At 44.8% G+C, this 288,358-nt stretch overlaps 3 protein-coding genes and 4 long non-coding RNA genes across 10 annotated transcripts; 4 read left to right on the top strand and 3 right to left on the bottom strand.

Annotated features, from left to right (window-relative positions):
* The first annotated feature begins 8,983 nt into the window (after positions 1-8,983).
* CD34 (CD34 molecule) lies at positions 8,984-30,683 on the top strand. Of its 2 annotated transcripts, XM_040985286.1 has the most exons (9): positions 8,984-9,057; positions 18,535-18,544; positions 18,741-18,906; positions 19,472-19,725; positions 21,080-21,160; positions 27,573-27,729; positions 28,327-28,379; positions 28,665-28,829; positions 29,456-30,683. In XM_040985286.1, exons 1-9 carry the CDS (start codon positions 8,984-8,986, stop codon positions 29,639-29,641), a joined length of 1,146 nt encoding a protein of 381 aa, XP_040841220.1. In that variant the 3' UTR covers positions 29,642-30,683. The 2 variants fall into 2 exon arrangements, with proteins under 2 accessions (XP_040841220.1, XP_040841218.1); XM_040985284.1 differs by lacking the exon at positions 18,535-18,544 and having other exon boundaries at positions 8,984-9,062; positions 18,721-18,906.
* A 10,965-nt stretch (positions 30,684-41,648) lies between these two features.
* Positions 41,649-46,236, bottom strand: LOC121159856. Of its 2 annotated transcripts, none has more exons than XR_005884451.1 (3): positions 46,129-46,236; positions 44,956-45,257; positions 41,649-42,384 (listed from the first exon to the last, which is right to left on the bottom strand). It is a non-coding gene; the product is annotated as an uncharacterized LOC121159856 (long non-coding RNA). The 2 variants fall into 2 exon arrangements; XR_005884452.1 differs by having other exon boundaries at positions 44,956-45,171.
* Positions 46,237-46,322: 86 nt separating this feature from the next.
* On the top strand, positions 46,323-65,861 carry LOC121160009. The gene is made up of 2 exons (XR_005884482.1): positions 46,323-46,420; positions 65,202-65,861. It is a non-coding gene; the product is annotated as an uncharacterized LOC121160009 (long non-coding RNA).
* A 23,227-nt stretch (positions 65,862-89,088) lies between these two features.
* LOC121160010 lies at positions 89,089-92,405 on the top strand. The gene is made up of 2 exons (XR_005884483.1): positions 89,089-92,031; positions 92,199-92,405. It is a non-coding gene; the product is annotated as an uncharacterized LOC121160010 (long non-coding RNA).
* Positions 92,406-100,010: 7,605 nt separating this feature from the next.
* LOC121160008 lies at positions 100,011-114,960 on the top strand. 2 transcript variants are annotated; one of them, XR_005884481.1, is made up of 3 exons: positions 100,011-104,798; positions 105,757-105,836; positions 109,523-114,960. It is a non-coding gene; the product is annotated as an uncharacterized LOC121160008 (long non-coding RNA). The 2 variants fall into 2 exon arrangements; XR_005884480.1 differs by having other exon boundaries at positions 100,011-105,836.
* Positions 114,961-125,917: 10,957 nt separating this feature from the next.
* CD46 (CD46 molecule) lies at positions 125,918-148,267 on the bottom strand. The gene is made up of 10 exons (XM_040985602.1): positions 148,000-148,267; positions 141,119-141,307; positions 140,675-140,777; positions 139,451-139,536; positions 138,805-139,002; positions 135,663-135,845; positions 133,004-133,051; positions 128,600-128,638; positions 126,827-126,862; positions 125,918-126,103 (listed from the first exon to the last, which is right to left on the bottom strand). The coding sequence occupies exons 1-10, from the start codon at positions 148,121-148,123 to the stop codon at positions 126,036-126,038; spliced, it is 1,074 nt and encodes a 357-aa protein (XP_040841536.1). The 5' UTR covers positions 148,124-148,267; the 3' UTR covers positions 125,918-126,035.
* Positions 148,268-156,547: 8,280 nt separating this feature from the next.
* CR1 (complement C3b/C4b receptor 1 (Knops blood group)) lies at positions 156,548-259,090 on the bottom strand. The gene is given in 50 exon segments (XM_040985794.1): positions 156,548-156,694; positions 158,655-158,759; positions 165,513-165,588; positions 166,366-166,389; positions 170,312-170,497; positions 172,722-172,898; positions 173,789-174,016; positions 176,334-176,419; positions 177,862-177,964; positions 178,957-179,355; positions 182,237-182,322; positions 188,507-188,606; positions 189,211-189,390; positions 190,355-190,582; positions 192,207-192,292; positions 193,733-193,835; positions 193,927-194,103; positions 196,810-197,208; positions 198,274-198,359; positions 200,270-200,369; positions 200,806-200,985; positions 203,529-203,747; positions 204,869-204,954; positions 206,117-206,219; positions 206,310-206,486; positions 208,776-209,174; positions 209,970-210,055; positions 211,511-211,610; positions 212,191-212,370; positions 218,706-218,823; positions 228,612-228,702; positions 233,109-233,184; positions 234,024-234,056; positions 234,668-234,853; positions 236,057-236,242; positions 237,373-237,753; positions 238,220-238,302; positions 238,599-238,680; positions 238,762-238,863; positions 238,866-238,922; positions 239,255-239,689; positions 241,239-241,315; positions 241,492-241,582; positions 241,663-241,839; positions 242,496-242,903; positions 243,709-243,791; positions 244,031-244,130; positions 244,215-244,403; positions 245,971-246,357; positions 258,824-259,090. Coding segments are annotated over 50 exon segments (7,929 nt in total). The 5' UTR covers positions 258,894-259,090; the 3' UTR covers positions 156,548-156,636.
* Between the last annotated feature and the right edge of the window lie 29,268 nt (positions 259,091-288,358).

Raw genomic sequence — 288,358 nt, 5'->3', positions numbered from 1 at the left:
GTGTGGCTCATAAAATAATAAAATAAATTTTTAAAAAAGAGAAAGAATGAAAAACTGCATGAGCACATGTATAGTTTAAAACAACAACAACAACAACAAAAAAAAAACAGGGAGGCAGCCCTAGGAGCAGCCCTGGGAGGAGGGGACAGGGTGGCAGCCTTGGGAGGAGGGGACAGGGTGGCAGCCCTGGGAGGAGGGGACAGGGTGGCAGCCCTGGGAGAGGGGACAGGGTGGCAGCCCTGGGAGGAGGGGACAGAGTGGCAGCCCTGGACCACCCTTGGGAGGAAGGGACAGGAGACTGTGTGTTTTTTGCCTGTTCTCTGGGCATCCTGACCTTGTGCCTTTGGTGTTGTCCCAGGAGGTCTGTGAAAGATGCGCACAGGTGACCTTGGGAGGCTGCCCTGTTGATCAACCCAAACCCACACCTTTCTAAGCAGCAGCCCCACCCACTCCAGTGCAGACAGTAATATTTCCACTAACAAGAACAGCTTCCAGCCCACTGGGAGCTGTGTGCATTTTGATATCTGTACAAACACATACATATTGATAAATATTTTGAAGACTTTGTGATTTAAATCTTATGACAAATGAAGACATAAATGATTCACAAACAAGTAATAAGTGGAGGTAAAATGGATATACTATAGGCGCAAAGGAACAAGAACTTTGGAATTTTATCAGCAACACTTTAGATTTTTATAAATACACGGTGTCCTAGGAATTTATCCAACATTTAGCAAACACTTTTTAAAATCAAAGAACTATCACACCAGTTAAAGAAATGGAAACATTATTATAGCATGGTCCACATGGAATACTAGCCTCAGATGATTTTACAGGCAAATTCTAGCAAATCTTTGCAAAGAGATAAGCTCATAAAAAACTTCTTGAGAACAGCAAAAAAAGGAAATATTCTCCAACTCATTTTATAAGTATATTGTAGTCCCAAAGCCAAAACCAGACAGCGACACAATATTAAGGAAAAATTACAAGCCCCTTTCATTTATGACTATAGAAGCAAAACCCATAAATGGCAGATTGTATTAGCAAATTAAATTCTATAGTGTATAAAAATATAATAAACCATGACAGAGTTGGCCTTATCCCAATATGAGAAGTAGTGTAATTCACTATACTGCCAAATTTAAGAAGAACAACCATACATCACTTCTGTAGATGCAGATGAGGCACTTGACAAGATCACTGTGGGTTCATTAGGGAAGAAGCATCTATTTGTAAATTAAGAGTACAAGACAACCCCCCCAGAATGCTAAAAAGCACAGATAAAAACTTACACGGAGATGGAAACATCCTTAGAGGCAAGGACGTATAGAATCATCACAGTCTTCCTCCTTGGATGTTTTCACCACAGCCTTAAGAAAAAATAAATCAGAGGCAAAAATTATCACTCTCTGTGTTTGGTGCTAGTGTTTATACAGAAAACGCAAATAAATTCACAAATACATAGAAACAACCTTGAACTGCTGTTTCATACACCAGCAAAAAAATAATAATTAAAAAGAAGACAAAATTACAGTAGTCTTAGATAACATCAATTAACTAGGAAGAAATATGAGAAAAGATGAGTTAAGACTACTACAAGGAAAATCATAATCTTTCTAAGGATTTATTTATTTCTATTGGAAAGCAGATTTATAGACAGAAGAAGAAACAGAAAGATCTTCCATCCACTGGTTCACTCCTCAAATGGCCGCAACTACCAGAGCTGAGCAGATATAAAGCCATGAGCTTCCTTTGGGTCACCCACATGGATGCGGAGTCCCAAGACGTTGGGCATCTTCCTCTGTGTTCCCAGGACACAAACAAGGAGTTGGATGGGAAGTGGATGGGAAGTGGAACAGCCAGCTATGAACCAACACCTCTATGAGATACTGGCGCTTGGAGGTGGAAGATTAGCAAATTAAGCCATCGTGTTGAGTCTGAAACTCATATAAATTTTAAGGAAGACATTGCCCCAATTTGCTGAATACAAGAATCAGTTCTCCCCAAATTGAACTATGGAATAGTTTTGGTCAAAATCCAAGAGCCTGTTTTAAAAAGGAATCTGCTAAGCATTTATAGATTACTGTTAACGTTTGTAAGAATAAAGAGCCAAAACTATCCAGGGCACTTGTGAAAAAAGGGGAAGAAGGGAGAGATTGCCCTACAGACATAAGGAGCTGTGTAAAGCTACAGCATACAGGACAAAGGTGCCAGGATGTATATGCTTCCCATGGGAGAGAACCCCCCCACACATATAGGAAATCCTGGCCCGTGACAGAAATAGCATGTCAGAGTAGCAGGGATGGAAGAGACTACTTGGGAAATGAGGTTAAGAATATTGGTACGTAGACTAAAAATATGTGGAACTGAGTTTATATCATTTATTTATCTTGCATCTCTAAGCTCCATCCTAACCCTTAAATACACTGCTCTATGACTCTAGAAATACTGTGCATTTGCTCTACTGTGTGAGAATGTTCAGTTCCACAGGAGACGTGCAAATCAAGTGTGATATATGAAATTCATTAGATGTATTCACTGTAGATAATAAGTAGGCAAGTAATTTGTGAGACAGGCAGATTTCAGAAGACATGCTAAAAATAACAATCTGCAAGAAATGCAAAAAAATGGAATATATTACAAAATTTGAAACAAGAATGTTTGCTTAGGATAGGAAAGGGTAGAGAAAGCAAGCCAGGAGTCATAAGGCACAGGTCATGCCACCTTGGAGCCCAACAAGCACGTCATTCCTAAATTGTCTTCCTTCTCATGACATCATCCTGGCCTTATATATTCTGCCCCAGATCTGCTGACAAAAATGGATGGCTCCCAGCAGGCCTGAGACCAGGCCTAGGTATCCTTGTACCTCCCAATACAGCAAGTCCACAACTCCAAGCATCTTCCCTTTGCTGACCTTCCCACCCAGTCCTAGTTCCTACACCATAATCCCAGCAACACTCAAAAGTCGGAGATACAGTGTCTTCCCTGGCGTGCGCCCCATCCTAACGGTGCTCACCGACACCAACTCCTTCCTCCTGTGTTCTGGCTGTACCCTGCTAGCACAGAAGGAGCCACTGTTGCAAGCTCACTTCCCATAGGGCATTAGTGCTGCATTGTGCAGACATCCTTGTCAGTTGGTTTCCACTTGAGTTTTTCAAGGAGAAGGCACTGGAAGGGTTTGGAGAAGTGGAGAGAGAAAAGAGGAATCCTGTTATGATGCAGTCTCACATTGCCGCTCTCCAACTTCTGAACATTTCTACCAACAGGCATTCCCCTCTCCCTGCAGAACTGGAACCCAAACCCTGAACACTTTCAAAATAACTATTCACTATGGGGAAACAATTCGTCTCAAAATATGAAACTGGATGTTCTGCTAAATCCCTACAGAATATAAACGTGGTTGATTTGTGAAATGCAATCCTTTAGTAGTTGTCCATAAATGCAATGAAATTTGAAATCTAATAAAAAAAGAATAAACCCAAAATTAAGAAAATTGTTACTACTGTGGTTTAAATCTATCTGCCAAATTTTAGGTGTTGAAAACACTGTTGAAATTCATACGTGAATGACACTTGATGGTGGAACCTGGGAAAGGGAGTAGATGCCAGTGTTCTGCCTTTGGGAGTGGGTTATTCCATTCATGGATTCAGACTTATGGGGGCTACCGAGGGGGGTGTTTGGTTATAAATCGACTCTCTTTTTCCCTCTCTTTTAAGATTCATTTATTTATTGTATAGCCAGGATTACAGAAAGAGAAAGAAGAGAGAGATCTTCCATCTACTGGTTCCTTCCTTCATTTGAATTACCTCAGCTGAGCTGAAGGTGAAGGCAGGAGCTAGAAATTTGCTGGTTTCCCACGTGGATGACTAGGGCTAAAGGTTGCTTTTCTCCAAGTCCGTTAGCAGGAAGCTTGATTGGAAGTGGTACAACCAGGACTCAAACCGGCACCCATTATGGGATGTTGGTGCCACAGGTGGCAGCTTTACTTGCTTATGCCACAGTGCTGGCTCCTGCCTGGCTTGTGTCTTGCGACATCGTGCCCTCTGTCCTTAGAGTGTGTCCTTACAGTACGACACAGTGAGCAGGCCCTCCCAGTTGCTCGGCAGGTGTTACAATCATGTTCTTGAAATTTCAACTTCCAGAATCATAAGCCTGCTACAGGGTGCGAGCAAGATCACACCAGACATGTGTAAGGTTTTATTAAGGAGTCTTTATTAACCAAACTTGCCGATAATAAATCATACTAGAAATAGCAGATCACAAGTCCATATGGCAATCCAACCAATCATAATCCAGCCAAACATAATCCAAAGGGGAACAAATGGTCATTACCCTTAAGTCCATCCGTTAAGCTGACGGCCTATGTCCCAGCTTCCCCAACAATACAAATTCTCCTAAGAGACATGCAACGGATAACCTGGACACACTTAAAAAGCTGCAGATATTTACCTTTCCTTGACTTCTCTGCCCACATCCCACTACTGCTAGGCCTCACCTCTCCTGGAACTCCTGATAGTACACAAACCAGAAACAATGTTAATATATCCATTGTCCCATTTAAGCAGTACACAGGGACCATGCTCAAGGAATTACCTGTCCTGGGTCAGCCAAGAGTGGAGGTGTCAGGGTAAAGACAACACCTGACCAGAAAGAGAGACCGTGAGTGCTCCCCCCTCCCACTTCACGGGCCTTTTAAAGGGGCTTGTGAGGGGCGTGGTTACACAACAATGCAATACCATCCCCTCTCAGTTGATAGGTGAGTCACAGGTGGGCAGGAGCAAATACATAAGTGCTGTGAGTTAAGGAGTTAATTGGTGCTCATTGGGATGGGCAGGAACAGGAACTGGGCTTGTAGCTAAAAAGACTAATTGGACTCATCTGCATCCAACACCCGGCAGAATTAGGACCTTGGGGGAAGAGTATACAAGGAGAGGTGAAGGAGCAATCACTGGCTGCACTCCATAACAAACCAAGTAAACTTCTATTTTTCATGAAGCACTTAAAGGTATTTTGTTATAACAACAGAAAATGATCTGAGACCTTCACCTTATCTTTTTCATGCTTAAGACATTATATATAATAGAGCATGAGGATCTATATTGACATGGTGGCGCCAGCTCATTGGTTCAATTGGCTAATCCTCAGCCTGCAAGCACCAGCATTCCATATGAGCATCTATTCATGTTCCTGCTGCTCCACTTCCCATCCAGCCCCTTGATTATGGCCTGGGAAAACAGTATGGAATGGCTCAAAGTCTTGGGACTGTGTACCTGTGTTGAAAACCTGGAAGAGGTTCCTGGTTCCTGGCTTCAAATTGGCTTAGCAACAGCTGTTGCAGCCTTTTGGGGAGTGAACCAGCAGATAGAAGATCTTTCTCTGTGTCTCTCCTTTTTGTAAATTTGTCTTTCCAATAAAAATAATCATTTTTTTAAAGTAACATGGTGTGTGTGTGTGTGTGTGTGTGTGTATTTGTTGGGATGCAGTAGAGTAGAAAGCATTAAATAGTGGTCATGAATCACAAAAGTATATAAAAGGCCCAGCAGAGTCTCTCAGTCCTTGTGTTTCTGGCACATCCTGAATTCTGTGGGGTAGGGAGCAAGGCTAGTGAGGGCCAGGCCAGAAAGGCTAGAGCTTTTGCAAGACTCCATAGCTTAACTCTCTCTGGCCTGGGAAGTCACATGAAGCTGCAGTCCCTGGGTGGACCTGTGTTTGTGGGAGGTTGGGCTAAAGATGTGTGTGTGTGTGTGTGTGTGTGTGTGTGTGTGTGTGTGGTGTGCTGAGACTCAGCACCCTGGGGTCAGACATCATGTAGCTACATGGAGTTGGTGCTCTGCACACCCTAACAGGTCAAAGAAGAATCCGCTCCAGTCTCTTGGAGCAATCGCCTCTTGTACCCCTCCTCCTATTCTGCCTCAGTCCCGGAGGCCCAACAGTCACCTTGCCCTCACTTCATTGTACCCAGTAAGCCTTCCCTTGGCTGCCAGGTCTTCTTGAACTCCAGCCTATCCAAGAATCACAATTGGTTACAAATGCAGACTGTTGGCTCTCACCTTTGAGTCTCATCCTGTGTGGGCCGTGGGCCGTGCTCTATACAACTCCTCTCCATGAAATCCTTCTTTTTCTCTGTGTGCTCCCACAGCTAGTTACAAAGTCTAGAAACTAGAGACAAGGCTTTGGTTTAGTTGTAGGAAGAAAGCAGCACCTGAAGTAGCCAGAAGAAACTTCTGGAAATGCAGTTGGAACTAAATAGATCAACCTTATTTTTCATATCACAACAAAGAATGGCAACTCATTTTGTTCACAACTTTGCACAAGCTGCATGAAACAGAGCTAGTGTTTGGAATTGTGAGAGTTCAGGGGAGTGGAGGATGTGGTGGTGGCATTGGAGCTAACTCCTTTTTCCTGTCTAGCAAGAGTCCTGAGGAGAAGTGGCTTATTAAAAATGCTTTTTGTAGCTCCGTCCATGCCCAGCTACATGCCCTTGAGATGGCATGTGATCAAATCTGAACCATCATTTGCGCTTAGAAATAATCCATACTATCCCACTATGTGCAAAGTTTCATATTAAACTTTTGCTTTCATTGTGTGAGGATGGCTCTGTTCCCTACCTAAAGGAACCATAGGCAACAAGGTCACATTAGGAAGAGTTTAATTTTGATTTTATATTGAATTCCCTTCTTCGGTGCAATCCAAAACATTTTTTTGAATCTTATTTTATTAAAAGCTATGATAAATTTACCAGTTTGTATATAATTATATATTTACCAGTATAAATTAAGCATACATTAAAAAAATTTTTTTAAGAAAGACTTGTTTATTTAAAAGTCAGAGTTACAGAGAAAAAAGGAGAGACAGAAAGTGAGCTTCCATCTGCTGGCTCACTCCCCAAATAGTCATGATGGTTAGAGCTGGGCAGGTCAGAAGCTGGGAGCCAGGAGCTTCTTCCAGGTCTTGTGCATGGGTACAGGGGCCAAGGCCTTGGACCATCCTTGGCTGCTTTTCCAAACCATAAGCAGGGAGCTGGATCAAGAGTGGAACAGTTGAGACTAGAACCAGTGCCCACATGGGATCCTGGTGCTGCAGGCAGAGGATTCGCCTGCCATTGTGGCAGCTCGCTAGAATTTTTCTTTTTTTAAGATTTATTTGGGGCCCGGCGCAGTGGCACAGTGGTTAAGGTCCTTGCCTTGCATGCCCGGGATCCCATAGGGGTTCCGGTTCTGGTCCCGGCAGCCCCCCTTCCTATCCAGCTTCCTATCCAGCTCCCTGCCTGTGGCCCGGGGAAAGCAGTCGAGCACAGCCCAAAGCTTTGGGACCCTGCACCTGCGTGGGAGACCCGGAAGAGGCTCCTGGCTTCAGATCGGCATAGCATTGGCCGTTGCGCTCACTTGGGGAGTGAATCATCGGACGGATCTTCCTCTCTGTCTCTCCTCTCTGTATATCTGCCTTTCCAATAAAAAATAATAAAAATAAATCAAAATGCAGAGTTAGAAAGAGAGAAAATCTTTGCTTTGCTGCTCCACTTCCCAAATGGCTGCAGTGGATAGGGCTGAGCCAGGATAAACCTAGGAGCCAAGAGTTTCTTGTGTGTCTGGCATGTAAGAGTAGGGACCAAGCACTTGAGCCATCCTCTGCTGCTTTCCCAGGCCGTTAGCAGAAGATGGATGGGAACTGATCAGCTGACACTCAAACCCACATCCATATGGGATGTTAGTAGTGCAGGCAGTATCTTTTTTTTTTTTTTAATGTAGCAGTACATAACCTTTATTTTACTATTTTACATATTCCACAAATGCTTTTTTTTGTTTTTTGCAGGCAATGTCTTAACCCTTATGCCACAGCAGGGGCCCCCATCCAAATTTACGCAGGTCTGAGATGGACCACACAGATAAACAAACTTTCCTAATGTCAGTATCTGCAGGAGGTAAATCAGAAAGTACCCCCAGGATGCTGGTCTGATTTTTTTCTGCAGACTTAGGTGGCCTACACATCCCAGAAGAGGCTGCGCTGCAAGTGCACAGCCTTGTAATTTCACCCAGTCTCCCAAAGCTTCTTCCCTTTGGTCCTGCCCGGCATCCACCTCCGCCCCGTCAGGCTTTCCTCCCCTCCGGTCGTGGAGTTTACCAGCCTCGGGCACAGCCAGAGACATAGGAGGCTCTAGGGTAGCTCAGGTGGACTCACAGGAAGTCGTTTACCTTTTAAATAAACAGGATAGCCCCTGGCGGCTTAGGTCCGGGCAGGAGTGCGCATTTGCGGGAAGGCGGCAAACCAGGCCTGGAGCAGTCTTTTGTGACAAGGTGCTCAGGGTAGGCAGGGTAGTGGAAAAACCTCCAGGACACACCCGAATGGAATCCCGAGTGAAAAGTCCGAGCCAAGTCTGGGAGGATGCTCTGATGGATGCCTGGGTAGTTGGTGTGTCCCACCGCGCCTGCTGGGATCGCAAATGCAGGCGTCAGGGCCGACAGGTGCAGGTTTGACCAGTTTTATGCTATGCGCCCACTTGACAGGAGATTGCATGTAAGGGCAATTTCCTCACAGGAGATTCCTCTGCAGGGGTTACCAGAAAGAGAAACAAAAAGATGAGGAAAGAACTCACCCTCAGAGGAAATGCGCCCCTGTGCCCTGGCCTCCGCGGCAAGGCTGACTCAAAGGGGTTAAAAATTAAGTAGACGCAAAGCTTGGAGAAGCACAATCTGGGTCTTAGTAGAAAGTTGAAAACGGGCCTGCGGCCGGCAAACCTCCACCTTTTTTGGCCTCGACGGCGACGGCAACCCCGGCCTCCCTCCCAACGTCCTCCGCCTTTGGGACTAACCAGGGAAGCTGAAGGAGAGGGGCCGGCCCTGCCAAGACTACAGAGGGAGGAGGGGAGAAAGGCACGCATCCCCCACCCCCTCCCGGCCCAGGGGGCGGGAAGGAGAGCGTCTGGGCCGCCGGCCGAGCCGCGTCTTCCACTCTGAACCTCCTGGCGAGCGGCGCGGGAAGGATGCTGGTCCGCAGGGGCGCGCGCGCGGGGCCCGGGATGCCGCGGGGCTGGACCGCACTCTGCCTGCTGAGTCTGTTAAGTGAGTAGCCGCGGCCCGCACGGCTCCGCGGCGCCGAGCGAGGAGGGAGCTCGGTGCGGGGTCGAGGCTCCGGCGGAGGCAGGGAGGGGAGCCCGGGGCCGCCCACGAGGGTTGGCTGCTGGAGCAGCGCTCCACCTGGAAATCGGTAGGGGTGGGAGGGCCGGGCCGGCGCCGCGCCCAGAGCGCGAAGGTACCCAGGTGTGCGGCGGCCGCTGGCGCGGCTCTCTAGGAATGGCTGAAATAAAGTACTGCGAGGGGGTAGAGGGCAGGCGGGGATGCTGGTGTCTTCGCGGTACAGAAGGTGCGGCGCGCAGGGCTGGAACCTAAGCCGGAGTACTAGGAGATAGGAGCGGGAAAGTTTTGGGGCTGGGCTTACTTTAGAAAACAGCGGCAGGAGCGAGGTGTGGGGAAGGGTCCGGGCATCTGAGGTCCCGCAGCCACACGTGGGCGGTGAGGCCAAACGAGGCAAACCAGGCAGGGGCGGGCTACGCGCTGGGTCCCACGCCCGGGAGGCCGGGGAGGAAGGCCGGGTGAGGTGAGCTGGGAGTTTGGAATGAGAACATGGAAACAAAATACCCTGAGGCCGCAGAGAATTTCCCCATCCAAGCCGGGCCTGGGTCTCTCTAAGGAGGAGTTTAGATTCCGATGCTGGCCGCTGCCCGGCCTTGCTCTGCTCACTGCAAAAGTTCGCCCCACCCACCCACCTTGCCCACTTCAAGCTCTCAGACTGGTGGACAGGCCTGGGCAGTGCCCGCTCCATCGCACACCTCCATCGCACACCTCCATACTTCTTAAGCTCTAGCTCACGTTCTGCAGACGCAATCCGCAATCAGCGGTCTTTGCACTTCACTCTGCATTTACACTTAATTCCTTTTCTTGGTGGTGTTGGTTCCCCCCACCCCCACCGGCCTTGCACTCAGAAGGTTTTACTGTTGCTCAAGATTTTGCTTTCCACCCTCCAGTGCTCCCAATTCCCAGTGTAGAGTTGGCCACCCACCATGGCCTCGCAGGGTGACTGGGACCCGCCCAGAAGGCCTCTCGGTCTCCTCCCGCTGACCCCTCCTTGGGTCCACCCTGTTGGAGAGAACTGGCTCCCGCGCTGGAGGAAGCGGTGTTCAGTTCTTGGTTGACCTGTCCGACAGCTCTGGCTCTGCCTGCAGGGCAAGGGAATGCTGTTGTTGAGTTTGGGAAGCTCCAGAACTGGGGCTACTACAGGGCATGTTGGCCAGGGGCTTGTAGTTCGTATCTGGTGCCTGGCTATACCATCAGTAATGACCCTGTGCTGGCCTGCAGCTGTACAGAGAGGGGACCAAGGCAAGCTGTAACAAAACCTGGTGCAGAAAATGCCTCCAGTGTTTGGGCTCTGGGGGTGAAGGTGGAACATGAGTCCCCACCTCAGCCTTGTTGGACTCCACGGGCTCCTTATAGCTTTCTGCTTTCTACCATGGTGTGCAGGGTGTCTAAGTTGTTTGTGTTTATGGCACCTCAGGAATCATTTTTTGTGCCAGGATATGTTGTGGGATTCAATGCAAGCATTCTCCCCTGAAATGCTATCAGTGGGGCCCTTGGTGGAATGCTGTGTGCTGATCACCAGGCAGTATAGGACAGCTAGGGGTGAGGCCCCATATTTGTCGTATTTTCACAGATGTACTTTGGGAAGGTGGGTGTTTTTTTACTCCCTGTGAGATGCTGGGTTGGACAGGAGCTCAGGTTGTCCTAGCTGAGCTTGGCAGAGATCATTGTTCAAAGGCTGGACACAGATCGGGGGGTGGCATACCACAGACCTGGCTGGCATACCACCATTTGGGATGGGCAACCTTTCAGGTCATTGGGGAACCCCTTTCCTGGTGGAGTTCAGGGTGTGTCTCCTCCACAGCTCCCCCCTCCCTGGCCTGTCCCTCCCCTTGCCTTAATAACAAGTCCCCCTCCTGCCCAGTCACATTCCTTCTCTTCCTTTGGGTCCTGCGAGCCTGCTGACCTCACACCCATATCCTGTCTGTGGCTACGCGTAAGAGGGGAAAAAGAAAAGGGGAAAGAATTTTATCAGATATTTTCCAGAGGGGAGAGGACTCCGCCCTTTGAGTCTCTGCCACATGGCGACCAAGAAGCAGCAGCCCTGGGGACCTCTGACTAAGTCAGTGATCCCCTCTGCTCAAGTCAGTGATCCCCTCTGCTCCCTGCTAAGCCCTTGGAGGGCCACCCCAGCTGGCACGGTCCCTGCAACACACATTCCTGTTTGGACCTGGGCCTCTTCTAGCTGAACCTTCTCGGAGCCTGTCCTCCCCTCCGTTTTCTTTGCCTTCCCTGAGGCTTTGTCTCCAAAGTTGGGGGCCAACAGTGCCAGACTGCTGCAGATAAACCCAGGCACTGAGTCCTATAAACACAAAAAGAGAGCCGGAGTTGTGCCTGTTGGGCTCTCCCTGCCTGATCTGGCCCCTGGCTAGAGGGTCTGGACTCCACCCCTCTGGGCTCTACTTGACTGGGGCTAATCTCACTAAAGGGCTTGCAGCCTGGGGAACCAGAGGCAGGAAGGTATGGCCAAGGCACCAACTCCACCCTCGGCAGGGGGCGTCTCAGTTGCCAGGACCCAGTAATTTGTGTTTTGCTGGGCTTGGACTGATCCAGTGAGAACATTGTCTTCCCTCCTTGACTCAGAAATGAAAACACGTTATCTACAAGTCTTGGTCCTAAGGCCACTGGCTTTGTGCAAAGGAGAGAGAGGTGTGCCGCTGGGGAGGGTGGAGATGAAGACAGGATGCTGGTCAGGTGCACTGCCCAGGACCTCCTCCTGGAGCTCACCAGACAGCAGTCCCCTCCCTGCCCTGGCCCAGGAAAGGCCTTTGTACTTTGGGAGTCTGCATCTTCCTGGTCCTGAGAAACAAAATACACTAATAACCCATCCATGTTTTAGCAGAAGCACATCTCTGGGTAGCGAATCCCAAGAGATGTTTAAGGAAATGTCTTCATGGATCCTTGCAGGAGCATCTTAAACCCTGGATAGACTGAGTGTGCAAGGTCTGATTGAGCCAGGTGACAATAGGCAGGGTCTTGGGTGGGGTTGAAACAGGGTTAGGGGAGAAAAGGGGAAGTCCCAGGCATAGCTGATTATTAGTTTGTATCTGCTGTTACACAGGCAATGCCATTGCTTCTAGGGTGCCTCTAATCTTAGGCCAGGCATTCATAGACCTATAGTGTTAGGTCTATAGTATAGCTATACACATTAGGTTAAGGGTGTTATTTTTGGGAGGGTGGGGAGAGACTAAAGGAATGGGTAGTGGGCAACCTGTTAGATGGTAGATTTAAGTGCAGAGAAGGAGGTAGCTAGGTCCCAAGTTCCCCTCCCTGAGAATCATCAGGGTCTTGGGGTCTTCCTGATGAGTGGGTGGAGTCAAGATGAGAGATATTTGAATATAATGCTGGCAAACTCAGCCTCCTGAGACTGCTCAGGTTGGTGGTGACAGTGTGAAGCGCAGGAGGCAGCAGCCCCGTCTTTTGTTGTAGCCCAAAGTGGCTGCAACTCTGGGGCGCCCCCTTCTTGGCAGGGGCCTTTGCCAGGATGTCCCCTGTGTGCTTGCAGGAAGCACCAAGCTCATTGTTTGCCTGAATAGCTCATTGCAGTTTTTAAAGCAGCTGCTTTCTCTTTATATTGCAGAGAGATGGGCCTTCCTGTAAGCGCTAGTCCTGGATTTTCTGTCCTGCTCTTTGGATAGCCACAAGTTTAACTTGTTTCTCCGCTGCAAACCCTAACTGCCTTTCCAGCAATCCCACCACACAAACCAGTGTGGGATAATAGTGCTTGATTCTAGTGAGCCATCGTGCAGGTCCCTCTCTTTTATACGAAGGACAAAAAGCAGAGAGAAAGCAAGAAACACATAGAGGCAGGGAAGTCTGTCATCCTCTGGTTGATTCCCCACATACCTTGCAATAGTTGGGACTCAGCAAGGCTGAAGCCAGGAGCCTGGAACTTGATCTAGGTCTTCAACATAGGTGTCAGGGACCCACCCACTTGAGCTGTCACCTGCTGGCTCCCAAGGAGCATATTAGCAGGAAGTTGGAATGAGAAGTAGAACCTGGACTGGAACCCAGACATTCTGATAAGAGCTACAGGAGGCCCAGGTGGTATTTTAAGCCTGTCTTTCTTAAGATACTTTAAAAATGCAAACCCTTTGGGGCTGGCACCATGACTTGGTAGGCTAAACCTCTGCCTGCAATGCTGGCATCCCATACAGGTGTTGATTTGTGTCCTGGCTGCTCCAGTTCCCATCCAGCTCCTTGCTTATGGCCTGGGAAAGCAGTGGAAGATGCCTAAGTCCTTGGAACCTTGGACCCACATTGGAGACCAAAAAAAAAGCTCCTGGCTCCAGGCTGCAAATTGGCTCAGCTCTGGCCATTGCAGCCCTTTGTGGTGTGGAGAAGCAGATGGAGGTGCTCTCTTTCTCTCTCTTTCTCACTCACTCACTCTCACCTCCTCTTTGTAACTCTGCTTTTCAAACGAAATAAATTTTACAAAATCAAATGTAGAAGTCATGGCTGACTCACTGGACTGTAACTCAGACCTCTTAAGGCAGCACAGGAAGCAATCTGCTGTCTAGAGGTGTGTGCGTGCCCCATGCTGGTCACCCTTCAGTGCCCCTGCGCCTCCTGAACTCCACACACTGCTCTGTGAATAAAGCACGGGTGCAAGAATGGTCCCAGCACCGAGACTGTGCTGCCTGCAGTGGCAGTTAGACCTGTCCCAAGGAAGCAGCCTTTGTGATTTTGTGCCAGATGGGGTTCAGAGATAACGGGCTCTTAGAGAAGCTAGAGGAAGGGGCCCAGGGGAAGATAGCCACTGGATCTTGAGCTCGCACCAGACAGGCTAAGTCCCACTTCTTATCTCCTTTGTCCCTGGCCACAGCCTGGAGTAGGGTTGCTTTGATCCCCACTTGACAGGAAAGCTCAGCGCCCTGGAGTAACTTCCCCAGCTCTGGCTGCTGGCTTAGGGCGGAGCACCACAGGGTACTGGCCTCTCCAGCTGTGGAGCCACCACAGACTCCTTTGTGGACAGCACTGTCCTTATTCTGAGTGGGCTGAACACCACTCCCCCAGTCCCCCGACTTCATTAGCTTCCTACCACTTCCAGTGCCATGCTTCTTTGGACTGAGGCACCCAAGACGCTCCTCTCGTGGCTGCTGCTGCTGGAATAGGAAAGGATGGGCCCAGTGGGACTGGCTGGCCAGAGGTGTCAGGAAACAACAACCCTAAAAAACCAACACTTTGTGGGATCTCTGAGATCAAGACTGAGCAAAGGATCTCCATCTTTGAAAGTAGGGGGATTTAATTATTTACAGAACAGAGGCTAGGACATTCCCGAGGAGAATTCCAAGACCCCTTTAAAGACAGAAAGAGTCTGAATTTGCTAGTTGCAGGCAGAAATATTTTCAGGTGAAAGATTTTAACCTTCATGTCTTGGGTGCATTGTGAACCTCAGAGGTGCATTTATCTTTTTACTCCCATCACACCCACAGCTCCAGACCGTGTGGGTTTAGGTACTTAATGTCTGTTGTTGATTTTTAGGGGGCTGCTTCTCCTTGTTATTTGCTTCTGATAGTCTCTTCTCAATGTTTGGCTTTGCTTGGCTAATCAGATCATTAGAATCATGTGTAACACGAGATTAATAGTCTCTGAGTACCTGTGGGTTCAATGATGACTTTGATTACATGCATTTTGTGACACCTACAATTGGCCCTTGGCATCTTGGAAAATTGGTTCCAGGTTCCCCTGTAGATGCCAAACTCCTTGGATGCTCAGGAATTTGCCTCATACTTGCACAGATTTCTGCCACTTGTGGATACTGTAAACTACCTCTAGGTTACTTAGAGCACACAAGACGGTCTAAGTGGCTGTGCAAATGGTTCTATGTAATACCTAAGTAATAATGACAAGAAACCAAGTTCAGTATAGATGCAATTTACCCTCAAGTGTTTTCTTTCTTTTTTAAAGATTTGAAAGGCAGTTACAGGAGAGGGAGAGACAGAAAGATCTTTCATCCACTGGTTCATACCCCAGATGGCCACAATAACAAACTGAACTGTTCTGAAGCCAGGAACCAGGAGCCAGGAACTTCTAGGTCCCCTGTGTGAATGCAAGGTCTCAAGTATCTGAGTCACATTTGCAGCTCTCCCAGGCATATTGGCAGGGAGCTGGATGGAAGTAGAGCAGCTGGGACTTGGACTGGTGCCCATGATGGGGTGCCAGCATCACAGGTGGTAGCTGTACCTGATACACCACACTGCCCTTCAACCACGTGTTTTTCTCTCTGGCTAGCAGAATCAGCAGGCACAGGACCTGCAGGTGTAGAGGGCTAACTCTGCTGGGCTTCTCAGCATCCTCTCCCTGCTTCACTTTCATGGGTGGTGGGTCCAATAGGGTCCTTAAGGAGATGTGGGGAATGAGGATGGATTGAGAAGGAAATGACGTAAGATCAGCTTTCACTGGACTTTGCATTGTACAACAGTGCTCCGCCAGGTTCTGGGGGATGCTCTGCTTTCTATCTAGAATGGAGCAGGGTACAGGTGTCTTCATTGTCTCTTGGGATCTGAGGGCCTCCCTGGCTGCTGGACTGATACTACTCCCCCATCATTAGGGCTTATAAACTCGGATAAAGCAAGCCATGAATGTGCAAGGGAAACAACTAAAAAGAGACCCTGGATCCAGCTCAACTACTGTGATGTCTTTCTAACAAGGCCCAGTCTCTTGTGAATTCTAGACAATGGAGCCCAAGAAGCATAGAGCCAAGTGACTCCCTTGGTGGTAGCCCCAGTGCTGTCTCAGGGGTGCCTGGACTGGGCATCTGCTGGTTCTCCTCCAGCTCCTGCATATCCCAGCCTTGCCCTTCATCCGTCCCTCTTTGTCCTGTTCCTCTGGTGTCTCCCAGGCATCTCTGTCCATCCTACGCTCACAGTTATCTGGGGTTGGAGTCCTGCTTCCATGTGCAGACAGATCCCATTGCCTCCTCCTCAGGGCTTGGCTCTGGAGTGGGTGGGAGGAGGCCACTGCAGCTGGGAGCCAATCCCAGGGGATCAGCTGCTGGCCTGTGCTTGGAGTTGCTTCACTCTGCTGGAACAGGCACCTCGTCCTCAGAACTAGCAGGTCTCTCCTCCCATCTGGAAGAGTTCAAGAGTGTTTGTCTGGGTGAAGGAGGCCCCTTGAGGGAGGGGGTTCAGAAGGATGACATCACCTTGGCCAGGCCTGGCTTCATTTGGAGAGGGGAAAAGGGCTGGGCCAGGCTGGACCAGATGGGATTCCCGGGAACCGATGTGGTGGGACAAAGAAAGGAGGAGGTGCGCAGGAAAACAGGCATCCAAGGAGATGTTCTAGGCATGTCTGGAGTGTAGTGCCTTTTAGGGGATGACACTGATGCTTTAGATCGGTGTCTGAATCTTCCTGGGACCTACTTCCTGCAGGACTTCACACTTACTGGTGAAGGGGTCTTAGGTGGAGAAGAAGCCACATTGGCTTCCACAGCTATTATATTTTGATCAACCTGCTCCCTTCTGTGCTAGACAGGAGCTCCCATCTTTTCTCTCCAGATACACACCCATATTCTGGGCAGTTTAGTCCCATCGGATCACATCTCCCCAACCTTACTGCACATGTCAAGAGTGACCCACAGCCCAGCATCTCAGTGGTCCTTGCTCATGTGCTCCTGCACTTGCTGTGGCCACCACCTGGGTAGTTATACTTCTTCAACTCCTAAGATGCAGAGCATATTAGCACTTCTCCTATCACTTGTAGCTGTTGCAGTCACTAGTGATATCAGTGAAATTGGCCCAGGCTGGGGAAGGAGGCAGAAGTGGGAGAAAATCATCACCATCTTCAGGGAAAGCACTCGGCTTCAGGTTAATTACCTTTGAGGGTAAGAGTCTAACTTCCCTTTGGATGCTGAGGGAAACAATAGGTGTCACTCAACCTTGCTGGTGACCTAGAAGCCCCTGACAGACACACACACACACACACACACACACACACACACACACACACACATGTCATTCAGGAAGAGAGAAGTTTTAGGTGACCAGGGACCTTTTGGGGCCTTTCCCTGTGGTGGGAACTCAGGTGCCAAGTCCATCCCTACCATTTACAGGGCCCCAAGGCCAGAATGTAACAGAATATAAGTTCACAGTCTGCATCTCAATTCTTGAAAGTTGTGAACGAGGCCAGCTAACTTAAAAACAATGTCCTTTGTCTTCTCACTTTGACAAATGCACCTTCATAGCCACCTGGAAGGCAAGGTTTGAATCCTGGAATTCAGTGGGTTGAGCAGGAAGGGATGGTTCCTGGTCCCAGTTCACAGCCTCTCTCTGTTGGAATCTTTAATGCGTGCTTGGGGCTTCCCACTCACAGATGTAAGCTCTCATTCTTCCTCTGGTGGGTAGCCCCTTGGCCACCACCAGGTTTTGGTGGTTCACACCCGGAAGGATGGACTGGGACACAAGGCCTGCACAGATCCTGCGTGTCAACAAGGAGCGATTTGGGCAGGAATTTCTAGAACTCTCAGTCCCCCACTGTATGACCTGGAAGAGGGCACATTCTGGGTTGTCCTGCTAGAAGTAGGACAGGGTGTGGGCCCTCTAGGCCTCAGATTACAGCCACCAGCCTCTCCCTGCTGGCTGTGTCTAAGGATGGTTCCACTAGGTGCCCCAGAATGTGGGGGGGAAAAGGGAGCATTATACCATAACAGCTTGCAAGTATTTGTTATCTCACTGATTGTCCCAGTAATGCATGTAAGGTAGATAGAAAAGTTCTGGGAGAGAGAGAGAAAGGGAGAGAGAGAGAGAGAGATCTCTCTCACACACACCCTAGGCAGTGGTGGATAGAGCTAGCCTGAAGCTCTCCATATTCTTTCTACACCTGATGAGCAGGCAGATCTTATATTCTGTGGTCCATCTGCTGGATTCCCAGATCAGAGCTTCTGAAGAGAAATTTAGGGATGCTCAGTGTAGCCAAGTTCTTCAACAAAAGGAAAGGAGAATGGTTGGAAAATCCTGAGGGAAAGGAGGAGAGGACTTCGGAATGAATGTTTGAGGAGGAAAGAAGAATTTTAGAGGGATTGCATAGAAATGATTGGAGCCTTGTTATTGTTCCCAGAGTTTGTATATTGCATAGAGAGTGACCAAAAAGGGAAGGATGCCTTGGTAGGAGTGGAGGCATCTTTCCTCACACTTTAGATCACTGGCATATTTAAACAGATACAATTGTATGTTTGAATATTTTACTAAAGTCTCACGTTTCCCTGTTGCTATAGTTTTCATACATTTTTATTTGTTATGACCATGTCTGTGATTTATATATAATGACTATGTTGTAGTAAGTGCATACACCATGTATCCTACTTCATTCATTTGATTGGTTTCAACTTTTCCCTCCTGTAATTGATGCCGTTGTGGGCACCTGGTTGTATGCACATTTCTCCTTCCCTCTTTTTCTTAAGGATACACCTAGTAGCTGGGAATTCGTCCACTATTCCGATGGCTCTTCCTGTTGCTGCTGCCTTGCCAGGGCAGCAGGGGATGTTCCTGATGGGGCCTGCCTAAGTCAAGAAGTTGAGCCAGGACATGTCACGAGGCTCTATTCAGGGAAGTTCAGGATCTACATTTTCTTCCTTATTTTCCCTTAGCCTCTGTGGTCACGAGTGAGGACAACTTGACTAATGCTACAGTGGAGTCATCTTCCCTGAAAATATTTTCAACGGTTCCTTCGAATGTATCCATCGAGGAAACCAGCGGGCCAAGTATCCCTGGAAGTGCCAGCCCCACCACCCCTATCGCTCAGGATGTCAGTGAGACCACAGCAATCATCTCAGGTAAAGAGGGTGATTATCGAGGACCCAGGGAGGTGCTGCATCTCAGATGCTTGCAGACTATTCCTGCTGTTTCAATGGTTTGAGCATGATGCTTTGGGCAACTTGAAGTAGGTTCTGGACGATTTTTCCTACAGTGCTTTCTCAGGCTGATGCCTTGGCAGTTGGTGTTCCTAGTGCCCCTTCTTTTCTCTGAAATCAGCCTGATGGCTATGTGAAGATCAGATGAGGGCTCTGGAGAGATCTCTGATCTCTATGAAAGATGCTGGATACAGGTTCTTATTAGGAGTCTTTGGTTGCTGTTTAGGGTGGACCAGCATCTGGTTCAGTTTCAGAATCCAGGGAGCATGTCTAATACATTCTAGATTGTTCTATGGTTTATAGTTGACTTGAAATAAGTTTGGTCATGGCTTGGACATGATGCCATAGTTACTTCCCTAAGCTCTTCAGTGTCAAAATCCAAGCATATGTCATGAGCTGAGATAGAAGATAGATTTGATAGATAAATAGATAGAGTGGGTATTATGTATTTGCATACATGCACATCTGTTATTTTGATCTGTTACAGAAACCTCAGTCAACTTGACATCTACCTCTGGGGTCCCCACAAGCCCTGGAACCACAAACACATCTACGCTGTCACAAACCTCTCTAGGCATCACAGTGCCCACCTCCTCAGTCACCTTTTCCACTTCAGAGCCAACCGTGGTGCCCAACACATCACCTGGAAATATTTCAGACCACTCACTCAACAGCACCAACTATGTGACATATACTGCTATATCCTATGTGTCATCTGCTGCTACCCCAAGTACTATCAAGGTGAGTTGGGCTCAAAAGCATTGACTGTCCCCCTCACTTCATTTATTTGCACATAAGTGCTCCCTTCTCCCTGTGTCTCTCATTGCATCCAATGGGATTTGGCTCTTGTAGCCATTTGCATGGAAACAGGCAGGGTCACTGGGACTGAGGGTGACAGAGGGGAAGAAAGGGATGCTCTGTGCTTTGACCATAATATTTTCAGGGAGTGGGGAGTAAAGCAAATTCTCAGAGATCCAGCCTTCTGTGGGTCATTCAAGTACCTGTTGGCATGGCTTTACCAGGGTACTCTTCTCTCCTGGGAATATTTAGAAATCATCTCCTGTTGAATGGTGTCGCTTCACCCCAAGGCTTAGGACACATAATATGTCCATTGTGTGATAGTTCAGTGGTTGTACATGGCCAGAGAGGCAGCAAGGAGGTCACTGGTGGTGGGAGGAACTGTGCAGATCAGGGATGGTGAGCTTAGCCTGCCCTTCTTGGCTTTGGGGCCTCTGGCTGTCAACAGCTTTCTGGATGAAGGGCAGAGAATAGGGCGTGGAGACTCAGGAAAGGCACGAGGTACGTGCTTAGTTTCAGTTTTCACAGCAGCCAGATATAGGGGTCTGGAGCATCATAGGGGCCAAGAGGAAAACGGGAGTCATCAGGACCTGCCTGACAACCCCATCGTCTATCTGCCATATGACCTTCCAACAAAACAAGTGTGTACTTGACTGGGGGAGAGCAGCCCATGAGAAAAGAGTCTGCCCTCTCTTTTCTGCACATTCCAAGCCAGTGTTTACCAAGGTTGCAAGTAGCTATTTGCTGCAAGCCCTGGCTAGCAAGTAAGGAAGGAAGGCCTGATGGCCTAATGGGGACAAGAGATGGAAGAGCAGGGACAGAATAATCACAGGAGGGAGCGCCTCCTCATCCATCTAAAATAGGGGCAGGGGACTTTGACATATTTTCATATACATAATGAGTTATCTTGGGAATGAGACCCAAATCTCAACAGAAAATGCATTTATGCTGAATAATATACCATATATACCTAGCCTGGAGATGATTTTGTACAATGTTCTTAATAATGTTATGTACAAAACAAAACTTCATGGTGTCTCCATTTGTGGTGTTAGATAGGGATTCAGAGATTTTTTTTTTTTGGTAGCAATTTAGATTTCAGATTTTCAGATTGGGAACATTTAGGCTGTGTGACAAATCGCTAGTCCTCCCCACCCTTCAACACAAACATTTTAAATTTCCTTTTTCCTGAAACTCCTAGAGTCCCTCATGGAAATCAAACTGGAAAGGGATGAGGGGAAAATGAAGGGCACAGATTTTGGCTGATTTAGCTTGTTTTGTTTTTGTTGTTACACAGGGAGAAATCAGGTGTTCTGGAATCAGAGAAGTAAGACTGACTCAAGCCATCTGCCTGGAGCTCAATGAGACCTCCAGCTGTGTAAGTTGACCCCCTCTCCCACAACCCCTTGGGAATAGCCTTCAGCCTGGCAAGATGGCATGCCTTTGGCTGGGGGATTCGGGCTGCTGCTCGTTCTGAGCTTGGAGTTTAGGGAGTGAGAAGCCCCATCTGGTGGGCAAAAGAGGCAAAAGTAATCTGGCTTAAGTTTTGTTACTTGATGTGGTTGTCAGTTGGGTTTGTGTTTTAAGACAATCTTTCTCATGACCCAGATATAAACTAATCACCTCAAAGATTGGTTCGTTGTTCATTATCTGCAGGTAATGCTTAATCCATATGAAATGTGGGTTTTTTTTTTTTTTGCCAAATGCTGTATTTTTCATGTAACTATTTTCCTTAACATTGATTGAATATTTTCCTTAACATTGATTGAATATTTTCCTTAATATTGATTGAATATTTGTTACTTTATGTTAAGTTTTTACATATCCTGAGGCTTATTCTTCAGATTTATTTGTTTCTTTCACCTGTTTTAATATTTTAATGTACTTTTACAGTATTGTGTTTTTAATATCTAGCCAGGCATATCTTTACTCATTACTGTGTAGTTTTGTTCATCTCTTCTTTCAGAAAATCTTTAGAGATGTCTGTCAGGATCCAAAACAAATGCCATTAACATTTTAATTGGAAGCACTCTAAAATTGCTCAATATTTACTCATCTTCTTTTGTACCTCTCATCATCCTTTATTTAAAAAGGTTTTTTTTTTTTGTTTCACAGCTTTACTGATTTGTAAGATTATCTGCAACAAATTTTCATTATATAGTTGATTGTTGCCAATATATCAGAAAGTTAAGGCAGTTTTAAACAACTGTCTTGGGTTGGGCCACATTCTTGAACCTGCTGATTTATTCCAGAAACTTATTGGTTCTTTCTCTCTCTCTCTCTTTTTCCCTTTTTTTAAGGTACGTTTCCATGGGATGTCCTCCTTACCTCTGCTTTTGGGCTATTTGTAGCAGCCATGCCCATTGTCTTCCCCCCATGGATAAGAATGTTTATAGCAAGTTGTTAAATTGTAATGATGCGAGCAGACCTCCCTGGTTCATTTCAGGAAATGCAGGGGGCCGTCTTCCCCCTCCCCTCCCTTTTATTATCTTGGCCGAGCATTTATTGTGTATCACACAGGTCTGTGCCAAAATGCTAATTCTTTTTGGAACTCAGTGCTAGCTGTAGAGCATTATCTGGAGTGTGTGTTGCTCTTCTGGGTTCCCCATTACCAGGGGTCCATGTCCAGGGTGCCAGGATCCCAGGGCTGCTGCGGGACTGGGTGGTCCTGCTCTGTGTGACCTCATCCCCGAAGAGCCAGCTGCCTAACTTGCTTTGTGCTGCAGCTCAGGTCTCCGTTCTTGCTCTGAGACTGGGGCGAATCAGTGCACAGACTTGGGGAAGAGTACAGTGCCCCTGGGTTGCTTGTATTACCCCCGTGTTTTCTTCTCTTCCCCTGGTCTCTTCACCACAGTCATGCTCTTTCTTCCCCAGAGCTTCTCTTTTCCAGACCCCAAGCAGCAGTGTCTCCTACTGTTCTGCAAGATAGTCTCCCTGCAGCCAGAAATCCCTGTTCCATAATTTGTACTCAGTTCTTCCCTTGAGTTCTACTCTGCAGTTGATCTCCAGTGGCTGTAAGGGCTGCAGACCCTAGTCTTCCTTCTTTTCCTTTTTCCTTTCAACTTACTTTCATTGGAAAGAAAGAGTTAGAGAGGAGGATCGACAGAGAAAGAGATCCTCCATCTGCTGGTTCACTCCCCAGATGGCTGCAATGGCTGGAGATGAGCTGCTCCAAAGGTGGGAACAAGGAGCTTCTTCCCAGGTCTGCCCCATGGGTGGATACTCCTAAGCACTTGAGCCGTCCTCAGTACTTTCCTGGGGCATAAGTAGGGAGCTGGATGGGAAGCGGAGCAGCTGGGAACTGTAGAATGTCAGCTTTGCATATGGAGAATTGGTTTGCTATATCACTGCCCTCGCCCCTGCTGTTTCTTAGATCGTTTTTGTGCTATTGGTGTCAGAGGGCCTTATGGTATTGGTTCTGATGCAGAGAGACTCGGGTCCTTCTCACAGCCTGCTCGGTGATCTGGTGATTACAACACGGTGGATCTGGCTGCTCCCCGTGTCCCATCCTTGATTCTTACATATTGTCAGGGCACCCTGACATCTAGTGTATGCCCCTCACAGGAATATGTTCATCTAGCCAGCCATGAGAGTACCAACATGCTGGCTTTCCCTGTGGGATTATTCAGTTCTGTTTCCTTTATGTTCATCCAGCAAACATTTCCATCCCAGTCACTCTGCTTCTGTTCTCCAGCACTCAAAGCCAGGGCGTGAAAGACACCATCAGGACTTCTTAGGCACCTGCAGTCGCATCTCTGCACTCATTCACAGAGTGTGTTTCCCTGCTTCTACTTTCGCTCTCTGCTGCTGATTTAGTTTTTAGTTTCCGCAGATACTTCCAAACACATGAGAGTATTTTCTTGTGCTACACTCATCTGCCCAGGGAAATCCACCAAAATATTGTTCAGTTGTGGTAAAACACACAACAATATAAAACCGACCACCCCAACTGAGCGTAACTAGGTATACAGTTAGTAAAGCTGCACACATTTATATTGCTGGGTGACTAATCTGAACCCTGTGTCTTCCAAAACTGGAAGTCTGCAGCTGTTAAAATAAATCCTAGTTCCCCACTTCCTCGCACCCTAACAATCAGGATTGTGCTTTTGGATACTCCAACCACTTCCTGTGAGTAGAATCACTTCACCCAGTGCAATATCTTCAAGGATCATCTATGTTATAGTACGTGCCCAAATCTCCTTGCTTATAGGCCTGAGTGATATTCCATTACAGATCCATTCATATGTGTCATTCTGTTTCTCCACTGGTAGACTCTTACCGATACTGCTGCTCCGAATGTTAAGTGTCAACTGTCTCTCAGATACCCTGACTTTGATTCTTTTGAATACATTTAGATGTGAAAATCCTGGGTCATATATGGTGATTTTATTTTAGAACCTGGGGGAAAACCATGGTACTTCTTTGCATAGTGACTGTACTATTTTACATTCCCACCAGCAGTACACAGGGATTCCAATTTACCAATACACTTGTCCATTTGTTTCCTGGTTTTTCAATGCAATTTCACTTCATGGGTGTGAGGTTGTACTCTGCAGTTTGTCTACATTTCCCTAATGAGTCATCTGAGAGTACTTTTCTCTGCTTAAAGGCCATTTGCGTATGTAGAGCTATATATATATATACATACATATTAGTTACTGACTGAAAGGCAGAGTTATAGCAAGGGGGAGAAAGATCTTCCATCTGCTGATTCACTACCCAAACGGGCACATTGGCAGAGGCTGGGCCAGGTCCAAGCCCGGAGGTCTCTCCTGCGGGTGCAAGGACCCAAGTCCTTAGGCCACCTTCTGCTGTCTTCCCAGTAGTATTAACAGGGAGCTAGATCAGATGTGCTGTGTGTCACCTTCAGTCCCTTGGAGAAACAAGGGTTTTCACATGCACACCAAGCAAGATATGATTTTTTAAAAGGATTGGGGTGGGGGTGGGGCCTGGATTCAGCTTGAAGGGGGCATTTTTCCAAATGCCCCCTTCCTTCCCCAGCCCAGGTCTCCCTGTGCTTCTTTGACATGTTAAGAATTGGGGGAAGTTTGAGGGTATCATGCTAGAAAGGTCAGATGGTTTTATTATTTTTGCAAAGTAACACGTGTGAACGGTTGCGGTTAGGGACCGGTGCATTGGGCTCTGTGGAGCAGTGTGGAGAGGCTGCGGCTTCCTCCTGCCCACTCTCCCAGGGTACTTGCCCACAGCCTCTCTTGGGGGAGGATGTTTATTCTCAGCATCCGGAGAAGCATTGTGCTTTGTTCAGGATCCACCTGCTCTTCTCTGGGCCCAAACACAATTCACTGGGGCTCTTGGGCTGCAGAGTGGGAGGCTGGCCGCTGCTGTTGCCTTGAATTTAGTCCAAGAAACAAAGCAAGGGCTGAAGGAGCCCTATTTGAAGGCCAGTCCTTGGGGAGACTAAGTTGAACAACAGTCCCCTGAGTCCTTTTGTTTATTTGGTGCTATGATTAGCACAGTCTGAATTTGAAATTATATAATGTCCGCCTCCGTCTGCCTCCATACCCTACACACTTGAGAATATTCCAGTCTAACAAGAGAGAAATGACAATAACAGTTAAGACTGAATAGGATCAAAACTTAGATTCCAGATGACATAGTATATTAGACATTGCTATTGCTGTCAATAATAGTAATGGCCGTCATTTATCTAGTGCCCACTAGGTTCCCAATACCATATTGGACATGTTTTGTAGCATTTGCCTTTATCACCACAGCAACCCAGTGTGCACAGCTAAGGAATCCAATGCTTCAACTAGCTGCCTAACTTACAGAGAATCTGGTTAACAGTGGAGCAAGGAGTGAGGCTCAGTGTGGCTGAAAACAGGACCAGCATGACCAAGGCAGTGGCATCCCCATCCCTTTGGAACAGGCGGCCAGGCGGTCCATGCTGTCATGTACTGGATGCCCCACCTGTTTCTCCTGCACATATGCCATGTCCTTCAAGGCCAACTTTCAGGTGTTTATGTTCATCCCAGGTGGCTGTGGCTTTGTTCTCTGCGTGGCTGTGGCACCTGTGCAGTGCATTTTGTATTGTGTTTACCAAATAGCTCAGTAACCACTTCCATTTTTTGTTGTTGTTGTGTTTTTTTGTTTTTGTTGTTGTTGTTTGTTCCTCAACTGCCTTGTCTACAAAATGAGGAAAGTATACTGGCACCTGTTTCAGAGGCCAATGTGTGCAACTCACGTAGAACAGCACCCAAGTCATGGTCAACACTGTTTTCATTGTTACCCATGCAGGTAGAGAGTGCTGGCACTCAGTGTTGCCTTCCTAACTGCCATCACACACACACCCAACCCGGGCATAGAGGTTCTCACATGGTGTCTCATGGGCAAGACCTCCTCAATGCCCAGACGACTAATGTGGTGAAGGTGTGGCCTCTTGGCACTGAGCAGGTGCAGGAAGGTGCCATTTGGCACAGCTGGGTTAGGTCCTGCAGGAGCTGTGTCCCTCTGCCTCTGTCAGAGAGCAGGTGTGTTTGAGCTAGGGCCACCTCTGAAAACGAGAGTCATCCCTCATCCCTTCCCTTTCTTCAGAAGGCTAGGGAGAACATGGCACTCTGAGGCGCAAGCAGTGGGAGGCTCTCTTAGGAATTCCTACGACACCCGCAGAAGCAGGCCTTGTGCCTTCATCGAGCACAGGGGAGGCCCGAGGCTATCGTGGGTCCTGTGGCTCAGTGACCTGCAGCTTGGCTGCTCATGCTGCTCTGGCCTTGGCCAAACCCGGTTGTTTTCCCTCCAATTCCACTGGGGCCTGAGGCCAGTGTTGACCTCGCCCTGTGCAGGAGGCAAGGAGCCTGCATTTTCCTGCCTTGGGTCCCAGCTGTAGGAAAATACCCAGGCTCCAATCCAGCTGGGAGGACCCTCTGGCCTTGCCACAGGCCTGCCCGCAAACAGGAAGCGTTCTCCTGCTCTGAGGCTCAGGTCTGATGCCTGTCACACACCCCAGCATTTTTCCCTCAACAGGAAAGCTGTCGGAGCTGTTCAGGCATTTCCTCCTCTGCCTTCTGCCCTCCGAACAAGGGAGAAAGTCTTGGTTTCAGTTCTTTTCCTGTGCAGAGGAGGTTGCTCTGATTGGAAGCTGGTGGAATAAACATTGGGAAGTGGGAGACAAGTGTTTGGAAAGGCACAGAATGTGCACCCAAGGCATTCCTTTTCTGGGGTCTTCTCCAGCAAAGACCCATCAGCATTTGTCTTCTGAGTCTGTGTCCTGGAGTGCAGAGGATTCCTCAGCAGCTGGAGATCCACCTGTGGACCTCTCTGCTCTCAATGGCCAAGGGTGATGGGAGACTAGCAGTTGGAGCAATGCTCTTTGTGACACCTCATGAAATATGAGAAGGGGTACGTCCCTGAGGACCCCTTGGGTATACAGTCACAGATTCTTGCCTTTCTTATTAGCTTTTCTTCCATTATTGGGGACTGTTGTAACCTTGACATAAATGCTGTTCTTCCCCCCCCCCCAGTATTGCAGTATTTATGTCTTCTGTGGTTGGCAATTTCCTTGAATTAAATTTGAATAACATCTGCGTAGCTGGGCAACCCTTCAGTATGATGATGTTACCTGAGTTGTTCTTAGATACTTACAGATGGTCTATTTTGCTGTTGGGACCTATTTGGGATTTTTGCTTATTGTGTTACTGTACACAGACAATTTTTTTCCCAATTTGAATTCTAGGAAGGAGAGACCTTCTGGAGGAAGGGGTAATAGGCTTAGTATTGCCTAACACTTATGATATACTCATGATTTCATCGCCTGCTCTCTGTTTTCTCAGGAGGAGTTTAAGAAGGACAAAGGAGAGGAATTGACCCAAGTACTGTGTGAGAAGGAACAGGCTGACCTTGAGGCTGGGGCCAGGGTGTGTTCCCTGCTCCTCGCCCAGTCTGAGATTAGGTCACAGTGCCTGCTTCTGGTCTTGGCCAACAGCACAGGTAAGGGGCACGTCTGGGGGTCAGGGAGGGCAGAGCAGAGGTTAAAAGATGGGGAATGTGGAAGTTTGAGTGCAGTAGCCTAGTAGTTAAAGTCCTTGCCTTGCATATGCTGGGATCTCATATTGGTGCCAGTTCATGCTCCAGCTACTCCACTTCCCATTCAGCTCCCTGCTTGAGGCCTGGGAAAACAGTAGAGGATGGCCCAAAACTTTGGGACCCTGCACCTGCGTTGGGAGATGTGTAGGAGACTTTGGCTCCTGGCTTGGACTGGCACTTTTCTGACTATAGTGACCACTTGGGGAGTGAACCAGCAGACAGAAGATCTTTCTCTCTGTCTCTCCTCTCTGTAAATCTAACTTTCCAATAATAAGAAATAAATTTTGTTTTGTTTTGCTTTAAATAAGATGGGAAGGTAGAAATCAGACATGATCATTCCAGAGATGCAGGAGCTAGGGACAAAGGAGTGGCTGAGTTTGGGAATGGTCCTCCCTGAGTTATAATACTCTAGCCATTCTGGCACCTTCCAGAACAGTGTGGGAAGAAGGTGCACCAGAATGTCTGGCTTTAAGATTTAGCAGTCTCTATTTTCAATTCTAGAACTTTCCAGCATGCTCCAATTTATGAAAACGCACCAATCTGACCTGAAAAAGGTAAGTTCCCTGAGATGATGTGTTTCAGCACGTACCAATGGCACAGGGGAGGAACCAATTGCCTTCTTCAGCCCTGCTCTCTTTACTTCTGCATCTTTTCCTTGGAAAGTTTCCACCTTTCTATGCATGAACCAAAGAGTTATAGCATTTTCAAGAGTTGCCAGTCCAAAATCTTGTCTCAAAAGTCCCTCAGGAGAGGTCCTACTTGGGAGTCACACACCAGGGGTCTAGGGTGGCCTCACTTTCCACACATGACTGTGGCCTTTCCTGTGTCTTCTCTGCAAGCTGGGGATCCAGAATTTCACTGAACAAGACGTGGCGAGTCACCAGAGCTACTCCCGAAAGACCCTGATTGCCCTGGTCACCTCGGGGGTCCTCCTGGCTGTCCTGGGCACTACTGGATATTTCCTGATGAACCGTCGCAGCTGGAGCCCCACTGGAGAAAGGCTGGTCAGTTCTAGGGTTGGGGCCCTGGAAATGTGGAAGGTGGTGGGTTTCTGGGCCAGTCTGGGGACATCAGGGAAACAGTAGAAGAAAAGGCCCTTCTGTACCTGTTATCCCTGGGTGTAGGCTCAAGTGCCCACATGGTACCTGTGGCCATCATCACTTGAAGAAATAGATAATGCATGCCATCTCTTCATTGTTTCCTGGGATAGTTGGGCTAGGTACAATCAGCACAGGCTGCTCGGTCAGCCACATCTATTTGCAAGCATATTCAGTGCCCAGTGAGTGTTGCTTAGCTCCCAAGAAGGGGACAGATGCAAGGGAGGTCTACCTTAGTTGTGTCTGGGCAAGGGCAGACAAGGGTGAAGTTTGATTCTTGGCTCTCAGGTGGTTCGTCCTCCCTTGGGACTTCCCATTCTCTTGTGGGAGCTGGCCACTGTACCTGTGGTGGCACGTAGTGCCTGTCCTCTGTCCTTTCTCCCCTAGGAGCTGGAACCCTGACCGTTCTTCAGGAAGAAAGGAGCCTGCACGTGGCAGCTGTATCCCTTCCCTGCCCTTCCCCAATGCTCCCCCTCACGGTGCCTTACACCCCTGCTTACCAGATAATGCTCCTTTATTTATACACCGTCTAGGGCGAAGACCCTTATTACACGGAGAACGGTGGAGGCCAGGGCTATAGCTCAGGACCTGGGGCTGCCCCTGAGTCTCAGGGAAAGGCCAGTGTGAACCAAGGGGCCCAGGAGAACGGCACCGGCCAGGCCACCTCCAGAAACGGCCATTCAACAAGACAACACGTGGTGGCTGACACCGAATTGTGATGCGTCTGGGTGGGGCCAGGCTGGGCAGGGCCTGCCTCTGTGCAAGAGGTGACCTCCCCCCAACCCAGTCCTGACCTTACATCCTTCCCCTTCCCACCCCACACATCCCACAGACCATCCTGGGTCCCCCACCTGGGGAAAGGCAGGTCAACCCCCTTCCCTGCCCTCTGCATGGTGGCCTTGGCCTTCTGTTGGTCAGAGTGTGATGGGAAGAGCCACAGTTCACAGGAGCTGTAGGGGAGACTCATTGGCTTTGGGGTGTTCCACCTGGACCCCCCCATTCCTCTTCTGCCTCTTTACAGGAATGCCCAGGGCAGAAGGCAGGCTTTCCTAGGTTATTAACTGCCTCCCAGGAGGCCTAGGTTTTTACTGTTTCTTTCTCCTAGTTTCTCTTCTCCAAGGAAACCATGGTTAACCCTTTGTACCTGCTCTCTTGTCATGGGATAACCAGAGAAACATGTGGTCTTAAACCACTTGCCTTAGCTTTCTCCCAAGGCACTGTGGGTCAGTCACCTCCTCCAGGTCCCTCCATGGAAGCCCCGTGTGTGCCTTCGTCTGTGTTCTGAGGCCTGTGCTGTCTCTTGGCTACAGGCAGAAAGGGGCTCCCAGTTCTCGAATAAGCAACTCAACCCTGGTCTCTCTGGGGACTCCACTCTCCTTGGTTCCTTTGGCTCTTAGGTCCACATGGACAAGGCTGTAGAACCCAGCTTCCTTACCTGGCTTTTCCAGGGAATCCCTACCCTCTCATCTCCAGGGCCTCCCCTGCTCGCCCTGACTCCTGGGTTGGGCTGTGACTTCAGTCCCCCAGCAGATCCCTCGGTGTCTCTGCCCCCTGCAGACTCCTGTGTGGTCAGAGCCCCAGGACACCCCCTTGGGCCCTTCCCACACCCGGTGGCCCAGTTCCCTGTGTTGCTGTCCTTGTTCTCTTCCCAGAGGGGCGAATAGGGATCCTCGTTTCACTGACGGCTGGAAATAGAGCTTTCCAGAAATGAGAGGATTGGGTGGATTTTTCTTTTTCTGAATAAAAACCAGTGTGTGTAAATACTGTAATTAAAGTGATACTGGAACATGTGCTGTGCAGCTCTGTCCCAGAGGCCTCCCTGGGAGACCCAGCTGCAATGACAGGGTGTGGAAAGGCTGTGCTGGGGGGAGGTTGACCTGTGTTAGTGGGCACAGGCACCAAGCAGGATGCTAAGGGCCTGTGGCCAAGGTGCCATGCGAGGATGCACTCAGGCTGGTAGAAAGGAAAGCTGGGTTGGGCACAGCAGTGCCCTTCAGACTAGAAGGTGATATGCTACACATCTCTCAGCCACACGCTTCATGCACACCATTGGAGGTGGTGGACAGGCTGCTTCCTCAGTGCAGAAGAAGCACACCAAAGGGCACAGGCAGTGTTGTAGATACCTGCTGACCTCAAACTCACCTAAACAGCCACAGGACACGTGGTTGCCAACCCCTGGCGAAGGGCCGGTTTGTACCCTCCAAGTTAGGACAACAGCCATCTGCCAAAGGAAATCTGCAAACACTCCACAGCCCCCCAGGCGCTCCCCCGCCCCCACCCTAGGCCCTGGGAAGTGGGGGTCGCTCAGGAAACACTCCCAAGTGTGTCAACAAGGGCATGACCACCAAACAAAGGTTGGCTTTTCCATTCTTATCTCTCCAAAGCCAGGCTTTTCCCATCAGCAATCCCAACCCCCTTCTCTCCTGCTCTCCTCCAACTTCTGTGACCAGAGGTTCCTCCCCAGTGACTCAGAAGGCCCAGAATGGGTTAGGGTTGGAGAAAGGATGGGTGGCAATCAGAAAAGTGCTTGGCTTTCATTAAGAGTGATACATGAGGGTCCGGCCCAGTTAGGGAAGTCAGAAGGACCAGGTACATAGCACAGACCTGGGAGACAGACAACCATGGGATCTTCACCCACCAGCAACCTCAAGCCTGGTAACCTGGTTAACTCCTGTCAGAGTGTTGGAGCACAGAGCTTTGGAAGCAAGAAATGTGTATGTGCTGGGAGTAGGGGTGAGGTGACTGCAAGGTGGCCAACAGCACACCCCAGACTTGCCTGCTTTACATAAAATCCCGGAGTTCCCACCTTTGGCCTAGGCATCCTGGTGCAGCAATGGCTCCACCTGCTGGCCTTGCTGAGCTCCTGCAATGCAACTGCCTCCACCTTGGCTTTTCTACACTGCTACACACAGCACACACCCACTCTCCTTGAACACGCTCCACACACAAATCTCTAACTTGAGAGTTGCAGCTGGAAGACAGCATAACAGGGCACTTCAAAGACTTCATGGAAAATGGAAATAAAAAGTATATTCAGCTTGTTGCCTGCCTCCCCAAACTGAAATCCATGCATCTGCAAGATCTCCAGGCAGTTCATGGAGGATATGTATTCTACGTTGTAAGGGAGTTGAACTTGAGGTGTGAAGGTCCTTTGGAAAGTTCATGAAACAACAGAATCAGGTCACAGGTATATTTTCACACCCAAAAGGTTTTTAATCTGCATGTTCTGCATACAGACCCAGGATTCACTGGTGTGCATTAGGGGGAGCACATCTCTAACCCTCTCCTGCCAGGTTTCTGCACAAGCAGGAGTTCCCTCCCAAGTCCACTCCCATCCCAACCCCTCCAGGTGTGACAATCCACGTTGTCCCTTCACACAAACACAGAAGAAATGAGCAATTTTGTGCACTAGGATGCTACTGTTGCTCCAATTCCCATCCACAGTCCCCAGACACCATGTCTTTCATCAAGTTGGGATGAGCACTTGCTGTCTGCCAGCGGGGCTGGGGATACCACAAGTACTCCCGGAGTTGACAATTCTACCAGGGAACGATGATAAACAATCCCATCAGTAGACAAGTCATTGAGTATAAAATACACTACCCCACTTCTATCCACACCGTGTACATTCCAAGACCCTCATTGGGTGCCTGCAGCTGTGGATAGCACCAAACCCTACAGAAAACACTGGTACCACCTCAGTCAACTTGTTAACTGAGATGGTTAGCAGCAGCCGGGCAGCACATGCCGCGTGGATGCAGGGGTAGAGATGATTCATGTCCCTGGATGGACGGAGTAAGATGGTGCAGCTATTCAGAATGCCGTGCCATTTAAAACTTACCAACTGCTTATTTCTGGAATTTTCCATTCGATATTTTTGGCTTAGTTGAGAAGTAACTGAAAGCATAGAAAGGGGAACTGACAGGAGAGCTAATACAGATTGAGACTAATGGTGGGTGTTTCCATGTGGTGGTGACCCCTGCAGCGGCATCAGCACAGGTGTATCTGAATGAAATGAGGAAGCAGCTCCCTACCAGGCTGAGAGATCGCTCAGTGATAATAACAAGTGCAAAGCCCAGCACAGGCACGAAGCCCTGTGTAACAGGAGGGCAAGGCAGCCCTGGAGACTATCTAGGTAGGAAAGACTGACAGCAGAACAGAGCATATTGGGCCTGTAGTGGTGGATTGGGAAGCCAAGGGGGTTTGGAGTAGAGAAGTATTAGGTTCTGATTTACATTTTAAAAAGATCCTGTTGGTTTCTGAAAAGAAACTGAGGGACCAGGGAGTGGAAGGAGGGAGGCCAGCTAGGCATCCTATCTGGAGTAACACGCATCTGGCAGAAGGCGCTGATACAAAAAGAGGGAGAGGTGGCAGAACTCAACAGGTGTTTTCAACAGAGCTAATAGGATTTGCTCCATTCATTGGTTTCCTCAACAGTATTGACCATAGCTAACACTTCTCAAGAAGTTACCACATGGGGCCCAGCGCGATAGTGTAGTGGTTAAAGGTCTCGCCTTGCACGTACCGGGATCCCATATGGGCGCCGGTTCTGGTTCTCGCGACCCCGTTTTCTATCCACCTCCCTGCTTGTAGTCTGAGAAAGCAGTTGAGGACAGGCTGAGGCCTTGGGATCCTGCTCCTGGTTCCTGGCTTCGGACTGGCTCAGCTCCAGCTGTTGCGGCCGCTTGGGGAATGAACCATGGGACAGAGGATCTTCTCTGTCTCTCCTCCTCTCTGTATATCTGACTTTCCAATAAAAAAAGTAAATCTTTAAAAAGAAAAAAAGAAGTTACTATATGTAGATGAAGACACTGTACCAGTTTTTAAATGGTGTATTTCTCTTAGTAGTCACAGAAATCCTAGGAGATGGGTACTGTGATCTCAGTAACAGAGTAACAGCCCTGTGAGACGCTGGAGGCAAAGATGAGTAAGAGGCGGATTTATCTGAACCCACAGATTTAAAACTCTTGGAACAAATGCCAGGAGTTGGTACATAGTTAAGTTATTGCTTGGGATGCCTGCAACCCAAATCAAGGACTCTGGTCCCAGTCCTGGCTCCTCTGCCTTGAGCGCAGCTCTGCTGAGGCATACCCAGCAGGCAGCAGGTGAAGGGTCAAGTGCTTGGGTCCCCACCCCTGACACGGAGGACCCAGGCTCTGGACTCCTGGCTTCGTCCTAATCCAGCCCTAACTCTTAAGGGTGTTTGGGAAGTAAACCGGAATATGGCAGGTTTCTTCATCTGTCTCTCTGCCTTGCAAACAAAATGAAAATAAATAATAATTTTTAAAAGAATATAATATGTACCTTCAAGTAGACAAATAACACCAATAAAAAGGCACTTGATCAGCAACATAAGATGAAATGAAGAACTGTGGGTGCAGAGGTGGGCAGGACTTCTTCTTCCAGTGGGTGAGATCCTACTGGGGCCATGGACAGATGGTATCTGAGGGTCTCTGGGAAGATGGTCAGACCTTAGTGGCTGAGGCCACTTGCAGTTAACACAGGTGCAAATGTGGTATGAGACAGGGCACCATCAAAGGACAGTGCAAATCCCAGGACAGAGAAGTGGGGTGCCTCCGGTGGGACTTACAGGAAGCTCAGCATACCCCTGTGTGTGTAGGGGTTAATCTAGACCACAGTGCATAAAAGGGGGGGCCACCAAAGAGTTTCCAGTTGCTCATTAATGTATTCATTTATTCAATAAATATTATTTTGCATGATTACCACAAGCCAGGAATTGGGCCAGGCACCTGGGATAAGACACAGTACTTCTGCCAAGCCTTTCCACTGGGGGTGAGGGAGGACAGTTGACAGGGACAGTTTGCACAGAGAGCAAGTGCAGTGCTGGAAGGACCCCTAAATGGCAGAGGAGGCGGGGCTGGAATCACTCCCCAAAAGACTGCAATGGTCGGTGCTGCACCAATCAAAGCCAGGAACCAGGAGCTTCCTCCAGATCTCCCACACAGGTGCAGGGTCCCAAGTCTTTGGACCATCCTCGACTGCTTTCCCAGGCCACAAGCAGGGAGCTGGATGGGAAGAGGGGCTGCCGGGAGTAGAACCGGAACCCATATGGGATCCTGGCGCGTTCAAGGTGAGGACTTTAGCCACTAGGCCACCGCATCAGGCCCACAGCCAGGATTTGAACTGGTGCTCATTTGGGATGCTAGTGTCACAGGTAGTGGCTTAATCTGCTAGGGCACAACTCCAGGCCCGACATTTAGGGTCTTGTGTTTTAGCAGGCCTTTTCTGGTACTGCACTGGGAGCCGAAGTTCTGCCTCAGCTCCTGACACCGCAGGCTCATGGGGTGAGCCGAAGGGGGTGCTTTGCTGTGAGGCCAGGGTGGCAGCTCAGCCCCCAAAATCTCTGCTGAGGCTGCCAGGGGCCAGGCCATGCCTTGGCTCCTAAAACCCTTCATCATCGCAAATTACTGTTTCTCCTGCTTCTGGACCTGAGCTGTTGTGCTGTCCCATTGACATAGCCCCACTTGTGCATGAAAAGAACAAACAGGGTCTGGCGCAGTAGCCTAGTGACTAAAATCCATGTCTTGCTGATATCCCATATGGACGCTGGTTCTAATCCTGGTGGCCCTGCTTCCCATCCAGCTCCATGCTTGTAGCCTGGAAAAGCAGTAGAGGATGGCCCAAGGCCTTGGGACCCTGCACCTGCGTGGGAGACCTGGAGGAAGCTCCTGGCTCCTGGTTCCTGGCTTCAGATTGGCTCAGCTCTGGCCGTTGCGGCCAATCAGTGAATGGAAGATCTTTCTCTGTCTTTCCTCCTCTCTGCATACCTGACTTTCCCATAATAAATCTTAAAGAGAGAGAGAGAGAGAGAGAGAAAGAGAGAGAAAGGTGAATAGTATAGTTATGAAGACAATTCTGACATCAGAGATCCTTTGGAAGGTTTTGGGGCCTGGGAGGGGCAGCCCTGGATCAGACTGCTGCACATCTTCACTGGTTCAGCAGCCGCCAGCACACAAAGTGACTAAATACTTGAAATGCGGCCACTGCACTTCTAATTTTATGTCACCTTAATTAATTCAGATTTAAAACAGGGAGTAGTATACAAGTTTTGCTGTTAAACAGAATCTTACGGTTTTGGTTGGAATGTATCTCATTTTAATTCTTGAAAATTTTGCATCTATAAATTGAGATGATATGCTGTGTATGTCAATACATGCCATATTTTAAGCACTTGGAATAAAGAATGCAAAATACATCATTAATAGTATTTCACATTGAGTATATAATGCTGTGATAATATTTTGGATACACTGAATTAAATAGAATGCATTTTAAAATTAGTAACAGCTATATTTGTTTCTTTTAACTTTCAATATGTGACTCTTAAAATATTTAAAATGGCATGCAAAGCTTACAAAATTTTTCCACTGGCCAGTGTTGCTCTAGAATAATCTAGATGAAGAAGGCTTTGTGTGCTCTGTGAAGCTTATCTTTCATTCTGAAGGTAAAGTGGAGTCACTAGAGAACCTAAAGTGACACAACCAGGTTTGCATTTTGGAAAACCTCACTTTGGCTGCAGAACCAGGCAGAGATGGACAGTGTAACCAAGCATGTCAGGCAGACTGCAGCCCAAGGAAGTGGCTACTCTGGACATGTACTGGGAGATGAAGACAACTGTATTCTGTTCTTGGGTGGTAACAGTGGCCTGTGTTACACAGAACGTCCTTGTGCTCAGGGGGTAATGCAGAGATCGCCAGAGATCGTGTGAACACTGTATGCAACTGACTTCCAGATGGTCTCTCTGTCTGTCTCTCTCTCTCTCTCTCACACACACACACACACACACACACACTGCAGCTGTGAGACAGTAAGAATGAAAGGCAAATATCTTAGTGCTTTTATGAGAAAAAACATAGAGAAGGGGACTTGAGAAACTTCATGGAAAATGAAATCAAATGATCATTTGGGGGAGGGTACAAAAAGATCTTGGAATCCATACAGTCTTTTCTACAATGCACATTTCCCATATTGCTTCCGAAGAGCCTTTGTACAGATGGAGAAAGGAAAACGGACACACACAAAAATGTGATGCACAATGCCCACAATTTTCAAAGTGAAAATCACCTATTAATTGGAGGGTCATTATACTCTTCCAGTTGTTAAAAAAATTGGTCAAGGTCAGGGTTGCAGTGTAGTGAGCTTACAGTACCAGCATCTAATATGGGCACCAGATTGGGTCCTAACTGCTCTATTTTTGATGCAGTTTCCTGCTAGTACACCTAGGAAAGCAGTGGAGGATGGCCCAAGTGCTTGGGCCCCTGCACCCACACGGGAGACCTGGAATAAGCTTCAGGCTCCTGGCTGATGTGACCATTTGGGAAGTGAACCAGTAGATGGAAGACCTTTCTCTCTCTCTGTAACTCTGAATTTCAAAACAAATACATACATTTTTTTAAAAAAAGATTTATTTATTGTTGTTGGAAAGGTAGATACACAGAGAGGAGGAGAGATAGAGAGGAAGATCTTCCGTCCGATGGTTCACTCCACAAGTGACCACAACGGCTGGAGCTGAGCCAATCCGAAACCAGGAGCCAGTAGCGAGGCCATAAGCAAGGAACTGGATGGGAAGTGGGGCCGCCGGGACTAGAAGTAGCACCCATATGGGATCCCAGCACGTGCAAGGCGAGGACCTTAACTACGCTATCATGCCAGGCCCCAAATACATATATTTTTAAAAGGAGAAATTTTTGACATTAAACAATGAGAAAAACAAAAATAATAAAAATTCTTAACAGATCTTGTTAACTACTGTCCAGTTGTGAGAGAGAAGGGACAGACAGTCAATAGCAACTTTCCTGTGCCTCGCTTGGCAGAACAATGTTGTCATCCCCAAGATGGAAGCCCAGAAACAGGTCTGGAGATGATACTTGCAATGCTGAATGCATTGAGGCAGAGTAAGTGCCTGCGATTTCTGAGAGGGACATGCGCCAGAGATACAGTTGTCAGTGTCTCTGGAGTGGAGATGGAGACAGTTGTCCCATGCACTTGATCACCTGTGAGAATAGGAAGAGATAAGGTGTGAGGATGGGCTCCTGGGGAACAGCAGCAGAAAGAGCCAGCAAAGGAGGACACAGCGGCCAACACCCAAGGTGGCTCCTGAGCCCAAGTCCACATTTCCATGTTGGTACATTTCTCTCCCACACGGGGGTGGTCCAAGGCACAGAAAGGGCAGAAGGGCAAGTGGCTCCTAAGGTTATGAGGAAATGACACTGTGGCTCCCAGTTTGGCTGCCACACTCATTCCTCTTGAGTTGCTTGCTCTGAGGGAAACTATCCATTACATCATGCTTGGCCAGCCCCATAGAGGGTCCTCATAGGGAAGAACAAAAAGGCCTTGGAAGAGGATCCTCAAGAGAAAAAGAAGAAAAAGGAGGAAAGGAAAGAGAAGATAAAGCAGAAGAAATAAATTTGAGTTTTAAAACAAGCAAGCAAGCAAGAAAGCAAGGGGCCGGCCAGCTTTGTAGTGCAGTGGGTGAAGCCATTGCCTGCAATGGATGCAGCCCATATCAGAGCACCAGCTCCACTTATGAACCAGCTCCCTGTTGGTAAACCTGGGAAGCAGCAGGTGACAGCCCAAACACTTGGGCCCTTGCCACCCACGTGGGAGGCCTAGATGGAGTTCTTGGATTCAAACTTCAGTTTCACCCACCCCGGCACTATAGCTGTCTGGGCAGTGAACCAGCAGATGAAAGATTTCTTTTGCCTGTCTGTCTCTTCTCTCTCAATCTGTCACTCTGCCTTCCAAATGCACAAATCACTTATTAAAGCAAACATAAGAAAGCTGTGGTCTCCTGAGCGATCTTGAGCCAGAGCTTGTTATCATTTCCTGACCCTAGGAAATTACCTGGGACCATCAAGGTGGCTTTAAGGCACTGAATTTTGGGATCATTTGTTGGGCGGCACAAGTAAGAGACAGCAGACAAAAGATGGCCAACCAGATGCAAAGACTGTGCGTGGGGGCCCTCAGGAACGATGCAACAGACTGCTGGAGGAAGGCCTGCTCTTCAGCCTCAAATGCCGCCACCACGTGGCAGAGAAATGGAACCTTCAGCCAAGGGGAGTGAGTAGAGTGGGGGAAGGCAGAAGCCAGCCTGTACCAAACTGAAGGGTGAGGGAGGCATTTCCTAGGAACAAACTCTTAATGGCAAGTGTCCTAATACCTAATTGGCAAGATGAGAAAGCCAAAGTCCCACTCATTGTAACCCATGGCAACATCTCCCAGCCCCTCCCTGTAAAGAATCCTTTCCAAGGACATCTCTTATTCTTTCTGGGAAGAGCTCAGACACACCCTGTGCTGGCAACCTCATTCCACTGCCAGCACTGCCAGTGACTTTTCTTTTTCTTTTTTTTTTTTTTAAAGATGTATCCACTTTTATTGGAAAGGCAGATTTACAGAGAAAAGGACAGAAAGATTTTCCATTTGTTGGTTCACTCCTCAAATGGACGCAATGCCAGAGCTGAGCGATCTGAAATCAGGAACCAGGAGCTTCTTCCAAAGTCACCAACATGTGTGCAGGGTCCCAAGGCTTTGGGCTGTCCTCCACTGCTTTCCCAGGCCACAAGCAGGGAGCTGGGTTGGAAGTGGAGCATTCAGGACACAAACTGGTGCCCACATGAGATGCCGGTTTTTGGGGATTAGCCAATAGATCCAATGCGCTGTGCCACCACCTGAGATATTCTTACGCTGCAATAGCTTGGGTGCTCCAACCGGTACCCCTAGCTGGGAAGCTGCTTCCTCTGGTTCTGTCTCACTCACCACTCCTGCCTTAACCAAGGCCTTAGGAAGAGGACTGACCACTGTGAGTGAACTGGCCCTTCCAGCTTAGCTTCTGTGGGCACTTAGCTGGTCAGGTGCCTGTACAGATGCAGCCCGCACTCCCCAGGTTATGTGGAGAATCTGCTTTTTCTTTCCTGAGAGAGGCCCCTGCCCGAGACCAAATACTGCACTGTGGAATTGAGCAAGCACAGCATCAACAAACGAAGCAATCAGAGCAATCATCTGGTGGTAGTGATTAATAGCAACAGCACTCGCTTGGTCTCGGGCGGGAGCTATACATAGGTAGCTATTCCTAGCGTAGCTCTATTTTAATGTCTTTGGCCTTCAGTCAATCAATTCACCTTCCTCTGACCCACGCTGCCTCCCCCTACAGCGAGATTTCCTGAGGAAGGCTTGCTCTGGCCTCGGGATCCACTTGCTTTGAGTTTCATAAAGTGGCCGCGTGGTGTCGTGGTCAGTCCTTGGCTTTGGAGCCAACAGGCTTGCCTCTGGGGTGTACTGGACTCTGGTACTGGCTTGGGGCTTGCAGCAGCTTAATTCCCAATATTTTGTCATCCTCAGTTTCTTCATCTGGGGGAGCAATAATGGCAATACTACAGCAGGAAGAAACGGATGCTCTGCATACTCAAAATATGGCTTCTGTATTCTTATATTTTGGGGTGAGGTGAGAGTCATTTCAGGGGTACCTGGTCATTTGCCGGGAGAATCACTTTTGGAGAAACTTTTTTGTTTGTTTTGATTTTAAACAGAGTATCCTTGTCCTTAGCTCCCTCTCTGGCCCCACCATGAGAACTAGAATGGGGAGATTTGTTCCAAAGAGCTAAATCTATTTGTGTAATAAAGTAAGTCGAAGTCGATGCATTCTTGGGGAGATGGAAGACTGGAGAAAGAGAGAGAGAGAGAGAGAGAGAGAGAGAGAATGGGGAAAGAGAGAATGGCAGCAGGCAGGGCTGTGGCTAGCAGAATAGCCCAGGAGTGGGCTGGGCATCCTACTGGTGTTGTTTCCAGAGCAGCCTGCCCTAAGGGGCGCCACTGGTGTGCTAGGTAGCCCTAACTTTCAATAGGAACCTACTGTACAGAACGGTGGAATTCAGGAGGAAAAGAAAAGAAAGGGCTCAGCTAGCAGTGACTGAGATGCGAGGGTCACACTGTGGGGGAGGGGGAAAGAAGGGCTCGACTTGGGCTGCAGCAGGAATCCAGGAGGAGGGATGGCTGTGAACCTGCCAGCCCCCTCCCCAAGAGTCCTTGTAAATCTCCGGAAAACATAGAGTTCCCGGGGACTCGGCTTTTAAAGGAAAGTGATTTAAGAAGGCTGATACAAATCAGGTTATGTAAGAATTAAATGAGAGAATATGCATAAAACAATTAGCACAGAGCCCAGCCCGTGATAAGCCCTTGAATAAAGGCAGCCCTTATGATTATATGTAGTGTTCAATTTCCTCTTTTCCTCACCCTCTTGAACTTCAAGGGCTCACATTCTTGAAAAGTATGATATAGTCATTCATTGATCGTACACGCATTTATCCCATTCCTCCTCTATCAGGTAAGATAACTTCAGCAGAAATCATCACACATGGCTGACATTACTGAATATTCAGAATGTGCTGGGTGCTGTGCTGAGTACTCTCCATGGCTTATCTCATTGAATCCTCACCATAAACCTACAGAAGAACAAATACACTTTGCCAACAAAGAGTTTGGGGCGCAGTGCCATTCAGCATCTCGCCCAGGGCAAGGAGCCAAGGTTGGAACCCAGGCAGTAGGGTCTCTGCCCTGGGTTTAGATGCACCTTGCATGCACATGGGGAAGGGCCAGAAGAAACAGGCAGGGTTTTCTTGCCTTCATCCTGCCCCCCAGCCCATCACTAATCCCTTCCTAGCTTTAAGCTCACTTTAAGGCCCTGGGGTCCCAAACTTCCTCCTGCCAGGAGCAGCTCCTCAACTGGCTGACTTCTGTTGTGCTGGTGCCCACCACTGGTGCAAGAGAATAAGAAGGCAGGACCAGGTAATTAGAAGTCGACTATTTTCCATCACGCAGCACAACAGCAATAAATAAATCAATCACTTGGGGGTGGGCAATGACTTTCCTATAATCAGCTATTAAAGGCTTGTATCACTAATTAGTCTATTAATTAGAACAGTTCTCTTCCCTCCACATGTTATCAGCCTGCCAAGGCAGAGAAAACCCAGCCCTGGGGGCAGGAGAGAGGAGAAATACAGACAGACTCAAGTAGCAGATTCAAACAGCTGGCTTGTGTGTTTTAAAAGCACAGCTCTTAGTGCCCGGGGCAAATCCACCTGCTAGCAGGAAAAGAGCGGTTATCAGAAACCAAAGTGCTGTTGTCTTTGTTGAACAGAAAGGGGGAAAAGCGATTTAATCTTTAAAGAGGAAAGTGGCACACTCACACACAGGGCATCTGTGAAGGGCAGTTCCATTGCGTGTTCCCCAGGGAATCGGATCGAGTGAGAAACAAACAGGCTCAGGACAGAGGAGGCATGGTCAGAAAGCCCAGCAGTAGCAGCCAAGGGACTCCACCCCTGCTGGAGGCTCAGCCGTGCAGTCCAAGGGAGCCATCACACACTGAGCCCCAGCCATGCACCTGGCACTGCTTCCAGTCTTGCAGTTTGCATGACCTTGTTCAACGAACTCAAGGACCATGAAGTTCCTACAAGGGAGAGTCATATGGATCATTAGTGTCTAGTCCATAAGGGGTGGCTATTTGTCCACGCTTTCCTGTTTGGCTCTGGGTGGCCCATGCCCCCTGGTCACCAAGAGCTTGGACCAGCAGCTCACCACCACTCCCGATCTCCTGTAAAGTCACAGGGCTCTGCCTGTGCCCAGAAGCCTGCAAGTCATCCCCGAATGGTTCCAACAGGCTCCAGCCCCAGTGCTGTCTCTGTGCCCTTGGGAACAGAACAGTAGGTGAACTTGGGATCTCATTTCCCTTTCCTTGTTTTCCAGCTCCTGCATTCTCCCTCCTTTCTTTCCTAGCCATTAGACAGACACTCCTACAACCAAATGAAAAATACCAGACAGAGGGTAGATGTCCAGGAAGGGGCTCCCATTCACAGCTGTTGAGTTATCTCATTTAATCCTGGAAATTGCCACGTGGCGAGCTATTAACAAGCCACCTTTGCAGAATGGGGACACTGCGGCTCAGAAAGGTTAATCTGCCCAGGCTTCCACAAGCCCTGGCAAAGCATTCAGTTACTAGGTTTGGAAATGGGAGCTATCCAGCTTCTGGGAGCCTGAGGCACTGCAGGGTGAAAATGGGTGGTCAGTGGAGGTCACCTAACTAGGATGTGACAACAAGTAGAGCTGGGAAAGGAAGGATCAGCTCCAAGGTCACCTGCCCCATCCCATTCCTTCCAGTGCCTACACTGTTGCTAGATAACTCATGCCACCAACAGCCCACCCTCTACCCTAAGAAGGGTAAGTGGTGCAGTGGGTTAAACTGTTGCTTGGGACACCTGCCGCCCTACTCTGAGTGCCAAATCAACTGTCTTTATGCTGCTTCTGATCCAGCTCCCTACTGCGGTGTGTGGGGCAAGCAGCTGAGGATGGCCCAAGTGCTTGGACCCCTGACATCCCCATTCACAGGCAAGATTGAGGAGTTCTGGGCTCCTGCCTTCAGTGAGGGCATCTGGGAGAGTGAATCAGTAGAAGGAAGATGTTCATTCTCTCTCTTTCTCCCTCCCTCCCTCCTTCCTTCTCTCACACACACACCTTTCCAGATAATAAATAAAATAAACATTATTTTGTTTGTTTGAAAGGAGTGAGTGTTGACAGGATCCTTAGGATGTTGACATGTGTGTGCCTCAGTGTTGCTTCCTGCTTGGGAGGTGGATGGGAGGAGCAGTCAGCCCAGTGTTCCCAGGAATCAGTGAGGTGCTCTTTGCCATGGGCTTCACAATGCTCACCTTCTGTTTCCTCATATGCAAAGTGGGCAATGTCAGCTGCTACTCCAAATGTTACTGAGAGATCAAATGGGGTAATACAATGCCACTTGCTCACATACAGAGACTGGGGACCAGAAAATCATAAAATATTGCCCAATATCCCTCTGGTCACCTTCGGAACAACCCTAAGTATTACTATCCTTTTTGTCAATTGAGAAAATTGAGGCCCAGAAAGACTGAAATTTACCTGAAAATTGTGAGTAGTGCTATTACTGGATAATAGTGATGGGGCCGGTGTTATGGCACAGCAAATTAACCTAACATTTACAACATGGCAGCCCTCATGGGTGCCAGTTCAAGTCCTAGTTGCTCCACTTTTATTGCAACTCTCTACTATTGCACCTGGTAAATTAGTAGAAGTGTGTAAGCTGGACCATGAGTGGAGGGGAGAGGAAGAAGGAGAAGAGAGGAAAGGAGAGGAGAGGAGACTTCCCCTCATCACCCAACTATCTCCAAAAGCTGCACCTTCTAAACACGATCTTATCAAGACCTAGGATCTCAGTATATGAATTTTAGAAGGGCACAGAAATTCTTGCCACAGCAAATGTGGGAACTGGATCTCAGTCTGTTGAGACTCAAGGCAGGTAGGCTAATTAGAACAGGGACAAATGCAGTTCCACGCAGGAAATAATGGAAGATGAAGGAGGAAATGGAGAAAAGAGCCATCTTGGAAATCTAGCAAGGGATTAGGAAGTGGATTCAGGACGTGGTGATGTACTGGGGTCTGCAAAGAGGAGGGAAGTGAGATGTGTAAGTGAAGTCTGGCTTCTGGGGACTGCTGGTGCGTGAGACTTGTGGTGGTGGTAACCTGTGGTGAACTAGGGAACCCTGGAAGTGGTTCGTGTGACACTGGCAGGTGTCCAGTAGGGGACAGGGCACACTGGAGGTGGGGCGTGTGATGTTTGTAGGCGCCCTGTAGTGGACCAGGGCACACTGGAGGAGGTTACTGCAATGCTGGCAGGTGCTCAGTAGGGGAACAGGGCACACTGGAGGTGGGGAGTGTGATGGATACAGGTGCCCTGTAGTGGACCAGAGCACACAGGAGGGGGGGAGTGTGATGGGTACAGGTGTCCTGTAGTGGACCAAGGCACATTGGAGGTGGAGAGTGTGATGTTTGTAGGTGCCCTGTAGTGGACCAGGGCACACTGGAGGTGGTTACTGCGATGCTGGCAGGTGCTTAGTAGGGGATCAGGGCACACTGGAGGTGGGGAGTGTGATGGGTACAGGTGCATCCTGCAGGAACTTATATGCCACCCCCATCCGGACTCCTAACTTACAGCTCCTTGCACACAGAGACATGAAGGGATCTTGCCAGTCTGAGGATCCTGTTTTCTAGGTTCTCAGATGTGTGGCTGGCGGAACCTTTCGGAGGGGGTTGAGGAACATCAGGGAGAGGAGGTACAGCAAGCCATCTCTGGAGCAGTGGCAGTCTCGTGCTTGGGGCCCTTCCTCCCACATCCAACTTGTCCAACTTGTCCTTGGTCACTGAAAAGCTGAGGATCCAAGGCATGGCAGGTAAGGCTCCTCAGTCTCGGAAGGGGAAGCTCATCTAAAAGGAGTTGACCCACTGGGAGGGGAGCTAAGACAGCCAGCAACAGAAGGAGGCACAGGTGGATTTACCTCCAGTAACAGCCACCAAAGACACAACCAGCTCACTCCCAGAAAACTCAAGTCAACCATGGCAGTTCTGAACAGGAAAACCAGGTAGGAAGGAGCATCCCTGGGGCCTTAGGGGTGCACTGAGAGTCCCACCGGCTGGGATGCAGGCCTGGGGTCCAAGGGAGACAGACACTCCTGCGGCAGCAAACACCAGCTGGGTCTCCGGCATCTTAGGGTACTCCCCTGCGGGTCGGCGAGGGTGTTGGGTGGTGGGGTGTCCCAGACTCCTTGAAATACCATGAAATTGTGGTTGTGTGTGCACCTGCACTTGTTTGGACAGAAGGTACACAGGCCTCTTCCAGTTCTGAAAAGGCTCCGTAGCTGATAAGCGATTTAAACATTTTTTTTATAAGAAAAGAAAAAGCCAGCAGAATGCTCGGAATCTCCCGAAGCGAGATTCACAGGCGGGCAGGGGCATCTGCGTGGGTTTTTCCTTTTCAAGCAAACTCGGAAGTGACCTGGCACCAGCCCTCCGAGCTCCCTGGCAGGCGGGCCCGCCGAGACCTTGCAGCACTGACCTCAAGGGCTTCCTGCCGCGGCCCACCCCGAGCCCCCACCACATTTGCCGGAGGGTCGGGGTTCGGGGGCGGCTTCCTCCTCGCTGTAAGCATCGCGAGCTGAGGAGAATGCCGGCAGGCCGGGTCACAGGATTCGGAGCGAGGCCAGCACCTCAGGCGAGGAACTCTGCCGCCTCCTCCACATTCAGTGCTGAGGGGACAGGTGTGCCGTCCCGAGGCCGGGGTCGGTCCTCCGGCCGGTGTCGCCCGCCTCCCTCCCGACCCGCCGCAAACCTCTAGTCCGATTCTGGGAATTTCCGAGGCAGACGGCGGCCGGGACTGCGGCAGAATGTTCGCCGGACGCGAGCGTGCGCCGCGCGGACGCGGCCGCTGGGTGGCGCGGCGCGGGGCGCCGAGCGTGGGAAGCGCGGGCGCGCGGGCGGGCTGAGCTCGCTCACACGGCCGGGAAGCGGCGGCCGCGCAGCCGGCGGCTGCAGCGGCTGCGCAGCGCGCGCCTGCCGCGGGGCTCCTGGGGGCCGGCGAGCCCATTTGCGCAGTCCCCCAGGGGAGGGACGAGGCCGCCCAGGTGAGAGCTGGGGGCCCTGGCTGGGCGGGAGTGGGTGCCGCGGGCCGGGCCTGCGGGACAGTCCCCGAGCACCCACGGGAGCGGGTGGGCTCCCCACCGCGGGGGCGATGCCCGGGACCCTGGGCGCGCCCCACACCTGCTGCAGCGCGGCCTCCCGGCGTAACTGCCCTCGCTTCGGGGGTCGGGGCCGGTTCGCGGCCTGGAGCAACCTCCGGCCGGGCCTGGGGTTCGGCGGCTCCGGGCCCGCGGGGCTGGGAGGCGGACAGGCAGCCCCCCGAGCCCGCACGGGAGCCGCTACCCGCTGCCGGCCTGGGCAGTGCGCGCTGCGCAGTGGGCGTGGTGCCCCTTCTGCTGCAGAGGGGCCACCCGGAGTTGAGGGTGACCGTGGGGGAGGCAGCGGGGGAGACAGGTGGTTGAGGGGGTGAGGGCTGGCGCGCCGCAGCTGGCGAGGGTAACTCGCATTTCCTCCTCCCCGCTTCTTCGGGGGGCGCCGCGGCGCGCGAGGTGGCGGCAGGAAGGCCCAAGGCGTTATCTCCGCCGGCCGAGGGAGGGCAGGTGCCACCGGAGGAGATGCCGCCGGGCCTGCCTCGGTTCCGTCTCTCCGCAGCAAAAATTGAAGAAAGTGGGAAAGTGGGTGTGGTGATGAAGGTGGAGGAGTTTGATGGAGACGAAACTGCCGGCTGGCTGCCTGGCTCCTGCGTGTGCAGTCACCGCGGAGCTTTCTCCCAAGACTGCGGGGGTGCCATGCCAGGGAGAGAGGCACAGGCTACTGAGGCAGCAGGAGTAGGTTCTGCAGGCTAACAGCCCAGGCTATCTAGAGGGGGAGGCAGGCCAGGGTGTGGTGGGAGCTCAGGGAAGTTCCTGAAGACCCCACCTGCCGGCCGAGTTGCAGCCCCAGACCATGATTGGGGATTTGGCATTTGCCAAATGTGCTTCCTCTTCCTTTTTCTTTCCCTTTCGGTTTGTTTTGCTTCGTAGAGGAACAGCAAATGACAGAGCAGAGGAATGGCCGGCCCAGCCAATCCTGGAGCTACCGTAGCCCTTGGTCCCCCAAACCAGCCCTCTCTGGGGTGGGAGGACAGAGGAGGGGGCTCCTGGTTCCCACCCCACCAGGACCACCTCCTCCCCTGGCACAGGCCTGATGGCCATCAGCAGCCCCAGGTGGATGGAAGGGCAGTGGTACCCTCTCCCCCTGCTGCCCAGCGTGAGAAAGAGAAGGCAGATCCAGGCAAGCCTTTCTGAGTCCTCTGGGGTGGAAGGAGCAGGTAGAGACAGGACCGAGGCAGCGGGGACCTGCTGTGCTGTGGCCTCAGTGCCAGGAGGGCTGTGCCTCCAGCCCCTCGGGTTTGGTTCCACCCCTGGCCTGGCCCTGGCACTCGGCAACTGTGTCTGTGTGCTCATTGGTGCCACCATGTTATATAACGCTTATATAATCTCCCAGGCCAAGTGCCGGGTCTCTGCTGTCAGGTCACATAGACTCCGTGTCCATGTGGGAGGCAAGGCCCTGTGGGAGCTTGAGGGTAGACTGTTCCCCGTCCCCACCCCACCCCAGCCTGGATCCTCCTTCTGCTCCTAGCCTGGGAGTGGAAGTAAGAGTGTTTGTGGGGGTGAGGGCAGGGATGGAGGGGGCACACACCGCACCAGCTACGTGAAGCTGCGGAAGAGAGGTTGTCTGGGTGGCCTTTCTCTTCTTGTCCCTGTGTCCCTTCTGCCCCGTAGATGCTGGTATGGGAGCTGTCAGTCTTGGGCTTTAAGGCCCACCCTTTGTTTTTGGGCCCCTGGCATAGCAGGTGGATGTGATGAGATGATTCTCAGAGTGTGGCAGTGCACGAAGGCATGGTCCTTGGAGTTGGAGAAAGAGAGGGAGAAATTGGCTGTACTCTTCTGGTTCTGAACAGTGGTGACTAGGAGGATGGCAATGATGTCGCAGGAAATTTGGACTGGGGCTAGGGCCTAGGGGGGTGGCCAGGGAAGGGCGGACATGGAAGTGGATCAGACAGCAAAGATAAACATGGTGTTCTTTTACTGTACTCTCCACTGGGCTGTCCCTGGTTACCAGGGCAACAGAAGCAGTGATGAAAATCATGCCTTTCGTTCAGTGGAAAAAATCTAGCTCCTCCTCCCGCCTCTTCCTTCTCTAATCACCCACGGCCCATTGGGAAGATGTTGCCTCTGGGGAGTGGAGGTCCCTCTGTGCCTCCATCGTGCCTCCTTGCCCCTTGCCTTTCAGCATCTGTCTCCTTGCTGCATCTCCTGTCCTTCGCACCCCCCAGCCGAGCTCTGGCAATTGGCATCGCGTAGGAGTTGGAGTAGATGGAGGGGGAAGGGTAAGGACGTCATGGCAGGGTAGGGTGAGCAAGGCGTGGGCAGAGACATGGATGCAGTCAAGGCTGGCGCTGGAGGAGCCTGTCGTTGGCCAGCTGGATGGAGCTCGTTTCTGCAGTGGTGGGAATCAGGGCTGGACAGGGTGAGAAGGATGGTAGAGGGCCTGCAGAGTGGGAGGAAGCAGGGAGGCACACGGTGGCCAGGGAAGCAGAGTCTCATGGTCAAGTATCCATGCATTCGGCATATAATAGGTGCCCCCATGTTAGGTAAGGTCCTGAGAGCTGGGAAGCCTGGAGTGACTGGCTGTGGACCTTGACCTTGAAGAGCTCTTGGTGCTTGGGAGGAAGAGAACAGCTGGTAATGTTACAAACTTAGAATTAGGCCTCAGGCAGAAACTCTTGATGTGGAGGGTTAATATGGAGGCCATGGAGTGCAGCGGAGGTGGACCGAGCGCCACTGTGGCCTGGGGACAGGACCTTGGCCTGAGAACGTGCTGACATTTTAAGCCTGAGTGATTGATGGAAGCAGAAAGCTTAGGGTTAGGCTTGTTTGAGAGGTCATGTTGGATTTGCTGGCAGATGTGTTGCCTTCAAGACGGTGATGGGGCGGCTGTGTGGCCATGCAGTAGGAGTCTTAGCTGGCCGCTGTTGCTGAGAAGGTGTGGCAAAGTCCTTGCCAGGGCCTGAAGCACTGAGCAGGAGTTGGAAGATGCTCCGTGCCTTGTGCTTGTCTTGCCCAGCCTCCTGGGCTGGTTTCTGTCACGAATACCCATATTCTTCTCCCCCTAGTAGCTATGTCCAAAAGCTGGAGGTGGCAGGGGAGACACAGGCAACACACATGTGCGGGAACTTCAACAAGTTTGTAGAAATGGAGTTAAAACAAATGCAAGTAGTTGAGTGGTGGTTAAGACTCTCTTGGGACACCTGTATCCTATATTAGGGGTTGTAACTGTTCTCCTGTCTTCCATTTCCTGTTGATACACCCTTGGTGGGGGGTACAGCAGGTGATGGTCCCACTAGTTGGTCCCCTGCCACCCTTGTGGGATTGGGTTCCTACCTCTGAGCTTCAGTCTGGCCCAGCCTCGGCTATGGTGCAGGTGATTTGCGAATGAACCAGCACTTTCAGTGGGTATATCTCTTTCTGTCACTCTACCGCTCATATAAAGTCAGTTCATAAAACTTTACAAAAATAAGTTTGTTTAAATACAGATATTTGAAATGCACATAGTTTTTTTTCATATTGTACATTTTGAAGATCCCTGAAATGCATGGATTTTGATATATTTTTAACACGACGATGAACTTATCTTTTACTTCTGCTTTCCACACGCTTTGTGAATTGCTCTCACCCACTTGGTCCCTTGACCTTTGCCCTGCTTGGTGGCCTTGGCTGCACAGTGGACGCTGTCACAGGGCCTTGGCCCCCTCCAGCATGCCCTTTCTACGCTTCCTTTCCCGCTTCACTGTGGAGGAGTAGGCACAAAAACAGAAACAGATGACTTTTACCAATGACATGACCTTGGAAGTGTCACTTCCTATTCCGGACCCTAGTGTCCAGTCAGGGACCTGTTTTTTTCTAAAGACCTTGGACTTGACAGCTTTTTCTGCCTTTGTGCAGGCGTCTGATGCAGGTCAACTTTTTCTTTTTCCTTTTTTTTTTTTTTTTTTTGAACAAGCAACCTAGATTTCTTAAATGTTTTGTAGAAGGTAGTTCTCAGGGGTGGAGGCCAGGTCCCTGGAGTAGGGCTTCATCTTTGGAATCCCCAGGTGGCTGGTAGTCAACTGCTCTACTTTGGAGTATGGAACTGCTGGAAGAGCAGGTTTTCCCCAGGGATGAGAGCCTGTCAAACTATGGCCCATGAGCTGGATGCCTTTTCAAAAATATGAATATTTTGTAATATAGGTAGAGGGTGGGAGGTTGCTAGAGACAAGAGCAGCAGCGACTAGGACCGCACCAGACGGAAACTGGAGGCTGGGAACTTAGTCCAGACTTCCTGGGGGCAATAAGGAGCCAGCTACTTGAGCCATCACCTGCTGCCTCCCAGGCTTTGCATTAGCAGGAAGCTGGAGCAGGTTGAATACCTGTTTTTATAAAGTTTTATTGGTACAGAGACATACACGTTGTTGATACATTGTCCCTCACTGGTTTCGTGCTATCATGGGCCCGTTGAGACAAGTGACAGGCCAGTATGAAACATTCACTGTCCTGCTCTATAAGATAAACATTGGCCAACCTCTGTGTAGAGTGCTGGGGAAGGCTTGTGTGTCAGCTGGGACTGCCTCTGTCTATGGCTGTTCCAGATTTCTGGGGTTCTTGAAGATGCCGTGTTCAGTCTGACTTTGTGCTCCCATGGACAATGATCTGGCTGTTGAGATAGTGGGTTAGTGGAGTCAACACAAAAATATTAATTCTGTGTCCAGGAACCCTCTTTCATTTTCAGACCTTTTCCTGGAACCCCAAGGGGGCCCACCTGTCTTAGAGCCAGGAGGTTGTCCATGAGGCTGGGTCATGGCCTTGTTGTGACACACGATGTTCCCTCCCTTTCTTGACTGACCACAGTCTCTGGTCTGGAGGAAGGGAAGCTCACTGGTTGTGCTGGGATCTATGGCATATTCCCTGGGGTGTCCCTGCCTTGTGTCTGTTTTAGTGCCAAGGTCCTGGGTCTGAGCACAGAGTTCAGGGTCTGTGTGGGGAGCTGATTCAGCAGTTTGTCAGCGTACAGCTAGCCTCGCTGTGCTGACCTGGTCTTCCAAGTGGAGCGTTGGCTAGGAGCAGATCTGACTGAGAGAGCTTGCTGCTGCTGCAGCCGGGGCGGCTCCTACTGTTCAGGGCTGAGCTAGGAAGTGAGACTTCTTGTCATGGTGGCAAAAGGGAACTGCAAGTTGCTAGCTGCTGGTGGCGGGGAGGGTTGGGGGTGGCGATGACGGAGGTTTGTTCCCATTGCAGCTGGAAGGGAGGAGGTTAGCAGTGGGAGGAGGAAGCAGACCGTCTAGAATAGCAAAGAAGCTAGAAGCCAGGCACACCCGGAGCTGCTTCTTGGCTGTCTGTGCTCTGTGCTAAGCCTGCTTCTAGGAGCCTCACTCCCCAACACACTTCCCTCCACAGGCTAGGTTTCTGACTATTGTCATAAAACAAACAAACAGAAAAAAACCTTAAAAGATGTCCTTGTCAAAAACCCTCTCCAAAGTCCTTTTCAGTGGGTTTTGAATGATGGAGTTCAGTGTGATTCCATGCCGTGTAGGCTTTAACGATTGTTGGCATGAGTGCTCCAACCTCGAGACCGTTCCATTCGGTACCAGATGTGTACCCAGATTCTGTGAGGCATCAGACTCTCCAGCAAGTTCCAAGGATTCAGAGAGAAATAGCAGAGACACATTTGGGTCTGGAGGGCTCGTGGGTGGTTTGGCCAGCTTTAATTTCACCTGGACTGAGCCCACCTGTGTCTCTTGTGCTCGTTCACCCCACTGCCAGGTGTGGCGTTTGGCACACAGCAGGCAGGCAGGCAGATACTTCCTTGGCAGACCCGTCCTTATCTGTTCTGTCCTGCAGATGTGCAGGAGGGACATTAGCAGGTGCTTGGAGGAGGAGGAATGCTCATAGGAGGGGTGGCACGTCTGGAGTGAGTTGGACAAACCTGTATCTTTTGGTAATGGGACGGCTTTCAAGGAACTGAGAAAGGCTAAAGCTGTGGGTATAAGGGAATCGTGTGGCTGTAGGACCGCATGCACAGACAAGTATGACTTGGTCCCTGGAGGCTGAGTAGAAGGCGGTGTGAGACCAGAGGTCATCTCCAGACCCAGGAGGAAGGCAGAGAGGAAAGGGGCGGGACAGCCCCAGAGGAACTGAAGGCAGGCTGGAACTCCCAGCTATTTTCTGCAGGTCTCAGAAGTGACTGGGTCCTCGTGGGACTGCAGATGCGACTCAGCACAAGGACAGGGGAGTCAGCTGAGGATTGCCACCCTGGTCACACTCCCTGTTGCACAGGCTAGCTAGCCTGTCAGGTATACGTGGCCCTTTTTGTGTGTTCTTCAGCCCACCTGTCCCTTCATCCATAAGAATTGCATCAGGTACCTCTCAATGACAAAATGTAAACCAGGTGTTCAGCTCACCATGAAAAGGCGTTTGTGTGCTTTCTGAGCAGCCTTTTCCTGGGCACATGCTCTGTGCCAGGCACTGGCACCTGAGCACACACCTGTGAAGGGACAGGTGGGATCCTCCTTTGTGGAGCTTGTCTCTAATTGAGAAATTGTGAATTTCTCATGTGTGTTGGGTAACCGTAATCATTGTTTGTTGGAGAGACAGATGCTGATGGGCAGATGGCAGGGGCTCCCTTCTACTGGTTGCCTGCCACAGCCAGCCAAAACTGGGAGCTGGGCACTCAACCAGGTCTCTCCCCTGTGGGTGGCAGGACCATCACTGTGCCTCCCAGGGTCTGCATGAAGTAGGAAGCTGGAAACAGGATGTGAAGCCAGCCATTAAACCCAGGTGCTCTTTTTAACCCGAGTGTTAACTGCTGTGTCACATGCTTGCTCCTTTAGCCATTTTTTGTGTACTGACAGATGTGCCCTGGGCTAGGGCTTGGTGTCTTGGTTCCCCTGTAATTTCCTGTGACTGATAAGAGGCGTCTCAGAATTGTTGCAGCATGTGGCAGCTTTGGCAGGCTTCTGCTTTGCACCCATGCCACCTGCATGCGGTCTAGTAGTGGTGCTGCTTTGGCTCTTAAATAGGAAGGTGCGTGGCTCTCACCATTACAGTCAGGAACTGGCTTAGCTGATGGACTGTAGACAGGCTAAATGGAAGCATTAAGAGGTGCTCTGAATTACCAGAGGGCCTTGTGGATGGCAGAGTGGCACTCATGTTTGAGCAAGTTTAAATGTTTTTGTGACCTTGTGGGCTTTTGCATATTCTAGTTGAGTTACCTGCTGACCTTTTATGACAGGTCCGTTGTCTTGATTTGCTGTTCCTTTCTGAGCAACAGAGTGGATGGTGTAGCCATGTTGCCTTAGTAGCAGAATCTGACAGTACAATCTAGGTCTGTCTTCTAATACAACTTTTTCAAATTTATTTATAAATTTGTTTGAAAGGCAAATGGAGGGTGGGGAGCGGGAAGAAGCTTCCATCTACTGGTTCACTCTCCAGATGTCTGCAACAGCTGGACCTGGGCCAGGCTGAAGCCAGGAGCCCAGAACTCAGTCAAAGTCTCTCATTTGAGTATCAGGGACAGAAGCAGCTGGACGACCACTGGGTTCGCCAGGACTTGCACCTCTGGCTCTCTGATGTGGGGCAGTGGCACCCCCAGCTGTGACTTAACTGCGTGCTAAATGCTTATGGCTTGATGAAACTTGTCACAGATTCACATTTATCTGTAAATAAATAAACCCAACCTTTTTTTTTTAAATTGTTATTGTCATGTTCTCACTTTGAGAATGGGCCATGTTTATTTATTTATTGCATTTTCTGTTCAAGTAAAGCTGCTTGGAATTTTCTGGATTACAGCATCTGAGCCTTTTGGAAAATGCTTAGTTGATAGAAATGCGTTCTCAGACATGAAGACATATTCTATCACTTTTCCTAGATATTCTTGTGCATCTTTGGAGTCACGATATGATGTGGCTGTATCAGTTAGGACTTTTGAGCAATTCCCCGTGTGTGTATTAGTTTTGAAATACAGCGTTGCTATCCCATTAATATATTATGTAACATAAAATGTGGGAACCTCAAATGGCTGGTGGTAGGCCACATTCTCTACAGGCTCTTCATGGTCTTGTCTTTGTTCCTAGGTCTCATTCACCCTCACATATCCAGGACGCTGTTCATCATTTCCCATTCCTTCTTGTAGGATCTGCATTTCTGCCAACTGGATATTTGCCATAGTCACTGTTTTTCTGACCTTAGACAAGTCTTCTTCAGCCGCGGCTCTCCCCACTCTTACCCTGGTTCTCAGGATGTCCTTGTTGTTTGCACATCCTCTCTTTAGTGGCACCACTCCTGATGAGCGTGTCCATGATGAGGGTATCCCTGGTGGTTGGTTGTCCAAGGGCCCTCTCTGTAGCTCTTCAGCAGAGGGTGACACTGCTGGTCATGCCCTTTACCTAGAAACCCTTTCTTCATGTGTCCTCCACTCCTTCTCAGCTTTTCATCTCCCTGGCTTACGAACCTGAGACGGTCCAGGGATCACTCTTCCCCATCTTCTCTTGTGCTCTTTCCGATCCTCTCCTGTCTTAGAGCTTTAACTACCATCTGTATGAGTGATGCCAGGAATTTGCTTCAAAGTAGTCCTGAGAGATAAACAAAATTGACCATCAGTGGATTGCTGATGAGGCTGAGTGATAGGTATCTGGTTGTTTATTATAATGTTCCATGGACTTGATTTGTGTTTACAATTATCCAGAATAAATTAAGTTACATGAATCTATGTGCCAATGAGGCCCGATTCTCTGCAACTCAGGCCCTCTTCTGAACTGTGGACCTCTGTTCCTTCTGCCTGTTGAACACTGTTTCAACAATGACATGAAGATATATTTTGCATTGAGCATGTGCCAAATGGAACAGTTGGTTTTCCAAGTCAAATATGTTCTTCCTGCTGCCATCTCTCTATCCTGCCTGTGGAATGCTGTCTTTGCAGATACTCATCCCAACACCTGTGGTCATACTTGACTCCTCTCTGTCTCACTCATATATCCTTTATGTAATCCATCAGCAAGCCTTGTCGACACTGCTTGTCAAATATATCCAAAATCTGACCTGTCTGAACTGCTTCCACTGGTCCAAGCCCTCATCAGCCATCGTCTGCTTCTCCTTGGCCCTTTACAGGCTGTCATCCTTACGGCCGTCAGAACAAGCCCATGTAACAAATGTCATGCCCTGCTGTGCTGGAGATCCTGCAGTATCTTCTTTTCTCACTCAGTGGAAGCCATGGGTTTCACTATGATCCATGAGACCCCACAGCTTACGTCACCATTGTCTAGTAGAAATAACAACTTGAGCACCACATGCATAGTCTAAAATAGGCTGTTAAAGGAAGAAAGGAAAGAAAAATGAAACAGTTGACAATTTTAGCAATGTGTTTTATTTGACCCAATATATGAAATTTTTTTTAACTTGTGAGCTAGGTTACATTTTTATAATTGTCATTTGTACTAAATAGCACTGGGAACACATCTCCGTTGGGACAGTCCATGCTGCACACGTGCCACAGCCTCCCGTGGCTGACGGCTGTCATGTTGGACAGTGTCATGTCAGTCTATAGCCTGACCCTGCTTGGCTTTTGTGTCCTCTCCTACTGCTCTTTCCTTTCTTCCCTTTGGTCCTATGTCTCTGGTTTCCTTGCTAATCCTCCTTGCTAATCCTTTGGCACTTCCGTTCCCTTTCACTTGGAGTGCTTTTGCCCACACGGCCAAGTGATGATGCTCCTGTGTCCTTTGTGTCTTAGCTCAGGTGCTTCAGTGGGCCACCGGACCTTCTCTGGCATTGTTCGAATACCTTCCCTGCAGTGTTTCTTTTCCATAGCACCATCACCATGTAACCTGCACAGGTTGACTGTTCCTGTGTCCAAAATGCTTGGACCCAAAAGCATTTCACATTTTGGGATATTTGGGATCCATGTCTACACACAAAATTCAGTGTTTTGTAAGAACAATATAGGAGGGTTCCTCAAAAAGTTGATGGAAAATGTGTATTTTGAAAACATGTATGTAGATTCTGTGTGCGTGGTTTTTTTGGCACCAAAACCACCATGTCTTTGACAGTCCATGTTTGCTTGAACGTTTTGAAGTAACCACATACACATACCTGAAGGAAATGTTTTGTGTCATATGAGGTCAGGGGTGATGCCCGCTTGTGGCATGTCATGTTTCAGAGCTTTCATAGTTCAGATTTGGGATTTTTACATCAGGAATGGTTAGCTTAAGTGTATTTCTATTTGTTCTCCCCCTTTCCCCGCATAAACAGACACGCCCTCCAAAATAAGCTATACCAATACAGAAGGTTTTGTTGTTTTTATCACTTGGCATGTTGCACAGTTTTATCACTTGGCATGTTGCACAGCATGGCACAAATGAGATGGATAGATAAGTGTTGAAAAATTAAATGGAATGGATGAACAATGCAATTGAGTATACTTGATTGTTTCAGAAGATCTTTTGTTTTTCATTTATTTGATTTCATTTGATGACACACTTTCATAGGCTCTGGGATCAGAATATCTTGCTGTTATAGAGCAGTTGGAAGTTCTGATTTTGAGTTAGGGTGCTTTGAAAGAGACCCCCACAAAGATATGTAGAAATCATGGAAAAAAATGTACTCTAGCTTGCACTTAATTAAATTTGATGTTTGATTTTTATCGTGATCCACTAAGTTGTGAAAGATTTTTGTTGAAATCCAGCTATGGCATTTTGGTCTTTCCTGATAGTAGTCAGCTGTTCATGTGACTCATTCGAAGTGTTTGTGTATTTTTATGCTTTGTTGATCCATGAGTTCAAAACCCTTGAAACACTTCAGTTGGGGAGATTTTAAAAGATGTTTGACTGTTGTTTGAGCAGATAGATTTTGGTGATGACATTATTTTTTGTTTGTTGGTTTGTTTAAAGATTTATTAATTTGAAAAGCAGAATGATAGGGAATAAGAGACTGAGAGAGATCTTGCATCCTCTGGTTCCTTCCCCAAATGGCCACAACAGTGGGGGGCTGAACCAGGCTGAAACTGTGATCCTGGACCCTCACCCAGGTCTTTGTGTGGGGGACAGGGACACAGCACTTAGGCCATTCTCTACTACATTCCCAGGCACATTAGAAGGAAGGAAGCTGGATCATAACCTGGGACTCCAGCTGGCTGTCTGTCATGGGATGCTGATGCTATGGCTTAGCCTGCTGTGCCACAGTGCTGGCCATGGGGTTAGGGTTAGGGCATCTTTAGTGTTGAAATCAGCAACACCATCACATAACTTGTGGAAATTATTACTTAAGTGTCTGCTTGTAAAATGTGATTTCAAAGAATGATGTCTTGAGGCTGGTGCTGTGTTAGCAGGCTAATCCTCTGCCTGTGGCACTGGCATTCCCAGAGGAGCACTGGTTCCTGTCCTGGCTGCTAAGATTCCAGTCCAACTTCTTGCTTATGATCTGGGTGAGCAGCTGAGGAAGGCTGCAGTACTTGGGTTCCTACCCCCACATAGGAGACCGAGAAGAAGCTCCTGACTCCTGGCTTTGAATCAGCTGAGCTCTGGCTATGGTGACCATTTGGGGAACAAACCAATAGATAGAAGATCTTTCATATTCTTTCTGGATTTCCTTCTCTTTGCAACTCTCCCTAGCAAATAAAAACAAATAAATCTTAAAAAATGGCAGGTCTTGCTTATCCATTTAAAAAATTCCACCTTCACCTTAAAGGCACAAATTAAATATTTATTTGTTTAAAAAACTCACTAAATAAAATTCTACTGGCAGGCAGTCATTTCAGAAAAGGTCAGAACATTTTTAGAATCTTTGTTTTTTGGCTGAAAGGGAAGAAGTGCAATTCCGGTTTGGGCGGCTTTCTCGGGTCCTCTGGCATGGAGCACTTGATGACAGTGTGGTGCGGTGTGCCAGGGCTCAGCTTCTCAGGGAAGGATTGTCGTCTGTTGTATTGAAGATGGTCATCTTTATATCTGCATGATGGGCATGTGTCAATCATACTAGACAACTGGGGATGCCACTGCCCATGATTCTGTACTTGCACCTCAGACTAGAGGAAGCCTCCTGCATCATAGATGGCCGTAACCACAGATTGCAGGAGTACACAGACTCAACCCGTTTGCTAAGTATTGATAAGGTTTAATTCCTTAGTGTTCAGTAAAAAATACATAGAGACTGCCTCTTACTTTCATTCCAATGGGTCTCATACCTGGGAATCAGAGATGAATAATCTGTTTCTTTTTTACTCCCTTTGCCTTCCTAAGCAACCTTCAGTCTTCAAGGGGTTTGAGCCTGGCTGCTGCTGCCACTCCTGGCAAGCAGGAGTTCAGGGCTTCCCTGTGTTTATGGACTGACAAGTGCGGGGCATGGAGCCGTTCTTGGCCCCAAGGATCATGAGGTTCTACCTCTAGATATCACCGAAGTCTGGCAGCTGCTGGTCTTGGAGTCCTGAAAGCTCTTGAGACAGCAGGGAGAACACTTTTTTGTCTTGGTGCATCCTTCTGGGTCTGACGGGGAGCAGAGATGGTGGCAGCCTAATCGTGGCTGTGCTTGGACACTGCTCTGAAGTGAGCTGGCAGACGCTGCCAGAAGCGGGGCCCGTTGGGTATGCACTGGGAAGGGGATCAGTCTCAGAAGTGCCTGGACTGGCTTCGTGAGGATTTGGGTCTGGTGACTTTAAACCCTTCTTGTGCCCCTTCTCATTCTGATTTGGCATGCACCATCCCAAGGTATAAAGCTGTGCAGTATGCTGGGTGAGTGGTCTGATGCTCAGTGAGCTTGTAAGATGGAGAAAGGATGGATGCGTGTGTGTGTGTAATTTGTTATCTTAGCATCTTTGGGACTTGTCCAAGTGTCCCATGTAGGCATTCTGGGTTTGGTGGTCACTGATGGGTAACAAATACCCAGTGGCCCAGTGAGTTGGGGAAGCAGTGGAGAAAGAGTCTGGGAGCCTGTATGGTTGGGGTGAGCCAGCATTTGCTGCACTTAGCAGAGCGCATGTGCACATGCGCGCACACACACACACACACACACACACACACACACACACACACAGAGCTGGGGAAAATGGAAAGGGAAAAAAAATGAGCCTTTGAAACTTATTAATTCAGACTCTTGAATGCTTGTGATGTTTTTCTGTGTCATGGTTTCCAGCTCAGGTACCCAGCCAGGCGGTAATTACAGATAGAAAAGAGGCAGTGTGTTGCATTTCTGGGAACAGTGAGTGTGGAAAGGAGTCATTAGGGTTTCACATTACTGTAGGCCAGGGTTTAGAGAATTCCATAGATGTCCCGTTCCATCAAGGAGGGCTATCTGGAAGAGGCAGCACGGCTTCATGGGTCTCTGGGGAAAGCGGAAAGGCTGGGCTGACGATGGTTTGAAATTGTATTCTTCCTGTTGTCCTCAAACCTCCTATGAGAAATGTTTCTGTGCCATCGGTTCACAGTAAGTAACTTGGGCCCGATGCAGTAGCCTAGCAGCCAAAGTCCTCACCTTGAATGTGCCGGGATCCCATATTGGCACTGGTTCTAATCCTGGCAGCTCTGCTTCCCAACCAGCTTCCTGCTTGTGGCCTGGGAAAGTAGTTGAGGACGACCCAGAGCCTTGGGACCTTGCATCCGCATGGGATATCTAGAAGAATTCCTGGCTCCTTGCTTCAGATTGGTGCAGCTTCAGCCGATGCAGTGACTTGGGGAGTGAATCATGGAACGGACGATCTTCCTCTCTGTCGCTCCTCTTCTCTCTCTATATCTGACTTTGCAATAAAAAAAAAAATAAATCTTAAAAAAAAAATAAGCAGCTTTTCCCTTAGGGTTTTGTAGTGTACCAGCTACACAGATAGGCTGATTGAAGGGGGAATAGGAGCCCACGTGGGCAGCCCTGTGTTCACATTTCTGCCTGTTTGCGTCATAGGGGAGTCCATGCAGTGAGGGGTGAGCAGTGCCTGACCTTGGGAGCAGGTCACTCGAAGAACCAGCCTTGCACAGTGTGGTGCTTCGGGCCTGGGTCATGCAGGAAGTTCACCTGCCCTTACAAGTGACAGGGAATGCTCCTGAGCCTTCTGCTTGAGTGACAAGGGACAGACCTGGCACTCTTGCAGGCAGTCATTGCTTGGGCCAATGCTTATGGTTCCTGGCCACCGAGGTCCCCAGTCATGTCCTCAGTGGCTCTTGTGCTTTGTAGGGAGTTGGTGAGGGAACTCCTTTCTGCTTCTCAGAATCCTGTTTGGACTGTGGATCCAGACACCCTTGTGAGTTGTGAATGAAAAGGAACTAGTGTCGAGACTATTAGGTTGCATATGTTATTGTAAATACCATATGCATATGCAACCTAATAGTTTTTCGTGAGGCCTGAAATTACACACATGTGTAAATACACATATATGTACATGTCAGTCTGTGAAGGATCATCAAGTGATATTTATTTCTTATGAGGGACCAGGGTCCCAAGAGTTTGAGAAATACTATCCTAGAAGGACTTCTGTGTTCTTGGCGTGGCCAGGGGTTCCTGTTGCAGCCTGGCAGGCCGTGTCTGTTGAGAGCCATGCGGTGAGAGGGCTTTGTTCAAGAGCAACCGGAGTCAGGCCCTGCCACCATGATCTTGGCCTTACCCGTGGCTGTGCGCTCTGTCCGCTGCTTCCTGCTGTAGAGGAGCTGGCAGGTCTGCCAGGAAAAGCTCCCCCAGAGGTTAGCAGCACATCCCCTTCTCCCCTGGTCACCAGGCTGAGTGTCCCCAGCATGCAGATGCTCCGCCCCTACGTCCTTCTCTTGGCTTTGGTGGCTATTCATTTGCTCGTGGACAATTTTCTATTTTAGTGGCAAATCTTCCCTGCATACCAGGGCCAGGGCAGAGAGCAGAGGGCTGTCCTTGTTGTGTTTCTCAAGGTCATTGGGTGGGGGGGATTAGAGGTCAGACTGCTTGGGGCAGGGTGGGGGATAAGGGGGTACTCTTGTTTGTGGCTTCCCAGTGGTTTCACTACATATGTGATTCTCTGGCCGCAGCTTCTCCCAAAGGAGAGGAGCCTTTCCCAGTCCGTAGCTGCTGCTTCCTCTAGTGGCACCATCCGGCTTGCGGAGTGCTGACCCACTTGCCCTCCCTCAAATAGAGGCTTAAATTAGGACCTTTAATCTGTAAGAGGCTTATGGCATGTTGGGTGGCCAGCTGCTCTGGGCTCCCGTGTGGGCAAGGTAGGGCCTGCCTAGCGGTTGTGGGATTTGAGGGAATGTTGGGAGCCGCTGGGTTTGCAGCAGGAGGCAGGGTCTGCCAGGACAGGGTGAGATGGTGGCGTGTCCTTGTCGGGGGTGCCCAGAGTGCAGCAGGCCTTGGGGGCTGAGCCTGGAGCTGTGTCCTTGGTGCTGCAGCATCGGCTCTGCTGGCTCAGCAGGCGTTTTTGCTCTATCACTGTTTGTCCATCAGTGCTGAGTGCCCAGTGTGGTGCTGGGTGCCTCTTCTGCCACAAAATCCCCAAGGCTGTGTGCTGTCCTGCTCCATCAGCTGTGGAGGTCACGGGACAGCTCTCTCTTGGGCTGGCCTCTGGGTCAGCCGTGGCTGACAGTGTCCTGATGGCAGCACTTGTGTGAGGAAACAGTGTCATGGTGAGACCGGAGGCCAGACCAGGGAGGAGCCAGGCCTGCTTGTTCCTGAAAACTGTTATTTGGAGAACTGACCAGGAGCCCAGGAGAGCTGCAGTGACCTCACCACTCGGCCCAACCTCTCGAAGCCCCACCACCTGTTAACCTGGCCACACCGGGGACTGGGCTTCCAAAACGTGCATCTAGGGCAGACACAGCGTGTTTTTGTCAAGGGAAGCCCACGGAGCCCTGGGCTCCAGACCCTGCTGCATGGTGCTCATCGTCCTTCTGAGGAAAGAAGGCCATGACACAGCAGAGGAGCTGTCTGTCCAACATACCCTTGACTGGGAGCTGTTCAGAGTGGCAGATTGTGAAGTTTCAACCTGGTGGGCAGCATGAGGACATGCTTGGTGCTAGAGGCCTGAAAAGCAGAGCTGATGGTGGCACAGCGATGGGAGAGGGGTGGATGTGACATGGAGGGGAGGACAGAGGAATGGCCTGGCCTGGGGGTGGGTGCCTCTGGAGCCTGTGTCTCCTCTGCTTCCTGGTTCTGTCCTGGAGCCTCTCCATGATTGGTGCAGAAGCACCTCTTCAGTTTTCTTCCTTCTCCTCCTCTTTGCCCTGACTTGAGTGAGCGCCGACCTCACGCACCCTCCTGCATGCCTTACAGGGCCAGTCTCATACTCCCCTCCCCACAGCCCTCCTGTGTGGGTGTTCCATGTTACTGTGTGTACTGTCGAGTCGGTGAGGCGGGGCCCAGAGAGGCCATGGGGACAGAACAAGGAAGTGGTGGGCTCAAGAGTTTGCCCAGGGCGACTGAAGGCAGAACCCCATGAAAGCAGCAGCCCACGCTCTGCACTGCTGCCTCTCTCTCTGCCTCCTGAACATGTCTGAACATCAGAAGCCCCCCCCCGGGGAGCTTTTCCAGGCGGGTGAGGCCTGGGGGAGGGACTGAGGCATCAGAATTGTTTCAGGCTTTCAGGTGGCTCCAGCGGGCTGCCAGGCTGAGCTCAGTGCTCTGTCTCCTGACTGCTGAGGATCAGAATCTGTTTTTATCTTCAGGATTACGGAGAGTATCATGCAGAGAGTGGTACCCATGGCACCGTAGTGAGTCTGAGCGAGCAAGACCCATCACCTAACAGCATTGCGGCTCCCAGGCAGTGATACCCCGGGGCATGGCATGGGCCACTGGAGGGATGTTGGCCCTGATCAATGACCCCTTTTGGCGCTGAGGGCCACTTGGGGTGCAGCGCCTACATCCAGCACCCCAGAGACCTCCAACTGTGGTTTCTCATGTCCGTGCTCCCCCCTGGGCCCCATTCCTCAGCAGGGAAAGGCAAGGGTCACACGAGGGCAGACCTCTTCTCAACAAGTCCTGTTCCTCTCCATCTGTCCCCGGCTGAACCTGAAATGGACACGAAGAGCAGAGTCGTTTGGGTGGCTGGGAACAGCACTAAATTTAGCAAAACTGAAGCTAGCGGGGGGCCGGCCTGGACCGAGCCAGATCCAGTCCCAAGTGGACTAGATTTATAGTCAGCAGCACAGTCAGCGTCGTTTCTGCTCGGGCAGGACTGTGGCTGTGAAAGATCTTTCTGGTCTTAAAGCCTGTCCTGCAAGCCTGCCGAACTCTGCCCCTCTGTGGCCTGACTCCGCCCCACCATGCGTGCTGCCTGTCTGGTTGAATCCTACCTATCAACCTTCCTCCAACTCCTCCTTTATAAGGCTAGGGCTGATGCAGGTGGGCTGTCTCACTTCAGTATCTTCACTGTGGCCTGAGTGTTCTGGCATGTCCCTTGGTCTTGGTTGCCAACCTGGGCTCTCCTAGGATCCTGGAGGGCAAGATCTGAACTTAGGCAGCCTCTCTCAGGGTCATCTGGCATCAGAGCCCCTCTGTTACAAGGTGGATGAGCCAAGGGAGAGAAGAGTTGGGCTGGGCCAGACCTTGCCACCCATCAGAAATTCAGCTGGACTGGTGTTGTGTGCATGCCCAGCCCCCAAAGTGAATGACCACGGTGGTGGAGTGCTGTGCCCCTCTCGGACAGTTGCGAACTACTTTCTGACCAATTCAGTCTGTGCCCTGATGTGGCATGGGTGCTCAGGAGTGGAGGTTGGAATCTGAAACTTACAGAGCATTCCCCCCTGGGCCCCCTTCCTCCTGCTCCTCACATCTGCTGGTTGATTTTCTACAAGAGGTTTGTTTTTGTTAATACTCTTGGATTTTGACTAGCTAAATTTCCCCAACTCTTCCCCCGAATGGAGGATTGTACAGCATAGCCAGGGCTGGGATCATGTCTGTGTGATGTGACTTGTCAGTTTAAGGTGATCTCTTTCAACCAGGAGCAGTTTTGCACTCCCTACCTCAGCTTCCCTGTCTCTGTATCTGAAAATGCGTTGTTGCATGTCTGGGATGCAGTGGGTAGAGGACATACAGTGCTCAGTGTGCCACAGTGTGCACATGGCCTTTCCTACAGCGGGCGGTTGTGCAGAAGCTGAGCAGCCGGGCTGCATGGAGACCGGTTTTGTAAATGATCCAGAGGTGATCTTGTCCGGCTCGGTGTTTGTGTAGGAAATGACCTGAAACCAGAAGCTGTCTAGCTGTTGCCTCCCTGTGCCCACCCTTGGCATCCATGGGAACTTCAGTGGCAGAGTCCTTCGACATCTTTTCCCTGAGGTTCCTGTGGTGTTGTTTGCTGCAGAAGACACAGATATGTTCCTGGTGAGGTCTGAAAGTACCTTGGTGCCGCCTATCTTTGTTGCACCTGCTGAGCTTGGGAAAATGGCTTGTTTGGGTGCTAATACCTTAAAGATGGGTTTCAAGGACACCAGGGAAGGAAGCCATTCCAAGCATGCATCACCTAGGAATGATCGGAATCTAGTCTGGAGCTGTTTTCTCTCCCCGCTTCCCCAGCTGAGTGTTTGCTGTGCCTTACAGAACTGAGTTCTGCTTACTAAATTCTCTTATATGCAGGAAGCACGTACTCCCTGCCCTGGAGGACATGTTGTGGCTTCCCAGGAAAGATCCAACCTGTTGCCATACAGTGCAGCAGCCCAGCAGCTCATGTCTTTGGCACTGTCCTCCTGCAACTGGCAAGGCTGCCTTACTTGGGGCAGGACAGGGGCAATAGCAGCCTCCCCAAGTGAGGACCCCTGCCTGTTCTGCACAGTGAAAGGAGGGTAGCTGTGTATGGATTCTAGAATGTGCTGATTTTGCATTTCAGGACACATTCAAGGGTCTCTGTGTGTGACCTTACTACCTGGAATCTTTGTGATGTCAACAATGGCACATGGTGACTCAAGGCAGATGGCATAATGGGAGTGGTAGAGGAGGTGATGGACAGAACAGAAGACCAGGTAAGGCCAAGCCACCTTTGTTCTCTCCTCTGGTTTGCTTCTTGTTATTGTTCTCCTGAGTCTGATGGCCTCTTTCAGTTTCCCTGTGTCTGAGTGAGGCAGATGTATTTTTGGATAAACCCAAACCAAACAGTCAGGTGATTCTGCTTAAAAGATGCAAAGAACATCTTGCACATGACATTGGGGTTGACTGTTTTTCTGGAAGCCATGGGTTACCTGTCAGATCCCTTTGTGGTTCCTGGAGTTCAAGCTCCCTTTACCTTTCTCAGGCAGGGGGCTGAGATGATGCCTTGGTTCGGGAACTGGGTTCTAGGTGCCCACTCTCTTGGCCAGCATGTGTTGTTCTATGATGGTAAATATTGGAATGGATGCAGGAGATGAGGCTGTCTGTATTTAGAAACCCACACCCAAGAGAGAACAAACCCGCGTTGAACCCAGCTGGCTCATCCTTGTTGTAGGACAGAACACACCCAAGGTTACATCCTCTTGTTCTGTGGCTGGCTGAAGTCACTTCCTTGTGTACCCAAGGCTGCCCACACCCAGCTGCTATTTCCTGCACTGGGGCAGGAAGTGCCAGTCACTCAGCTCCTCGTCTCTAGGTCGTGTGTCCTCATCCCTTGCTGTTCTGGATTCTTATGCTTGGCTCTCGCATGTCCCTGAAGTGTACCACTTACACACCTGAGCTTAGTTTGGGTGCTCAGCCTCTGCTGGGATTTTCCACTTCCACATGAGATCCGTGGTGGCTAATACTGATTTGTGACAGTGTCATCTTATTGGCCATCTTGGTTTTAACTCCTTTTTACCTTTGGCCCCCAGCACTTTTTTCTCATTAAAAGTCTGATTTCTCATAGAGATCACTCCATACATCAACATGCATTCATACAACTCATGTATTTTCCAACTTGGTCTCATAGAACATGAAGTTGAACAAATGAATGTAAAGTTTTGAAAACACTTGTATTTTCGGTAGTATTGAATTTTGTAGGGTGATGTCTCTGCTTTTGTTTAAATGTGGTAGAGGGCCTGACACAGTAGCCTAGTGGCTAAAATCCTTGCCTTGCACACTCCAGCATCTCATTTGGGCACCAGTCTGTCCCAGCCACTCTGATTCCTGTCCACCTCCCTGCTTGTGACCTGAGAAAGCAGTTGAGGATGGCCCAAGGCCTTGGAACCCTGCACCCATATGAGAGACCTGGAAGAAGCTCCTGGCTCCTGGCTTTGGATTGGCTTAGCTTCAGCCATCACAGCCACTTGGGGAGCGAACAGCGGGTGGGAGATCTTCCTCTCTGTCTCTCCTTCTCTCTAAATCTGCTTTCCCAATAAAAATGTCTTAATGAAACAAAAAAGAGAGAGAAGAAGATTCTGTAAGCAGGATGAACATGCCCGGAGATCTGTTGGTGCGAGGGCAACAACTGTTTGGATAAAAGCTTCTTCTGTTTTTCATTCTTATTTAGCAGGCAGAGTGAAGTCAGAGTGAAAGAGTTTTACATCTGCAGGTTCAGTTTCCCAGGCTGCATTATCCAGGGCTAGTTCAGGCTGTTGCCAGGAGTCCAGAACTCCATCCAGGACTCCCGTGGGGATGGCCAGAGCCCAACTATTTGGAACATCTGCTGCTGCCTTTCCAGTTGCATTGGCGAGAGGCTGGATCCTAAGTGGAGCAGTTGGAGCTCAAACTGGCGCACCTCTGCAGTATGCCAGCCAACCCATGGCTTAATTCACTGTGCTGTAATGCCGACCCCTCATTAACCTTTTTTAAAGTAATATTTTTATGGACACGTGCATATGGCAAAATGAGCAAGTCATAAACTTTCAGTACCAAGTGTGCACAGCCCATAACTAACATCCAGACCAGGCCAACAAACAGTAGAGCATCACCAGTCCTGCCGGAAGATGCTCACAAGTTTTCCTTGTTACTGACCGCCTTTCCAAGAGTGACCCCTCTGCTGATAATGTCCCAGCTTTGTTTTGCTTGTTCTTCACAATGTACCAGTGGATCCACGCAGTTCTCTTCTGTGGTCTGCCTTCAGTCACTTATGTTGCTAATGACATTCATCATGTGTGCTGTTGTAGGTTTCCATTCTCGCAGCTGTATCAGATTCCGTCTTTTGCTGGACCACAGTTTCTTATCTGTTGTACTCATGGGGTATTTGTTTTCTGTACAGACTTTGGCTGTTAGAAACAGTGCTGATATAGGTATGCATCTGTGAACATACATACATGTGTATAAACACACATGTACCTTTACATGTGTAATTGTTGGGCATAAACTCAGGAGTGGAATTGTTGGATTGTGGTTTTAAAAACACCAGATCACAGGCCCAGCGCAGTAGCTCTGCAGCTAAAGTCCTCCTTGTCTTACATATGCCATATGGATGTTGGTTCTAATCCTGGTAGCCCTGCTTCCCATCCAGCTCCCTGCCTGGGGCCTGGGAAAATAGTTGAAGAAGACCCAAAGCTTTGGGACCCTGTACCTGTGTGGGAGATCTGGAAGACGTTCCAGGCTCCTGGCTTTGGATTGACTCAGCGCCAGCCATTGCGGCTGCCTGGGGAGTGAATCAGTGGGTGGAAGATCTTCCTGTCTCTCCTCTCTGTATATCTGACTTTGCAATAAAAAGAAATAAATCTTAAGAAAAACCACACCAAACCACTTATACCAGTTATATTCCTACTAGCAAAGTAAGAGAGTTCTGGTTGCTCCATGTCTTGGCCAGTATCTGACTTTATCTTTCTTTTTTCTTGTTTTGGTGGGTGCTTGGTCATACTGTGCTTTGATATGAGTATGCATTTTAATGATACTGGCATTTGGGTTTCTTGAGAAGTGCCTATTTAAGTCTTTTCTTCATTTTTCTGTTGGATTCCCTATGTATGTTTTTGGATGTACTGAATACTTCAAAAAAATTCATGGAAAGTGAAATTTGAAAGGTTTATTTTGGCACAAAAATGTTGAAGTCCATATATAGCTCTTTATCCCCTTTATGAATAGGTCATAGAATTTTTTTGTATCAAAACAGACTTCTTTGAGTCTATGTTCCATGAACTTTTTGAAGTGCTGCTGTAATCTCTCCCTTCGGTAGCTTTTGGAATCCATACCTTTGGTGATATCCCTTGGGTTAAGCCTTGTGAGTGCACTGCATTGTGGAGAGTGCTTTGTAGAGGGACCGCCTGTTCTTTGCTAGTTGTGTTGAGGTGGAGACTGCGTGCTTTCAGTGCTTGTCCACAAAGGCACTCTTGGGATCTTGGGTGGGGCAGGGACTCATCAAGTTCTTGGCATATTAAGTGCTGCTGGTGCCTTTGGGATCACATCAAAACTATTGTTAATATCCTAGGGTTTATTATGTGCCATGTAGTTTTCTAGGCATTTCACATGGGCTAACTCATTTATTCCTCCAGCGAGCTTATTAGTTAAGTACTATTTCTTCGCCTCATTTTCTTTTTCTTTCTTCTTTTTTAAAGATTTAGTTATTTATTTGAAAGGCAGAGTCATGGAGAGGGAAAGACAGGAAGAGGAAGATCTTCTGTCCGTTGATTCACTCCCCAAATAGCCACAATAGCTGGAGCTGGGCTTGTCCAAAATCAGAAGCTAGGAGCTTTGTCTAGGTCTCCCATGTGGGTGCAGGGACTTGAGGACTTGGCTCATCTTTCTCTGCTTTGCCAGGCACATTAGCAGGGAGCTGGATTGGAAGTAGAGCAGCTGGGACCTGAACCAGTACTCATATTGGATGCTGGTGCCACAGGCAGAGCTTTATCTACAGTGCTGGCGCTACCCCTTATTTTTAAGTGAGGAAACTTAGACCAGCAGAAGTTCCCTAATGGTGTTGGGCCACACAACCAAGAGTCTGTCTAGTGGAACCTATGTTCTCAGTCACTGTATATGTAGAATATCGCATTCTCCAAAATGGCCCAGTCAGTTCCTGCTGAGTGAGGGAGCTTGACATGGTAGGTTAGATAAAGTCTACATTGAAAAGGGAAGATTGTCTGGCAATGGCAGATTTTGGTAGGGAAAATAGTTGTAAACCAACCTGATGTATTTTTGCCTATAGTTGCATGTGTTGCTGATTAGTCATCATGGCGAACATTTGTGGATTGAATGGATCCACAAATTGTGGATCCACAGATTGTGAATCCTGCCTCACAGTTGAGGTGAACTCAGAGGGCACTGGAGGGACCGAGACCCTGGCAGGCACCTCAGTGGCAGCCATGATGATGGCCCAGGTAGAATTCAAAGTGTGGCCAGCAGCATCCAGTTGTATAGCCCCAAGGCAGCCCTGCTCATGGTAGCGGAACAGAGTCTGATGTCAGCAGGCGAGGTGTCCCAGTTATAGGCAGCCAGGTCAGGAGAGGTCTCAGCAGGAGTGCAGGGCTGGCAGGATTCAAGGTCAGGTAATCCAGAGTCACAAGGTTGCAAGCAGTAACAGTTCAGGCTGGCTGGAAACAGAAGCCAGGGAGCCCTTGGAGGGAGCCAGTTCCCTGGGGCTGGGTTCCCCTCCTGAATGAGGCCTTTCTTTTCAGGCTGTTCCCAGTGCCTGGGAGGAATACACCAGACCTCATGCGGGGTGGGGTGGGGTGAATTGGAGACTTACCCAATGCTGCCAGTGGAGCCAGAAAGAGCCTTGAGCCTTTGCGAACGTCTTGCCAGACTCTTCATTTGATGGGTGAGGAAATTAAAGTTTAAGTGAGAGGTTGTTGAGCGAGTGGGAGAGCCAGCAGTGAAGCTGGACATGGTATAATTTTTCTCCACTTCTTGTGTCAAGTAAGGTGAGGTGTGTTGGGAAGAGCGGGATTGGGAAGTAGGAAGCTCTGTAGTGCAGACCGAGAGCACCTGGGTAGAGCAGGGACAGGGGAGATTGGCTCTGGCACAAGCCTGCAGAACAGCTGGGCTGGGTTCAGGAACAGCTAAGCAGCTGCTCAGGTGACTGCCTGCAGCAAGCTTATTTGTATTAAAGCATAGAAAAAATTGATTGGAGAACAAGGTCTTGGCATTTAAAAAAAATATGTTACATACACCTGACATGAATGTCGCTGACTTGGTCCCTGTGAAGTGTTCAGCTGAGTTGTATTGAGTACCCTTATTGTGGGCTGCAGCCTTCACCCTCCTCTTCCCCAAGGACTCTTCCTGTGTGCAGGGCTGACCATCTGCACCCATTAACCCACAATTCTTTTTCCCCTCAACCCCCAGCCCTTGGCCACCATCCTCTCCTTTCTACCCTTGATTGCTTTTTATTTATTTTTTCTTTTTTTGTGGTTAGCAGTGTTGTATACACGGCACCTGCTGTTAAAGCTGTCTTGGTGGTGAGTTAAAATCTGCCGTGTGTAGACAAGTTCATGGGGCAATAGGAACGTATTTTAGTGTTTATGTTTTTGCGACTGGCTTATTTCACTTAGCGTGCTGTCCTTGGGCCCTACACCCAATTGGTGTGTGTCCAGATTTTCTTCCTTTTTAAGTTAAGGCTGAATTCCATTGGATGGCTACAACCCGGTATACTTATCCATTCATTCCATTGCCAGACCCTCAGGGTTAGAACTTCAGTATGATTTGCTCATCGTGACTAGAATGGATCCTGCCTTTAGTAGGAATCAGTAGGTAGTTGCTGCATAGATTTTACTTATGTTGAGCATGAGCGATACCCAAATGGATTTTCTATCAGGCGTTTCAAGTCGACCCTGGACTCAATGTCAAAAGTCGCCCCCATGGGTGAGGGATTTGGTGACAGATGTGGAGGTGCTTCCAGGGACATGGGTTGAGCAAAAATAGTGGGACCCAGAGTTAGTGCAAGTGGGAGCAGTCATGAAAGAGGCAGGAAAAGTGGCCTCAGTGTAGTGCCTTGTGCTTAACACAGGAAATTAAAGAGAAGGGGATGATGATGATGGGTGGCCACCTCAGGAGGGGAGGGGCCTGAGGACAGAACACTGGAATCGGTCAGTTGGCAAGAAGTGACGGAGTCAACTCATGAACTCTGCTCTGGCACCATTGGTCACAGAGAGAAATTTTATTTTTAACAGAGATTTTTAAGAATATTTATTTACTTGAAGGATGGAGAAAGAGAGAGGGAGGAGCTGGTCCAGGAACTTCGTCTATATTTCCCACAAGATGGCAGAGACCTGTGTACTCAGGCATCATCTGCTGCCTCTGGAGGCACATTAGCAGGGAAGTTAGATTAAATGCAGAGCAGCTGGGAGTTGAACTTGTGTTCTGATGTGGGATGCTGATGTTGCAAGTGGCAACTTAAGCCGCAGCAACAGCCCCCAAAGAGACTTCTATATAGTGGGGTGGAGGGTTCCATGCCTCAACAAGCTGCTGTACCTGCAAGCACCAGCCTCCCACAGGTCTACCTGTTAGTGTCCCAGATGTTCCACTTCCAATCTAGCTTCCTGCTTATTGCCTGGAAAGATAGCCAAGGGTGGCTCAAGTGCATGGGCCCTTACGCCCATGTGGGAGACCCAGAAGAGCTTCTGGCTTCAGATCAGCTCAGCTCTAGCAATTGAAGCCATTTGGGGAAGTGAATCAACAGATGGAAGATCTTTCTGTCTCTCCTTCTCTCTGTAAATCTGCCTTTCAAATAAAATGAAGAATAAATTAAATCAATGGAAACAGCCAGTGCTATCAAGCACTAGACAGCAGGTAAGAAGCAGGGGGCAGGCAGCAGTCAAGACTCATTAGCACAGATTGTTCTGAGGCATCATGGAATTCTTTAACTTGAGCATGGACTTGAAATACAGTTGGGCTGTGCACTGCTAAGAATATGGACAAGTAAAGGAAGCAGTGGGAAAAGCTTGATTGGAAGAATGGGCCTTGTCCAGGGCGTAGTAAGCGTACCCGAGTGAGGAGACATGGACAATGTGGAAAATAGGTTGGTACTTCTGTTATTTTCTCTTCTTGGGAAGCTGGCATTACCACACCCAAAGGCTGCTAACTCTGACATAAGTTAACATCCCTGTTAATTGTTACTAGACACTAAAGAGTTCCCAGGGCAGCTATGGCTCAGTATGTTTGCTAGTGCCCCAGAAGCGTGATTTCATAGGACAGATACACCTGATTCAAGTGTGAGTGTGGCTGTTTCTGAGTTGCAGGCAGGAGACTCCAGAGTCTCCATTCTATTTAACCAGCATTCTCTGGGCACCACCTGAGAGCTGTGTTTGGCACTAGTGGTTGGGGTAGAAACATGACAAAAGTTGTGATGGAGAAGAGGTAAGAGATGAGCCTTGGCTGTCCATAGGCTTATACAGGTCTTTGTAGACCTTACTTTCAGCAAAAAGATGGAGAAAGTGGATGCCTCATGTGCTCCCGCCCTGTTATGCAGCTTCTTCTGTAGTTGCTGAGTGCCTGATGGTCAGTCCTAGGACCCAGTGGAAGTCTTAAAAAGTAGAGATGCAGAGGTGGGTTCAGGGAAGGGCCAGGTGAGTTTGTCACTGTGCACACACCCTGGTCTACCTGTGTCTGTGATGTCAGTAGATGATGACATTATGCTACTGTACTTTGCTGACTGATATGTCACCATGTGATGTGTGTCAGCAATCTCACTCATACCTTCAGAAACAGTGGCTTGGTAACTAGCATATGTATATCTATAAGGTTGGCCTTAGCTGAGGGAGGAAACCCTCAATACTGACTGCAGGCCAGCTCTGCTCAATCTGGGCTGCCTGGAAGCTGTTTCCCTCAGACAAAATGCCTGGAGCATCCCTCAGGATGTGAATGAAGGACCCAGACACACATAGCCTGGATGTTTTGCACCAGGAACCTATCAGATGTTGCCCAGCAGTGCAGGGACCACAGCAGAGAGCATGTTGAGCCTCCCCCCACCTGCCAGCAGTTCAGAAATGCTGCACAGGAAGCCAGGACCCGGACACAGGAGGCTGCCGGCCTCTCTGGACCCATGGCTGTAGCGTCTCCAGCACCGCTGCTCACCACACCCCACAGCAGGTTCCCTCATGCCTAGTAGTCTGACCCAGTTTTTGGGGAGTCCAGGTTTCGGGGAGTCTGGTGTGCAGATGGTGGGATAGTGATGAGAATTGAATTTATCCAGCATTTGCAGCATTCTAGATGCTGTTTCTAATTTGTGTGTGTTGTTGTTGTTGTTGTTGTTTGCTTATGTGTGAGCTCATTTAAACCTCACAGTAACTCTGGGTTAATTGTGCTTGACAGATTAGGAAATTGAGTCACAGGAAGTACAGGCCTTCCCCTGAGCTCGCTCAGCTGTAATAAGCAGAGTTGCCTACTGATCTAACCTGACTCCAGACTGTGTCCTCGCAGACCACACAGCCTTACCAGGGATGTGGAGGGGCCTCTAGGGGCCAGAGAAGAGAGGTCAGCTGCTGACCAATCAGACTCCTAGATCCGGTTTCTTCTGGTTGGAGCCAGTGGCCCCTGCTGCTTCAGGGAGGGATGGCTGCCCTGTGTGTTGCCCAAATTTGCCAGCAAGATTAGCTTGTACCTCGTGTCAAAACAAGCCAAGCAGGAAAAAGACCAACAGGCAGCTCCTGATTCAGGCAGAAAAACTGTGCCAGAGGCTGGCATGGCCCAGTGGGAAGACTGGCCGTGGCCAGTGTTGTTCAGTGGGATCTAAGATGCATGGTCCCTGTCAGACCACCAGGGCCCAGCCCACCATGGTACACAGCCTCCAACAACCACCTTCGCGATGCTGGAGCCCTTTGCGTCCTGTGAGATTCAGAGGGATCCTTGTCCACTTGTGGGCAGCCTGGCACTGGCCTGGGGACGTAGGATGACTCCACTATCCCCTCTGCAGCAAAAGGATTGAATTTGAATTATGGTTTCCAAAAATACTTTTTATTTTATTTTTTTAATTGCAGTAAAAACCTTTCCTTAAAACCGAGTCATAACTGCTGGGTGTGGAATTTGAAACGCTTAGGAACAGAGCTGTGAGTGTCACAGATGGCCCTGACTGGGGTGGTGGGGAGCCTGGGGCAAGTCGGACTTGTCCTGGAGTCCTCCTGGAGCCCTTCTGGTTCTGCCCTGGTGCACTCCATTCCTGCCCCTCTTTTTGCCCTTGCTCTTGCTGTCCTGGTTGAGGACTTTGCATTCCTCTGCTCCTGCCTCCTAGTGGAGGATCTTTGCCTCCAGTGATTTCTTTCCCTTCTAGGTTCCTATCACATTAACTGTTTCAGTCACTGGGCTCCCCTCCACTGCCCAGCAGTGGGTATATACGTGTTTACCAGCTCTCTGCATACACATGACAGTGAGTACTATGTATGCATAGTACATATATGTGTATATACCTGTACTTACAAACATGCAGACATAGCCTTTAAGCAAACAGTGTATCTTTTTGTTTCTGAATGCCTGGTACATACCAGATCCTCAGTAAAGGCTTTTAATCTCCAGATTAATCCGTGTCTTTCCTAACCATCTTACCCATGTGTAGTGGGGTTCTGTGGCTGGACTATATACTGTTTTGCTCCTGGGAAGCCCTCAATTTGAATTTCAGTTCTGCTAGGTACTAGTTTGGGAAATGCACTCACCTTTCGCATGTGCATCATAACTTCTTGGCCTTTTGGCTAAGATCAAGTATAATAACTTTCTCTGTCTTAAAGTGTAGTAACTTTGTCCTGGGGCTGCAGAAGCAGCCTGGCTGATGGCTGTGGCACCTCCTGGCTGAGCCAAGGCTTACCGCCACCCAGGGACTAAAAGAGAAGCTGCTGGAGGCATCCGCGAGACTGCTTCTTCTCAGCCTGTGCCAAACACTGGACCTGGAGTGGCAGAGCAGGTCTAAGGCTAACTTTGCTCTAAGGGGCCAGGAGGAAGTGCAGGTGCAGGCTGGATTTGCTGCTGGTTGCAGTTCTCATCACTTATCGCAGTCACGGTTGTTGCTAGTGCATATGGGCCCCTCTGCTTATTTCTTCCCTGGAATGGCAGTGGGGGTGGGATGGGTGGTTCCTCCTTCCACAAGTGTCTCTGCCTGAGAGGTACGCACTTTCAGGAGGTTCTGTGAGAAGCAACTGTGGCTTGACTATCCTGGATTTGGCCATAACTGTGCTGGTGGCCACCTTGACCATCCTGGCTGGCCCTCAGATCCCACACCAGCCTTTCTGCGAGAGATGCCCAAAATCCATGGATCTCCATCCTCTCAGGGTGGTTTTGAGTAAGTTTTATTTGATCTTTGCTATGGCTCAGTTTCCTCATCTATAAAATGGGACTGATGGAAATTGTACTTACCTTTTAGGATTATTGAATGGATTGAATGAGTGTGTAAAGGCCTTTTAAATCATGTCTTGCTAAGAATAAGCACTTTTTGTTGTCTCTTTGTACATTCTTGCTGCATTGTGTGGCATTGGTGGACTGCTTTGTTCATCATGGACAGGAAATGTCTTAGGTTTTGGTTTAAAAATAATTTGCTTATTTATTTGAATGGCAGAATGACAACTAGATTGTGAGATGTTCCTCCATTAGTTCATTCCCCAAATGGTTGCCACAGCTGGGGCTAGGCCAGGCTGAAACCAGGAGCCAGAAACCCCTCTCCTGGTCTCCTACATGGATGACAGGGGCCCAAGTAGTAGGGCCTTCATCTGCTGCTTTCCCAGGCACATTAGCAGGCAGCTGGTTTAAAACTGGAATAGCAGAGCATCTGGGACTGGAACCAACACTCCAGTACAAGATGCAACACTCCAGTACAAGATGCAACACTCCAGTACAAGATGCAAACAGTGCTTTTGTGGCCTGCTGTGGCACGACACACGTCCCTTCTTTGGAGTCTCTACAGTCTTGTCTGGCCCACAGTCTGGGGTGAAAGAATGCTGACCTTGAGATTTGGGCTGAGGTGGGTCGGGAAAGGCTCTTCAGGAGCATCTGGAAAGGACAGCAAGGGTGGTGGTCAGGGGTATGTAACATGGTAGAAATGATGAAGGCATGTTAGATCAGAACCAGCTGCTAGCGGAGCATCCACCGGAGGCCAAGGGAGGGAGGGGCAGAGGCAAGCATGGAGGCTTCAGAGCCAGGGAGAGACACGAAGCTGACGAATTCAGAGACGATACTGAGAGGAGCATCTAGATGGGATTGGCGGAGAGGGAACCTGAAGCTGCCAGGGCAGCCGTTTGGGAGGCTACTGGGGACACAGGGTTGGGAGTCATGCATTGCATGGGCAGAGTGTCATGTCTGCTTCCCTCCCTCCTCTGCTCCACCCCAGGAAACAGGCCAGCACGCTGTGACCTTCCTCGGTCCAGCCCTGGCTGTTCCCAGCCCTGGCACTCAGCTATTTGTGGCCAGCTCACTCTGACACACCTTTAGTAGGTTGCTGGGTTACCACAGCCTGGTGCCCTCTGGTCCACCCCTCCCCCACCATTCTCCAGCCTCAGTATGTGTGTGTTTTTATTTTCATTTCAAAGTGAGAAACAGGGAGGCAGCTGGAATTAGGCCATGTGCTTTTATTTGCTCTGTTCACCAAGGACAGGCATGTCCCGATCTCTGAGAGCAGAGCCCTAGAGCTCTGTAGAAGGCAGAGGGAGCTAGTCGAGGCAGAGACGGAAACCCCAGTCCTGGAAGAGGTGGTGGCTTGGCCCTCCTTCACTTACAGCTGGTAGCCATTTTGTTTGTGACCAGGGTGACGCAGCTGGGAACCCTTTACTTGTCCTGGCACTCCAGTGTGTTCTGGCTTAATACTGCTGCCTCAAGAGCCTGTTCCCAGCCTCCCAAGCAGAAGAAGACAGATGCTAGCCTCTGGGACCTCGAGCCCAGCCATGGCCATGCTTGGGCTGCTGCAATGTCGGGCTGTTGGGCTGCTGGGCTGCTGGGTTGCTGGGCTGCAGGACTGCAGGGTTACTGCTCATCTCTGCTTGGCCACTATCCTTGGGAGGGACAGCGGCTACTGGGGTAAAGGTAGTTGCTCCTAGTGGGCCTGTGCTGGGCACCTGTTGTGTAGGGAGTTTGCTGTACAGCATCCACTATCACAAGCACACACTCAAGGAGATGCTTCAGTCCCTGTCGGGGATGTAGTAACAGTTACCCAACTGTTTGTTGAGTCTTTCCCAGTGTTGGGCTTCACACTAAGTACTTTGCATATATTATCTCATGTGATCCTCACAGTAGCCACCTGTCTCAGTTGCCATGAGCCCTGTTTTGCGCATGAAGAAACTGATAGAAGATGATAATTACTCATGAACTTGCCATAGGTCATGGAGCCAGTGCAACAAGTTTCTCTGAATTCCAGGCCCAGCCTCTATACCCCAATGCTGTGTGGCCTCTCAGGTGTGGAGACCTTGAAGCGAGGATATATGTGCACAAATCCCAAGCTTACACTCTTGCTCTACCTTGTACCAGCTGAACAAGAGTGGTACTGGTCCTTGGCTCAGCCCCTGGCTTTTCTCATTTGCTCACCTGTAAGATGGGAATAACTGTGTGTATTCCACAAGGCTTCCATGGGGCTGAAATTTGATAGTTTATTATGGAAACACTTTGTAGAGCAGAAGGGGTTAAATATACATTGCCTGAGTATATGAGTCCACAATGAAATCATTTTAAAGATGCTCACAAATAAGGTGATGAGTACTGGACTTTTTTTTTTTTTAATCTTTAAGGAAGTGGTTGCTTTTGCTTTTTCACCAAGGGCTGTCAGGTGTGAAGACAGGGTGCAGTTTGTCAGGGAGGAACAGGAGCAGGGAAATTTCCCAAGAGGAAAAAAGATTTGTTAGTGTGTATAGTTCAGAAGTTGAGCAACTGGGCTTGGAGTCTGGCTCCTAGCTCCTTAAATCTGTCTGGGGAAGTGGAGGTAGAACAGGACTGGCTTTGTCCTTCCATGATGAAGGGTCCAGCACCAGGCCTGCCAGGTGGTCATGCTCCCTGGATGACACTGAAGTTCACGTTCATCATGGGAATGATGCTATCTGGGAGGTCAGAAGCCTGGGGGATGCTGGCATGGGGGTGTTGGCTTTGTGTGGTGCCTTTCTCGGGAGAGGAACAAGGGGCGTGTCCGTGTTTGGTGTGACTAAGTGCTGAGATCCCTGAGCAGCCTCTGGGGGAGACCAGATCCCTGGGAGGGACCCTCAGCTTCCACTGTGGGGGGGAATGGAGGGTCAGTGGTGGCCATGGCTGTGGGTTCTAATGAGGCTTGAGAGGAAGGTGGCTTCTGCCTCCAGGCCGCAGGACGATGGCCATGTCCTAGAGGTCAGCTGGTCAGATTCCAGCCTCAGCCCAAGCAGGTTACAGATCACAGGATGAGGGAACACATTCCACGGTGAAGCTTGGCTTTGTCGCCTTGGCCGAAGAGCAAAGTTTACTCAGGGACAGTTCCTGCCATTTTTTAACTTGTTACTTGGTTCTGCGTGAGAGAGGAAAAGCAGACAGGGGGAGCCAGGTGTTGGGCTGGGGTGGGAGTGGGGAGCTGGGGCACTCTGCTGTTGTGCAGTGGGGACACAGTAGCTGGGGTGGCCTCCAGCCAGGCCATGCTTGTGTAGTATCCCAGTATTTTATAATGCTGAAGGTGAGGGGTACCCTCACTTGTTATTCCCCCCACATGGGAGTGAGTCCCAGCAAGTTGTCTGTTCTTGCATTCATCAGGGCACCCATTAAGTGCATAGTGCCCTACCTGCCTGGACACAGACGGGGGCTGTAAGAGGCAGTCCAGGCCTGTAAGAGGCTTGCTGGCGGTGAGGCTGTTTTATAACTGTTCCCAAATCATGTTAGCTCTGGAAGCTATTTTAGGAACGCTTTTAGTTATGAACCATATCTTATATTTAATTTTCATTCTCTTTTCCCTCCTGTCCTGGATTCAGCAGCACCATCAACAAACACCGTTTGCCTGGTTTTGTCCTAAGTGTTGCAAGTTCTCAGAAGGTTGGCAGTTGCTTGGTAAATGCTCATTAATCCACTGGCTTTGGTACCTGGAGGAGCCTGTGAAGGACTCATGTGGTCTCTTGGGGAGCCATGGATCCACATGTGTCATAGGGATCCCCGGCTTCTGTCTGGAGTTGGTGCCTCTTCAGGGCCTGGAGTTAGGTGACGACATGAGCCTTGGTGTGTATGTGTGTGGGAACAGGAGGGATTGGAGCCCACACAGCTGGGGCCTGGTGACATGTGGAGCTCCTCCTTCTGGGCTCTCCTGAGGCTGCTGGAGAGCCCTGTCTTGAGACAGGATGATTTTCCACTCTTCCCATAGCTGCAGTTTGCATTTTTAGCCCTGGGAACTGTGAGTGCAACAGTGGCTTTCCTACCTGTACGTGAGGACAGCTGGCTCCCATCTCCCTTGCTCTCAGCCTCATGTAGAGCCACAGGGAAAAGGAAACTACTCAGAGAATCTGAGTTTCTGGCTTGGAATCTGTTTCTAGGCAGGCGTGAGCTGCCTTTGCCTCCACTGACCAGAGAGATGGTCCCTGGAGTCCAGGAACCACCAAGCTTGTGTGTCCCTTTGATAGTCACTTGGGGATCCTTTCCTGGAGCTGGAGACTTCATGTTTGAAGAGTCCAGATCAAAGGCAAGAAAGAGTATAGCAGGAACCCCAGAGGACTAGTCTGAGTAGAGAAGAGACTTGGTTCGAGGGAGCCTATGCCCAGTGTGTTTTTCAGACTTAAGGTCATCATATGGATGGGAAGACCAAATCTAGCCTGAACAATCAAGAGGCATTGACTGAGTGCAGCTAGGAGCTTCACTTTGGGAGGAGTGAAAAAGAATTACAAAGCTTGCCTGGGCCCTTGCCTGTGGTCTGTGAAAACTTTGTACTCTGATTGGAGGTCCCAGATGACCACAAGGGATGTGAGACCTGATGGCTTATCTTCAGGCTGGATGCTGGAACGGGGCTGCGAGTGTTGCTGACACTCAGAGAAGGAAGGACGGGGGTCTGTGGGCCTGCCATCTGTCTCTCCCAGAAGTAGAGGGAGACACGGTGCTTCGCCCTTGGGGCCCGTGGGCGTCAGGGTCTGGTCCAGCAGCCACAGTGGCTGAGCAGCTTCCTTTGCTGGGGCTTGACTGGATGGAAAGGATTGACACAGTAGCATTCAGGAGAAGAGCAGGCAATTGCTGGGACTGGTTCCCAGGGAGGGGAAATCGAGAGCGATAATGCAGATAATGTGTGTGCGGTGGCTGCCTGCACCACAGGTAGGAGTGATCCAGCAAGGGCTGGGGTGCCTGAGGTCAGGAGGGGGAGACCCACAACAAGGTATTAGACAGGCTGGGTGTGACAGGAGAGGCAGGGACCACGGCACATGCACACACACTAGTGAGTTAAACAGGAGAGCAGGACTGGGCACTCCTGAGGGAGGGAGAGAGTTGTGCTGAAGATCAGAGCTGGCTGAACTTTGGCCTGCCCTGGCTACTTTGGGAGGATTGTTCCAGTTCTTGATCCCAAAAAAATGCCACCGAGAAGAAATACAGAGGAGAGCTGCTGGCGTGTGGAGTAGTTAGAAACAGGAGGACGTTTACCCCGGAGAGGATTCGACGTTTACCCCGGAGAGGATTCTGGTTGGGGGGTGCTTTTCAGGGCACAGCATTATGTCTTTAAAGAGCAGTCGGGGAAGTGAGCCCCTCTGGTTCTCCAGGAAGCAGCAACAGGGAGCTGATGTGGATCTATTGAACTGACTTCTGGGTGTGCACCACATGGCAGTGTGGCTGCATTCTGAGAAGAGGATTTTTGGGTGTTTTTATCACTGCGCAGACATTATAGTACACACTTAGACACACAGGGATGTTGTAGCTTGGTGCCTGGACATAAGCCCCTGAGACAGCAGTCTGCTGCCTGCCCAACAGGGCAAACTGTTTGATAATAGAGTTGACAAGGGAAAATAATACTTCCTAAGCAACCATACAAGAAAGGTAGGGAAACATCTGAGAACTATAGCATTGCCATTCTGTCCACAATTGTGTGGTTGCATGACTGGCAGGGTGGTAGGCTTGTTTGTACCAGTGCATGCTACACACAAAAGCATGTCTCATGCTGTGCTGTGCAGTACGATGGCTATGCCAAAAGGCCCTAGGAGATGTTCTCAACTCCATTGCTATCTTACAGATGCCAGCGTCATTTGCTGGGCAGCACGTGGCTTTGAAGGATGGGAGAGAAGGGAACTAGGACGCTGTGGGACAGGGTGTTCCTCCTGTGCGTTCTGTAGTATTTCCCTGCAAGCAGGTGACCACTGTATTGGGATCATGACAGTTTGCTGAATAGTGCTGGCTCCTGCCACTGGTGCTGTCCCTGTCAGGACCCTGTCTCACAGCAGCACTGTGAATAGTTAGATGATCTGCCTGATGTTATAGATGAGAGTATGTAGGTTGGGAGATGAAGGAACCCACTCAGGTTTCCATGTGTTGGGCTTGGACGCAAGTCTTAGTCGTTTTGTGTTAGTAAAAGTTGAGGCCAGAGGGTATTGGAGGTACCTGTCTTTATAAACAACAATGAAAACGCCTGTCATTTTTCTAAACATTTTTTTTTTATTTGAGAGACAAAGCGATAGAGATCTTTCATCTGCTGATTCGCTCCCCAGATGGCCGCAGCAGCCAGAGCTGAGCTGATCCAAAGCCAGGAGTCAGGAGCTTCTTCCTGGTCTCCCACATGGGTAGGGAAAGGGGGGCCCAAGAGCTTGAACTATTCTCCACTGCTTTCCCAGGGTATTAGCAGGCAGCTGGATCAGAAATAGAGCAGAGCCCACATGGTGGCTCAGTGCTAAATCCTTGCCTTGTACATGCTGGGTTCCCATATGGGTACTAGTTCATGTTCAGGCTGCTCCGCTTTCCATCCAGCTCCCTGCTTGTGGCCTGGAAAAACAGTAGACGACAGCCCAGAACCTTGGAACTCTGCATAGGTGTGGAAGACCCAGAAGAGGCTTCTGGCCCCTTGCTTTAGATCGGCTTATCTCTGGCTGTTGCAGCCAAATGGAAGATCTTTCTGTCTATAGACAGCCTTTCAAATAAAAATAAATAATTTTAAAAAGAAGAAGAAATAGAAACAGAGCAACCAGAACATGAACCAGCACCCATATTGGGTTGCCAGCACTACAGGCGGTGGATTAGCTTGCTATTTTATCATGCCGACCCTTATTTACTTAGTAACACAAAGAGAGGAAAAACAAAGAGATCTTCTGACTGCTATTTCTCACCCCAGGTGGCTGCAATACCCAGATATGGACCAGCCCAAAGCTAGGAGGCAAGAACTCCATTCTGGTCCCCTACATGCATGGTAGGGGTCTCACTCCCTAGGCCATCTTCTGCTGCCTGCCCAGTTGCTTTAGCATGGAGTTGGATCCAAAGCGAAGCAGCTGGCAGTAGACCCAGTAGGAAATGCAGGCTGCTGCTGCAGGTGCTGGCTTACCATGCTGAAGGGGCCTTTCAGCGCCACCTGGCTGGGGACGGAGATTCTCTGTAGGTTGGGACACAAACACTGGGTACCTCTGTGGCAGTGCCCTCACCGGGCTTGCTTTTGCCTGGTCTGCAGGGCCCACGGGAGAGGCTCGGAGCAGGGGTGCTCCACGGGCCATTGGGGAAGGGCCCTCTGGGGAAGTGGGCTGGGGGAATCCCAGGCTTATCTCAGCATCTCAGCTCCTATTCTGTTCTCCAACCCTCTGCTGACTCAGAAAGCGCTAGTGATGCTTTTTTTGAATCAGCCTCCTCAGAAGCTTCTCGACTGTGTCATCAGCATACTCAGGCTGCTGCCTCCCCCACTCCAGCTCCGCCTCCCTGAAAGACACAGAGCAAGTATCTCAGCCTAGCAGATGAGATCCCTCCTGCTCAGAGGCTGTGGTGAGAGTACGGGGCCAGCTGTGCGCCAGGCCCTGCCTCCCCCAGTTCTTTGGCCTCTGCTGGCTGAGGGTTAAGTTCCTCCACGGGTGGCCTGCACTGGGCTCACCACACAGCAGGCCCCAAACACGTTTTTGGAATCAATAAGCAGCTGCTCCTTCTGTGGGACTGGCCTGCCATCTCAGTGCACAGCCTGGCCTTTGATGGCTCTGGGGTTTCCAGAAGCAGGGTGCTGCATAACAGTGGGGTGCTCCTCTCCCACGAGTTGTACGGCTTTCGGGGACACCTCTGAGAATCATCTTGTGTCTTCTAAGCCAGAGCCGTCATGGTTGCTGTGCTTCCAGAGAGACAACATTGACCTCCAAGGTCTCTCTCAGGACCTGGCCCAAGAATAATGGCTGTGTTCCCATCCCAGGGGACTTTGGGGTGCTGAGCCCTCCAGAGGACCCACTAGCCCTTGGGTTTCTGGTCAACCATACCTCCCCACTCTGGAGCTCTCTGCACGCACAGGATACCCTGTTGACGTCACAGATGTGGTAGAGCCTCATCTCCATCATGATGTCATATCATGAGAGCATCGGGAGTGTGAGAAGTGTATCAACCACTTGTCTATCCCAAGATGAAAGCTTCGAGGCCAAAGGTCCTATGTCTGCTCTGGCTCCACACAAGGCAGGCACTCGGTGCCTTGGTCGTGTGCACTAATCCTGACTCCTTCCCTCCTGTCTCAGGTTATGGGTGCTGACATACGCCCATTGGGCTGAATGCATGGCATCGTCTAGAAGGAAGAGTTTGGCCTGGGGTGGTTTGGGGAACCCCCCGTCCTGCTGGTGTTTACGGCTCCTGCTCTCTAGATCTGACTCATGTAAGCAAATAGGTAGTTGTGGGGCAGGAAGGAGACTCCATTTTTAAGTCACATGCGCTGGGCTCATGTGGTCATGCAGAAATCGGTACAGCCCCTTGAGTCATCCATGCCTGGGTTCTGAGGACTTTGGAGATACCTCCTGCCCCTGAGAGCTGCTGTATCATCTCAGAGCACTGGTCTATGCCCAGAGGGTGTTTGGCATGACCCTCCCACGCCTCCTGGCCATGCCTGGCCTGTGGCATGGGCTATAGTCCCACTGATGGAGAATGGGGCAAAGTTCCCTTCAGTACCACTCACATGTGACGTTCAGTACACACCACCTCCTGGAAGTTATTTCCATCTGGTGATAGGGCCAGGATTTTGAGAGCAGCCAGCCAAGAGGTGCCTTGGGTTACTGCCTTAGTCCCCAAAAGACTTTGTTCCCCTGTGTTTGGAGCAGCACTGGAAGCCCCAGGTCCAGGCCTGTGGCCAGTGGCCAGTAGCAGAGTAGCCCATGGTGAGACTGGCAAGCGCTGGTCCTCTTGTCAGGTCAGGGTTTATGGAGGCCAAGCTGTGTGCTTAGATTTAGCCACCAGTGGCTAGGACAAGATAGATGTTTTGGCCCCTTTCACTTTCGCCGCTTGGGCAGGACACGTTGGAGCCTCGGTTTTTGGCCCATGACGCAGACAGACTCAGCCTGCCCAGGAGAGAGCTTGTGCTTGCAAACGGCACACCAGTCACAGTATCTGCTGTCCCTCTCTTGACCTCCCCCACACCCTCTGCACAAATAGGTCCTCCCACGCAACTGCCTGGGGGTGTGTTTCACACCATGTGCTGGTGCTGGGGTTCACTTCCGCATGTGCTGTACATTCAGGACTTTCCTGGGCTTCGGCTCATCTTATGCCACCTTGCAGGGTCCAGTGCCTGCCAGGCTGCCTGGCTCCAGCCACCCTTCTGTGGTGGTATTCTCTGCCTGTGTCTGCGTCTTGTGTCTGCCAGGACCTGCCCTCCAGTACAGGCTGTCCCCAGCCCTTGTCTCTCGGATTTTCACTTGGCTCCTGGCACTGTATTGTGTCCTTGGAGTATTTGTTGTTACTGTGAGGGCCTTGTTTGGAGGCAGCTCTGCCCCTCCCTGGGGGGAGCTGCCCAGGTCCCCTAGGAAGACCCTGAGGGGAGCTGCTCACTGGCTCTGGGGAAGCTCCTCTGGAAGGCTGGCCCATCATGGTCAGTGCTGGGCTGTGCTGGGCTGAGCTGTGCGCGGCCCTGTGGCTAGAGGAGCCTTTTCCCAATGAAAACCCTAGAAACTTTCCACCGACCCATCCCACCACCCACCCAGTACACTTTCAGATTTATTTGTGATGTGGGCTATTGATCAGTTCCATGGTTTTATGTCTTCTTAAAGCTCCCCAAGATTGAAAATTCATCCCTTCCTTAACAGGCGTTGAAATGTCCCAGTATTTTGGCTCTCAGTAGACTTCTCCAACCTTTTTCTCCAAGCCTCTCATCTTATGCTTGCCACTGAAACACCCTTGACCTTGTCCACTCAGGCTTGTCATGTGACATCAGGCATGGCTGTGCCTACTTGGGATTTGGATGGCGCACCCAAGAATGTTCGACATCACAGGTCCTTTGAGGTGTTCCTTGGTCTTTTCTTATCCTTGGTGTACCGTCATCCTTGTGACATCATCTTCATCCCAGTGAGAGCTGGGGCTCACTGAGCCTGCACTTGGTGTTGAGATTGGTGCTGCCTGCTTCTGGGACCCATGGCACCCTCTCCAAGAAGACCCTAGGGAGTGTGGCTGAGGCTGACCCTGAAGCCTGGGCAGTTGCTCAGATTCCCGTAATTCATAGACTGAACTGGAAGTCACATTCAAACCTGTCTTATTGTATGGTTGAGGTTCTCCTCCATGGCTGATGGAACATTTATGTGCTGTCTTTCTGAGTGATAGGGACACCTTCACTGTTTACAGAGTGGCAAAGTTGTTTGCTGTGTTTTGGGAGACTACCCGGCCATCATGAATAATGATGATAAAACCCAGCATGTTGTTGTTGTTGTTGTTGTTGTTTTAAGATCTGTGGTGCTGGGGCCTGTGGCAAGTGAATGTATCAGTGAAACTGCGTGTTATAGCACACTACCATGCTGATCCCCATTTTTGCAGATGAGGAAACTGTGGCTCCCTAAAACCTCAGCAGCTTGCCCAGGGTGACACAGCTAAATAGCATCTGTCAAGGCATGTGGATGCTTGTGGTCTCTACTCTTAGGAGCGAGGCTGTACTTCCAGCCACTTTGCTGCTGTGGACAAGAAGTGAGACTCGCTTTTGCTTCAGTGCCTCTCTCCTAGCTGCCCTGTTGCTTAGCTCTTGCTGTTTCCTCTTGGTCTGTGCCTGCATGCCCTGTTCTTTCTGAGAAGCCTAGTGTGGGTCTCCTTGGTAGCCTAAAGGCGCCTATTCATGCTGAATTTATCTCATACATGGGCTCATCAGCTTAAACTTTTTATGAATTTAAAATTAGTGATCTAGATGGCAGTGGTAGACTCATTTGTCTATCTTATTTCTGACCAACAGAATGGAATAGGGAGCCCTAAATCAGATGCCTAACAATCAGAAGGGTTGATTTACAACAAAGTTGCCACCGCTGAGTATTGGGCTATGGCTGGTCACTTTGATAAACAGTGCTGGGTCAGCTGGGTGTCTGGAAGCAAAGAAATGCAGCATGACAGCATACAAAAGTAAGTTCCAGCAAGAGCATCCCTCTGAACATAAAAATTAAAACACAACAACATTGAAAAAAGTTTTGTTTTTAAAGATCTGTTATTCCATCAAAAGGCTGAGTTACAAAGAGAAGGAGAGACAGAGGGAGTGAGTGAGAGATCTTCCATCTGCTGGTTCATTCCCTAAATGTCCACGACAGCCAGAGCTGGGCTGGTCCAAAGCCAGGAGCCTAAATCTTCTGCTGGGTTTCCCATGTGGGCTCAGGAGCTTAGGAAGTTGGTACATCTTTCCTTGATTTCCCATCAGCAAAGAGCTGGTTGGGAATTGGAACATCCAGTATACAAACCATCACCCATATGGGATGCTGGTGCTGTAAATGGAGGATTGATGTGCAGTGTCACAGAGCTGGCCCAAAAACACCAAAAAAATTTCTTCTAGTCAATAACACCTGCATAAACTTGGAGTAGCCAGTAATTTCTATAAGACACTAAATATAAAGGAAAAGTTCAGTCAGTTGGATGATATTAAAATGAGAAACTTTTTTTTAAGAGATTCTGCTGATTTATTTGAAAGAGAGAGACAGAGGAACCGAGAGCTCTTCCATTATCTGGATCTCTTCTTGCATGGAGGAGCCTGAGCACTTGGGCCACCTTCTGCTGCTTTTTCCTGTCATCAGCAGGGAGCTGGATCATCAGTGGAGCAGTAAAGATATGAAAAATGCCCATATAGGATGCTGGCATGACAGGTAGCAAGTTTACTTGCTCTGCCACAACCCTGGCCCCAGGAGGACCAGGACCTCAGCAGAATAGAATAGAAGCAAGCCAAAGAGAAGATACCTGCAGAGCGCTTTGTTGATAGGTGTATTTAGGTACACAGTCTGCCCAGAGTTCCAGCAAGTCCTAAGAAAGAGAACCCCTGTGCCCATGCTTGGGATTTGTGAGCTGTAACTTTTCTTCTCCCAATCCCAACATGTCCTGGATCGTCGGCACAACCTGGTGGCTGTCCCTGGGAACTGTCTCACCAGGTGGCTATCTCCATGTCCCCCTGTGCATGGCCTGCAGGCCTGTCCTTCCCCTCAGCGCTTTCTTGGGCCATCAGTGCCCTCTTTTGCACCAGTATGTCTTGGCCTTTCTCCTTGGTCTCATTAACTTTTGATCAGCTCTGCTGAGAATATTTCTCTCTCCTCTACACCCCAGCCCCCTTTCTTTTTCATTTCCCCTTTCACACCTTCTTGTTTAGCCTGAAATCTTGTGGCTGTAGAAGCTATCCTAAAATATCTCAGAGTCTTGGGGGGCAGTAGCCTTGACCTGTGAGGCAGCAGAGGCCAATTCCTGACAGCAGGGTCATCTCATCATCTCACTTCTGTTGTCTGGACATGGCAGTGTCACCTTGTCCCTGTTGTCTGATTCCACCAGAGGTGGGGTGGGAGGATGGAGCTGGCAGAGGCCAGGCAGCAGCTTGGTTGTGCTGTTGGGCAGGGAGGGCCCGTGCCTTTGAGTGGGCAGCTGGACTAGGATAATCCCTTCTGGTTTCACCCTCATAGCCCTGAGCAGCCCCTCTGTGTTTCCCAAGCAGCAGATCTCAGGAGAGAGAGAGAGAAAGCCAGGATAGCTGTGGAGTCCACCTGGTCCAGGTGGGCCACACATGAGCCCTTGTGCCTCCATGTAGGGCTGGCTGGCAGCTATGACTGACCAAAGGTTTAGAGTGCCCTGATTTTCCCCAGAGACACCTGCATGGTAGTCAGGTTTTCCTCATTTCATTGTCATCATCTGTCATCATCATCTTGGTTTGTTTTATGGAATTTCTCATTCTGGCCACGTTTGTTCTTCTTTTTCATCACAAACGGTCTTATGGACATGCTAGGACTCAGCGACTAAAACTGGAAGCTCTGTGTAGCGATGTTTTGACTTTTAACATTTTTGGACAGTATTTAAAACTCAGGAATGTCACATAACAAGATTTGAGTTCCACCTTGCTCTGAAAAACGGGGTAGTGTAGACCCTTTGGGTCTCTGTTCCTGGGTAGCCGTGAGCAGGCTGAGCCAGGGTGGGTGGGAGCTGCCCAGCTGGAGTAGTATGTTCCTATCGCTTCCCACATTCCCTACCCCCTTCTGTTGCCCCCCCTTTTAAAATTACCTGTCTGCTCCCCAAAGGCACTGGAAAGGATGACTTGTGAAATGGACATTTGTGAGCCAGCATGGGAACCCAACAGTGTTTGCTACTTTAATGGGATTCCAGTTTTGAAAGTACAGGTTTTTTAATTTATTTTTTTATATTTTTTAAAGATTTATTTATTTATTCTTATTACAAAGTGAGATATACAGAGAGGAGGAAAGACAGAGAGGAAGATCTTCCGTCTGATAATTCACTCCCCAAGTGAGCACAACGGCCAGTGCTGCGCTGATCCTAAGCTGGGAACCCGGAACCTCTTCCAGGTCTCCCACGTGGGCGCAGGATCGCAATACTCTGGGCCATCCTCAACTGCTTTCCCAGCCCTCAAGCAGGGAGCTGGATGGGAAAGTGGGGCTGCCGAGATAGAACTGGCGCTCATATGGAATCCCGGCGCGTTCAAGGCGAGGACTTTAGTTGCTAAGCCACTGTGCCAGGCCTAGTACAGGTTTTTTAAACACCCAACAATGTCTACCTGGGGGGATACTTGAGGCCCTCATCTGGAATGTGGGTGTGGCTAAGATCCTTGTCCTGGACTCCTCCTGTGCTGCTATTTTGCCCTGGCACTTAGTAGGTGCTTAATAAATGATTTACCTCCTGGGATCACCAGGCACCTCCAGGGGTCACTGAGCCTGTGCTCCTCCCAGGCAGTAAACAGAAAGGCCACCTCCTTGTGGCTCTGGGCCTGCGCGTTCCGCCTGAGACCGGATTGCTGCCTGATTTATCTGGAACACCCACTCCTGCTCTAGATAGCCAGGCAAGGTTTGGAATCTGTCTCCTGCACAGCTGCCCTATCTCGATAGCACAATTTCTTTCACTGAGTGAAGACCCAGTCCCTGTAGAGGCCAGCCCAGGTGGAGCCTGCTTCCTCGGCAGATGCCCGGATGCCCACTGGAGCTGTGCCCTGGACAAGGACAGGTCAAAGTGCAGCTTGTCCCTTTTAAGAAGAAAAAAAAAATCCTCTGTCTTTGGCCTCACTGAAAGTTCTGACACGGCTCAGTTGGAGGCCATAGAGGGCTCATGGTTCCTGCAGAGTTTATTTAGTTCCTGGGCCTGGAGTGGTAGAGAAGCCTGCTAGAGCCTGTGCCCTGCTGGTTCCGAGCTGAAGTCCTGCCCTTTCAAGGCAGTCCTGGCCCGGCCTCCCCGGGCCTGTGAGGGTGAATGGAAGGAGCCAGCACCTTCCCGCTACAGAGTTATCTTTGCCCCCTGAAATCAAACACTGCGAGCGGCACCCTGGTGAAGCCGCTTCCTCGTGTTCGTTAAGTAAACATCCTCCCCTGGTTCTGGAAAGGAATTCGTTTCTGCTTCCTGGTCATCCCATTAGATTTTTTTTTTTCCCCTTTCTGTTCCCAGTGCCCCACAGAGTCAGGTTAATAGGAGGAAGACCTAGAATTGGGCATAGGCGCCCACAGTGACTGTTGTAATCCTAGTACGACTGTACAAATGGTAATAGGGTCGTGGGAAGGAAAAGATCTTGATGGAAAGTGCAGTGACACAAAGTCTGCCCACGCACGGTGGCGTCCTAAGGCTTTGCAGCTCACCGTTGGTCCATGCCACACCCCAGCCCAGGACATACCTGTGCCTGCATTCAAGCTCAGCTGGCTCATGGCCATCAGCCCACCTTTGGCCAGCCGCTCTCGGCCAGTCCTAGGCTGCATGTGTCCGTCCCCTGACCCTGCCCTGCTCTCACTGTGTCTCTCCTGACTGATTTGCCTTAGCTCTCTTACTTCCACCCACCCGTGACATCTCCATTGCCATGGCAGTGAGCAGCCACGTCATTCAGCGAGTCTACAGGGTGATGGGCCAGTCCTGTGCAGGGCCCGCTGCTCTCTGGTTCTAGCTCCTGAAGGAGGAGGCTCCCTGGCAGAGCACAGAGCCCTTTGTTTATTTGATCCTGGGCTCTTGGATAAATCAGGAATGTCCTGACATGAACTTAGGCATGTTTTTCTTCCATGGAGAAGGAAACTGCGGCAAATGGGATCTCAGCAAGCAGAGGACCATTGCAGGGAACTTGCTTTGGTGCCATCAAGGCCACATTCCTTTGGTCATCAGACCAGTAGGTGACTTCTTTATTGGCATGCTCAACCCTGGAGCCCAGAAGGTGTGAATTTGAAGCACTTTCCCCCCTGCTGGGAGTCTGGCATGGAAGGCCCTTTTAAAGCTGGTGCTATGGGCATCTTCCAAGTGGTCCTCCATTCTGCCGGGCAAAAGCTTGGGCCAAAGGAGTTGCTTGAAGGAGGTTTGGGATGTGGGTAGGAGATAAGGCAGCTGGCTGCCTGGTCTGTCGTTCTCCCATCATCCCTCTGGAAGTTGCGGGGTTCTTGGAGGGCTCTTTGAGAGTCAGCCACCTCAGGACCCCAGTGGGTCTTGCCTTTCTGGCCAGGCCAGGGCTCAGGAGGTGTGACTGGTTGTGAACAACCTTTGTGGTCTACATTCTTTGGACGTAGAGGTGTGGGAAAGAAGGCTTCCTGGGCGTGTCTGGCTATGTAGGCTCCAGTGGATTAGCATCAGAGCTGTGCTGGGAAGCATTTTTTGAGTCTGGGGTGGGGGGATGGAGAAGAGAGGGGCAGGAAAATGTTGAGAGCCATGAACTTTGCTGCCCTGGAAACCTGTCCATATCCAGAGCAGAGTCTCCAGATGGTTTCCCATCCGGGCCTGCCCCGCGTCGCGGGTCTGGAGTGGCTGCTTGGTGCCCACTTTCCATGCGTGCTTGTCCCAGAGAAGAGAGCCCAGTCATTGGCCATTGCAGGCCTAGGCCTGGCTGTCGCTGTGTTTTGCTGCTTTTCTTGTTGTGAGGAGGATCTTCTTGGGAACAAATGACTCAGCAACCTGGATCTTGGAGGCTGTGTGGCCTGGGTGTGTGGCCTGAGTGTCTGCTGAACAGTAACTGGACGGAGATACCTGGGCCCTACCATGATGGGCCTGGGGAAGAAACGGAGAACCAGACTGCTCTCCCTCTGGACTCTCCAGGCTCTGAGGTTCAGTTTGGTTTTTCCAAATTCCTGTGCTGATAGCAGGATCTGACTCGTGGGGTAAGCAGGCAATGTTTTAATTATGCTTTTTGTCCTTAGGAAATTCCAGGGAGAAAAAGGTCCTGGTGTGCAGCCAAAAAAAGCCAAAAACAACAACAGAAATGAGCTGCGGCTATAATTCTGGACTTGTCTGTGGTGGAAAGAGTTAAGGGGGTGGTGGTCCCAGGGCAAGGACCACTTCCCCTTGCTGAGGGAAGCCCCTGGGTCTCAAGAGAAGATGATGCAACGTTTAGCAGGGAGCAGCCCTGTCTGGGCTCTGGGGGCTGCCACTGTAAGAGTTAAGTGAGTGTTGTGGCTGCGAAGCCCTCAGGGAAGGACCTGGTCTGGAGGGATCGGGACCTGCCAGCCCTAGGGCGGTGAGGTGTGGGGGACAGTGGGGTGAGGAGTGTGGCTCTGGAGGCAGAGTATGGACCCAACTTTTTTTTTTTTTTTTTGCCTTGTTTGACCAGCCTTGGCACTGCCCTCCGGCTCTCCAGGGGAAAAGCTGCAGTTCTGCTCTTGCAACACAAGGAGCAGACTGGAGAATTTAGATCTGCGTCACAGAGCTCAGAGAGAGAGAGAGAGCAAGCGAGCGAGCGAGCAAGCTCCGTGGATAGGTCTGCTAGCAACAGCCGTGCTGCAGCAGGGAGAGAGAGAAATGAAGAAACAAGTCATAGCAACACCGGGCACCAGGTTCTGCCAGATCACTTGCCAAGCGTTCAGAAATCTGTCGGGGGCCAGAGGCCTCTGGGTAGCCTTGGCTAAGGCGATGACACGCAAGGTGGCACGGGCGGTTCCCACAGGGAGGAGGTGGGGGGTAGGGGTGGGAGCAAGAGGTTGCGGGGCGACGGTGGAAGGTTGAACAAGACCAAATTCTGGAACATTCGGGACTGCGGCACATTACGGCCAGACCAAGATTTGGGTCTGCGCAGGCAGCGATGGGTGGTCCGACAGGCTTCAGGACTTGATGGCGTCACCCCCTTCGTTCCCCCATGTACGTATTTGCTGGGATCCGGGGCGCTGTCTCTGCATATGTGGGTGCTCTTTCTTACCTTCTTTCTCTCTCTTTGCCATTTTTTTTTCTCTCGGAGGATTTTTTTCCCCTCACTTTAATTTCTTTTTCCTTCGTGTCAGCTGCTCAAGCCTGACCAGGGGTACAGGGATGGGAGGAGGGAACTGTCCCTGACTTCCACCTGACCTCCTAGCTTTTATTCCATTTCCTTCCAGTGGACAGACAGGCAGACAGACAGACAGGTTTGCCAGCTTGCTGGTGGTGTCAGCGTCCATCTGTCTGGGCAGATCGAATGTGGAAGGCAGGGAGGAAGGAGGCAACATATTGAGAGGAAGGCGAGAGGCAGATTTTCCAGGGGTTCCCTTGCTGGAATGTTGGGTCCTGGGACTCGGGCTGGCAGGGAGTGGGTGGCCAGGGTGAGGTGTGGGCTGAGAGAAGTGGGGCAGAGCTGAGAGGTTTGTCACTGCGTAGTTGGAGAAAGTGGAGGCTGGTGACGCAGTCACTGTTGCATCTTGGTAGGAGCTCTGTGGGGACAGGTAGTGAAGCTCCTGGGGTCTGTGGGGCCGGCTGAGAGTGGCCGAGGATGAGCCAAGAAGGGAAGCTAGCATTTAGAGATTAAATGTCATCCTCTTGGCGTTGGAAAGTTGTTTACCTTGTGCTCTCTGTGTCTCCATGTTGGCTCCCTTCCAGTTCACATGTGATGGCCTTCCCTGTACTGCTGCATCATTAACTAAGTGACTGAGCTGGCCTTCCATTGGCCAGGGGAGGGCTCTCACTCCAGACACTTCCTCTGATTGGTGGGCGGGCCGATGGCAGGTGAAAAGCTTTTTCTGATTGGCTGAGGACTGGGTATCAAATCTGAATTTGCATTTCACTTGCTTAAAGGGGAGGAGGGAGAAGCCCAGCAGCTTTCTAAAATCTCTTTAGGGGTGTGCGTAGGCTCAGTGTCTATGCCTGCCTCTGACTGCCCAGTTGAAGCTTCTTCCTGGGCCTTTTAAAATTTCCTGCACCATGAGGAAGAAGGGCTCAGACTGTCCCAAACTTTTTTTCTCTTTTCTAGAGAGAGAAAGGTTGGGAGATACGGGTGCGTAGAGGGTTAGCCAGGTTGGAGGGAGGTGTTTGCCCTTTAGTTTGGTGTCGGAAGAGGGAATTTTCCAACCGGCCACACCTCTGTGTTGCGGCAAAATAATTCTTGGCTCCCCTGGAAACGCACGGCAAAGGTAGGGCAGAGTTGCTACTGCTGTTACTGCTGCCACCCTGAGCTTCCTGCTGCCTCGGGGCCATTCCCTAGGGACCAGAGATTTGCATTGACGTCTGGGCCTGTCCGAGGTCCTCTCAGGAGCCAGGCGTGTGATGAGCCCACTGTGGGAAGGATCTGCCTTCTAGAAGCTGCTGCTGCCTGGTGCTGGGAAAGGTGAGGATGGAGGCCAGCCTTGGGACCATGCTCAGGAACTGCGTATGGGGTGGACTTTCTAGAAAAGCCCATGGGTGGGAGGCAGCCAGCAATCTGGAGGTCCCGGGCTAGAAAGGGTTGTCAGTCTGGGGACAGACTAGAGTGAGAGTAAAACTAGGGCAGCAGGCTGTTGGCTCTGGTGGGGGTGGCAGGGGAGACCTGAAAAATTCAGGGTCCTAGCTCTCCAGCCTAGCCCCCTTGAAGGTCCGGTGTTTGTGGGGAAGGGGTTTCTCAAGTCCTGTGCCATGCGCAGTGGCCCCCGCCCGTGACTGCGCATCTAGGAGCGCAATGCGCCCTGGGTCCCTGGCCCGGGACGAGCACCGCCCTTCCCGTTACATAACGGAGGGCATGGCATGTGCCTTCTCGGCCCTTTCTTGCAACCTTACCTTCTGGATCCCCAGGGCAATGGGGTTGGGGTGGGGGGCTCTGACTGAGGAGCAGGGAAATTTGCACTCTTCTCCCGTGTTGACAGTAGGTCAGTTGGAGCATAGATATGATTTGTTGTCCCCGGATGGAGGATGCCCTTCTGAAGGCCCTGGGTCACCTATGGGAAAGAGGGTGGCGCCCTTCTTTCCCTTGCGTCCCTTCTGAGTTTTAAAGGCTGGTCTCTCAGGAGAATGGTCTGATGGTTGTCAGAGTAGGGGCAGGTGTGATGGACCAATAGCAGAAGGCTGACAGTCCCCTGGAGTCCCCAGGTCCCAGTGGCTGCTCTTTTCCTTGGGTGGGTCCCTGATCCTTCTGGTTTCCTCCATTGGCTGCCATTTTGGAAGCATTTTTGTCAGGCTCCGGCTTGGTGGCGTTGATGTTTCTGGTCCTGCTGTGCCAGTTCCGCAGAGTGGGCGGGGGGCGGGGGCGCTGGCTGGGGGGGGGGCGCAGGCGCAGTAGAGATGGGGCAGCAGCTGCTGCCGCAGTGAAGGTGGCCCCTGGGGCAGGACCGCCCAGTCTCACCCTCTGTCATGGTCTTGGATGGGGGCTCAAGTGCAGGCTTCTGCGTAGGAACTCCAACACTTTAGGGCACCAGCTTTGCCGAAGCGTGAGCATTGGGTTTCCCACGCCCCCATCCACCTGGAGCTGTGGGCTTCTGATGTCAACATGCCTTGGGGAGAGGTGGGAAAGGGGAAAAGCATGGCCCCCCACCTTAGATACATCAGACCTGAGGTTTGTGTTCCTGAGTGGGCCGTGTCTCTGGCTGCCTTGCCACAGGAATAGGCAGTGAGATCCTAAGCAGCTTGGAAGATTGCTTTGGAAGGCCGTGCTCTTGTTGTCTCCATCCTCCGTGTGTCCCTGGTGCCCCCTCCTGTGCCATGCTTCCAGCTGTTGTCCTCTGGTGGGGCTCCCTGCTGCCTGTCCTTCTATCCAAGCCCTTCTGCGTGCAGCGGCCATCTTGTCTTTCTCAGAGATGTAAAATGGTCTCTCCTCCCTCACAGAATAAAATGTCTCCCCTTTGCTCCTTGCTCAGACTGTCACTGGCTCTTGCATTCCTGCTGGGTGGAACTTCTCTCGCTTTCCTTAGATGGACCATAAAACCAGGTCTTTTTCTCATGTTTCCTATGCCCCTGGGCTCAGCTGGGGTGGTCTCCCATGGTTCTCCCACTGCTGTACCCACCTGCTGCTGTCTCCCCTACCCTCTCCAAAAACCCATGCAAGGAACAACTTTCATACCCAGCTCCGTTCCGTCAGCCAGAACCTGGTGCCCCTTTGGTGGCCCTTCTGATGGGTCGGGGTTCTGTGTGGGCTGTCCCCTGCCGCCTCTTGGATACGCGCTCCAGGAAGGAGGCTGAGGAAAGAAGGAAGAACGCACATACATATTTGGTGCCTGTCGTCTGCCAGATACCATGTTAGGCTCTCACTAGTGATTCTCTTTCTTTCTTTCCCATGGCTGGTAAGTGGCCACTCATGGTTGGAGCCCCGGTCTTCAGAAATCTTTGCGTTTTCTTTTATGCGTCCTCAGGGTTGGTGAGATGCCTGGGAGGAGGTGGCTCCTGGTGATGAGTCTGTTTAGAGTTTGTGTGTCCTGAATGCCGTGTGGAAGCCGGGGGGCCGTGTGCCTGTGTCCGTGGCTGGGTCACTTAGCTCTTCCTTTCCTGCCAAGCTCTTTAACCTCTATTCTTCCCTGTGACTAGTCTCACACAAGATGATGGCTTCTTTCATAGCTGAGATTGAGGAATTGACAAACTTCAGTTCTCCTGGTTGTCTAGCTGTCCAAAAGGAAGCAGCGCACATGGTTCCAGGGCAGGGTCCGAGACCCTGGACCCGGACAGGTCTTGTGCCAAGCTTCTCTTAGCTTAGTCATTTCAGAGACGCCATTAGATTTCCCTATGTCCTCATGTTCCGGGTCGGTGAGATGGAGCCACATCCACCTGTTCCATGGGAATTCCTGGGAGATAGGATGTGGCCCTTCTCTTCTTCCTTGTGGCTTGTTAAGGACCTAAATGATGGGCAGGGAGGGGGACTGCACTGCAACTGGAGGAAAAGGGTGCTGGGTGTTGTGTGCTGTGGGGAGTGGTGTCACAAGCAGAGGCAACATGCATGAGGTGATATCCTGCCACCCCTTTACCCCATGGTGCTATGGCCATGGAGTAGTAGCAGGAATGGTGGTGGCAGGGTGAGGGTTAAGCAATGAGCTGGGATTCTTTTGGTGCTAGGTTTGCTTCCCTTCCTCCTGCATCGCAGCCCTGGCTGCCCGCCTCCTGTCACTCCAGTCCCGTGGGACACAAGGTGGCCAACCCAAAGCCCCTCGTCACCAATTCCCGGTCGCAGAGCAGAGTGACGGCAGCCAGCCACTCATCATTCGACGGCAGTGGGGACCCTGGTGACGGCTGCTTTGTTGTTTTTTTCCTCTTTGGAAGATGACTCAGTGTGTTGGGAGCCGGGAGATGGAGCTCTCTGCCGAGTGGCCAGGATGTTCTGTCAACATGAAAGCAGCAAAACAGCTCATCGGGGTTCAGAGCTGATCCTCTCTGCCTGGGGTCATTTTCAGGGAGGGCTGGGCAGAGAATGCCAGCCCCAGCGCGCTGGCCTGGCCTGGGGATGATGCCAGGTAACCGGACAGGACGCTGCAAGCTCTTGAATTTTAGAGACTGACCAGGAAATACAGCTGTGTCGTCAACGAGCTTGGCAGACAGAGTCATTTTCTGACCTCTTCTCCCTGGTCCCGAAAGACAGACATTTTCTCAGGGCTAAAGAGAAAACCTGTTGGGATTCCTCGCTGTGGCTTATCTGTGGTGGTCATCCCTTGTAGCACATGTGTGGGACAGGCAGAGGGGCTGAGCACTGACCGCCTAGGACGCCAGGAGCAAATGCCTTTATAGGGATTCGCGTCTTAGGTGTCCTATGCTTGGCATTTTGTGAAGCAAGTGGGCCCTCTCGCTGACTCTCGCCTGAAGGCAGCCTCTGCTCTGTGCTTGGTGGTCCTAAGCTGAAACTACCCCTTCATCTTCCTCCTTTCCTTCTTTGGTGCAACAGTGGACCTTGAGTTTTTGACCTTTTTCTTTCTTTTTTGCGCATCATCATGGCGGCTCGGGTTCTAGACTCTTCTTGATTCTGCAGCATTGCGCCACGGGCGCGTGATCCCCCCCGGGCCCCGCCCCGCCCCGCCCTGCCCCGCCATGTTTTCTTGAGCATGAGAGAGAAGAGGTGCCTACTTTTGTGGCCACTGCATCTGGATCTAACTGCGAATGCCCTGCTCACCTGTGCCCCCCAGCCAGCTGCTCCTCCTGGCTGTCCTATGTGTCATGCTCCACACTCATGCTCTCCCAGAGGGGGTGCTAGCCCTGACATTTGTCACTGGGCACTCCCTCCTCTTCCCTGAGGACCTCTCTGAGTGACTCATTTGGGATCTCTGGTAAGAATGACTCCTGGGCCCAAGAGCCATGACCGAGATCATGGCTGTGAGGGAATCAGGGAAGGGGGTGGGAGCCAGGCATCCCACCCATAGCTCAAGGGTGGCCACAGCCGTAGCATGTCATGTCTTTTTGAGCCTGAGCACAGAGTGACTTGACCTAAACAGATGGCTTCGGTGTGGCCTTTGGGAACTTGGGTGTTGTGTGTTTCTTCATCCTGAAGTGTACACAGGAAGTATCACGAGACTCTGCTTTTCTCAAAGAGGTGACAGACAAGCCCTCCTCGGTTAGCCTCTGTGCCCAGTGGCTGGCACCAGCCTTTCTCCAAGATGCTGGGCCTGCACCTCTTGGGCTTCTGTTACTGCCTAATGGACGTAGCTGTGGGTGGACCAAGGCCCAGCGGTTGCACCTCTGGCCCAGCAGGGATCCTGGTGAGGGTCTGTGCAGCTCGCTGCTCAGTGGGCCCTGTGAGCTGCCCCACTTGCCTCCCTTCTCTCATTCTTGCAGAGCAGTCAGGAGAGTGTGTTTCACTGCGTGAGTGGGTGACAACCTCTTGGCAGCTCAGGCTCAGCTGCGGTGATGCCAGCGTACCGAAGAGAAGCCGCCACACTGCCGGATGGAGCGGCTCACTTGCATTTATTTGGAACAGAGAAAGGAGCCTCCTGGCAACCCCACTCTGCAGTAAGTGTTCCTCTACATTCTTGTACATTCTTTCATTTCTTCAAACCTCGGAAGTGGATAGATGTTTATTGAGCCTGGCCAGCTGCTGTGCCTTCTCCATTCTCCTCCTGTGTACCCCTCCCTGAATCCTCCAGGAGAGAGGGATAGATTGATTTCTGGTGCTACTGGAGAGCTACAGAGAGGATTCAGTGTTCAGCCCCCACACATCCTTTGGTGTTGGGAGAAGTTGATTCTCCCTAAAATGGAGTCAGCAGCCTGCGTCCCTTGGTGTGCTATGTCAAGGGGCCACACGAACCCTGTGTGCCCCTGGCCCCCAGCAGGGAGGTGAGACTCATTGTTGACTGGCTGCAGGAGGATGGTCCTTGCCAGAACCTAACATGCTTCTTTGCCAAATTCTAGCTCCAAATCTCTAGGCTGGTAGGGACCTAGACTATATATAGCATTGTGCTAAGAAATTCTTATCAGACATGTCCGCCCTCTCTTGTGGAAGAAGAGTGCTTCTATCAGAGAACTGGAACCTAGAGAATGTGAGCTGTCTCCAAGGGTCTCTTACTCTGGGAAGCATGTTGCGTGTGCATGTGTGTCTGTGTGTGCGCGCGTGCTTGCATCAGGGTCAGGGCTGCCCAACTTAGCTTTCTAGCCCCTGTTTCAGATTCTGATGGATTCCAAGACCATGCCAACTGTGGGTACTGCTGTGTAATGGGGTGAGGCAGGCTGAGTGTTCTCTAGGGCACAGTGGACTTAGAGGGACAGAGTTTCTGGATGCATGGCGCAGTTGGTTGTGCCATGCGTCAGAGACCAGCTTCCCAAGTCTCTGCTCTGTTTCCTGTTTGCCTTGCTTTTGCCCTAGCATGTCTCTTGGCTTTACTCTTCCTTCTTTCAGACCTCTTGCGGCTTCTACCTTCCTCTGTTACTTCCTTGAGGATATTTGAGGGTATAGTCAGCTGCTGGTATCCATGACCTGGCCCTTCTGTCTGCCCTCATCCTTGTTGGAGGTTTCTGGAGATGGAGAGGGGTCGGGTCAGTCAGCCCACAGAGGGAGTTGGTGGCGCATGAGGGTGTGGTACAGGGTAGTGAGAAGACCGGCAGTTGGATGGCCTCCCCTTCCCATAGGGATGCTGTTGAGCCAGCAGCCTGTGTGGCTCAGTGACCATACGTGTTGACAGATGCAACAAAATCTGATTCTTGTCAGTGAATCGTCACCAGGCAGCTCACTCATTGGAAAGCAGATGCAGCAGGAAAAATAGCATCTTCCTGCCTCCTGGCCTCCCAGGTGAGTCAGGTGTGACAGTGCCCTGTGGCCTTTCCTGTGAAGGTCACCTTCCTCACTGCTGGGCATAGATTTTCCAACTTCTCCATTCACAATCTCCTAAACAATCGCTCTCTTCTTTGCATTCTCCTACTCTTGGCTTTTCTGTGAATGAGGTTGGTTACAAGCATAGCCTTGGGGGAAGGGTGCCCAGCTGAGGGATGTGTGGGAGATGGTTGGGCAGCTCAGCTACTGCTGCCGCTGGGCATAGCACTGGCCAAGCATTGGACCTCCCACAGTAAGCAAATGGAAACTGTCCTTGGTCCACAGCAGCCAGGCGTGAGACTCTGGGTTTAACCCCTTGGTTGTCCTGGAAGCTGGCCTGGACTCTTCTCTGTTCCTTCTCACTCCAGTGCCCTGTAACCTTGATGGGTCCTTGTCCAGGGCCATGGTCTGAAGTTCAGATGGGGCTGAGGGAGGAGCTCTGGGACATCCCCCTGTTTGTGGACTTTGCTTTCTGAATAACTCTCTTTGTCCAGGCTCTCATTGCCTTTGCCTTACAAATAAGATCCGGGCTCCAGCCATGGCCGAGCATGTCTGGGCTGTTGACGAGATGCTTTTGCTCTGCCTTACTTGTCGCTGGTCTGAGTGATAGTAGGAACGATTAAAGATGTTGACAACATGAGGTGTGGGTGAGGTCTGGTGGGCCAATTCAGAAAACAGACTGTGGGTGCTCACTATGCCCCCGGAGCCTCCCTGCCCATCAAGAAGGTGACTGCAGTATCCTTGGTCTGTAAGGCTGATTGGAGCCAGCCAGGAGCATGTCTACCTGGGGTTCAAAGATGAAAGGGTCTTCTAGGTGATTTGAAGAGGCACTTCCAGTGTCAGTGCAGGCATCCCTCTCCTGGTGCTGCTGCCTGTGCTCACGAGGGAAAGCTAGCACATTGCCTAACAGGGTTTCCTCCTCCCCATTTGGGATGAGTCTGAGTTGGGCCTAAATAGCCTGAGACACTGGCCAGTTTGAAGGATGCTAAGCAGTCTGGGAAAGTGAAACATTTCTTTCTTCAAGATACTTGAGCATCTTGTGGTGAGAGGTAGTTGGAGGGTTGGAGCTGGGGCAGGAAAACAGAGGAAAAGTCAGGTTGGCTGCAGGTACAGGGGGCAGACGAGGCCCCCCAGGACATGAGCGATGGAATCTGACCACTGCTGGTCTGAGCTGGGGCCTTGGCTCTCACACAGGTGGCATGTCTGTAGACCTGGCTCTGCCTGACCCCCACGCCTGCTCAGAGCCCCATCCTTGGCTAGATCAGGAGTATTGCAGTGGGATGTCACCGGGGAATTGGTTCTACTTCTGGTCACCATGCTTGCCCCTGGGGCTTGTTTGTTCCCAAAGTTGGGGTTGGAACTGGCCTGCTGATTTTCCTATTTTTGTCCCTTCTCTAGTTCTTTGCACCCTCTCACCAGCCTGCTGGCTCCTGCTGCCATGACACTGGGCATTGTGTACTGCCAGTCAGGCGAGCAGAACAGTTGGCATCCCCTCCCAGGGGGCCCAGGCATATCTGGCACTTTTTCCTTGACCTTTGAAACCCTGAGGTTCAGGAGCCAAGAGGTGGTGTAGGACCTCTCCACCTGGTGAACCAGCAGAGGCTAATGGAGTTGGTGGCACCAGAGCCCAGGTAATGTGGCTTGGCTGGAGTAATGGGGAGGGTCCCCACTGGGGGCCCTGATTGGTCCATGCTTTCTCGGTTTCCTGGAATCCTGGTCTGATCAAGCCTGAGAACTGTCTCATGCATATCTTGGCTCCGTCTTCTGGTGTGAGTGGCTGTGACGTGGTAGGCACAGCTTTAGAGGGACCTGGTGTTTTGGCCTGGCCACCTCTATGGGCCTATTGCCTCTCCTTCCTTCCCTTCCCCTCTCTTTTCTCCCCTTCCTCCCTGCCCCCTGTTTGCTCTGCTGCTGTTCTGGGAGCTGGAGTGACTATGAGAGAAGCTTGGAGTGGGTTTGGCTTCTGTCTAGCTCCTTCCACAGGAGCTCTACATGGGCTTACACAGCCAGAGCCTCCAGGGCCCACGGTCTATTCAGGCCTGTGTGGGCTGGTGTGGGGGGATGGGGATAGAGAGAACCATGTGGGAGGACAGTCCAGTGCACAGCTAGGCCTGCCCGCTGTGGTCTCAGACTGAGGTGGGCGTCCCAGGGCCTGGCGCTGCAGGCAACATGGTGCCCAGATCTGGGCCTGTAATGAGATGGACATCAGTGCTCAGGCTGTCCCAGATGGGGGAGATTGACCTTTGAAAAGGGGCCCTTCCGCTTTTGCTTATCTGATTCCTTCCACAGAACAGCGGGTGATGTAGGAAATGTTTCCCTTTTATGGTTAAAGCCACTGTGATTATTAAGAAGTGACTGAGCCAAGGTCACACGCTTGAGGTTTCAATCCAGGCACCTTTGCTTCCCAATCTGTGCTCTCTTGTTCTCTCTCCTGTGGTGGAAGCAGACATTTTTGGTGAGCTGAGACCCTCAGGTAATCAAGGCAGCTCTCCCCTACCTCCCATTGGGAACTTCCTAGTAGCTGGGGACTGTTGTGACACTTTCCTTTTAAGGGAGGCAGGGCCTGGGCAGGTCCCCTTCGGTGTCAGGCCAGCAGAATTGGGCATGGTCAGTACTGGCGTCACACCAATGTGTCCGAGGCCTGTGCTTTCCCAAGGCAGTGTTTGAGCCTGAGGAGAGTCATGAGTCATTATCTGACAAAGAATGGACAACAATTATAAACCAGGCACATCTGGAGATTGTGTGAGGCCTGAGAAGGACACCCATACAGAAGCGGGGGTGGGGGGTGGCGAGGCAGGTGACTGTCAGGGTCACAAGACTGAGGGGCCTTGGCCACCTGGGTGGCCATGGGGTGGAGCCTGCCCAGCTGGGACAGTGGCCCCTGGCATTTCCTAAGAACTAGGGAGACCCGCCCTCTGCTTGCAGGAACTCGCAGTGAGCCAAGGTCAGGATGGGAGGGACACCACGCCTCTGGTCACCAGCAAACCGGTTTTTTTCCATGTCCCGTGGCTTCTGTGCCCCGGCTCAGTCACCATGCGTCTGTCTTTGGCCACGCAGCATGCAGGGACATTCTGGTTTGGCTTTTGCCGAGTCATTGGTCAAATATGTGCCTACGAGAGGCACGCTTAGAGCTCAGCCTTGCCTGCCTGTCGGAACGTATGGTTCCCAGAGCTAATGACCGTGGGGCTGAGGTCACCCCTTGGTGAATGCTCCGAGGAGCCTTATTCTACGTAGGGCTGCTGTGGGTGGTGCAGGACAGCTCCTGGGCCCTGGATCATTGATGTGGGATCAGAGATGGCCGGCCCCAGATGAGTCAGGCCGGGGATCCTCCTTCTGCCCATGTAGCTGCCACCTGCTGTGGGGGCCTGGGGAGAGTGCGGTGTATGTGGCTTGGTGAAGAGGAGACGGCTGGAGAACTGAGTTACTATGAGACAAGGGAAGGGTTCCTGAAGGACTGTCTGGGAACTTCCAGAATCCTCGGCCCCAGGAGGTTCTGTCAGCTGGAAGGAGGACCTGTGAATGGGCACAGTTTCTGACAGTCCTCCCAGAAGGAGGAGGGGCGTCCACAGGGATGGATGCAGGTGATGGGCCATGAACACGGCTCCCACGGAGAAGTCTGTGGGAGAAGGGCCACGTGAGAGCTGCTGGAGCCTGTGGGGCTGTGTGGGGCTGTGTGGGGCTGCTCTGAGAGCCCAGGCCTGGGAGAGATGCTCAGCCCTGCCTGGCTCTGCACCCTGGGGCGGTGATGACGATTGGTGGGCCGGCCATTGTCTGCTCTGGTGGCTGTACCCTGTGAGGCCAGGAAGTTGTTCTTTATATTTAGCCTTCTTTTCTCATGTGGTTGCTTAAGGCCTTCTATTAAAAAAAATCAAGTTACATTTTAAAACAAAAAGAAGATGACAACTAAAGAAAAGGAAGAGACAACACTAAAAATATCTCAGCACCACCAGTTCCAGTTTGGCTTTTCAGTCTTGAGTCAATTAAAAAAAAATGGCAGAAATAAAACACATGCAGGAAAGCCTGAAGATCCAGACCCGGGCCAGGTGTGGCCCAAGCTCTGGTCCAGCCTCTACATGCCAGGTTCAGTCCTGACCGTCTGCCCCTTGTCTGAGGCTGTGTGGCTGGGGCCCCTGAGGCTAGTGGGGCTCGTTGTGCAATCTGTGATGCAGAAGGCAGCTTTAAAAATAACCCCACTTCTCCAGACACTGGCTGCCATCCCTTTGCAGGATGTCCACCCGGGGCTCGGGGGACCCGGGAGCCCGCTCCCCACTCCCAGTGGGGCACACAGAACAGGGCTAGAATGCAGGGCTCAGCCAAGCGAGCCATTGACTATTTGTTCTCATGTCACACTGCCCCTGTTGCTTGGGCGTCGCCCGTCTGGTCCCCACTCGACCCTGCTAGTCAGGTGGCAGTGTCCTTGTGGATGTCAAGCTGGCTGCCTGTGCCTGCTCAGCTGGGCTCCCTGACCCCAGCCTGCTGGCTCCTGGTATTGTCTTCTGGGGCAGGGGTGAGGGACGGGCTTGGGAGTGGGTCACTAGGGCCTGGGCAGTGTGCATCTCTGAAGATCCTGGGCTGCTTCTCTGTGCTTTGTGAAGGGAGCAAAACCTTTGCCCATATGGCTTCTCTTCTCTGATTCTTTAGACTTCTTGACACTCCCTTGAGACCTGGTCTGCACTCCTTGACTGGGAAGAAGCCAGCCACGCCATACGTGTTCCCCAAGAGAGTCTCTTCATTTTGGAAGTTTCCAGAGTATCTGACTATGCTTCGGTTGAGTACCGTCACTGAAAGGTACATCCTCGCTGTGGGATTGTCAGGATGTTTCTGAGAGATGGGCGAGCGCCGCCCAGAACTTTGCTCAGCATGTGTGGTGTGGTGTGTTACCTGTTGGCAGGCTCACATGTAGCACCTGCTGCAGGTGCTGGCTAAGGTTCAATGCGGCGTCAGGTACTAGAAACACCAGCTTCAGTGCTGGTGGTAGACCTCACCATGAGAGTGAAGGTGGCTGAGAGGATGCCCGGTCTCACCTAGCCTTGAACATTGAGTGGAACCCGCTCTTTCCAGGGATGCTGAGCCAAATCCCTTGACTTTGTATCTACCCCAGGCTTCCTGTGTGGGGTTATAGCTGATTGCTGTCAGCTGCTTCTGAGGATTTTGGTGTAAGAAAGGGAAGATTGGACAGGACAGCTTGCATGTACCTCTGCGAACACCAATCCTTTTGCTCTCCCTGATGGCAGCCATAGCTGTGAGACTCCCCAAGACAGGGAATTGCTGTCTTGGATGATTCCTTTGCCAGCCACCTGGTGGGTATGGCTCTTCCTGTTCCCCTGGTGGATGGACAAATGGATGGGCTCAGTGTGCAGTGGGGAGAGCAGCTCAGGTCAGACCACAGGAAGCAGTCTGGGCCCTCGTTGCTGAAGGGTCTCAAACCCCAGGCCCAGGCTCTTTTAATCCAACACGGGGAGACTGGACATCCTAGACAGTGCCCCCCACCCCTTGCCACCAGTCATGAGGCTGTGGTACCTGGCAGCCATGGGCAGAAAGCTGGAGGTGTGGGTATTAGGATGGGAAGCAGGTTCCTCCCTTCTCTTTCCATGTGGGGCAGGCAGGACTGGAAGGAGGTGTGCCAGTGTGGGCATCCACCCTGGCACCGGAGTTTCCTTTTGCAGTGAGAAGCTGTGGTGCTGCTTGGGGAACCACTGCTATTTGCATGTCAAGAGAAAAGCATAGTACTTCTCTGCCCTTCCAGGGAGGCCCTGTGCTATTCCAGTCCTATGGAGGCCTACCCTGTCTTCCTGGTATTCAGGACCTTTGACGGGCATGGCAGAGGTGAGTGTGTGTGTGTGTGTGTGTGTGTGTGTGTGTGTGTGTGTGTGTGTATACACATGCATGCACATGTTGAGAGAAGACAGGGTCAAACATGGTTTACAAAGCAGGAAGGAGGTGGCAGGGAAGTACCTTGGACTGCCCCATATCCCTGGGAGCCCTGCCTAATGTGCTACAGGCATGGGGTCTTCAGTGGCCATGCTGTGGAGAGGCAACCCCAGGTCTGAGAATAATTAGGTAATGTTGAAAGGAGAGTTGTATTAGTGATGGGAAATCATGTACCTTTTTGTGTTATTGCCACTTGTAGATTTCACAATATGATGCTACCACCAAGGACCCTGGTTTGTCTCTAATACAGGTGGGGAGCATCCTACCACGGGCCTTAGATCTGTGAAATCACTGGGCCTGGCCCTGCTAAGGCGACTATAGGAAGGACTCGAAATTCAACATAAATAGAGCACCTGAGTTTTTTTTTTTTTTTTTTTAAATATTTATTGTACTTCTTTGAAAGGGAGTTACAGAAGGTGGCAGAGTGATCTTCTGTCCTTTGGCTTATTCCTCAAGTGATCACAGCAGCCAGGGCTAAGTCAGACAGAAACCACGAGCCAGGAGCTCCTTTGGGTACAGGGGCCCAAGGATGCGGGACCATCTTCTGCTGTTGTGCCAGGCACATTAGCAAGGATCTGGATCAGAAGTGAAGCGGCCAGGACTTAAACCAGCACCCCTATGGGAAACCAGTGCCGCAGATGGCAGCTTGACACACTACATCACAACGCTGTGCCCTTGCAGGCTAATTGTTGACAATTCCATATGGGCCGCGAATGATGTGACAAGTATCCAAATGGCTCTTGGCAGAGAAAAGGTGCCCCACCCCTACTAACGTCAGTCCTGCTTGTGTTAAATTGACATTGTGGCTCCTTTCTTTGCTGTTTCCCACGCTCTTGTCCTTGAGGTACAGGCGAACATAAGTGCACCCATGCCCTGGTGTGGGGGAGGGGCGGGTCCAAGACATCCCTCTTGTGGCCCACAAAGCCCAGGGTGCCAAGAGTCTGAAACGCCCAAGTCCCTTTGAGGAAATGCTATATATTCCCTACCCACATCCTCATGTGTTCTTCCAGTCTCCTCTGGATTACTCGTAATGCCTCATACAGTGAAAAGGCTACATGAGTAAGTAGCAGGGGAACTGCTTAGGGAGCAAGAGCAAGAACAGCAAGCATGGGCAAGTAGCTTTTATGTACGTTCTCTGCTGTGGTGGTTGCACTCAGGAGCCAGCATGCATGGGGGCCAAGGGAGGGCCTCTCCCCTGGGGTACTCAGTCCTCTCACGGTTGCCGGGGCCCGTGATTACGTGACTTCAATTCAGGTGTCAACAGGCCACAGGTTCACTGCAGGGCAAGCCAGGATGGGAGGCGGCCACCCATGGACCCCCCACTCCCAGGAGTCCTGGACTGACTTGGCCTGGCCAGGGAACTGAGCCACGGAGACCCAGGATGTCCTTGCCAGGTCCCGCGCCCTGTGCCCTGACCTTACTATCCACTGCTGCTTTTCAGCTTGAATCCAGAGCAGTGACCACACGTCCCCCTGCTTGGTGAGAAGGGGGGCGGGTGCGGGCAAGGGGGAGGGGACATAGGCTCCTGGCCACTGGCCTTCCTCCAAGACAGGTGAACTTTGTGTTCAGAAAGGAACTTCTTTAATCTTTTGGCCCTTCATAGAAGCTATTTGTATTTTCTGTCCTCTATTTTCCCTCCGCTCTGTCTCTCCCTCTCCCTCCACCCTGCCCCCCCAACCTCCCAAGAATTTAATCTGCTGGACAACAAACAATACTGTTATAAAACTTTGAAAACAAGAGGGCGAGGCCTCGCCGACAAGGAGAAGGGCATGCCGGGTAACGGCCTGGGGGAGCGTGCCAGGCCCGAGACGGAGCCGGGCAAGAGCCCAGTTGGCTAGATACCTGGGCTCCTGCCCCTACCCAGCCCACTCGCCATGCCGTCCCCAGTCCTGAAGGGAAGGAACTGAAAAGAAGGGGGGCATAGCAGGGCTCAAAAAGGGGAAGTTGTCTGTGTTCCCCTCCAATCTGATGGGAACGCAACAGACTGTGAAACTTCCTCCTCCACCTCCCCAACCCCCACCCTGCCCTGCCCCCGCTGTCCACCCTCCTCCTCCTGCTGCCTCCTGCTACTCACTGTTCTGGGGACTGAAGGACAGAGGTCCTGATAACGGACAAAGCTGGAATGGGTAGCAGCCACCTGCAGGGCTGGCAGAGGCAGGGCAGAAGGCAGGCCTGGGGCTCTGTTCCCCTCTGTGCCACCTAGCCTCCCGCCCCTAGCTAGGGAAGTGGAGCCACGTCATAGGGTGTGCCCTGGTGCAATGCGTGTGCTCCACCAGGTGTGCGCCCCGGGCACTGAGCCTCGTGGCTGGGCCCCGGGTTCCTGGTGCTGCTGCCTCCAGCTGGCTGAGCTCGGCGAGGAGACACTCTCTCCTTTGCCACGCTGCTCTCTTCCCAGGGAGACACAGAGGCCAGGCTGCACAGGCTGGCCATGCCCCTCTGGAGGAGCACCTGGGGGGACAGAAGCCTGCTTTCCCTCAGTGGTGCCTGGTAGGACGCTGTGTGTTAGTTACTGCCCATAGGCAGCCAAGGAGGGGCAGCCCTGCTCTGGCTGGGGGTGGGATGGTGGAGATGTAGGGGTGGGAGTACGGGATGGCTGAAGGCTGTGGGTACCTCCCCCTTGACCTTTGGGGTTAGGGCCCATGTGAGGCTGAAATCTCTTCTGAGCAGGTGATTTGGGTGTGACAGGTATCAGCCTTGCTGGATTAATTTTGGGTTGCATGGGTCTGAGCCTGTGAGTTACCTTGGGGGCATTAATTGTGCGGTGGGTCATAGGCATTCATGCTTGCTTTTCCTCCTGTGGGGTGCAGCACAAGGCTCTGCCCTTCTGCCACCTCCTGCCACCTGCAGGAGCTGAGACCCTCTGCCTGGGAATGTGGAGGAGTGGTGTTCCCATTTTCTCTCCATTTTTCCTTCTTTCCTTCACTGCTGTCTGTGCCCCATCTCAGACCAGAGGCAGGCTGGTCACAGAGCATCCCTGCTTACCCAGCCAGCAGTCCCCACCCAGGGAGATTTGAAGAGCCAGAGTTTTGCCAAGGAGGGGACAAAAAAACCTGGCATTTTTGCAGTATAGCCGCCTTAGGGAACAAGGGCCTTTGGACTCCTGCTCCAGGGCAAGCTGGAGAGTTGATGCTGGACCCATATACCCTTGCCAGGCTGGGACTCAAATGAGTGTTTGAGTGGCCTTAAGGGTCCAGAGAGTGTCCCTGGGGTTCAAGGAGGGCAGTGTTCTAGAGGCTGCCAGGAAGGAGGAACCTGGCAGAGGGGGCTAGGGACTGCAGGCCAGCCAGCTCCACGTTCCCGTCCTCTCTTGGCCCCTCCACGCATACCCCTCATTTTATCACCCTTTCCTCTGATTCATTAGCCACCGCAAGCTGGCAGCAGGCCCCACCCTGACAGCTAAAGACAGAATGTCCAGGACATTGGGCCTGGCTGGAGCAGAGTGTGACAGGAAGCTGGGCTGGCCTTTCCGTCCATGCAGACAATACCCTGGGACTGTCTTGAGGGCAGGACGCTCCCCCTTGTTTCCCAAGGGCCTTCCCCGAACCCTTCTGCCACTGGGACGGGCTCTTTCATGCTGCCAGGAGCCCAGAACCCAGCATTCCCGGTGGCGAGAAGATGGAGGACCTGGCTCGGCTTCCGGCACCTCCCCCAGCCTGGCTGGAGCTCGCATCAGTCACGTAAGTGGCGGTGACTCAGCACCCAGTGCTGGGTTGGGAGAGAGACGCTGCTGCCTTGGCAGGAACCTTCTCACGTCCTGGATCGCGCACGCTGTGGCTACACAGAGCAGGCAAGCAGGGTTAGGTTCCTGGGGGCCCATAGCTGGATGCTTGGGTTGGGGGGTGTGTCACAACTCAGAACCCCCTTTTCCTTCTCCTGTTACTTCCAGGAGCACCCTCCTGGGCCTGGAATACTTGGGGCTCTGAATGATGTGGATAGCAATCCTGGCTGCCAGGATCAAGTAGAAGCTGTCTGGCAGCCTTCACCCAGTTTTCACCCCAAGGCCCATGAATTTTGTCTAACCCTCAGATGTGTTTTGTCTTGCATGACTTGCATGGCGTGGGTTTGTGTGCCTAGAGGCAGCATGGGACCTGTCCAGGTCACCCTAGACTGCTGCTGTGGCTGTTTCTCCCGACATCCTGTCGCGTCCCCTGGACATTGCATGGAGTGAGACAGTCCACTCCGGCACCCCATCTCTGCAGGTGGAGACCTGGAGGCCCGTCCAGGGCAAGCGGCAGCTCCCTGGTCTCAGAGCTGGCACCAAGCAGGCGTCAGAGCCACCGTGCTCTGATTCAACGGCAGTGACCTTTCCTCCACCGTCAGGTCAGTGCCCAGGCCGAGGCGCGTCTGGCCGTGACAGGGTAGGGAAGCTGCCAGACAAGGGCTGGGGCCAGGGCCCCCAAGAGCACCTGCCTACGTGTTGGTTCCCTGCTGGCGGGCACCACTGCCCACCCCTCTTCAAAATAGGACTGCCAAGAGCTTTGCTCAGGGCCAGTGTGCATGGAGCCAGAGTGGGAGAATCCTGTGGCTCCAGGTGGGCCGGTAGGCTGTCTCCAGGGAGCATTTCTGAGCAGGTCACCTCAGGCTCCACGCCCCAGCCTCTATCTGCGCAGTTATGGTGGAAGTGCTGCTTGCCCCAGAGCTGGGTCATCGCCTGCTGGCCTCCTGTAAGAGGGAGGACTTGTGGTTCTGTGGTGGGAGTCGAGGCATGGAGGCATGGTGGGCCTTTGCGGGAGATCAGTGGAACCAGAAGGGGAGGAGCTGTTGGATGGAAACTGTTGCTGCTCTTTCTTCCTGTGCAGGGTCCATAGTAACCCAGCCTCACTCCCATACTCATCTTTCAGGGAGCTCAGTGTCCGCTTGTAGACAGGAGAAGGGGGAACCTGTGCCCCAGCCCCACCTCTTAGTTTTCTGTGCTGGCGGCCGCCTCGCTGTCCCTGTGGCTGCTTTGCTGGACTCGGGATGGTGCTGAGCTTCATGGGTCTCAGGCCATTCAGGCATTCTGTGACCACTGTCATCAGGCAAGATAAGTGCCTTCTCTCAGGAGGGTGCCTGAAGTGTCTCCCAAGCCAGGTAGGACCTGGAACCTTCCTTGAGCTAGGTGGGGGCACAGGACAGGGGTCTGGGAGAATAGCAAAGGGCGAGTGGGTGGAGAGGTGGAGGGCATTCCAGACAGGGGACGGCATAGGCAGGGCACTGTGGGGGTGGCAGCGGATCTCCCATGAGGATACAGGAAGGGGTTTGTGGATCCTGGCAGCTATGGATTGCTAAGGGAGAGTGTGGTCAAACTGAAAAAAGCTGAGGAGCCCCAGGTGTGACCTCGTCTGCCCATCATTTCATGGGATTTAAACCTTCAGTAATGGCTGTCATGCAACATGTTCCCCTGCCATTTAAACTCCTGTTGTTGTACAGGTCACAGGGCCCAGGTGTCGGCAGCACTCAGAGCCTTGGGATGCAGACCCAAGTGCTGGAGTCAGAACCCCCCCAACAAACACACACAGATCCTCCACCCTCTTTCCCACCCCCCAACATCTGCCTGCTGAGGGAAGAGAGCAGAGCAGTGGCCCTGAGCTGCCTGTACCTGTTACATGACCAGAGTCATGCTGCCACCTCCCCCCAGGTATAACGTGTCACCTGAGGGGACTTCTGAAGGATTGGGAACACACAGAATAAAAAGGCAGGTTTCTATTTATTGCAAAGAGGAGGTGTAAAAGAAACCCAATGACTGTTTTTTCACACGATGCTCTCCGCATGAACTTGTTTAAGACCCCACATTGTTTAGCTAGCATCATCCCGCCTCGGCAGTAATGCCTGGGGGTCCCTACCCTCATCCTGCTGATGACGAAGTTCAAGAACAAGAGAGGACGCACATACCTGTGGAGGTCACAGAAGGCAGAGAGGGGCAGAGACTTGGGTCTGCATTGATTGCTCATGTGGCTGTGAGCAGGGTGATTTAGCTCCCCTAAAGATCGGTTTCTTCTGAAAAACAGCAAAACCCGGCACGAACGCCTGTTTTTCAGGACTGCTGTGAGAGTGAAACAGCAAAGTTCTCGAGGTTCAGGTTTTCTTGCCTACCCTTAAAACAAACATGTTGTTAGTGCCTGGCTCCGGGAAAACACAAACCCATTTACAGGGATCCACAGAATTGGCAGAGAACCTGAAAGATACATCCTGTTCTCGCATCTCCCTCGTGGTTATGGTATCAGAGGAAACACTTCACAAAACCAGAAAAGAGGATGCAAAAAAAAAAAAAAATTAATTCAGAGCACAGTTGCAGATCTGATTTTCAGACAAATTTGAAAACAAGACAAAACTTTATTCTTAATGAACATAAGATAAGCAGCTAAATGTAGTTCCAGGTTTTTAATTCGCATCAGAGGCTAAATCAGATTGTCATCTTAGGAGTTTGTATCTGAGTGTTGTACTCCTTGTTTCTGGGTGGGAGGAGGGGCCCCTTGGGAAGTCGCCCTGGCCCAGATGACGCTCACCTTAGCCCTTACTCCAGCAGGCAGGTAGGACGCCTGTGCCTGCACGAAGTGAGAAACCCCTTACACACTGGGCAGTGCACAAATGCAGGGCTGTGTGAACGTAAATGTTAATGTATTCTGATACTAGCTTTGCTAGCTACTTCTTCCTGTGTGTTAGAATTTGCAGAGACTGGAATGAATGCATTTGTATTGCTCTCATGTATTTGGAGTATCAGCTCTGACTGGCATGTGGCTTTGGCCAGCCCCAGCAATGTCTTTTCTGAGGGGGCTTTCTGCCCGGTCACACGTCAAGCTTCAACAAGATCCACCTCCGCCGGCTTCCGATCGCACCTCCCTTCTGCCTGCAGTGAGAGCCTCTTCTTCTGGAAGCTGGTTTCACATGGTGGCTTAGATTTTTCCATCTTTGTATCTAGCACCATTTGAAATCAGTGTTTTAGGAGTAAGAATTGCAGCATGGCAGGGCACAGACTCCGTGGAACTGCTGCTGGGGAAGCTCCTGCCTCCTCCTGCCACCTGCGCCTGGGCAAGAAGCCGAAGGAAGACCCGAACAGCAGAGTCACTCGAAAATGCTACGTTTTCTGAGGGGTGATGGCAGTGGGGTGGGATGGGTTTCTTGCAGCCGCCCGAGCAGCAGTACAGGCTGCCATATTTTTCCTGACCGCTGTCTGCTCACAGCCGTCTCTGGCGCCAGACTCTGGTAGGACTTGGAGCTGGGGTTGTGTTGTTGTGGAATGCATTAGGCACCAGGTACTGGCCGGCCAGCAGATTGGGGCCATGTGCTGGGGAGCTGTCCAACTACCCCTAAATGATGCTCCAGAGTGTTAAGCTGTGGGTGCTGTGCAGCTGAAGTCAGACTTGCCACTTGCATGCAGGTACAGCCCTGGGGACGCCACTGGCCCATCTCTTACACAGGCTGACCGATTTCTCCTGGTGTTCAGAGTCTGTTTTTGTCTAGCACCATTTGAAATCGGTTATGATGTAGGGGGAAAAGCAGCGACCGCCACACCTCGTGCCGCCACCTCTGGTGTCCTGGAAGATGGATGGGCAGAGTAGGGAAGAAGGCACTCTTTCCTACTAACTGTAACTGATTTTATGATGGTATTACTGCAGAGGTAAGCCATACATTATCGGTACAAAAACAACAAATCACTATCATTTATCTGATGTCCTTCATTATGTTTCCTGAATTGTAGAACTGCTGTAAATTGTATAAACTTGGTTGCTGTTGAAGTATCTTTCTGTTAAGATGAGTCTATTCATACATCCTGACCTTAATAAATAATTTACTAGATTCAATTTATTATGTCTGTGTTTTTCATCTATTATTTTCCATTCATAATTCCATGACGATAAGAAGTGGTTCCTGAAAAATTAATTGACTGTGCAGATCCTCCCTATTCCATAAAGAATTTGAAGTAGGCTGCAGCAGACATTAAAAATGAAGCCCATTAAGACAAGGAATTCTATGAGCCAAAAAATAAAGTGGGAGAAGAGATGACGGAAGAGGAGAACTGTGGATGGGCTGGGCTGAGGGCGTTCCTTACCAAAAGGGAGAAGCGTCTTTGGTTCCAATCGGACTGCAGACCTGGCTGGCTGCCAGTCAGTGTTCCTGCAAGAAACTTTTGCTAACTGAACATATTGTCAGAGGGTCTTTGCAGGGAGCAGCACTGATGTCACTCGCGTCCCAGCAGATGGAGTTCTACTTTTGCCTGTGAGTTTATATCAACCCTTGAAAACAGGGTGAGCCAGTTTTGCAAAGCTATTCGGAGATTAGCCAGATTTGACTTGGTAGGGGAGCAAGCTTGGAGAATCTTCAAAAAGGCAGGCTCTGACCCCTCGGTGGTGAGGGCTTTTCCCACAGGAGGTGCATGGCTGGCAGTGAGCTACCTGCAGCACAGTTAGTTCCAGCCAGTGGCTTTCAGTAAATGAAGGCAAGTTGGCCACCTGAAAACAGGCCTCGCAGTCTTCCCCCAGATGGCTGCTATGCCCATTGGGCTGGGGCTGAGAGGGATGGGTGTAGTGTTTGCTGGGAAGACTTCCTGGGGAATGGGATGTGCCCCCTTGCTGAAGCTGTAGTGCTGTCGCAAGCCGTTGGTGGAAGAATCCATAGTCTAATCCCCAGGAGGTGGGGGATGTAGGAAGTTCGGAGTCTAAATTGCACATGGAGCTGCTGCTGTGACAGTTTGGGGTCTGTTGCATTAACACATTAAACAGGTTCTGATCCATGGTCCATATCTTGGACTCCTCATTTGTTCCTGTTGCAAATACAGATACCATGAGTATACCCAGGTGACCCCAACTCTGCTGAGTGATTGAGTTTATAAGCATCAAAGCACAAAAATTTCAATAATATGGGACATCTTTTCCACAGAAGACGTTTGGGGCACTCTCATTGCCAGCTTGATCATAAACGATGCCACATCAATGGGTCGTGAGAAACAGAATGTGCCTGGGACGTGTCTCAAACAGGGTTGCTTGGTTTTTCCATGCCCAAAGCCCTTTGACTAAAATTGCCATGCCGAGGAGGATTGGTTGGATTTTGTTTGTTTCTTCTTCTAAGCTTTTATTTGACAGACACAGAGAGGAGAAACACGATCTTCCAATCAACTGGTTCACTCTCCCAGTGACCACAACAGCTGGAACTAAGCCGATCTGGAGCCAGGAGCTTTTTCTGAGTCTCCCATGTGGGTGCAGGGGCCCAAAGACTTGAGTCATCCTCCATTGCCCTCCCAGACCATAGGCAGGGAGCTTGATGAGAAGTGAAGCAACTAGGACACAAACGGGTACCCATCTGGATGCTGGCACTTGCAGACAAAGGTTTAGCCAGTTAACCCTATGTCCTACAGTGCTGGGCCTCATCTGTACCCATCTGTGGGTTTCCAGGGAGAAGGGACATATCAGTCTGAAAACACACCTCATGGAGATAAATACTGATGCGTGAGACCAGTGATGGCTTTGATGTAGGGAAATCATGAGTTAGGCCTGGAGCCCAGTGACTCCTGGAGCAAGACGTTGACCTGGGTCTTGATTCAACAATGTCACAAGAAAGTGTCTCATGCTTGGAGTAGTTTAAGAGTGTAACCTTTATGCAAGAAACATCGCATCTGACCCAGTAGTGCTTCACCCTTGCCGCCTCTTACATTCACGCTAGGAGCCTTTAAATTAGTCAGCTTTGGTTTTCCCCACTCCACCTTGCTCTGCCCTGAATCAGCTCAGGTTTAGTTGGTCTAGAAATGGGACCAGGGCCATGGTATAACATGGTTTCCCTATGCAGGTCTCACTGGTAGCCAGGGTTAGGAGCCGCTTGTCTGTGATCTTCTCTGAAGACCCCCATCACTGTGATAAACTTTTAAGATTTGCTTGAAAGAGCAGCAGAGGATACACACCTTCCATTCACTGGTTCATTTCTCAAATGCCCACTGGGCTCTGTGGGAGCCAGGAGCCAGGAATTCCATCCTGATTTCCTGCGTGGATGGCAGGAACCTAAAAGCTCCAGCCATCACCTCCTCTCCCCCAGGGTGTCCCATAGCAGAAGCTGTGTCAGAAGCACAGTGGCCACTGCAGCTGTCTGCTCGGGGATGCCAGTGTTCCAAGCAGTGAGACTGAACTCAGTGCACCGCAACACTGGTTCCCAGCCTCACGTCTCAGAACAGCACACCTTTATCTTCAACGGTGCTGGAGGTCGGACTTTGGAGCCAGTGTGCCTGAACTGCAACCAGGCTGTGGGTGGGACTGGCCCTTTGCATGGGTGAGAAGTTTTCTTGCCGTTTTGAGCTTCTAACACAGCATTCTGGGGTTCATCCCTTCCTCCTATTCAAAGCCAGCCCCCTAGCACTATGCCCCAGTGGTCACGTCGTTATCTCATACAGTCATATCCTCCTCCGCCCTCTCATAGGGGCCCTTGTGATTCCTTCCGGGGCCCCACCTAGATAATAATGTCACAATCCATTTCAGCTGCACAGACCCAGTCACCATAGAGAGCTGCCTTCACAGGCTCCAGATATTAGTGGTCAGACATCTTTGGAGTTTATTATATCCACAGCCTACCACAATAAGCAACATCAAGACTCATTAAGCGCCCTCTCATGGCACCTGTTGAGTCCACATTTACTCACCAAGTGAGTCACCTGCACACTGAACCTTGGCAACGTTAATGCTACGAGGTTCTTCCTAAGAGATTCTTCAGTAATTGGATCCTGCCCTCAGCCACACTCCTAGAGCATTTTCCCTAGTAACCCTGTTCAGGTAGAGATGTGTTGTCAGACGACATAAATTTGCCTAACGCATTTGAGCATCAGTCGCCCCTGGATGCCAAATGAAGCCGCTCAAAGCAGGGCGCCAGAGCTCTCGTTTCCATTGACAACGTCCGTTTCTCAGGCTTTGTGTGCTACAATCACGGTCATCCATCCCCGTGGCAGTCTCTTCAGCATGAGGTTAGGAAACATCATTTTGAACAACCTCCATATTGTCTTTTTTCCTTGCTTGAGCGGAGTTGAACCCTTTTAGTTGAACGCGGCAGAATACAGTTGTTAGAAACCAGTTTCCAAATGAAACTAGGAATCAGCAGGAACTGACGCCTCCGCAGGGAAGGGAGTGGCAGGAGCCGCGACCGTCCACAGGGCGGCAGCAGTGCCACGACTCCCGGAGGCTCCCAGGGCAGCCTGCGGTTCCCTTTCCCAAACAGGCTTGGAAACCCTAAGGGAAGCAGCACCGCGAGCTGCGATGGGGAAGGGGAGAGGAGGGGGTGGGGGCCTGCACAATCAGGTTTTCTGAAACTTAGTAGACTATCTTAAAACCTGCCCTTCGGTACAAATATACACACTTTTTAAATATGGACAAAAAGCTCATGGCTGGTGAAAACATTAGCTGTTGGGCCTAAGTTTTGCAGTATAAGGAGTTGACGACTTCAAGAAGCAAATGTGAATTCCCGCTCATCCCAGGTCTCAATCATCCTTGCAGAAAACTCAGCTCCTTTGAAAGCTTTAAAAAATTTCTCTGCGTACTTTTTATGTCAGCCTAAAAAATAGTATTCTGGGACCTGGCATGGTCTGCCTTGCACGCACCAGGATCCCGTACAGTTGCCGGTTCTAATCCCGGCTGCTCCGCTTCTCATTTGGCTCCCTGCCTGTGGCCTGGGAAAGCAGTCGAGGACAGCCCAAAGCCTTGGGACCCTGCACCAGCATGGGAGACCTGGAAGAAGCTCCTGACTCCTGGCTTCGGATCAGCTCAGCTCCGGCCAGTGCAGTCATTTTAGGAGTGAATCATTTGACGGAAGATCCTCTCTGTCTTTCCTCCTCTCTGTAACTCTGACTTTCCACTAATACTAATACCACTAATACTAGTAATAATAATGTATCCAGTAGCTTCAGATTACAATTGAAATTTTCTAAAAAGCTTTATTTATAGTTAACAAAATGTCCACCCAGGATTAATATGTAACAGGAGGACTGCTTTGTATTTTTAAAACACAGATAACTTTGTTCAAATGGACAATAGTCTCTGAAATGTTCAGATTTCTTGAGTAGGCTGAGTTTAAATAGGAATTGGTTTGGCTTCTGGCACCTGTGAAAGTTTTCTGTGGAGAGACTGACTGTGGGACTAGGGGATCACACAGCTGGAGGTGCTTGCTTTGGCTGCACAGCAGAATTGCCTGGGGGCGCCTTTAAGTGTCCCATCCCCCACAGCTACATCCTAGTTGTGTTCCCTGCAGACCTGGGGTTGGGGGGACCCAGGTGTCAGCTGCACTCCCCCGGGATCCTGCTGTGCAGCCTCAGCAGAGAAAAGCAGGCCTAGTCTGAGAGACCTGCCACCTGATCAAACTCATGTGCCAAGATGGGGGAAAGGATTTTTGCCTCAACAGCAGCAAAAATCCTATTGATTGTCCCAAGTGTATAAGTGGTTAGGACTTGAGTTTTGCCTTAGTCCTGCACACACGTTACAATGATGCAGGAGAGCCATCTCGAGACGGGCAGGTGGGGTGCTTGAGTGTGGCCGGCGCTGGGGGAGGTAGTGGAGGCTTCGGGAGTTCGGCTCATGTCAGGCAGAACTTCATGGAATATGGCACTGCCTAGACAGGATGGTGGGTACTTCTAGCCACAGGAACAGCAGCAGCAAACACAGGGGCTGTGTTGCATGCCTGAGACCGGAATATTTGAAGCAGTGTAGCTAAAGGAGAGTTTGGAAAGAAAAGGAGAAGGCTTGCCAGTGTGCTGCTAGGAGGCTGGGGAGGCCCCTGTGGGTGTGGGGTCAGTGCACTCCTGGGGACAGGAGGATGTGGCACTGGGGTGGGAGTAGAGAGGCAGTGCAGGTGCCTGGGAGCCTGACACATGAGGGACAGCAGCAGTGACTGCGGGGGTGGAATGGGTAGAGATGGGCCCCAATTAGACATCTTATTCAGGATAGAACACACTAGAAATAAACACAGCATCACCAACCAAGTGTTTCAAAGTGTACAGTTTTATTTTTACCAGAGTTGGAGAGCAGTTTTCAAAAAAAAAAAATAATAAAATAAATAAAAGAGCTCTATCCATGGAGCTTTTCATTTTCCTGAAAATACATTTTTGCAATCAAAAGATAATTTCTAATTCTACTGCTGTTTCTTCCGGTTTAAAAAAAAGTAAACTGGTTTCCGCATATACAAAACTGACAAAATATGTATCTATCCAAATATACATCTCAAGCATGAAATTGGAAACATTAAATTTGAAGTAGAAACTGTCATAAAACTATTTTAAGACAAAAAAAATCTTTGTTATAGTGTGGCAAGTTTACAAAAGACAGTATAGCTATCCTTCTGAGCAGTGGCTACATTCTTGAAAAGTATGTGAAAATGGGTATTTATTTCAACTCTGTTTGATTCAGAATTCTTGTTCATTTCCACTCACATTTTCTCTCCTTGATGTAGCTCACTGGAGAACGTTCAGGACACTTAGAGTGTGAGCAATGACCGTGTCTGTACATAGCAAACCAAGAATTCCTCGGATCCACTCTGGATTCCCCAGGCACAGCCTTCTCAAGGCACTGTGTCTTGTGCCACTAAATACCAGAGCAGAAGTTTCTTCACTTTGCCCGCTGGCTCCTTGTACTGATTTACAAGTCACTGTGTGGCTCCAGGCTTGCTACAGGGCTGGGGTCTGTTTTGCCTGAATTTAAAGTGCTGGGAGCTGGGTTCACCTGCCTTGGCTGTGCTTGCAACCTACGCCAAGATGGAAGTTTTCTCCAGAGGTTCATGGCCTCGTTCCTGCCCTGCCTTCTGGGAGATGAGGTGACTCACGGGCAGTGCAAGCTTCCACAAGGACATTGCTGACCCCAACACAGCCTGAGGGTCCTTGGTGAACTTCCTACAAAGCTAAGCACCAGCAAGATAGTGGTGTGCATGCTTGAAGACCACCATTTCAGCAGAGAGGAAAAAGCAGTGACAGCCAGGATTTTGGAGTGGCTCCTCAATTTGGTGGATTTCTTTAAGGAAGCTGCTAGGAGACAGTGTTCTCTGGGTACCCTCATCTGGCACTCTGCACCTGTCAGTCTTCTCACGTTATACAGACAGATGCTGCTGATCTGCCATCCCTACTGAATTCTGAGACTGGTTTATTGAAAAAAGAAAAGCCATGTGGAATGTTTCTGGCTACTTTACAAAAGTTACATACATAGAAATAGAATTTTATGTTATTGGCTTTTAACTTTTCGATAATAATCTTAGTGAAATCAAACTTGTCCCTGTTCTCAGCTTCCAGTGTTCTTGATTTAAATTGATGAGAGCAGAAGTAGCACACATAGATCAGAACTTTGTAAATAACTTTTGAATAAAGAACAGTAAGATTATATTTTAGAGTTGTTACCAATCTTTGAACAAAAGGTTCGGAACCATTTTACCACTGGATCATAATTTTCATTTAAACTGCATTTCTTTAAATTCACACTTGGACAGTCAGTTTTATGCCAGACTGTGTGTCATAGTTTACAGGCTAGGGAAGCCACCCCAGTCAGCGTAGGAGCTAACCGTGTTAATTTGGGGGACTGCAGTATTCCGTCATCCTGACCCTCCACAGTTGCTGTTCTTGACTCGTAATTCAGCAATGGCCTACGGACTACCACGCTGAATGATGTCATAGTTTATCTCGTCACTGAATTCTCCATGACTGTTTCATTTTTCCAAGTCAACATTTTTTTACTGCGCAGTCTAGAATATTTGAGTGAAAATCTTAAAAGCAATTCAACATGTGAGAAAGACAAAAAGCATCAGTAAAATGAAACTTTCGCAGAGCATATAAATTTGAAGTTGAATTACCAGTTATAGTCATTCTACACTAATTTCAGCATTCATCGCATTCGCGTCTGATGTTTACAGACACCTGAAAGCTCAGTCTGAAAGCTGCTTTTTAAGTTGGCTTTGGCTTCAAAAGTGTGCTGAGAGAACTAGGACTGGGGAAGGCGCAGACCTCCAATTCTAGTTGGTATATTTTATTCCTTCTTTTGGCCCTGATCAAGCACTACTTTGCTTTAAATGAAGAAATTCTTCCTCCCATTGACTGGTCTTGTCCATCCTGTTCCCAAACTCCTGCTCAAAAACCAGGGTAGGTCTGCTCACCATCAAGGTGTCTTTTCAGCTGGTATTGTGGCATAACAGGTAAGGCTTCTATCTGTAATGCCAGCATCCTGTATGGCCACTATTTCCTGTTCCGGCTGCTCCATTTCCCATCCAGCTTCCTGTTCATGGCCTGGGAAAAGCAGCAGAAGACGACCCAAGTGCTTGGGTTCCTGCCCCCCACATGGGAGACTCAGATGAAGTTCCGGGTTACTGACTTTGGCTAGGTCGAGCTTGGCCTTTGCAGTCATGTGGGGAGTGAGCCAGCAGATCGAAGATCTCTTTTTCTCTCATTAAAATAAATAAGTCAACAAATATTTTAGAAAGATTTTTTTATTTGAAAAGCAGACTTAGAAAAAGAGACAGAGAGAGGGAGACAGAGACGACAGGGAGAGGGAGAACTATGATCCACTGGTTCACTTCCCAAATGGTCACAGTGGCTGTAGATGAGCAGATCTGAAGTCAGGAGTTTTGACTTTGGCTCCTACAAAGGTGCAGGAGCCCTAGGACGTGAGCCGCCATCTGCTGCTTTCCCAGGTCAAAAGCTGGAAGCTGCATCGGAAGTGGAGCCAGTTGGGACATAAAGTGCCATCTATATGGGATGCCAACACTGCAGGTGCAAAATCAACCTGATATGTTACCGTGCCAGCTCCAATAAATAAATTAAAAAAAAAAACAGATTTAAAGAAGATGAAACTCAAAGGTATAAAGCAATGTAATGTACAATTTTCTTTTGAAGTCTGGGGATGTTTTTATTGTGCTAAAAAAATTCTGATCCAGGGAAATAAATTCTTTTACAGTTATTTAACAAATTGGAATTGGGATAAATTTACAGAACTGGGGTCTGGCACGATGGTTCAGTGGCTAAATCCTCACCTTGCAAGTGCTGGGATCTCATATGGGTACTGGTTCATATCCCGGCTGTTCCACTTCCCATCCAGCTCCCTGCTTATGGCTCCTGGTTTTGGATCAGCTCAGCTCTGCTGCTGCGGCCACTTGGGGAGTGAACCAGTGGTGAAGATCTTTGTCTCTCTGTAAATATGATCTGCCTTTCCAATAAAAATAAATCTTAATTTTTTTTAATCGAGATTAAGGCTTCTATAAAAGGGTCCCTTTTCATGCCTGCCCTCACAGGTGAACTGGTTCTGTTGATTTTTTCCCATTGGGCTCAAACATTTCTCTACTTCATGATTCAGAGTAGCTATAGAAGGTGGTTGAAGCCACAGCGTCTGCTAAGGGGCAGGAACTTGATGTTTAAGGCCGCGTCAAAGCAGGAGCCTGTCAGTACACATTACGTTCCAATCAGAAAAGGGCTGGTGTGAGAAAACATTAGTAATTTAGCAAAGGGAGCAGGAATCTGTTTCCTCTTTGATATTTATGGCCAATATGACTCAATCCAGGCCACTGATATCTTAATATTTGGTGACTATGTTGAGAAGAAAGGACATCTTTAAAAAGAGACACAATAGAAAGCAGGTATGTTTTAATGATTTTTTAAAAAAGCAAATCATTCTCCTAAGAAAAAGTACATTTTATGTTTGTGTTGCTCTCATCAGGTTTGTACTGAATAAAAAAGGGGAAAGGGCTGAATAAACAACAGTGACATCAAACCCCAAAGAAGTGAGTCTCACCATAGATGAGGTGGAATCGGTGCTAGACAAGGAGCGTGCAGCTCAGAAACTGGCCCATGCACTGCAGAGCGTCTCATTCTAACAGACTCCACAGAACTGTCCCAGGAGCCCCCTTCCCTTTGAAGTCCCAGTGTGTCAGCCGGCAGAGGACAGGCTCTAAATTGCTGTTCAAAGTGTTTGCCTTTGAAACCATTTTGCACAAAGTAAATAAGGTAAGAAATGTTTGCAAGAATAGCAGATTGTGCAGAGTTGAATGGTCCCAAGCTGTCTTCAAGGGAATACGTGGAGCAGATGTGTTCGGGATATGCATGGAATGTGGTGGTCCCAGAAACCAATTTTATGACGAGTCACACACTTTCAAATGCATCTTGACTTTTATACTGAATAAAATTGCTTTCTGGGACATATTGGCTTTCAACTTGAGGGAAGATCCTTGTAAAACATCATTACATGATCTTTCAGATCTCTGGGCTGGATCTAATTTCATAAATATGCTTTCTAAACTAATTACATAATCTTTTGTTAGATTTTTGTTGTTGTTGTTCAAACGTTTGTGGGAAGGGGAGCCAGCCCTGAGTACAGAAGCTAGGGAGTTTGTGTGTCACATCAGGCGTCCAGATCGCATTGCCAGCTCTGGCTTCTGACCCAGCTTCCTGCCTCGGGGAGCTCTGCTAGTTGGGACAGCGATGGCTCAAGTAGTTCCCGCTGGCCATGTGGGAAGCCTGGAGTGTGTTCCCACTTCATCCTTGGCCACTGCAGCCAGAAGGACTGAACCAGCAGAAGGGAGTTCACTCTATCTATCAATTAAATGCAATCAATGATTACTTTTTTTAAAAAAAATTTCTGAAGCGTTTGTTGAATGGTCATGAATTTGAGAGTCAACTAGAAAAATACTCATGTCAACTTGATCCTGAAATTTTTTTTTTCCTTGCCATTACACCCTGCAACTACTGTGCTTAAATGAAAACATTCATCAGTGGACTAGAAAAAAAAAAATCATAAAATATTTGGATCAACCAGTGTTTCTTTGAACATTAAAAGTGGATTTAAGTTACACCAAAAAGTATCTCTAATGGAGGGGGAAAAAAACCTCTTATTTTGTCACAGGCAATAAAAAAAAAACATAAAAATTCTCATTAGTTTATGCAAGCAACTCTCATCTTTCCAGGGATTAGTTAATTCAAGTAAAGAATATCATGTGTTTATGGGAAAAAAAGTTAGGGTAGGGAAGTGAAAATACTTTTGTAAACAAAAGCCATCTGGGCTTCTGTTCTGTTCAGAAGCACATGGCTCAGATGTGAGCTGTGCAGTCGGTGGTGACGACGGGGCAAGGGCTGTGGCTTCCAGCACGACGCGATAGAATTCCTTAAAGAAGGGGGAAGGAAGGAACATGCAGACGGCATCTGCCTTAGTCACATTTGGATTCAGTTCTAACTGATAAGCAGAACTACAGTGGAGTGCTTTGGCTTTTGGGTCCTTTTCCATGATACTGGATGATTTAAATGATGACTTACACAGCTTTAGGACTTGGAGATGAAGGCTGCAGAAGAGTGTTCGTCAAGCATCATACATCCAGATTGTGTCACATCCATCGGAAACAAGCTTTAAGCGACAGTTGGGGATTACAGATGTGAGCTTGGTATCTCGTTTGCAGTGCTGGTTTGATATATATAAAATGATTTTCTGGGGGAGTCCATGGACTGAGCCACTACACCTTCAGGTAATCAAGGGAGCTGAGATGGGGGTACAAATCAGAAGGCAGAATCCAGAGGGCTTCCCTGGATCAAGGGCTTGCCTGTGTCTGTAAGAGCCAGGGCTGGGGGCGGATCGGGCTATCCAAGTGGCAGCACCCTCTGGCACCCCCAAGAGCTGTGTTTGGGGGAGGGTCTGGAGAGGTTCTTTGGAGTCATTCTGACTAGACCACATCACTCAACAGTCATTCCAGTGGATGCAAGATATCTGCCTTTCCTTCTCTTTCTGTAATGCTATATTTCAAATAAATAAAATTTAAAAATGTATACACAGGGCCCAGTGCGTTAGCCTAGTGGCTATAGGCCTCTCCTTGCATGCACCAGGATCCCATATGGGCACTGGTTCCAATCACAGTGGCCCCACTTACCACTCAGCTCCCTGCTTGTGACCTGGGAAAGCAGTTAAGGACAGCCAAAGCCTTGGTCCCCTGTACCTGCATGGAAGACCAGAAAGAAACCGCACTGGCTCAGCTCTGGCCATTGTGGTCACTTGGGGAGTGAATCAATGGATGGAAGATCTTCCTCTCTGTCTTTCCCCCTCTCTGTATATATGACTTTGCAGTAAAAATAAATAAATCTTTAAAAAAATGTATACACAAAAGATAGCAATATCAAATATGTACATCATGTGTTCCAGAAACGCAAGATTTAAGATACAAATGAAGGAACTATAGACACTTAAAAAATAACCAAGGAAGATGAAAAAAAGTTGGAGATCTTAATGAATAAAGAATGTACTTTCATCATATAGCTTAGACCTGTTGAATACAAAGGGTGAAACCAGAAGCATCGGAAATCTCACAATTACTAGGCTTGATTTTACAGTTATTCCTAAAGCTATAGGGAAAAGAAAAACAATAAAAACACATGTTATTTTTCAGAAATTTCAAAGCCTTTAATCTTGGTCCCTGCTGCAGGATTTACCCCGAATCTTTTTTCTTTAATTGCAAAGACTTTCATTAAAATTTAAGTTTCATGTTTTAGAACTCTTCCTTAGAAGATTTGTATTTGTTCATTTGTTTTTCTATCCTACTCTCTGCTGCATTTTTATAGATTAAAAGATTTAACAGAGGTATGCTGTAATCTTATTCCCTCAGCATCTTTAACCCATCAGCTATTCTATAGCCTAATATGATAATGTAGGTGAAAGTCAAATAGCGTTGTTATTAACCAGCTTAACATCTATAAGTAGCTCCAAATTTAACTGAATTATCTAAACGAGAAACCTACCATAGCTTCGTGCACCTAACTAGATTGAAAGGACAAATGGAAAGTTGCATGATAAAAGTCCCAGGGAAAGCAACTATCAAGGCCTCTTCAGAGAAGCACCAGAAGCTGATCTAGGAAGTGTGCTGTATGTACAGAAGAGTGGGAAGGCCTGGGTGGTGATCCATGATTCGCGAAAGAACTTCAAACTTCACAGAAGTTTTTATTCTCATCTTCATAGCTGCTGAAGTAATACAGCACAGATTCCACATGTGGCAATGATGTTAAGAGCTGCCGAGCATGCTTTCAACCAGGTACAATTTGTAGGAAACATTTTTAAGATCAGCATGCAACTTAGAGGACAAACTTAAGCAGCACCAAAGTGTGTCATGCATCAAGGAAAGAAGGGCCAATGAATGAGAAGAGACATGCTTTAATTACCCTTTCTTCTTCCTGCTTTGGCAGCATTTGTACAGGCAGGTGCCACATGCTACAATCCCAGCAACTGCAAGAAATTAGGAAACAAATCCCATGTGACTCCGAACAAGGATTACCAAGATTCAAATCTATCAGAAACAAGCATTGTAGGTTCTAGTTCAGAGGTCTAGTTCAGTTCTAGTTACTTTACTTAAGCACTGACACATTTAAATTTCACCCAAACTCGTCATTACCTAAATCACTCGCAGTCCACGGGAAGTCAGAGAAGCCATGCTTAGTCCCGAGAATGATTAAAAGCATATTTGAGAAGTAAACTAGTCATGCTAAGGGTCTTGAGGAAACGTGTCTCAGGGCTTCTTTCTAAATGGCTACATAGAATACAAAGGGATGGCAGACTACCAACCCAAGGTCGGAAATTCTTAAGAGATTGGTTTACTTAAACTATGAAAAACATAGGAACTGAAGAAATGGTTCAGACACACAAGGAGAGTGGGCCTTTAGCCTAGTGGTGAATGCATTTGAGTCCCACATCCCAGTGTCCTGGCTCTTGATTCTCAGGCAGTGGTGCTGGTTCAAGTCCCTGGCTTCCTGTCCCTCCCGTGGGAGACCAGATTCAGTTTCAGGTTCTTGGCTTCGACCTGGCACAGCCGGTGGCCAATGAAAGCATTTAGGGACTGAAGAAGCAGAGAAGGACATCTCTCTTTCTCAATATATACAAAATGATAGTTAGAAATTCCAATTCTTTACAGTAGCATTTTGATTTAAATGATTCAAATATTGGGATACTCACTTGCAGTAACAACAATCAGAGCAATGAGCCATGCATCTATAAGAAGCAATAGAAAAATTGAGGATAATGAGCATATAAAGATCTCCAGATAGCAGCTGCATTTTCATGTACATTAGATCCCCTAAGCCTCACAGCAAAGTAAAGGTCATCTAGTGTTACCATAATGACTGATGGCTAGTGTGCCTGAGTGATTCTGGTCACAGAATCCTCCTACAACTTCTGGGTTTAGGACCCAATTTGTGAAATTCTTCATAGGAATCTCTTTCTTTACTATTTTCTTCTGTAGCTTCCTCCTCAATTTACATAATAAAGGTTTTTAGAATTCACTAGAGAAAAGTAATGAAAAATATCCCAAAAGTGGATCTGTAGAATAAGTCATAAACTTGTAATGCTCATTCACACAGGTACTATGTGCAGGGTCTTTATAAATAATAAATACTTCATCCCTCCCACCTCCCCCTCCAGTGTCAAGGAGATTTCCTCTGGAAATGTAAATAAAGCACTAGGATACAGGGACAACAATTTTGCAGAGAAACATCACCATACGTTGTGAACTACTTAGAAAACGCCAAATCATCCTACAAAATCCTAAACCTTAGAGTGCAGTCTGCAGTGCCTTTGCTTCTAAATTGTCATTATTTTTATATTTAGCTGTTGCAAGTCAAAGCATAAAGTACTGCATTTAATGCTGCCCATTTCATCTCACAGTTATCCAGTGTTTAACAGCTGAAGACAGCACTGACCAGAGTTGGAAGGAAAAGCATCCAAGTTGATAACCCCAACACTGGATGGCTCAGCTTGGCATTTTTTTTTTTTTTTGGCCTACCATGGCACCAAAGTGAATCGCGTTTGGTATTAACTGCACTTCAGATTTTGAATTTTGACCTTTTCCTGGTCTAGAAACAAGTGGCATGTTATTATGTCAAGCTGGGCGTAGAGGAAGCCACAGCTCCCAGCCAGCACGTGGTACTATGCAGCTAAGTTAGGATGCGGAGTGGATCAGGTATAGTTGGTGCACTCTTGGCTTATGATCAGTTCACCAGAAGCAACCCCATCATGTTAAGGAGCATTTGTAAAGTTGTACCCTTGGTCCACAGGTTTCACAATATCCTTCAACAGTTTATTTAATGTATTAATGTGTTGTATGCAGTGTATAAAACTAAAATAGGTGTGCCAAACTAGCTCTTTAAAAAAAAAACATAGTCCAACTCATATAAAACATAATTTATCTACAAATTGCCATCATATACTGTCCTGTAAAACTGTGTTTTCTATATTTTTTACTTATGCATAACAATAATATTCAGGATTATCTCCCCTTTCCGCTATAACTAGGAATCCTATATTGGGTCACCTCTTAAAACCACAATTTTCAATATTTTCCACACATCTTACCACCTATATTTGCAATGGGATCAATACCACTAAGATAAGTATGAATGTTAGTTATCACTAACAGTTTTTGACATGTTTCTTTTTTCATAGCTGATAGCTGGGTGTAATATTTCCATATACACTCTGAGAAAGGGATGGGGAATATCTGGTCTCTGGCCCATAGAAGGCCCACAAAACATTCTGGTCTGGTTTTGCCAAGGCAACTTCAGACAGGACCGACAGAATTCAAAAAATCGACAGCAGGCTGATTTGTTGGTTGATAATTTTGTATGACCATCAGATGATGTTATAAGTATCCAAATGGTCCATGGCAGAAAAAACATTCCCCATCCCTACTCTAACATCTTAAATGCAGTAGTAATAACCAAAACCAATAACCTAGATTTTCGTTAAAGAATTCACGGGGCTCAGGATATCCTAGGGGGAAAAAGAAACATGGAGTAAATATGACCACATTAATAGTAAAGCGAAAGAGTAAAACTTAAAATCCACAGGTTAATTTTGTCTTTGTATAAGATCTATTGAAATGTAATGTCTTATAAACTGAAATAATGTTTCTCACTTAAAGTGGTATCAGAAAATTTTGCAAATTTATATTTAATAGGGCCTGGCGCAGTAGCACGTGCCAGATCCCATATGGGTGCCAGTAGGTGTCCCAGCTGCTCCACTTCCCAGCTAGCTCTCTGCTTATGGCCTGGGAAAGCAGGTGAGGATGGCCCAAAGCCTTGGGACTCTGCACCTGCATGGGAGACCTGAAAGAAGCTCCCAGCTCCTGGCTTTGGATCAGCTCAGCTCTGGCCATTGCAGCCATGTGGGAAGTGAACCAGAGGATGGAAGATCTTCCTCTCTGTCTCTCCTCTCTGTAGCTCTGACTTTACAATAAAAATAAGTAAATAGTTTAATAATTATATTTAATGCTATTAGATAATATTCTGTGGTATAGCATGCAAATTTAGTGTTTTCTCAAAATTAGTCTGAATTCAAGGTGATTTTCAGTAAAATGTAAAGAAAAATATTTTAGAAATTGATCTGGAATTGAAGGAAACGAATTCAACACAATAAAGAACATCAACAAAAATCTCACAGCTGACATGATACTCAGTGATAATTGACTAAAGGCCAGAGCAAAGCAGGAGACTCACATTTGCTAATCTGTTCATGAAAGTATTGGCAGTTCTAGCCCAAATAATTAGGCAAGATAGATAAAACGGATGCAAATTGGGAACGAAGTAGTAAAATTACCTTTGTTCATAGATGACATGGTCTTTTATATAGAAAACCTGAAGAATTCCATATATACACATTCAAACATCTATTAATACTAGTAAATGAATCCAGCGAAATTGCAGGATTCAAATGCAACACACAAATATGAAATATTAGTTATTTTTTTAAAAGATGTGCTTATTTTTATTGGAAAGGCAGAGTAAGAGAGGAAATACAGATCCATACAAATACAAATCCACCCACTAGTTCACTCCCTAAGTCGCAATGGCCAGAGCTGAGCTGTTCTGAAGCCAGGAGCCAGGAGCTTCTTCCTGTTTTCCACATGGGTGCAATGGTCCAAGGACTCAGCCCATCCTCTGTTGCTATCCTACACTGTAAGCAGGGAGCTGCTTTGGAAGCAAAACAGCCAGGACTAGCAGTGGCACCTATATGGGATGTCAGCACCATAGGCATGAACATGCTATGTTACTGCATTGGCCCCTCAGTTATATTTCTGCACACTAAGAATGAATATTCAAATAGGAAATGAGGACAGTTATTCAGCTTATAATAGTAGTAAAAAGAATAACATGTAGGAATAAACTTTATCATAGAAGTGAACGAGTTGTACACTGAAAACTAAAGGACACTATTTACTAAAATTAAAGAAGACCTAAATAAATAGGAAGACTTCCTGTGTTCATTGACTAGCAGATTTCATATTTTTAAGCTACAAAAAAAAATAATCGAAAGATTAAGTGTAAACCCTATCCAAAGCTTGATCATGCTTTTTACAGAAATAGGGAAATCCGCCCCCAAATTCATATGAAATCTCAAAGAAACCCCAAAAGCCAAAGCAAGCCTAGAAAAGAAGAACAGAGTTAATAGAGATCTCACTTCTTGATTTCGAAACCTACTACAAAATACAATAATCAAAACAGAATGGTAGTGACACAATGATAGGCATGGAAATGATAGGCAGATTGGAAAACTCAGCAGTTAAACCCTACAGAATAGGGTCAAATGATTTTCAGCAAGAATACCAATGGCAATCAACATCAGAGGTCAGTTTCCCCAACAAATGTTGTTGGTAAGATTGGGTATCCACAGGCAAAAGAAAAAAAAAAAAGAAGAAATTGGACTGCTACCACATGCACAAGTTTTCATGGACCAAAGGCCTAAATATGAGATAAAATTCTGAAACTTAAAAACTTCCTGGCACTAGATATGGCAGTGATTTCTGGACTGTGACACCGCACAGGCAGCAATAACAAAAAATAGTGAAATTCATAAACATTACAAATTTGTACTCCAAAGGCCACAAAAAATAGTGAAAAGGCATTCACAGAATGGGAGCAAATATTTGCAAAACATAGATGTGATAAGAGATTATGTAAAAGTCAAAATGATAATGGACCTTGCGGCCTCCTGAAATGTGAGAAATACTGTTTTTTCTGCTCATCATAGGTTATCTTGTCTGTGGTGTTCCTCTTCTAGCAGCTCAAAGAATGAAGACAGGTGTCTGTTATTTTTTAAACATTCAAATACAGCAAGTGTTAAAGACAGAGACACTCACTGGAATACGTACACACTTTCAGTGAGAATGTGAAATGATGAAGTTGCTGTGGAAGAGGATGCGCCAATTCTTTCCAAAACTTAGATTGCTGTGCTCCAGAAATTCTACTCCTAGAATCCAAAAGACAGCCTTTTATGATATGTGTGCTCTCAATAACAGCACCACGCACAAGAATCACAAACTGGAAACAAACCAACTCATGTATCAAGCAACAGATGAATAGATAAACAAAATGTGCTATATACATGTTAATAAACTATCATTTGGCCATAAAAAAGGAATAGAGTTTTCATTGCATATTGCAAGAGAAATGAACCAATATTATGCTCAGTGAACTAAGCCAGGCATAAAAAGCCAAATGTGGTATGTATTCTATGTATTTAAAGTCTCTAGAATGGGAAAATTTGTAGAGACAAAAAAAAATAGATTAGTAGTTTCCAGGTACTAAGGAGAGAGAAAAATGAAAAATTATTGCTTCTAGAGTGCTGTTTCAGCTTGGTGTGATGGAAAAAATTCTGGAGATGGGGTACATAGTGGTGGCTGCACACAATTCCAGTGGCCCTAACGCCATTGAGCTGCACATTTAAAGCAAGTAAAATGGTTAAAAAATATTTATGATTGGAAAAATTAGCATAAGACTAGCTTGGAGATTTTTTTAAAATGACAGTATTTTTGCCAGGTAGTATGACATACAGAACTCCAACAGGCAGAAAAAGGAAAGGAGAGGCTGGAGGTCCCAGTGACGTGGACCCAGTGATGTACAAGTTAAGCCACTTGCATCCCATATCAGCATGCCAGTTTGAATCCTAGCTGCTCTACTTCCAACCTAGCTCCCTGCTAATGCACCTCAGGAGGCAGCAGAATGATGGCCCAAGTGCTCGGGACCCTGCCCCCATGTGGGATGAATCTTCCTGATCTTGGCATGGGCCTCGTGCAGATCTGGCTACTGCAGTTGCCCATGGGGAGCAAACAAGCAAATGAAAGATTCTATCTCTCTCGCTTCCTTGTCACTCTGTCTTTTGGGTAAATGGATGAATGAATGAGTCTTCTGGCACAGGAATGGACAGTTCACAAAAGGAAGGGAAGCTTCAATGTGTGATGGTGAGTAGCAATACAGACTCTGGAGAAAGGAAATGATGCTCTTAATTGTTGGATGAGATGGGTGTGGTGGGGGGAAACCATCCCGTTCTATACACTGTAATGAATTTCAAATGTATCAATAATTTCTAATGCAAAGAATAAAGTCAGAGCACATGGCTGAGATTTTTTACCCAGTTCTAGCATGGAGAAGAAATGAAGCTTTCACAAGAAAGACACGAAAACTGAGTCATTAGGATAAAAGCTGGTACATCCACCTGCCTGTTAGCATGAAATTTCTGAACACATCAATGACTACCTAGATGAAGATAGCGAAATAAAATATGGTATGTATTCAAGTCCCAATTGCAAAAGCCTGGCAATCCAAATAGAATCCCAATCCAAGACACAAAGCGGAAAATGTGCAGATTATAGATAGTATAATTTTTGTTTAAGAAGATGGAAAAAATGCCAAATTACATGTGTAATTACTCACAAGACGATGTTTAAATACAGAACCAATGACAGTAATATACTCAGAGAATAACTGGATGGAGAAATAATTACTACTCTTTACTTTTATGATGTCTGAAATTGTACCAAAAATTCATATACCATTCATGTTGGCAAAAGTAAAGAAAAAAAAATAGCAATCTAATTAAAAAAAAAAAAACCCCAACCTTAAAACTGACCAGTAAAAACAGAAATGAGTAAACTAAGAAAATAAATATTCATTATACAAGGATTTTAATGTTCTTGAAAATGATCAACAAACGAATTTTCAAAATCTAATAGAAAATTGGCAAAAGGCCATGAATACAGATCCCCCAAAGTTCAGCCTTACTGAGAGTTAAAGTAATCCAAGACATCACTTCTAATACATCTCCTATGAAGCTATTAACAATATCAGCAGGATATCTGACCTGGATAATTATAGACTGGAGGCTTGGTGGGATGAGTAGGCCTAGGACCTAGAAAGACAGATGTGATTGTATCAGTTCGTCAGCCTTATCAATATATTATTATGTATTTAAATTTGATCATTGGTTTGCAGAAAGACTATTAAAATGAAAAACACACATCTGTGAATGCTGCAGTTCTTTTGGGGAGTTAACTTACATGTATATCTGCACAAGTGTGGATGCATATATGCACAAAAATACTCAATACAGCATTGTAGTTACCCAATAACAAAATCATAAAAGTCATGTGTTTGAGGTAAACACATATTTTTAAAATAAAAAATCCTAGTGGCATCATACTACATCATTTACAAGTAACTTTTTCTGCTTGGTATTTTTTGGGGGGCATCTCTTTTCATATTCACACACTGATGCGTGTTACCACCGTTACAAATTGTTATGGACAGTTTTCATACCTTCTTTCACTAATAATGATAAAAAGTGATTGACAATCCTGTTCAAAATTTTATTTTGAGCTTTCAAAACATTCCTATAGTTTCTCTTCTTTATAAAGATTTTCTAATTCTTTCAAATCTACACAGGTAAATCAGTGTTTTACAAATTCTTTATGAAATGCTTGTCATCAACTCTTTGGAAAGAGAGTTTCAACAAACTTAGTATACTACACACCTGTTGGGCACATGTGAGTAAACATACATGACTCAATGGATATAGACTTCTAATGTTATCTTAGTTCTGTTTGTGTATCAGTCCACAAAAAAATTATCACTTCCCTTCCCTAAACCATTCAGCCTCAATTAAGTTACTCAAGTAGGTTACTAGGTACCAAGTTCTACAGAATTATAAAAAGGTATTCTAATTACCATGTTACATGTGCAATTCACCCTTCAACTTTTACATTATTAGAAATAGAAATTATGAACGTACACCGAATCTTCAAAAAAAAGAATGGAAAATGTGTATCATGAAAAAACTACACATGGATTTCCAGCTTTTTAGCACAAAAATCTTGGAATTTCATTTTCCACAACCGTTTCAAAGTCTCTTCCTGGGAACAAATTAGGATCCAGGACTTGGGAATTGTTTGACATCGAGATCCTTCTTAAACCAAAGGAGATCTAAAGCCCACAGAAATGATGTTAGCTGAGTAAAGCAGAGCTCAACTAGGAACCTGTGTGCACCTGCCCAGGCTAAGCCTCTTTCCACTGCTCCTTTTGTGTCTGTCTTCTGCTGCAACCAGTGTGGAGCCAGAGACAGCAGCGCCGAAGCCAGGGCGATGATTCCTTACATCATTTTGGAATAACCTCTCGAGCCTGAAGCCCAAGAGGTGATGAGTAATATCTGCAAGAAATTCTCCTTCCTTTTCCATAAATAAGCACTATTCCTTCAAATATAGCTGCCCAGTGTGTGTGTGTGTAGCTGGGGGAGGGGGAATAAATTATATGAGGTGGAGAAAAGGGCAAGGAAGAGATGGAAAACCAGTCTTGTTCAGGAGAAAGCAATTTTCTACAGCACAAAGGAAACTGTGCTGGTTACATTCCAGGAAGCGGAACATGGTCCTTCCTGGGAGGATCGCCCCGGGGAAAGTGTTAGCAGATCACACCTCCCCCTCAAAAAAAGAGTAAAATAGCAAAGCTGAGGATGCGGCAAACACATATTAACAGAGACAAGTCATGGATCCTCTTCATCAATGTTGACTCAGTAGGGACAAGCATAATATAAGCTACTTGTAAGAGTTTCCTCCCTACCCAGCAGTGTGCTATACATGCTTTAAACATGTCCCACTTACCTTCTTATCAGCAGTAACAAAGATACCATGTACTTTATGTGAGTAAACACATTCAAAATTTATATAACTTGCCCATGTTCCTGTTTCCCAAGTTTCTTTTTCATCTCTGTGGACAATGGCACATAAAACTTTAGATCCCATGTATAGTAACTAAAATAGCTGTAAAAACATGCTTCCTCCTTTCATTCCTAAAGCATGAGACGAGTGGACAGTGCCATTCATTTATGGTATATTTGAAAAAAAAATCTCCAGGAATGAGAAAGAAAAATACTCCCAGGAATGACTAAATCTCAGATAGCAGAATGTGCAGCTTTCGTACTGGGAGTGGTCACTACAGGAAAAGAAAGCAATGTAGACTGGATTAAATACCTGGGAGTTATTGTTGGCATTTCCAACAGGAATTTTAAAAGAGGCTTGAAAACTGTAAGCAGAAATGAATAGCCGGAGACAACGGAATGTGGAGGTTTTATAGTGGGAGTGGTCACCACTAGAAAGAAGATAATAAGGACTGGATCAACCACTTGGGAATTAATGCTCACATTTCACTCCCATGAACTACACCTTGCATTCTTGACTTATGCAGATGAAAGTGTTCATGCTTCAGTTTATTTTGGAAATGTTTTATAATCCCTCTTTTTTAGAGATAGAAAGTATTCAACGAGACACATGAAACACATGAGGTGGAAAAACACACAAAATCACAACAGAGTTCTCTATGAAACTTAGGTCATACATCTAGCATAAAAACGAGTGCAAGTCAGAGGTAAGAGCTATAACTTTTTTTTCCGATTGTTCTGTAAAAGGTTCTATTTAATGCCAAATCCATAAACTCAAAGACAAAAATGAACACCGCCCCCCACAACTTTGTACCTTTCACACATGTTGGAATTGGGGGCTCCCATGTGTTATTACTGTTACAGACCACGGTCTCACTCCCTTGAAGATGATAGCCGACGTTGCAGTCAAACATAATCGTTGCTTGGTAGTAATATTTCTTTCTAAATCCTGTTACCTGTCTTCCATTTTTGAGTTCTGGAAATGGACACCTGATCACTGAAAAATCAAGAAACCCCAGCATAAATAGGAATACATTTTTACAATGGTCTCACCCACTTTCCTTGACACTTCCCACCCTAATCAACTATGTAAACATCATCAAAAAGAAAAAACGAAAGAGAAAAAAAATGTTTTTAAAACATAGGGCCAGAGAAAAAAAATAGGAAGCAATTATATGTAGTAGGAAGAAAGAGACAAGTCATGGGATGCAAGACATTAAAAAAAAAAAGGAACCTTTATGTTAAAATTGTTGGGGTTTTGGTTGGGATCAGAGTTGTGGCACAGTGGATAAAGCTGTTGCCTGAGACCAGTCTCTTCTTCCCATCCTGTTCCCTGCTAGTAGCCTGAGAAAAATACCTCAAGATGTCCTAAGTATGTGGGCCTCTGCCACCCATGTGGGAAGCCTGGAAGAAACTCCTGGCTCCTAGCTTCAGCCTGGCTCATTCTCAGCCATTGTAGTCTTTTGGGGAGCGAACACGTGGGTGGACAATCTCTGTCTCCCTCTTTCGCTGACTCTGACTTAAAAAAAAATCAATGTAAAACATTGACTTATAGATAGAGAAATCTAATAATTCTTTTACACACACACACAAACCCTAGAATGCCATTATAGTTTATTAGTCTTTCTCTTTCCTGTTGCTGACAAGTTTTAAGACCTGACTATAAATTTGCCACAAGTTCCAAAACAAATTTGTTTTCAAGGTCATGTTATCATTAATAACAGTGTGCTGCTTTTTGAAAAGGTAGGAAAGATCTTTCTGATAATGTAATAATTTAGCTCAAAATTTTTTTTAAATGAGTCATGTAAAGATATGCCAAAAGAAGAAAAAAAATGTTTCAGGTAAAAACAACATATGCAAGCTGTGACATTCAAAGAATACAACAAACTAGTGCACAAGCATACAGGCCTGAGACACAAATTAAACCAATGCCTGGCTTTCAAAGCAATGTGTGCCGATATTTCCCATTTTACTCTCATTGCTTAAGAAGCAAAATGTGGCTATGACCTACTAGATTACTTGCAAGATCTCAATAAAAGCCTTGGTGGAATTGGGGAAACAGAACAAAAAAGGTTGTGCTGGACACAGTTGGAACAAGAGAATATTCCATGAGATTAAATCTGAGCCTTAGGAAAGGGACTATATACAATACAGCCTGCTAAGCCAGGCTAGTGCCCTTCCTTGTTGATATATATATATTTTTTCCTGTAGATCTGCATTTCCATCTGGTATCATCTCCTTCCAGGCTGAAGAACTTCTTTCAGCAGTTCTTGTAGCACAGTTTGATTAGTGCTTAGCTTTTGTTTATCTGAAAATGTGTTCAGTTATTTCACTTTTGGTTTTGAAGAATTCTGCCTTGATATTGAAGTCTGTGTGTAAATGTTTTCTCTTTTAGCACCTTAACACACATGCTTGTATTCTAACTGCAATAGGCATTTCTATGATTTATTTGAAAGGCAGAGAGAGGAGGAGGAGAGAGAGAGAGAAAGACAGAGAGAGATCTTTTATCTGCTGATTGACTCCCCAAGCCAAGCTCTGGGCCAGGCCAAACCAGGTGTCAGGAACTCCACCAGGTCTCCCACATGTGTGCAGGGGTTCAAGTACTTGGGCCATCTTCTGCTGCTTTTCCAGGCACATTAGCAGGGGGCTGGATTAGAAGTGGAGCACCCAGGACTCCCATAAGGGTTGCTAGAACTGTAAGTTGCAGCTAAACTCTCTGGACCACAACTTTGAGAGAACTCAGTTGTTATTCTAACTTGGCCCCACCTTCTCAAATGTAGTGTGGTTTTCATCCCTCTTACTGCTTGCTTTTTCTCCTATTTTTGGTTTTCAATGACTCAAATATCCATACCCCTTAAAAAATTGTTTTTGATACTGCAGTTATATGTATGTTTGTTAATGCTCTCTCATATGTCTGCATGGCTCGCATTTTAAATCTTTCTTCTCACATCATATTGGATGTCCACTGCCCTGTCTGAAGCCAGAAATGGTGTCTTGTTGTTGTGCTGGTGGTGGTGACAACAATTTGCACCTAATTTTTTTTTTTAATTAGAACCATTGGATATTGTTGACAAACAGTAAAGCTCATTCTGAAGTGCACAGTGGTATGGGTTTCCATAAATGCAAATAATCATCACACAACTAACACCAAATAAACATACAGAAAAGTTTCATCACTTCTAATAGGCATGTAGTGGTATTTCACTGTAAACAGACCATTTTGTTTCTTTATTACTTTATTCTGCTTATTGTACTGGGTACAACTCCTCCCAAGACTATGTGAATAGAGTGGTGAGAGTAACCATCTTCACTTGGTCTATTTTTAATCTGTTTCTTTTTAAAAAGTTTGTATAAAAGAGGGAGAGAGAATATCTTCCATATCCACTGGTTCACTCCCCAGATGCTCACAACAGCTGGGGCTGGGCCAGGCTGAAGCCCAGAAACTCAAACTGCATCTGGGTTTCCCATGTGGCTGTCAGAAACCCAGACCCTTGAGCCACCTCTGCTGCCTTTCCCACACGTGTTGACCTTCCTTTGGTCACTAACCAGTGCCTCAACGTTTAAATGTTTGCCCAGCATTTATCATTCTCATCAGCGAGGGAGCTAGTCTATTAGGATCTCTGCTTCTCAATCTATAGCATACCTCCATGTGTCTTGCAATACAAAATAAAACTTCTTGCTTTTAAGCCAGTGGGTATTGCATTTTTTTTTTGTTCTTTCAAACAAAGAAATCCCAACTCCTGCACACACGGAATAATACAACGATTTATACAAAGAGATGCCAGGAATACAATGAGGCGAGAGATCAGGCTCTATACTAGAAATATTGCTTGGTTTATATTAAATAACAAGTTAATTCTACAATAGGAGGAAGCACATAGCCTTAGACAAAATATTTACAAAATGTAAATGTATTGACAGGTTACAAATAAAGGTGAAATAAATTGAAAGATTACCTCTACATTCAGGAGCACCACTACTCCATACTCCATTGGCAACACAATAAAGTGATTTTTCCCCGACAAGTGAAAATTCATCATCTTTGTGTGATGGATCACAGCTGTAAGTTACTGATTCTGAGTACTCGAATATCTCAACATCACTAAAAGTGTGTTTTCCGTTTTTTATTTTTGGAGGTGGTGAACACAAAATCTCTTAAAAGAGAAAAACAGGAATGTGAAGGCCAAAAGGAAGGCAAAAAATATCAAGACATTATTAATGTACTATGAAAGCATCTTTCAAATAAATTATCAATATAGGATTTCTCTAGCTAGTTAGGAATCCAGTAGCAATTTATAAGAGAGTTTTTATGAAAAAAGTCTAATCCTAAATTCAAAGTATTCACATAGAAATAAACTTTCGGAACAAGGCTTATTTTATTAAGCAGCAGAACATCTATATTTATTTGCAAGGCCATGATGAGTTTTGATTTAGTGACAGTAAGAAATGCTGACAATCTGTTTGTGATTGAGAAATGCTTTACAGATATAACCCACATTAAGCAAAGCTCTTTAGGGTCTTTGTTCATGTAAAAATCATAAATGAACCCTGAGGCCAGATTGTTTGAGAACTATTGGTCCAGTGCAAATATAATTTACTTACTTTCACATCGTGGGACACCATGGCTCCAGTGTGTTGTTGATCCTTTAAGTAGACAGGTTACAAATTTTCTACCGACTAGATAATAGCTAAATAAAAAGTAAAAGTTACTTTTTTATTTAGCCACTAATAAAACACACATAATAAGGAAAGGGGTTTTCTATACTGCCTAGTTAAAGGGAAACGTTTCTTTAACAATATGTAAAGAAAACACTAAATAAACTGGTGTTTAATTCAAAGAAGAGTCTCCTTGCTGAGACGGAAGATGTTTAAATAGGTCTGTTGTGCCTGCCAGTCTGGCTGCTCTGCCGCCACAGGACAGGTTCACATGTCTGCCTTTGCACACAAACTCTGCTTCGTAAGGACAGGGACTGGATGGAGGGATGAGGCCCTGGAGCTGGGCTGCCAGGAGTCCAACCCTGGCCCCAGTCCTGACCTGCTACTGCAGCTTGGACAAATAATTTCAAGCCTGTCTTGCCCTTTCCCTCTCTCCCTCATTAAAAAGGGGATGCTAGCACCTACCATGGAAGCATGAGGTCGCTGGGCGTAGCACATCCCAGGAGCCTGGTCTGTGTGAGTTCTTAGCAATAACATTCTTATCAGAATCCCATCCTGGGAATAGCTCAGCAGTGCTGCCACTCGATGATCCTTTATGCGCTTGAGAATCCAGCTGCTGGGCTCTCACTGTCATTATCATGTATTATTCTCCTTTGGTGGGACTTCTTCACTGTTTTGCTTGGGTAGCTCTCTTTATACAGTTTGTTTCTCAAGAGGGCTACCACTGTATGAATGGATGCATGTCTTAAACTTTGGGTTTCCTAAAGTTTCAAGCAAGCCCTCTGCAACCATTAGCAGAATGTTCAATATTTTTGCTTGATCAAGTTAAAAAAGCAGAAAGTGAACCTGCTTGTACATTGTCATAGCTGATATTTCTCCCAAGGCTCACGCATCTACTGTTTTGTGTGAGTTCTATCTGCTCCTTAAATGTAAATATTTCGTCACATTCTTAATGCTCACAACAGGATTATTATTAGATAATGCAAGAATCATTCAACTTTCCCGTCCTTCAGTTTCAATTTCTTTCTACTTGCTACACATCCTTCTTACTTCCATCAAATGTCTAAGATATTTGGCAAGAAGCAAGTTTACACCAACCCTTACAAACAGGAGCAAAACAGAAAAGGACTTAGCAACAATCACCTTACCTCTAAGAAGCAACTTACTTACCCCTCGTCACATTCAAAGTGAACCTGGTGACCCCACGCTAGAGTTCCATTTACAATATGTTCCCTACAATGTGGGATAATAGGTAGCTGGGCGCATTTTATTTCTAAAAGAAAATAATTTTAAAATAGTTTTAAAAATCCGTTTTCAAATAGTTGAGTCAAAATCAAAAGCCTACATTGCTCTTGCGAATTTGTCAGAATGCTTTTTAAAAAAGACTACTGTATTACAAGGACAAGTATAAACTCCGCATTTACTCAGGCAAACCAATTGCCAAGAAAATCACTCCCTGGAGATTTCTCAAAATCCCCTCTATCCCCCAATACATTTTCACCTGACACCCCATTTCCCAAGAGAAAATCATCATTACAATAGTGGAATACCCTGAAATGCAAAAGTCTCTAGAGCAAACCAACCAACCAAAAAAAACAAATTTTATTTACTTACTTTCACAAGCCCAGTCAGTGATAGGAAGCCATGAGTTGTTCTGTTCACAGTAAGTAGATGTGGTGAACAAATATACATATTCCCATCCTACTTTACACCTATAATTCGCATATTCCCCAGGCTTATAAAATGGTTTTGGTTTACCAATGAGCTCCATAGCCTCAAATGTTGGTGGTGGACCACAGGCATCTAAGGAAAAGGAAATAACAAATAGGAAGAGAGATGAAATATTGATACCATCTTCAGCAGCCAGAAACTCTGATTTGTCAACAGGGAACTCAAAAAATATGGATATCATATGTTTTTGACTAGCTTTTCAATGAGTACTTTGTATATTTACCCAAGTTAGTAGCAAAAGAATGTGCCTTGTAAGTAAGCTCTTATAAGTTCACCTTACTCATTTTGGTTTGGAAATGAACTGAGCTTTTATTCAGTGATCAAGTCAGCATCAGTAGTTTTGATCTTAAAATACATCAGCAGGTATGTATCTTTCTCTCTTTTTTTCCAAGTTCATTTCAAAACTAATGTCTAAGAGAACTTCTTTTTAAAAAAATTCTATTTTTGATTATTTTTACATAGTTGATGGGGTGCAAAGGGTCAAGGGCTAGAGGAAGGTGGGTGAGACTATTATTTCCACATTCTCTTTTTTTTCCTTCTTGTATCTGGGGAAAAGGTGGGAGATAAGGGGAGAAGCCAAAACCAGTTTCCCAAATGCCTCCATACCCTGGGATGGGGACAGCCACCTAGTGCCATCCCAGGGACCCCAATTTGGGGCATGCTCTGAGGGTCCTGCTCAAGAGGTTTTGATAGATAAGTAGTTCTGAATTGCTCCCGATCTTGCCACTCCAAGCACGATGAAATCCTTCCAGAATCTGCTGGTTGACATAGTCCACCTTCAAGTCTCCATTTGCTCAGATACTCAGTGCCAGCACTTGGCTGGGGTAGTTGATCAATTTGTTCTGTCCTCTGTCATGGTACCAGGTGTCCTACTGCCATATTCTCCATGTGCAACTAGATATGCTGTCCACTTCTCCATCTATGCCACTGATGAGGCCCAGCTCTGACACATGCACTCCATGGTCAGATCATGGAACCTATGATTCCCTCCATTGTTGGAGTTCTGAGTCCAGCAATTCAGCTGGTGGGTCCCCAAAGAAACATCATCTGAGGTGATCCTAGATGTGATTCTTGTATGTGCTTGCCAATACAGGGTCCAGCACAGTCCGTTGCCCAAATCAACCTATATACATGCTGCAAGTACAGTGGCCCTGTCGTTGGGAGTCCCTCATGAGTCATTCCTCACAAACACATATGGTGGCCTTATCCATGGGTGTCCCTAGGCAGTAATTCCTCACCCCCAAGTCCCAAGAGCTCATCACTGGGTGGCCAGCAGGCTTTGCCCAGCACAATTGGCACCTTGGACACCTGAGCCAAGATGGTGCCAACCACATTTAAGCAGCCAGTGCTGTGGCATTTCTGGCTTGGGATACTAGACTGTGCTCCCTCCCACCAGCTGAAAAGCGGGTGGTGGGGTGGCAGGTCCAGTTCACATGCTCAGCCCCTGAGAACTTGTACAGTACCTACTCAGGCCACTCTGCTCAGATGCCTCTTATTTGCTCTGAAATATACACCTAGAACATTTCTAATCAGAGATGCCATTATATTATACTATAGGTTGTCTCGGGCTCATCTTAGGAAAGTGATTTCATTCCCTACACCAGAACCACTGAATCATTTACCTAACACTTATATCAGCTTGCCAAAATTAATTATTTGCCATGAGTACACATCCACACTGCTCAGACTCTATCATCAGAAGTGGTCTATTACCTACAAGTATTCATTCAGGAATCACAATGCGATGTGACCTTTTACTCCTTGTCCTGTTGGCTACACAGCTGATCTTTCTAAAAAAAGATGTATTTATTTTTTGCTTGCAAGTCGCAGTAACAGGGAAGAAGAAATAGAAAGATCTTCCAATTATTGGTTCACTCCCCAAATAGCCACAACAGCAAAACCTGGGCCAGTCTAGGGTAGAACTTGGAGCTTCTTCCAGGTGTCCCACATGGGTCCAGGGGGCCAAGGCCCTGGGCCATCCTCTGCTGCTTTCCCAGGCCTTAAGCAGGGAGGTAGATCAGAAATGGAGCAGGACACAAATCAGTGCCCATATGGGATTCTGGCACTGCAGGTGGAGGATTAGCTGGCTAAGCCACCCTGCTGTCTCCCACACAACCCATTTTTAACCTTACTTTGCTTCTTCAGAACTCAGACCCTGATAAATACAGCTGTATTCCTCACTTCTCATTCATTTCTTGGGCCATGAAAATAGCTTCAATAGCTGTTTTAAAAGTCGCCAAATGAGCCCCCTCCATGTTAAATTCACCAACAACCTCTTCCTCCCGCCGACATCCAGGGTTGCTGCTCATTCACTGCTCTCTCCCCGTAGTTTCCAGAAGCTCTTACCACCTGGATGTGGGCTGTTCTCTGGTGACATCTCCTTTTCTGCCTGATGGGATAACAGGATGTCCTGAAAGAATCTGATCAAAATTCTTCTTGTGGGTTTCCCTTTGTTGTGGGCTTAGGTATCTTAATTTTTATTTCCAAATTCTTGCCCACACAGGAACAAGAATTCAAGTCAGAGGCAAAAATATGATGCACAAGTGAAAGTAGGATTTATGCAAAAGATAAAGACGGTGAATGTACATTCACACATAACTGGGTGCTGCCCCACACAGAGAAGCCCCTGGGATGAGTGGATCAGAGAGTCATCCATCGTGTTGTTGTTGAGGTGTTTTCCAACAATGCAGGCATGGTTATTGTCAGGGAGTCCATCATCTTACTTTAAAAAGCAATATTTAAAAAAATTTTTTAAAGCAATATTCTTTTTAAATAGAATTAGTAGTACTTTTGTAGATTTTATTTATCTTTGAAGACTATTTAATTATTTGAAAGGCAGGGTTATTAAAAGAGGGAGAGTTATAGAGAGAGGGAGAGATAAAAATCTTTCACTGCTGGTCCACTCTGGCTACATTGACCAAAGCTGGGTTAGTCTGAAGAGAATCCGGGAGCTTTTTCTGGGTCTTCCACATAGGTGCAGGAACTCAGACCGTTAAGCTGTCCGCCACTGCATTAGCAGGGAGTTGCACAAGATGCGGAACGACCAGGACTTGAACCAGTGCCCTTATGGGATTCTGGTCATTGCAGGTGAGTGCTAGGCCTGCTACACCACAATATCAGTCCCAAATACTTTTTTTAAAAAAAGATTTATTTATTTTTATTAGCAAGGCAAATTTGCAGAAAGAAGGAGAGACAGAGAGGAAGATCTTCTTTCTGCTGGTTCACTCCCCAAATGACCATATTAACTGGAGCTGATCTGATCTGAAGCCAGGAGCCAGGAACAACTTCTGGGTCTCTAGCATAGGTGCAGGGTCCCAAGACTTTGAGCCATCCTTTATTGATTTCCTAGGCCACAAGCAGGGCGGAGCTGGCTTGGAAGTAGAGCAGCCGGAACCTGAACCAGCTCCCATATGGGATCCCAGCAGATGCAAGGCAAGGACTTCAGCCATTAGGCTGCTGCAACCAGGCCCCCAAATAATTATTTTTAAAATTGATTTGAAAGGTAGTTACAGGCAGAGAAGGAAAACCAGAGAGAGAGAGAGAGAGAGATCTTCTATCCACTGGCTCATTCCCCAGATCGTCCCTAATTGCCAGGGAGGCTGAAATCAGGGACCAGATTCTTCTGTTCATCCACACTGGTATAGGTCCCGAGTATTTGGGCCACCTTCTGCTTTCTCAGGTGCATTAGCAGGGAGCTGGATCAGAAGTGGAGCAGGCCAGGTTTTGAAGTGGTGTCCACATTGGGATGCTGACATCATAGGTATATTGTTAACCTGCTGCACACTGCTGGCCCAACAATAGTATTATTTTTAAAGATTTATTTCTTTATTTTTATTAGAAAGTCAGATATACAGAGAGGAGAGACAGAGAGGAAGATCTTCTGTCCATTTATTCACTTCCCAAGTGGCCATATTGGCTGGAGCTGAGTCGGTCCGAAGCCAGGAGCCCAGAGCTTCTTCTAGGTCTCCCACACAGGTGCAGGGTCCCAAGGCTTTGGGTTGTCATCCACTGCTTTCCCAGGCCACAAGCAAGGAGCTAGATGGAAAGTAGAACTGCCAGGACACAAAGCGGTACTCACTCACTGATCCTGGAGCGTACAAAGTGAGGTCTTTAGCCACTAGGCTACCTCACTCAGCCCACAATAGTTGTTTAGTTAGTTAGTTATAGTTTGTTTTAATTTTACTTGAAAGTCAGAGAAACAGAGCCAGAAAAGAGTGTCTGTCCACTGGTTCACTCCCCAAATGACTGCAACAGCTAGAGTCGGACCAGGCCAAAGCCAGTAACCTGGAACTCAATCTGGATCTCCCACTTGGGTGGCAAGCACTCAATACTTGTGCCATCACCTGCTGTCTCCAAGTGTACATGCTACAGGGAAGCAGGAATGGGGAGTGGAGCTGGGACTGAAACCCAGATACTGAAATGTGGGATGCAGGGAAACCACACAGGTCTTCACTCTTGTGCCAAATGCAAGCCTTAAGGAAAACTGCTTAGGAAACATTTTTCTTTTGTTTTTTTACCATTTTCTTCCTATCACTGCTCCCCACTTTCACTATCTGCTTTTGAAATGAATTTTTGAATTATCATTGTTCTTCATAAGACTGGAGTGTTGGAGTCCTGGAGAATTCTCCCATACCAAGGGGCAAGCAGGTCGTTTCTGAGCCTCAGTTGCTTCTGCCCTAACCTGCTGGCTGTGGTGCTTGCTGTTACCTGAAGACCCACATGTTAAAGTCTTGATCGTCAGAGTCGTATGTGTTGAGACTAAGGATAGCCGTAATGTAATTATGGTGCCAGAAGTGGGGCTTGCAAAGCAATTAGATTGGAACTGGTTGTTGGGCACACCTGCACTGAAATCATTGTGTCCACGTGGAGACATGCAGAAGTGCAGTGCATGTGCCTTGCGTGATCCCTGCGTGATCCCTGCGTGATCATTCAGCCATTCTCCGGCCTCACTGATCCTTTCTACAGAACTTTCCCCTCGGAGGCAGGAGGAACATTTTCCTGGGTTTTAAACCTGATCAAAATAGCCTAAATTTTTTGTAAGTAGTAATTACATAAGAGTGTTGAGGCTGAGGCAAAACAAAACAAAATAACAAAACAAAAGGGCTTTTGGAACCACTGATGTGGCAAATATCTGCATCCTAATGAGGAGCGACAGACAAAAACACAAGTTTTTATAGGGAGACGGCAAGGTAGGTTAGTTTCGAGCTGGAATATGACATAGCTTCAGAGAGCACAGTCCCACGAGGTCTCTCTGGGTGGGCAAGTGGAAGGGCATCCCAGTGGAGTTCAGAGGTGATTCTGCACTGAGTCAGGAGGAGAATATTCTAAGTCGGGGGAGACAGCAAGTGCAGAGGATCCAGTGCAGCCTTCCTCGTCTGCTTGATGAGCAGAAGGTTCTCCCTGCCTCCTGTCACTGTCACTGCTGAGCACTGTGAGAGAACCATTTCCTGCAGGGTGCTCCCCTGGAGTTCATGATCTCTCTATCCATCAGTATCCTGCCTTGGGTTAATGCTGGCCACTCCCTAAACTTTTAAGCCAGTCTTTTTTGATTGCCTAAGGTAGGATTGACACTGGAGTTATACCAAGGAGAAAACAAGGTCGCTGCTTGTATTCCCAAATGTTTGCAGAAAATAGAAAGAAAAGGTGGAAACTTTTGAAACCCATGCATAGCTTTTTCACAATATTGTTCATGAACTCCAGAAGACCTCTGTTACATGCATTAGGATACTAATTAGGACAACTTGGCATAGAGACACACCAAGCACATAGAAAAGCACAACAAAATATACCAAAATGGTTTTCCTTTGTGAGCATTGTATTCAATGTTTTAAAATGTGCATTTTAAAACTTGTTTGTTCATTCAATGAATAAATGTATTCAGTGGATAGATTTAATTATGTGCTGTAAGCAAAAAAATCCAGATTAACATTATTCATTGTTTCTTAATATACTAATTTCTGACTATATTTGGCATCAATGAGGCTTAGGAAATGCAAAGAAAAGAGACAAATAATGGGGAAAAATTCTTTAAGTGATAGAATAGGATACTATCTGGATTGGTTGGGAATGGGAGAGAACTCCATAATTCCATAATTGGGGGAAAAATAGCAATTATTTGTAAGCCAAGACTTATGCTGTGTCTATGAGCAAAGAAACATCATGGAAAGTTCTAAAAGGATGGTGCGCCCTTGCCACCCTTCGGAACGCAGGCCACTTTGAGCCTGCTCTCAGCAGGTGCCCTTCTGAAGCCAGGCCAGGTGACTTTCCTAGCTCCTACTCTGATGGGCACTTACAGGCAACATCTGCTAGCCCCGTCCCCCTCCCCCTCCCCCGCCAGCCCAGCCCAGCCCAGCCCATTGGGGCACCGCAAGCTCCTTGCAATCCTAAGGGTGGCAGGGACTGCCCAGCCTCTGGGGATCACTACACTTACCAAGGTACCCGGGGTAGACAGGGGAAATTTCCATTAGCCACACAGCGCGGGGCCCCAGTAGCCCTTCCACTCCCCGCCTTGGCCACTCCCAGGTGCAAACAGGCCTTCTGGTGCACCTGTCGGAGCTCAGTGCTGGAAATGCTTTGCAAACTTATGCTAGGGACACAGCTAGGCGGCCGAGACACACACCCCGAGCTCATCAGCATGGCAAGGCTCAGACCACCAAGCACAGAGCCGCCTGTAGCACTGCACAGTCCCTACAGCCCCGCGCCACCTCCCGTCCCCGGCCGCGCCCACCCGGGCTTCAGCATCGCGCCCTCTCCGGGGGTCCTACCGGAGAAGGTGAACAGCAGGAACCCCACAGTCACCAGAAGCGTCCCAAGGACGCGCCACTGGTTGGGAAGGGGACTTTGGTGGCGGGCGGGAGGCTTCTTGCACGGCGCGGAAGACGCCGTCATTTTTCCAGACTTGAGTGAGGAAAACTGGCAGCTAACTGAGCAAGGGAGTCATTTTTGAGTCTGGGGGAGCAAACGCAACAATCCTCAAACTCATAAAGTGCCAGGGACTGCATGACAGGTGGGCGTGGCCTGAGCGGAAGTGACTTGAGGCCCAGCCCGCTGAGCCAATCGGCGGGCAGAGGGGGCGGGGCCTCGAGGGGGAGACCCTAGGGCTCCGGGTGGCGCCACTGCTTCCTCTGCAGGCCTGCGCGGCGCGGCGCTGGGAACCCGGGCCGCTGCCTGCCCAGGGAGGGGCCCTTGAAGCCCCTCGGCCTGAAAATAGAGACCCGGCGCCAGGCTGCAGGTGGCGGGGGCTCCGGTTACCTCAGGACTCGAGGCCGCCCGGAGCGGCGGGCCGCAGACGCGCTGTTGGGCTTTAGTCAGGCTCATGATGAGGGGCGGGCCTGCAGTTGGCTGTGCCGGTCCTTGAGTCCCTCGGAGCACGCTGGCTTTCGCTGCCTGGCCGCTGCGCTCTGACCCTCGAACTGAGGGAGGGCCCGTGGGAGGGATGTCCCTGGGCAAGCACTGCGGGGCCCTTGAGCCGCTCTCCAGCTTCCTCACGCGCAAAAACGCGCGCACGCGCCCGTGGACGCCGTGGGCGCCGCGCGGGGCTGGACTCGGTGAGGCGCTGTGTGGGGGACGCGGCAAATGCCTGTGCTGGACAATGTAAAGCTAGGAGTAAAGCTGTGTGAGGAAATTAGAAAGTCGCGAGACAAGAAACCAAACCAAGCAAACAGAAAGGGCCTCCTGTCAGGCTGGCCGAGAAAGAAAACGTCAACCAACGCGGTGGCCGCTGGGGGACCAGCATGCAAGTTTGTCGCCTCTGACCTAACTTTTCAGTATTGTGAGGAGCCTTAAAGCGAACACGGCTTGTAGGCCACCTGTGCCTCACTTAGTTTATCCCGAAGAAATCTTGAGAGCTGTGAGCGAAGTTTTACAACTTCAGGAAAAATAGAAACCCCAGAAGTATTAAGGCATTTCTGGTAGGTGTCTTTATTTGATGGAATTCAGGGCAACACGGAAAAAGCAACTGCAAATCAAAGCATGCCATTCATGAAAACAACTGTATCCTGTTGTGCTTAAAAAAAGGGACATTGGAAATCTACCAAAATTAATGTTAGATGATAGGATTGTAGATGTTTCATTTTCTTTAATCTTTTCAGCTTTCTAAGTCTTGTGTGGATCCTATGTTACATTTGGAACAAAGTATAACAAAAAAAATATTTTTTTTTATTAAGCTGTGTATTGCTTTTGGCCAGGATCAAATAAGAAAATTCAGACTGTTTTTTAAAGACTGCATTGTTTGTGAAATCATCTGACAGAAACTGAATCACACAGGGCTGACATACGTAGGAGAGGATGGTAAGGAAATAGAGGCTAGCTCCGTAAGTCCCAGAGTCTTGTGGAATTGAAGGAGTTTATATTTGGTACAGCTCTAAGAGGACCTGAAGACTTTCTGGCTAGGCAGAGATGTGAAACTGGTGTAACAAATAACACCTGAGCATCCTGGAGGAGAAAACGCTGACACGTCTCAATGGCAAGCAAAGGCGGTATGAGGAATTACTACTTATATTAGTGCCTTGAGTTGTGCAAAACAGACCTGTCCGCTGCCTCAGTGTTGGCATTGACTGGTAAAACCAGAATCTACCTGTAATTCTTTGTAAATACTGAGACTGTCCTAGCTATAGCCAGTCTTGGAAATAATATTTCTCTTTTTTTCTAGGAAAGTTAAAAAAGATAGAAATATGACTAGTGTTTAGATCCCTGGAGTGCTGTATTAAGATGAATCTTGTTGGAACTTCGTTCCAATCAGTAGAATTTCCATCTTTCTTGCTCCTCAAGCCATGCTTACTGTACTTTCACACTGGATCTTTTAAAATGCTGATTTGACCCAAGTAGAGGCTCCGCCTGAAAATTCTGAGCCTTGTGTGTTGCTTGTGTGGGCAAGTTCAGTGCGTCAGGCAAAGAATTTCCTTGCCATATCTCCAATGCCAATTCTTCACCAAAGAACACCTGGTATGCACTGTATGAGATAAACAGTGGTTAACACATTCCTGCCAGTTCTCATCCAGCATGAATCTGTCAAATGCTGGAAACGTGCTGAGGGATTTTTATTGTAAAAACTGTTGACACTCGGAGACAAAGTAGGGTTTTTCGCTGAAAGCTACCTGTTTGCACAGAAACCTAAGTCAACCATCATAAGCTTACTTTAGAATGTAGCTACTGTCTAGCCCTTTAGCCTTAAGATGATTTTAGTGACTGAGTTCAAAGGGAGAGTATTGAGAGTGAACCACCTGATGAGAATAGACTTCAGGAGTTAAAGCTTTGAGAGAAGCAGGGAATTAGATATTCATGCCCTTCAAAGATTTCCTCTAATTGCTCAAGAGAAGAAGAGAAGAGAATGGAGGATATGCATGTTTGTGGACCAGGCTTAGACCATTATGCAGTCTGTGAGGTTTGATGAACAGCAACAGAGTAGGGGGTGATGTGTTATGTCATTAAATGGTAGCCAACTTCTTAAAAATTTAATGCTAAATAATTCTCTGCCTCCTGAGTGAGCCTGTTTACATTATACTTTTCAGAAATGGGTGTCACAGCATGAATGAACATCTGTTTGTACCTGGTGAGTACTAGCCATCTAAGTGGCTTTCTTGCCCAGCTGTGTTGGAATCTCTTCCACTTGACCAGGAGGAGTGTTTCTGTGGTGTGCCATGTCCGACACAGGGATTCTGATGACTGGCAATGACCATGAGCATATTTCTCAGAAGTACATGTAGCTATTTTGTTTCTTAGCCAGTAAAGGCTTTAGAAAGGTACATATATATATGTGTGTGTATAAATATATATATATAAATAACACACATATATACGTGTATATATACACATATATTACATATACACACATATATATATTATATATATATATTTTTATATATCCCATAAATATATTTGTAAAATTGAAGTCTCTATTCTTATTATAATGGGGAGACAGAAAACTTTATTTAAATGTCAAATATTTTAGCTAACTTACAGCTTATATTTTAGTGTTCAGAAAGAATAAAACAAATGAAATAAAACAAGGTTAGAATGGTTAGCACTAGAAATATCTTTGGAGAGTAGTTGGTTCAGCCTATGCTTTTCAGATGAGAAATTAAAGCCTAAGGTTTATAGAGATGTTTAATAACAAGCTATGTTATGCAAAATGGCATTTTCCTGTAGTTACTATATGTATTATTCGCCACAATAGCTGATGTAATAGAAAAAATGTGTTGCTTTTTAAAATTTAAACTCACAGGCCATTAGATATTTATTAATCTTATTGCTCAGTACTCTATTCTGGAGGGGAAAAAAAGACCACAGTTCCCCCCTGCCCCCCCCCCATGGAAAAGCCAATTCTTACACAATTGGTTTCTAGTCCTCCTTTAAGAGTTATTTCTTAAAAATCCTAGGAAATAAGAAATTCACTATAAATTCAGCTAAGTAAAAGTTCTGTCATTGGATATCTTTTCATGTATGAAAAATCTTGTAAGCGTTCTTGGAAAATGCGTGATTTTCATAACATTTTTGTACCCACATAAGCATCTTCTGTTTCTACTGGCCACAGACTTGTTGAAGTACTCTTGCAGTCTTGGCTTACTTGCTTTTCCTTCTTAGTGACCTGGCCAAATGTCATTTAGGGTTTTTTGTTGTTGTTTGTTTTAGTATGTGTTGGAGTTTGGTCTTTGAATTCTTAAATGTTAAATAACAAAGCAATTGCCCTTTGTAAAAATAAGTTCTTTTTCTCCTGCAGTTTTTTTTTTCTCTTGGTTTTGCTTCAGTTGCTTCTTTCTCTATCTTGTATGACATTACATTGAAATTCAAACTGATGTCCTGCTCAGTCCCCAGTCCAGAACTGGGGCTGGCATTATGGCAGATCAGGTTAAGCCACTGCCTGCAGTGTTAGCATCCCATATTGGAATGTAGGCTCACATCCCAGCTCCTTACTGATGCTCCTGGAAAAGCAGTGGAAAATGGTCCAACTACTTGGGTCCCTCACTAGCCTTTTGGAAAACCCTCCTGGCTTAATTACAGGATTGGATCATTAGACAGAAGATCTCTTTCCCTATCACTCCTTCTGTCTCTGACACTCTGTTTTTCAAATAAATAAAATATTTTTTTAAAAAGTTTTTAAAAACTAATAGAAATTAGCAATGGCTATAGGCAAAGCTGTTGTTAAATACCCAGAGAGATTCTGATATTTTCTAGAGGTTGTTAACATGGTCTATAATGACATAAAAAATTGTATTTATAAAGGTGTGGCCTGATTAAGGATCACAGAGAACCAGAGCTGCACCTACCAGTGTGTGTGAGAGCTGGGGCTGGGGCTGGGGCAGACCAGGCTAAACTAGGCTACAACACCTGCTGACATGCAGAAAAACTGGGAAGAGGGCCAGGCAGATGGGAGTTCTTTGGGGTCACCCTGTCCAGGCCACAATACCTGCTAGCACTCATAAGATCCAGACCTGGGGGTGGGCTTGCCTGGACTAGGCTGCAGCACCTGTCCTTTTGTGTGAGAGTCAGGACTAGGGGGTGAGACTCACCAGGCAGTTGCACCCACTGATACCTGCATTGACTGGGGCAAGGGCTGCCCTTGACTCTGCACCAGCTGATGCATGTGAAAGCAAGGTCTGAAGTGAGGTTTCTTACGGGGCTTCACGATTAAATCACTGCCCTATATCCCGGCCTCAGGGAGAATCACATAGACATGTGGTCTGACCCCAGAGCACATGTTGCAGTTTTGGGCCACCTCTGTGCTGACACTTAATGGAAAGACAGGACAGCCAGCTCATGTAAGCCATCAGAAGATATTGAGGACCTCAACAAAAGATAGAAAAAGGACAGGTTGAGCAACACTTTAGGCCAGGATCTACAACAAGTACCACTTAGGTCTGTGGGCACACTGAAATCGACAAGGACAGAATTTCTGTCCTTAGAAAGGATTTCTTTGATGTAACAAAGATGACTTCTCAGAACAATCCTCACCACTCAAGTAATACCCTTGGAACGTTCTTCCCCACATTAGGACCTCAAAGGTGACAATAAACAACTATCTATATTCTGGTGCTGATGTACTCTATGACAATAAGGAGTTGTATACTGTCTCTACTTTCCTGCCCCCGGACATAGGAGGGAAAACCAAGTTATCCATCCCACTGCCTCCTGAGCCTCTCCATCCTAATCAGAGGCTCGCATGGGTCTGCAATCCCCTCACCCTTGAAATAAATATTAAAATAAAATTTAAATGTTTTTTAAAAATTAAAAGACTACTGGGCTACTTAAGTGTCAACATGTGTGTATTAATTTGATGCCTTCTTTTAAATTGATACGTAGCATTGCATATATTTATAGGTGTATGTATTGATTCTTTGTGGCAGAATATTCAAAATCCTTCTAACTTTTAAAGAAGATTTAATGCATTCTTATTATCTGAAGTCATCCTATTGTGCAATAGAACACCTGAGCTCATTTCTCCTAATTAGCTTAAAACCTGTTGACTGATAAGTTCTTAACAGTTATACTTTTTCTGGTTAATTTAGTATATTCTGAATAATATAAAGGTTAGCTAATATGGCTGGTATGGCATAGCAAGGAAGGTTGCCACCTGTGGAAGCCAGTATCCCATGTGGTTATTGATTTGTGTCCTTGCTGTTTCACTGTGCTGCTAATGACTTGGGAAAAGGAGTACAGCCCAAGTATTTGGAGCCCTGCCACTCATGTCTGAGACCCTGCTGAGGCTCCTTGCTCTTGGCTTTGGCATAGTTTGGTCCTGGCTGTTGTGACCATCTGGATAGTGAGCCAGAGATGGAATTTTAAACAATTTTAAACAAACAAACCCATATATATATATTTAAAGATAATCCCTTTTAAATTTAACAATTATTTTAATTTTTGGTATTTTAATTCATTACGTGGTATAAAGTGCTTTTGAAATACTGACCAGGAAATACTATCCTTTACTATCCATAGTTTAATTGATTTTCCACATATTTTTCTTGCGTAGCCTTGATATTGTTATCATTCAATGTATTAGCAGAAAAAAATTTACCTTTTCTGGAAAAAATAAAAATTGATAGAGCATATATTGTATTCCAGTTTTTTTAGAAGAAGTAGATTTTGCTGTATAAAATATAAGGGAATTTTTTAAAGAAGGAAGACATGTATGCATAAGAAATACTTACATGACTGAACATTGGCAGATAATGAGTTAAAATATTAACAGATAATTTTATGGTTGTTATTGTTTATTCAATTGCATATGACTTATATTGTTCACATCTCCCTGCATTTTCCAAATTATTAAGGAACCCACTCTATATTATAAAGATTTTAAAATAAGGAAAACAGAAAACTTGTAATCCATAGCTCTTCTGTGCAGGTTCTTCCTTTAGTAATGGAAAGCATTTCGCGTCCCGGGAGCAGGGTTGCTCCTGAGCAGATAACACGTGCTGACAGTGCCAAGGAGGAGCGAGTGACAGTAATGCAAGCTTCGCTAGCTAGGTGAAAGCTTCAGCATCTTCTGTACTTCTGTGAAATCACTTCAAAGACTTCATGAATCTCAGACCTCATTGTTAAATAACAAGAGGTGGCTCTTTTCCAGCCAGCATTTAATTCAAGGGCAGCAGTGCTCTGCCAAAGGACACTGAAGCCACAGGGTATTTTTATTTAGATGTCAGCATAGTCAACAGCTGAGAATTTATACACTGAATTTCCAAGCTTACTTTATATCACAATGTCAACATTACATATAACCTTCCAGCTTATCAGGAACTGCGTATTGCTCTGTTACGCTTGCTATGTGGAGTGCATGGAAGTGTGGTGTAAGTAGAGATACTGAATAGATAGGAGAGGGACTAAAGAGTAACTTGACTTTTTTTTTTTCTCAGTCAATGAAAAAGTAAACAACTTTTTCTGGTTGAGCAACTAAAAAATAACCTCATTCTAGAAAACATGCAAGTAGTTCATTACACATAAAACATTCCCTGAAATCCCTTCTTCTGAACCATGGTTGGGACAGGAGCAGTTGAGTGGCTGGTAGTCTTGGAGCAGGGTCCCCTAGAAACAGCAAGCCCTCCTCCCCCAAGTACAGTGAGGCAGGCATCAGAGTAACACATTGGGCCCAAGATACCAAAGTACTTCCTGACCTTGCTGGAACCTTACTTCCTAAAGCCAGGAATCCTGCCTTTGCAATAGATAGACCTCCCGGTGAGGCTCGCCAGATCCCCAGTGATTACAGCCAGGCTCTTCCTTATCATCATTCACTTCTCATCTCACGTAGTACCTCACATCTGGTTCCTGTCCTTAAACACACAGCTGTGTCTTCATAGTGCCTGTATGACCCACTCTGACCCAGCAACTTCCTGGGGTACACAGTATGGTTTGTGCAGACTTTTTACTCATTCCTTGTCTGTACTATGTTGTCACAAATTGTTAACCTTACTCTTGTGACATATAGGTGTTAAAATTCCAATCTTGGGCCCCGTGCAGTAGCATAGCAGCTAATGTCCTTGCCTTGCATGCATCGGGATCCCATATGGGTGCTGGTTCTAATCCTGGCAGCCCCAGTTCCCTTTCCTTCCAGCTCCCTGTTTGTTTCCTAGAAAGCTGTTGAGGATGGCCCAAAGCCTTGGTACCCTGCCCCCATGTGAGAGACCTGGCTCAGCTCGGCGGTCACTTGGGAAGTGAATCAGAGGGTGAAGATCTTCTCTGTCTCTCCTCCTTTCTGTACATCTGACTTTCCAATAAAAATAAAATGAATTGTTTAAAAAAATGTTTAATGTTACATGTAAAATTCAGACAAAAATGTTTGGGATTTTCTACCTTTGTATTGAAGATGCTCAACAGTTGGTGTACACAGATGTAAAGAACTGATGTAAAAGAGTGATTTCCAAAGTTCTATCACAATGAAACGTTGCTAGACGCATGTCTAAGTATTTACTAAATGCTTATGATTTGGTTTACTCTAGACCCAGAGGTTTCGAGAAGTGTTAACAAATGGTGGTTTTTACTCAGACAAATAATTTGACATGGGAAAGAAAGCGCACAAAGGTGGAATGCCTGGTGTATTATGCACATCTAATAAATGTTTGTAGAATGAGCAAACACGCAAATACAACAGAGTAGGCAACAAATGTGTATATAACATGTTGAATGCTATGGGGTAATTATATGCAATTGCAATGATTAGAGAAACGATTTTTCATTTGGCGAGAAAAAAGCAACAGTCAATATTATACAATCAATATAATCCCCAAGTATAATCCTCTAAATGTTAACTAACATGCAAAGAAACTTAACAGTGCAAACTTATAAGTCTACTGCAGATAATTATCACATTTTCATCTTTTCTGTATCTCCCTTTTCAATAATGAGCACATATGATTCTTAAAAACATTTAAAAATAGTGCAGTCAGAAAACAATGAGATTCAAAGAAATATCATTTTGGACTGGAATTGTTGAGCAGAGCTTCTTGGATGAGGGAATTCTGAGCTGGGCTAATGAAATTTGGATAGAAAAAAGGTGGAAAAGAGTTTAGGCAGGTATCTTGGCAGGCATACGTCTAAATCAAAAGATATTTTAAGCATCCTTGTGGAATATTTTAGAAGGAACTCTTGTAAAGCGGATCATTACACTCACAGTCTGATGTTATTTTATCTGTTTATAATTAATAGCAATGTGGCTGGCCTTGCATCGGCTTTGCATGGTTTTTCTATTACAATTCTCCATGAACAAAGGAAAATGAGTGCCTCATCTGAGAATTTGGACATGAAACTTAGAGCTTCCCTCGGAAGGCAATACCCTCAGTCTTATTTTATCTTGAAATCATCTCCTGCATTATTTTCTTCTCACTTCCTTATAAATATATTTTCCTTTTAAATTACTGACATAGCATTACAAGAAGAGATTCTCACAGGAATAATAATAATAATCCTCTTTTTATTACCAACATCCACCCCAAGTCATTGCATATACCCATTTGAGAGCGGTCAAACCAGACAGACTATTAAAGCTTCAAAATGTCAAAGTATCTGTTCTGAAGTCTTGAAGAAAATAGTGCATATTTCACTTGCTTTTGTAAACAGTAGTGAAAAACCAAGTTATAAAGCAGAGGCAAAGTGACTAGGAAGCCAGAAAATAGACAGAGGGTACTGAAAGTTCATTTCTGTTACAGGAAAGAATAGAATGCAACCAGTACAACCAGTGCTTTTGATCTTTAGCAAACTTTGAGTTGCCTCTGCTTCTATCCTGGCTGACTACAACATGTTCCCACTCCTTTTTATTTTCCTGGGGCCCCTTCCATGTCCTCAACTGAATTTAGTATGTTTGACATCTATGTAGATATAAATCACCAGGTTCAAATGGACTTACGTGGACAAAGGACATTCACCGAGAGATATGACACTTACTTCTGCTTTCTACTGGAGCAGCCTAATTCCATCCTAGGGTGTATATGTCCCTGTGGTTTCTGAAAATATCCTGAGGACCTATGGAGAAGACCTTTTAGAATTCCTAGGTCTAGTCAGAGTAAGCAATGACAAATGGTCTTGTGTGATGACAAAAATGGAATTTTGAATTTGCAAGAAGCTGCAGAGACAGAGTGAGGTACTCTGAGAATGCAGTCAAGATCTGAACAATTGGGAGGTATATCTAATGAGAGTGATGGAAGCCTGGGGAAGGGTGGAAGTGAGAGAGCAAGAATATGATAATATACTGCCATGCAGGGGGCAGCAGTCTGTGTTGGAGAATCCTATGAAAGTCAGATATCTGGAGGAAAGGTGGAAGGAGATTCTCCAGAGCCCTTAAGGGATCCTTCCCATTTGCCTGGCAAATGAGTCCTGGCTCTGCTTCCATTTCCAGCTATGAAGGGGTTCACAGCTTCCTACAGACATGCACCTGGGGAAGCAGCAGATGATGGCTCAAGTGATTGAGTCCCTGCCACTCATGTGGGAGATTTGAGCTGGGCTCCTACTACGTGTCTTCAGCCTGGTGCGGTTGGAGGCATATTGGGAAGTGAACAGGCATATGGGAAATTTCTTCCTACCCCTTTCCTCTGCCTCTCAAAGAAATAAAAATATAATCTTTTAAAGATAGATCCTGCACATTGAAATGAAACCAGAGCCCTCACAGCAAAATTTTGGGTTCACCAAGAAAAAAAAAAGCATACTGTTTTCCATAAACTCAAAAACTCACCTCATAAACACACAAGAATATGGGGCGGGTGGAGGGGGGGAGCGGTGTTTTTCAAACACAGTGCCCGTGCACAGCACTAATAGAATCATCACCTTAAATGACTGGAAATAGTCACGGTCCAGGAGAAAGTGACAAAGGAATTTCCAGCTCCTTTAGTATTTAACTCCTTTGGTATCAACAACCTCCCTAGTACAATATACTCAAGTTTTGTTGCAATTTTCAGGATTTGATCATTGAAAAACGTTTTGAATTAAGTGTAGTTACCTGCTATGCTCGTGTTGTGATAGCAGAGTTTGAGGATGAGCACAGCTGCCTTCTTGAGGATGTAAGTGGATTCTCACTTCTTCCAATTTTTCATCTGTATTATAGCTAGTTCATGAAGGAGAAAAAAACAACTGATTTAGTCATGCAGGCTTTGGTTTTGAAAGAAATCAGTAACCTTAATTTTGAGATTTGAATGATTATTTGCACCAAGTTCCCTTTTTTTCTTTTTGGCAAGACATTTGAAAAGAAAAACAGTCAAATTTCATCTCTCAACACTATGTTTTAAATTTGGATTAAGCAATAATACTAAAACCATCCTCTAAGTTGTGCTATAGACAGGTATCTATGCTGTAGAACAACATATTTGAGTATTTCCCAGATAAGTTTGGTTAATAAATACAGCTTACCACAAGCGTTCGACACTTTGAGCTCACAACAGAAATGGCCACATTGCATGTTAGATACAGCGTTGTCTCCTGCAGTGACATGTATGCTTTGCTGTCCATCCATAAAATGCCAACAGTTGCACAATAACAAATGTCATGAAATTACACTTCACTTTCCACAGCCCTGGGTTCTGCTTCTACACATCAACCAAACATTGGACTAAAAAACCTGCATCTTTACTGAACATGTACAGAATTTTTTCTTTATCATTATTCCTTAAACAATGCAGCCAGCAGCCATTTACATATAATTCACATTGTGTCTAAGAAGTACTCTGGTGATGGTTTAAAGTTTATGGAAGGATATGTGTAAGTTAAACACAAATACTAGTACTAGTTTAGAGCAAGACTTAAATTGAGCAACTGCAGATTGTGTTATCTACAGAATGTCCTGAAACCAGTCCCCTGTGGACATCAAGACATGACTGTATGTAAGAACTGGCAGTAAAAAGAAGTGTTTAATAACTTTTTAATAACATTGGTAATAGTGATATACTATATATATATGTATATAGCTAACATGGTCTCATATTCTCCATGGGTGGGGTACTGTGTTAAGTAGGAACTATTCATTTTGCAGGCAAGGAAAATGAAGTTTGGAGAGGTTAAGTGTCTTGCTCAGGGTCTCATAGCTAGTGAGTGACTATGAGCCAGGGCTTGCTGGGCTGACACTGTGCCCCTTTGTGCTTATTTAATAAGCACTTCATTTTTCATAAATGAAATAGCACTATAATACCAGGTACTTTTAGATTTTACACATGAGTTGGTTTTAGGGACTTAAGAATTTGGGATTTAAGAAGAGCACAGAGAGTTATCACTGAACCCCTGTTTTCTCATTACTCAGTTACTCTTTACCTTCTCATGGAACTTAGAATGAGGGCAGGACTTGAGACAGAGAGGACTGTGAGTCAGAGGCCAAACTGGAGCACCACAGAGAGGGAGGGCAGAGGGTTACATAACCAGGTTGCATGGGCTTCCACAGAGTGGTAGATGAGTGTTTAAATGAGTAATGTGACAGTGGTTCTGGGTAAGGACTGCTACATCGGATGTGGGCCAGTATGGCCTGAGTGCATATATGTTGAATGGATAGGTGTGTGGTTGGTTGCTGATTGTTAATGTGAACATACGAAAGTGCAACAGCATTTAAAGAGGCTGGCCTTAAACTTTTTTGTTTCCTCAGGCGTTATACTAGTGAGAGCTTTTTCTGACTATGGATAAAGAGGGCTATTTGGTAAAATGGGGCTGGATCACAGCAGCAACAAGAGGCCAGGATAAATGGGCTCTGCTGGAGAAATCTTAGCACCATTCTTCCTCCATGCTTAGTCATGATTTATTTTGGGTTACATTTATCACAAGTTACTATCATAGTAAAAATACAGTGAAATTTCAAAAGGTGCAGATGACAGCGGTTTTCTCCTGTGCAATGTCAAGCTAGTGAGGTGGAATCACAGGAAAAACTTGGAAATCTGTGTGAATGGACAGGAAAGCTTTCATTAAATCTCAATGTGGAGACGTGCCCTTGAAGAAATACCTCTATTTTCTTTTTAGGGTTCTTCAGGCTTTATTGGAACAGAGTCAAAAAGGAGAGATTACCTATTGGTGTTTAGAAAGATACTGGTTCAAGGTATCAGGGTAGCTAAAATAAATCTAGTAAAATATAAGGGGGAAATATTGAAAGAAAAAAAATCCTAGCTTTATATTATTTGTTATGGACATTAGAGTTCTTCCTCTTCTCTTCCTCTTTTTTTTTTTCTTTTTTTTCTTTTTAAGATATATCTGTTTATTTGAGAGCGTTATAAAGAGAGAGACAGAGAGACAAAGAATGAGATCTTTTATCCTTTAGTTCACTCCCAAGTTAGCCGTGAGGGCCAGGGCTGGGCCAGGTGACAGGGGCCCAAGCACTTGGGAAATCCCTGCCTTTTTTCCTGGGACATTAGTAGGAAGCTGTATCAGAAACGGAGCAGCTGGAATTCAGATTGTCATGCAGATGAGATGCTGGCATCACAGACGGTGGCTTTACCTACAATGCTGACTCTTGGACCTTAAATTTCTGTAATATACATTGAGATTCAGAAATGAGTAACTAATATCAACTAGTCCAAGGGGTTCAGTATTTTGAATCAGATACTCAAGACCAAAGCCCTTATGCCCAACAGCTTCCTGATAGTACAGCTGAGCAAGTCACTGAATATCTTCACTGGAATCTTCTCTGCCAATATCAATGGGCTTACTTTACAAAGATGATAATAAATGGGAAAGCGTATTGTAGAAAACATGTTAACTGTTGCTCTTACTATTAATCTTGATTACTGTATAAGTCAAGATTTTAAAAGATCAATAAATAGCAGTTATTTTATATGGATGCATGTGGTTCCTGCTCAGTATGGGGAGAATGCACAGTCAAGAGTATAGGAATGTAGTGAAGATTAAGATAACAAGAGACAAGGTTAATCATGTGGGTAAGGCTGGATTTAGGAGAGGGAGGTACACAGAATAATTATACATTCCAAATCTGGAAAAGTCGAGGACTTAGAAGGTGTGTGAAATGATTAGTAGTATGATTTAAGTTTAGGTTGATTTGCTTTCCAAATTTAGCATTGGTATAATGGATGCAATGTTTGTAGTCCACCTTCCAATTTTATATGCTGACATTTTCACCCTCAATCTGTTAGTATTATAAAGTGCGGCTTTGGGGAATTAATTAGTTCATGTAGGTGCATCCATAACTTGAGAAATAAATGCTTGCTGTGTAACTGTGATATTGTGAAAGCTACCCAAATGAACTAAGACAGTATATCAGAACAATTAAGGGCTCAGAAAATGAGGGTAAGGCTGGGATAGGATGTACTACTGAACTTGACAGAGAGTTGTAACAGAATGCTGCCTTTTGTGGTAATACTCCAAGTGGTGTTTTGGACTCTCATTTATTAAAGTATGCCTTTGTGCCATGGATAGTTCAAGTTTGGTACCTATTTGTGATCAAAATTTCCTGACTTCATGGAATTTACATTCTATTAAAAGGACAGAAAAGAAATAATAAAATAAATAGGTTAATTAATTATAATAAAAGAGGGTCTGCTATTAAATATAGAACCAAGTGAGACTGAGAATATGGGATGGGGAACATGCATTCTTTAATAATTAAAGCAGGCCTCATTTAGGAGTGTTTCTGAGCAGGCATTTGGGAGTGCAGTTTTTCAGTCTTTGTCTCCTTTTAGTTTTTTGGTAAATCTTCAGATTGCTTATGCAGTTTCTGAATTACCTCATATATGAAGGAAGACTCCTGCCTACATGCTTCCAGGCCCACTTACTCATGGCTCCTGCAGAACAGGCCAGTACTACATCCTTCTGTGTCTGCCAGTCTTTTAGCTCCAGGATAAATGGCTCTCTTGTGTGGACAGTCACTAAGCACTCTACTCTTCTGTGTTTCTCACATGATTAGCTTCCTCTTCATGTGAGGATCATGGGATCTATTTGTCCTGGGAGGAAAGTTTGATCTCCACATAAAGCATAAGGAAAAATCCTCCCAGTTTAGCCACACTCACAAAGATATGGCTCCACCCACTCAGGGAGATGCAATTGAATGATATATCAGCCCACTGCTGTCATAAGAAGGTGCTTCTGCATTCTGGGTATTTAAATTTAAAATCATCTCCCCTTAATTTTAGTTTTGTGTTATTTCTAACACGAAAACAATGGTGTTAAGGAGGACCAACATAGTGGGCATAGTGGGCTAAAGCATCTGCCTGCCATGTTGGCATTTCATACGGGTTCCAGTTTGAGTCCTGTTTCACTTCTGATCTACCTCTCTATTAATGTGCCTGGGAAAGCAGCAGAATTTAGCCCAACCACTACAAAGGGGACATGGAAGGAGCTCCTGGCTCCTGACCCAGCCCTGACTATTGAGGCCATTTGGAGAGTGACCTAGCAGATGGAAGATCTCTCACTCACTCCCTTCCCTCTCTCTGTAATCCTGCCCCTTAAATAAATAAACAAATAAATAGATCTTCAAAAAACAGAAGAATGAAAATAAATAGTATTTTTTTCACTAATGCACTCTTTATCCCAAGAAATGAAAGACCTAAAATACAAATTTAGAAAATGTTTTGAAAAAATCATGAAAAAACAAACTGTCTTTTACTATGTTATTTTCTGACCTTCGAGGCTAAGCAGGGATAGGCATTTTTCTCCTGCCATTTCTGTGATGGGCACAGGTCAGAGAGAATGGTTTGCCATTATATATTATATTTTAAGAATTTGGAAAAAACAGGTGGCATGTTTTAACAGAAAATGTGAAGAAAGATATATGTTCTGTTGCTGCCAAGATTAGACAAACCAGTGATTTCTACAACCAGTGATTTCCAAGTTTTCAGAAATTATTAGTCTTATTTTTATCCAAGGATGCTTACATACAAGAAAATGGTGAAACAAATCTAGAGTCAAACTTGGGAGTTTGAGTCTCTGGTTGATTAATAAGGAACAAGCCATACAGAAGAGAAATAAAATGTTGCCTAATGAGCTCTGGTCAAAGACAGAACACATAACCAATAGTAGTCCATTGACTTGATTGCGTGGTGACTTTATAATCATCTTAGTTCATGTAAGTACAATTGACATTTGCTCAGCAAAGTCTGCTTATGACATATTTCTCAGAACATATCTTATCATTAAGCCACAGTTGACTGCAGTTAAAGGAAGGAGGAGGTAGGAGATTACATTAAATATTTCCAAGAGAAAGAGATACCATATTCCTTGGATGGTTTAAGCTAGAGATTGGTACAGATATAATAGAACTAAAAAACACAACTACTTAAAAATAGCCCTAGCTTTTTAAAAAAAATTAACTCACAGTTTATAATAACACTAAGTGAGCAATGATATGGGGAAGCATGGATTAAGATCACCACTCTGTCAATGTGAAACATCAGGCAATGACTTAAATTTTCTCCTTGCAATGAATATAGGGAATAATATTGTCAAGACACAAAATATGCAGAACATTAGTTACAAAACAAAAGTTTACCAATGATCATATGAAATATCATAACTTCAGCAACCATAAAGATTCTTGTAGGAAAACTGCATTTGTTTGGGATGCTTGCTGTTTGGGAAATCGTTCACTGAAAAGCATAAATTTGATTTCTCAAGCGTCTAGATTGCACATGTTATCTTCATACCATCGATCTCACTGATCTTGAACTCACTGATTTTAATTAAATCATCTATTACAAAAGCTGGGAATGTTCTCTTCCCTGTCAAAAACGTTTAGCTTGACCTTTTTGCAAGGTTTCTGTGAGGTTAAAACGCAAATGGCATTTACAAAAGGTACATTTACTAATAATTTAAATGCTTGTTTATTTTCATCTACTCAAAAGGCAGAGAGAGAGAAAGAGAAATTTATCTTCCATCTACAGGTTCACTTCTGAAATGCTTTCTGCAGCCAAGACTGGGACTAAAGCAGAAGGCCATAGCTATCTGGGTCGCTCATGTGAACAGGAGGGACTCAGAGCATTTGAGCTATCACATGCTTCCAATCCAGGAACAGGAAGTTGGAATCAGAAACAGAGTAGCTGGGACTCAAACCGACACTCTGACATGGAATGTAGGCATGTCAAGTGGCAGCTCAACTTGCTGTGCCACAACACCCAACCTTAGATTTCTTTTTAAGGAACACCCAGTGTATGGGACTGGTGTTGTGACAGTTCAGTGAGTTAGGCTGTGACCCGTATGGGATCCCATATCAGAGAACTGGGTTGAGTCCTAGCTGCTCTGCTTCCAGTCCAGCTCTTTGCTTACATACCGAGGAAAGCAAAGCAGCAACAGATGACCCACATACTCAGATCCCTGCCACACACATGGGAGTCTTTGAAGGAGTGCTGCCCTCCTGGCACTGTCCTGGCCTATTTACTGACTTTGTGGGCACTGGTGGATGGAAGATCTCTTTCTATCTATTCCTCTCTATCACTCTAACCTTCAAATAAAAAATAAATACCAAGTGCCAAGTCTTCATCCTGCTGCACTGGAAGACTGAGGTATAGGTGCCACTAGGGTGCACTAACACCTACTGCCTTGGTGGGATCTGTTATGGTCTGCAATGTGTCAGCAGAAGTAGGAGATCCAACTCATTAGTACTTTTTAGCTTTTAAAGAAAAACTCACTTATTTTCTTTTTCTGGAAAACAAATTTTCTTCTTAAGATACTACATTTCCATTTTATATGTTTATGTTATATTCCCTCTAAATACTTCTCTGTGTAAAATGTGTGTCAAGAGCTTTCTTTAGAAGAATTGCCACATCTAGTACTAGTACTGGTTGGGTTATTTCTGCTTTGTTTCTGAGGTTCTCTTTTCCTTGCTTTGGCCTCCAATATTAGGCATCCTCTATAGCTCCTAAAGCAGTATGGCTGTACTTACCCAATTTTGTGTTTTAGAATCATCCCACAGAGAACAATGATGGATAAAAGAAATATGACCGCACCAAAAGACATGCCTAGGCAGTAAACAAAGTAATTAAGTTCATGGGACACATAACCCAGAGGTCTTAAAACTCTATCTTGATATCTGTTCCAACTAGAGATTACCAATGACTGTTCTTTTCAAAAGTAACTTTAAATTACACTTTATGTCAGGTTTAACCTTCAGCATTAATTTTACTACTACAGGGATATATTTAAGAGATGAGCAAAATTGTTCTGTTATCTTTAGTCCAACAGCAGCCTCTTGGCAAGTTGGCCAAAGAGAACCAGTAATGGGACTGTAGGCTCCATCTCTCTCCCTCCTTGCCCAAATATCTTGTGTAAGATATGATTCGAGGTATTCTATGAAGAGAAATCCTCTTAGTAAAAAAATCTATTACAAGAATTTTTTATAAAGGGAAATCATAAACATGGACTCAGCCAACTGGTCTTGTGGCTTTCAGTTTGTGCAAATGGACATATCCAACATCCAGAAGCATATTCCCAGGCTATTATGCCAAAGAGGAAGCTATTGTTTCCAGCTACATTAAAAGAAAAGCATTTTTGACACAAAAGGGTGATTCTTTATTCATAATAGCTCACAAACAGTAAAGGACCTTTGATGAAAGATTCTGTCAGTGCTTGGGAAGATACCAGTTTTCCCACACTCTGGCCTAAACTTATCTTTCTTTTCTTTCTAATTGAATTTACAAGACAGTTTGGTGTCTCTTTTTATATTTCATTCATTCTAAACTTGAACACTTACTGTTCAGGAAGCTAGAATTCTTCCGAAAGCCCTTCAAACAACTTACCAAGTATGACAGCATAATGTTGGCCTGAAAGGAAGAAGAAACATCATCTGGCACACAACACACTGAACAGGAACCGAGCCAGGACAGTCCATCCTGGGTTTCCTTTAGGACACAATGTAATTTTTTTTTTTCTAGCATAAAAAGCCAATGCCTTCACTCACACAATCTCATTTTCTCTCTTATACTCAATGAAAAAAAATTTTCTTTTTTATTAGTGCTTTTATCATAGAAGCAGTATAATTATAGCGCGTTATAAGAAACCACAAAGCTACCACCTATTATTTTCATCCCAGAAAATGTTTTAGCAACTTCCATTCTGCTTCTCTGCATCTAAATTTTTACATGCTGACATAATAGGAAGACAAATTATAACAGAGACAAACTAAGGTAACCTGTTCTGGTGAGTGTAGCATTGTGTAGTCAATAATTTTGATTAAACATGTGTTTTTAGTTTGGTCCGGAAAACCTTAATACAACATAAAATGTTTTAATATTTCACCTTAAATCATTATATTTGATTCTTAGGGGGAGCGTGCTCGCATGGGTGTTTATATTATTATCTGTTTACAGTGCACAGTTATTTTACATAAGAGTTTTTTTTTTTTTTTTGCCAATTTGCAATGAAACCTTCAACATTTGAGGACCTCAGCTTCATCACATTGCTTTATATTGGGTATGTAGGGTGTTCCCCTAAAAACCTTTTTTTGTTGTTAGTTTAATGGGCACAACAGAAAAAAAAAAACAAGATACCTTGTTGTTTTCTTTCACATTTCTTCAGTTCTCATGTGATTTATGTTTCAAGGAAAAAGATATTTATGCCTCTGCCTCCAACTTGCACATTATAATATAGTTTTTGCCTATCCCTGCTGTCTTCCTGGGCTTTGTAGTCTTGAATTGAGCAGAACTGGAGAGCCTCCACTTAGAAATGGTGTGGAGCAGTGAAGCTGGGTCCAGAATGTGATGGGATAAGGAGAAAAGTCACCATGGGTTGGAGGTTTTGAAGGATGGTCTAGGCAGGAGAGAGAGGAGCTAGATTCTGCAAGGGCAGTTGCTTTAATGAATGGGACATAAGGGGACAAAATTGAGTAGTGTGGGTAGTTCCCCTTTAAGGCTCCCGAAGAGTCCAGTAAAGATTAAAGATTTCTCTTCATTTTTACACCCTTTTTTTTTTTTTTTTTGGAGTGAACATCTTATCTGGGGCAACAGAGTTAAATATGCGTGATGTGTTGAAATTCTGGCCTTAGAGGGAGCTGGAGCCCATCATTGACTCAGAGGAAGCTGTCACTAGGAATGAAGTCTGTGACGTAATCAGGCCGCTGAATTGGGGATGTCTTATGAGTCTGATCATTCCAGGAAATTCTTCATTCTGTGATGCCAGGACTCAGATTTCTTGACCTATTTTGAACAGCTATTCTCAAAAATGCCCTGTGGCATGGTCTGTCCAGCCTGAAGCACTTCCATAACATCCTTCCTCCACTTCCTCCTCAGGAAGGACTAGGATGGATATCTTGAACACTCTGTCCTAAGTCATAGGAAAGGCAGTGTTTTCCTCCCCTCGATTTTCCAGGGTCTCATCTTCCTTTTCAGGCCTCATCTTCCTTATCAGGCCTCATCTTCCTTATCAGACCTTTTCTTTTAGAAAGATGTCAAAGAAAAAGACTAGATGGGATAAACAGACTAGGACAGGCTGCAAAGGGACCTATTTTTAATCTGAGTCGTTATAAAGCTGCTCCACTTCTAATCCAGCTCCCTGAACCCATGTTGGGAAACTCTGAAGAAGCTTCTGGCTCCTGGCTTTGAATGGGCCCAGCTCCTGCTGTTGTGAGCATTTGGGGAGTGAACCAGAAGATAGAGAATCAATCAATCTATCTATCTATCTATCTATCTATCTATCTATCTATCTATCTATTTATCTATCTATCTATCGTTCTTGTCTTTCTGTCTTTCTTTCTTTCTCTCCCTCTCCCGCTCCCTCTCCGTCTGTAACTCTGCCTTTTAAGTAAGCCAATCAATCTTTTAAAAACAAAGCTATTTATTCATTTTGGCTCATCTACTACTAGATGTAAACAAGATTTCCTAAATGGTCAGCGTGGATTCACTCATACCTCACTAGGTGGGACACAAAGATTAGTTACTCCTCACTGGGGTATTGAGGATTTCTCTGCACACCCCTCCTAAAAATGTTCTGCACCTAAACTGTTGACACATGTCTTGTTAGAGTTATAAGCCAGTTCAGACCACCTGAAAACAACCAGGTTCAGCAAAATCATGCTTCAACCCTATAAACAGCTAAATACCAAGAAAAATAGACACGAGATAGCTGAATAGTAATCTATAGCCATTTTAAGGTGTATAGAACCCGGTTGTATATAAACCAAAATTGAAATGTCTATGAAGAAGTCACAGGATGTGGTTAAGAACCTGAATTTTCCTTTTAACATATTGGTTAATCAATACCATGTCAATTAATATCATAACATTGTAAATTGTTGCTGATGTTATGTTGGGGCTTTTAATTGATTGGGATGATACTCTGCCGGCTCTACCTTCAGACCAGAGATGGTCTTTCTAAGAAACCGTTGAACTTACCAGGACAATAAGATGCTGGACTTTATGCTTGGTAAATACTTCCAATGAAAGAATCTCAACTGAATTTGAACTATGGTAATGCAACAAGGTGGAGGAATCCACCATGAGGGGAGGGTTTGGGGAGGGGTTGGGGGAATCCCAGTGCCTATAACACTGTGTCACATAATGCAATGTAATCAATAAAATAAAGGGAATTTAAAAAAAAAGATGCATTAGAAACAATTCTATGGACAACGAAAGAGGGACATTAATGACCAGGAGAACCAGATAATCCAAGCGAAATTTTTAGGGGGAAAAAAAAAGCTGAGAGGTGTTTTCATGAGCGCCACATATGACATAAATACTGGAGACAGGAAGGTCAATTAAGAAGCTACCATAACAAAAGGAGGAGACAACAAAATGATGGGTGGTTGGAAAAAAATATAACTGCCAATGAGGAAAAAAAAGCAAAACCAAGTATTCCCAAAGATATTCCATCTTTCTAAAGTAATACAACTATTTAGGAGCATAGAACAACAACAAAAAATTAAACTATATGTTGCTGTCCCTGTACAAGTAAGTGCTAATTTAAAATAGCTTATTTTCCTTAGCTTAAAATACTGTTTTCATCCATTTATTCACTTGGTTCAGATTTATTGATTAACTATAAGAAATAAGAGAACCAACATCAACTTACAAGTGCAAAGTTTTAGGAGGCAAAGGAGAAAAATATGTTTCAGATTTTCTGAGCAGATAGGGAAAAAGGTGGTATCTAGTTTTGATTGATTTGGATTTCTATATCGGCAATTGAACAATTTTTTTCATTTATTTATTTGCCATATATAGTTATTTTATTTTGACCTAACTACAAATAAACACTTTCATTTGTTATTCAAAACAAAACAAAACAAAACAAAAAAACCTAGACTTCCTAGCTTGCATTACCTTTCAGTTGTCAGCAGAGGGCCGCTCTCCTAGAGAACTCAGTGGTTCTTGATGTCTAAACATGCAGCATCCAGCTGTAGGAGCTTAAAACACTACAGTCTGCAACAGTGAGAGAGACATGGAGATGCTCTCCGCAGCTTGGACCCGTGCTGAAAACATTTCTTCCCAGTCGGTTACCTATGTGCTTCTGGCTTTCAGGGTTCAGAGGCTGTAGAGAATGTAAAGCTTGCAATCATAGATTGATGGGGATGGAAAAATCACAGGAGCCTGAGGCAAGATGGACTGGTGAGAAGTGTAAAGACAACTGGCTCCTTGGGAAGCTCCTGACTCCTTAGCTCCTACCATATTCCATAGACATCACACCAAGCAGGGATGAATGAATAAATAGTAACCTTAACTGGGAAGGGCTTGTATTCCCTTAACTTGTACTTACGCGCTGTACATATGGCCAGAGGAGGGTCCCATCTGTCATCCGCCTGGCACTGACTCCAGGGACTGCCTTCTAGAACATAACCATCTTCACACTCCAAAGTTACGTTCTCTTTATAGTGATAGATTTGTCTCATTTTCAGCTCTTTCCGGATACCATCCATAAGCTGTGGGAGGCTGCATTTCACTTCTAAAGTTAGAAAAATCAGAGGGAAATTGATATTTTGTTGGCTAAAATTCACATAATAGAATGCCTAGACCTACTGTGTCCCTGGGCAAAGATAGAACATGTTTTCCATCAGGAAAGACTGACCCCTCTTTCCCATCATATTGATTTTCATTTCTTAGATGAATTAAGGGAATGGGGGATATACTGCACATCTTCTTTTGATTGTTAACAAGTCTACAGTTGGAAAGTTGTTGAAAGACTAGCAGAAGTTAAGACAGTCGTGCTAGTTTTGAGCCCCCATCCTAAGCAAGAAAAGATACGTCATCTTCATTCTTTCCATATATGTGGCAGATACTGTAGTTTTTGCTCTTTATTAAACTCATGTTTATGGCCCATAAACATAATTCTGAATTTAAAGTAACATTTTGTTTTACTAGTTTATCTCATTTAATTCATGCTTGTTCAGCTTTTTCTGTTAAGCCGTCCAATACCTCCTTCAACTTTAAGTGAAGCCTGCTTTTCTGTTGCAATAGTTTCAAAACTAGCCTAAAATATTTTTCCCTTTATAATGTCCAAAAAATACATAAAATGGTATTTCTTGAAGTATAATCTGTGGTCTTTCTATGTCAAAACATTCTAGTAGGTAGGTATTTTAAAAATAGCCTGCTGATCCTATCTCAAAACAGATGCTATAGAATGTGGTTTAAAAATCCTTCTAGGAGTTGGTGTTATGGTTCATTGTGTTAAGCTATCACCTAGAATGCTAGAATTCCGTAAGAGTCCCAGTTTGAGTCCTGCTTCACTTTTTATCTAGCTCCTTGCTAATGTGATTGGGAAGCAGTGAAAGATGGCCCTATTCCCTGGGTCTTTGCCACCCACATGGGAGACACAGATGGAGTTCTTGGTGCTTGGCTTCAGGCTGGCCCAGCCCTGGCCATCACATCCATTTGGGGAATGAATCAATGGATTGAGGATCTCTCCCTGTCTCTTTCTCTCTATATATAACTCTTTCATATAGTTAATATATAAATCTTTAAATTTCCTAACTGACTCTGCCAGTGCCAGGAGCTGGACTGGAAATGGAGTAGCCAGGACAGGAGTTGGTATCAGATGCCAGCATTGCAGGCAGATGCTTAGCCTACTGTGCTAACACACAAGCCCCAATTACTTGGGTTTGATTTCTCACTCTAGATTTCTGCTAGTGTAGACACTGGTAGGCAGCAGAGATGGTTCAAGTAGTTGGGTTCCTGCCTCCCTGCCCTTATGGGAGGCCCAGATTGAGTTTCTCACTCCTGGCTTTGGCCTTGGTCCCAACCCAGCCCTGGCTGTTGCAGACATTTGGGGAGCAGACCAGCAAATGGGAGTGTTTGTGCTCACTCTCAAATGAATTAATAAAAAGTAAAGTAAAAGAAGACAGTATATAGCATGGGGTTTAAAAGCAGGGACTCATCTGGGAACTTATCCTGTATCTCTTTTCACAAGCTGGGTCCCAGGCAGGACTAAGTTGCTAGATTGCTGACATAATTTCCTTCTCTGCAGAATTACAAGGACGATTCCACCCCGCTCCTGCCTTCATCGGAGTTTTTGAAGTCTAACAAAAATGAGCTTTTCAAAGACCTCAGAACCCTGACTAGTCATGGAATATTGTTTTTAATTCCATATTTATAGATTTTTAAAAAACGTTGAAGGAAGTATTTAAATTCACGTGTCATTTTTGCAAATGTAGACAGGAATAAAGGAACTACTTCGTGGTACCTTTTTGCATAGTGCAGATGAAATATTTGATCTTCAGTCTTGAAGACTATAAAGAGGTTCCTTTCCTGGTAATTTCAGGAATCAATTGCTCTTGATCAGTTTGCTGCTATGTGGTAGACAAGGCATTGCCTCACCCAGCTTCAGTTTCTCCCACAATAAGGTGGACATCTAATTCCTTATTTACCTTCTAAGAATACTTGCTAGAACCACTCCAAGCCCAGTGAGCAACTTTAGGGTCATCAGTTAGATGTCAGTAAAGCATTTAAGCTTGGTGTTGTCTATTGGATTACTGGAAATTCCATCTGATACTTCTATTTATTTGCCAGGGTTGGAGATACCTTGCAGCCTTCCTTTCTACCTTTTTTCTGCTTTTTCTTGTTCTTAATATTCATTTCACTCTCCTCTCAACTTTATTAAATTGCCATGATTTCAGCATTCTCTCAGCTTTATACATGAGTTTTCTGTAACAACTCAACAAGAAGTCAGGCACCTTTGCAGTAATGATCCAGTTGGCTCCAAGTTCCTTGGTCTGTACAGAAAATGAAGTCCTTTCCCACCAATAAGTAGCCAGGGTCACAGGTGTAGCTGACTATCATTCCAGGGAGAAAAGGGGCTTCATATCTTCCACTGTGGCGCCCACCTTGGATCTTCGGTGGAGCTGGGCATGCTAGAAATGAGTTCCCACACAAATGCAAGAAGAGATATTAAGCAGATATATGTATATGCCAACACACCAATTGACACTGTCTCTGGCTGTCGGGGTACATGAGCAATTCAAATGGTACTCACTGTTAGCTGATCAATGAAATACTGATTCTTTGCATCCAGAGCTCTGAGGACTTAATACAGTGCTCTGTAATTTCAGCCTGTAAACTCTTTCAGACAGGAAGACATCTGCAACCTAACAACTCAATGCTGGTCTGTCCATCTTGGTGGATAGAACTCAAGTGGGCAGTCACAGCCACAAATGAGCCAGAAGCTGTCACTGGAGGCCAGGTTAGTTTGTTCAATGAATGAGCTATCTTTGCTGAAAGCACAACCTTAACCTCCAGTTCTCTGGAACATCCTGTGTTGATATTGGAGAGGTGAAAGGCCAACCACAAGTAGTCAGTGGCTTGGCCAAGATACTTTAAAATAACAAACCAGTATAAGTGCCTACACTTTAGTTTCTTTACATTGCTTTTACATTACTTTACATTACATCAATTATTAGGCCATCAATATGTACCATTTTTTTTCTAGTAAGAGAATTTTTTTGTCACTTATTTTCAGTGTTTAAAAATATAATCTGTAAAATCTGAACCCCTCCAATTTTCTACATCTTTCCAATTTCTGCCTTATCATCCCATACTCCTCACCCCACAGGAAGAGCCATTGGAGTACTTGGTTTGCCACTTGGGACCCAGATGGCACTTCTAGACCTCTTTGTCATTTACCTGGGAGACAGTTGTGTTCTGTGAGGTAATGCCACCATGTTCATAAACAAAGATGATTGTTACCATTAAAATCTGGGCATTCTTGCTTGGATATTTAGGATATGTGAATGTGGACACTGACCAGCAGACACATGAAGTTCACAGCGAGGGGCAGGACTGCTCCAAATCCCATTTCCTTGACTGTCACTCATGCAGTGGATGGTGCTATTCCCAATGAGTTTGAAGGTTGTCCATCCATTGGGGTAGGAGTCACATGTGTAAGATATTTCTTTTCCATAGGGAATATCTCCCAGTGGAGGTCCTGTGTGTTTCCCATTAAGGATAGCTGGAGGATTTGCACAAAAGATTTCTAGGAAGAAGACAAAAGCATACAAGTCAAGATAACTATACAATAATGGTACTCTGAGATAGTGTTTTAGAAAGAATATAATTAAGATGGATAAGAATTTTAATCTGCAAGGTTTTTGCTGAGCAGGAACTAACAGAGGTGAGATTTAAGTTACAGTGAATTTGCAGTGCCCTTGGATCGTCCAGATGGCTAAGGTTTTAATGGATTTGGAAAGCAACTTTCCTTCTAACAATTATTTTATTATCTGTTTACACCTGGCATACATTAAGAGTTTCAGGTTACAAGACTAACCAGATTTTGACTCTGAGGGTATAAGTTCCAGGGAAACCTCTATGAAGTTTGCTAAACATGCACTGTCATCTTCAGAACAGAAGAGTGTCCCTTGGTGACTTGAAGCAGTTATCATCAGTGATAATACTAGGTATTCAATTGTGTCACCAGAAGTTATGGGTACCTTTTGAGCTCTTTATACTCAGATTAAATAACTTCAAAGAGCTTTTTGGTCTTATCTCTTTGTCCTAAGGAGAAGAAAGTTGTTATTTCTTCCTGCTTTGAATATATCTAATATATCTGTTTAGAGTAATTCTTGAAACAATTCAGTGCTTCTAGTCTGTTGTGAATATAGGGATAGATTCCAATGTTGATCAGAATTAGGTATATAATTAGGCATATTAGGTATTAGGCATGGTAGCCTAGAAACTAAAGTCCTTGCTTTGAACGCACCGGAATCCCATGTGGATGCCGGTTCTAATCCCGGCAACCCTGCTTCCCATCTAGCTCCCTGCTTGTGGCCTGGGAAAGCAGTCGAGGATGGCCCAAAGCCTTGGGACTTTGCACCCACGTGGGAGACCTGGAAGAGGTTCCTGGCTCCTGGCTTTGGATTGGCTCAGCTTTGGCCATTGTGGCCGCTTAGGGAATGAATCAGTAAACAGAATATCTTCCTCTCTGTCTCTCCTCCTCTCTGTATATCTGACTTTGCAATAAAATAAATAAATCTTTAAAAAATAATTATGTATATACATTCTGTATCCATCAAATTATGTATATAAACAAAATAAGGGTGTTAATATATCAAGAAATGGCTGATTTTTTCCCATATCTTAATTGTATCTATGTTTATCTGAAGCCTAATTATATTTTTATTTTAAGCTTTACAAGTCTCTGGAAAGTTGAGTTTGTTGGGTACCTGAATTTCCCTTGTATTGGATATTCATATAGAATTTTACCATAATATTTACTATCCAAATAGATTTTACCAAGATATTTTAACAAAAAATTAAAATAAACACCATTTACTCATAAAGAAAAATGAACTTTTTGAAATGTTTTATTGGAGTGGGACACCTGCAGTTCACGTTAGAGTGCCTGAGTTCAAGGGCCTCTTAATTGCTCATTTCAGCTTGCAGCTAATGCAGATCCTGGAGGGCAGTGAGCCAAGGCTCAATGGGGGTCTCTGCCACAAGTGTGGAAAACCTGACTTAACTTAGCAGCTTTTGACTTCAGTTTGGCTCAGCTTCAACCATTGTGGATGTTTGGGGGTGTGAACCATAGGCTAGACATACATTCATATCATCACTCTCTTTCTCTCAAATAACTAATATCAAGATTATTAAAAATAAGTCTCACCTTGCGTAGTAAACAGAGCAGCAAAATCAAATGTCTTGGCATATAAAATGTGTACTTTATCAAATACTGAGCTCTTAGCGTGTTTTATTTCAGCAGAGATATGTAAATTTAGGGTATCTCATTTTAAACACTAACTCACCAGTCCAACTCACTGTACTATGCTAATTTGTCACACAATTATTATGACATATTATAGCATAGTATAATCAACTTTCTCAAAATTGGTTTATGTATTGGTTTACATAAAACAAACCCCATGAAAGCAGAGCCAAACCTTTCCTATTTCTCTGACTCTTTCCACGCCCTATCATGTTGGAAGCCATTATCAGCAAATTTCTCAGGCTAAACAACAGATAGTGTAAACATGTGAAGGGGTAAACGGAGATAAAAATTTAAGAGAAATTACTTTGTGGTGACAAAACTAAAAGAAAAAAAAAATAAGGAAAACTTGGTATACCTTTATGTCATCTTTTTCTTCCCAGAAAATTAAACTAGTGATGGGAACATGATTTATTAGACCTTTAAGACTTTCTTTGAAATTTTTTGAATAATGAAATTATTTTTTATAAGCAACTGAGTTAAAGACCTAGACAACAGGCAATTCCATGAAGAAAAACACACTGAAAACAAACAAACAAACAAACAAACAAACAAGAGGAATCCAGGTTACATAAACTTTCTTGCTACTCACGTTCACATACAGGAACACTGCTGTTCCAAAGGTATTTCATTCCAACCATGACACAGTGACTGGCAGAGCTGCCCCTTAATCGGAACCTAAAGGAAGAGGAGCAACAGCAAATGTTTGAGCAGCTCCTGCTTCTCCCTTCAGTTCCTGCATGACCTGCTCAGCTTCCTCACATCTGCCTGAAAACCTATGCTTCTTACGTTTAGGCCCAGCTGAAACTCTCAGGTTAGTAGATAGAGACTATTCAGAAGAATCATAGTATCCTATAAATAATAAAGCAATTAATGCTGGTGTGCCTCATTGTCAGACTTCCTAAGCCACTGTCATCTACAGAGGGACCAAACACAGGCTTCTCTATGCCTACATGACATCCTCTTGTGAGGGTATCTGTTACCAAAGGACTTAGTCTCAAGAATTGACCATGAGGAAGAACAGCTCTTGATTTTGGTGAACAAGGCAGAAAGCGCTTGCTATTGCTGCCACCCTTGTAAAGGCATCAGGGGAATGCTCAAAACAACACACTGAACCAATATAGCCGTATTCTAGGGGAAAAAGAAGGGCAAGAGAGAGTGTTTGCCATCCTGAATTGCTCAGCTTAGCACTGTGTCCTATCCTCCTCCTGAAATTGTCCTGAATAAAAAATCATTGAGTGTTAGACCAAAGATTTCTTGGAAATTATTAAAAATAATTGCATGAGTGATCAATCCTTTTGTGCCTCCTATAGACAGGTAATGCAAATTTTCAAGAAGAGCAGATTGGCATAAAGGACTAATAATACTCTCTGAAACAGTAATATTAATCATTATCATGACATGCAGATACATCATTGAATTCAATGTACTTATCTATGTACTATTACAATTCCACTATTTGTTGTTGTTTTTAAATTACTTATTCAACTGAAAGGAAGAGTGCTGAGGAAGAGACATGCCATCTGCTAGTTCATTCCCCAAAGGCCCATAATGACTGGACCAGCCAAAAGCCAGGACCTCCATCCAGTTCTTCTGTGTGGGTACCAGAAAGTCAAACTTGGGCCATCACCTGCTGCCTCCCAGACACATTAACAGGGAGTTGTTTTGGAAGTGCAGAGTAGCTAGGACTAGAACCAGACACTCTGATATGGGATCCAAGTATCCCAAATGATGCTTTAATTGTTAGACCATAATATCACACCTGTTGACAGGTTTTAGTGTCCTGAAAAAAAGCCTTCCATGGTTTTCCAGTGGGCAAATAATTTTGTGTTATTCATCATAACTTTTTTCCTAGCAAATCTTCCATAAACTTTTAAGGCTTCTAACTAACAATTTACTTCAAGCTCCAACTTCCTATGTACTTGATACTAAGTTATGTGTGCCATTTTCTCCATATCTCCTGAGACTGGTGCCATAGAGTCTCCATCTATACTTCAGAATCAGTCTTCCACAAGCTAATATCCATGGATACTTGTTTTCTACCATGGAATTGGCCTCCTTTCTGGACCAGTCAGTGTCTGGACACTCAGTGTCTGTCCTGTTCTACGGGTCTCACTCACCCTTCATCACAAATGAAGGTCACTTGTGCCCCAAGCTGGAGATTTAGTGGAACAAACACATGGCCATTGGGGAGTTGGTCCAGGAAGTCATCACATGATGTCACTAGGAGGAAGCAAAGGCAGGAGATAAGACTGCAATGTAAGAGCAAAGAGATTGATTTGGAAACAAGTGGGGGCACCTGCCCATGTCAGGGCTGCAGGGCTCTGATCTCTCTGGGGTACGCAAGAAAATGTGCCCTCCAAGATGGTGTCTATGCTCACAGCTGAAGATCACTTTCTGCCCAGTGAAAAAGGCAACATTGTTGCTTAGTGTGCCCTCACTATGTAAGATTTCTGAAGAAGGCTGACAACCAGTAAAGGACAGATCCAAAGTGTTTTTAAAATTATGTGCTGTGCCCTAGACCTGACAGTAGTTATGGCTTAAAAATCATAATTGCAGAGTACGCTAGTAGCTGTTGGAGAAAAATATCTAGTAGTTTGGCATCCAAGTTTTACTGACAAGGAAGCTAAGGATGCAGAGCAGTCTTTGTAACAAGAAAATGTATTGCTTAGAGAATCTTTTGATTCACATTTTGGCTGTTTCCAAACACAACCCAATTGACATGTACTCAGGGCACCAGCATGCAACTGAGCTTTTAACTGAACTATGTATTATTGAAGCAAAATGAAACAAAATGCAGAGCTATTTGTTGGGATTTGAGGAAAGTATTCCTTCCTTTCTTCCTTTCTTTCTTCTTTTGGCATTAAATTGGAGGAGCTGGAACAGAATGATTGAAATACAAGGCCTTTCAATCTGATGTTATCATTTTGGTCACCCAGACTCAGAGATCAGAATAGTTGCTTTCTCATATATGTGTATTAAACAAGATACATAAAATGTGTGTAATAGACATAGAACATGCCTATATTACTCTTTGATTATCATCACATATAATAAATAGGGCTGGTATTATATTTATTCTTATTTTAATTCCCTAGCTCTTGTACACACACACACACACACACACACACACACACACACACACACACACACGTTGCTTCGCTAATTTCAACCCCTAGTATTTATGCTTTCCGGTCTCAGTCAGTCACACTCACCCCTGGAGCAGCGAGGCAGCTCAGGTCCCCATCTGTTGTTGGTGCGGCACTGCACGGTATCAGAGCCTTTCATGACAAAGCCAGGCTGACATGTAAATCTCACAATCTCGTTGAGCAAAAATAAACTCCTATTTCCTGTGACTCTGATTCCATTTTCAATGTGTGGAGCCGTGCACTTATTAGTAGCAATACATTGAGGAGGAGGGCTGCTCCAGATACCAAGGTTACCATCTCTGCTGGTACAATGTATTGATGGTTCTCCCATGAGGTCAAACACATTTTCTCCACCTGGCCCAGTGTGACACTGGTAAGTCACCACCACCCCATAGGGAAAAAATGTTTGACTGTTGCTGTAGAATGTTCCATTGGATATGGCTGAAGGCGGCTCACAAGATATAACTAGGAGAAAGGGAAGGTATAGTAAACAACAGCTTATTTATTTCTTTTTCACTATAAATTACTTTACTGTGGATTTAAGTAGCAAATAACAAAGAATCAATGAGTTCCTAAACCAAGACTAATTTTAACATGTTGTTTTCTTCTAACACTTGGTAATAATCAGACACTTATTTTACATAGTTGTGTTTGTGTGTGATGGGGATTCTGCTCATAACAAGTAATCCATGAGAAAATCCCTTGTATTATTACAGTTTACATATTTAAGTGGATAATATGTGTGATTAAAAAGACAATTTATTTGTTTTTACCGGAAAGGTAGAATTATATAGAGAGAAGTAGAGACACAGAGAGAGCTGACTCTCCAAATGGCTGCAGCATCCAGAGCTGTGTTGGTCATAAGCTGGGAGTTATGAGTTTCTTCCAGTCTTCTATGTGGGTGTGAGGCTGAAGCACTTGGGCCATTGCTTGCTGCCTTCACAGGTAATAAGCAGGAAGCAGCCACGACTCCAACTGGCACTGATAGAGGGTGGCAGCAGTGCAGGTTGCTATACCATGTGCTGGATCCATCTGTGAGATTTTGTCATAGATTTTTAAAGTTTTTTTTTAACCTGCTACATTATTTTTATTGATTATTTTGGTTATTTTATATATTTATTTACCTTTATTTATTTGAAAAGTAGAAAAATAGAGGGAAAAATAGAGCCATTTGCTGGCTCATTGCCCAACTGTAACAACCAGGACTGAGCAAGGCTGAAGGTAGGAGCCTGTAACTCCACCTGTTCTCACAGTGGTGGCAGGTACTCAGATACTGGAGAATCACCTGCTGCCTCCCAGGATGCATGTTATCAGCAAGTTGGATGGAAACAGAGTATTTGGGACTCAAACAAGGCTCTATGAAATGAGAGGCAGGTATCCCAAATGTCAACTAAACCTGCTGTTGTGCGATGTCCACCCTTTTTTTGTTGGTTATTAAATAACATCTTTGCAAGTTAAATACACCATCTTTGGCATTGCTTATCAAGAAAAGAGAAAAGGAACTATAAAAGATAAAGGATGAGATAGAAATAATCACAGAATCAGGGAAAATTAGATGAACATTGTGTGTTGTCTGAATATAATTTACCCCTCTCCTGACACATGTGTTATTTTAATCCTGAAGATCATACATTAATAGTGTTAAGAGAATGGAAAATTAATCCGAGGGTGGTGTTTAAGGTAGAGCTCCCATGGCTGAATCCTGGGAGACAGCAACACACAAACAGACAACTAAACATATGCATGTTCTCTTTCCCTTGCCATGTGATGCTGTGTATGATTCTAGGACTCTGCCAACCCATCACCTTAAAAGTAACACAGGCAAGAGAGGTCCTTGTGCAACACTCTGATCCACACTGTCTGGATTTTCAGTTTCCAAAACTATAAGCTAAATAAACCTCTTTTCTTTATAATTTAACCTACCTCAGGCATTTCATTGTAGTAGTGAGAACCTAACTAATCTACTAGGTTCAATCACAAGACAGTGTTGAAATATGGGTATAAGTGTCTGTGTACATGCATATGCATGATCATCAACAATGACTTCAAGTGAAATAGTAGTGGAATAACTTTCACAGGAGAAACCCCTAAAAAGATCCAGAAAGAAAAATTACAGTATACTGATAATTTATTTAATTGAATTTTTGAATGATTTAAAATTCTTGCCATGTATAGGAATCACATTTTATAATTTCTCATTCATGTCTTTGAATCTTTAAAACTCAATGTTATTTTTTTTTGGTGAATGTGGTAAAACTATTCTGTGAGAAATATAGATAAAATACAAAGTATGTAAAATAAAAAAAAGAAAATGATAATGGGCAAAGAAACTGGTTTTTTTAAAACAATTTAATGTGCACTGTTTCTGATATATATATGGGTACATGTAAAATTATATAAATATGTGTTTTTCTATAATATACTTGCTGACTGAATGATAGGCAGGTAGACATATAGACATACTATCGGTTTCCACTTAGGTGAGGCATCTCAATATTTAATTTCTCATACTTCTAAGCTTTTTCAAAAACTTGCAGCCACTTTATATAGCCACTTTATATAAGACTCATTGCTCCTATTACCTATTTTCAAACTGTGCTCAACATTTGGGCCAAAAGTAGAGAAATTTCCCATAGTTATATTCTTTCAGTAAATTCTGAGAATTGGAGTTGTCAGGTGAAAGGGTATTTGCCTCTATACTTTTGTGTCTAGTGGTCATTAGCCTTCCAAAGATTTTTTTTTCTCATCACCTCTGTGATGGTGATTTCTTCACAGCCTTAACACTCTCAATTTGCAATTAGGCATTCCTCTATGTTCATTAAAGTTTTGGAGGTTCATGTGGGAAAGTGTTTTGGAGTATCATGTGGGAAAGATGGAGGGTCAATTAATCAAGAATAAACGAAGGAAGACCAGACCTCAAAAGGGCTAAAGCATTGGGGGAACATGCTAGGAATTTTAAGATATCTTCATTATTTGGAATTAGAATATTAAGGAAGGGAGTAGCTCATTTCTTGGAATTGTGAAACACACATGTAATTTTGTATAGCATCTTTAAGTTTTACTCAGAAAGGAGAGTGACTCTTAACGCACTGGAGCGTGCCGGTGATCAAAGTAGGAAAGTAGAACTGTTTTACCTGAGTTCAAGTCCAGTTTCAGATCATTTGGCTTTGAGGATTTAAGAAAAAACAAACAAATAAGCAAACAAACAAATAAAAAACAGCCAACAGAACCCTAGATCACAGGGCTCCTCTTTCCAAGTAGCTGAATAAGTGCTTTGTGAAAGACTAACTCCATGAGCAAGCATGACCAAGCAGAAGGATTTAGTGGGAAGAATGTTTCAACTCACCCTCACAGACAGGAGCCTCCTTATCCCATTTCACATTACTGCCTGACAGGAGACAAGCAGCTGATGGGGAACCAACGAGGCGATACCTACAGCAAAGCATGGAAAATGATTTGCTCCAACCATATTCAGCACTTAAGTCACCATTCAGAAAAGGGTAAGAAGTGCATATCACAAATTAGAGGAGAGATTGCAACATGGCAGGCTTCAGAAGGAACTCCAATCTCTACCTGCAAATTAGCCCTATGTTTCTAAAGACAAGCTTCAATTTTTAAAAAAAGATTTATTTATTTATTGGAAAGTCAGATATACAGAGAGGAGGAGAGACAGAGAGGAAGATCTTCAGTCTGCTGACTCACTCCCCAAGTGGCCGCAATGGCCAGAGCTGTGCCAATCTGAAGCCAGAAGCCTGGAGCTTTATCCTAATCTCCTGTGCCAGTGCAGGGTCCAAGGCTTTGGGCTGTCCATGACTTCCTTCCCAGGCCATAAACAGGGAGCTGGATGGGAAGTAGAGCTGCTGGGATCAGAACTGGCACCCATATGAGATCCTGGCGCATTGAAGGTGAGGACTTTTAGCAGCTAGGCTACCGGGCCTAGCCCACAAACTTCAATTTTTACCTCCCCAACCCATCTTTATTCATAGTCCCTCACAGCTGAAGGAGGCACTTACCTTATTCATCACCAGATATTTTGGTTTTGGTTCGTGTGTGTGTGAAATTTTTTCCAGATGTAATTCCATCTAGGAATTGACAAGCTCCTTGATGAGCAACGAACGTATCTCAGGGAAACACCGAAGACTCTGTAGCATTGTGTCTAGGGACTCACACTTGAGGTACTCAGCAGCACCATTTGGGGGAAACAAGGAATCATGTTTTATCCCCCCAAAAAGAGAGCCAGAGGGAACACTTATGAAACTTTCACATTTTATGTGTAAATGTGGGGATAGTCATGTACATTTCTGTAAAGCTATAACAGAATAGCCATGAAGTGTGGAATGCTTCCTTGTCATTTACTCTTTAGTTCATCTGTAATGTTCCTATGAGAAATATCATAGTAATGCTAAGTAATAGCTGAACAGGCACAGTGCAGTGCCTTGTAACAACAAGGTGGTTACTGAACAGTGAAACACTTCCATTCTTGGTTATTTAAAACGTGTGACCACAGCAGTAACCGTAAGCAGCAGACCACTGGTGTCACCTGCACTATCACTTTTCCCCTTTTATTAGTAATGAAGGGCTCTATTTTTCACCAGCTGTTAGCTACCTGCAATAAAGGCCTCTTTTCTTACCTTCCCTTATAGCCAGGTATATACAGGTGCACACATAATTAAATATGTATAAATAAAATACAATTTAAAAATTTTAATATTATTTTATGATATAGTTCCATAGGCTCTGGGATTTCCCTTCCCCTTCCTCTAAATCTCCATCCTTTGACCAATTTCCCTTGTATTATTGCAATAGTATAGTCTTTCATAAATAGTCATAAGTCCATCATTCTGCTATTATAGGTATCCTGATATTACGGGCATGGACAATGGCAGAGAGTCCAGCATCTTATTGTTAAGATGTACTTAACAGTTTCGTTGGAAGTCTATCTTTGATCTGGATGTAGAGATGTATACTGCATTGTATCCTCACATTTGAATGTGATAGTCTGTGTTACACAGTTACTGTACATCCCCTTAAATGAAAAGCCACAGAACAAAAACAGCAACAGAAAGAAAAATAGAAAATTCACAACATCATGAAGTTAAATAACATGCTACTGAATGACCAATGTGTCACTGAAGACATGGAAAAGAAAATCAAAAGCCTTCTTGAATAAAATAATGCTACTGTATGACCTCAGTGTCAATTAGGAAATTAATAATAAACAGAAGCTTCAGAATGGTGCCCATGCATGTACAGCCAACTAATCCTGACAAGAAAACTGAAAATTATCCAGGGAAAAAGCCCAGTATCTTCAACAAATGCTTTTGGGACAATTGGATGGCAGTATGAATAGGTAAAAAGCAAGACCACCCCCTATCACACACACACACCTGTTACCTTGTATAAAAATTAGCTCTAAATGGACAAAGGGCCCAAATTTGCATCTAGAAACCATCAAACTTTTAGAGGAAAACAAAGATAGGATTGCATATTCTCTGTGCCACTTATTCTTTACAAAAAAGAAGAAAATAAAATATGAGGGTATTTCAAAATGTTCCTGGAAAATGGAATTAAAAGTTTAATTCTGAAATCCATACATAATCTTTTCATGCTGTGCATTTCTATAAATTTTTGGAGGTAGTCATATTTTAGCAGTACTTCCATTATGTAGTAAGTTATGGTATCAGCTCCTGTTCCCTTTTGTTATGATTTCAGGACAGATGAAAATAGATACATTCTCTTCATGCAATGCAATAAATCTAGAAATTGATAAAAAGATAAATTAAGAAACCAAAGTTGTAGGGGAGAATCAAGATGGCGGACTAGGGTAAGGACACATTTAAACAGAGAAATATTAGCCAGTGTGAACAACAGAGGGCACTATCCAGGAAACAGGAGAGGACAGAACAACAGCAGAGGGGTACCTGGAGACTGAGAAACACAGGAAAGCAGTGGACACGGTGGCAAGGTGTTGAGTGACTGATATCCCAGCAGCATTCAACCAATGGCTATCTGAACACCACCAGCAACAAGGTGGGAAGGAACAGCTCCTGGGAGCTCAGGTGGTGAACTCAAGAAACTGCCTGTCCTGCTGGTCTGTTTGATTTGACCAGAAGCAGAGACAGAGCAGCAGATCCCAGACAAGCAGTGTGGGAACAGGGTTGATTTCACATCCCAGTCCGCACCCTAGAGTCGTATCATGTGCCATTTTTTTAAGGAAGCAAGGGCTATGGACAGTACTGCGCATGCACTAGGCTGGGAGTGAACTCATTTCTGGCTCAGTGAACTGCAACGTGACATCCAACAGGTTCCACCAAGATAGGTCTAGATAGCCCTCAGACCTGATGGCCAGCAGATCAAGAACTCTAGTAGTGGCAGATCAGGCACCATTTCTTATAGTGTGGCAAAGAATTTAAGACTGCAGGGACAATAGTGAGCAGCACATGCACTGAGCTCAGCGAGAACTCAATGAACTCAGTGCATTTCATTGGTCGCACAGGGAAAATAATACCAACTATGGCATCATATGGGTTAAAATAGGCCCGTGTGGCCCTCAGACCTAATGGCCAACTGGTTCCAGCAAGATCAGCACCACCAACAACCTACCTACATAGGAGACCTGGTGTCTCCCTAATCCTGGGACTTGCTGTAACCAGAAGTGGGAGAAAAGTTGTACAGACAATGGTGCAGCCTTAGCATGGTATCACAGGAGATTGAGACTGGTGAGCCAGGAGCCCTGGCTGCGGAGACCATGGTGGAAATCTGACATAAGAACCCAGACCTGGAATTTGCTGGAGGGAGTGGCACAAGTGATTGCAAACAAATAGCAATGTACCAACTATAATAACTAAAATTGAACTGTAGACCTGTGGGTGACAGAGCTTAGAAACCTGCCCCCAAGGAGACGGCTCTGCTAACCAGAAGTAGAATGACCAAGAGCAAAAGAAGAGACAGAGGCACAGTGAATATTACTGAAGACTCCCCTACAAAGGAGCAAAGCCCTTTGCCAACCTCAGAGTTAACTGAGGAAGACATCAAGAAGACGGGGGGATACAGAATTCAAAACACTTGTTATAAAACTTCTTAACAACGAGAAGCATGTAAAGCAGGCATTCAAGGATTTTAAGGAATATGTCACACTGGAAATAAATCAAATGCAAGCTGCTGTTAAGAAATGAAGCAAACTGAAAGTACAGTGGAGAGTCTCCAAAATAAAATGAATGAGGCAGAAGAAAAAATCTCAAAATTAGAAGATATTTCCTGTTACCGGGGGAAACAAACAAAAAGCTGGAAGCAGAGCTGGATCAGGCTAAAAAAAAAAAAGTATTCAAGAATAGAAAGACACCATTAAAAGGCAAAATATAAGAGTTATGGGAGTCACAGAAGGTGCAGAAAGAGAAGCTGGGTTTACAAATGTATTCAATGAAATAATAAGGGAAAGTTTCCCTAATGTAGAGAAAGAATTGGGAAACAAGATCCAGGAGGGGCACAGAACTCTCAACAGGCTTGACCAAAAGGGACAGTCACCTTTACACATGATGATCAAGTTCTCTTCAATTGGACATAAGGAAAAGATCCTTAAATGTGCACGTGAAAAAAATCAACTGACATATAAAGAAATGCCAATTAAACTCACAGGAGACCTCTCACAGGAAACTCTACAGGCCAGAAGAGAATAGAGCAACACATTCCAGATTCTAAAAGTAAAGAAATCAAAGCTGTGGAAAGGAGAGTACCTTGGATTTTGATCAGAGACAAAAATCAAACAGCCATTGCAGATAACCTGTAGAATAACAACAGCTAATGATTTATTGAGCTCACCCTTCTAACTAAATGATTTACATGAATTAACTACTAGTCTTTAAAATGACCCTTTGAAGTAGATATTATGCATGACCCTCATTTTATGGAAGAAAAAATGGAGCCAGATTAACTCACTGGCCAAAATCCAGGTGGCAGAGGCTGGGGTTAGAATTCTGATACTGCCAGCCTGCCTCAGCAGCTGGTAGGATCCACCTTGTATTACTCAGCTGCTGCATTATGAATGCTAATGGAAATGGGACTCAGGAAAGCTGCTGCTCACTCCTCATGTATTTTGTCACTCTTATCCCTCTTTCAGATAAGCCCATTTAAACACACAAATGTGTCATTGTTTTTCAAAATTGAAAGACATTCCATATATTCCTTAGGAAATTGTTTTTTTCTAAAATAACATTATATCATAGACATCCATTCAGGTCACAAAAACAGTGATCTGAATAAATCTTTCAATTGCTGCAAAATATTTGTTACAGATTATCTCACAATTTATTCAATCAACTACTAATAGAAGAATGTCAGGATTGTTTGCTCCTTTTCAGATATTTGTGCCTTTATTTTCTGTGAGTGATGAGAGTACTATCCCAAAGACTATAGTAATTCACATCCCATAAGCCATGGTGACAGGGCTCCCATTCCTGTTTATATCACATTGTTGCTTTTAAAATTTACTGATGTGACCATGAAAACTCAAGATATTGTTGCTTTAATTTTAATTTCTCCAAATCATCAAGAGATTCAGTATTTTTGCTTAAATATTTTTAGTAGACATTTTTATTATTCCTTTTTGTGAATTTTCTGTGCATATTTTTTGCTCATTTACATATTATGTTATCCATTAATGATCAAATGTTGTGTGTTTTTAATCTTCTCTCTTGACATATGGCATACTCTTATTGTAGAGCAGGTAACAATATGATAATAAATAAAATCTTTTAACCTATTTGATACTTTTTGAATTAAGTACCTTTCTTACATTGAGAGCCCTGCTTTCTTTTTCTTACCTGTTGTCTGCATCATATACTTTAAAAGTTTTATATTTTTATTGGTACAAGAGAGATATCAATTAAAATTTTTATTTAAACTGCTTTTGTATGTTTTTTATTTAAGAAAAATTGAGAGGCAGAGAGAGACAGACAGTGAGTGACAGCAACCTAGTGCTGCCATTTTCTGATTCACTTCCAATTCTTGTAGTCACAGGGTAAGGAACTGGGATATCAGGAACTGGAACTCAACTCAAGTTTCCCAGGTGGGTGGCAGGGATCCAATTGCTTTTTCTATCACCTACTTCCTGCTAGAGTCTCAAACTGCTTTTAAGTGGGCAGCTTAGTGTCATCACAATGTCATGCAACCATCTTCACTATCTATTTCCAAAAGTTTCCACAATCCCAAACAGAAATTGGCTGCACTGAACAATGAACTATCTACTTTCTGCATTCCTCTGGATTCTGTTCTTCAATCCACTTTCTATTCCAATAAATGTGCTCATTCTAGGTACCTCATACAAGTAGTATTGCATAATATTTTTTCCTTTTGTATCTGGCTTATTCTATTTAGCATAATGTTTTCAAAATTACCTGTCTTGTACTGGGTACCTTTGTATGACTGGGTAATACATTTAAATATATATACCTATACCTGCATTCATCTGTTAGGGACTTGAGTTGCTTCCACTTAGGCTATTCTAAATAATGCAATGGTTATTGGTGTTTGAATATCTGAATTCCAATTTTTCACGAAAAGTTTAGAGGTTAGCATGGTATCTGGGACTTATATTCAAGCGATAGTGTTCCAAACTCACCCTTCATTACAAGAATAGTTGACAATGGATCCAAATTTGGTATCTGTGTTTATATGTACCATTCCATTAAAGGGTGTTGGAGGAGTTCCACATGATTTTCCTAGGGGAAAGAAACAGAATTGGGAACAAATTATAGGTTCCAATTTACCTTTGATTATAAGGTTCAAACTAGACTTCACACTGAACAGTCTAAATTATTCTAATTGTTCCAAAGAATCAACCATCCTGAGAAAACTCATCATTGTACTTCAGAATGCAGCAGCTACAGAGCACCACTTACAAAGGGCTGCCATGCATCCCCCAGTAGGGTAAATATGACTTGAGAGTTGTACTCTCATCTTACCAGCCTCAAATTTCCCTTTGTCCTTTGTTAAACAAGCGTAATTTACTGTGTCCTACATAAAAATTTTCTTTGTTCCTCTATTTAATTTTTTCACGATTTAAGGCATCAAAGTTAATCTTCACTGAATGGAGATTCTCTTTCCAAATCTTTCCATAAGAGCATTTCCCCATGAAATGAATATCTAGTTGAGGCTTAGGAACTTCAATCAAAAGAAGGAGTGATAGGAGTGATCTGCAAGACCACCCTCCCTCGGAGCTCTTTGGAAATTACAGCTGCTTTGCCTCCAAAGTTAGAGCATGTTAATCAGGTCACACAGGTGCTTTTCCAGAGATGAAGTAGTTCTAAGAGCACAATCACTCACGTGTACAGTTGTCCTCTGCACTTGACCAGAGCAAGTTTTCAAGGCAGGTGATAGAGAAGGCATTCCCCCAGTACCCAGGGTGGCATTCATAAGTCAAGAGTGTCCCAACTGGAAATTCAGACTCATCAAGTGGAGGTGTAGCACTGGCAAATGGGAACTGTTCTGGGACTTTACAGTGACCTGAGAACAAACACATAGGAATATCAGCAGGTTGATATTCCTGCTCCACTTACCTCCATTCAGGTTGGTAGGACCACAGAAACAAAGGGACTTAGAATAATGTCAAAATATTTTTCCTCTGTACAAGTTCTCTTAGATGACACTTTCCAATTAGCATTTTTTTTTTTTTAAAATCTGGAAGACCACTTAGCTTTCTGTTCTTTCTGCTCTAATTTCATATGTCAGGCTTCTGTCTGAGTGACTAGATCCACTTAGTCACTTCATCATTTTTCTGTTGGTGTTGATGCACTTGTGTGTAGCAGGAAGTAATTGTCATCTTTTCCATCTGCTCCCCACTCAGGATGCCCACTGCAGGCTGCCTCTCCAGAGCTGAAGGACAGTTACCTTTTGTCATGTGCTGAGTGTTACATGTACCCAGAACATCAGAATGGAGACTTAGAATGATAGCATTTTGAAATATCACTGAGAACTCTATCCTGCTTTCCCATGTGAGTTTCAGGGATCCAGGTATTTGCATTGTTTTCCTTTGCCGTCCCAGGAGAATTAACAGGCAGCTGGATAAGAAGTGAATCAGCTAGGGCTCACACTGGATCTGGAATGCCAGCATTGCCACTGGCAGCTTAACCATCTTTGCTACAACACTAGCATCTGGGAGCCATATGTTTTAGCTAGGGTGTATAGTTTTAACATTTTAACTTGTTACAAAGTTAGGCCCACAAACACACATCCAATTCTTATTCTTAAAAACATGAATAATTGGGACTAGATAGCTGGAACACTTTTAAGGCACAGAAATGGGTACTGTCTGGCCATTAAGGCCATTTGGGAAATGAACCAGCAAATGGAATATTTCTGTGTCTTTCTATTTCTCACTCTATCTCTCTCTCTCTCTGGCTCTCTCTCTCCCTCTCTCTAACTTTGCATTTCAAATAAATAATAAAAAAAAGAAGAAATGGACACTGACCAGCAGACACATGAAGTTCACAGCGAGGAGCAGGACTGCTCCAAATCCCGTTTCCTTGACTGTCACTCGTGCAGCGGATGGTGCTATTCCCAATGAGCTTGAAGGCTGTCCATCTGTCAGGGTGGGAGTCACATGTATAAGATATTTCTTTTCCATAGGGAATATCTCCCAGTGGAGGTCCTGTGTGTTTCCCATTAAGGATAGCTGGAGGATTTGCACAAAAGATTTCTAGGAAGAAGACAAAAGATTAGGTTTCATTACAATTTCAAAATGTTAAGCTGCAATGGTTGTACATTTGTAGGGTGCTGTGATTGTGTTGCCCCTTCAACAATCTGTTTGGGCAGAAAGACAGTTGAAACTGGGAAATAAATGCTGGTCTGTGATGAAATAGAATTAAATGAAATGAAACATAAATCAATATTACAAAAGCCTGAAAGAAGCTTAAGCATCCTGAATTCTTCAGATAGTTGGGATTTCTGGATGGAATTTTAGAGTGCATTCCTTTAAAATAAATGAAACGCTTCTTGCATGTTAAAGTAAAAGTACTAATTAATTGCAAAAGCATTTTTGGAGCACCAAATGAATGTCAAGTACAACTGAAAGCACAAAGTGAGTATTATCTTTCATGTCTTTGATGTTGGTTTATCAGTGATTTAATTTCTTCTTGATAATGCCAGCCTGTGTTCCTTGAGATCCAAATGATTACAATAATGCCATCACAATGAAATTAAATGTTACTCTACACATTTCAAATGCCACCAAGAATGTCATGATTTGCGAGACTAGTCTCATTGAAGAAACACAAATTTATTCCTTTGATTATTTTTTTATTTGGAGACACTCCTTCCCCTTGCTAAGTTGATTTGGATTTGGTAAGAATATACTAAGAGAACTAGAAATAGTTATGGATAAGCAAAGCAAAAGTTTTACTAACATTTACACCAATAAGTGATGATAGGTGTATCTTCAGTTTTGTAACAATGCCCTTCTTTCCTTCATGCTTAATAAGTGTTATAGGAAAGTTAGAAATGTTACATAGTTGATGGGCCCAATGGCATGGCCTAGCAGCTAAAGTCCTCTCCTTGGATGCGCCGGGATGCCATATGGGTGCCGGTTATAATCCCGGCTGCTCCACTTCCCATCCAGCTCCCTGCCTGTGGCCTGGGAAAGCAGTTGAGGGTGGCCCAAAGCTTTGGGCCCCTGCACCCGTGTGGGAGACCCGAAAGAAGTTCCTGGATCCTGGCTTTTGATCGGCATAGCATTGGTCATTGCGCTCACTTGGGGAATGAATCAGTAAACAGAATATCTTCCTCTCTGTCTCTCCTCTCTGTATGTCTGACTTTCCAATAAATAAATAAATATTTAAAAAAATGTTACATAGTTGACTTCCAACTATGAAAGATGAAATTATGAGGTTTCATCTTATAAAACAGTATGAAAAATCCAAATATTTTTATACTTCAACTGTAAAATTTCAAAGTGAAGCATTCATTTAAGCAAAATTCTATCATGAACATGCATTTTTTTAAAACAGCAATGACCAGAGGATAGAACAACATCCTGTTTGCTTTACTGAAGAAAAGATTGGATATGTTGGTAATGTTGTATATTTAATATGCTATTTTACATATCCAGATATAAATATTTTATGTTCGTTAATATTTTATAGGATGACACCAAAACATTTGATGCTCAAGTTTGTTTTCCTTAGAAGCATTCCTCCTAAGGATTCTAACAAAGAGCAATTTCTATCAAAAGTAGACATAAACAGAGGGCAAACATCTATTGTTTCATGGGGAGAAACAAATTAAGAGAAGCAGATGCAGATCTGGACAGGCGCTGTTCTACTCACGTTCACACACTGGTACACTGCTGTTCCAAAGGCTTCTTGTTCCTAGCAAGACACAATGACTGACAGAACTGCCCTTTAAATGGAACCTGAAGAATAAAAGCAGTGATGACAGCACATCATTCCTCTTTTCTCTTTACTGAAGGATCTCAGCTGCCTTCCTGAGAAGGCCTACACATTAACAACTGGACTCGTAAGCAGCTTGGTTGGTTCCTCACAGAAACGAGGTCGGGAACCAGTTCATTTGGGGAAATGCACAGTTTTCAATGAGGCAGAAAGCAAAAACTGGTAAAGCTGAGTATCCAGAGAGACACAACACCTCAGGCAAAACAGAAGGAAACAGTGAAAAACACAGGCAAGCTTTGGAGTTTCAGGAGGTCACCTTTCCTTGAATGTCCTCTCAGAGTACCCACCCCTCAAAGAGGAAATGTGTTGCCATTCTAAATTTATCATTTATGTTCATATTATTTGACAGGATAGAGAATCTTTTGTCTTCTGGCTTTTTACTCAAATGTCTGCAACAACTAAGATGAAGTAAGGAACTAAGTTTGGGTCTCTGACACAGGTGACAGGGAACCAAGTACTGCCTCGCTGAGACTCAAATTCAGGCACATCTAGTAAGGGATATGGTCCTCCCCAAAAGTAGTCTTAACCATTGCCAACCCAGAACTTTATCTTCTGATGCAGGTTAGCTCTTCCTCTTTGAAGATAGTAGGTGAGAGAAAACTCTCTTGCTTTGGGCTGGAAAATCACCAGAAAAGGTATTAGAGACTGTGTGATTTCTGACACCGCATCTGGTATTGTTTCTGAAAAATACCCAAGGCATCCTTGTATTATTGAAGGGCCATGTCCTAGGAAAAAGGAGTTGAGAAGAGACTCTGGAATGAAATAATCCCAGAAGGAGGGGTATATTGTGAGGTCAGTGGTTTCCTGAGTTGTCTCCAGGTGTGCATTGAGTGACCAGGGTTTGATGTCAAAGAATTCTCAAACTAATCTGAGAACAAGTGCTGTATGATCAAGGTGCTATTTGCCTACGAGTGGTCTTGGGACGTAAAACTAAGGATTTTTGCTGTCTTATAGACTGATGATGTCACTTGAAATATGAACATCAGTCTTCATAATCTCTCTAATAAGTATATGTTCGGAATTTCTACCTGCACTTTCATTCCTATTCCAAATTCCACCATGAATCTGTTGTAAGGCTTTGGAAATAATCTTTGTACATACCTTCATCTTTTACTCAAAAGTTTTAATACCCTATTAGAATATTTACTTCTTACTTATCATCCATATGCTTAATGTTTCATGATATAGATTCAAGATTTGTTGTGGTTTTTCTATTCATTTTATTTTAGTATATATTCATGTTCCTTGTTATTCTTACCATACTTTTCTATCATTCCTTTACCTATTAGTCTGTTCTGCTCTTCTTTGCCACTAGATCAGTCCCCTTTGTGGATAAATCGCCATTATCTAGGGTTTCAACATCCAGTACTGAGTTCTAGATCTCTAAGTTGTGCCCCACTCACCCTTCATCACAAACAAAAGACACTGTTGCCCCAAGCTGCAGATTCAGTGGCAGTAACACATGGCCATTAGGGAGTTGGTCCAGGAAATGATCACATGATTTAACTAAAAGGAAAAAGAAAAAGAAAAACAGGAGTAAGACTATGGTGGGAAGGGCAAGGAGATTGATCTGGAAACTAGACAAGGGCCTAACTACCGGCACATGTTGGGGCTGCAGGGTCCCAGTCTCCCTGGGGGTTGCAACGCAGGGCAGCAGTTCCTCTGAGGTCATAGCCAGGCTCACAGCTGTAGATCACTTCCTGCCCAGGGAAAAAAGCATTGTTGTTGTTTGGAGTGCGTGTACCATGCAGGATTTCTGGAGGCAACTGACACACTGTGGAAAGGACAGATCCAGGGCATCTGTTAGTCAAGGGGAAATGTCTTCAGAACCCCCATATTTCCCAGGGTGTTAACAGAATCATACTTATTAGGGTTCAAGCATAACAGAGGGAGTCAAACAACTCTATATCCTCACTTCATGATTTAGAAATTAATCAGGAGGACATGTAACCAAAGGTAGAAAAAGACAAACTAGCTTTCCTCAGCACAGAGTTCCAATTGACTTGAAGTTCTCCAAGCACTGCAGTTCCTTATTTTACCTGTAGCCAGCCAGTAGAGTTGTTAGTACTGGTGCATTCTTCCCCTACATATTTCCTTAGAAAACAATCTAGTTTTTGGTTTCATTGTTTAGATAATGGCAAAGTTGTCTGGGCAGAAATCTAGCCAATGGATTTCCCTTTATCTGTCATTGCACTCCTGTGATGAAGGTACAGCTATATTCCACACTTCTATCTCCTTCTCTGTCATCCCAGCTGTTCTCTCAGTGCTTGCACAAGACTGACATAAACCGATAGAAGAGTTGTAGACTCTCTCCCTATGTCCAACTTCAATATCTACAAATCTACTGCTAAGCCAGCTATTCAGGATCCCCTAAATCAGACAACCCTTGTAATAAAAGAACATAGGACCTGGTATTTGACTCAAATCCATCTTCATTCCTATTCATTTTAATGGGTACGTATGGCACCAGAACCCATTAACAATAAACATACTTGGGTATAAATGTAGCTAGAGATGAATGGAAAGTCTGTTAGACTGAGATTACTTTCATTCTCAATTTCAAATATTTAGATTCTTTTAGTTGTTAAAGTGTATTTATTTTTGTTTGAAAGAGTTACAAAGAAAGGAGAGAGAGAGAGAAAGACAAAGAGATACTTTTCATCCATTGGTTCTCTCCCCAGATAGCCCATCTGGGCCAGACTGAAGCCAGGAGCCCAAACTTACGCTGGGTCTCTCACATGAATGCTGAGGCCCAGTCACTTAGGTGTTGTTTGTTGCTTTCCCAGGCACTGTAGCAGGGAGCTGGTCTGGAAGTAGAGCAGCTGAATCTTGAACTGGCACCCATATAGGATGCCAGCCCTGAAAGCAGTGGCTTTACTAGCTAGACCACAAAACCAGCCCTGACTTCAGCATCTTCTTTTAAAATTATTTACTTTCATTGGAAAGGCAGATTTACAGAGTAGAGGAGAGACACAGAGGATGATCTTCCATCCACTGACTCACTCCCCAAGTGGCCACAATGGCTATAGCTGAGCTGATCCAAAGCCAGGAACCAGGAGATTCCTCCAGGTCTCCCACATAAGTACAGGATCCCAAGGTACTGGGCTATTCTCCATTGCTTTCCCAGGCCACAAGCAGGGGGTTGGATAGGACATGGGACAGCTGGGACATGAACTGGCACCCACATGGGATCCCATTACATGCAAGGTGAGAATTTTAGCCACTAAGCTACTGCACTGGGCCCTAGCTTCAGCATCTTAACGATAAAATGTGGGAGGTGAGAGTTGGGTGTTTGGAATAGCAACTGAAGTCATGACTTCTGACACCCCTGTCACACGTTAGAGTGCTATATTTGAGTCTTACTCCTTCCACTTCATCCAGTTTGTTGCTAATGCTAACCTGGGGAAGAAGCAATTGATGGCTCAAACACTTGTTCATGCCACCCACATGGGAGATCTGTATTGAGTTCCTGTCTTCTGGCTTCCACCTGGCCCAGTCCTAGATGGTGTGGGCATCTAGAGGTTGAACCAACAGATGGAACATTTTTGTCTGTCTCTGTCATTTAACAAAATGAAAATAAATTAGCAAAAACTACTTTATAATGTGGGAGGTACTAATATAATGTCATATCTGTTTCAATGAATCAATTTTTATTTCACCAAGAGATGCTGATAGAAACATGGCAAGAATCAGAGTATTCAAGTTTCGGGGTCTGACATACTTTCCTTTTAAAATCCTGTAGGTGTAATTTAGTGGCATGTGACTTGTAGAATTTGTTAAACCTCTGAGTGATAAAGGTAACTTCACTGTCAAATGCATAAAAGAATAGCACTATTTCGAAGTGTGACAAAGAGTAAGCAAGATGTGTACAAAGGGCCTCTGGCACAAGTGACCGTAGAGAAAAGTCTCTGCCAGTTTTCAATATAGTTGAGAGATGTTGTAGCTGACACTCTGGCCCGAGAGTTGTTCATTATGAGGGTCATAAATATCCCCATTTCTTGGCTAAACATCTTAAAGATGTTTACACCTGAAGCCAGGGTTGTGTGCATCAGTTTAAGCTGCCACCTTTAACACTGGCATCCCATAGGTGATTCAACTTGGCATTGATTGTTTTAATTCTGATCCACTCCCATGCTAATATACCTGAGAAGGCAACAGAAATTGGACCAAGTGCTTGATCCCTGCCACCCACCAGAGAGACCCAGATTGAGTTCCTAGCTGCTAGCTTTGACCTAGTTCAGCCAAGCCATTGCAGCTATTTTGGAAGTGAACCAGCTAGGAAAGAACCCCAATCCCCTGCCACTCTGCCTTTCAAATATAGAAATAAATCTCTTTTGAAATGCAAGTATATCCTCCATTCTTAATTTCATTGACTTATCCAACCTGCTCACCCTGCAGCTCTCCCCGTAGAATTAACACTGAGCTCACCCGCAACAGCACACACCATACATAGCCTCTCCCAGGCCCCAGAGAGACTCACCCCTGGAGCAGAGTGGCAGCTCCGGCTCCCACTTGTTTAGGGCCTGGCACTGCACCTTGCTGGGTCCTTGCATGACAAAGCCAGGCTGACATTTCAATTCCACAATTTCATTTAAGGAGAACAAGCTCTTGTGCTCCGATACCATGACTGCATTTTCCACGTCTGGAGGTGCGCATTTATTAGGTACAATGCACTGAGGAGGGGGGCCGCTCCAGGTGCCAACCTGGTCATCCTGGCTGGTGCAATATATTGAGGGCTGCCCGATGAGTTCAAACTTGCTTTCTCCTTCTTTGTTAGTGTTGCAGCGATAGGTCACTACCATTCCATACTGAAAATCTTCGTTGTTAACATTCTGGAAGTTTCCATTAGCAATGGCTGGGGGTGGTGAACAAGGAATACCTGGGAAAAGAAGCAGTGTTTTGATTGCTTACAGCTGTATTTAATTATGAAATTTGGTAGCTTTTTGCTTTTAAGGAGAAACTCCAATTACTGCATAGTAAATGTTAATATTACAGCTGTTATCTTTGCTAATAGACATACATGATTTTCTATAATTGCAGGAACTAAATTATGTGTTTTTCTCTTATTGGTTAATGTTATTTCAATAACTATGTCCCTCTATAATTTACATATTTACTTCTCATTTTAAATGCAGATCTAATTGTTATTTCACCATTGTTGGTTCAGTTCTTTCTACATAGAAGGCATTTAGCTTTATTCTCTTCATTATGGTAAAGCATCTAAAGGCCTAGCATCTTATCAAATAAGTGAAAACAACAACTCTGCCAGAATGAATAACAAAGACAAATCACAAACACACAGTATTACATGTAAAAAGCACAGTAGTTACAGATACAGAAATACTAATAAGAGCTGCATTCCTGGATTAAAGACATGTTATACAGGTAAGGGTGTTCATCTAGATTTAATGCTAGCCTTCAAAACAATTGGTTTTGAAGTTGTTGATTTCCCCATACTGTCACCAAGCCAGGCCCTATATCTTTTTACATGCTTTGTTGCTTTGCAATTTCTCATGACCATATGCTTCCTAAAAGGTAGGAAGTTTCCCAAACAACTCACAGGGGACATGGAGTATCACTGTCCTGACGATGAACAAGAAGGAAGAGAGAAATGCTTGCACACACATAGGATGGAGACCCAGAGAAGTGGGGCTCCATTGTCTAACTTTATTTTACTCAAGAGAATGATCTTCAAACTGAGAAATGTCCAATCAAACAAAAAGGGAAGTATGGGACTATTTGAAATAAGTTCAAGACTGTATTTTAGAATAAATTGTATGTACATGAAGAAAATGCCATATGGATCTAGATGTTTGGGACACAGATTGATTATAAGAATATGATTGCATTGCTCAAAAGGAGACCTTTCCCAAGAAGAATAGAATTTAGTCTTTGCAATTCTAGGGTTCAACTCCAGGATTTGGTCAAAGAGACTTAAACTCACTTTCACAGATTGGTGGCTTTGTCTCCCACTTGACAGTCTTGCCTGAGAGAACACATTCATTAGATGCGTGACCAAGGAGTCGGTACCTAACAGCAAAACATGGAAAAGAATTATTCTGTACATATTTTACCAGTATTCCTACAACACACATTTGTGGCAAAGCTGAAACATTAAAATGCTGGAGGAGGCTAAAGCCTGGCCTAAACAACACCTCTTCTTTCCAGCTTTTCTCATTTGTCTGTCTTACCCTCTCACCATTGAAAGGGATATATCTCTCTCCAGCAAGTACTAGCCAATCCAGACCCGGATAGCCTCCAAGAGCAGGCAAAATCAGGTGTATTCAGAGTGGCCTGGCCATAGACAAGATGTTTCTTCTCCTTCAACTCATAGTCACCTTTAGTTTTTACTTTCTTGTCTGTTGTAGATTGTATTGGGCACCAAAATTAGACAATTCAAAAATTTTATCTGATAGGCAGAGTGACACATAAAAAGAAAGATATCTTTCATTGGTTGATCCAATTCCCAAATAGCTACAGCAGCTAGAAATGGGTTAGGCTGAGACCAGGAGCCCAGAACTCCATCTGGGTATTCTGGGGCCATCTTCTGCTGCCTTCCTAGGCAGATTTTCCGGGAGCTGAACTGGAAATAGACAAGACAGGACTTGAACTGGCACTTCAATATGGGATTTTGGCATTGCAGACAGAGACTTAATTCACTGCACTACAATGCAGGGCAATTTTTTATATTCCAGTTTGATAATTTTCTTCTTGAATTCTGTTTTTCCTCTCAAATTCTTGTTGCCACTTTTTGGGGTTTAAATGTGCACACCCATACATAAATGAACAGTGCTATGTCATATTGCTTGAGGCATGTTTTTTGTAGGGAACAAGTTTTGATAGTTGATTCTATTGAAAGCCTTGGTTTTCAACAAAAAATTACACTAAATTTACTGAAATAAATGATACATTTGCTTTTGCCTCATCACCATCCTGTTCACTGCCTCTTTCATTCATTTCACAAGATCCAATAATGAGGATGAAACAATAACTAATAATGATCTTCTTCAAACATGAGGGGTTCTATTTCTTGCAAAAATTTCTTCCTTTGCCTTCTCTTCCCTTCGTTACATGGTCCAGATAGGTTCAACTTCTTTCATTGTTTCAATCACTTGGAAGTTAACATTCTTTTTCCATCAGGAATTTCTTTTTCATACATATGCATGTTGTGTGTGTCCACAAAATATAGATTGAAGTCCTATTCCCTGAATATGACATTGTCTGAATATGACCTTAATCTGGAAGCAGGGTCTTTGCACATGTAATCAAGTTAAGATGACACCATTAGAGTGGGCTAATCCATTATGACTAATGTATTTGTAAGAAGCGAGAACTTGGAACAATAACTTGCACACAGCATGAGGTGAAAACATACACACATATTTTAAATGGCCATATGAACATTATTCTGTCACCTGCCAAGGATGGTCTGGGAGAACTAGGAGCTGAAAGAGGCAAGGAGGATTCTCTTTAGATGACTCTAATGAACTACAGGCCTGCTAACATCTTGATTTTGTATTTCTAGTTTCCAGAACCAAGCTCTGAAAATGTCTGTTATTTTATGCTATCTATTCAGTGCCTTAACAAATTCATAACACTGCCTTCAGGAAGATTAGTCTGCTTCATGAATTCCCTTTTACCCAACCATGCCTGATCTCCGTTAACACTGTTTCGGTGCTGTCATTTCACCCTCTACCATTTCCTTCTCTCCAACTCAGGAAATGCGCTTCTTGTCTGGAATATACTGCCTTTATTTCTAGCATGGGCACAAATTTTTCTCCTAACCTTGTGATGCCTTTATTCATTTCAATCAGGAGTTAAGCATCTATATTCAAGCCTTTTAAGACCAGATAATACTAGCTTAAGAGTCCTCTCTGTGACTAAAAGGAAACATTTTTGTATCAGGGCTTTCAAACCAAGGGCTTTTGCTGAAAACTCACCCTTTATTGCAAGTATAATTAATTCTGGACCCATATTTGATGTCTGTAATGACATGCACCATGCCATTCAAAGGTTCTGGAGGATTTTCACATGATTTTCCTATGAGGAAAGAACAGACTGTTGGAACCAGGCAGAGTAAAATGAGGGTTTTGTTTGTTTAGTATAAAATGCCTCCAGTCTATGCATTTAATAATTTCACAGATTTTGCCCTTTGAGAAAACTCATTCATCAGACAGCCTTCTAATCAGCCACCTTCTAAGTACCCCAAACTTCCCTCCAGATCTGTCTTACCTCCACCTTCCAACCTTTATCAAATGTGAAGGACATTGGTGGCTTTACAGACAGCCAGTAAGTTTTAACTGCTCTCAAAGCATTTCTTCTCACATAGTTATTCAAACAGAATATTCATTTAGGGCTGGTCCACAACTCCCATGTTTACATGCATGCATCAGAATGTTTTATTTTGAAAATATTTCTTGAATGCCTAGCTTGAAAACAGTGAAGATCCTACAGAGACAAGAGAGCTGTCACTCACGTTTGCAGGCATCTTCGGGCTGTGACCAGGTCAGGTTTTCTAAACACCTGATGGCGAACGACTTCCCCATGTACCCAGGGCGACACTCGTAGTTTAAAAAAGTCCCAACGGGAAACTCAAATTCATTGGTTTGGGTTTTCAACTCAGCAAATTGAAAATGGTCCGGGGCTTTACAGTGACCTAGAGAAGAAAAAAAGCAGGAACACGTGTGCATGAACAAAAGGGTAGCCAGTGCTTTGCCTTTCTTGTGAAATTTTATGCAAGGAGAAAGTGAGTTTTTTAGATATGGACTAATAATTTCCTAGTATTTTTTGTAGTGAAAATTCAATAAGCACAGACTCATCAGAAAATATATTACCCAGAAGACTTGTCTGCTATCTGGTTTTTCCAGTTACACCATTTAGTGTAAAGATAGCTCTGGTTCAGTTTTTTCACATTTTTAAAATTGTTATTTTAAATTTTGAATTTTATGGTACAATTCTGTAGAATCTGGGATCCTCTCTCTCCCCTCTCATTCCTACCCACTGACTGATTTTCCCCATATCATCACAATAGCATAGTCCTTCAGAAGCAGTTATAATTCCATCAGTCTGTTAAGTGTGCCCCGACATTGCCGACACAGACAATGTCAGACAGTCCATTGTCTAGACATGTCTAACAGTTTCACTGGGAGTTCATCTATTGAAAGTAGGGATGCATGTCACATTTTTTTAGGAACCTTAAAGTATGCCCCTGCTCAGATTCCCTCATGCTTGTCTGGTTTCCTTATAACTTCAGTGTATCAGAAGTCTATCAGCGGGTCCAGAGCATAGGTGAAAAACTCATTGTTTCCTGGTACAGGGAAGATATTACCAATTTTCTAGCTCTGATTCCCAAGCCAGCTCTTTCAATAAAGAGTAACCAGCAACTATCATCTCTTGATCATAATTGAACTTTTCTTATTTCCAAGATGTCTTTAAGGGAAATTCAACTACCTATAATGCTTGTTTCCTTTTGGTCTTACAGCTTGAATGCTAGCTCTACTAGCTTCCATGCATGGAGTCCAGATCATTATATATATATAAAAAAGCAAACACAAACAAACAAACAAAAACCAGAAAAGACCCCAGTGCAGTAGTCTAGTGGTTAAAGTCCCCAGCATGCACTGCACCAGGATCCCATATGGGTGCTGGTTCTGATCCTGGCAGCCCCTCTTCCCATCCAGCTCTCTACTTGTGTCCTGGGAAAGCAGTTGAGCATGGCCCAAAGCCTTGGAACCCTGCACAGGCCTTGGAGACCCAGAAGAGGCTCTGGGCTCCTGGCTTTGGATCAGTGTAGCTCTGGCTGTTGCAGCCACTTGGGGAGTGAATGAACGGGCAGAAGATCTTCCTCTCTGTTTCTTCTTCTCTCTGTATATTTGACTTTCTAATGAAAATAAAAGAAATCTTTTTAAAAAAGCATTATCTTAGGGCAACTCATACAGGATGCTGATGTGGCATGCCCCTATTCTGCAATATAACTTATTCAACTGGGTCTGTAATCTCAGAATAGGGTTCTGATTTAAATATATATATATATATGATAGAACTTGAACATTGCTTTTCTGCTAATTCAGAAAAGCTGGGTCAGGTTATCTGTGTTTTTAAAAACCATAGTGTTGTGCCCAGCATGATAGTATAGCAGTTAAAGTCCTCGCCTTGAACATACCAGGATCCCATATAGGTGCCGGTTCTAATCCTGGCGGCTCCACTCCCCATCTACTACCCTGCTTGTGGCCTAGGAAAGCAGTCGCAGTCGAGAATGCCCAAAGCTTTGGGACCCTGCACTGCTATGGGAGACCTGCAAGAGGCTCCTAGCTTCGGATTGGCTCAACTCCAGCCATTTCAGCCACTTGGGGAGTGAACCATCGGACAGATGATCTTCCTCTGTCTCTCCTCCTCTCTGTATATCTGGCTTTCCAATAAAAATAAATAAATTCCTTAAAAAAAACATAGTGTTGAAAAAGAATGTGAGAACAAAAAATGAATTCTCTGTTCCTTTTAGAATTGCTCTTCTCAGATTTCCCCATTGGACATTTTTTATATCATGCATAGGGTCACTTGTACAAATTCTCCTCTCTGTTTTCACCTCCTGAATGTGGGTGTCTTGGTGGGGGAATGTGTCTTAGTCAATTTTCTCCAGAACCTATAAATATACACTCTCTTTATTTTGCATTCTCTCTTTATTTTTCTCTGTATCAAAGGGGGAAATTCTTCAAGGGCAAAAGCAAATAAGCTTCATTTTTAATTTAGAACTTAGTCCAAAGAGGCCAAATGAATCCCTGGTTTGTTGACAATGTGGCCAAATTTTCAGACAATACACTGGGGTCTCTGGCCATATAGGTTAGTACAAGTGATTTTGTCTGGCATTCTACTGTGATGGCCTTGCATCCTCCTACAACCTGTGAAGATGGTTAATGTATACGGGTTAAGACTCATGGAAACTTAGTTTCAATTTCTATAATTTGCAAGAATATTATTTCTTATTCTAAGAACCTCCCTACCATCTACCACCCTATCCTGTTTATCATCACCTCTTCCCAGCAGCAAAGATCATTAGAAACTTTTGTGCTGATTTCTCCTAGAATTGTTTATTACTGGCTTGGTATTTGTATCATTTGGTATTTGTATCATGACTAAATGCCACCCTGTAGTTACAGGAATGGAGAAGTGGTAGGTCTGGGATAAGGAGAATCATACACTCACCTGGAAGTTCACAGCGAGGGGCAGGACTGCTCCAAACCCCATTTCCTTGACTGTCATTCACGCAGTAGATGGTGCTCTCGCCAATGAGGACGAGGGTCAGCCCTTTGTCGGGGTGGGGGTCACATGTGTAAGTTACTGCTTTTCCAAAGGGAAAGAGTTCTGAAGGTTTTCCTGTGTGTCTCCCGTTAAGGATGGCTGGAGGACTTGGACAAAAGATTTCTGGAAAGAAGGTGGGTTTCATTAAGAGATTTCACCAGGGAGATTCTGCAGTCATGAGGTGTTATGATTAGTGTCAAATAAATAAATAAATAAATAAGTAAATCTAAAGAGAAACATGTACCCATTAGGCTTAGAATGAAATGGACTGAAAGAAATGAAGTCTCAATCAAAGTTGTTGTAAAAGTACAAAAGAAATGTGACTGAATCTTCCAGAACATTGTTAATTTTTAAAAATTAAATATCAAAACTTTAAAGGAGAAATAACCACTATAAAGGATGATACATTCTTCCAACATCTATTAATTGAGCACTTATCTGTCTGAGCTATTCAACAAGGCCCTGGCATGAGGTAGTCTTTGTCCTTCAGAGAATTTACATTATTGGACAAGGTTTCTAAACTGCATTTCATTTATACAAATTACCTGAAGCCTTGCCTTCACAATTTATTTATACTGGTCATCAATCTCAATGATGACAATTACAATGACTTTAAATAGACACAGTCAATGTAAAACAAACATGGATTCAGATGTGTTTGGTTTTCAAGATTTCTGGGTCTGTTCATGACTTACTTTCTCCTAGTCCCTACCAGATTTCAAATTGTTCTTTCTGTTTTCTCAGTATCCATTTAGGATAATCCCTTCCTTATTTCTAATTGATGTGCATAATTAGGCTTGGAATTTGGAAGAAGTAGTTTTAAAGCAGTAAGCCTTGTGAAAAGACAGATAAAGAGTAGGAATATTGACTAATAGCTGAGCTCACATGGCATGACACTGTAATAGCCACTTCTCATATTGCTTCAAGGAAGGAAGGAAGGAAAGGAAAAGGTAAGACAAAGAAATTTGTCCAAGTTTCATATTTTCTCAACTCTTCTGCCTTTGCTGTCAAACCACATAAGATGTGTCAAATAGAGCACGTAATTCCATCTGACAGACTAAGGTGATGTCTCCAAGCCAGGAAGTATACACAGTGAATCACAACAAAGCCTTATTAAAATAACCCACTTCCAACAGTCATACAGAATAGGAAACAGAAGAAGCAAAAGCAAGGTAGGTCATAGATTAAAATACTGAACTAGTCAAGTGGAGAGAGTGGCCTGAAATGTTATTTCTTCTACTTACGCTCACACACAGGAACACTGCTATTCCAATGGCTTTCCATCCCAACTAAGACACAATGACTGGAAGAACTGCCCCTTAGTCTGAACCTACAGAAGAAAATGGCCATGAATAGACAAGCTGTTTTTTGTCAAAGTGCTATTCATTTTGCAGTCTGAAGCTCAGGCATAGAACTCAGGAGTTTGAGAATCTGAAGCCAGCAGGTGTCATTTTGGGAAAATTGCAGTCTACCCTGAAGGAACAACACAGAATGGTAAAGCACAGCAATTTGGTCTCACAGAAGTCCTTGCTTGCCCCCAAACAAGGTAGACCTGATTAAACTGCCATCTCCTCTACTCTGGACCTTAACTTCTCATCCCATAATGAATCTAGTAAACTTGCAGCATCCTGAGCTCAGGGACTTTGCTGTCTGTGCTTGATAGTTTCCAGGCAGAGGCGCACACTCTGTGTGTGAGATTCACAAGAGTGAGCCCGTGGCTGGTTTCTAAGCATGTGATGTGTCACTGGATTGTTCAAAAGCTTGTTCTTGCACTTTCACTGCAATCAAAAAGTTAACTGAAGTAATTCTTACATAATCTCTGGTTGTTGGTGTAAGTAAGCTTTTTGTCACATATCACTCTTTTTTTCATAGTTGATTTTTTTTTCACATAAGGTGCTATCTGTATTTGTATGATTATTATACATATGAAATACACATAATATGCTATTTGACTTTGAACTTGCCATTTAATACATGTTGTAACTTTTCCTTCAGATCTCACATGTTCTATATGTCTTTCACTTTTACTATAAACCCATAAAAAATTTAATCTCCCTGAATATTTGCTTTATTTATTTCACTCTGTTTATTTGAAAGGCAGATGAGAAAGAGAGAGAGAGAGAGAGAGAGAGACAGAGAGACAGAGAGACAGAGAGACAGAGAGATAGAAAATGAATTGCCTGAAACAGCCAGGCTGAAGCCAGGCAGGATCTCCGTCAGGGTCTCCCATGTGGGTAGCGAAAGCTCAAGTGCTTGAGCCATCACCTGTTGCTTCTCAGGGTGTGCATTAACAAGAATCTGGGTTACAGTCAGAGAAGGAACTCAATTCCCAGCACTCAGATATGGGATGTGAGTGTCACAGCAGTGGGTTAACCTTCTGCTTCTCAATGATTGTCTCTGAGTATTTTTTTAAAGCTGTAATGATCCTCCCTTGTTGACAAACCTCTGACCTTAATTTCAATGCCCTGGTGGTCAAGAAAGTCCACACTCACCCTTCCCCACAAACAAAGGACACTTTGGCTCCAAGCTGCAGATTAAATGGAAGTAGCACACGACCATTAGGGAGTTGATCCAGGAAATCATCACAGGATTTTACTAAGAGGAAAAGAAAAACAAGGAGAAGTGACAGTGGTACATGGAGAATAAAAACACCAGCTAAAAATGGTAGGTGAGAGTTGTGTGCACCTGCACATATAGGGGCTATGGGGCTCCAGGTTCCCTGTGGTGTGCAGTGCAGGGCAGCAGCTCCTCTGAGGTCATAGCCAGGCTCACAGCTGTAGATCACTTCCTGCCCAGGGGAAAACATGTCCTTGTTGCTTTGGGTGTGTTCACCATGCAGGATTTTTGGAGGTGGTTGACACACTGTGGAAAGTGAACCAAAGTACAATTAATCGTGTGAAAGTAACTTCTCAGAGAATGATAGCTATAACTCTTTATGTAAAAAGAAAATCTGGTAGATTAACACTCTTATTTTATTGATGACAAATAAATACACACATACACAAAATGAGGGTGTCTGTAAAATTCATGGAAGTGATAACGTAGCACTGGATCAGAATCCTTAACTCATTGATTTCCATTTGAAGTACCAGTATACATCGAACAGTACATGGCAGATGCTACTTTATAGAATGTTTCATTTCTGCTTCTGCAGTTAAAAAAAAAAACATGTATGGTTGCCAAAGCATCAGGTCTTGATACTTCTCTTCAAGGGAGGCATCACCAATGTACTGCTCCATAGCTGAGGCAGTAAGGAGTGCCCATGTCTGTGTCAGCTAACAGATTCTCCTATTCCTACAATACCCTGTGCAACACACAGGTTTGTACATTTATTCCCATCTCTTCAGTAAGGTCCTCTCTCAGTGACTGTCTAGTTCAGGTTGGTGGGGGAATCTCAGTCTCCTTGCATGCTCTGTAGAACAAGGTGCCCCTCAGCCATCTATTTCGTGGAGTGAGAAGGTGGGCAACCACTGAACAAACTCTTTTGAACACCTACAGTCATTAGACGCACAGTCACTGAATGTGGAATGTTGTACTGAGTCTGTCTTTTTACAGAGTCGATTTGAACTCCATGAATCAGTATGTCTTTGGGTCTCAAGAAAATGGCCTAAAACTATTGTAAAATGAAAACCCATTTTATTTTTGCTTTGAGCAAGTTAGTTCCTTTCTCTGGACTTTTTCTGCCCAGTATAAAATGGGAGATTGGCTTGGAATAAATGAGCTCTTGGGGAGCTTATAAATATTCTGATGCTATTGAATCAATTTTCAGGGCCCAGCATGGTAGCCTAGTGGCAAAAGTCCTTGCCTTGCATGCACCGGGATCCCATATGGACATCAGTTTGTATCCCAGCTGCTCCACTTCCTGTCCAGCTCCCTGTTTGTGGCCTGGGAAAGCAGTTGAAGATGCCCCAAAACTTTAGCCCCATGTGGAAAATCTGGAAGAAGTTGCTGAATCCTGGCTTTGGATTGGCTCAACTCTGGTCATTGTGGCCAATTGGGGAATGAACCAGCCGATGGAAGATCTTTCTCTCTGTCTCTCCTTATCTCTGTAAATCTGACTGTCCAATAAAACGAAATAGGTCTTTAAAAAGGGGGGTGGGACTCCATTTTCAGCACACAATGCTGCAGCATTTCCCTTGACAAGCACTGGCATGGGATATTCAAGTGCTGCACTAGTTGATTGGCAGCCAATCCCTCCTACCCGCTGCCCTGCCCTGCCACTTCACATTATACACTCCCTTTTGACTGCTAGAGCTGCAAACCTGAAAATTACAATTGCTTGTCTTCCTAGGCAGCTGGGTTCTGGTTCACTCTACCAGTTATAAGCACATTACAGAACATTAAAGGGTAGACAGATAACAAAAGTCATTCTATTTTAGGGGGCAGCTTGGGCAGGTGCAGTGTTGGTGGCTCTCAACAGCAGTGTTAGCTCTAGCAGTGTCAGTGACTTTGGCTTTAAACACAGCAGCTACATTCTGGCACCTTAGTAGTGGCATTTCAGCCATGAATGTAGGCTACCATGCTCTAGTAATGGAGAAGCAGCAGTTCAGGCAACATTGCTTTCCTCCATTCGCTCTTCCTGCCCTGCCGATACCTATATAGCTTATGACCTGCATGAAACACCTCATTTCTCGTAGGATCTAGGGTGGCTCAGGTTTCCTGTTGGTACAGTTCAGGCTTTGAAGTTTCGCAGATTGGAGGTGCAGCCTGCACTACAGGTCAGTGTCAGTTTCATCAAAGTACTTACCCTAAGACTCATTTTCTCTGTATAACATGGATTTAGGAGTGAAACAAACACATGCTCTGTATTTTAGTCCCTGTCCAGAGGGCCTATTCATTGCATTTGTGTATTCACAATTATTATGCTTATGGCTAAGATGCTGGAGGTGGGAGACGGACATTTGGCAGCAGATTTTCTATCAGAATCTCAAGCAAACACATTTCTTGCTCACATTCGGCTTTGCTTCTCAATTTGAACACATGTTTACACAGACACAGACACACACATACACAATGCATAAATGCACATAAACTCCTTGATTTTATATTCTCTCCCAAGAAACTTTACTCACCCAACCTGTTCACCTCCCCAGAACAAACATTGAATTTGCCTGCAACAACTCACCCTTCCCAGGCCCCAGAGAGACTCACCAATGGTGCAGAGTGGCAGCTCCGGCTCCCACTTGTTTAGGGCCTGGCACCGCACTTTACTGGGTCCTTGCATGACAAAGCCAGGCTGACATTTCAATTCCACAATTTCATTTAAGGAGAACAAGCTCTTGTGCTCCGATACCATGACTGCATTTTCCACGTCTGGAGGTGTGCATTTATTAGGTACAATGCACTGAGGAGGGGGGCCGCTCCAGGTGCCAACCTGGTCATCCTGGCTGGTGCAATATATTGAGGGCTGCCCGATGAGTTCAAACTTGCTTTCTCCTTCTTTGTTAGTGTTGCAGCGATAGGTCACTACCATTCCATATTGAAAATCTTCGTTGTTAACATTCTGGAAGTTTCCATTGGCAATGGCTGGGGGTGGTGAACAAAGAATTCCTGGGAAAGGGAAAAGCAGGTTTAAGTTTGTTTTTGTTTATTCAAAAGACAAGCAACAGAGAGAGAAAGAGATCTTCCATGCCCGAATACCCACAGTAGTCAGGCCAAAGCCAGGAGCCATGAACTCTGTGGGTGGCAGGTAACCAGCTACCTGGGCCATCATCTGCTGCCTCCCACGATGTGTATTAGCAGGAAACTGAATAGGAAGCCAAAATGATTCAAAATTTTAGATGGAATACAAACAGCCAAGAACTGCCAAGTAAATGTTGAAAAAGGTACATAATTAGAAGCTATCAAATTAAACCAGTGGGACAGAAACTTGTCTGGAATGAGACTAATGCATAACATCACCTAACCTATGACTGTAGTGTTACTGCATTGCATTATGAAGCAAATAGTGTTTCAAACCAATGGTATTCATCATTGTTCACCCTCAGTACATCACAGTGCTGGCTCCTCCATAAATTCATGAAACTTGATGAATACCGATTTCAGAAGTTGTTACTGGTTTCGCAAGTAGAAAGATTGATTATTATGCTAAGTGTGGTGGAGCCACACAATTCCAAGTCAACATGTAAAACTAAGGTTGGAAGGCTTATATGCATTTAAAAGTTCAGATTTAGAAAGGTTATTGCCAGGATGAGGAAATGGTTTCCAAGAACACGTTTGTGAGCATGACAGCTTCTTCATTTATCTGAGGACAGAGTGCACAAAAGGAATGCAATGAATATTTCTATAATTCCAAGGGAAAACCAGACTTTATCAATGAAAATAATAAGAAATAATTCAACTCACTCTCACAGATGGGCATTTTAGTATCCCAGGAGACACCATTATCTGACAGAAGGCATTCTGCTGAGGAGGAACCAATGAGGCGATATCTAGAAGCAAAGAATAAGGGACATTATCATCTAAATACACAGGTACCCTGCCTGCTTACATGGCTACTTCCAAGGGATCACAATCTTGGAGAGTTCCGAAGATCTTCTACATTCCTAATGCTATCACTTCCATTCATTGGAAATCTTCCTTTGGACTTACTGATTTTCTTCTTTGTGACTTTTCAACTGATGAGATTTTTCTTCACAACTCAAACAATGCAATTTTGTATAACCTAAGGTAAATTATAGTTATTTCCTACAAATCTCACTTAAAAAAAAAAAGCTATCCAAACTTCTTGAGTGCAGACAAAATCTCACGTACCTACTCACATTCACATGTATATTCCCACTGTAGGCATTTCTTACGCCTTGCGTTAGTGTGTGAATTCATGGGCAGATGGATGCGTTTATGTACATTTGAAACAGTCATGACATGTATCTCACCTGAGGTCACATACATATTTTCTTAGAGTGTTACCTAAGTTTGCCATTTTAGAGGGGGCGGTAGTAATACACACAGGTACTGTGTTTTTAATTTCCAATTCCAGTTGTTTATTGCTGGTATATAAGAAAGGACATCTCTGTAGGTTTATATATGCATAGGTTTCAGTACCCACTACTACAGTAAGAACTACAGCAACTGCTCTGCAAGGATCTGTGAACAGTCCTTTGGGGATCACACTCACCTTGTTCCTTTTCATTCCTGATGTTCTGCCCCTATTCTTAATCTCTGAAAGGAAGTACAAGCAAAAGCAATTTCTGATGAGCTAGAACTTAAAGCTGGGAATTGGAATTTTCCCTTCAGTGGGAGACTGAATACAGCTTGAGGGGAAGGTGGAATCAAAGGAAAGTCTATTTAGGAGGGGAAAAAATTTTGAAATCCACACAGCGTTTTTTTTTTTTTCACTTGCCTAAGATGGTCTGTGACTACCAGGAGTTGGCAGAGGCAAGGAAGATCCTAGAAGATCAAAAGCACAGTCCTGCCGACCCCTTGATTTGGACTTCCAAAGCTCCAAGAGTTTTTGTCATTTGAAGCCATCCACATTGTGGTGCTTGCATAGAGCAACCCTAGGAAACTCGCAGTGCTGTGGTCAGGGACATGTCTCCCCAGGGCTGCTGAAACCTCCCTTTCTCCTGGAGGTGCCGACTCTGCGTTCATGCCCTTGCGTGCTCTGACTTTCCCCTCCCCTCATTTCCTTCCCTCCCACCCAGGAAATACCTTATGTGTCTGGAATGCACTCTGTCCTAGCTTCCAGCAAGGATGCAGTTTTTTTTTTTTCTCCTAACCTGTGATAACTTAAATAATTTCAATCAGGAGTTAAACACTATCTATGCACAAGCTTTTTTTAAAGAACAGGTGGTATTAGCCTAGCAGTACACTGTAAATTATCACTAAAAAGGAGCATTTCTGTATCAGGGCTGTCCTCAAACCAAGAGCTGTTGCTTCCAACTCACCCTTCATTACAAGAATAATTAATTCTGGACCCATATTTGATGTCTGTGATGACATGCACCATGCCATTCTTAGGATCTGGAGGATTTTCACATGATTTTCCTATGAGGAAGGAACAGAATGTTGGAACCAGGCAGAAAAATACGATCCTTTTTTTTTTCTTCTGTAAGTATGCAGTATCCCCACCTGTCTGTTGCTTACTTAAAAGCCTAAGCAGCTGTGATGACTTCAAAAAATTTTACCACCTTGTGTATCTCACTAGACAGTGTTAGGACTAGGCACTAGTTAGTACCACTTTCCAAAAGATCTCCCTCCTGTTCTGTCTCATCCTTACACTGTTCCTCCCAGAAAAATGTTCAGTGTCATTTATGACCGAAGTGTCATACTCTGTATTTCAAAGGTCTAAGAGTCTGGAATTTTTCTTATTTATTATTGTTATAAATGGGGGTTTTGCTCCCATCATGCCTTGTGATGGTCATTTCTGATTAGATGAGCCTACAGTAAAAGCCTCAGGAACTCAAAACACAAGGGAAACATGATCTACAAGAATAACATACATTACTGCCTTGGACAAAGTGATTACGTCAAATGTGTCTTGTAAAATTTGAATAAATTGAACCAGATCTTACAAATATGTGACCTGCAGAAAGGAGTTTCCATCCAGAGCTACTCAGTTACTCACGTTGACATTTGCCTTCTGCGCCTGTCCAGACCAAGTTTTCTTCACAGGTGATAAGGAACTGCCTTTTAATATAACCAGGACGGCATTCATACTTCAGAGATGTCCCAATGGGAAACTCAGAGGCATCCATTGGACTTGTAGGCCTGGCGAAGGGAAGCCACTGTGGGGTCTCACATTGACCTTGAGATCAACATCACAGCAACGTTAGAGTTAACAGAGAATTTTCTTTTCCATTTTCCCTTTCTCTCCAACAGTATATATGTATGTGATCCAAGTAGAATGGAACACTTTCATACTGGCAAAAATGATGGATTGCTTTAGTCACCGCCTGAGTAAAGGAGCTTTCTAAAACTCTTTCATCAGTATCCACATGTTGAAAAGTCTCCACTGCTTTGAAGACAATTAAGCTTTATTGCAGGGTACTTCGAAAAGTTCATGGAAATGCATATTATGAGAAAACTCTGCATGGATTTTGAACACTTTTGGCCAAAATAGACTTATCCTTTGATTCATTTTCCCTACAAACTTTTGGAAATTGTATAGTCTTTCACTGAAGGGGAAATTCCAATTCACAGCTTCAAGTTCTGGTTTGTCAGAAACTGCTTTTGCTTGTGCTTCTTCGATGTCAAACTCACGGACCATCTTATCCTGGAACAAGACCCACCCATGCATTTCATGATCCACCTTCCCTCCCGGTGGCCCACTCCCATCCAGTGGGACTGTATGACCTTCTTCTCAGGGCCCTTAGTAACAGCATTGGTGGAAGTCTATTGTCAAGGGGGAAAACAGCCAAGACTCAGCAGCCAATTCTACACTTAACTTTAGGCAAGCAAATGTTTCCTGTTTCATGTTTTGAATTAAATAATAGACTTAGATACCTCTTCTTCAGGTTTTGTAGGTTGGAAGAATCTTAAAAATGCCACTCAGAAAAAAAAAACATTTTAGAATTGGGCCCGGTGGTGTGGCCTAGTGGTTAAAGTCCTCACCTTGAATGTGCCGGGATCCCATATGGGCACCAATTCTAATCCTGGCAGCTCTACTTCCCATCCAGCGACCCGCTTGAGGCCTGGGAAAGCAGTTGAGGAAGGCCCAAAGCCTTGGAACACTACGCCCGTGTGGGAGACCTGGAGGGAGTTCTTGGCTCCTGGCTTTGGATTGGTGCAGTACCGGCTGTTGCAGTCCCTTGGGGAGTGAATCATCAGATGGAAGATCTTCCTCTCTGTCTGTCCTCCTCTCTGTATATCTGACTTTGCAATAAAAAATACAATAAATCTTTAAAAAATATATTGTAGATAGTGACTTTTAGGGGTTTCTTATTCTACCAAATATTGAGTTGTGTGAAAGTATTCCATTTTACATTTTTCTATTTCTCCTTCCACTTCTACTTCATATTACATGTTCTGAGTTCAATTTATTCAATCATCATGCTTTTAATTTCTGAGTTTGCTGGCAAATTAATTGCCTAACATCATATTAGTCTCTAGCAGTAAAGTTTTGTCTTAATTGGCTTTTCCCCACTGTATTTGTTAAGACAAATGTGAAACAGTATGGTATCTTTAAAAGCTGTAACATTCAATAGTTTTTAAATGTAAAATAATGACACAGTGTCTCACAAAGTTGCTTTAAAGACAATTTTTACAGCTTATTTGCCAAGTAAGCTTTCTTTTGGTGGTTTGTTTTTACTTAGTATGTTTTTTAATTTTTAAAAATATTCCTCCTTTCTATTGTAAACACATACACCAGTTCTTATGCATGAATTACATAGCAATTAAAGCTATGTCGTCTATGAAAATCTATGTAGAAAGGTGTGATAGGCTAAGTAATGGCCTCCCAAATATATCCATGTCTTAATCCCTGGGGTCTATGAATGTTTCCTTTAAAGTAAAGGAGTTTTGCAGATGTGACTAGAAATCTTGAGATGAGCAGGTTGCCATGGATTATCTGGTAGATCCTGATATTATCACAAGGGGCCTTACTGTAAGGAGCCAGGAGGGTCAAAGCAGACAGAAGGTAACTACTTGGAGGCGCTACTCTGCTGGCATTGATGGTAGGGGGACAAAGCTACAAGCCAATGGCTGTAGCAGCCTCTGCAAGCAAAAAGAGCTAGGAAACCCATTCTCCCGTGCAGCCCCCAGATGCAGCAGAGCCCTACTGATGCATTTTGACTTTGGCTCTAGTACTGCAAGAGAACACATCTCTGTGGTTTTAAGCCATCGAGTTTGTGATCATTTATTATTAGCAACAGAAGACAAACACAAGTAATAAAATGGTATATACTCACAGCATCTCTAGATTTGTACAGACATGACTTTTAACTCTAGCTAGCTGAGAGGCCATAGTTGAATTATTTGATGTCTCAAGCCTCAGCTTCAGCTTCACAAAGGGGAAGATAATTCTTACATGGCAGGCTTGACAAGTGGATCACAGTAGCAAGTACAAAGCATCCAGCGCCATGCTACATACAGGCGGCACCCAGTAAGTTCTCCTTAGCACTGTCATTCATCGAAAAGGAAACATGCTAACAGATTCAAATATTCTGCTAGCGTGAGCATGCTCATTCTGTTTCCAAGAACTAATTTTCTGTCCAACCTGGCAGAAAATGAGCCCATTTTGTCAGGAAAGCATTGGAGTTCAGTGACTGCTGACCTGAGAGCTCCTCTGAGCGTGTCCCAGATTCAGCCAAGGACCTCATGCACCTGCAGACATCAGGATTCTAGCGCATACCTCTTTATCTGTTGAGAATGGCTTCATTCAGAATGGGAGAGCAACTCTGCACTGCCTGTGTAAGCAAGGGACGATGTTCCAGGGAAGCTCATATTTCTTGTTTATTTTTCTCCACTATCAGACAGGCTGTTTGTCCTGTGATCACACATCGTCTTAATTAAACCCACAGTTCATAGCAAGGGCACGCATGCCTGTGCTTCTTGCTTCATCTTTTGCCATCTTATTCTCCTGTCTGGGACAGTCCTGGGTGATGCTCTTCCAACTTCATTCCAACTTTTCTTCCTCCAGGTCTGTGCTAAAGTGCCACTTCCTTATTGGAGTCTTTTCTGACCTTCTTGGGGGATTTTGAATCCAAACTACTTTCCTCTTCTTCACACCATGGTAATTTCTAATCATAACCTTTTCTTTTCCTTTTATGTCAGGACTGTTTAATTACTACAATTTATGATAATACACCTTTAAATTTGTGTGCTTTGAAACTATCTTTCTTAATAGACATTAGACATGAATTATATGGTTTATTTTTGCTTTGGTCTCTCTAAATTTATGCCCAGCCCAGGTATTTAGCACCAGCATTCAGTGCATATTTGTTGTAATGAACAAGTAAATGATAAATTGTCTATAAAATCTTAATCACAAAGAGTCTAGAATACCTTCCCCAAAATCCTTGGAATTGATTTTTTCTTTAAAGTCACAGTAATTTTGTAGATACCAGCACTGTGAAAGTCACTGAATTAAACGGAAAGAAGCTCCACTGGCAAAACTCAGGTGCTGTGGGAGTAGATGTTATTCCTTCACCTTGTCCCTGCTGAGCTTGTGGGATGAGCATGATCTGGTGTTTGTCTCATCTATGGACTATCGCATAATTTGATGACTTAACACATACACATACCATGAAATCATTTTAGAAATAGCACTTTCAAGAATTTAAATTTATGAATTATATATGTGTACCATTATGATAATTATATCTGTAAACATAAAACAGAAAGCCTCTTGACATTGCTTCTTTACACAGCAAGGATAGGGTAATTCTCATGGGGACCAGCGGAGGGCGCCAGAGTCCACTCCTTTTAAAATGATGGCCCAGTAACACATCATTTTGTGACTTTCATGATCCAGAACATGTTCCTCTTCTGTGAAGGTTCCCGGTAAGCCTGAGAGAAATGTATACTGCTGATGCTAGATGAAACAATTGACACTAGTCGATGACATCCAGCTGACTGATGGCACCATTGAGTTCAAGTGTGACCTTACCGGTTGTCTACTCCACCTGCCATTTCTGATAGAAGGCTATTGCAATCTCCAGCTCTAACAGCGGACTCCTTTCCTTTTTCCTGCAGTTCTGTCATGCCTCACATATACTGATGTTCTGTCTTTGTTTCATACACATTGTGTGTCTTCCTAAAGGACTGACTCTTTAAGCGTCTCTTTATCCCTGATGGCTTCCCTTGTTCTGAGGTCCGTTATGTCTGAAATTAATGACTCTTATTTTCTTTAGATTAATATGACTCTGATATATTTTTCTCCATTCAGTTGCCTTTTAATAAACAAGGTTCTTTATATCTCAAGTGGTTTATTATAGACAGCATAGACTTGGTTCTGACAATCACTATCTTTTAATTGGAATAATTAGAACATTGGAACTCCTAGTAATTATCAACATAGTTGGCTTGAGCACTGCCATATTTATTATGATTTTCTATTTTTTACCCTATTTTTTGCTTCTATCTTTGTAATCTATTCTTTTTCCTTTGTGTTTTTAATTGAACATGCTACAGGGTTCTATTTTTCGTAATTAATTAGCAGATCAGTTCTACTTCTCTTTTCTGCCTTTCGGTGATTGCCCTAAAGTTTGTAATATGCCTATATAACTAATCAAAGTCCATTTTAGAGGAACACATTATGATCTCATAGATAGTGCAATTATAGCAAGAAGATCTTCATACTTCTGTTATCTTTTGTGTAGAAATAAATATCCCTTTGGATTATTGTGTACAACCCTGTTTCTGGGCTTACTCTTTAAACACTGCTAAAGCCATGCCTCTTGTGCTCAGCCTTTCCCATCACTGGACCTGAAATTTCTTTCTTCCCAATTGTGCTGTAAACTTGGGCTCTTCTGCATGACCTCCTAGTCATAGTTTCTAAAGCTCTGCATGGGGGTTTTCAGATTACAAAACTCTGTCATATGCGCTGCTTCATCTGATGTTCAAAAGCGACTTCTCCATGCAACCTGCCAATTGTGTTTATTTTATGCAAGTGGACTCTGAAAGTCAGTGCTGTGTGTTGCCTTGAAGAGTAGAAACACTCGTGCTCCCAATGTCAGTAAGTTACCTGAGCTGGAAAGTCAAAATTCTGGCCTCCTAATAATTAAGGAGAGTGCATCATAAAGCCCTGCCTCCTACTTCTACGCTCCTACAGCTTGTAGGTGTTGCTTTCTCCGATATGTCTTTTTCAGTTTCAAAGTGGTGCGCTGGAGACATCCCAGCAGCAATTACTTTATTAAAATTACCTTCACATCCAAATTACGTTTAGTGTAGGCTGTTTCACACTTGAGGGCTATTATGATAATCTCATTATTGTTGTTGTTATTATTGCAGTTAATGGCGATTGGGATTGTTTATAGCAGTAACTTAATAAACACCAGCAAACTATCACCAAGTGCCCATAAGGAAGGAGGTACTGCTAAACCCTGACAACATATTGCTGTGTTTCTTTGGCATGGTTTGTGTCTACAATGAAAATTATGCCTTCATCACATCTCTTCCCTTAGCGGGTTACTTTCTGATGTCCAAGGAAATAAAATATTCATAATCACTTCAGTGAAAACCCATTTTTCCGTATTCTCTGACAAGGATCAAGGAAACTAGTGTGTGCCAACAGATGTAGCAGTGGAGAAGAAACCCATGGCTAGGGAAAGGCTCCAGGCTGTCACTCCCACGGACTGGTGACAGGGAGCGATTTCAGAGGCAGTCAGAAGAGTGACAGGAGGGTTAGACTGAAGATGCTTACTAATTTCTGGGGAAGGAAGTGAAGACATAGCCTGAAAATCCCCCTGCTAGCTACGGATGAGCTTTACTCTGCACTCAACACGTGGCGAGATGCGGTGTGTAAGCGACTCTGCGGTCCTTCCCGCCTGCAGCCAGACCCCACTGCACCTTGTGCTTGTGCCTGCTCCAGGCCCCAGACTCCTGGAGTCTCAACATCCAAGTTCAATTAAGTGTATGTTGTTATTGGCTGCACTTGTGGTTGCGGAGTGAGTCCAGGGAGGGCAGGTAATTACACTCTAAGGAGGAGTGGGAGTGTTTATCCTAACACCCTTGGAACCATGGGCAAAGGCAGTGGTCCAGGATGGGGTAGAAAATAAATGACATGTGCCATGATAGGCACTTGACATGTTTTATGCCCTTAAGGTAGTGGCACTGATGCGCAAGGGGATACATTTCATTTAAGGATGAGGAAACCGACAGGTGCGGTAACTTCTCTCCCAATGAGGTTTTTGAGGTTAAACGCAGTTTTCTTTTAATTACCAAACCCCATTTCCTTCGCTAGGGTCAGCAGCACGCTGGGCCGCAGCGGGTCCCAGGCAGTGAGATTTTAAAGCCACAGCTGGCCACGCTGCACGCTGAGCCTCTGGAGTCTTTGCAGCCACGAACTCTCTCCCAGAGGCTACCGTCTCTGTCACCCAGTCGCGCGAGGATTCTGCACACTAAATGCGGGTCCAGCACTGCGGCGCCTCCCGCCTGCCCACCAGCCCGGAGCCCCGCGACCCTTGCCCGCCCGCGTCTCACCCCAGGTCGCCGGCAGCGCCAGCAGCAGCACCGCAGCCGCCAAAAGGGCTCCTCCGCTGCAGCAGGACGGATGAGGTGAAGGGCTCCGCGCGGAAGCGGCTCCCATGCTCTCCAAGCGCTACTACGGGCGGAGCATTCACCAAGTCGATGGAAGGCCAGGGAGCGCGTGGTGGAGCCGGGAGGCGGTAGCTGGGCCCTGCGCCCGGGATCTGGAAAGGGCCGAGGGTTCCGCGGAACAAAGCTTTCGACCACAGCTTCCCCTTAATAAGCACCGTGCTGTTTACTCCGCATTTGCATTGTTTCTAGGGAGACTGACGCTCTGAGATTGCCTTAGAGACTCAGGTGCAGGCGCAAAATCAGACCCTTGCCTCCATCTCTCAGCTGAGCTCCACTTGAGGATCCGCGGGTCACAACAAAGGCGGTGCTGTCCAGGCAGGAATCCGTGTGGGCAGATGTGCAGCTGAACTGCCCGGTATGCAGGGCTTGGGGACGCGCTCTCGGAGGAGGCTTCTGCTCGGTGGAGGCACAGATTTCAAAGGTTCCTGAAAGGGCACGACCCAGCACTTGTACAGTGTTAAAATAGAAGCCTCTGCAAGCGAGATTCAAATAGTGTGGATGGTGCAGTGGTGCAGTGGTGGATGGGGGGACAGGAAGAAGTCGTTTGCCATCAACCTATTGACATAAAATGCTGGCTTTACCTGGATTGATGACAGAAAAGCTTAACAAAGACACTGGAGATGGAATTGGGCAGATTTGTTCATGCAGTGGATTTCAATTACTTTGATTGTTAAAGATGGTGCCAGAAAGGAAAAGGAGGCAAGCTTAGAAATGAATAGAGGCTCTGCTTTTTTAATTTAATTTAAATTTTTTTTTAATTTTTAATGATGATTATATGGTTGACCAGGGAGGGAAGGAGTGAGGGTTAGGGAAAAGTGGATGAAATCATTGTTTCCAAATTCTCTATTTCTTCTTGTCTCTGGGGGAATGGGAGAGTTAAAGGGGGAATCCACTAGCCTCCCAACTGTCCCAGTACCCAAGGATGGAAAACCAACCCAATGTCAATCCAGGGTCCTGATGCAGAGCGTGTTCTGAGGGTTCTGACCAGGTGGTTTGGATAGTTCTGAAAAGCTGTTGATTTCACCAATTCAGGGGTGAGGCTGCCTCATCCCTGGGACTCACGAACCTGGCACCCACCCAGCAGGCAAACCTTGGGAACCAGGCCAGGCGACCCAAGCCCCACTGGGTTCCCCACTGGATCCCCCACCTCTGGGGCTCATGAACCCAACACACTCACCTCATAGGCAGGCCCCAGGACTTGGGCCAGGTGACCCGGCCCCACCAGAACTCCTACCCCCAGGGCTCATGAACTTGGCACCCACTGAGCAAGGGGGCCCCAGGACCCAGGCCAGGTGACCTGAGCCCCACCAGATCACCTGCAATTGCGGCTCACGAACCCTGCTCCCACAGACCCCACTGTGGCATGGCTTGCCTCACCTCAGCATTCCCACTGTGAGCTGGCTGGTGTTGTGGCCTGACCTGGCTCCTCCTGCAACCCTATCCTGGTTCTCAAATCTGCCAGTGGGTGTTGTGAACTAGCTCAGCCCGGCCTGTCCCCAGATCTGAGCCACATGTAGGCTGGTGGATACTATAACCTGGCATGGTCAGAGCTGCTTCTTGACTTGGTTCTTGTGTTCACCTGCATGGACTGTGTCCTTACAAAGGAATTTCCCAGGGTCCTCTGTTGGTTTTCCTCCCGGTGGCAGATTTTGCGCACAACAGTGGGTGCTTGGCACAGGTTGATTTTGTCAATCTCTTGTCCTAGCAGGAAAGGTGGCTTTGATCAGCCAGCTCACACTCATTCTGGTTCTCACTGATGTGTATTGTCCTAGCCACACCTGGTCTGGCACTACTTTTTAAAAGATTTATTTTTATTGGAAAGGCAGGTTTATAGAGAGAAGGGGAGATAGAGAGAAGGATCTTCCTTCTGCTGGTTCACTCCTCAAGTGGTCACAGTGGCTGGAGTAGAGCTGATCCAAAGCCAGGAGCCAGGAGCTTCTTCTGGAAGGGACACGTGAGGGTGGAGGAGAGATGAATGGTGTAGCGGGTATTTTAGTAAATGTGTTCATTCCACTGTACTCTACGGAAGTGTGACTTGTGGAGGAGTACAGATGTCCAAGGCAGAGACATTCTCTGCTCATGCATCTTCACGTAAGGAGATCCACGTGTATGCAGTTTGGAGCACCTGTGCCATTAGAGTGCCCAGCCCTGTCTTACCCAAACATTCTGGAACACTGCCTGGCTTCATCCAGCCCTCTTATTGAGTCTAAAATTCTCCCCTTACTTACTAAGAAAGGACCATCAGCCAAAGGTCTAGTATGTTTTGCATTTTTCACTAATCTCCTTTAGCATCTCTATGGAGATTTAATTGTAAGAAATCTGTACTTTGATTAGGTCATTCATCACCTTTCCATTTCAGTACATCCAATACCGTTCCTCAGGGAGCCGAGCCTCTTCTTTCAAGTCATTCACATGGCTATGGAAAAGGGGTGAGAAGAAAATGTCTTGTGTCATATTCTGTCTTCTGGCCACACCCTCCTGTCACCTGCTCTCAATCATTCCTTGAAGCTTGAACCAACTCCTGAGCATCTGTTCTGCCATTACTCCTGTGACAGTCCTCATTGATTTGTGTATTCACGGCTGTGGCATTTTCAAATGCCTGCTTTTTTAGTTGCCTGACATCTGGTTATGATCATGCCCTGCACTGTGTTTTCCAAGCTACGTCCATATCCATATCCTGGAACCTGTCACTACAACTGCGTTCCTTATATAATCCCAACTATCCCATTCCCCAACTACAATCCTACACTTTGAGTTCACTCTCTTATATTCTGGATCCAAAACTCTTTGCATCTCCCAGTACCTGTAGCCCATGTATCCAGTTACCACTTCTCAGTCTCTCAACTCCTTCATCTTCTATTATTATTATTATTATTATTATTATTATTATTATTATTATTGAAGAGGCAGAGATGGATAGACATAGCTTCCACTTTTTGGTTCATTCATTCAATGCCTGTAAGGGCTGGGACTAGAGCCAGGAACCAGGAGCCAGAAGCCAGGAACTCAACTGAGATTTCTGCTTCATGGTTGTCAGTAACCCAGCTGCCTGAGCCATCATCTGCTATCTCCCAGGGACTGCACTGACAAGAACCTTGAGGCAGGAACTGAGCCCAGGCACTACAACATGGACAAGCTCTAATGTGGAACCTAGGTGAAAGATTTTCATTGCTAGGTCAAACGCTTATGCACACCCCTCTATGTGCTTCACCTTCATCCTCATCATGTTAAATGCCATCTTCCTTCAGGATAGTCATTATCTTGCACACATCCTCAGCTCTCTCATTCTTACACTATTTTCTAAAGATTTATTTTTTTATTATTTTTTCATTGGAAAGGTGGATATACAGAGAAGAGAGACAGAGAGGAAGATCTTCCGTCCGATGATTCACTCCCCAAGTGAGCGCAACGGCCGATACTATGCCGATCCGAAGCCAGGAGCCTCTTCCGGGTCTCCCACGCGGGTGCAGGTTCCCAAAGCTTTGGGCCATCCTCGACTGCTTTCCCAGGCCACAGGCAGGGAGCTGGAAGGGAAGCGGGGCTGCCGGGATTAGAACCGGCGCCCATATGGGATCCTGGGCGTGCAAGGCGAGGACCTTTAACCACTTGCGCCACCGCACCGGGCCCTTACACTATTTTTTAGACAAAACAGCAATCTTAGTTACATCCAGTTCTTTGGTATGATACCCCTAGACCTATGAAACAGAATGTGGCTCAAGAAAAAAACATGTGGACAATGACCAGTTTTACTTCAACAACACCTCATTTCAAGTGTACCATCGTCATTCTGTCTGGTGCTCCATTGCTATTTATCTAATTTACTTATTCTTGCTTTTCCCTGAAGGAATGTTTAAGAATTTTTTTTTGGCACTGAATGCTCACACTGCCTCCATTCTTGATCTCTGTTTACAACTTTGTCCCCCCCCCCTTTTTTTGTTTTACTGAGAAAACAGAAGCAATCAAAAAGAACTTCTACAATCTTCTATCACCACTCCCCCTCCATGCCCCCATATACCTATACCTGTATTTGGCTGATACAGCTGTTCATCTCATTAGAATGATGGTGCATTCACGCCCTTATCCAAGAATAACCTCTGAACTCATGAACTGGATTCAGTATGCTCTTATATGCCAAAAGAGATCACTGCAAAAATTCTCCTCTCTCCAGCATCACTTATTCCCTCTGTTCTTCTGGATCTACCATTGCCATGGAAACAAGCCATATCTTCTAATATGATTAATGTCCCTTTCACTTGGGCAGCTCTTGATATGAGTCTCTGTGCAAATGGCTGGCCGTCTCCTGACATGCCTGAATTCTATTGCTCAAATGTTATCTTTGCAATTAAGACTTCCTGGGGCCACTGTTTAAAATGATACATTCATGCAGAACTTCCTTTCCCCTTCCCCTGGGTTATGGTTAGCATATTTCTTAATTCCATTGCCACCTGACAACATGCCTGTCTACCCACTGGAGTACAAGCTACATGAGGAGGCATCGGTCTGACACTCACCACATGTGATCTGATCAGTGCTTAGCACACAGTGGGTTTACCTGAGCATTTAGTGAATAAATGAATGGCTGTAATGGTGGACACAGCTGAGGTCAAACATTTTTTCAGATACTTTGGTGGTGCAGAAGTTTAGTTTGAGACTGAAACATGTATGGTGTGGGAAGAATTTGAATGAAGGGATGCAGTGGATATCTCTTATTTTAAATGGGTGTTTTTCTCTGAAATTTGTTCCTAGACTTTTCCCTTGGGAAACACTCTTTGCTGTGGTTCAGTGTGGGTCAAGCCCACTGTGGTTTCTTGGCCTCAGTTCAAATAACATTTTGGAGCAGATAGGCCTTTGTTGTAGGGGTGCCCTCTGAACTGTAGGATGTTTCATGGTCCACTTGTGAGATGCCAGTCCCTTCTCTTCTGTCAGCCATTAGCAATCAAATATGTCTCTAGATGATGCCAGCTGTTCTTTGGGGAACACAACTGCCATATTTGAAAATGACTGAGATGGGCTCCAAAATTAACCACAGTTCCATGACAGAGCAGGCAACTCAGTCCTTGTCATCTACTCATGTCACTGTACTAATCATTGATTCATTGGGGGAATGGGACCCTGTTTGGAGAAATGAGCTGCTAAAGTGACTTTTTAAAGGAAATACTAGACAAGAAAGCTCTTTGTGCTGAAATGCTGAGCTGATAGCTGTGAATTTAACACAGTCAACAAATACTTTGCTAGTTTTTAGGAAGTGCCTGTCAAACAATGAAGTCGTCAAGGGAAAGGAGAGCAAGAGATAGAGTAGATTAAGGGCATGGTTTGACTATTTAATTCTTATTTGACATATGATAAGTTCACTCTTGGCCTTTTACAATGTCTTGTGCTGTAACATTAGAATCTGGTCTAAGCCATTGTGAGATGGATTTCTGTCACTTGCAGCTGAATAGGCTCTGGCTTGAGAAGGTTGTGGGTGGAAGGAGCTAGAGATGGGAGGGGGTATCACTGATGAAGTAGTGAACTGGAAGAGACAGATGGGAGGGAGAAAAGAAGTATGGTGCATGCAGCAGGCAATCATGGAGGTCAAAGGAAAGGAAGCTTGGAGAACTGTCCTCCAGTGTTTTCACATCTGCTCAGAGAAGGAGGAACAAAGGCAGAATGGAGTACGTGAGTTGACATGAGTGAATAGGTAATGTTGGGAATTGAAAATGGTGCTGTCAAAGAATAAAAGGGCTGAACAGTGCTCCCTTTGTAGGTGGACATTTCAAAGAATTGAAAGCAATATCTGGAGGGGTGTCTGCATGACCATGATCACAGCAGCCTCATACACAGGACCAAGAGGCAGAAGCAACACAAGGGTCTTTTAGTGGACCAAAGGATAAGCCCAATGTGCAGTTACATGCAATGAACAATTATTGAGTCTCAGCAAGCAAGGGCATCCTGTCACATGCTACAGCATAAATGAAAAACTTTGTACTGAGTGAAATAAACCAGCCACAGATAAATACTGTGTGATTTGACTTATAAATAATTCTCATAAACAGAAAACAGAATGATGGTTTTCAGAACTTGGGAAAGTTGTTATTTAATGTATGTAGTTTTAGTATGACAATATCAAGTTTATTATATTAAATGATGTTAAACAATTCTGGAGATGTGTTGCACAACTATGTGAATGTGTATTTAACCCCACTGAACTGTAACATTTTATGCTTTAAAAATGCAAGGTGATAGATGGTATGTATTTTCTATCACATAAAAAAAGGTAGATGATGATTGCATACTTAGTCTAGGAGAAGGTAGAGAGGGTGAATTTGTGACTACCAGTGAAAAAGTTTTAATTTTACACATAAGTTTGTGCTGGAACAAACTTAGCAGCTGGATCTCAGACACAATAGAGGAGGAAAAGATGGCTAGGGGAAGGTGTTGGGTGGAAAACCCTAAGAGAAAATCTTGAAGGCAAGGAAATTTAACTTTTTGGTTGAGAGTAAGGCTATAATGAACAAGTGGTGGGATCCAGAATAAATATTACATTATGAAGACTGAAAACCCCATGACTGTTGTTGTCATTTAAGACTTGGCTCCAGAAAAAAAAATCATGTAAGGCAATTTTAATGAATATAATTTATTTGAATGGCTAATATGCACATTGTTAAATGATACTTTACAAGCAAGTGGAACTTATGACAAAACTGCTAAGGAAACATCCAAAGCTTAAATTTTATGTCAAATCTTTAGAATTTAAACTTAACTTCCATAATTTCACAAAGCTTGTGCAAATCAGAATTACTGAGTGATCGTAGAAAGGCAAAGTGTATATTGTGAGGAAACTCAGAGCAAGTGGAAATACAAATGAAATGTTTGGTGATTTTGGAGAAGGAAGCTGCTATTAGAATCCAAGCACACTTCCCGGTAAGAGTGTGGCTCCATACAGGCAACGCCTCACACTTGATTTAAATTGCAACCACATTATAAGTCAAAGCCTATGGTAGTAGTAAGCATGTTTTTTACGAAAAGAAGAAGACTCTATATTTGAGGAGATCCTTTTTCCATGTCTTCCTTCAGAAAGTGACACGTCTAGAGCCATAGAATTTGCCAATTGCTGGCTTCAGGTGGAACACTTCAGAAAGTCCTTGAAGAACACATGGCAGTGAAACCAGACTTCCCCCTCTACTATGAAGCCAACTCCTTCTGTTTTGCTTGAGAAAAGGTGCATATGGCAGTTATAGCTTATGAATGATTTCAACAATGCTGAGACCACACAGAGTTGCTATTAGCAAGGTTTCTTCCCAGTGTTCAGCTGGATTTCAAGCATGTAGTTTACAGAAATAGATCATTTGTGTTCAGGAGGCAGCATCAGTAGCAGTGGTGCAGCTCCAGGTTTAAACAATGAGATTTTTAACGTGCTCTCTATGTGCTATCATCCAATGAAATACTGAGTTTATTAGATGTCCTTATAGTAGGAGGTCCTTCTTCAAATATGATGATCTGGAACAAATAATGAGTATAATTTATGTTGATGACTGTTAATGAAACTACTTATGAAGGTATATAAGCAACATTTTCATATTTGTGCCTTCATTCAGTACTTGTGTATCTAAAAGCTTGCCTCTCAAGCCCTCTCTGGTCTGGATTGCAGATCTGGCTGACATCATATCCCTTGTTCTTCCCCTTCCTTTGTATCACAATAAGTAACCTTTTCTTCCTTAACGGCCACAGGAGTGTTCTAGAGCCTTGTTTAAGGTTTCTACTCTTAGTCAAGTCAGTTCTAAGATGAAAGAGATTAAGATAACTTTATTCTTATAGATCACATGGGAGAAATCCATTTGAAGTCAAAGCTGAGTTTGAATTCCACTTTTGCCAAGTATTAGTCTTGAAATTTTGCTCAAGCTGTGGTTTTCCCATCTTGGATATTATATCTGCATCTTGGAATTATCTGGGGGATCTTGTCCTCCTTTCAAAATGCCAGTGAGGACTAAGTGAGATGAGATATTAAAGAGCCTTGGTACAATGATTTGGCACAATGAACCCCATGATGTTTTTCCTTGTCTTCTCCTTTAAATCCTTGTGGAACTTGACCACCTCACTCTACTTCCTATCATTCAGTCTTCCGTCTGAATACATTCATTTAGTATATTCTGCTTTTCCCCTACACCTCTAACATCTCCATTCTAGTCTCTAAGCCAAGTTCATCATCTTCATGTTTCCATTATTAAAAAAAATTTCTCCTTGACTTTACCTTTTGCCCTTATTATCACTCAACTGATCTGATCATCTTTTTTTTTTTTTAATAAAGACTCCTTGAAAGAGCTCTCTGTAGTTGACACCTGCAATTTCTGTTCTTTGATTCTCTTGAGCTGACTCTAACCAGGCTCCTATATCCCTCCTCTATGCTGAATGATTCTTATTACACAGTTTAGCGAAACATTTTGTGCTGGTGAATCCAGTGGTCAGTTTTCACTACTCATCTTTCTTGCCCTGTTGACAGTATTTGAAACAGTTGCTTCTTCACTCCTCCTTAATTTAGCTTGCACTTGACTGCTGGTGCTCTGCACTCAGGGGTTTTCTCCTGTACCAGCAGCTGTGGCTCCTTTCCTTTGCTGGCCCTGCATGACTTCTAATGTAGAAGAACCCAGGCTCAGTACTTGGACCTTTTTCTCCTATCTAGCTTCTGTCTCCCCATTAGCTCAGTGTCATTGTTAGGTATAGCCATGTGCTGGCAAGGCTCCATAGTGTCTCCAGCCTGGACCTATTTCTTGAAATTCAGGCTTTGTATCAGTCACCTTTTTGACACTTTGACTTGGATATCTGTTAAGCATCTCAACTTCTCCATCATCCAAGCCTTTTCCCTCCAACCCTGCTCTTTATGTACTTGATCAAGGCATTTCTGTTCTTCCACTTGATCTGACCAAACCCCCCTGGCATTATCAATGGGACTCTTTTGTTCAGATTCTAGTATAACACTGATGGGTCTACTTGTCACTCTTCTGAAACTATCTACAGAATCTGACCCCTTCTCTTCAACTTGGTGGTAGCCACACATGATTTCTTGCCTAGATTATTGCAATTCACTCTTCACTCCCCTCAACACACCCCATCTCCTATCCTTTGCTTCCTGTATTCACTTATCCTAGCAATTAAGATAGTTGTGATGCTTCTCTATTAAAATCTCCTAATGTTTTCCAGCTCAGGACTGAAACCCAGCTCAACTCAACACACTGACCTAGCATGACCTGTATATGATTATCTCCTTCTCACTATCCCTTCTTTCTTTATCTAAGTTCATCTCCACCACTGTCTTCCATAGTCATCCTGCTGGAGGACACTCTAACCTCATTCTGTACCTCCAACACAGCAAGTGTACACTGTGTTTGCTCTCTGCACATCCTATTCTTTCTTCCTGGAATATTGTTTCCCCCAAACCTACATAGTTGAATCCTTACTTCCCTCTGATCAGTGCCATTTTCTTAGTAAGGACTTCCTGGCATCCCCCTTGTTCCTGCTATCCCTCTGGCCTATACTCTTTCTTTTCCAGTGCTTAGCATCTTCTTTTCTACTTTAATCATTTTGCTCTTTAGTCAAGTATTTTTTGAATGGATTTAGGAAAATTGAAACATTATTTTAGCAAGGAATATTAAGCAAATTAGCAATCACTATCCATGAATACCAAAGATTTACATAATACTCAGAAGCACATATACTTAGTACTTTGCTTTTCATAAGGACACAATGGAGGTAGTATTGACAAATTAATAAAAGCAATTCAATTTCAGTAGGTACCATTCAGTCTTCTGATTAGCTTGCTGGGTTGTATGGATCAACAGGATATGCTTCTTGGTTTTCTAAATGAGCAGCTGCGTCTTGAGGGTTTTTGTTTGTGTAATAATTGCTAAAAGAGAGAAGAGAGAAAAAGTAAAATCTTTATTTATTGATTGCAGTTACTTTATTAAGACTTAAGAGTTGTTTCCCTTTCATAATTCCCTATAGCAGGTAATTTTCATAGTTGAGTTGATTTTGTTATTTTAAGGATCTCATGAGGTAAACTAGAATTCAACTATTTAAGGAAGGCACAGAAAAATAACAAAACAGTAACTTGGTAGGCTTGAAGTGTCCAAGTAAACAGACTGGGGGGACTTTACCTCATTACTGTAAAAACTAACAACTACAAGGTGAAGGACAAAATTCAAAAAGAAGCTTTTATTTTAGGATGTGATCAAAACTTTACCTTTTAGAGACATAGACTTCCAGATGAACTTAAAAGAACCATTTTTTAAAAAAGATTTATTTATTTTTATTGGGAAGTCAGATTTACATAGAGAAGGAGAGACAGAAAGTTCTCCCATCCACTGGTTCATTCCCCAAGTGGCTGCAAAGGCCAGAGCTGAGCCAATCCAAAGCCAGGAGCTTCTTCTGGGTCTCTGACACAGGTGCAGGGTCCCAAGGCTTTGGGCCGTCCTCAACTGCTTTCCCAGGCCACAAGTGGGACGTTGGATAGGTTGTGGAACAGCCGGGACATGAACTGGTGCCTATATGGGATCCTGGCTCAGCACTTTAGCCATTAGGTTACTGCACTAGGTCCCACTTAAAAGGAACTTTTTATATAAGATGTTTAACTCAAAATTCTTATAGTCACACATCACTAAAACTTTTAAGTGTTTTCAAAAGAATGTTCTCATTTTCTCTTTGATGATATACCTTGATGATGTACCTACATGACTGTGCTTATAATACAACATTGTCAAAACTAGTGAAAATAATAAAACCTAATTTATACAATCATGTAGAATTCTAAAATATCCTAAGATTACTATGGAAGAAGGATTACAATTAAGGGTACTCCAGGTATGCCATTAACCACCTATTTGAAAGATCATTTTATTACAGACATATTTAGAACTTTCAAAATGGTCATATTAGATTAAGGTGAGATTTAGGTTTTGTTAAGTTATCTTAGATGACCAGAAGAAACTATATCATTTTTTCAACTGTTTTGATTACTTTCAAAATATTTAACTTTGTCACTAGGCATTTTTACATTTTTTAATATTTTTTAATTTATTTGAAAGGAAGAATTGGAGAGAGAGGAGGAGAGAGACAGAAAAAGAAATTTTTCATCCATTGGCTCACTTCCCAAATGGCCACAATGGCTGGGACTCAGCCAGGCTGAAACCAGATCTCCCATGTGAGTACTGGTGTTCAGGTACATGGGTTCTGCTGCTATCCAGGTGCATCATCATGGAACTGCATCAGAAGAGCACAGCCAGGGCTCTAACAACTGACCATCTGGGATGCTAGTGTCACAGGTGGAGACTTAACCTGCTGCAACATGCTGGTCCCACTAGACATTCATTTTAAACAGATGAGTTAGTCATACATTTATAATAAATATTTAAGGAAGTTCAAATGCCTATGTCAGTGAATCAGAAATTAAGTTGGAAAATGGTAATTTTCCCAACCTGCAGGACATGACACTCAAACCCGAGGGTGGTCTGGGAATGCCGAGCTGCTAGCCTCCAGGCTGCTGGCTCAAGAAACACACGGACACATGTACTTGGTGGAAAGCAGTGCCTCCTGCTCTTTATTTATCCTCGGAGTAAAATAAAGAGCAGGAGGCACTGCTTTCCACCATATATATATATATATGGTGTATATATATATATACATATATATATGGTGTGTATATATATATATGGATATGTATATATATATGTATATATATATACACCATATATATATATGGATATATATGGATATATGGATATATATATGGATATATATAGATATGTATATGATATATATGGTATATATATATATATATATGGAGTAAAATATATATATATATATACCTTCTTCTCTACTGGAGGATGGAAAGGGGAGGGGTTTCCTGGAAGTAATTATCTTCATTGAAGCAGGGAAGGAACTAATCATCTATACTGAAACAGGGGAGGAACTATTTCAACAGGAACAAGGGTGTTCTATTCCGCTTGCTTTACACAGGATGGCCTAATATCCCACTTGCTGTGGCCCTGCTTGCCCAAGGTAGGCTTTGCAATGCAACAGATTGTCAGGAAGGCCAAGTCTAAGGCCCATAAGTCTGTGGCTCCTAACAGGTAATAAAAGTGAGTGAAATATAGGAATTTAAGTTAACAACACTCTGAATTTTTGTCTGTTTAAGCTTTTAAATACATGATTAGGATATAATCATTTTAACAAATAGTAACCAAACCAAAATATATGAGTTAGTTGAACTTGTAGGCATTTGCCATATTTGCAACACAAATTTAGCGATTTTGCTTTTAGTTAAACATCCTACACATGCAATACTCTGATAGAAGTCTTAGTGGCATGAAGGAAAGAGATAGAGACCACATTTTCTATTTATTTAAATTTCCAATTACTCTTTACTAAAATTATCTTCTAGCTTCCTTTGAGGAAGGCTATGCAAATAGCACCCTCTTCTTTCTTTATTTATTTTTTTGTTCTGAGATCTTTGCTCTCTTGAATTCTGCAAAGCTCTCCTAGTTTTCCTCCTACTTCTATTTCTGCTCCCCCTTCTTTCAACCCCCATTTTACCTTTTCTGTGCCTTTTGGTCTTAAGGCATCTGCAGTGGGTTAAGCATCACCTACTTGAGTCCAGGCCCCTATCCTGAGTCCTGTATCATGGGTGCTTCACACTAACAGTTCAGAACTGAGCTGTCCCTTTACGGAGCTGCCCCTCTGCTCCCTGGGTGAATCACTGGGTCTAGCCAGTCACCTTCATGTGAGTCCTTCTGTGTGCCGCTTCTCCTATATGCAGCAAATCACCACGTCCTGGGAATCCTGTCCTCTTAAAGCAAAGATATCTCCTGCATCTGTTTCATCCTCTTGATTCCCATCCCTGTTGGTTGAGAGCCCTGTCTGGCCTCTGCTTTCAAACATGCAAATCTGACCACCTGAGCACCTTGCTTTAGACTCTACAGAATAAACTACAGCTCCTTGTCAGGAACAAGAGTCTTAGGATGATCAGGCACCTGCTGACCTTTTCCGATTTCCCTAATGTCTGCTAAATGGACACATCAGTGACATGAAAAGCCCTATATGAAAAAGTAAATCTTGTTCTTGCTCTGAGTGAGGAAGAGGTTACAGTGTGAACAACCTTATAACCTATCTACGCACAAAAAAGCAAGTAGAAGGAAATTTTAAAATAGAGGAGAAAAATTGAACTATCTCACAAAATCATTGTAATACTATGATTATTAATAGAGCATCTCTGGTTCATAGAGGTAGGCAGATCAGTTTGAACAAAATCTATTTCCATATCTCTGTTAGATGACTTGAACAAATAGAAAGGTGTATCATCTTTCAGAATGAGAAACATAGGAAAGATGCCAATTTCTTATTAACATATAATTTTAATATAATCATAATATTTCTGCTATTAGGGAATGATGGATGATTCTAAAATGCACTTATAAGGAATAACACAAAATAATTATTTAAAATAATATAGTGATGGAGTAATAGAGATTACCATATCTAGACATGGGGATACAATGCAATATGCATCCCTGCTTCCGAATCAAAGATGGACTCCCAATGAAACTGTTAGAAATGTGTAGGCAGTGGGATGCTGGGCTGTCTGACATTGTACCACCAATGTAGGGGCACATTTAAATAACAGACTGATGGAATCATTACTCCTTATGAAGGATGATACTATTGTAGCAACTTGGGGAAAATCAGGGGGTAGGATTTGGGAGGGATGGGAATTCCAGTCTGTATAAAATTGTACCATAAAATTCAAACAGTCAAAATAAATATTTAACCAAAAAATTAGAGTGGGAATTCTTGTCCTACCAGATATTAATGGCAAAAAAATTATATATTATATATTATTATATATATTATATATTATTATAGTGGAAGAATAAGCAGATCAATGAAGTATAAATATTAAAATTTGATATATGATGAGGCAAGAACAAACTTTCTAAGAGGTTCTTCAATGATATTTACTAAGCATTAAATGCCTGTACATGCATCCTTGTTAAGTAGAAAATTATTCTAAGGAAATAAGTAGATAGAGGACAAATTTTATCCAAAGGTATTCCTCATCATCTTCATCTTCACTACCAAAATAAATGCGGAAGCAACGTAGTCTTTGCACTGGAGAATTACATATCACTTAATATAACTTAGTTCGTCACTTTCTGATCCTTCTTATGAGTCCTGCACTACTTGGTTATCACATTGCAGTGTTCATTTCATGCAATTTGTGCCTTTTTGTATTTTGGTCAAACATGCATTTGAACTTACCGTTCTCTGTGTTTTGATATCATGAATAAGGCAACACTAATCAAGAAGATAAGAAACATGGAGCCTGCAATAATACCTATTGGGAAAAAAAAAAGAGCAAATATCAATTGCAAGAGAACTGTGGCCTAAGCTGCTTTGAACTGATTCTGGGGCAAATGTTAAATGACATTTATACTTAAACATTCTCAGCCACAAATACTGAAGTCCTGAATGGATCATATTTGGGCTTATTGTTATTCTTATTTGATCCAATCTCTGTTTAATCAATTCCAGCCAACTTTCTATTAAAATTTTCTCTTTCAGTTTTGTTTCAGACATTCTTATTACTGCAGTGAAATTAACAGCAGAAGAATTACAGCATTTTGCATAACTACATCTAACTCTTACTGAAACCTGTCTTTCTGTGACAGAATAAACTGGCCTATTTTGATAGCAGTAGAGCATGTAAAATACCAAGATTTAATCAAAAACAACAATTTAAAAACTAGGAATAGTTGGTTCTTTAAATTGTTCATCTGTCTGCTAATGGGAAATTTTGTAATGTGAGGTACACATTAAAATTTTCTTAAAACACCAGAAAATAAAAGTTCCTGTGAGGCAAACTGAAAAAATTAACAGGTAGAATATAGCACCTTTAACATTTTTGACTGTCTTTAGTTTTTAAAACATTTTATTAATATAAAAGAGCAGATTTCATGTATTGCTTAGGTACAATTCTTAGAAGAAAACAGTATTTCCCTCCTGCAATTTTTCTCTCCCTCAGCCCCTTTTCTTCCTTCATTTTTCCTTTAATTTCTGAAAAAGCATAATTTCAGTCCATCCTATACTCATAGACTTAGCATACCATTAACAATAACATTCAGCAACTAGTTGTACAAAACATCCTAAGAGCTTCAAATTTCTAAATTAACTTACCACCAAGAAGAGGAACACGTGGAGCAACTGCGTCTAAAGAGAAGACAAAATCATTGAAAAGCTCAGTCTGGCAGCAAAATTACACAGCGTCCTTCTACGCCTATTTGAAAGATCCTGGAAACCTGAGTTATCATTCTTTTCTCATGTAACAATTCAGTGGGTTCTGTTCCCACCTGCACATTAATAAGGCAAATTATGGGAATTTACCACTGAGAAAATGCCAACATAATAATCTTCCAAATCAGAATTAGCATCATAGTCAGTGGTTCCATGGGTTCTTTTGCAAATATTAGATTCTCTAAAAGGTTACTTTAACATATTTTCAGAGCTCTCTGTCAAATGGTCAAGCACTTACAAATCAAAATTCACCAAAGAGGTAAATCTCTGTGGTAAAATGTAAGGTGATCTTTTTTTATTTTTGCACCTTTCAGTTCTTGCTCATACCTTTTTCTTTTTTATTTATTCCCCTTGCCATACGAAAGCTGTGCTTTTTCTAGAACAGGCCATCAACTTCAAGCTCATCAATTATTGTACCACTTAGTCACAATCATCTATGTCATTAAAAATCCACAAACTGTGGAGCCCTGCTTGCTTTCTCTCCCCATCAGTCAGGTCCAAGTTGCAGGGAAGCCCTCTGTACTTACAGGATCTGCAAACAGCTAGGGGAGGGTTCCACTGGTGATCGTCTTGGCACTGGCTCTGAGGACTGCCTTCCAGGGTATACCCATCTTTACACTTCGGACTTACAATGGCTCCATATTGATACATCTTCCCAGACTCCACCCCCTTCTGGATTCCATCTGTGTCCTCTGGGAAGCTACAGTTTACTTCTGAAATTAAAGAATCGAGTTAAAGTAGAGCCATATGTTGTCCTTTTACCAAGAAAGCAGAGACTTTCCTGCATGGGAAGGTTTCTGATACCAGGGGATTTTGTCCTTAATAACCAAGGATTCAATGACATCAGACAACATCCTAGACGCATTTTTAGTGGCAGCTGCCTCTCTCATATTTATCATTTATTTATTTATTAGTATCCCCTGAATAATACAGCTTCCTAGAGAAATGATGAGGGCTGAATAGATAATGATATGTTTTCTGAACTGCTGTCCTGAATTACTGCCACTGGTCTTACTCCAGTTCTTCATAATTTCACACACACATTCCTATTTCTCTTCCATATTTTCAGTGTAGGAGTCAAAAATGTGAGATCTTGGATTTGAATGATGACTCTAGTGCGTCCTTGCTGTGTGATTTGTGTAGGTCACAAGTGTTTCCCTGGCAATGGGATTCCTCCATAAAACAGGGAGGATAATGGCATTAACCTCCTGTGGACTTCATGAGGACTAAGGAGGTAACGCATGGATAATGCTGTGTACCACGGCTGGCACCGAGTAAACACAGATCAACAGATACTGGGAGCGAATGCATTGCTTATTTTTCATCTACATTGTTTATGACAATGAGAATGACTTCTAAATTTTTTCTTTTGTAAAATTGTCCCTATATACATAGCCACAGCTTACAGGAAATATAATCAAAATATCATTGTACTTTTTATCAGTATTTTGTCAAATGCACATTTATCATAATGGCTACCACAGTATAAATAGAGGTTTCTACTTTAGTTGTTTACTTTGCAAAACTACTTCAACATTCTAAATATAAATGATTACATAAATGATTCTGTACCAGATAGTTAATAGCCTAAGTCATTCTTCTTATTTTGAAATGTTTAATTTTTAATTAAAACATTTTATAATGAAACAATTTACCATTAGACCACCAATGACTATCTTTCAATGAAATAACAAATTGAAGGAAAACTTTAAAACTACATGATTAGGTTAACAGATGCAGAAAAAGTACCTTTTTCAATTCTACTTGTTTGAATTGAATTCAGTTAAATGAACTTAATTGAATAATCTGATTATTACATTTCTTTGTTTTATGTTGAAAACAAGCTCACCTAACTGGATATATCAAATTAGGACAAACTTGATATAAAAAGAAGAGCAAAAAACCAGACAATGTACCTTTACAATATGGGACAGGGTGGCTCCATGTTCCTTCATGGGTGCAAAGAAGGTGCGCCTCTCCCACCAGCAGGTAACCTTGGTCACAGCTGTATGTGATTGATTTTCCCGGGGGAAATCGAGTTATATTTTCACCATTATGATTCCCATTGAGGATTTTAGATGCAGGCTGACATCCTAAGGAAGCTTGAGACCAATAAGAAAGGATCTTTAATTAAACACAGAGGAATATCTAGCCAATACTACTAGTAGTGATACAGAAGAGCAACTAATTGGCATCTAGACACACTCATTCCTTCCAGCCAGATGGACAATACATATAGAGAGGTGCATTTCTGAACTATATCAGGTATGATCTGAAGAAAAGTGTCAAAATTAAGATACTAAAACGCTGATGACTGTGGTCTACGATGGGAGTCTGAGCAACAAGATTCTCTTCTTTCTCCTTTAAATAGCTGACAGACTGCATTTGAGGGTCACACATTCAAATGTCTCCCAGAGCTGGAATTGGAAGATTCCACATAAGACAAATAAGAGAGCCCCATCCTCCTAAACCTGGTAGCTACTGCTCAGCTCACATTGCCAGTGGCTTGTGGGGAAGCAAGCGGGCCCTCACTGTTCACAGGTTTATTATTTAGCTTGGGCCATTTACTTTCACATAAATGAAAACCACCGTACCAGCCAAAGCAAACCATTTTGGGCAGTGCAGTTCAATCCTCGGGTCACCAACAGGCAGCCTGTATCATAAATGGTCATTCACAGGAATAAGACTGCCAACTGATAACTAAAATATCACACACACACACACACACACACACACTCTCTCTCTCTCTCCAATGGGTTTAAAAGCTAACTTAAGCCTCCAGAACAACCAAAACTCCCTTTCTGGCTGAAATCACAGCCTTCAAAATTTATTTATCAAGCAATATTACTTCAGACATTTGCCCCATAATGAACCTGTGTATTTTCCAATTTAAAAATTCATTAGAGGAGAGGAGATAAGGGAAATCCTAGGGCCTAGGGATCTGTATCATAAAATGATAATAATAAAAAGAAGTAAAATTTATAAAAATAAAGTGAAAAAAAATTCATTAGAATACTATATTTGGAGACTCTGACAGTTTGGAAGCTGAACATTGCTGTTCTTTTATGTACTATGGCTCAACACATTGCAAGATGAAAAGGAAATGTTCACATAAGAAGATAAAAGGCAGAGCTCCATAGACAATACTTTGGACTTTCATTGCTTTTCTTCAGGCAGAAGAAAATTTAAATTTCGTACAACCTCCCACATTTTATCCCTTAAAAGATCTTACCCTTCTTAATACAAGCTGGTATGCCTGGGACCCAAGTGTTAGTATGACACGTAAGCAAGTGACTGCCATTCAGGATGAAGCCAGGATTGCAGGCAATGCTTACTGTGTCACCATTGTAATATTTAGAGACAATTTTACTGAGTTTGTATCCATTTCTGACTTCTGGGTCGGGACAATGAGGATCGTGGAGGCACTGTGGGGCAGGGCTGCTCCAGGACCCCTGTCCTTCAGGATTACTGTTGCACTGCAAAGTTTTCTGGCCCAGAAGATTGAAGCCTTCGTAACATTGATAAGACACTTCATCGCCATAGTGAAATTGTTTTGTCTTCCTGCTGGTGTATTTCCCGTTCATAATCTCAGGTGGAGGTGGACAGAGAATCACTGTGGAAGAGATACAAGGAATTCCAATTCAGCTCGTACATCCCATCCAAGGGGACAGTCTTTATTTAGGTACAGTGGCACCATGCAATTGCATATACCTCACCTAACTAGAAAGTTATTCCAATTTTGGAACCTAGATTGTGCTTTTAAAGATGTAGCTATATTAAACATAGTTACATTAAATGTAGTTACATGCATAACAGATACTCATTCTAAAGCAAATCAGAAAAAGTACAGTAAAAGAATACAGCTATGTATCCATGACCCCAAAATCTGCTGTTTGTACTGGCCAATGCCCAGTCCCTACTTGCCAGTATTGTTTTCCAGCATCAGTGCTGACTCAACACTGAACTTTTCCTCATGCACTGAAAAGGACCCATGGATGGTTAAGACAGTTGCAGTAGACAGCTTTTCAGGGGCTGCTGTCTGACCCCTACCACCACTGTGCAGTGCTTTTCTAACCTACCTTCACAGAGGGGGATCTTTTGGAACCAGACTCCATTCTCAACATCCTGACATTTCTGGTAAGTGTGCCCAGCCAAATGGTACCTAAGCAGAAACAGATTATGATGTATTTTTCTTTTCCCATACCGTGTTTTTACAACCTAGTTTCTTCAAATCACAAATACATTCCTCCAAGAAAGCAAACTGCATCATACTTGGAAGTCACTAATAGGTAAGGACTGAGAAGTCAGAGATGCAGGTTAGGGACATCAGACTCCCCCACCTCCCCATTCTCTGTGAGTGTAACGATGAGGACCCTCCAAAAGGAGGCTGATAGTGGAGTTCATGCACAGCCCTGGGGGAGGCGCCTCGTGTTTCAGAATGGATCTGCTCAGACTCACCCCTGTTGACAGGACGTGTTAACTAGTTCCACAAGTGCATCATCTGGAAGCTGTTGAATATCTCTCATGGGCTGGCATGCCTCTAGAAGGACAAAGTTGGAATTACTTCTAGATGCTTCCTAACCAAGGGAAAGACCATTCTGGGACTGAAAGTACCCTTCACCCCATGGGACAGAAGGACTCCTACTTCCCAAAAGCATACAGTGAATGGATTTGTTTCCCACAAGCAAGTAACCAGGGTCAGCAGTGTAGTCTACAGTCATCTCACAAAGAGGACCATGTTTCCACCTGTATGCCACCTGTGGGGGAAGAAAAGACCCAACCCTGCTGCCAACATAAGTGCCAGCACAGAGAGATTCCAACTCAAACATGACCATAGACATCTGCAACTGAGAGATTCTTGTTCAATCATCGATGTAATTCTATTCTTTCAAAGAAATTAAGCCTCTTTAGAAAAAAGATCCTTCCATTAGCTACCCTGAGTATGTTCCAGAGACAAACTGCCACTTACACAAACAACACATTCAAAACATTCAGAACATTCTACTACAAGGTAGAAGAAACGCAGGAGTCATCTCTTCTGCCCCCACCCTTGCCTTTTTCTATGACTTTAACATCAGATGGAAAATAAGAAACAAGAGGAGGAAAGGCAGCACCTGTCTTCCCCTCATTGGAGTTTTTACCTTTTTCACAAACTGGTATTTCAGGATCCCAAACGTTATTAGCTTTGCAACGAATCTGCCCACTGCCCTTCATTGTAAATCCAGTTTGACACTGAAATGTCACAGTGTCATTGTAGGAATACGGGGCTTCCTTGCCAGATATCATGTGCGCATTTGCCACACTGATGTGCGAACACTGGATATCAGGGATGGACAGGCGGCAGAGAGGAGCAGGGCCAGTCCAGGTGCCTCTCTTTTGATCATCACTTGTGCAGCGAATGGTGGGCTCCCCAATGAGGTCAAATTGTATTCCTGCCTCAGGCCCAGGGTTACATGTATACGTGACCGTGGTTCCATATGGAATATCTCCTGAGAGACTCCCTGTGTGCCTCCCATTGTCGATGGCAGGAGGTGGAGGGCAGGTGATCTCTGCAGAAGGAAAAGATGCTGTAGAATTCTGTTGCTGCGTTAGACCCCAAAGAACACAAACAGAGCTGATCATGACCTGTGTTTTTTAGTAGGGTTTGGGTGAGTTTACATGCTGTGAATTATGCCAAAACTCACTACATATGCTGAATTCTGTCTATTACAGGAATAGAATATCTTTAATGAAAATAAACATTCTGGAGCCAGTTTTGTGGCTGCTACTTACAATGTTAAGCTGCCACTTACAATGCCAGCATCTTATATAGATCCCTGCTGCTCCACTTCCCATCTAGCTTCCTGCTAATGATCTAGAAAAAGAAGTGGAAGATGGCCCCAGTGTTTGGGTCAGTGATGCCCACATGGGAGACCTGGGATGAAGCTTTTATCTTTGGCTTGTGTCAACCCTGGTCAGGTACAACCATCTGGGAAGTGCACCAGTGACAGAACTCTCTCTCTCTCTCTCTCTCTGCCCCTCTCTCTCCTGCCTTTCAAATAAATAATGTTTAAAATGTAAATAATGCTTAAAATGTTTTTAAAAATGGAAACATGCTAATCAACATGATATAAGGCAGTAGGGCCTAACAGTCAATTGCTAATTAAAAAGGATTACTTTAAAGCATCCAATTAGGGAATAAAAGGCACCAGAGATAAAATTATGCTCTTTGAATACAATTTTGGGGCTGAAGTGAGATGAGCATTTTGGGAGTTAGCTAACTATATATGTATATATATATATTTTTTTAAGATTTATTTATTTTTATTACAAAGTCTGGTATACAGAGAGGAAGAGAGATAGAGAGGAAGATCTTTCGTCCCATGATTCACTCTCCAAGTGAGCCCAATGGCCGATCCAAAGCCAGGAGCCAGGAACTTCCTTCCGGGTCTCCCACACAGGTACAGGGTCCCAAAGCATTGGGCCTTCCTCGACTGCTTTCCCAGGCCAGAAGCAGGGAGCTGGATGGGAAGTGGAGCTACCGGGATTAGAACCGGCGCCCATATGGGATCTCGGCGCATTCAAGGCGGGGACTTTAGCCACTAGGCCACGCTGCCGGTCCCGAATGTATATTGTTGATTGAGCCTGCTTCATGCCAGTTAGTTTTATCTTTCAAAAAGAAGGGGTAGTAATATTCAGTTTTAATTGCTTTGATGTCTGGAGGCTTGTGCTAGCTTTACCAATGACTGCTGTTCAAAGAAATGGCATCACTGTCCAAGGATATACAGTTAACTAAAAGAAATAGAACCTGGCTTCAAATCTGATACCATTCCCCAATCTCTCACTAAACCATCACAGACCCCAAATTAAGTGCAGGAGCTCATATATTATAACTATCATTAGTCTCATAATCCCTAAATCAAAAAGGAGAATCAGTGTATACTGTACATTTAATTTGTGAAAGTAGAAAAGAGTGACAAAAAAAAAAAAGGTATAGGGAAACTATGCCCTCTGTCGACAAGGTTAATGGAATCTGAGACTCTAATTTCTCATATAAATCTTGCTGGATATGCACAGATCTCATATTATTTTAATTCCTCTGTCATTTTTGCTACTCACCTTTACAAAGACGAATTTCCATAAACCAAGGAATTTTACCTTGACACTTCTGATAGACGCTCTCACTTAGCCGGTACCTAGAGATAAAGAGTCATTTGGCCATCTGGTGACCAGTAGCCGAAGCAAGAGCTCTTGGCTGCAAAGCAGGCTCACCACTTTCAGGACAGGAAGCAATAGGAGCAGAGGTACAGCCAGTCTCATCACCGCCCATCCATGGCAGTCAAGTGTTCTGTTTGCAACAGCTTTCACTCACCCTTCATCACAAGAAGAGTCAACATCTGGTATAATAATCATACTCTGGGGCTTTTTAAAGAGTTGCTGTCCAATAGGTTCACATTTTGCCACTAAGAAAAGAGACAAGGTTGAGAAATTAACTCAAGGCAAACTTGAAATCAGCAAAGCAATTGCATATGCGGATGAATACCTTTACACTGGGGAGCACTGGGTGTCCACTCCCCTACAGGTGTGCAGTGGATGGATTCTTTTCCCACTAGCTCATAGCCGGGATCACAGTTGTATTTTATAGATGTTCCAGGGTCAAAGCGGGCCAAGCGCTTATATTCACTATGCCCATGAAGGATTTTAGGAGGGGGTGGGCATTCTAAGGGAAAGGAAAAACAAAACCAGGGAAAACATTCATGAAGTAAATGGTGACAGAAAGAAAACAACTACAGACATGGCCAACAATGCTACAAGTACCCTCTGGTTTTAACTGAACAGTACAGAGAGCATCACGTGGCCCCACTCTGAATAGTTTCAGGTGAGTTTTTCTCAGTCTTTGGTCCTTTCCTGCACCTAGGCCCTGCAGGTTCCCTTCAACTCCCAGTTGGTGCTGTGACTCTTGTCTTTTGTGTCCCCACCATGGAAGATTCTGGCACACCCCTGGGAGGAGAGCTCTGATGAGGTCTCTTTTAAAAAAATCACTGTTTGATAGCTTTTCAGCCTTTTGGGGCTAAGATCAAATGCAAAAATCACTGTTTAGACCAACAGGCATTTTTCTCTCCATATCTTTTATTTCTCAAAGTAGCAGGCAACTTGGTGATCCCTAATATTCTCCCCCATGCATAGCTCCACAACAAAATGAAGTGTGTGTGTGTATTTGGGAGTAGGGGGAGGATGTTGTTAAGGGAGTCCTCCATGGAACGCTCACTATTCGGTATGCATGCGGGGAATAACAACTAGGAAAAGCCATCTGTAAAGCCGTAACCTCTTCCAAGGTAGGATCAGTACTACATTTCTGAGTTCTGGAACACCTACCCTTTTCACAGACTGGTATCGGTGGCTCCCATGTGCCCTGGGCATTGCAGCGGACTCGTGGGCTGCCCTTCAAGGTGAAGTCAGATATGCAAGCAAACACCACAGTATCATTATAGGAAAATTGGTCTTTCTGCACAGTTAACATTTGGCCTCTTGAAACTTCTGGAAATGGACACTGGATGGTGGCAGTATCAAGCACACAGCGTGGGGCAGGGCCACTCCAAGTTCCAGTATCATGACTATCAGTGGTGCAACGGATGGTGGGCTCCCCAGTCAGGATGAAGTTCACTCCTTTCTCTGGGCCTGGGTCACAAGTGTAAGTGACCGTGGTTCCATACCGAACGGTGGCTGAAAAGCTGCCGGAGTGTCTTCCATTGAGAATAGGAGGAGGCTTTGGGCAAAAAACTTCTAGAGAAATGACAAGAACACAGATGTGCTGTAGGTGAAGGAAGCTTTGATTTATTGATACCACCCTCCATGCCCAAGTCCAAGGTTAGCAATCTTTCAGTCCATAATGAATCAATCAAGGCAACTAATGCAAGCTGATCTAAAAGTATGATTTAGCAGCTTCATTCCTGAGTGATTCCACTCTGCTGACCCTTTGGTTTCTTTCACCAAAAGTCACAACTTTCTTCATGCAACTTAGAAATTCTGTGATCTGTATTTCTGGCACTGACTCATTTCTCTTAGCCTAATGATCTCCAGTCCTGTCCATGTTGTCACAAATGTCAGGAAGCTAATATACAGAGTATAAAAATTGTGTGAGTATTGTTAATATTGTTAATATTGTTTCACTGGACCACACCATGCAACACTACACCCTCTTTTCCTTATGTTATGATCATCGTCATCAGACCTTCAGTCTGCAATATTTTAATATGTGAGATTTCAAGAAAAAGTATGTGCATGGACATATGTTGTATCAACATTTGAAGTAAATGTGCCAAAACATTGAAAGTTGTAAAAGAAAGAAGAAAAAGAGAAAGTCTACTTTGCTTTTTGAGAAGGAAAAGTCTAGGACCTCACTTAGCCAGAGGAAACAAAACATAAATAGGTCACCAAAGGGCGCCTTAATGAAAATGGTCTCTCAAAGTTCCCAAGCAATTCTTGAACCTATAAGAGTTTCTACAGTAACACCTGCACCAAGGTTTTTAGTCAGCTCAGAACATGGGATTCTCTGGGTCTCTGACAAAATCACAATGGCCTTTCCTACCTTCGCATACTGGCATCTTGGTCCAAACAGCTTGCTGTCCAGCAATCACACACTGACTATATGGCGAGCCTTTTAATCGATACCTGGAGACAGAGGTTTGCCACTTAGAACAGTTAGGAAGGGTGCGTGAAAGGACAGCTCCTTCTGAAACATACACAGCAAGCATCCTTGATGTGTGCCAGTTCTTTTGATCAGCACAGTCTCTTAGCACCTCACACTATACTGCCCATACATCTGCACAGGGGAGCGCTCAGCAGGCACTTTCACACCATGCAAATACAATCCGAGCAAATTAACTCTCATAAGTCCTCTGGACACTCACCCTTCATTGCAAGAAATGTTCACAATCGCACCGGCCAGAAGGCTTGGAGGCTGTTTGATATAACCATTGCGTAACCCTCGGGGAGGTTCACATCGTGCCTCTAAATGAACAATCACAGAAGAGAAAAACATGAAAACCAACAGAGCAGTGCAAGTCCCTAAAACAGATGGCTAATTTAGAGTACCTTTACATTTGGGAGTATCAGCACTCCATTCTCCCGAAGACAAACAGTCAATGGTCTTGTCTCCAACAAGCAAGTAACCGGGCTCACAGCTGTAAGTCACAGATGATCCTGAGGCAATGGGGCCAGCATTCTCCCCTGTGTGATGTCCGTTGGGGATCATGGGCAGTGGTGGACAGTCTATAGGAATATCTTTATACACACACATCAGGGAAAATTTCATCAGATAATAGTTAGATACTTCCTTAACAATTCAGGTGCTGGTTTAGGACAGCACTGCAAACCCATGCTACATAATCTGTGGTAGCCAATCACCACTAACTGTCAAGTCAGCCTTTTACAGACCAAACAGATGCTGCCATTTTGTACATTCATTAGTATGCTTTTATTCTCACTTTTATTAATGCTATATGAATTACATTACAAAAAGTTCCATTTTCATACTCGATTATTAAGTCTATTCTCTGCTCCCAAATTAGCATATTATCATTTACAAGTTTTCCTTCCAGGACCATTAGTGGAGTTCTGTGGGACTCGTGTGTGATATACACACACACATATATATTGAGGGTAACTGAGATACATTATTCTATACCTTGCTTCCTTTTCTTATACAGTGCATATGTCCATAATATCTTTATACAGATTTAACCACATCTCTATAAAAGCTTCATTGCTTTCTACAGTCACTTCATTTATGACTATCTTAGTATCTTTTACTGTCAACTAACGGGATTATATTTCAAAACCAAAAGCTTTTCAGCTTGTTAATCCACTTAAAATCACTCAATACTGTTCTTTTAAAAATTGCATTTATTTATCTACTTATTTATTTATTGGAAAGGCAGATTTACAGAGAGAAGAAGAGACAGAAAGATCTTCTATCAACTGATTAACTATCTAAATGACAGCAAGGTTCAAAACTGAGTAGCTCCAAAGCCAGGTGTCAGGAACCTCTTCTGGGTCTCCCACATGGGGGCAGGGTACCAGGGTACAGGCCATCCTGTACTGCATTTGTAGGCCACAGGCAGAGAGCTAGTTGGGAAGTGGAATAGCTGGGACATGAACCTCAAAGTGGAGGATTAGCCTGTTGAGCCACCAGGCTGGCATAATACTGTTCTTTATTAATAAAACATATGCCTGATTTTTATGACATATCTTTTGTCAAATGTTAGCAATCTTTATAATGATGTCATTGAAATTCAGACTCAGATTTTTGCCACACACATAAACCTATTCGAACAAGGAAATAAGGAATTTGCAGGAGTCCTGGTTTTCATTTGCTTTAGAATGTGATGGCTCATGGCACAAGACATAGGGAGCAGATCCTCTTCCATGCCAGCCTCCACCAACAGCTGTTTATTAATGAATTTTTAACTCCTTTGTGTACACTTTGGTATTAGACCACTCATTTCTTCTCATTGTTACATAACTAATATGCACAATATAAAACTACACAGTTCCCACAACTGATTTCAATGCGTGTAAAAATATTGTTCCACTCTGTAATTAAGGGAAATTCAATTGCAGTTTCCCCTTATACCTAATGGATGCAGTTCGAATGAAGCTTTATTCCTCCACAACTCAGGGAAAAAAAAAAAAAAGGAAACAGAAGACTACAGTTTGCACCTTTTCCCTGGCTTTCTCCCTCCACCCCCAGTACTCACACCACCACACTGTTCTGGCTTAGGAGGTTATAGGATAGTGTGTAGGGAAGCCAGAACACAACGTATCCACTCCCGTTATCTTTGGTACTCACCGCTCTCACACTTTGGCAGTGGCGTTGGGCCCCACTCTTTATTTTGTTGACACCAAACAGATTTGCTTCCTTTCATAGTGAGGTTGCCTTTACAGGTAAATGTCACAGAATCACCGTGTATATATGGTGGCTTGGTTCCTTGTATTATGTATCCTCCAGGCACTTTGGGATCAGGGCATATGACACGTTTATTGTAATATTCACACACAGGAGGAGCTTTATTCCAGACTGCCTTATTGTCTTCTCTTACACAAGCAAGGGTTTTTTCTCCAATGAGGCGGAAAGGGAACATACAAGAGTATTTCACTACAGTGTGCAGACTGACTGGTCTAGAATGTTCACTCCTTCGACCATTGCTGATAGGAGGAAGAGGCTCACAAAAAGGCCCTGTGAAGCAGAAAAGAAGCTCATGGGCAACCTGATCAGGACAATAAAATGAGTAAAATTTAGATAAACGGTTGAAATGTAAATCATACCACATCTCTAGGAAGTTTTAGAAATTTGCAAATATCTTACTTATAGTCCCATGTCCCTATTCCCAAGACCCTCAATTTTTATCTCTCTTGAGCCTTAGTAAGTAAATCAATATGAATCTTCTTGATCACAATATCTACAAGATCAAAATTTATTCAACTATTTTAAGTCCAATCAAGTTAAACAATACAGAGCAAATATAGAAAAATGAAAATGACACATTTATGACATGCCAATTACATGTGGGGAGGTGTCACAGATTAATGAAAAACTTGGGCTCAATAGAACTGGTTTCAACTCCCCACTGTCATCCAATAGCTGTGTGACATCAGGCAAGTTTCACCCTCTGTAAGCCTCAACTTCCAAGTTCATGATATTATTCAAGTTACTTCATAATGTGAGAATCCAGAGAGACAAAAAATGTAAAAGAAATTAGTAGAATACTTTTATTTATTTGAAAGACAGATACAGATACACAAATACATATGTGCACGCACGCGCACACACACACAAATTTCCCATCTATTGCTTCATTTCCCAAATGCCTACAACAGCTAGAGCCATCCCAAATCCAGGAACCAGAAACCCAATCCAGGTCCTCTAGGTGGATGGCAGGGACTGAACTACTTGACCCATCTACAGACTCTCAGGAGGTGCATAAGTAGGAAGCTAGAATCCGGAGCAGAGCTGGAATTATGACTCAGCCACTCTGAGATGGGATATGAGGATCCAAGGTGGTGACTCAACCACATTGCCCAAGCCCCCACACATTAATGTCTGTTACAGTTGCACAACTGGAGCCCCAAGTGGTGTGAAAATATCTGATGCGGCCACTAATAATGCCACAGCTTCACTACGGGTCATCTGTCACCCTTTCATGCTGAACTCCTTTGAAAAACCATAGGAAGTGAGCAGAACTTTTAAATTATAGCCTTGTATTCTTAATGGCTGTGAGGGATATTCATTTTGTGGTCCCTTTGGTGTATGCATACCTTTTCTGGATAGTTTCAAAAAAGAGAAAATTGCCATCCTCTAGATTGGATTAAAAATGGCATAGGAAAATCCAAGCAAACTTTTTCAGCACTTCACTGTTATATTTGGTTTTAGTAGGGACACTTTCAAAAGCCTTTATGTTTATAAATACAGACTATGTGGAGTAATATATTGTCAACTAAACAAACATGAATACTTCTGGTCTCCATTCTAGAATGTACAGAAGAGAGGCAGATACATGCTCAAGGCATACAACGATAAACGTGTCATATTAATGTACAGACAGTCACCAGTGATCAAGAGGCAAGGTCTGTATTTGATGGCTTTTGCTTTCCATTCATGTTCACAAGCAGGAAATGTGTTAATCCTGAGTACTCCTCTGCCTTCCGGGGCACACTGTATGTAAGGTTTGCCATTTACCCGGAACTTTAAAGTGCAAGTGGGTAGCAAATCTTCATTAGAACAAACCAATTCTTGGTTATATGAAATAAATAAGTTTTCTAAAATATATGATTTTCATAGAATCAGTATTTTTAAGCATTTCTGGCTTAAGGAAAAAGCCAAAGACTGCTTGTGACTCATTTAGTCTATATGATGACTTCAGGTTTGGTGAAAGCCTTCACAATGGAATTCTTTTACCAAAAAAAAAAACCGTTTTTTTTTTTCACTTTAGCATACAAAATTCCAAGATTATCATTACTTGCTTGAAGAAGTAAGCCTCAGTTCCCAGAGGAAGAAAAAAATCAAACTTCATTCTCTAAGTTCATCCCAATTCCTCTTCTTGAACCCCAAATCATTCCTTCAGAGCCGGTTTTACTGATTTTTTTTTTTTAAAGAATAACAGAGAGGAAAAGATCAGAAAGCAAAACATGAATTCTCTTTAGAGATCATGTTTTGCATTAAGAAGCTATGGATCCTAGTGATACAGGTCCTGTCGCCCCACACATATTCCTGCAGCACAAACTGAGAAAAGCTCTGCATTAAGCAAGACATTCAGGAGATGAACCATATGGCCCATGAAAAGTTTTTTTTTGGAATGGCCACATACAATTTCACTTGTAGAGGTGAGGAAAGAGTTGGGTTTCTTTTAGGAGGAACAAGACTTCAGGAAGCTTCACATTTACAGGCTGCAGGCTCCAGGTTCCGAAGCACACATCCTTGAGAAAGTTAGTTCCATAAAGGTACAGACACTTGGAAAGGCACCCTTATCCATTTTGTTATCACTAGCCTGGTGGAGTTACCACGGTAATAGGCACCCTGAGGAAAGAATAGGGCCAGAGACATTTTCTGTGTAAAAACAAGAACTTTCTCTTTTTCGGGTAGGGAGGTTTGGTTAGGAAGGGTTTGGGATGAAGGAGCTCATGTCAGCCCTCCTAAGTGAATGCAGAGACTCCATTAGTGGAGGGGGGCAACATGCATAAACATGCAACCATTTCCCCATCTTGATCTATGACAGGACATATTATACTTGCTGGCTATATTTCATCTAGTTTGGCAGAAAAGTCTGAGACACTCTCATCAATAGCGTAAGCATAGAACCTTTTTTTAAAAAAAATATTTATTTATTGGGCCTGGCACAGTAGCCTAGCAGCTAAAGTCCTCACCTTGCACACACTGGGATCCCATATGAGTGCTGGTTTGCATCTGAATGGCCACACTTCCCATCCAGCTTCCTGCTTGTGGCCTGAGAAAGCAGTTGAGGATGGCCTAGAGACCTAGGACCCTGCACCCATGTGGGAGACCCAGGAGAGGCTCTTTGGGTCCGGCCATTGTGGCCACCTGGGGAGTGAATCAGCAGATGAAAGATCTTTCTGTCTCTCCTCCTCTATGTGTATCTGACTTTCCAATAAAAAGAAATCTTTAAAACAATTATGTACCTATTTGAAAAAGTGAAAGAGATATATTTTCCATTTGTTGGTTCACTCTCCAGATGACCACAATGGCCAGGGCTGGGCCAGGCCAGATTCAGGAGCTATGAACTTCATCTGAGTCTCTCACATAGGTGACAAGGGTCCAAACACTCAGGCCATCTTCACTGCTTTCCCAGACCACCAGTAAAGAGGTGGCTTAGAAGTAGCGCAGCTAGGACATAAACTAACACCAATATGGGATGCTAGTATTGTAGCTAGAGGCTTTCCTCACTGTGCCACAACAATGGCTCTGAAAACTGGAAGTCAGTTTTTGCCACTCAAATCAATCAGCTCATTCTTTTCCTCAAAACAAAATTGCTGAGAAGCCTGAACTTTATGAAAGAAGCTCTCAAGGTTTTTCTTAGGGGCTCTTAGGGTTTTAAAAAGTCAGACACCTCTCCAGAAGAGAGGGGGAAGTGTGGGATGGGGGTGGTTAGAAACCCACCCTGACTAAGCTTTCTTCCAAAATGACTGCATTTATATTTTTAAAAAAGATTGATTTATTTGTATTAGAAAGACACATCAGATTTACGGAAAAAAGGAGAAACAGTTCTTCCAGCTGCTGCTTCACTCCTTGGTTAAAACACCATTTGCGATCCTTTGTGTAGTAGATGAATCATCAATGAGCCGAGATCCAGAGTTGCTATCTCCTAACTCTACTTTTCAGAAAAGCCCCATTGAGAATTGGCAATGAGCAGAACATCAGGTATAACAAACAAACAAAAAAGATTGTAAAGATTAAGGACTAAAAAGATTCAACAATCTAAAGGCGAATGAAATCTCACCCCTGGTCAGTAGCAGTGCAGATCTAAAACTAAAATAGCCACCCAAACTTTCTCTTCTAGGAGCTCTCTCTTTTGGGCAATCCTATGGACTGTTAATCATAACGAGTTGTCTGTGGAACAGATCAAGTTGATTCCTTTCTGCTAATGTATTTTAAAGGGTAGATGGCAATCACTCAGGTCATTTTTGGAAAACCAAGGGTTTCTGGTTGGAACTACTGCTAAGACACCTTGGGACAACTCATTCTCCATTACAAAGAACATATAACTTGATCCAAACACAACACCTAAAAGTGTAAGCATGGAAGCAGAAGTTCTGGACTCATACATGATTTACCTAGGAGGAAACACCAAACTGAAGTAAACAGGATTTGGAGGATTTCTTGTGTTTTATATAAACCTTAACCTGATTGGACTTCATGATAAGCCTATTTACATTTACTCAAAGAAACTTTTGACATTTACAAAGCATATGCCTTCCAAAGGATCAGTCAACTCTAGAATGCTGTTTGTTTAAAGTCCACAGTTATACTTCTGAGACTGGATGTGTACTTTACTTGTGGACAGTTATACTTCACCATTTCCATTTCCCCTTTTACATTCTGTCAGTTCATGCCATAATCTGCCAAGTCTCTTGGTTTTGAAAAACTCCAAAGGCATAATGTTGTTTCTGTAATTAATTCACCCTCTACTACAGATCCTTCATTGAATTAGTCACCAAGTTTAAGACCGGAATCTGAAAATGTTTCCCAAATCAACTATTTTGTAGCTTCTCTAATCTCTCATCTGATTATTGAATGACATATCTCTCTTTATGTCTGACTTTCCCAGGCCTCTTACGCCTTGTATACTACTACACAGATTGTCTTTCTGAGGCACAAATGTAGTCAAGCTGCCCCAAGTATTTAAAAATATACAACACCTTGCCATTATTTACTAGGAAAAAATAATGAATGGCCTTTCATAATTAAGCTACATCTGCCTAACCTATTACTATTCCTCACCCTACACCCTATACTCCAACCACATAGATTTTTTTCTATTAACTTAAGACATGATTTTTTTTTAATATATATATCTGTGCCTTTGTATATGCACAAACATCTTTTATGCAGGAAGCCTAGATTTCTGTAATTCTTCCTAAATCATCTATGTTATTTACTTCTCAACAATCTCCCAGTTCTTTTTCTCTATCAGTTAAATAAATGATGACAAAGTACAATTTAAGAGTCACTATTGGTAGTATAGAAACTCATTCTTCAAAGGCAGAAACAATTTTATGTCTCTCCCAAGACTCATTGTCTAGTCCAAGGCTTCAGATCTACTATTTAAATAAAAAATATTTCTTTAATTGAATAAAGGAGGATGTAAAACTAGCCTTCCTTCTATAGTGACTTCTATAGGAGCAAGTCACAGAGGTACAGAATAAATAGGGTTGACCCATTGTAACAATGTAATCCCCACAAATCCTAGTCATTAGGAGTAAAACAATCCAGGTGACTCCTTTGGTTGGTGTATGATGTTGCGTCAATGGTCTTTCAATGGAAATTAACAGGTTCTCCATGTAGATACAATGATGGGCCCAAAGATGCTCCATGACAGGATGGCTCATGTTTGTAGGGCTCTTGGGCATCCAAGCACTTTTGGATCTATAAGCCGATGATCATGAATGGTCTTTTCATGCACATGGAAAGACCATTTTATTTGTAAAATGTCCCAAGCAAAGGCAGAGTGAGCACTCTGAATTTTAGGCTTATCAGAAGGATACCTTGTTAGGAATGTACACTAACCTAGAAACAAAAATAAAGAACACAAAAACCCACATGGCTATCAAAATGAAGTGAAAAGAAGCTAAAATGTCTCTGCTTTTGTTTTATCAACAGAGATTATGACAGATTTGACCTTTGCAAAGTAAATGTAAATGGGGGCAACATTTTCTGGAACATAGACTATAAATTTTGATAGCATGGGAAAATGTGCAGAGAAATTAGCACAGGAGCTTAAAGAATTTTGAGGATAGAATTCATAGGAAGGACTAGAGTCATTCTTTTTTTTTTTTTTCATAAAATTCCAGAAAGATCCTGAGATCAATCCATCTTCTTAGAATCTTGGAAGCTGAAACAGGTGAAAGATTTCTGTCTGTCAGAGTCTGGAGAAGACAGGAAAAGCAGTGGCAAAGACTTTGGGCAATGAATACATATGCTATGGTATAATTTATTTTGCTTTTATTTTTTTGGAGGATGGGGTTGAAGAAAAATATTTGTTTCTTAGCTTTATTGAGTTATAATTGGCACACAAAACATAGTACTGTTTAATGAGTTTGTAGCAAAATACTAATTTTTCATAAGACTAAAAACTGATAAGTAAAAATCTTATAAGTTGAAACTTTTCTGGGATAGTACAAGAAACTACAGTAAATGAGAGATCTTATAAAAGCAGCATGCATGTGTGGCCCCTCAAATCTGCTCTCATGAATTTACATAACTGTTATGGTCACTAAAACTTCAGGGCCTTGAGAGAAAAAAAAAAAACAACTATTTTTTTTCCAGTATTTTTTGCATCAAATTGCAAGAACATGCCTCCAAAGAGAGCTAAGTAAATGCTTACTGGTGGGCACAAGATAAAAGGAAGTAAACATTTTCAGACAGTTTGCTGTGACTTAACAACAGCAATAAATGTTAGTCTAGGAGATGGGCAAGAAACTTCAGAAACCATATGCTACAAGAAGTCCCTAGAGAAGTTATTATTTTTCTAGATAGTGCAGAGAGGTTCATATTTCAACTCCCTACATCTCTATGCACTTCAGATGCTAGTCCAAGCAAACAAAATATGAAGCTGTGGAGCCCTCCAAGAATGTCAAGCTTAGAGCTATACTCCAATGTCAAGCTTAGAGCTATACTCCTTGCCAAACCAAGCTGAGGCAAGTCCAGGTGAAAGTCAAGGATGCATGGGCACCAAGGCATGCACAGAGCTCCCAAGATGGTGGCCAAACTCAGCCTTTCCATAGGCCAACCTCCAACAGGGGATGTCACACAGACTGAATCTGAGAATTGCCATTGCTCTTGGATTCAGCTTTCACTGTAGGTCCCTTTCTATTTGTGTCTCCACTCCTTGCATTTCCTCCACTAATATTGTCCAATATCTCCAAATACACACTCTTGAAAAAAAGGTCAAGATTCTACACAAAAACTCAAGTTTTCATCTCAATAAAGACTGATTTCAGGTCCTGAAACCATTCCTACCAGTTCCTCCAAAAAGATGATTTAACATAATCATGAGGGGCTGCACCTTGGCAAAGTTCTGCCATCCTACACAGATATCAGTTTGAGTTCTGGCTCCATTTCCAAACCAGCTCCCTGTTAATGTACCTGGGAAAGCAGTGAGGATAGCCCAAGTACTTGAATCCTGCATCCACATGAAAGACCCAGAGAGAGCTCCTAGCTTCTGGTTTCAGACCAGCTGAGATCCAGCCATTGCGGCCGCCGCGGGAGTAAACTAACAGATGGAACATCTGTCTTTCCCTTTCTGTAATTCTTTTTAAAAATTATTGATTTTTAAAAAAATTGGAGAGGCAGATTTAGAGAGAGAATGAGAGACAGAGAGACAGATCCTTCGTCTGCTGGTTCACTCCCCAAGTGGCCTCAATGGTCAGAGCTGAGCTGACCTGAAGCCAGAATCCAGAAGCTTCTTCTGGGTCTCCCACACAGGCGCAGGATCCTAAGGCTTTGAGACATCCTCCATTGCTTTTCCAAGTCACAAACAGGGAGCTGGAAGGGAAGTGGAGCAGTTGGGACATGAACCAGTGCCCATATCGAATCCCAGCACATGCAAGGCAAGAACTTCAGCCAATAGGCTACCACACTCGGCCCTGTATTTCTTTCTGTAATTCTGGTTTACAAATAAATAAATCTTTTTAAAAAGTAGATGAACCAATAAGTATAAAATGCAAATTAGATCAATACCAAATGATCCTCCAAATTTTGGCAAAACACTTTCAATTCACATGATCTAATCAGAAGCAGTGACACAGACTGAGACCTAGAAACAGCAAAGGCAGAATGCACCACATATGACTTTTCATGACAGGAGCAGACAAGATATACTGAGTGAGCGTGTCATCTCCAATTAGGAGATTTGGAAAATAGATGTGTTTTTTTTGTTTGTTTGTTTTGTTTTGTTTTTTGGTGACACTTGCCCTTGCTGGTAATGAGGCTTCCAAAACTGCTGCTCACGAAATTTTTGGAGACCATTTTTTTTTATCTTATCAGCCAAGAAAAGGTCAATCCACTAAGTGATATAGTGCTTTCTTGTGGGTCACTGCAAGCTCCTTTCGTCTTCCTAAACCAGAAGTAACAATCATAGTGTCTCCTGACTTGGTTTAAATAGAAGACGATGGCAAGACATCACATACACCCTTCAAACCATAGTGAAAAACTAACTTGGCAGAGCAGCAGACTCAGTTTGTTTCCAATAGATATTTTCCTGAACAGCTTAGAAATTACTTTGAAATGAAGGATAGATATGTATGGTAATAAACATAAAACCAAAAAAGGTGACCAAAAGGCAGATAAGAAGGGAAGTAACTATTAAGAATGATAATCAAATACCATAATACTGGATTTCCTGGCTAGTTGGTAAACAAATTTGAGTGACAGTTATGCACATTAACCAAGGCATGGTTCTGAGCATAGGAGATGCCTCAATGGTCCTCAGAGACCAGCTTCCTGCCCTCAGAGCACTTATGTTCCAATAGAGGAAGACAAACCATCAATAAATAACTAGGATATCAACTAAACAGCGCTGTTAGTCACATAAACAGAAGGATCTGCAGGAGGAAACAGCATAGCAGGCAACTTCGGTTATAATGGTTCAGGATGGCCTGAGAGGTGACATTTGAGTTGTAACTGTAGGATAAGAGGGAACCAGCCAGGCAAACCAATAGATAAAACGTTTTAGACGGAATTCTCTTAGAAGGAATGTTCTGGCATGCTTTATGGATGGATAGAGGGTGAGGATGGCTGGAGCATAGTAGACAAAACTGAGCAGTTCAAGATCAAGAAACTTTGGCAGCTGAAATCAGGTAGGCTTTCCTGCGTCATAGTAAGATGCAGGGTATTATCCTGAACTGAGAACATGGTGGAGTCAAGGAGGAAAGTCATAGGATTCAATTTACATCCTTAAAAGACTCTTCTGGCAACTGCAGGGAGAATGGGTTAGAGTGAAATTCAAGTAAAAACAAAATGAGGCGATTAGAGAAATGAATGCTTTTGGAAAACATAAAACATTTTAGAATTAAAATTAGCATGATATTCTGCTGTCTTTGATATGGGGTAAGAAAAGGGGGAGATTTTCTAGGAGTCTAACTTGAACTACCTGTTTGATGTGAATAGCATGGACTGAGATGGAAAAGTCCAGAAAAGGAATAAGCTGCACACACATGTATACAGGTTATAGGGGAAGAGGCACGTGTGCAGACTCAGTTTTATTTCAGATTGGGTATATGTAACATACTCACTGGGCATCTAAATGCAGATTTCCAGTAGGCATCTGATGTACAAATCTGCAGTTCATGAGAGAGGTCAGTGCTACAGATAATAAGTCATCAACATATCATCGTATAGGAAGGCATGAGTTCAGACGAAATCCAAACAGGCAGAGGCCCAGGGCTAAACTTCAGGATCTCCAACATACAGGCAAAAGAGACACAGAACCAGGGTGGGTTTAGAAAAAAAAAAACAGACATGAGTGTCCTGTTTTGGAAAATGAGAATGAAACTGTTTCAATACTGAAGAAGTACCCCACTTTCACTCAAAGATTGAGACAAAGACAGAAATGACCACTGGATTTATCAGCAAGAAGGTCAGTAGTGACCTTGCCAATAGTGATTTCAGGGGACTGAAGCTTGTTTGAAGTAGGTTAAGGAAATAAGGTACCAAGAGCAAGTAATTGAAAAGTTTTGCTGAGAAGGATGGGATACGGGAGAGTAGTATACTACTGGGTGTGAGAAGTCCTCTTTCCCTGACTAAGGATGCTCTGGGTCGTAGTTAAATGCTGATGGGATTGAGCCAACAGAGAGGACAAAATGACTGAGGCAACACAGGGGTTAAGTCCTTGCAAAGGCAGGAGGGATGCCCCTGAACACAGGCAGAGGAGTCACCTTGCAAGGGAAAGGATATGTCATCCATTGCTACAGAAAGGAAGAAAGCAGTCATTCAGCCAGTTGTTCCCGAATTTAGTGCTCAAGATTCAGACGAGACAATAAGACGGACAGAGCCTGCTGTCATGGAACATATCTTCCAGCAAGGGAACAAGGTAGGTAAATAAATAAGGATGTTTCAGATGGTGATAGACACTCAGTGGAGAACAGGGTGATGTGTGGCATAGCGATTTGAGATACAGACTACTTAGGATGCAGTCAGAGAAGGGTAATGGTGAGCTGAGAATTGAACATCGAGAAGGGGCCAGGCAAGGCACCCTATGCCGGAAGAACTCCCCATGAGAGGAGGCTCCATGGTACAGACGACATGCTGACACGCTATGCCAGAGCAGCTGCAGCAGGGGGAATGAGGGGCACACAGAGAACTCCAGAGATAGATACAGTCACGGAGGAAGAATGGAACTCACTTGGGCATGACGGGGAGACCTGGGCAGGTTTATACAGGCTGAGAGGGATCTGATTCCACATGGAGGAGGATTTGTAGAGCAACCAGTTGGAAAATGAAGGTTTTCCTATTCTATGGGTTTGTTTCTTGGTATACAATAAAGCTAGGTTGTTGGCAAAGACATGAAGAAATAAAAGAGTTTGGGAAATCTGAATCCATTTTTGTAAACAGACAAAAACAAAAGATAGGAAAAACACTCTCCCAAAGCCATTTGTATCCTCCTGGCCTTGCTTCTAGCCATGCGCAGCAAAAATACTTCCTTCAGGATCTTCTAGAGGGCTAGCTTGCACTCCCTGGGCCATGCTGTACAGGAATTGGTCCGCAGCCATGCAGTGACATGCGGAAGGTGCATAGCAGCAGGAAAAGGAAGCAAGGGCTGGTGGGCCATGCATGAAAAACAGGGTGACAAGGGGGTCAGAGGATGAGCATCACATGCACAGAAGGGAGTGGGGGCTGGGCAGGCTTAGATGAGATCCAGTCACAGAGGCCTCACAGGCTGAAGAGCAGGGAGTTTCTCACACAGGTAACAGGGGGCCAGTTTAGGCTTATGAGCAAGGATGCGGACTAAAGACTATGTATTTATGCATAAACACACACATATATATATATATAATTTTTTTATTGATTAGAAAGGTTGGACAATGGTAGCTAGGCAACCTGGGAAAGGGGACAGTTAATGGCTACTTACAATGCTTGGGGCTAGGATATTGCATAGGAAGGATAAAAGGAGCAGTGCAGCATGTCAGTTTGAGCAGTCGGTCCTCAGTCGGTGTGTGGAGTGCAGGGGCTTGGACAATGTCCCAGCTCCAGTGCTTTGTGTGGACTTGGAGAGGATGATGAGTTGGCTGGGCAGGGAGGAATGTGTTTTCTATCCTCTCTGATAACATCCTCTCTGCAGCTTAGCTGCAGGGATGCAGTGCTGGGAGAATCCAGGTGTGGGACAGGAAGTGGTGGATGAACATTGCTACTAAGAGAGTCAGCAGGTAGGAAATGGAAAAATGAAGAAAATGACTGGAGGGAAACGCTCAATTAAGGGCCAACAACAGATAGATGCATTGTAACAGAGCCTGTACTAGCAATAGCGCAGATGCCTTGACAAGTTGTCAGATGGTCACCTAGACACTGGATTTGTGAAAAACTTAGACTGAGCTGTGGTAGTAACCAACACTCCATTTTCTGGGCACCTCTGAAAGGGGCAAGGCAGTGCACCTTTGGTTTCATTTTAATGTCAAAGACCAGGGACTAAGTGACTTGCCCCCACATCACCCAGCTACTTATAAACCGGGAATTCACTGTGCTGTGTGGATACCAACCCAGCCCCATCTGACAGCCTAGAGATACCAATCTGAACAAGTTAGAAAACTTTAAAATTAATCCAATCTGGGGGCGGAGAAAAAAGAAGAAGGAGGAGGAGAAGGAATAAGAAGCAGCAGCAGCAGCAGCAGCAGCAGCAGCAGCAGCGGCGGCGGCCGCAGGTCCTGAGACCCACACCATTGCCCGAGGTTTACCTAACACTAAGTTAACCACAGTTAAAATTCACGTCTCAGTTTCTCAAAAGTAATTCTGAAAGTCTAACGTTTAGGTGCCCTTTCCAATTGTCACATCAAACTTCCACACAAAACAGAACAAAAACTCTAAGAACTGTACTTGAACACCACCTTCCTTGTGGAAGAAAGCAGAGCTATCTTCGCACTCAGTCTGTCTGGGTTTCGGTTCCACCGCGCTACACTAGTGCACCTGCGGCACCCAGGGAGCCAAGGGCACACACAGGAGTGAGCTAGCTCACCACCCACCGGACTCTCTGGGCGATCCACACAGGGTGCTCTGTGTAGTCTCTTAATTCTGGCTGTCTCACTGGCAGAGCAGCGAGTCCCCAAAGCAGAGAGTTCAGTCCCTGGAAATCGCAGCCTATCCGCCCGGCACTCCCCCTCCTCCTTCTCTCTGCTCCTCACACTCCACCCCATATCTCGCTTAAGGTTCTCTGCTACCCATCGTGGCACACAGCCCTTTCCCGCCCGAGGCGCGTCCCTACCTTCCAAGACACCGAAGACCCCCTGAACGACGACAGCCCAGAAAAAACAGAGCGGAATCCTGGCGCCCATGCCTTTTTGCCGGAGGCGTTCTGGGACCCGCGAGCCTGAGACAGCTGGCGGACACTGAGTGGAGCAGCCGGCAATTACGAGCCGCCACTGACAGGCGGACCCTTAAATAGCGTCTGGCACGTGTGCTAGGTTTGCGCTCACACCTGCAGGTGATCTGGAGGCGGGCGTCAGAGCCCCCGCAAAGGTGGAAGTGGCAGGAGGGGCGCCCCAGCCCCGTGGCGGGCGGGAAGCCTCGGTTCATCTGGCTCAAATTCAACTTAAGAGCAGTGGCTTTCCAGTTTGGAGAGCGCCGCGCTGTATGCAAACTTTTTTTTTCTTTCTAGAACTGAAACAAAAGTTTCACACAATAGCGTTCATTCTTCTCAGTCTGCAGTGTTGCCATGCTGTGTTATGTAATGCTACCCACTCTTGGGTTTTGTCCTCATCCATTAGTGAGCGCAACTTGTGGCTTGAGAGAACAGGTGAGGTTTACTTCCCGTGGAATTGTGGGCTAGCAGCCCTTCGTGCTGCATGCTGTTTTTACCTTGGAGACCTCAGGCGAATTCCAGGACCACAAGAAAAATTCCCATGAACCTGCCATTCAGTCTCCAAATGTTAGCGTTTTGCCATAAGTTTCTTACTGCTCTTTTCCCTCTTTCTAGATATGAAGATATACACAGGCAGCTATACACACCTTTGATTATAATTCTATAATTGTTATTTTGACATTTATGTCTCCACCAAATGCTTCAGCATGTATTTGCTACAAACGTGGAATGCTCGTCCTCATCTATGATGTAATTGATCCAGGGCTATTTTTATAAGCTATAGGCTTATTTAAATGTCAATATTCAACTCAATATACTTCACTGTATTAAAAGAACAACAAAAGCCAATTTGTGTGTGTGTTTGTGTGTGTGTGACTTCAGAATCATTCCAAGGACATGTGTCCCATTTGATCGCAGTTTCTGTTTTTTCTTCTTTAATCTTGGGCAGTTTTGAAAAGAACATTTTTGTAGAATGACTTTTCTTTAAGGGTTTCTTTTTACTTGAAAGGTAGATTTACAGAGAGAAGGAGATCGCTTCTCGGCCTTTTGGCTAAGATCAAGTGTAGTACAGAGAGAAGGAGAGAGAGGAATCTTCCATCCGTTTGGTTCATTCCCCAGAGTGCTACAACGGCTGGAGCTGTGTCAATATGATACGAGGAGCCTGGACTCCTTCCGGGTGTCCCATGCTGGGTACAGGTGTCCAAGCACTTGGAGTGGTCCTCCACTGCTTTCCCAGAATATTAGCAGGGAGCTGAATCTGAAGTAGAGCTGCTGGGACTCAAACCTGTGCCCCTGTCACTACAAGTGGAGACTTAATGCTGTTACAGCTTTTAAATGGGTTAATTATTGCGTCGTCACAAACTACCTTAAATTGAGTGGCAAGAGTAAGAAGCATCTGTCATCTTACACCACTTCTGTGGTCAGGAGTGTGAGAGCAGCTTGGTTAGACTTGAGAAATGTCATGAGATCATGGTCAGGATGTCCCCCAGAACTGCAGTCATCTCAACTGTTGACCGGGCCAGAGGACATGGTCAGAGTCAGCTCAACCACAGGGCTCCACCAAGTGGAACTTGCCGTTGAATGTGAATGGTGCATGGCAGCTGGCTTCTTCCGGTACAGGAAAGGCAGAAACTGCTTATCTTTTGTAATCTTAGTCTGAGAGTTCATATTCTGATCTGAAGAGTATTCCATTGATTAGCTCTTTCTGATGCAGGAGAGCAGGGATCCCTGGAGGCTAGCTGCCACTTCACTCAGCTTCACTCAACTCGAGTATGTCTATACTGTCTCTTCATGATTACCTCAGGTTATATGGACTTTGGCAGGAAACCCCAAAGTAGGAATATTGTGGTCCCAGTGGTAGCCACATGTGGTGTGCTGGACCTGTTTCTTGTGTGGTCTATATAATTTTTCTATAGATGCTATTTTTCCTTTTGTGTTTTGTGAGGAAGTCATTTAAAACGGTACTAATTCCTCATCGTTCATCATATTTGCCCCCATTCACGTAAGCATCCATCCATAATTCATTCTTCCCTGAATCAGTGATTACTGTTATGGCTGGCAAGTGGTGTTTTGCTAATTCAATCAGTTTCTATCTAGGTTTGTTAGCTAGCATTCTCATAAAAATAAATACTTCTCCCTTCTTCTCTGCTTGTTTATGCATGTATGTATCTGTGTCAGTGTCAACATCAATATGCAGTTTATTCATTTCTTCGGTCATTGCTTCATGATTTGTTTCACTGATCATATTGCCCCTGATGTAGTCAGAGGAAGCCCTCAGGTCATTTTGACCTGTTCTTGTCATATTTAAACAAGTCCTGATGTGAGGCCCCAGGCTCACCTTGTACTTTCCCACTTTCAGAACCAAAACTTGCTGTTCTTCCAGGGGTTGCCGGTTCCATCTGGCAGAGAACGAAATTTGGAAACTGACATCTGGATGCCAACTGTGTTTGTAGTTACTGATGGGTTGCCACTTCCATGCCTTCTGGGCAGAGCATGGAAATGTATGTCATATGGCCACTCCTATATCTATTAAATCTTCCCATCTGAAATTACATACTCTTCCAATTTCAGTCAGTTACCATGAATTTCTTTCCATTCTTCTTTCTTTTTTATTAAACTCCCTCTCCAACAGTGAGACCCCGAGGGCCACAGAATGTTCACTCATTTGTTCAATGCTGGAATATGCAGAAGGCTTAGCATGGCTAACTCCATACCATGGCAGAAATCAAACCTAATGGGGTTTTTTTATTAAATTTTTTTTTTAATTTTGACAATCTTTGCATAGATAATTAGGGTAAAAAAGTTCAAGGGCTACAGGAAAGTGGATAAGACTAGTATTTTTTCCATATTGTTTCCTTCATGTTTAAAGGGGGGTCTTAAGGGAGAAGGCCCACCCAATTTCCCACCCTCCCCAGGTCCCGAATATAGGGCATGCTCTGAGGATCTTGCTCATGTGGTTTTCATATTTCAACAGTTATAAATCGCTGCCAATCTTGCCACTCCAAGCACTATGAGGTCTTTGAAAAATCCACTGATTGACATAGTCCATCATAGCTGAGATGGTTGGTTGACCTGTTCTGTCTTCTCTCTTTTCTTGGTTAGGGTTCTGAGTCCAGCATTTAGATTAGGAAGATCTCCAAAGAAACTTTGTCTGAGGTGTTGTCAAACCAGATTCTTGTATGTGCTAGCAAATACAGGGCCCGACACAGTCCATCGCCTTGATCAGCTGGTGGTTGTAATTGCTGGGTTGGTTCTGTTTTCACTCCCTACTTCCACTGGAAACAATGGGTGTTGCAGTCCAGCCTGGTTCTGCCCAGCACATACTTGGCCCTCACATAAACCAGTGGGAGCTGCAGCCTAGTCAGAGCGACCTGCAATAACCCCCACCAGGCCCGCCCCCTACTCTGGTTTGCCAGTATGTGTAGCAGTGGTCCAGGCTGTCCCACACCCCATTCCACCCCAGCCGCTGTCTTAGTTTTATGTCCTCCTGTGGAAGTGGTAACCCAAGAGGGAGGAGCCCACTATTTCCCTCCCAGGCCATTCCCACTCCTAGATAGTTCTGTGGTTTGTTTGACTTGACAGAACTAGCCCCCAGTGCCAGCTTCTGCCAGCTGATGCTGTGGCTAAGCCCAAACAACCCTCACCCACTCTAATTTTGTTTGCACCAATAGAAATAATCAGCCCGGCTTTTCCCTGATCTAGTCCACATAAGGCGCACAGGTGTTGTAGCCCTGCTTGGACTGGTCTGCCCCCATCCTAGCCTACTCTCTCCTGCGGGAGTAGCTGTCTAGCAAAGGAACCCTCCCTTATTCCCCTGCCGGCTCTGCCCCCTCCTTCCTTGTTCTCACGCTGGTTGGGCGCTGTGGTCCCTTCTGGTACAGGCAACCTCACCTTGGCATTCCGTATTGTGCACTAGTCTTTGCTGCGACCGAACCTGGCTCGACCCACACTGGTGCTTGGATTTGCCAGTGGATGACGTGGACAGATTCAGCCTGGTCTTCCCCCGACCCCTGCCAATTGTATGCCATTGGGTAACTTTCCATGGCCTGTTCTGGGCTGTTTCCTATCATGTTTCTTGCACTTACCTGCCGGGTCTGTGTCCTGCCAGAGGAGTTGCCCAGGCTCCTCCATCAGAACCTCTCCCAATGCCAGGTTTCACACTTACCAGTGGGTCCATGAGCCAGCCCTACTCAGTCCACCTCCTGTCATAGCAGAAACTGTGGCTTTTCCTGACTGGCCCTCAACCCAATCTGGTTCTTGCTGTTGGATGTTCCAGCCCAGCCATGGTTTGTCCATACCCACATATGGCTCACACATGGCTCAGTAGGGGTTTGAGACCTTGCCTAGTCCATCGCACATCTGCCCTGGTCCTCCAGGACACCAGGGGTTATTGGGGTCTGGCCTGGTTCGGTGCATCCAATCCCAGTCCACACTTGTGCCAAGGAAGACTACAACCGTTTCCAGATCAGAATGCAGCCCCCATTCCAGGTCACATGCCCCTTGGCAGCAACTTCAACCCAGCTAGGGTTGTCCCCTTAGCTCCCCAACCGGGCCTGTTCCCAGCCATAGATCACATGCATGCCAGTGGTTACTCTGACTCAGCTTGGCACAGCCCCTCACCTGTCCCGACCTCTGCCTTAGACACTGTGGCTTAGTGTCCCTGGCTCATGCAGACCAGTAGGTATAAGAGCCTAGCTCGGCATGACCTGTGCTCCCTCCTGGTTTCTAGTTTTGCTTGTGAGCTAAGGTTTGCTCAGTCCTGCCTGATCTACTCTGTTCCATTACCAGTTGATACATTAGCCAGCTGTTGGAGCTACTTTTCCCAGCTTGTCCGACCCCCAGGTCTGGACCACATGTTCACCAGCGGGAGGTATGACTCTCCAAGGGAGTTTCCCAAGTTCTTCCACTTAATCCATTCCCAGACCCAATTCTCATACATGCCATTGGGTTTAGGCCAGTCCCCGACACAGTCTCGCCTTCCATTTGGCCTTGTATGAGCTGGTGAACGTTGCAGCCCGGCCCACCCCAGACCCTAATCAGGATGCACAATTGGGTGCTGCTGCCCTGACTAGTCCAGACTATTGGGGGTTCCTTTACCTGTGATTGATGGCAGGTTCCTAGGTCACACCTAGCTTAGTCCATCACCACCCCAACTCTTGAAATAACCAGTGGGGCTAGAATTTTCATGGGATGTGGCCCACACATCCCTCACAGAATTAACCCCGGTTATGGTTTTTGAGTGCTAGTTAATGTAATGGCTTGCTTAATGTGACCCTTCTCCTGATCCATCATCATGTCAGGTAACATGATATAATTCTGCAGGACAAGCCACAAGCCATAGCTTCTGCATGGACTGGTATTTGGTGGTCAGCATTGTTCAGTGATTACAAGTTTTACAAAGGAAGAGTTACCACAATGGGTTCAACCTGGAGCTAATTAAGCAGAGACTCAAAGAACCAAAACCCCAGAGCTCCCCGGCTGGGCAGCCAGCAGGCAGAGCCTGGCACCAAATGGCACACTGGCCACCCGGGGACAGCTCACCACGTGCACATGGTGGCTGTCGTCTGGGATCCAGGCATGAGACGCCCCGTCCTGAGACCCACCAGAAATCAAACCTAATGGTTTTTAAAGTTCTATTTTATTTTTATAGCCTGGGAGTATAAAAACAACATTACCATGTTCAAAAGTGACTTAACTGTACTTCCCTTGGTGTAGCTCTCTTACTCATTTGAAACATCGTCAGGTTGATATTTCAATATGGTCAGATTGATGTGTCTCTCTTTGTTTTCCAGATATTTTTCTAATTTTTTAAAAATTTTGTGGAAATGAATCATTAACATAGTTTGCAATATCAGAGACATATAAGGAGATTGGATCACTGGAGCGTCACTTCTTGCCAGCCCTTTGATTCTCATCCACCCCTTATTTGTACTTAATTCCAGCAGTTTCTGGTTAATCTGTCTTTGCCTTTGCTCAAATGAGTACTTCGGTTTTTATGTCTTTTGCTTGACTATGGTCGCCATCCGTTTTCTGCTGCTGTAACAAAAAACCACAAATTGGGTGATTTATAAAGAAATTGCATCCTGTGGAATTTACAGTTTTACCACAAGTAAATGTGGACATGTCTTTATAGGTTTAATATGCATTATTATTATTATTGTAAATTCCATGGTCATTCTTTCATCTTTTTCTGTTATGTATTTTTGTCCTTCCCTTCTTCATATTTGCATGTTTCTTCATTTCTACAGGATTAGTGGTTTTTCATCTGTGATGTCATTTGGTGTTTCTTCTTGATTGCCAGTTGCCTTTTGAGTTTGTGGTGTGATTTTGCTTTACAAACAGTTTCTATTTTTACACAATCAACTTGATCCTTTTTATGTCATGTTTAGAAGCAACCACTCAAAGTTCTTTATCTGTCTCTATATATACCCAGGTTATAACAGAAGTTGTCCATGTTTTCTTTTTGCACTTGAATCATTTCCCTTATTTTGCTGTTAGATTCCTGATATATTTGGGTATTATTCCTGTGTCTTTTCTGGATTTCCAAAATATATGTTCTGTGTGTATGTGTTTGATTTGGAAGACATATTGAGAGAATGACAGACACAGGGAGGGAGGGAGGGAGGGAGGGAGAGAGAAAGAGAGAGAGAGGGAAAGAAAAGAAAAAAAAGAAAAGAAAAGAAATTTTCAACTTTTGTTCATTCCCCAAATGCCTGTAGTAGCACAGGATGAGCCATGCCAAAGCCAGGAACCTAGAATTTCATCCAAGTCTGGGTTGTGGGTGGCTGGGATTCAGTTACTGGTGCCATCATCTGCTGCCTCACAGGGATTGCATTAACAGGAATCTGGTTCCAAATTGAAGCTGGAACTGGAACCGAGACACTTGGATGTGGGACGTAAGTATAATAAGCACGAAAAATGAATGATTTCTCACCCCCCCAAAATATATTCTTTTGTAAATAAACATTTCCTACCAACACATAAACTTGATAAACCTGAGTCTTCTGCTTGCAATTGTCCTGAAATCAAGTATCTTGTAATAACCTTGTTTAAGCTTCTGTTCCTCCAATATTTTTAAAACTTAATTCAAATGAAAAACAGTATCCCAATTTTTAGTCCAATGTAACTTGTTTTCCCTTAACCACTCTGAGTCCACCTTCTACTAATTTCACCCTTTCTCCTGTCTCTCTGACCATGGTGACCTCCGCTGTTCTAGAATACACTTGCTATGCTCTGACTGAGGTCCTTTGCCTGCAATGTTCTCCTGGAGACCCCAAGAGTCAGCTCTCTCATTTACCTCCAGTGTTTACTCATAAACACCTCTTCAGTGATATGGTTTGTGTCTCTCTATACAGTGTAACACTCATAAAGACAAGACCCCCGGTGTTACTAACATTTCCAGGAAATCAATGGACATCCAATGGAAAGGTTTTGTAGAAATGTATCAGTTCGATCAGGGTTGGTGAATGGAGATTCTACAGTTTTACCACTGTGTACTACACTTAGTACATTTAGGTACATACTTTAATCAGCTTTTTGTCACTAAGCTGCCGTCAACTTTATAGAGACATGATTTATTTAGTTCATGGCATTTAGAGATTGAGTTTTCGGCCTTGCAGCCCCATTGCTTTGGCTTCTCTTAAGTGTGGCTGATGATTATACCTCCTCGTAGAAGCTGTGTGTGTGTGTGTACATGTATGAGCAAGAGTGAAAATGAGAGTGAGAGAGCAAGCAAGCGAGCAAGAGAGAGAAACTTATACCATCCAAACAGCATGTCAGAGAAGAGACTGGGGTCCCACGGCCCCGCTTAAGGGCATGCTCTCTTTGACCCACCCATTACTCAAAGATCCCAGCACCTTCCAACAGGACCATTCTGGGTGTTTAATCTGAACCATTGGAGTATGCCCAGACCACAGGTGGTAGTGTGCATTACAAGAATTTTATAGCTTATATTATACAGAATTCAGAAAATATCGGAAGTGATGTCAATAAGGACAATAAAAAGATCTCAATTAGCTGAGGTTGAAGTGATTCATTTGCATTTGCAGAAAAAACTTCCCTGGAGCTAATGTCAATGGTGAGTTCACTTGTGAGACTACGCTTTGTGCTCAGAGATTTTCCACAAGGATGATGATGTACTAAAACTTCTTGAATTAAGTGGAGTAGCTTAGATGAAAGTTGTTGTGGCCCTTGGCTTCTGGCTTAAGGGGACACCTCCCACCTCAGAGGAAGTGTCACCGGAGCCTGTCAAGGCTTCACAGACTAAAATTAATCTCAAAGGTAAATTCACAATTAGCGTATTTAATGCAATTTGGCAGATGTCTAAAAACCTTTTTCGTTATATAATAAAGAATTCCATTAGCCTGACAATGGTCTTTACAAAAAACATGCAACAAATATTATTCTGAACCATGCTATGTTAAAATGGTTTTTTTTCAAAGATTAGATACTTACTAAAATAATTTTCACAAAATATGTGAAGAATATTTGTGGGAAAAATTCTAAAATGTTATTCAGAGGAATTTAGTCTGACTTAAATAAGACTGAAGAAATGAACCTATTCAGGGATTGAAAGATTTGGTGAAGAAAAGCTGTCAGTTGATAATTGATCTGCACATTCAGTGCAAGTTTAACCAAAATTCATCAACATTTTACAAGAAGTCTTACACTGGTTTAAAATATATAAAAGAATAAAAGAACTCAAATAGCTCAAGTGGCAAGTGGCATTTCTTTTTTTAGATATGAACCTATAAATACTTTATAGGACAATATAGTGTTGGTGTTTAGATGGACAAATATAGACAAGAAAAAAAGGAGGGACTCATATATAAAAACAGACACATGGCATGGATGGCACTAAATGTCGCTGGTGAAGATGGAAATATTCAGGAAATAGTTGGGAGATTTTTTTTTCATATGAATACAATCATGAAACTGGATCTTGATTCACATGTTTTACTTTAGCCACCATGGCTGCTTGAAATAGGAATGGCAAGACATTAAAACATGCAGGAGAAAAGGCATGTGAGAGCATTTTTACCATCCTGAGGTAAAGCAATGATTCTTGTTTCCCATGACTTCTTTTATAGAACTATTTTTGATTATTTAAACATTTTACCAAAATACACATATACAGAAATGCGTATGTAGGTATGCAGATAAATTATTTTTGGCACTCTGAGCAAACTTATATGAAGAACAAAATATTATTAGTATCCCAAGAGTCCTCATTGTCTTCCCCTATGCATTTTTTGACACAGAAAAAGATGGTATGATTCCCTAAGGCGCTATCTATAACTAGAGACCAAATGCTATGACGTCTATACAATTCTTATAATAGGTATGAGGGATGAAAATGGTACAAGAACAGGTTCATGAACTTAACTATTTAATAACCAAGTGTTTTTTCCTCTTTCTATTGATTCCCTGTTGAATACATGTAACTGCTCTTTGGATGACCTCTTCTGCTGCATGTTTTCCAGGACCTTGTTCCACTGGGGTTGTAGCTGGTGGCTCTGTGTTTGCTGTTGATCTGAGTGCTTGGGGATGTACATATATAAATCATTTCTCGCTTGGCAGCTTTCCTTTTCCATCTCTCTCTTTTTAAAAAAAGTCTTATTTATTTATTTACTTGAAAAAAGAGAAAGGGAGAGAGAAGAATAAAGAGTGAAAAAGAGAGAGAGGCCTACCATCCATTGATTCATTCTCTTAATGGCCACCACAGCTAGGGCTGGGCTAGACTGAAGCCAGGAGAGGAGAGCTCTGTCCAGGTCTCCCATGTGGATGCAGGGGCTCAGGTACGTAGGTCATCTTCAACTGCTCTCCCCCAGGAGCGTTAGCAGGAAGTTGGACTTGAATCTGCATTCTTATTTGGGATGCTGGCATTGCAAGTGGCAGCTCAATCCACTGTACCACAGTGCTAACCCCAACAAATAAAAACATCGGTCATTAAGAAATACTATTAAGAGAGAAAAACCACATGAAATAAATAAGACATTTGCAGTACATATAATTAAAACAGATTATTAATCATAATATATAAAGAACCAAAGGAACAAAGAACAGACTTCTACTTTAAATAATATCATGATTAACTGAATGAACCATTCCCGTGAGAAGAACTCTAAGTATTACAATCTCTTTGTGTGTGTACAAACTTATCTATCTATATCATATGTCTATGTCTCTTGGAGATCTGTCTCTCTTTCTCAATATGTATATATACTACATAAGAAAAAAATACATATATTATATAAGAAAAAAGAGAAAGCCAGTAGAGCACTTTAGTTGGGTAAGAAAATCAAGCTTTAATTTGTAGACATTTGGGCCACCAAAACCAAAATCAAATCTTATTGGGATAGTCAGAATAAAAAAAAAAAAAGCCAGCAAAATTCTGTTAGCAAGAATGGAGAGAGGGGGCTGGTGCTGTGGCTCAGCTGGCTAATCCTTTACCCCGGGGCATCAGTTTTCCATATGGGCACTGGTCAGTGTCCCAGCTGCTCTGCTTCTATGCCAGCTTTCTGCTTGTAGCCTGAGAGAGCAATGGAGGATGGTTCTAGTCCTTGGGACCCTGCACCCAGGTGGGGGGCCCAGAAGAGGCTCCTGGATCCTAGCTTTGGGTCAGTTTAGCTCTGGACATTGTGATGATTTGGGGAGTGAACCAGCCAATAGAAGACCTTCTCTCTCTCTCTCTCTCTCTGGACATTGTGATGATTTGGGGAGTGAACCAGCCAATAGAAGACCTTCTCTCTCTCTCTCTCTCTCTCTCTCTCTCTCTCTCTCTCTTTCTCTCTGTAAATTTGTCAAAAATTAAAACATCATTTTAAAAAAGGCTGGAGAGAAATAGAAACCATTATACACTGCTAGTGGAACTCTAAAATATTGCAGGTACTTCATAAAACAGAATGATAACTCTTCAATTAAATCCAGCAATTCTACACCTAAATGCATACCCAAGAGTAATGAAAACATATGCCACACATGTACACACATATATCAAAAAGTGTGGACACAAAGTGTTACTCACAATAGCCAAAAGGTGGTAACACCCCAAATGGCAACAAACTAATCAAAGAATGGTGATACAGAAAGTGTGGTCCATCCATACAATGGGATAATATTCGACCATAAAAAGGAATGAAGATTGACACATGCTCTGACTTGGTAAACCTTGGAAACATCCTGTTAAGCAAAAGACGCCAGCCACGGAAGTCCATGTTTTCTGTGATCCCATTCACCTGAAAATCCACAGCAGAGAAGTCTGTAGAGAAAGAAAAAAGATTCATCACTTGCCAGTGGAAGGAGCAATAAAAGGAGAGACTAGGTGGTTGATACTAATGAATATAGGTTCATTTTTGAAACTGACTCTGGTGAAGCTGCCTTCTGATATAGGATACTAAAAATCACTGAATTGTATCCTTTAACTGTATGAGTACCATGACATTTGAATTATAGTGCAATAAAACTTCAGGGATGGGCATTAAAATGCCATGAGGAACACTTATATTAAGAATGCATAATTTTAAGTCCTAGCTCTGCCTCTGAGTCCAGCTTCCTGTGAATGTGCATATGGGGTTGCACAAATTATGGCTCAAATACTTGAAATTCTGTCACCATGCATAAGACCAAGTTTCCAGGTATCAGGCGTTGGTATTTAGAACAGGTATCTAGCCCATCCCGTAGCTGTTGCAGGTGTTTAAAGAAATGAAATAGTGGATAGAAGATCTCTGTTTCTGTCTCTCTTTTTGTACTTTTCTCTTTTTCAAATAAATAAAAATTAACCTTAAAGCTTACAGAAAATAGAATTTGAAAAGAAGATAAAGCAACAATAACACTTAAAAATAACCTTAAGGATAGAGGGAACTTGAAAATCCACAATAAAAGAAATGTATTATATAAATACTTATACAATAAGTGTAGTTACACTGATTGTTGGCAAAATACAATTTAATGAATAATTTATTGAGATAAAATAACGGCTTTAAGTTTGTCTGCATTTAATAACATACCCTCAAAGAATTTAAGGCAAGTTCAACAGAATTGTAAGAGAAACAGACATATACACGGGACAAATGCAGATACGCAGCTGAATTTTAGTTTATCTGTTAATAATGAACAGATTGAGTACATAAAATAGAAAATAAATGAAAAATTTGTACCATGTGACATATATCTTGAATTATTCTTGCAGATGGATCCAAAAGTTTTGGTAAGTATGCCTTGGGAAAAAAAAAAGGATTTCACAGTCTGTGATTTATCCAAAGGTATTAGCTATTACTAGGATTGGGGTTGGAGTTTCTTAGTTTCTAGTGAATTGGGTGATTAAAGCAAAACATATGCAACCAGCACTTTCTAGTTTCCCTTCCTTACAACAAAATTCTCTTCATGTTGAGATGACCCTTAGACCATGAGTGGATGCTATTCTTGCTCCGACACAAAGCAGTTGCTGTTCACAAATGTGGTTAACACACCAACAGGTTTTGGTTGCTAATAGGTTCTAGGGCCTGGAATGTGTGAGGGTATTGCCAAGGACGCACACAAATATAGTTGTATGTAGGGGCATGGCATATTGCATGTGGATGACTCCAAGAGAAGAAAATCATTCTTCATGACAGTTTTTCTCAACTTACGTATTTGAAAAACACTTATCATGACACTAACGTGGAGTTTAAAATCAGCTGCAAAGTATTAGAATCGAATGAAGCTAACAGTACTTGAACGTGGGTGTCTTGATTATAACAGAGAAGTCATACAAGAAAAAAAAAATCCTAGAAATTTCCTGAAGAAAATTATTTGGTGAATTAACCTAAAGGGGAGAAGAGGAACTGTTCCCTTTAGGGGTTTTCCATAGTGCTTGGGGGGGGGGGTGGATTTAGGGGGAGGGTGGTGAATGCTGGGTTCTCCGTAGTGAAAGAAGTTCATTCAGAAGTCACAGAAAGAGGAATATTCTTTTCATTTAGAATGAATGCAACATCTGAATGAGTAGAAGCAGTGTCCTCCTATCCTGGCAAGACGAACTTCCTCTCCAGAAGTCACATCTTTGTGGTGGGTGGCTAGTTGGAAAGCAGCGCCCTCTATGGTCAGTTACCTTCGAAGGCTTCTGCCCAGGCATGTCCATCAGCGAACTGCCCAGGGCAACCATCAAACTCTTTCTGCAGGTCAGAGCCTTGAGCTCAGGTGGCAGTGCTGGCAGTGACGATGGTGCAGGGTCATCGGGAGGTGGGGCCCCCGGAGACATTTGCAGGGGCTTTCCAGACATTTCATCATCACCTTTTTTTGTACTCCTTCCGAGTAGAGGCAGAACGAGTTTGTTTACCGTATTGCACTTATTTCAGAACCTGTGTCTATGGCGTGCTGATACAAATACTCAGCCACTCATTGTTTTCAGGGGTGCAGGGCATCCGAAGGAAGGTCACCCTGAGGCTGTCCAGCCTGACAGCTGTCATCACCTTGTCCTGCGTCCACCCCTTGCAGTGGCCATGCAGAGGAGGGCAACCAGAGGCCAGTGAGCTGTGGAAGAGACGCCTGTTCCCACTCCTTCCCTTTTTCCTAACAGCCTCTTTGCTTCCCTAATTGGAGTTGATCCAGATTTTTAACCTAAACAAAGGCCCTTAGCTTCAAGAAGATACAGGCTTAATCAGAGCTCCCCTTCTTTATATCTATTTTACATTGACATATAGAGACACCCTTCAGTTGATCTTCCTAACCTGTTTCACTTTAAAAATAATGTTAGTGAACTAACTAAGTTACTGTTGGCATTAAATAGAATTTCAAACACTTCCACACAATTGCTTCAAGAACTCCTTTGCTCTCATTTACCCAGCTGTCAAGCAATTTTAAAATGTTCTTTGCTGAAAATTTGAATATTGAGGAAAGAAAGGACCAATTTATACAGCTTGTTGGTAGTTCATTGAGATATATAGCCAAGCATATAAAGAACAAAGTGGAATTTTTAAAAGGCATTTTTAAAATACATTTTTAAATTCATTTCAAAGGCAGAATTACAGAGAGACAAAAAGAGAGAATTTTCCACCCACTGGCTCATGCCCCAAACGACCACAAGAATCAGGACTAGACCAAGCTAAAGCCAGGAGCCAGCATTCATCCTGGTATTCCATGTGAGTGGCAAGGACCCAAGCACTTGGACCACTACTTTTCCCAGACATATTAACAGGAGCTAGATTGGAAATGGAGCACTTGGGACTTGAACTAGGGCTCATAAGGGAGGTCAGCATTGCAGGTGGTGGTCTATGCCACAACACCAAACCCTAAAAATGGAGTTTTTGAAGACTAAGAGCATTTGTTATTTTACCTGGAAGCAAGATGATTTTCATAAGTCGAAGTTCACTTTTGTACATTAAAAGAAACTAGAAAGAATTATTCTCAACACTAAAAATAAAAAAAGGAATGATCAAGTGTAGTACTTTTGAATTTCATCAAAATCAGTAATCTATAAGTTTAATAATTAACATAAAATAACACAAGTAACACTGAAAATTAATTTGTTCATTGCATAAATAATACACAGAAAGTATAAAGATCTGTTAAAGCAAGTGTAACATATCTGTAAGAGCTCCAAATCAACAAGTTCACTTAAATTGGATATGAAGATTAAACGCAATTTCTGTAAGTTTAAAAACAAAAAATCGCAGCTGTATTACACCTAATAAAAACCCTTTATTTTGTAAATAATTTCAAAAATTTCTTTGCATGCTCTTTTTTGAAACTTTATCTTAAATATTTGAAAGGCAAAGTCGCACAGGCAGAGGAATATCCCATCTACTGGTTCTTTCCCCAAATGTACCCAACAGCCAGGGCTGGGTCAGACAGAAGCTGGAGCTCAGTCTGAGTCTCCCATATGGCTGGCATTGACCAAAGTCTTTAATATGTCATTTGCTGCTTCCTAGGGCGTGGACGGAAGGTGGACCTGGGAGCAGAACCAGCACTCAACCCAGGCCTCCCAGTATAGGATACAGTGTCCCAGCAGGCATATTTTTTCAAAGCTATTTTGCTTTTATTTTTTCATTCCCTTTTTAATATTCTAAATTGGTTTATTCATATATAAAGTGAACAAATCTCATGTATCTCACAATATAGATTTAAAACCATAGTGATAATTTCTACCCTACTCTCTCTCCTGCCCACCCACACTGCTTCTTCCTTCTTCCTTTTAAAAAATTTATTTATTTGTTTGTTTTTAGTGGGAAGGCAGATTTACAGAGAGGAGAGACAGAAAGATCTTTCATCCACTGGTTCATTCCCCAAGTGGCCACAAAGGTCAGAACTGAGCCGATCCAAAGCCAGAGCTTCTTCTGGGTCTTCCACACGGCTGCAGGGTCCCAAGGCCTTGGGCCACCTTTCACTGCTTTCCCAGGCCACAAGCAGGGAGCTGGGACACAGACCAGCACCCACATGGGATCCCAGTGTGTGCAATGCAAGAATTTAGCCACTAAGCTACCACACTGTCCCCCCTCCTTTTTTTCTAAATTTTGGCTTTCACAATGGCATACTCTCAGCTCATTTTGCAATCACAGGCTGACCACATTATTAAGTAAATAATTAAGCACATAGCAAGTAAAAAACAACCCCACTGGTCCTCAAAAGAATAGACAAAGGTTGTAAATAATAATAAAATCTCAAAATGTCAATTTGCTCATATGGATTATACTGTCTACTTCTGCTTATTCTCCTTAACAATTTGACTGCGTTCTCATTTGCTTTCTGCTCATCAATGATCTGGTTCCTATTCCTATCACCCCCCCAACCCCACCCCTTTTAAACTTTCAGAATTATTGATAAGCATAAAACAATGTGAGAGTATACGTTGCTAAGCAGAATAAGTAGATCAATGGTAGTTAATATTTGCTAATATAATCAACAGCTGAAGGTCAAAGTTCACAAAGGGTCTGTAGCTTATAATCATTAAATTAAACAACACAAGACAACTAGGGAGTCCCAGTGAGTAAACAGAAGCACATTGACACAGGGTTGGATTAAATTCTAGTCAATATGAGGTAAAAATACGTAAATTCAGCTGATACAGCAGAAAGGAAAGTCAGATAATGTATCCTTTCCTGAAATGTATGACTCCCAGAAAGTCTGTAATTTCTTGCTTGCTAATGTACCATTTTAAAATGCAATTCGTCATTTCAAGCTCCACTCTAAGTCCGTAGCAAATCAAAGGAAATGAAACTCTTCCTTCAGACATCTTAGGAAACAGCTCATGGGTCAAAGTTAAATGAAACCATTAATAAACCACCGTTTAAACACGTTCACTGCTCCTCTTAGTAGCTGTTTATCTTTCAGCATCACGGAGGATTTTTTGATCATAAGTTATAGGTGACCATGCCTCAGTGTGTTTTCCAGCATACATCCAACAATTTTGCCTCTTCAAAAACACTTTTTAAGTGTTGCCTGAATTACTATAAATATGGACTTGCTCCAAATGTTTAGATATGAGGGGTTTCTCTAGGGATCTTCACTGTGGAAGCATTGCTACTTGGTTGACAGTGGACTTGAACACTCAACAGCGGGCCTGAGGATGTGTTGATCAGTAGCACTTTGTAGCAATTTTGCATAGCTTCTAGGCAGGGCCGTCTTCAGGCGGGAAGAACCCTGGCCCAGGAAGCTTCACTTGGTGCAGACTCTTTACTCTAGCACTGGGGCAGAGCAAAACTGTTCTTTCACAAAGAAGCTAAGCTTCAGTCCTAGTACAAGGTCCTGTTGCATTGCTCTCTGTTTCTGCCGTCCATTGCATTTGTTCGTTATTATTCTCATATTGCATCACTCTCTCCTTTTAGTGTGGTTGCCAGAGTTGTCACACTTGCCTTGGCTGAAGCCTATTTTAAAAACAAGGACAAATCCCCCCTGGGTGACAAGTCAGTTTCCAATCTGGAAAAATGGAGCACACTGTTTCCCACCAGTCTAACATGTCTTTTCATGACTAACTTGAACCAGTCCTTTTCCTTTCCTCAATATTTAAATATAACTGCTTTATTAAGTATTTCTGCCAGCAGTAACACATCACTGAAGGGAAAGTGTTTTTATTAAAAACTTACTTATTTAGGGCCTGGCTCAGTGGCCTAGCAGCTAAGAGTCCTCACCTTGCAAGTGAACCAACATCCCACATGGGCACTAATCCCGGCAGCCACTTCCCCTCCAGCTCCCTGCTTGTGGCCTGGGAAAGCAGTCGAGGACAGCCCAAAGCCTTGGGACCCTGCACCTGTGTGGGAGACCTGGAGGAAGCTCCTGACTTCTGGCTTCGGATTGGCGCAGCACTGGCTGTTGTGATCACTTGGGGAGTGAGTCATCAGATGGAAGATCTTCCTCTCTTTCTCTCCTCCTCTCTGTATATCTTTGCAATGAAAATAAATAAATCTTAAAAAAAAAACAGTAACAACAACAAAATTTACTTATTTATTTGAATGGACAGTGGTAGAAAGGGAAACGTGTGTGTGTGTTTGTATACACACATATCTATATACAGAGAGAGAGATATTACTCTCTTAGTGACCACAACAGCCAGTTCTGGGCCAGGCTGAAGCCAGGAGCCTGGAGCTCCAGCTGGTTGTCTGACAAAGGTGACAGGGCTCGAGAACTTGGGACATCGCCCGCTGCCTGCCCAGGAGCACTAGCAGGAAGTCGGGTGAGAAGCGGAGAAGGCGGAACACAACGCAAGTGTCAGAGCGGTGGCGCCCCTTGCTGCCCAACGCTCACCCGTGCGGGGGGAGTCTTGCAGGATTCGTAATAATCACAGAGGAACGTAATGTTTTAAATATCATGTTGATTAAACAGATAGCTAACAATGTCGTGGACAGCATTTGCTTCCTCAGCAGTCAGCGGTGCCTCCAGACACAGAGAGTAAAGTTTCCTATGTCCAGGGTGACCAATTATTTGAAAAGAAATTCTGAAGAAAGCTCATGGAAAAACAAATATTATGGAAAAACTATGCATGAATTTCATTTTGCACCACTTTCGTTTACCTCTAATTCCATTCTCCATCTTTTTTTTTCTTTTTGAGTCCCTTCATAGTGGCTGTCGCTTCTTACTGAAAGTGTATCCAAAGGCATTTCTGATTTGAGAAAAATAAAAAATCATTCTGGGAATTGACGTTGAAATCAATGTAACTTGGTTACTTGGTTGATGTTATGCTTACTTTTTTGTTTGTTTTGCACAGTTGAAGCCTCCGCTGAGGTTTTAAAGCCGAGACTCCATGGGACACGGCAAGCCAATGCTGCTCACTTGTTTCCTTTTAAGAGGCTTGTTCCATGGGTTCTAACACAGAAGCGGGTTTTATTTTTGGAAAAAAAGAGACATAAACAGAGAAAATGATATTTCACATGTTAACATTAATTTTCTCATTCATTCACTTATTCAACAAATGCTTCTCTGAACACATGCTTTTGGACAGGTACCCTTCTAATTGCTGCACAAGACAAACATTTTATTCTAGCACAATTAAGTGACCCCATAGATTCATTGCAGGCCTCAAACCTCTGTGAGTAACAAAATTGTTCTGCACCTGTTCTAGTTTCCCCAAAGATGTCAGTGTCATTGAAATCTCATCTTCATTCCAGGAGGGAGCTTAGGCTGGGGAAGGTGAGCTGGTGAGTCCCTTTCTATCTGTCTGAGAATGAAGTAGATTTTCTGTTAGATAAAACATGAGCTCCATTTTAAAAAGATGAAAAACCATTCTCTTATGCTGTTGAGTAAGATACAGAAACATTTTTTTTTCTTCCGTTGCTTCATACCAATCCTCTTATTTCCTAAAGTTTTCAATTAGCTGTATTTCTCACTCTGGCTTTTGCATACCAAGGTACGTTTTTTTCTCTGAGAATTTTTTTTTTTTTTACTCATAGTCCCAGAATCTTTTTGTGTTTATGTCTCTTTCTTTTTCTTTCTTAAATTATTTTTTAATAATATTACTTAGTTGAATAGGATACAACAAAGGGTCAAGGGTTACAGGATGAAAGTGGGTAATACCATTGTTTCCACACTAATATTATCATTTTTCCCTGTATCTGGGGTCAGGGGAGAAACAAATGGAAAAGCTCCACCCAGCCGCCCACCCATCCCAGCTCCCCAATGTGAGGCGCACTCCAAGGGTCTTGCTCAAGCAGTTTTGATAGTTCAACAGTTCTAGATTGCTGCCAATCTCGCCATTCTAATCGCAATAAAACCTATTCAGAGTCCACTGCTGACATAGTCTCTTCATGGTTGGGGTTCTGAGATCAGCAGTTCAGTTGGAGGGATCTCCAAAGAAACTTCATCTGAGATGTTCCCAGACCTGATTCTTGCCTGAGTTTGCTAGTACAGGGTCCAACACGATCCGTCACACCAATCAGCTTACGCACATGCTGGTCATTGCTATTGCTGGGTCAGTTCTGTTTCCAGCCCTGTCTTCCTCATGTACCAATGGGTGTTGTAGTCCAGCTCAATCCTGCCTACTTCATACTCGGCCCTCATGCAAACCAGTGGGAGCTGCAGCCTAGTTGGGGCGACTCCCCATAACCCTCACCAGGCCTGCCCCCTACCCTGGTTCCCATGCTTGCCAGTATGTACTGCAGGCTTGTCCAGTCTGTCCCACATCCCATTTAGCTCTTGTACATTTCAATGGGCATTGAAGCCTAGTTCAACCCAACCAATCTACTATCCAGCCTATACACTTACTGGCAGGTGCCTTTCTGTCTGGCCAACCCTTGCCCCTGTCCTGGTTTTCATGCTCTCCAGTGAGAGTGGTAACCCTGAGGGAGGTGCCCACTATCTCCCTACTAGGCCACTCCCACCCCCAGATTATGCACTCTCCAGGTGGTTCTGGCATTTGACTTGACAGAATTAGCTCCCAGTGCCAGCCTCTGCCAGCTGATGCTGCGGCTAAGCCCAAACAACTCTCACCCACTCTAATTTTTGCTTGCACCAGTTGGAACAGTCAGCCCACCTTCTCTTATCTAGCTCACATGAGGCCCACAGGTGTTATAGCCCTGCCTGGTCTAGTCTGCCCCCATCCTGACTCAATTTTCAATGGAAGTAGTTGTCCAGCAGGGGAGCCCACATTCCCCTGTCAGCTTTGCCTCCTCCCCCTGGTATTCACATGTGTAATTTGGGCGCTACAACCACATCTGGTACGGCTCATCTCACCTTGGCATTCCTTAATGTGTACTGGTGTTTGTCACAACCGAACCTGACCCGACCCACACTCTGTTCTGGTGCTCGGATTCACCAGTGGGTGATGTGAGTGGGTTCAGCCTGGTCTGCACATTCGGGTGCTGCTGCCTTGATCTGCCCAGACTGTTGTGGGTTCCTTTACCCGTGAGTGATGGCAGGTACAAAGGTCACACCTAGCTTAGTCCATTGCAACCTCAGCTTGCAAGCTAACCTGGGGGACTTATATTTCCACAGGGTTGGGTCCATACAACCGCACAGAGTCTACCCCCAGACCAAGTTCTCTTGCGTGCTGGATAGTGTCTCGACCCTGCCAAATGTGACCTCTCCACCACTCCACCACTCAGTTGGGTAATGTACCCAACCCTGCCAAACAGGCCCCCATCCATAGCTTTTGTGTGGACTGGTGAGTGGCCATCAGTGATGTTTTATGCTAACAGCCCATCTGTGGATTCCTAATTGGGCTGGTGAATCAGTCTAACCCAAATTATCCAATGGCTATTTCCCTCCAAACCATCTGGTCTCAGTCCCCATGCCTGCCTGAAACTTTCATGACCCTGTCACTGGGAATCACCAAAAACTCACCTCTCACCTGCACTAAAACTGGCCTTATTCATGGATGTCCCCAGGCAGCAACTACATATCTTAAAAACCCCAGAGGTCGCTGCCAGGCAGCCAGCAGGCAAAGCCTGGCACCATTTGGTACACTGGCCACCCAAGGCCGAGAACTTGTTCACTGCCTTCTGGCAGTGTCTTTGGCTTGAGTCCCCAGAATTGGGTCTGACCTGGCAGGGGCACCCCCCACAGCCGCCACACTGCAGGGAGCTGCAGTTGCCCCCAGCCCCAAGGCCCGAACCTTCTCTGAGAATTTTTTTTTAAAGATTTATTTATTTTTATTGGAACATCACATCTACAGAGAAGGAAAGACAGAAAGAAAGACCTTCCATCTGCTGATTTGCTTCCCAAGTGGTCACAACCGCTGGAGCTGAACGGATCCACAGCCAGGAGGCAAGAGCTTCTTATCGGTCTCTCATGCTGGTGCAGGATCCCAAGGTGTTCGGCCATCCTCCACTGCCTTCCCAGGCCACAAGCAGGGAGTTGAACGGGAAGTAGAGCACCCGGGACAGGAACCAGCACCCATATGGGATCCTGGCTCAGGCAAAGCAGGGATTTAGTCACTAGGCTACTGCACCGGACCCAAAATTCTTTGTAATTCTTTCATGACCAAATAGTTTGTTCTACATTTCCACTCACAAGCATAGTATTGAAATATTCCCCTCTGAAGAATATAAGAAAAACATTCTATGTTAAATAATTCTGTGTTGGCTTTGAAACATTCATGATCCTTGTGTTTTCCTGCACAGGAAGATGGCATAGAACATATAGATATATAAGAATATACTCAACCTCCCCAGCAATCATTGCAACTTCCAACCAGTTTCATTTCATTCCCACAAGCTGGCTAAAGGGTGAAGTCTGACAGTACCAAGTACTGGTGAGGGTGTGGTTTAAAGGGAGTTTCATGTGTGGGTGGTGAAAGATTAAGCTAGAACTACTTTGGAAAATAATTTGGCCATAATTGGTAATGTCTAGAACTTCGACTTCAGAGTTCTATGCATGTGGTGATCCAGCAAGTCCGAAGAAATGCCAGTATGGGAGTCTCACTCATACAAACTTCTGGAACATATATATGGGCGACAGTGGTTGGATTCAAGCTGTGTGTATCCACATGGAGATTCCCAAAAACATAACCAGGCAAAGGGCAAATTACAACATATGGGTAGAATGGTATCACTTACAGAAGAGTTATGAGTTTGTATCCTTTTTTGTGAAAAGATTAAACATGTATTGAAAAGGATGAATGTCACTTCTGGGGTAATGATCACCTCTAAGCAAAGAAGGAAGGAATTTGGATTTCGGAAAAATTTTTAATTTTACATTACCCTCAGCTAAAACCCAATTATCTTGACACAGCCTGTGAGACTTGTAATAGGAGCCCTCAGCCTCTGTAATTTTACATTTTTTCCCCCTGAATGGCTGTGGAATGCTTGCAGTCAGCACTTAAACTTAGCTTGTGGCTTTTATCCACAAGCAAGCTGTTCTTTTGCCTAGGGTATTCTCGCATCTCCTTTTCCACACTACAACCACCACTCCTCTTTTAAAAAGGTATCTCCCCAACCATTTGGGTTTCAACTTAAAACTCACATTCCCTTGGAGTCCTTCTCTGCTCCCCAAGTCTAGATCAGAGCTCCTATCAATGAACAGGTCTAGATGGTGTTGGAGCTGGAAGGCAGTGGGAATGCATGGTGGGAGCTAGAAGTTGGCAGTAGCGTTTCTATGTCTAGGAGTGTGTAGCTCTCCTCTGTCCATTCTATACCTCCCCAAAGGAGATCCAGCGCTTTCCTATTCACATGAGGCCGCTCACATTCACCCCAGTGTTCTCCTTTTACTTACAGTAGACACCAATGACAACTGATTCTGAGCTCTAGAGCAAGATAATATCTACAAAGATAACCAATTTCTCCTGAGCCTTTTGGCCTCACTTCTCAGAAGTGTTCCTTGATCCTCACACCCAGGTCAGAAACCTCTCTGTTGTCTCCCCAAGCACCCAGAGCCACTCCTGCATTCTCGAAAATTCTCACTCTGAAATCACATGTTTGTCTCTATTTTATTTGCTTTCTGATTGTGAAATTCGTGAAGACAAGTAGGCTTCTTCTGCTGGCGTGTCCCCATCACCTAGGCAATGCCTAGCATCACAATGGAAACACAACAAATAGACATGGAAAGAATAACATATTTCCATTTCAGCAAGGAAATGGAATTGTGAGTGTAGATGGTGAGACATCTAGAGGACTGATGCTCTCAGCAGCTGGGACTGTAGAACAAGCACTTAGGAAAGACAGAAGGTGAAACACCTAGTACAGTTTTTCTAGCATAGGAAGGTAAGTGCTGAGTAACATGGTAACTTCTCTTGGGAACTGTAGGTTAAGGGAAGAAACACAGAAGCATAGAGATTATATCTTGGGGAAACTCCTTTGTCCCATATGAAGGAGTCTGTAGCAGAGATGCTGTAGCCACAGGGTCCCCTTGGTAGTTCACATGAGGGTCTTTACAGCCAACACGGGTATTCTGTCTGTGGGTTTTTTCTCACTAGTGACAGCATGTTGGGCCTATATAAGGCAGGTCAGAACTGCCAGAAAATCATGTTTGCATGAACTGTTCTCGACTAATTTCAAATGAAGAATTGGAGGAAACACTCAACTTTCTCTTCTTCAGAGATAAATTTGAGGTGGGTTCTACAATGTTCCTTGGAGCTCATGCGGGGTCGAGTGCCAGTCATCTTCTGTGGTAGCTCTTGTGTTGATGCACACTTCATTGCTTTCCTTTCCTTCCTGGTCTCACTTCCCTATGCCCTGTTAGTATTTCCTGGAATCACCTCCTTTCTAGACTACTTACACTTGTGCATGCTTCTGGGGAAACCCAGGTCAACATGAGGACCACTGAGGGAAGCATGTAAAGAGTTGTCCATCATATTTGAACTGCAGAGGGATTTCAGAGTGAGAACAAGACAACCCCAACACTTAGGCTTGAATGCCAATGGTGGGAGAAATTCAGGAAGATAAAGAAGAAAGATTTCTCTTGCCAAGATTGACACTGTGTACAAATTCCTAGATTTTATTAGTGTACCCGAAAGACAGAGAAACAGAGACAGACATCTCTCATGTCACTCCATACGCATCTGCAAGGATCAGGGATGGATTGGAGTCTGAATTAGGAGTCAGGACCACAGTCTACATCTGCCATGTGTGTAGCAGGCAGCCCTTCTCTTGGGCCATCACTGCCTCCCAGGGGCTGCATTAGAAGGAAACTGGAGTCAGAAGCCAAAGCTGGTATTGAACCAGACACTCAGATAGGATATGTGAGCATTTTAACTGGTATCTTAATCACTAGACCAAATGCCAGACCCAAGAATGCACACAGACTCCTTCCCTTCAGCTTCTAATGGCACCGTGCATTTGGGGAAATGGCCATTTATTTCACATAAAACTTACAGTCTAGGTGTTGTCATGTTCTTCAGCTTTTGCAAACTAACTTGGAGTCTGAGGGACAATTTCATTGTCCCAGCCAAATGCTATCTGGTCCCTGTTCTAATTCTGTACTTTAATGATATTTCACTGTAAGAATCTCACATTCCCTTCAGTTGTTTCCTTGGGTGTTTCCTACCCACAAATCAGGTCGTTCTTCCTAAAATTCCCAGTTACATAAAACTATTTTATTCAAGTTTCTCCCTAAGATTTCATTATATCTAGGCTCTCACTTTTGACCACAAATTCCATTTAACTATTTAAAACAAATATTCACCATTTGAACAACTTTATAAAGAATTAGTCCCATAAGTCATTCTTGTTAGAACAATAGCTGCATTTACTTTGTGCCCTTCTTAATACTAATCAATATGTAAAAAATAATTAATAACCACTCATCCAAGGCAATCTAGATTAGATTTCCATCCCAATAACCAGACTTTACCCTTTAGTTCTTTCTAGGTGGTCTTAGAAAAGAAAAAAAAGTAGATGAACTTATTTAAAGACAGAATTACAGAGAAAGAGGAGAGAAGGAGAGCTCTTTCATCCACTGGTTAACTCCCCAAATAGCCATAATGGCCAGAGCTGGGCTGATCTGTAGCCAGGAACCAGAAGCTTCTTTTGAGTCTCCCACTTTGATGCAGGGCCCAAGCACTTGGGTCACCATCTGCTGCTTTCCTGTGCACATTAGCAATGAACTGTGTGGGAGGAGTGGCAGCTGGGACTCAATATGTGATGCCAGTGACTGAGGTGGCTGCTTTACTGGCTATGCCACAGTGCTGGCCCCATTTCTAGTTGATCTTGAATGATCAAAACCCTGGATTCTTCACCACTGTCTTCCTAGATACATACTCTCTCCATGTGGAGTCAGTCACCATCTAGTCCTCATTGCCAGCTCAGTCCACATAACTGCTAACCACATTTTCCATCACCATGGTCTATCTGCCTTGAAAGGGGATATTCTCCCTGGGTGGATTTTCTTTCCTTCCAAGTTCTCTCACCAGGGGAAGGATTTGGGTCAGTTTCCACTCCTTCTCTGGACCGTGTTTTCCTCATGTGTATGAGGGGAGCCGCCCCCCACAACAATCCTTCAGCACCAGTGTTGTACGATTGGTGTGAGTCTCCCCCATGGCTCCTTCAGGATGGGTCTATGGATCCCATTCCCACAGCCTCAACTTCGGACTATGCTGTTGGCCTTGTTTTTCAGTTCAGCAATCCTTGCAGGAAGAAAACAAACTACACTCTGAGCCCACCTGTCACATGTTGGGTCACACACACTGGAACTGGAATCCAAAAGTAGAAAACAGTTGTCTCAGAAACAATTCCTAAATGTTCCTGACTTAGGTACTTGCTGACTAAAGGACATTTGTGCCTTGCAAAAAGTTTAATAATAATAAATTATTATTTCTAATATGTTTTTAAAATGAGGGCCTCTCAGGAAAGTTGACTGATTGGACAAAAGATCCTTTTCTTTCTTGGAAAATCCCTGTATCAGGTCAAGAAAGATTGGTGCTTTCTGCAGGATAGCAAAGGGATATAGTATTTGACCCTGGGACTTGTGTGGCATCTGATAAACATCTGTGTTCTAAATTATCTAGTGAGATAACTGGATGGTAACAAACTAATAGCTGTTCTTGCTTCTAAATACTTCCTATTTTCTTTCACATTGTATTTTGGATATGTCTAAATTAACAAATGATAAATTAGTAAGTGTAAATTAACTCTTAATCACACTGAATATTTTAAAAGGCTGCTTGGCATTATTATTTACATGCATTTGGAATATTAGGCTTTCTATTTGAAACAGGATCTTATTAAGAATGATTCTGTGATTTCTGAACAAAGTCCGTCATCTTTGAACGAAGGGGCATCTTAAAAAAAAAAAAAAAGTACAGGTTCCGTTCCTGTACCTGAAACCAGTAACAATGACTTCTAAGCTCTAAGTGATTCTTTGGGCGTGGTCAGCTTGGCATTTATTTTTGAAAAATTGTAGGAGAGTCATTGATATTTCATTCCTCTCCCTTCCATAAGGTCCTTTCCTTGAATAGTAGCACAAATAGTCTTGCCAATTTCTCTTGACTGGACATTTGTGGTAGTATTCTCTACTAACTTTTCTTGGCATGGCAACAAAATTTGCCCACCAACTCTTTTTCAGCCATTGATGTTATTGAGCCCTGCCAGTCAAAATGATACATAATGAATTTCCTGCTGAATCCCATATTCGACAAGTCATGAAGTCTGTCTCTTCTACAGGCCCAATATTTTTACTTCTTTAATCATGTTACAGGTTCATGTTGGTGTGCCATTTTCTTCACTTATCATTGGCTACAACTCACTTTGCTCAGCTGCTTCTAAAATGTGGTGGGCAAAAAAGAATAAAACTGGAATCAGCAACTGTCACCAGCAAACAGATGCAAGAGTGTCACTCCTTCTTCCTGAGCTCTACTCCAGCAGTCCAAGGCAACAGAGGTGACTCGGCAGTTTCACCATACTACTGACTCTTCTTGTGTAGTCACATTGTGAGGTTCTTACGTTGTTGTCACCTGTGTTAGTTCCTGTGTGCAACTAATGTATTTGAAAGTTTGGAGGATTTTTCAAAATCAATGTATCAATATTTATAGTCATTTCATAATAATTTTTCGTGCTAGATTTTATATAAGATTTTCCAAAGTCAATATTATTTTGAATCTCCATCTTTTTAACCACCCCAGCTGCTCCTCCCTAGTCACAAATCTAGCACACATGCCACAGGAAAGTCTTCCGAGTGACCAAGTACACTTGTATTTGAGGTGAACAATCAGTTGCTGGAAACAAACTCATAGATCGTGCACCTGCTTCACAGTAGTGTTTTGCAGCTGGACCTCATTTCTAAACCTAGGGAGTGTAAAAGGTGTAATGTCCCCCACCTGGAGCTGGTGAATCTTATTACTGCTTTAATCTAATTGTTCTCTGGTTGCTCTGAGTTACATAATTAAATTCACTTCCTCCCTTCCCCCCTGGGCTTTGACTTAAGCTCTCCTAAGAGTTCCTATAGGAAGTAGGAACCAAGGTACATTGCACTTCTTTTCAATTCTTCTTTTTCTGGCCTTTCTTTGGGTGAAGAGAAACTTTGAAAGTTTAGTTTTTAAGTCTATGATTGGTTTTTAGTTGACAAATAAGCTAATGTTAAGAATAAGCATACAGTCTAAAAGGAGAATGACTATATTATCTTTAAATCAAAATACAACCGTCTTTCTGATTTGTGGCATGTAAAAATGTGATGCTGTAATATGAAGTGCTTGAACTATAGAAATGTGAGGATACTGTACCTACTGCCAATTTGTTCCTACCCTTTTTTATAAATCATTTCTGATGTTTCTTCTTTGAATTCCTTTTCCTATGTTTGTAGTTTTCATCATCATTATCTTTCATATAAGCTTCAACAGTTACCCTTCAAAATATCTGTCTTTTCTGAATGTTTACAACTCAGATATGAATGAGAATATAAGGAAGTAAGAAAATGTTGAAATGCACATCACAAATCATTGTACCATTTTCCAGTAAAGTCCATTATACAGTCTGAATATAATAATGTTATAAGAAAGTTATCTGAATATTGCTTTTATAATAGAAAAGTTGTTTAGTAGGTGGCCTCCTTTTTAAAAGATAACAGTAACTTAAAATAATTGGCATAAAATTCTGAAATCATTCAGAATTCCTAAGTTCACCCCATGCAATGTGAATCTGGGCTCACTCCTTTGCTCCTAACTTTACAATCTATGGTTCATTTGAGATGTCCTACTCAGAAAGCCTTTGCTGAAGAACTGAGAAGTTCAGAAGCAGATTAGCAATAATACCTTTCCAGGTCCCAGGGTGATGGTTGACATCCTTGACCAGTTGCCAGATTCACTTGAGGTTTTTGTAAAAAAAAAAATACACAAATTCTCACATCCTACCTGAGAACAGCTTACCAGGGTAACTGTGAGAGGACAGATTTAAGAATTTAAAAATCTCCCCAGGTGATTCTGATGATTAACCAAGGTTGTGAACCACAGCCTAGGAAATTCTGGTAACTGGGTAAAAGAAATTTGAATGTCATTAAGAGGAAGTAGATGACCCTAAATATAAGTTTTTACAGTTGCTGCCAGTGGAAACCATGTAAATGAAGTCTGTGAGAATGGATTCAAAGCCTGAGCTTACAAACCTTTTCCTACTGGATTGATTATAAAAATAGCCTAAAGCTCAGTGTGAAAGTCAAAGCTGTAATTATATTGACATTCACACTGAGATGAAAATCTAGCATGGTTTCAAGGAGATAATTCCAAAAAACTGCTCCAAGATCTGTTCAGTTGCAGTTTTCCACTCCCAAAATCACAACACTGTGTTCTTTGTGAAACACTTTCTCTACTTCCTCAGCTTACTTATCCAAAGCTCAAATGATTTGCTAAGGGTGGAGAGAAATTTGTTTATTTAGTTATTTATTTTTATTCAAAAATCAGATTTACAGAGAGAAGAAGAGAAAGATCTTCCATCCGCTGGTTCACTCCCCAAGTGGCCACTACGGCCGGAGCTGAGCTGATCTGAACCTAGGAACCAAGAGCTTCTTCCACGTCTCCCATGTGGGTTCAGGGTCCCCAAGGCTGTGGTCCATCCTCAACTGCATTCCCAGACCACAGGCAGGGAGCTGGATGGGAAGTGGAGCAGCTGGGATATGACTGGAGCCCACATGGGATCTGGCACACGCAAGGTGAAGATTTAGTCACCAGACTACTGTGCTGGGCCCAGCTCATGTGATTTCACACTTATTTGACCTCATTAGAATATTCTGTCGCCTGTCCCCCTGTTTTACTAATGCAGCTGCCCACTCTTTCTTCAGTTGCTTCCTTACTCCATCTGAAGATTAACCTGCAAGTTCAGTAACCATTTTCAAATGGGTCCACAAATTTGCCTTACAACCTGTTTTCCTCGTGTAAATTCACTATGTCAACAATAACTTTGTAATTTCCTTTTCTGAAGAAGTTTTATTTATTTACTTGAAAGTCATTGAGAGAGAGAGGGTGCTTACCTCTGTTGGTGCATCCCAGATGTCCTCAATGGCCAGGGCTGGGTCTATCCAAAGCTGGGAACCAGAACTCAACCGTGATGTCCTTTTAAGAGGCCACATAGAGGATGTGTATTCTGAGAGGCAAGATGGCGGCATAGGGTGCAGGCACGT

The sequence above is a fragment of the Ochotona curzoniae genome, unplaced genomic scaffold (assembly GCF_017591425.1).
Source record: "Ochotona curzoniae isolate NIBS_2020 unplaced genomic scaffold, NIBS_Ocur_1.0 contig_430, whole genome shotgun sequence".
Taxonomy (NCBI): domain Eukaryota; kingdom Metazoa; phylum Chordata; class Mammalia; order Lagomorpha; family Ochotonidae; genus Ochotona; species Ochotona curzoniae.
This window is presented reverse-complemented; position numbering and strand designations above follow the sequence as displayed.

Excerpts from the sequence above, each read along its gene's own strand:
- CD34 (XM_040985284.1), top strand. The coding sequence starts at position 8,984 with ATGCTGGTCCGCAGGGGCGCGCGCGCGGGGCCCGGGATGCCGCGGGGC. Across the intron at positions 18,907-19,471 it reads GACCACAGCAATCATCTCAG|AAACCTCAGTCAACTTGACA; the intron begins GTAAAGAGGGTG and ends GATCTGTTACAG. Across the intron at positions 19,726-21,079 it reads CTACCCCAAGTACTATCAAG|GGAGAAATCAGGTGTTCTGG; the intron begins GTGAGTTGGGCT and ends GTTGTTACACAG.
- CD46 (XM_040985602.1), bottom strand. The coding sequence starts at position 148,123 with ATGACGGCGTCTTCCGCGCCGTGCAAGAAGCCTCCCGCCCGCCACCAA. Across the intron at positions 141,308-147,999 it reads CCTGCTGTTCACCTTCTCCG|ATGCCTGTGGTCCACCACCA; the intron begins GTAGGACCCCCG and ends CCTTTTCCTTAG. Across the intron at positions 126,104-126,826 it reads TCTGATTGTTGTTACTGCAA|TTGCTGGGATTGTAGCATGT; the intron begins GTGAGTATCCCA and ends AATTTCTTGCAG.